Consider the following 281207-nt stretch of genomic DNA (forward strand, 5'->3'; position numbering starts at 1 on the left):
CTTAGGCTAGGGCAGCCCTAGGCTTAGGCTGAGGCACCCCTAGGCTTAGGCAAGGGCACCCTAGGCTTAGGTTAGGGCACCCCTAGGCTTAGGCTAGGGCACCCATATGCTTTGTCTTAGGCTAGGGCTCAGCTAGCCTAAGGCTAGGGCAAGCCTAGGCTTAGGATAGGACACCCCTAGGCTTAGGTTAGGGCACCCCTAGGCTTACGCTAGGGGACCCCTAGGCTTAGGCTAAGGCTAGGGCTCGTCTAGCCTAAGGCTAGGGCATCCCTAAGCTTGGGCTATGGCACCCTTAGTCTTAGCCTAGGGCACCCCTAAGCTTAGGCTAAGGCACCCCTAGGCTTAGGCTAAGGCTAGGGGACCCCTTTGCTTAGGCTAAGGCACCCCTAGGCTTAGGCAAGGGCACCCTAGGCTTAGGTTAGGTCACCCTTAGACTTAGGCTAGGACACCCCTAGGCTTAGGCTAAGGCTAGGTCACCCCTAGGCTTAGGCTAGGACACCACTAGGCTTAGGCTAGGGCACCCCTAGGCTTAGGTTAGGGCACTCCTAGGTTTAGGCTAGGGCACCCCTAGGCTGAGGCTAGGGCACCCCTAGGGTGAGGTTAGGGCACCCATAGGCTTAGGCTAAGGCTAGTGTTACCCTAGTCTAAGGGTAGGGCACCCCTAGGCGTAGGCTAGTGAACCCCTAGGTTTAGGCTAAGGCTAGGGCTCCCCTAGCCTAAAGCTAGGGCACCCCTAGGCTTAGGCTAGGGCACCCCTAGGCTTAAGCTAGGGCACCCGTAGGCTTAGGCTAAGGCTAGGGCTCCCCTATCCTAAGGCTAGGGCACCCCTGGGCTTTGGCTAGGGCACTCCTAGGCTTAGGCTAGGGCACCCCTAGGATTAGGCTAAGGCTAGAACTCCCCTAGCCTAACCCTAGTGCACCCCTAGGCTTAGGCTAGGGCACCCCTAGGCTTACACTAGGGCACCCCTAAGCTTAGGCAAGGGCACCCCTAGTCTTAGGCTAGGGCACCCCTAGGCTTAGGCTAAGGCTAGGGCTCCACTAGACTAAGGTTAGGGCACCCCTAGCCTTAGGCTTGGGCACAACTAGGCTTAGGCTAGGGCACCCCTAAGCTTAGGCTAGGGCACCCCTAGGCTTAGGCTAGGGCACCCCTAGGCTTAGGCTAGGGCACCCCTAGGCTTAGGCTAGGGCACCCCTAGGCTTTGGCTAAGGCTAAGGCTCCACTAGACTAAGGTTAGGGCACCCCTAGCCTTAGGCTTGGGCACTACTAGGCTTAGGCTAGGGCACCCCTAGGCTTAGGCTAAGGCACCCCTAGGCTTGGGCTAGGGCACCCCTAGGCTTAGGCTAACGCTAGGGCTCCCCTAGCCTAAGGCTAGGGCACCCCTAGGCTTAGGCTAGAGCGCCCCTAGGCTTAGGCTAGGGCACCACTAGGCTTAGGCTAGGGCACCCCTAGACTTAGGCTAAGGCTAGAGCTCCCCCAGCCTAACCCTAGGGCACCCCTAGGCTTAGGCTAGGGCACCCCTAGTCTTAGGCTAGGGCACCCCTAGGTTTTGGGTAAGGCTAGGGCTCCCCTAGCCTAAGGCTAGGGCACACCTAGGCTTACGCTAGGGCACCCCTAGGCATAGGCTAGGGCACCCCTAGCCTTAGGCTAGGGCAACCCTAAGCTTAGGCTAAGGCTAGGGCTCAGCTAGCCTAAGGCTAGGGCACCCTTAGGCTTAGGCTATGGCTCCCCTAGGCTTAGGGTAGGACACCCCTAGGCTTAGTCTAGGGCACACCTTGGCTTAGGCTAGGGCACCCCTAGGCTGAGGCTAGGGCACCCCAAGGATGAGGCTAGGGCACCCATAGGTTTAGGCTAAGGCTAGGGCTTCCCTAGCCTAAGGCTAGGGCACCCCTAGGCTTAGGCTAGGGCACCCCTAGGCTAAAGCTAGGGCACCCATAGGCTTAGGCTAAGGCTAGGGCTCCCCTATCCTAAGGCTAGGGCACCCCTAGGCTTTGGCTAGGGCACTCCTAGGCTTAGGCTAGGGAACCCCTAGGATTAGGCTAAGGCTAGGTCTCCCCTAGCCTAACCCTAGGACACCCCTAGGCTTAGGCTAGGGGACCCCTAGGCTGAGGCTACGGCACCCCTAATCTTAGGCTAGGGCACCCCTAGGCTTAGGCTAAGGCTTGGGCTCCCCTAGCCTAAGGCTAGGGCACCACTAGGCTTAGCCAGGGCACCCTTAGGCTTAGGCTAGGGCACCCCTAAGCTTAGGCTATGGCACGCTTAGGCTTAGGCTAGGGCACCCTTAGGGTTAGGTTAGGGCACCCCTAGGCTTAGGCTAGGGCACATCTAGGCTTAGGCTAGGGCAGCCATAGGCTTAGGCTAAGGCTAGGACTCCTCTAGCCTAAGGCCTGGGCACCCCTACGCTTAGGCTAGGGCACCACTAGCCTTAGGCTAGGGCACCCCTAGGCTTAGGCTAGGGCACCCTTAGGCTTAGGATAGGACACCCCTAGGCTTAGGCTAGGACACCCCTCGGTTTAGGCTAAGGCTAGGGCTCCCCTAGCCTAAGCCTAGGGCACCCCTAGGCTTAGGCTAAGCACCCCTAGGCTTAGGCTAGGGCATGCCTAGGCTTAGGCTAGGGCACCCCTAGGCTTACGCTAGGGGAACCCTAGGCTTAGGCTAAGGCTAGGGCTCGTCTAGCCTAACGCTAGGGCATCCCTAGGCTTGGGCTATGGCACCCTTAGTCTTAGGCTAGGGCACCCCTCAGCTTAGGCTAGGGCACCCCTAGGCTTAGGCTAAGGCTAGGGGACCCCTCTGCTTAGGCTAAGGCACCCCTAGGCTTAGGCAAGGGCACCCTAGACTTAGGTTAGGGCACCCTTAGACTTAGGCTAGGGCACCCCTAGGCTTAGGCTAAGGCTAGGTCACCCCTAGGCTTAGGCTAGGACACCACTAGGCTTAGGCTAGGGCACCCCTAGGCTTAGGTTAGGGCACTCCTAGGTTTAGGCTAGGGCACCCCTAGGCTGAGGCTAGGGCACCCCTAGGCTGAGGCTAGGGCACCCATAGGCTTAAGCTAAGGCTAGTGTTACCCTAGTCTAAGGCTAGGGCACCCCTAGGCTTAGGCTAGTGAACCCCTAGGTTTAGGCTAAGGCTAGGGCTCCCCTAGCCTAAAGCTAGGGAACCCCTAGGCTTAGGCTAGGGCACCCCTAGGCTTAAGCTAGGGCACCCGTAGGCTTAGGCTAAGGCTAGGGCTCCCCTATCCTAAGGCTAGGGCACCCCTGGGCTTTGGCTAGGGTACTCCTTGGCTTAGGCTGGGGCACCCCTAGGATTAGGCTAAGGCTAGGGCTCCCCCAGCCTAACCCTAGTGCACCCCTAGGCTTAGGCTAGGTCACCCCTAGGCTTAGGCTAGGACAGCCATAGGCTTAAGCTAAGGCTAGGGCTCCTCTAGCCTAAGGCCTGGGCACCCCTAGGCTTAGGCTAGGGCACCACTAGGCTTAGGCTAGGGCACCCCTAGGCTTAGGCTAGGGCACCCCTAGGCTTAGGCTAGGGCACCCTTAGGCTTAGGCTAAGGCTAGGGCTCCCCAAGCCTAACCCTACGGCACCCCAAGTCTTAGGCTAGGGCACAGCTAGGCTTACGCTAGGGCACCCCTAAGCTTAGGCTAGGGCACCCCTAGTCTTAGGCTAGGGCACCCCTAGGCTTAGGCTAAGGCTAGGGCTCCCCTAGCCTAAGGCTAGGGCACCCCTAGGCTTAGGCTAGGACACCCCTGGGCTTAGGCTAGGGCACCCATAGGCTTTGGTTAGGGCACCCCTAGGCTTAGGCTAGGGCACCCCTAGTCTTATGCTAGGGCTCCCCTAGGCTTAGGGTAAGGCACCCCTAGGCTTGGGCTAGGGCACCCCTAGCTTAGGCTAAGGCTAGGGCACCCCTAGGCTTAGGCTAGGGCACCCCTAGGCTTAGGCTAAGGCTAGGGCTCCTCTAGCCTAAGGCCTGGGCACCCCTAGGCTTAGGCTAGGGCACCACTAGGCTTAGGCTAGGGCACCCCTAGGCTTAGGCTAGGGCACACCTAGACTTAGGCTAGGGCACCTCTAGGCTTAGGCTAGGGCACCCCTAGGTTTTGCCTAAGGCTAGGGGACCCTTAGGCTTAGGCTAAGGCACCCCTAGGCTTAGGTTAGGGCACCCTTAGGCTTAGACTAGGGCACCCCTAGGCTTAGGCTATGGCTAGGTCATCCCTAGGCTTAGGCAAAGGCACCACTAGGTTTAGGCTAGGGCACCCCTAGCCTTAGGCTAGGTCACCCCTCGGCTTAGGCAAAGGCACCACTATGTTTAAGCTAGGGCACCCCTAGTCTTAGGCTAGGGCACCACTAGGCTTAGGCTAAGGTTAGGGCTCCCCTAGCCTAAGGCTAGGGCACCACTAGGCTTAGGCTAGAGCATCCTTAGGCTTAGGCTAGAGCACCCCTAAGCTTAGGCTAGGGCTCCTCTAGCCTAAGGCTGGGCACCCCTAGGCTTAGGCTAGGGCATCCGTAGGCTTAGGCTAAGGCTAGGTCTCCCCTAGCCTAAGGCTAGGACACCCCTAGGCTTAGTCTAGGACACTCCTAGGCTTAGGCTACGGCACCCCTAGGCTTAGGCTAGGGTACCCCTAGGCTTAGGCTAGGGCACCCCTAGGCTTAGGCTAGGGCACCCCTAGGCTTAGGCTAGGGCACCCCTAGGCTTAGGCTAGGACACCCCTAGGCTTAGGCTAGGGCACCCCTAGGCTTAGGCTAAGGCAAGGGCTCAGCTAGCCTAAGGCTAGGGCACCCCTAGGCTTAGGGTAGGGCACCCCTAGGCTTAGGCTAGGGCACCCATAGGCTTAGGCTAGGGCACGCCTAGGCTTAGGATAAGGCTAGGGCTCCCCTAGCCTAAGCCTAGGACACCCCTAGGCTTAGGCTAGGGCACCCCTAAGCTTAGGCTTGGGCACCCCTAGTGTTAGGCTGGGGCACCCCTAGGCTTAGGCTAAGGCTAGGGCCCCCTAGCCTAAGGCTACGGCACCCCTAGGCTTAGGCTAGGGCACACCTTAGCTTAGGCTAGGGCACCCCTAGGCTTAGGCTAGGGCACCCCAAGGCTTAGGCTAGTGCACCCCTAGGCTTAGGGTAGGGCACCCCTAGGCTTAGGCTAGGGCACATCTAGGCTTAGGCTAGGGCACCCCTAGGCTTAGGCTAAGGCTAGGGCTCCACAAGACTAAGGCTAGGGCAGACTAGGCTTAGGCTAGGGCACCCCTAGGCTTGGGCTAAGGCACCCCTAGGCTTAGGCTAAGGTTAGGGCTCCCCTAGCCTAAGGCTAGGGCACAACTAGGCTTAGGCTAGGGCACCCCTAGGCTTAGGCTAAGGCTAGAGTTCCCCTATCCTAACCCTAGGGCACCCCTAGGCTTAGGCTAGGGCACCCCTAGGCTTAGGCTAAGGTTAGGGCTCCGCTAGCCTAAGGCTAGGGCACCTCTAGGCTTAGGCTAGGGCACACCTAGGCTTAGGCTTAGGCTAGGCCTCAGCTAGCCTAAGGCTAGGGCAAGACTAGGCTTAGGCTAGGGCAAGCCTATGCTTAGGCTAGGGAAGCCTAGGCTTAGGCTAGGGCAATCCTAGGCTTAGGCTAGGGCACCCCTAGTCTTAGGCTAGGGCACCCCTAGGCTTAGGCTAAGGCTAGGGCTCCCCTAGCCTAAGGCTAGGGCACCCCTAGGCTTAGGCTAGGACACCCCTGGGCTTAGGCTAGGGCACCCATAGGCTTTGGTTAGGGCACCCCTAGGCTTAGCCTAGGGCACCCCTAGGCTTACGCTAGGGCTCCCCTAGACTTAGGGTAAGGCACCCCTAGGCTTGGGCTAGGGCACGCCTAGGCTTAGGCTAAGGCTAGGGCTCCTCTAGCCTAAGGCCTGGGCACCCCTAGGCTTAGGCTAGGGCACCCATAGGCTTAGGCTAGGGCACCCCTAGACTTAGGCTAGGGCACCTCTAGGCTTAGGCTAGGGGTCCCCTAGGCTTAGCCTAAGGCTAGGGGACCCATAGGCTTAGGCTAAGGCACCCCTAGGCTTAGGCAAGGGCACCCTAGGCTTAGGTTAGGGCACCCTTAGGCTTAGGCTAGGGCACCCCTAGGCTTAGGCTATGGCTAGGTCACCCCTAGGCTTAGGCAAAGGCACCACTAGGTTTAGGCTAGGGCACCCCTAGCCTTAGGCTAGGTCACCCCTCAGCTTAGGCAAACGCACCACTATGTTTAGGCTAGGGCACCCCTAGTCTTAGGCTAGGGCACCACTAGGCTTAGACTAAGGTTAGGGCTCCCCTAGCCTAAGGCTAGGGCAACACTAGGCTTAGGCTAGAGCATCCTTAGGCTTAGGCTAGAGCACCCCTAAGCTTAGGCTAGGGCTCCTCTAGCCTAAGGCTGGGCACCCCTAGGCTTAGGCTAGGGCACCCGTAGGCTTAGGCTAAGGCTAGGTCTCCCCTAGCCTAAGGCTAGGACACCCCTAGGCTTAGTCTAGGACACTCCTAGGCTTAGGCTACGGCACCCCTAGCCTTAGGCTAGGGCACCCCTAGGCTTAGGCTAGGGCACCCATAGGCTTAGGCTAGGGCACCCCTAGGCTTAGGCTAGGGCACCCCTAGGCTTAGGCTAAGGCTAGGGGTCCCCTACCCTAAGGCTAGCGCACCCCTAGGCTTAGGCTAGGACACCCCTAGGCTTAGGCTAGGGCACCCATAGGCTTAGGCTAAGGCAAGGGCTCAGCTAGCCTAAGGCTAGGGCACCCCTAGGCTTAGGGTAGGGCACCCCTAGGCTTAGGCTAGGGCACCCATAGGCTTAGGCTAGGGCACGCCTAGGCTTAGGATAAGGCTAGGGCTCCCCTAGCCTAAGCCTAGGACACCCCTAGGCTTAGGCTAGGGCACCCCTAAGCTTAGGCTTGGGCACCCCTAGTGTTAGGCTGGGGCACCCCTAGGCTTAGGCTAAGGCTAGGGCCCCCTAGCCTAAGGCTACGGCACCCGTAGGCTTAGGCTAGGGCACACCTTAACTTAGGCTAGGGCACCCCTAGGCTTAGGCTAGGGCACCCCAAGGCTTAGGCTAGTGCACCCCTAGGCTTAGGGTAGGGCACCCCTAGGCTTAGGCTAGGGCACATCTAGGCTTAGGCTAGGGCACCCCTATGCTTAGGCTAAGGCTAGGGCTCCACAAGACTAAGGCTAGGGCACGACTAGGCTTAGGCTAGGGCACCCCTAGGCTTGGGCTAAGGCACCCCTAGGCTTAGGCTAAGGTTAGGGCTCCCCTAGCCTAAGGCTAGGGCACCACTAGGCTTAGGCTAGGGCACCCCTAGGCTTAGGCTAAGGCTAGAGTTCCCCTGTCCTAACCCAAGGGCACCCCTAGGCTTAGGCTAGGCACCCCTAGGCTTAGGCTAAGGCTAGGGCTCCGCTAGCCTAAGGCTAGGGCACCCCTAGGCTTAGGGTAGGGCACCCCTAGGCTTAGGCTAGGGCACCCATAGGCTTAGGCTAGGGCACGCCTAGGCTTAGGATAAGGCTAGGGCTCCCCTAGCCTAAGCCTAGGACACCCCTAGGCTTAGGCTAGGGCACCCCTAAGCTTAGGCTTGGGCACCCCTAGTCTTAGGCTGGGGCACCCCTAGGCTTAGGCTAAGGCTAGGGCCCCCTAGCCTAAGGCTACGGCACCCGTAGGCTTAGGCTAGGGCACACCTTAACTTAGGCTAGGGCACCCCTAGGCTTAGGCTAGGGCACCCCAAGGCTTAGGCTAGTGCACCCCTAGGCTTAGGGTAGGGCACCCCTAGGCTTAGGCTAGGGCACATCTAGGCTTAGGCTAGGGCACCCCTATGCTTAGGCTAAGGCTAGGGCTCCACAAGACTAAGGCTAGGGCACGACTAGGCTTAGGCTAGGGCACCCCTAGGCTTGGGCTAAGGCACCCCTAGGCTTAGGCTAAGGTTAGGGCTCCCCTAGCCTAAGGCTAGGGCACCACTAGGCTTAGGCTAGGGCACCCCTAGGCTTAGGCTAAGGCTAGAGTTCCCCTGTCCTAACCCTAGGGCACCCCTAGGCTTAGGCTAAGGCTAGGGCTCCGCTAGCCTAAGGCTAGGGCACCTCTAGGCTTAGGCTAGGGCACACCTAGGCTTAGGCTTAGGCTAGGGCTCAGCTAGCCTAAGGCTAGGGCAAGACTAGGCTTAGGCTAGGGCAAGCGTACGCTTAGGCTAGGGAAGCCTAGGCTTAGGCTAGGGCAATCCTAGGCTTAGGCTAGGGCACCCCTAGGCTTGGGGTAGGGCACCCCTAGGCTTAGGGTAGGGCACCCCTAGGCTTAAGCTAGGGCACCCCTAGGCTTAGGTTAGGGCACCCTTGGGCTTAGGCCAGGGCCCACCTAGGCTTAGGATAAGGCTACGTCACCCCTAGGCTTAGGCAAAGGTATCACTAGGTTTAGGCTAGGGCACCCCTAGGCTTAGGCTAGGTCACCCCTAGGCTTTGGCAAAGGTATCACTAGGTTCAAGCTAGGGCACCCCTAGTATTAGGCTAGGGCACCCCTAGGCTTAGGCTAAGGCTAGGGCTCCCCTAGCCTAAGGATAGGGAACCATTAGGCTAAGGCTATTGCACCCTTAGGCTTAGGCTAGGGCACCCCTAAGCTTAGGCTAGGGCACCCCTAGGCTTAGGCTAGGGCACCCCTAGGCTTAGGCTATGGCACCCCTAGGGTTAGGCTAGGGCACGCTAGGCTTATACTAGGGCAGCCATAGGTTTAGGCTAAGGCTAGGGCTCCTCTAGCATAAGGCCTGGGCACCCCTAGGCTTAGGCTAGGACACCCCTAGGCTTAGGTTAGGGCACCCCTCGGCTTAGGCTAGGGCACCCCTAGGCTTAGGTTAGGGCACCTCTAGGCTTAGGCTAGGGCACTCCTAGGCTTAGGCTAAGGCTAGGGCTCCCCTAGCGTAACCCTAGGGCACCCCTAGGCTTAGGCTAGGGCACCCCTAGGCTTGCGCTAGGGCACCCCTAATCTTAGGCTAGGGCACCCCTAGTCTTTGGCTAGGGCACCCCTAGGCTTTGGCTAAGGCTAGGGCTCCCCTAGCCTAAGGCTAGGGCACCCCTAGGCTTAGGCTAGGGCACCCCTAGGCTTGCGCTAGGGCACCCCTAATCTTAGGCTAGGGCACCCCTAGTCTTTGGCTAGGGCACCCCTAGGCTTTGGCTAAGGCTAGGGCTCCCCTAGCCTAAGGCTAGGGCACCCCTAGGCTTAGGCTAGGGCACCCCTAGGCTTAGGATAGGGCACCCCTAGGCTTAGGATAGGGCACCCCTAGGCTTAGGCTAGGGCACCCCTAGGCTTTGGCTAAGGCTGAGGCTCCACTAGACTAAGTCTAGGGCTCCCCTAGCCTAAGGCTAGGACACCCCTAGGCTTACGCTAGGGCACCCCTAGGCTTACGCTAGGGCACCCCTAGGCTTACGCTAGGGCACCCCTAGCCTTAGGCAAGGGCACCCCTAGGCTTAGGCTAAGGCTAGGGCTCCCCTATCCTAAGGCTAGGGCACCCCTAGGCTTAGGCTAGGGCACCCCTAGGATTAGGCTAAGGCTAGGGCTCCCCTAGCCTAACACTAGGACACCCCTAAGCTTAGGCTAGGGCAAACCTAGTCTTAGGCTAGGGCAACCCTAGGCTTAGGCTAAGGCTAGTGCTCACCTAGCCTAAGGCTAGGATACCCCTAGGGTTAGGCTAGGGCACCCCTAGGCTTAGGTTAGGGCACCCCTAGGCTTAGCCTAGGGCATCCATAGGATTAGGCTAAGGCTAGGGCTCCTCTAGCCTAAGTCCTGGGCACCCCTAGGCTTAGGCTAGAGCACCTCTAGGCTTAGGCTAGGGAACCCCTAGGCTTAGGCTAGGGCACCCCTAGGCTTAGGCTAGGGCACCCCTAGGCTTAGGCTAAGGCTAGGGGACCCCTTGGCTTAGGCTAAGGCACCCCTAGGCTTAGGCAAGGGCACCCCTAGCCTTAGGCAAGGGCACCACTAGGCTTAGGCTAAGGCTAGGGCTCCCCTATCCTAAGGCTAGGGCACCCCTAGGCTTAGGCTAGGGCACCCCTAGGATTAGGCTAAGGCTAGGGCTCCCCTAGCCTAACACTAGGACACCCCTAAGCTTAGGCTAGGGCAAACCTAGTCTTAGGCTAGGGCAACCCTAGGCTTAGGCTAAGGCTAGTGCTCCCCTAGCCTAAGGCTAGGATACCCCTAGGGTTAGGCTAGGGCACCCCTAGGCTTAGGTTAGGGCACCCCTAGGCTTAGCCTAGGGCATCCATAGGATTAGGCTAAGGCTAGGGCTCCTCTAGCCTAAGTCCTGGGCACCCCTAGGCTTAGGCTAGAGCACCTCTAGGCTTAGGCTAGGGAACCCCTAGGCTTAGGCTAGGGCACCCCTAGGCTTAGGCTAGGGCACCCCTAGGCTTAGGCTAAGGCTAGGGGACCCCTTGGCTTAGGCTAAGGCACCCCTAGGCTTAGGCAAGGGCACCCTAGGCTTAGGTTAGGGCACCCTTAGGCTTAGGCTAGGGCACCCCTAGGCTTAGGCTAAGGCTAGGTCACCCCTAGGCTTAGGCTAAGACACCACTAGGCTTAGGCTAGGGCACCCCTAGGCTTAGGCTAAGGCTAGGTCACCCCTAGGCTTAGGCTAAGACACCACTAGGCTTAGGCTAGGGCACCCATAGGCTTAGGCTAAGGCTAGGGTTACCCTAGCCTAAGGCTAAGGCACCCCTAGGCTTAGGCTAGTGAACCCCTAAGTTTAGGCTAAGGCTAGGGCTCCCCTAGCCTAAGGCTAGGGCACCCCTAGGCTTAGGCTAGGGCACCCCTAGGCTTAAGGTAGGGCACCCGTAGGCTTAGGCTAAGGCTAGGGCTCCCCTATCCTAAGGCTAGGGCACCCCTAGGCTTAGGCTAGGGCACCCCTAGGCTTAGGTTAGGGCACTCCTAGGCTTAGGCTAGGGCACCCCTGTGATTAGGCTAAGGCTAGGGCTCCCCTAGCCTAACCCTAGTGCACCCCTATGCTTAGGCTAGGGGACCCCTAAGCTTAGGCTAGGGCACCTCTAAGCTTAGGCTAGGGCACCCCTAGCCTTAGGCTAGGGCACCCCTAGGCTTAGGCTAGGGCACCCCTAGGCTTAGGCTAGGGCACGCCTAGGCTTAGGCTAAGGCTAGGGCTCCTCAAGCCTAAGGCCTGGGCACCCCTAGGCTTAGGCTAGGGCACCCCTTGGCTTAGGCTAGGGCACCCCTAGGCTTAGGCTAGGGCACCCCTAGGCTTAGGCTAGGGCACCCCTAGGCTTAGGCTAAGGCTAGGTCACCACTAGGATTAGGCAAAGGCACCACTAGGTTTAGGCTAGGGCACCCCTAGTCTTAGGCTAGGGCACCACTAGGCTTAGGCTAAGGTTAGGGCTCCCCTAGCCTAAGGCTAGGGCACCACTAGGCTTAGGCTAGAACACCCTTAGGCTTAGGCTAGGGCACCCCTAAACTTAGGCTAGGGCACCCCTAGGCTTAGGCTTGGGCACTCCTAGGCTTAGGCTAGGGCACCCCTAGGCTTAGGCTAGGGCACCCCTAGGCTTAGGCTAGGGCAGCCATAGGTTTAGGCTAAGGCTAGGGCTCCTCTAGCCTAAGGCTGGGCACCCCTAGGCATAGGCTAGGGCACCCGTAGGCTTAGGCTAAGGCTAGGGCTCCCCTAGCCTAAGGCTAGGACACCCCTAGGCTTAGGCTAGGGTACCCCTAGGCTTAGGCTAGGGCACCCCTAGGCTTAGGCTAGGGCACCCCTAGGCTTAGGGTAGGGCACCCCTAGGATTAGGCTAAGGCTATGGCTCCCCTAACCTAACCCTAGGGCACCCCTAGTATTAGGCTAGGGCACCCCTAGGCTTAGGCTAAGGCTAGGGCTCCCCTAGCCTAAGGCTAGGGCACCCCTAGGCTTAGTCTAGGGCACCCCTAGGCTTAAGCTAGGGCACCCCTAGGCTTAGGCTAAAGGTAGGGCTCAGCCAGCCTAAGGCTAGGGCACCCCTAGGCTTAGGTTAGGGCAACCCTAGGCTTAGGGTAGGGCACCCCTAGGCTTATTCTAGGGCACCCCTAGGCTTTGGCTAAGGCTAAGGCTCCAATAGACTAAGGCTAGGGCACCCCTAGCCATAGGCTAGGGCACTCCTAGGCTTAGGCTAGGGCACCCCTAGGCTTAGGCTAAGGCACCCCTAGGCTTGGGCTAGGACACCCCTAGGCTTAGGCTAAGGCTAGGGCTCCCCTAGCCTAAGGCTAGGGCACCCCTAGGCTTAAGCTAGGGCACCCATAAGCTTAGGCTAGGGCACGCCTAAGCTTAGGCTAGGGCACCTATAGTCTTAGGCTAGGGCACCCCTAGGCTTAGGCTGAGGCTAGGGCTCCCCTAGCCTAAGGCTAGGGCACCCCTAGGCTTACGCTATGGCATCCCAAGGCTTTGGCTAGGGCACCCCTAGCCTTAGGCTAGGGCACCCCTTGCCTTAGGCTAGGGCACCCCTAGCCTTATGCTAGGGCAACCCTATGCTTATCTAATGCTAGGGCTCAGCTAGCCTAAGGCTAGGGCACACCTAGACTTAGGCTAGGGCACCCATAGGCTTAGGGTAGGGCACCCCTAGGCTTAGGGTAGGGCACCCCTAGGCTTAGTCTAAGGCTAGGGCTCCCCAAGCCTAAGGCTAGGGCACCCCGAGGCTTAAGCTAGGGCACCCGTAGGCTTAGGCTAAGGCTAGGGCTCCCCTATCCTAAGGCTAGGACACCCCTAGGCTTAGGCTAGGGGACCCTTCGGCTTAGGCTAGGGCACCCCTAAGCTTAGGCTAGGGCACCCCTAGTCTAGGGCTAGGGCACCCCTAGACATAGGCTAAGGCTAGGGCTCCCCTTGCCTATGGCTAGGGCACCACTAGGCTTAGTCTAGGGCACCCTTAGGCTTAGGCTTGGGAACCCCTAGCTTAGGCTAGCGCACCCCTAGGCTTAGGCTAGGGCACCCCTTGGCTTAGGCTAGGGCACGCTTAGGCTTAGGCTAGGGCACCCCTAGGGTTAGGTTAGGGCACCCCTAGGCTTAGGCTAGGGCACATCTAGGCTTAGGCTAGGGCACCCCTAGGATTAGGCTAAGGCTACGGCACCCCTAGACTTAGGCTAGGGCACCCCTAGGCTTAGGCTAGGACACCCCTAGGCTTAGGCTAGGACTCCCCTAGGCTTAGGCTAAGGGTAGAGCTCCCCTAGCCTAAGGCTAGGGCACGCCTAGGCTTAGGCTAAGCACCCCTAGGCTTAGGCTAGGGCACCCATATGCTTTGGCTTAGGCTAGGGCTCAGCTAGCCTAAGGCTAGGGCAAGCCTAGGCTTAGGCTAGGGCACCCCTAAGCTTAGGGTAGGGCACCCCTAGGCTTAGGGTAGGGCACCCCTAGGCTTAGGCTAGAGCACGCCTAGGCTTAGGCTAGGGCACCCCTAGGCTTAGGCTAAGCACCCCTAGGCTTAAGCTAGGGCACCCATATGCTTTGGCTTAGGCTAGGGCTCAGCTAGCCTAAGGCTAGGGCAAGCCTAGGCTTAGGCTAGGGCACCCCTAGGCTTAGGCTAGGGCATGCTTAGGCTTAGGCTAGGACACCCCTAGGCTTAGGCTACGGCACCCCAAGGCTTAGGTAGGGCACGCTTAGGCTTAGGATAGGACACCCCTAGGGTTAGGTTAGGGCACCCCTAGGCTTACGCTAGAGCACATGTAGGCTTAGGCTAGGGCAGCCATAGGCTTAGGCTAAGGCTAGGGCTCCTCTAGGCTAAGGCCTGGGCACTCCTAGGCTTAGGCTAGGGCACCCCTAGCCTTAGGCTAGGGCACCCCTAGGCTTAGGCTAGGGCACCCCTAGGCTTAGGCTAGGACACCCATAGGCTTAGGCTAGGACACCCCTAGGCTTAGGCTAAGGCTAGGGCACCCCTAGCCTTAGGCTAGGGCACCCCTAGGCTTAGGGTACGGCACCCCTAGGCTTAGGCTAGGGCACCCCTAGGCTTACGCTAGGGCACCCCTAGGCTTAGTCTAAGGCTAGGGGACCCCTTGGCTTAGGCTAAAGTAACCCCTAGGCTTAGGCAAGGACACCCTAGGCTTAGGTTAGGGCACCCTTAGGCTTAGGCTAGGGCACCCCTAGGCTTAGGCTAAGGCTAGGTCACCCCTAGGCTTAGGCTAAGGCACCACTAGGCTTAGGCTAGGGCACCCCTAGGCTTAGGCTAGGGCACTCCTAGGCTTCGGCTAGGACACCCAAAGGCTGAGGCTAGGGCACCCATAGGCTGAGGCTAGGGCACCCATAGGCTTAGGCTAAGGCTAGGGCTCCCCTAGCCTAAGGCTAGGGAACCCCTAGGCTTAGGCTAGGGCACCCCTTGACTTAAGCTAGGGCACCCGTAGGCTTAGGCTAAGGCTTGGGCTCCCTTATCCTAAGGCTAGGGCACCCCTAGCCTTTGGCTAGGGATCTCCTAGGCTTAGGTTAGGGCACCCCTAGGATTAAACTAAGGCTAGGGCTAGCCTAGCCTAACCCTAGTGCACCCCTAGGCTTAGGCTAGGTGACCCCTAAGCTTAGGCTAGGGCACCCCTAGTCTTAGGCTAGGGCTCCCCTAGGCTTAGGCTAAGGCTAGGGCTCCCCTAGCCTAAGGCTAGGGCACCACTAGGCTTAGGCTAGGGCACCCTTAGGCTTAGGCTAGGGCACCCCTAAGCTTAGGCTAGGGCACCCTTAGGCTAAGGCTAGGGCTCCTCTAGCCTAAGGCCTGGGCACCCCTAGGCTTAGGCTAGGGCACCCCTAGGCTTAAGCTAGGGCACCCCTAGGCTTAGGCTAAGGGTAGGGCTCAGCTAGCCTAAGGCTAGGGCACCCCTAGGCTTAGGCTAGGGCACCCCTAGGCTTAGGGTAGGGCACCCCTAGGCTTAGGCTAGGGCACCCCTAGGCTTTGACTAAGGCTAAGGCTCCACTAGACTAAGGCTAGGGCACCCCTAGCCATAGGCTAGGGCACTCCTAGGCTTAGGCTAGGGCACCCCTAGGCTTAGGCTAAGGCACCCCTAGGCTTGGGCTAGGGCACCCCTAGGCTTAGGCTAAGGCTAGGGCTCCCCTAGCCTAAGGCTAGGGCACCCCTAGGCTTATGCTAGAGCACCCCTAGGCTTAGGCTAGGGCACCCCTAGACTTAGGCTAAGGCTAGGGCTCCCCTAGCCTAAGGCTAGGGCACCCGTAGGCTTAGGCTAGGGCACCATAAGCTTAGGCTAGGGCACGCCTAAGCTTAGGCTAGTGCACCTCCAGTCTTAGGGTAGGGCACCCCTAGGCTTAGGCTAAGGCTAGGGCTCCCCTAGCCTTAGGCTAGGGCACCCCTAGGCTTATCTAAGGCTAGGGCTCAGCTAGCCTAAGGCTAGGGCACACCTAGGCTTAGGATAGGGCACCCATAGGCTTAGGGTAGCGCACCCCTAGGCTTAGGGTAGGGCACCCCTAGGCTTAGGCTAGGGCATGCCTAGGCTTAGGCTAGGGCACCCATAGGCTTAGGCTAAGGCTACGGCTCCCCTAGCCTAAGGCTAGGGCACCCCTAAGCTTAGGCTAGGGCACCCCTAGGCTTAAACTAGGGCACCCGTAGGCTTAGGCTAAGGCTAGGGCTCCCCTATCCTAAGGCTAGGACACCCCTAGGCTTAGGCTAGGGGATCCCTAGGTTTAGGCTAGGTCACCCCTAAGCTTAGGCTAGTGCACCCCTAGTCTTAGGCTAGGGCACCCCTAGGCTAGGGCTAAGGCTAGGGCTCCGCTAGCCTATGGCTAGGGCACCACTAGGCTTAGGCTAGGGCACCCTTAGGCTTAGGCTTGGGCACCCCTAAGCTTAGGCTAGGGCACCCCTTGGCTTAGGCTAGGGCACGCTTAGGCTTAGGCTAGGGCACCCCTAGGGTTAAGTTAGGGCACCCCTAGGCTTAGGCTAGGGCATATCTAGGCTTAGGCTAGGGCACCCCTAGGATTAGGCTAAGGCTACGGCACCCCTAGGCTTAGGCTTGGGCACCCCTAGGCTTAGGCTAGGACACCCCTAGGCTTATGCTAGGACACCCCTAGGCTTAGGCTAAGGCTAGGGCTCCCCTAGCCTAAGGCTAGGGCACCCCGAGGCTTAGGCTAGTGCACCCAATTTCTTTGGCTAAGGCTAGGGCTCAGCTAGCCTAAGGCTAGGGCAAGCCTATGCTTAGGCAAGGGCACCCCTAGGCTTAGGGTAGGGCACCCCTAGGCTTAGGGTAGGGCACCCCTAGGCTTAGGCTAGGGCACGCCTAGGCTTAGGCTAGGGCACCCCTAGGCTTAGGCTAAGCACCCCTAGGCTTAGGCTAGGGCACCCATATGCTTTGGCTTAGGCTATGGCTCAGCTAGCCTAAGGCTAGGGCAAGCCTAGGCTTAGGCTAGAGCACCCCTAGGCTTAGGCTAGGGCACGCTTAGGCTTAGGCTAGGACACCCCTAGGCTTAGGCTAGGGCACCCCTAGGCTTAGGCTAGGGCACGCTTAGGCTTAGGCTAGGACACCCCTAGGGTTAGGTTAGGGCACCCCTAGACTTACGCTAGGGCACATCTAGGCTTAGGCTAGGGCAGCCATAGGCTTAGGCTAAGGCTAGGGCTCCTCTAGGCTAAGGCCTGGGCACTCCTAGGCTTAGGCTAGGGCACCCCTAGCCTTAGGCTAGGGCACCCCTAGGCTTAGGCTAGGGCACCCCTAGGCTTAGGCTAGGACACCCCTAGGCTTAGGCTAGGACACCCCTAGGCTTAGGCTAAGGCTAGGGCACCCCTAGCCTTAGGCTAGGGCACCCCTAGGCTTAGGCTAGGGCACCCCTAGGCTTAGGGTACGGCACCCCTAGGCTTAGGCTAGGGCACCCCTAGGCTTAGGCTAGGGCACCTCTAGGCTTAGGCTAAGGCTAGGGCACCCCTAAGCTTAGGCTAAGGCTAGGGCTCCCCTAGCCTAACTCTAGGGCACCCCTAGTCTTAGGCTAGGGCACCCCTAGGCTTAGGCTAAGGCTAGGGCTCCCCTAGCCTAAGGCTAGGGCACCCCTAGGCTTAGGCTAGGGCACCCCTAGGTTTAGGGTAGGGCACCCCTAGGCGTAGGCTAGGGCACCCCTAATCTTAGGCTAGGGCACCCCTAGGTTTAGGCTAAGGCTAGGGCTCCCCTAGCCTAAGGCTAGGGCACCCCTAAGCTTAGGCTAGTGCAACCCTAGGCTTAGGCTAGGTCACCCCTATGCTTAGGCTAGGGCACCCATAGGCTCAGGCTAGGGCACCCCTACACTTAGGCTAGGGAACCACTAGGCTTAGGCTAAGGCTAGGGCTCATATAGCCTAAGGCTAGGGCACCCCTAGGCTTAGGCTAGGGCAACCTTAGGCTTAGGCTAGGGCACCCCAAGGCTAAGGCTAGGGCACACCTAGGCTCAGGCTAGGCAACCCCTACACTTAGGCTAGGGAACCCCTAAGCTTAGGCTAAGGCTAGGGATCCCATAGCCTAAGGCTAAGGCACCCCTAGGCGTAGGCTAGGTGACTCCTAGGCTTAGGCTATTGCACCCCTAGGCTTAAGCTAGGGCACCCGTAGGCTTAGGCTAAGGCTAGGGCTCCTCTAGCCTAATGCTAGGGCACGCCTAAGCTTAGGTTAGGGCACCCCTAGGCTTAGGCTAGGGCACCCCTAGGCTTAGGCTAGGGCACCCGTAGGCTTAGGCTAGGGCAACCCTAGGCTTAGGAAGGGAAACCCTAGGCTTAGGTTAGGGCACCTCTATGCTTAGGCTAGGCACCCCCTAGACTTAGTCTAGGGCACCCCTAGGCTTAGGCTGGGGCACCCCTAGGCTTAGGCTAAGGCTAGGGCTCCCCTAGCCTAAGGCTAGGGTACCCCTAAGCTTAGGCTTGGACACCCCTAGACTTTGGCTAGGGCACCCCTAGGCTTACGCTAGGGGACCCCTAGGCTTAGGCTAAGGCTAGGGCTCCTCTAGCCTAACGCTAGGGCATCCCTAGGCTTGGGCTATGGCACCCTTAGTCTTAGGCTAGGGCACCCCTTAGCTTAGGCTAGGGCACCCCTAGGCTTAGGCTGGGGCACCCCTAGGCTTAGGCTAGGGCACGCTTAGGCTTAGGCTAGTACACCCATAGGGTTAGGTTAGGGCACTCCTAGGCTTAGGCTATGGCAAATCTAGGCTTAGGCTAGGGCAGCCATAGGCTTAGGCTAAGGCTAGGGCTCCTCTAGGCTAAGGCCTGGGCACCACTAGGCTTAGGCTAGGGCACCCCTAGCCTTAGGCTAGGGCACCCCTAGGCTTAGGCTAGGGCACCCCTAGGCTTAGGCTAGGACACCCCTTAGCTTAGGCTTGGACACCCGTAGGCTTAGGCTAAGGCTAGGGCTCCCCTAGCCTAAGGCTAGGGCTCCCCTAGGCTTAGGCTAAGCACCCCTAGGCTTAGGCTAGGGCACCCATATGCTTTGGCTTAGGCTAGGGCACAGCTAGCCTAAGGCTAGGGCAAGTCTAGGCTTAGGCTGGGGCACCCCTAGGCTTAGGTTACGGGACCACTAGGCTTAGGCTAGGGCACCCCTAGGCTTAGGGTGGGGCACACCTAGGCTTAGGCTAAGGCTAGGGGACCCCTTGGCTTAGGCTAAAGTAACCCCTAGGCTTAGGAAAGGGCACCCTAGGCTTAGGTTAGGGCACCCTTAGGCTTAGGCTAGGGCACCCCTAGGCTTAGGCTAAGGCTAGATCACCCCTAGGCTTAGGCTAAGGCACCACTAGGCTTAAGCTAGGGCACCCCTAGGCTTAGGCTAGGGCACTCCTAGGCTTAGGCTAGGGCACCCCTAGGCTGAGGCTAGGGCACCCCTAGGCTGAGGCTAGGGCACCCATAGGCTTAGGCTAAGGCTAGGGTTACCCTAGCCTAAGGCTAGGGCACCCCTAGGCTTAGACTAATGAAACCCTTGGTTTAGGCTAAGGCTAGGTCACCCCTAGGCTTAGGCTAGTGAACCCCTAGGTTTAGGCTAAGGCTAGGGCTCCCCTAGCCTAAGGCTAGGGAACCCCTAGGCTTAGGCTAGGGCACCCAAAGGCTTAAGCTACGGCACCCCTAGGATTAGGCTAAGGCTAGGGCTCCCCTAGCCTAACCCTAGTGCACCACTAGGCTTAGGCTAGGGGGCCCCTAAACTTAGGCTAGGGCACCCCTAAGCTTAGGCTAGGGCACCCCTAGTCTTAGGCTAGCGCACCCCTAGACTTAGGCTTAGGCTAGGGCTCCCCAAGCCTAAGGCTAGGGCACCACTAGGCTTAGGCTAGGGCACCCTTAGGCTTAGGCTAGGGCACCCCTAATCTTAGGCTAAGGCACCCCTAGGCTTAGGCTAGGGCACCCATAAGCTTAGGCTAGGGCACCCCGAGGAGTAGGATAAGGCTAGTGCTCCCCTAGCCTAAGGCTAGGGCACCCCTAGGGTTAGGCTAGGGCACCCCTAAGCTTAGGCTAGGGCACCCCTAGGCTTAGGCTAGGTCACCCCTAGGCTTAGGCTAGGGCAGCCATAGGCTTAGGCTAAGGCTAGGGCTCCTCGAGCCTAAGGCCTGGGCAACGCTAGGCTTAGGCTAGGGCACCCTTAGGCTTAGGCTAAGGCTAGGTCTCCCCTAGCCTTAGGCTAGGACACACCTAGGCTTAGGCTAGGGCACCCCTAGGCTTAGGCTAGGGCACCACTAGGCTTAGGCTAGGGCACCACTAGGCTTATGCTAGGGCACCCCTAGTCTTAGGCTAGGGCACCCCTAGGCTTAGGCTAAGGCTAGGGCACCCCTAGGCTTAGGCTAAGGCTAGGGCTCCCCTACCCTAACTCTAGGGCACCCCTAGGCTTAGGCTAGGGCACCCCTAGGCTTACGCTAGGGCACCCCTAAGCTTAGGCTAGGGCACCCCTAGTCTTAGGCTAGGACACCCCTAGGCTTAGGCTAAGGCTAGGGCTCCCCTAGCCTAAGGCTAGTGCACCCCTAGGCTTTGGCTAGGGCAACCCTAGGCTTAGGGTAGGGCACCCCTAGGCGTAGGCTAGGGCACCCCTATGCTAAGGCTAGGGCACCCCTAGGTTTAGTCTAAGGCTAGGGTTCCCTAGCCTAAGGCTAGGGCACCCCTAAGCTTAGGCTAGGGCACCCCTAGGCTTAGGCTAGGGCACCCCTAGGCTTAGGCTAGGGCACCCCTAGGCTTAGGCTAGGGCACAAGTAGGCTTAGACTGGGGCACCCCTAGGCTTAGGTAGGGAAAACCTAGGCTTAGGTTAGGGCACCTCTAGGCTTAGGCTAGGCAACCCTAGACTTAGGCTAGGGCACCCCTAGGCTTAGGCTGGGCAACCCTAGGCTTAGGCTAAGGCTAGGGCTCCCCTAGCCTAAGGCTAGGGTACCCCTAGACTTAGGCAAGGGCACCCCTAGGCTTCGGCTAGGAGACCCCTTGGCTTAGGTTAAGGCTAGGGCTCCTTCTGCCTAACGCTAGGGCATCCCTAGGCTTAGGCTAGGGCACCCCAAGGCTTAGGCTAGGGCACCCCTAGGCTTAGGCTAGGGCACCCCTAGGCTTAGGCTAGGGCACCCCTAGGCTTAGGCTAAGGCTAGGTCTACCCTAGCCTAAGGCTAGGGCACCCCTAGGCTTAGGCTAGGGCACCCCTAGGCTTAGGCTAAGGCTAGGGCACCCCTAGGCTTAGGCTAAGGCTAGGGAGCCCCTACCCTAACTCTAGGGCACCCCTAGGCTTAGGCTAGGGCACCCCTATGCTTACGCTAGGGCACCCCTAAGCTTAGGCTAGGGCACCCTTAGTCTTAGGCTAGGGCACCCCTAGGCTTAGGCTAAGGCTAGGGCTCCCCTAGTCTAAGGCTAGTTCACCCCTAGGCTTAGGCTACGGCACCCCTAGGCTTAGGGTAGGGCACCCCTAGGCGTAGGCTAGGGCACCCCTATGTTTAGGCTTGGGCACCCCTAGGTTTAGTCTAAGGCTAGGGCTCCCCTAGCCTAAGGCTAGGGCACCCCTAGGCTTAGGCTAGGGCACCCCTAGGCTTAGGCTAGGGCACCCCTAGGCTTAGAGTAGGGCACCCGAAGGCTTAGGCTAGGGCACCCCTAGGCTTAGGTAGGGAAACCCTAGGCTTAGGTTAGGGCACCTCTAGGCTTAGGCTAGGCACCCCTAGACTTAGGCTAGGGCACCCCTAGGCTTAGGCTGGGCAACCCAAGGCTTAGGCTAAGGTTAGCGCTCCCCTAGCCTAAGGCTAGGGTACCCCTAGGCTTAGGCTATGGTACCCCTCGACTTAGGCAAGGGCACCCCTAGGCTTCGGCTAGGAGACCCCTTGGCTTAGGCTAAGGCTAGGGCTCCTTCTGCCTAACGCTAGGGAATCCCTAGGCTTAGGCTAGGGCACCTCTAGGCTTAGGCTAGGGCACCCCTAGGCTTAGGCTAGGGCACCCCTAGGCTTAGGCAAAGGCTAGGGTTCAGCTAGCCTAAGGCTAGGGCACCCCTAGGCTTAGGCTAGGGCAACCCTAGGCTTAGAATAAGGCTAGGGGACCCCTAGGCTTAGGCTAAGGAACCCCTAGGCTTAGACTAGGGCACCCCTAGGCTAAGGCTAGGGCACCCCTAGGCTCAGGCTAGGGCACCCCTACACTTAGGCTAGGGAACCCCTAGGCTTAGGCTAAGGCTAGGGATCCCATAGCCTAAGGCTAAGGCACCCCTATGCGTAGGCTATGGCACCCCTAGGCTTAGGCTAAGGCTAGGGCTCAGCTAGCCTAAGGCTAGGGCACCCCTAGGCTTATGCTAGGGCAACCCTAGGCTTAGACTAAGGCTAGGGGACCCATAGGCTTAGGCTAAGGCACCCCTAGGCTTAGGCTAGGGCACCCCTAGGCTAAGGCTAGGGCATACCTAGGCTCAGGCTAGGCAACCCCTACACTTAGGCTAGGGAACCCCTAGGATTAAGCTAGGGCACCCGTAGGCTTAGGCTAAGGCTAGGGCTCCTCTAGCCTAACGCTAGAGCACCCCTAAGCTTAGGCTAGGGCACCCCTAGCCTTAGGCTAGGGCACCCCTAGGCTTAGGCTAGGGCACCCGTAGGCTTAGGCTAGGGTAACCCTAGGTTTAGGAAGGGAAACCCTAGGCTTAGGTTAGGGCACCTCTATGCTTACGCTAGGCACCCCTAGACTTATGCTAGGGCACCCCTAGGCTTAGGCTGGGGCACCCCTAGGCTTAGGCTAAGGCTAGGGCTCCCCTAGCCTAAGGCTAGGGTACCCCTAGGCTTAGGCTAGGGCAGCCCTAGATTTAGGCTAGGGCACCCCTAGCTTAGGCTAGGGGACCCCTAGGCTTAGGCTAATGCTAGGGCTCCTCTAGCCTAACGCTAGGGCATCCCTATGCTTGGGCTATGGCACCCCTAGGCTTTGGCTAGGGCACCCCTAGGCTTAGACTAAGGCTAGGACTCCCCTAGCCTAAGGCTACGTCACCCCTAGGTTTAGGCTAGGGAACCCCTAGGTTTAGGCTAGGGCGCCCCAAGGCTTAGGCTAAGGCAACCCTAGGCTTAGACTAAGGCTAGGGGACCCCTAGGCTTAGGCTAGGGCAACCCTAGGCTTAGACTAAGGCTAGGGGACCCCTAGGCTTAGGCTAGGGCACCCCTAAGCTAAGGCTAGGGCACCCCTAGGATCAGGCTAGGGCACCCCTACACTTAGGCTAGGGAACCCCTAGGCTTAGGATAAGGCTAGGCATCCACTAACCTAAGGCTAAGGCACCGCTAGGCGTAGGCTAGGTGACCCCTAGGCTTAGGCTAGAGCACCACTATGCTTACGCTTAAGCTAGGGCTCCCCTAGCCTAAGGCTAGGGAACCCTTAGGCTTAGGCTAAGGCTAGGGATCCCCTAGCCTAAGGATAAGGCACCCCTAGGCGTAGGCTAGGTGACCCCTAGGCTTAGGCTAGAGCACCCCTAGGCTTAGGCTAAAGCTAGGGATCCCCCAACCAACAGCTTGGGCACCCCTAGGTTTAGGTTAGGGCACCCCTAGGCTTAGGCTAGGGCACCCCTAGGCTTAGGCTAGGGCACCCCTAGGCTTAGGCTAAGGCTAGGGCTCCCCTAGTCTAAGGCTAGGGCACCCTTAGGCTTAGACTAGGGCACCCCAAGGCTTAGGCTAGGGAACCCCTAGGCTTAGGCTAGGGCACCCCTAGGCTTAGGTTAAGGCTAGGGCTCCCCTAGCTTAAGGCTAGGGCAACCCTAGGCTTAGGTTAGGGCACCCCTAACCTTAGGCTAGGGCACACCTACGCTTAGGCTAGGGCTCCCCTAGGCTTAGGCTAGGGCACCCCTAGGTTAAGGTAGGGAACCCCAAGGCTTAGGTTGGGGCACCCCTATGCTTAGGCCAGGCACCACTAGACTTAGGCAGGGTACCCCTAGGCTTAGGGTGGGGCACCCCTAGGCTTAGGCTAAGGCTACGGCTACTCTAGCCTAATGCTAGGGCATCTCTAGGCTTCGGCTACGGCACCCCTAGGCTTAGGCTAGGGATCCCCTAGGCTTAGACTAAGGCGAGGGCTCCCCTAGCCTAAGGCTAGGTCACCCCTAAGCTTAGGCTAGGGAATCCCCAGGTTTAGGCTAGGGCGCCCCAAGGCTTAGGCTAAGGCTTGGGGTCCCCTAGCCTTAGGCTAGGGTACCCCTAGGCTTAGGCTAGGGCAACCCTAGGTTTATCCTAGGGCACCCCTAGGCTTAGGCTTGGGCACTCCTACGCTTAGGCTAAGGCTAGGGCTCCCCTAGCCTAAGGCTAGTGCACCTCTAAGCTTAGGCTAGGACACCCCTAGGCTTAGGCTAGGGCACCCCTAGGCTTAGGCTAAGGCACCCCTAGGCTTGGGCTAGGGCACCCCTAGGCTTAGCCTAAGGTAAGGGCTCCCCTAGCCTAAGGCTAGGACACCCCTAAGCTTGGGATAGGGCACCCCCAGGCTTAGAATAGGGCACCACTAGGCTTAGGCTAGGGCACCCCTAGGCTTAGGCTAAGGCTAGGGCTCCCCTAGCCTAAGGCTAGGGCACCCCTAGGCGTAGGCTAGGGCACCCCTAGGCTTAGGTTAGGGCACCCCTAGGCTAAGGCTAGGGCACCCCTAGGCTTAGGCTAAGGATAGGGCTCAGCTAGCCTAAGGCTAGGGCACCCCTAGACTTAGGCTAGGGCAACCTAGGCTTAGGATAGGGCACCCCTAGACTTAGGGAAGGGCACCCCTAGGCTTAGGGTAGGGCACCCCTTGGCTTAGGCTAGGGCACGCCTAGGCTTATGCTTGGACACCCCTAGGCTTAGGCTATGGCTAGTGTTCCCCTAGCCTAAGGCTAGGGCATAACTAGGGTTAGGCTAGGGCACCCTTAGGCTTAGGCTAGGGCACCCCTAGGCTTAGGCTAGGGCGCCCCTAGGCTTAGGCTAGGGCAAGGGCTCCTCAAGCCTAAGGCCTGGGCACCCTTAGGCTTAGGCTAGGGCACCCCTAAACTTAGGCTAGGGCATCCCTAGGCTTAGGCTAGGGCACCCCTAGCCTTAGGCAAGGACACCCCTAGGCTTAGGCTAAGGCTAGGGCTCCCTTACCCTAAGGCTAGGGCACCCCTAGGCTTAGGCTAGGGCACCCCTAGACTTAGGCTAGGGCACCCCTAAGCTTAGGCTAGGGCACCCCTAGTCTTAGTCTAGGGCACCCCAAGGCTTAGGCTATGGCTAGGGCTCCCCTAGACTAAGGCTAGGGCACCCCTAGGCATAGGCTAGGGCACCCCAAGGCTTAGGTTAGGGCACCCCTAGGCTAAGGCTAGGACACTCCTAGGCTTAGGCTAAGGATAGGGCTCAGCTAGCCTAAGGCTAGGGCACCCCTAGGCATAGACTAAGGCTTGGGGACCCCTAGGCTTAGGCTAGGGCACCCCTAGGATCAGGCTAGGGCACCCCTACACTTAGGCTAGGGAACCCCTAGGCTTAGGATAAGGCTAGGCATCCCCTAACCTAAGGCTAAGGCACCGCTAGGCGTAGGCTAGGTGACCCCTAGGCTTAGGCTAGAGCACCCCTATGCTTAGGCTTAAGCTAGGGCTCCCCTATCCTAAGGCTAGGGCACCCCTAGGCTTAGGCTAGGGTACCCCTAGGCTTAGGCTAGGGCAACACTAGGCTTAGGCTATGGCACCCCTAGGCTTAGGCTAGGGCACCCCTAGGCTTAGGCTAGGGCACCCCTAGGCTTAGGCTAAGGCTAGGGCTCCCCTAGTCTAAGGCTAGGGCACCCTTAGGCATAGACTAGGGCACCCCTAGGCTTAGGCTAGGGCACCCCTAGGCTTAGGTTAAGGCTAGGGCTCCCCTTGCTTAAGGCTAGGGCACCCCTAGGCTTAGGTTAGGGCACCCCTAACCTTAGACTAGGGCACTCCTAGGCTTAGGCTAGGGCACCCCTAGGCTTAGGATAGGGCAGCCCTAGGCTTCGGCTAGGGCACCCCTAGGCTTAGGCTAAGGCTAGGGCTTCCCTAGCCTAAGGCTAGGGCACCCGTAAGCTTAGGCTAGTGCACCCTTAGGCTAAGGTATGGAACCCCTAGCTTAGGTTAGGGCACCCCTATGCTTATGCTAGGCACCCCTAGACTTAGGCAGGGCAGCCCTAGGCTTAGGCTGGGGCACCCCTAGGCTTTGGCTAAGGCTAGGGTCCCCTAGGCTAAGGGTAGGGTACCCCTAGGCTTAGGCTAGGGCACACCTAGACTTAGGCTAGGGCACCCCTTGGCTTAGGCTAGGGCACCACTAGGCTTAGGCTAAGGCTAGGGCTGCTCTAGTCTAACGCTAGGACATCCCTAGCCTGGGCTAGGGCACCCCTAGGCGTAGGCTAGGGCACCCCTAGTCTTAGGATAGGGCACCCCAAGGCTTCGGCTAAGGCGAGGACTCCCCTAGCCTAAGGCTAGGGTACCCCTAGGCTTAGGCTAGGGCACCCCTAGATTTAGGCTTGGGCACCCCAAGGCTTAGGCTAGGGCACCCCTAGGCTTAGGCTAAGGCTAGGGCTCCTCTAGCCTAACGCTAGGGCATCCCTAGGCTTGGGTAGGGCACCCTTAGGCTTAGGCTAGGGCACCCCTAGGCTTAGACTAAGGCTAGGGCTCCCGAGCCTAAGGTTAGGGCACCCCTAGACTTAGGCTAGGGCACGCCTAGGCTTAGGCTAGGGCACCCATAGGCTTAGGCTAGGGCACCCATAGGCTTAGGTAGGGAACCCCTAGGCTTAGGTTAGGGCACCCCTATGCTTAGGCTAGGCACCCCTAGACTTAGGCTAGGGCACCCCTAGGCTTAGGCTGGGGCACCCCTAGGCTTAGGCTAAGGCTAGGGCTACCCTAGCCTAAAGCTAGGGTACCCCTAGGCTTAGGCTAGGGCACCCCTAGGCTTAGCCTAGGGCACCCCTAGGTTAGGCTAGGGCACCCCTAGCCTTAGGCTAAGGCTAGGGCTCCTCTAGCCTAACGCTAGAGCATCCCTAGGCTTGGGCCAGGGCACCCCTAGGCTTAGGCTAGGGCACCCCTAGTCTTAGACTAAGGCTAGGGCTCCCCTAGCCTAAGGCTACGTCACCCCTAGGCTAGGCTAGGGAACCGCTAGGTTTAGGCTAGGGCGTCCCAAGGCTTACGCTAAGGCTAGGGCTCCCCTAGCCTAAGGTTAGGGCACCCCTAGGCTTAGGCTAAGGCTAGGGCTCCACTAGACTAAGGCTAGGGCACCCCTAGCTTTAGGCTAGGGCACCCCTGGGCTTAGGTAGGGCAACCCTTGGCTTATGCTAGGGTACCCCTAGGCTTAGCCTAGGGCACCCCTAGGCTTAGGCTAGGGCACCCCTAAGCTTAGGCTAGGGCACCCCTAGGCTTAGGCTAAGGCTAGGCCTCCCCTTGCCTAACCATAGGGCACCCTTAGGCTTAGGCTTGGGCACCCCTAGGCTAAGGCTAGGGCACCTCTAAGCTTGGGCTAGGGCACCCCTAGTCTTACGCTACGGCACCCCTAGGCTTAGGCTAAGGCTAGGGCTCCCCTAGCCTAAGGCTAGGACACCATTAGGCTTAGGCTAGGGAGCCCCTAGGTATAGGCTAGGGAACCCCTAGGCTTAGTCTAAGGCTAGAGCTCAGCTAGGCTAAGGCTAGGGCAACCCTAGGCTTAGGGTAGGGCACCCCTAGGCTTAGGCTAGGTCACCCCTAGGCTTAGGCTAGGGCACCCCTAGGCTTAGGCTTAGGCTAGGGCTCAGCAAGCCTAAGGCTAGGGCATCACTAGGGTTAGGCTAGGGCAACCCTAGGCTTAGGCTAGGGCACCCCTAGGCTTAGGCTAGGACTAGGGCTCCTCAAGCCTAAGGCCTGGGTACCCTTAGGCTTAGGCTAGGGCACCCATAATCTTAGGCTAGGGCACCCCTAGGCTTAGGCTAGGGCACCCCTAGCCTTAGGCAAGGACACCCCTAGTCTTCGGCTAAGGCTAGGGCTCCCTTACCCTAAGGCTAGGGCACCCCTAGGCTTAGGCTAGGGCACCCCTATGCTTAGGCTAGGGCCCCTCTAGGCTTAGGCTAGGGAACCCCTAGGCTTATGCTAGGGCACCCCTAGGCTTAGGCTAAGGTTAGGGCTCCACTAGACTAAGGCTAGGGCTCCTCTAGCCGAACGCTAGGGCATACCTAGGCTTGGGCTGGGACACTCCTAGGCTTAGGCTAGGCCACCCCTAGTCTTAGACTAAAGCTAGGGCTCCCCTACCATAAGGCTAGGTCACCAATAGGCTTAGGCTAGGGAACCCATAGGTTTAGGCTAGGGCGCCCCAAGGCTTACGCTAAGGCTAGGGCTCCCCTAGCCTAACCCTAGTGCACCTCTAGACTTAGGCTAGGACACCCGTAGGCTTAGGCTAGGGCACCCCTAGTCTTAGGCTAGGGCACCGCTAGGCTTAGGCTAAGGCTAGGCCTCCCATAGTCTAGGGCTAGGGCTCCCCTAAGCTTAGGCTAGGGCACCCGTAGGCTTAGGCTAGGGCACCCCTAGGCTTAGGCTAAGGCTAGGGCTCCCCTAGCCTAACCCTAGGGCACCTCTAGGCTTAGGCTAGGGCACCCCAAGGCTTGGGCTAGGGCACCCCTAAGCTTAGGCTAGGGCACCCCTAGTCTTAGGCTAGGGCACCCCTAGGCTTAGGCTAGGGCACCCCTAGGCTTAGGCTAGGGCACCCCTAGGCTTAGGCTAGGGCACCCCTAGGCTTACGGTAAGGTTAGGGCTACACTAGACTAAGGCTAGGGCTCCTCTAGCCAAACGCTAGGGCATACCTAGGCTTGGGCTAGGGCACCTCTAGGCTTAGGCTAGGGCACCCCTAGTCTTAGACTAAAGCTAGGGCTCCCCTACCATAAGGATAGGTCACCCCTAGGCTTAGGCTAGGGAACCCATAGGTTTAGGCTAGGGCGCCCCAAGGCTTACTCTAAGGCTAGGGCTCCCCTAGCCTAACCCTAGGGCACCTCTAGACTTAGGCTAGGACACCCGTAGGCTTAGGCTAGGGCACCCCTAGTCTTAGGCTGGGCACCGCTAGGCTTAGTCTAAGGCTAGGGCTCCCCTAGTCTAGGGCTAAGGCACCCCTAAGCTTAGGCTAGGGCACCCGTAGGCTTAGGCTAGGGCACCCCACGGCTTGGACTAGGGCACCCCTAAGCTTAGGCTAGGGCACCCCTAGTCTTAGGCTAGGGTACCCCTAGGCTTAGGCTAGGGCACCACTAGGCTTAGGCTAGGGCACCACTAGGCTTAGGCTAGGGCACCCCTAGGCTTAGGCTAGGGCACCCCTAGGCTTAGGCTAGGGCACCCCTAGGCTTAGGCTAGGGCACCCGTAGGCTTACGGTAAGGTTAGGGCTACACTAGACTAAGGCTAGGGCTCCTCTAGCCAAACGCTAGGGCATACTAGGCTTGGGCTAGGGCACCTCTAGGCTTAGGCTAGGGCACCCCTAGTCTTAGACTAAAGCTAGGGCTCCCCTACCATAAGGATAGGTCACCCCTAGGCTTAGGCTAGGGAACCCATAGGTTTAGGCTAGGGCGCCCCAAGGCTTACTCTAAGGCTAGGGCTCCCCTAGCCTAACCCTAGGGCACCTCTAGACTTAGGCTAGGACACCCGTAGGCTTAGGCTAGGGCACCCCTAGTCTTAGGCTAGGGCACCGCTAGGCTTAGTCTAAGGCTAGGGCTCCCCTAGTCTAGGGCTAGGGCACCCCTAAGCTTAGGCTAGGGCACCCGTAGGCTTAGGCTAGGGCACCCCACGGCTTGGGCTAGGGCACCTCTAAGCTTAGGCTAGGGCACCCCTAGTCTTAGGCTAGGGCACCCCTAGGCTTAGGCTAGGGCACCACTAGGCTTAGGCTAGGGCACCACTAGGCTTAGGCTAGGGCACCCCTAGGCTTAGGCTAGGGCACCCCTAGGCTTAGACTAGGGCACCTCTAGGCTTAGGCTAGGGAACCCCTAGGCTTACGCTAGGGCACCCCTAGGCTTAGGCTAAGGCTAGGGCTCCCCTAGCCTAAAGCTAGGGTACCCCTAGGCTTAGGCTAGGGCACCCCTAGGCTTAGGCTAGGGCACCCCTAGGCTTAGGCTAGGGCACCCCTAGGCATAGGCTAAGGCTAGGGCTCCTCTAGCCTAACGCTAGAGCATCCCTAGGCTTGGGCTAGGGCACCCCTAGGTTTAGGCTAGGGCACCCCTAGGCTTAGACTAAGGCTAGGGCTCCCCTAGCCTAAGGCTATGTCACCCCTAGGCTAGGCTAGGGAACCGCTAGGTTTAGGCTAGGAGGTCCCAAGGCTTAGGCTAAGGCTAGGGCTCCCCTAGCCTAAGGTTAGGGCACCCCTAGGCTTAGGCTAGGACACCCGTAGGCTTAGGCTAGGGCACCCCTAGTCTTAGTCTAGGGCACCCCTAGGCTTAGGCTAAGGCTAGGGCTCCCCTAGCCTAAGGCTAGGGCATCCCTAGGCTTAGGCTAGGGCACCCCTAGGCTTAGGTAGGGCACCCCCAGGCTTAGGCTAAGGCTAGGGCTCCCCTTGCCTAACCATAGGGCACCCCTTGGCTTAGGCTTGGGCACCCCTAGGCTAAGGCTAGGGCACCCCTAAGCTTGGGCTAGGGCACCCTTAGTCTTACGCTAGGGCACCCCTAGGCTTAGGCTAAGGCTAGGCTCCCCTAGCCTAAGGCTAGGACACCATTAGGCTTAGGCTAGGGAGCCCCTAGGCGTAGTCTAGGGAACCCATAGGCTTAGTCTAAGGCTAGAGCTCAGCTAGGCTAAGGCTAGGGCAACCCTAGGCTTAGGGTAGGGCACCCCTAGGCTTAGGCTTGGGCACTCCAAGGCTTAGGCTAAGGCTAGGGCTCCCCTAGCCTAAGTCTAGGGCACCCCTAAGCTTAGGCTAGGACACCCCTAGGCTTAGGCTAGGGCACCCCTAGGCTTAGGCTAGGGCACCCCTAGGCTTAGGCTAGGGCACCCCTAGGCTTGAGCTAGGGCACCCCTAGGCTTAGGCTAAGGTAAGGGCTCCCCTAGCCTAAGGCTTGGACAGCCCTAGGCTTAGGATCGGGCACCCCTAGGCTTAGGATAGGGCACCACTAGGCTTAGGCTAGGGCACCCCTAGGCTTAGGCTAAGGCTAGGGCTCCCCTAGCCTAAGGCTAGGGCACCCCTAGGCTTAGGATAAGGCACCACAATGCTTAGGCTAGGGCACCCCTAGGCTTAGGCTAAGGCTAGGGCTCCTCTAGCCTAAGGCTTTGGCATCCCTAGGCTTAGGCTAGGGCACCCCTCGGCTTAGGCTAGGGCACCCCTAGGCTTATGCTAGGGCACCCCTAGGCTTAGGCTAAGGTTAGGGCTCCACTAGACTAAGGCTAGGGCTCCTCTAGCCGAACGCTAGGGCATACCTAGGCTTGGGCTAGGGCACCCCTATGCTTAGGCTAGGGCACCCCTAGTCTTAGACTAAAGCTAGGGCTCCCCTACCATAAGGCTAGGTCCCCCTAGGCTTAGGCTAGGGAACCCATAGGTTTAGGCTAGGGCGCCCCAAGGCTTACGCTAAGGCTAGGGCTCCCCTAGCCTAACCCTAGGGCACCTCTAGACTTAGACTAGGACACCCGTAGGCTTAGGCTAGGGCACCCCTAGTCTTAGGCTAGGGCACCGCTAGGCTTAGGCTAAGGCTAGGGCTCCCCTAGTCTAGGGCTAGGGCAGCCCTAAGCTTAGGCTAGGGCACACGTAGGCTTAGGCTAGGGCACCCCTAGGCTTAGGCTAAGGCTAGGGCTCCCCTAGCCTAACCCTAGGGCACCTCTAGGCTTAGGCTAGGGCACCCCAAGGCTTGGGCTAGGGCACCCCTAAGCTTAGGCTAGGGCACCCCTAGTCTTAGGCTAGGGCACCCCTAGGCTTAGGCTAGGGCTCCCCTAGGCTTAGGCTAGGGCACCCCTAGGCTTAGGCTAGGGCACCCCTAGGCTTAGGCTTAGGCTAGGGCTCAGCTAGCCTAAGGCTAGGGCAAGCCTAGGCTTAGGCTAGGGCACCCCTAGGCTTAGGGAAGAGCACCCCTAGATTTAGGGTAGGGCACCCCTTGGCTTAAGGAAGGGCACGCCTAGGCATATGCTTGGGCACCCCTAGGCTTAGGCTAAGGCTAGTGTTCCCCTAGCCTAAGGCTAGGGCACCCCTAGACTTAGGCTAGGGCTAGTGCTCCTCAAGCCTAAGGCCTGGGCACCCTTAGGCTTAGGCTAGGGCACCCCTAAGCTTAGGCTAGGGCACTCCTAGGCTTAGGCTAGGGCACCCCTAGGCTTAGGCTAGGGCACCCCTAGGCTTAGACTTGGGCACCTTTAGGCTTAGGCTAGGGAACCCCTAGGCTTACGCTAGGGCACCCCTAGGCTTAGGCTAAGGCTATGTCTCCCCTATCCTAAGGCTAGGGCTCCTCTAGCCGAACGCTAGGGCATCCATAGGCTTGGGCTAGGGCACCCCTAGGCTTAGGCTAGGGCACCCCTAGGATAATACTAAGACTAGGGCTCCCCTACCCTAAGGCTAGGTCACCCCTAGGCTTAGGCTAGGGAACCCCTAGGTTTAGGCTTGGGCGCCCAAAGGGTTATGCTAAGGCTAGGGCTCCCCTAGCCTAAGGTTAGGGCACCCCTAGGCTTAGGCTAGGGCACCCATAGGCTTAGGCTAGGGCACCCATAAGCTTAGGTAGGGAACCCCTAAGCTTAGGTTAGGGCACCCCTATGCTTAGGCTAGGCACCCCTAGTCTTAGGCTAGGGCACCCCTAGGCTTAGGCTGGGGCACCCCTAGGCTTAGGCTAAGGCTAGGGCTCCCCTAGCCTAAAGCTAGGGTACCCCTAGGCTTAGGCTAGGGCACCGCTAGACTTAGGCTAGGGCACCCCTAAGCTTAGGCTAGGGCACCCCTAGGCTTAGGCTAAGGCTAGGGATCCTCTAGCCTAACGCTAGAGCATCCCTAGGCTTGGGCTAGGGCACCCCTAGGCTTAGGCTAGGGCACCCCTAGGCTTAGACTAAGGCTAGGGCTCCCCTAGCCTAAGGCTATGTCACCCCTAGGCTAGGCTAGGGAAATGCTAGGTTTAGGCTAGGGCGTCCCAAGGCTTACGCTAAGGCTAGGGCTCCCCTAGCCTAAGGTTAGGGCACCCCTAGTCTTAGGCTAGGGCAGCCTTAGGCTTAGGCTAGGACACCCGTAGGCTTAGGCTAGGGCACCCCTAGTCTTAGTCTAGGGCACCCCTAGGCTTAGGCTAAGGCTAGGGCTCCCCTAGCCTAAAGCTAGGGCATCCCTAGGCTTAGGCTAGGGCACCCCTAGGCTTAGGCTAGGGCACCCCATGGCTTAGGATAGGGCACCCCTAGGCGTAGGCTAAGGCTAGGGTTCCACTAGACAAAGGCTAGGGCACCACTAGCCTTAGGCTAGGGCACCCCTAGGCTTAGGTAGGGCAACCCAAGGCTTATGCTAGGGTACCCCTAGGCTTAGGCTAGTGCACCCCTAGGCTTAGGCTAGGGCACCCCTAAGCTTAGGCTAGGGCACCCCTAGATTTAGGCTAAGGCTAGGGCTCCCCTTACCTAACCATAGGGCACCCCTAGGCTTAAGCTAGGGCACCCCTAGGCTAAGCCTAGGGCACCCCTAAGCTTGGGCTAGGGCACCCCTAGTCTTACGCTAGGGCACCCCTAGGCTTAGGCTAAGGCTAGGGCTCCCCTAGCCTAAGGCTAGGACACCATTAGGCTTAGGGTAGGGAGCCCCTAGGCATAGGCTAGGGAACCCCTAGGCTTAGTCTAAGGCTAGGGCTCAGCTAGGCTAAGGCTAGTTCAACCCTAGGCTTAGGGTAGGGCACCCCTAGGCTTAGGCTTGGGCACTCCTAGGCTTAGGCTAAGGCTAGTGCTCCCCTAGCCTAAGTCTAGGGCACCCCTAAGCTTAGGCTAGGACACCCCTAGGCTTAGGCTAGGGCACCCTTAGGCTTGGGCTAGGGCACCCCTAGGCTTGGGCTAGGGCACCCCTATTCTTAGGCTAAGGTAAGGGCTCCCCTAGCCTAAGACTAGGACACCCCTAGGCTTAGGATAGGGCACCCCTATGCTTAGGATAGGGCACCACTAGGCTTAGACTAGGGCACCCCTAGGCTTAGGCTAAGGCTAGGACTCCCCTAGCCTAAGGCTAGGGCACCCCTAGGCTTAGGATAGGGCACCCCTATTCTTAGGCTAGGGCACCCCTAGGCTTAGGCTAAGGCTAGGGCTCCTCTAGCCCAATGCTATGGCACCCCTAGGCTTAGGTTAGGGCACCCCTAGGCTTAGGCTAGGGCACCCCTAGGCTTAGGCTAGGGCACCCCTAGGCTTAGGCTTAGGCTAGGGCTCAGCAAGCCTAAGGCTAGGGCAAGCCTAGGCTTAGGCTAGGGCACCCCTAGACTTAGGGAAGGGCACCCCTAGGCTTAGGCTAAGGCTAGTGTTCCCCTACCTAAGGCTAGGGCATCACTAGGGTTAGGCTAGGGCAACCCTAGGCTTAGGCTAGGGCACCCCTAGGCTTAGGCTAGGGCACCCCTAGGCTTAGGCTAGGGCACCCCTAGGCTTAGGCTAGGGCACCCCTAGGCTTAGGCTAGGGCACCCCTAGGCTTAGGCTAGGGCACCCCTAGGCTTAGGCTTGGGCACCCCTAGGCTTAGGCTAGGGCACCCCTAGGCTTAGGCTAGGGCTAGGGCTCCTCAAGCCTAAGGCCTGGGCACCCTTAGGCTTAGGCTAGGGCACCCATAAGCTTAGGCTAGGGCACCCCTAGGCTTAGGCTAGGGCACCCCTAGCCTTAGGCAAGGACACCCCTAGGCTTAGGCTAAGGCTAGGGCTCCCATACACTAAGGCTAGGGCACCCCTAGGCTTAGGCTAGGCACCCTTAGGCTTAGGCTAGGGCACCCTATTCTTAGGCTAGGGCACCTCTAGGCTTAGGCTAGGGTACCCCTAGGCTTATGCTAGGGCACCCCTAGGCTTAGGCTAAGGTTAGGGCTCCACTAGACTAAGGCTAGGGCTCCTCTAGCCGAACGCTAGGGCATACCTAGGCTTGGGCTAGGGCACCCCTAGTCTTAGACTAAAGCTAGGGCTCCCCTACCATAAGGCTAGGTCACCCCTAGGCTTAGGATAGGGAACCCATAGGTTTAGGCTAGGGCGCCCCAAGGCTTACGCTAAGGCTAGGGCTCCCCTAGCCTAACCCTAGGGCACCTCTAGGCTTAGACTAGGAAACCCGTAGGCTTAGGCTAGGGCACCCCTAGTCTTAGGCTAGGGTACCACTAGGCTTAGGCTAAGGCTAGGGCTCCCCTAGTCTAGGGCTAGGGCACCACTAAGCTTATGCTAGGGCACCCCTAGGCTTAGGCTAGGGCACCCCTAGGCTTAGGCTAAGGCTAGGGCTCCCCTAGCCTAACCCTAGGGCACCTCTAGGCTTAGGCTAGGGCACCCCAATGCTTGGGCTAGGGCACCCCTAAGCTTAGGCTAGGGTACCCCTAGTCTTAGGCTAGGGCACCCCTAGGCCTAGGCTAGGGCACCCCTAGGCTTAGGCTAGGGCACCCCTAGGCTTAGGCTTAGGCTAGGGCTCAGCTAGCCTAAGGCTAGAGCAAGCCTAGGCTTTGGCTAGGGCACCCCTAGGCTTAGGGAAGGGCACCCCTAGACTTAGGGTAGGGCACCCCTTGGCTTAGGCTAGGGCACGCCTAGGCTTATGCTTGGGCACCCCTAGGCTTAGGCTAAGGCTAGTGTTCCCCTAGCCTAAGGCTAGGGCATCACTAGGGTTAGGCTAGGGCACCCCTAGGCTTTGGCTAGGGCACCCCTAGGCTTAGGCTAGGGCTAGGGCTCCCCTAGCCTTAGGCTAGGGCATCCCTAGGCTTAGGCTAGGGCACCCCTAGGCTTAGGCTAGGGCACCCCATGGCTTAGAATAGGGCACCCCTAGGCGTAGGCTAAGGCTAGGGCTCCACTAGTCTAAGGCTAGGGCACCCCTAGCCTTAGGTTAGGGCACCCCTAGGCTTAGGCTAGGGCAACCCTAGGCTTATGCTAGGGCACCCCTAGGCTTTGGCTAGGGCACCCCTAGGTTTAGTCTAGGTCACCCCTAGCCTTAGGCAAGGACACCATTAGGTTTAGGCTAAGGCTAGGGCTCCCCTACCCTAAGGCTAGGGCACCACTAGGCTTAGGCTAGGGCACCTCTAGGCTTAGGCTAGGGAACCCCTAGGCTTACGCTAGGGCACCCCTAGGCTTAGGCTAAGGCTAGGGCTCCACTAGACTAAGGCTAGGGCTCCTCTAGCCGAACGCTAGGGCAGCCCTAGGCTTGGGCTAGGGCACCCCTAGGCTTAGGCTAGGGCACCCCTAGGCTTAGACAAAGAATAGGGCTCCCCCACCCAAAGGCTAGGTCACCCCTAGGCTTAGGCTAGGGAACCCCTAGGTTTAGGCTAGGGCGCCCAAAGGGTTATGCTAAGGCTAGGGCTCCCCTAGCCTAAGGTTAGGGCACCCCTAGGCTTAGGTTGGGCACCCCTAGGCTTAGGCTAGGACACCCGTAGTCTTAGGCTAGGGCACCCCTAGTCTTAGGCTAGGGCACCGCTAGGCTTAGGCTAAGGCTAGGGCTCCCCTAGCCTTAGGCTAGGGCATCCCTAGGCTTAGGCTAGGGCACCCCTAGGCTTAGGCTAGGGCACCCCATGGCTTAGAATAGGGGACCCCTATGCGTAGGCTAAGGCTAGGGCTCAGCTAGGCTAAGGCTAGGGCAACACTAGGCTTAGGGTAGGTCACCCCTAGGCTTAGGCTAAGGCTAGGGCTCCCATAGCCTAAGGCTAGGGCACCCCTAGGATTAGGCTAGGGCTACCCTAGGCTTATGCTAGGGCACCCTTAGGCTTTGGCTAGGGCACCCATAGGTTTAGGCTAAGGCTAGGGCTCCCCTAGTCTAAGGCTAGGGCACCCCTAGGCTTAGGCTAGGCACCCCTAGGCTTAGGCTAGGACACCACTAGGCTTAGGTAGGGCGCCCCTAGGCTTAGGCTAGGGCACCCCTAGGCTTAGGCTAGGGCACCTCTAAGCTTAGGCTAGTGCACCCCTAGGCTTAGGCTAAGGCTAGGGCTCCACTTGCCTAACCCTAGGGCACCCCTAGTCTTAGGCTTGGGCACCCCTAGGCTTAGGCTAAGGCTAGGGCTTTCCTAGCCTAAGGCTAAGGCACCACTAGGCTTAGGCTAGGGAACCCCTAGACGTAGGCTAGGGCACCCCTAGGCTTAGGCTAGGGCACCCCTAGACTTAAGTTAGGGCACACATAGGCTTAGGCTAAGGCTAGGGCTCAGCTAGCCTAAGGCTAGGGTACCCCTAGGATTAGGCTAGGACACCCCTAGGCTTAGGCTAAGGCACCCCTAGGCTTAGACTAGGGCACCTGTAGGCTTAGCCTAGGGCACCCCTAGGTTTAGGCTAAGGCTAGGGCTCCCCTAGTCTAAGGCTAGGGCACCCCTAGGCTTAGGCTAGGCACCCCTAGGCTTAGGCTAGGACACCACTAGGCTTAGGTAGGGCGCCCCTAGGCTTAGGCTAGGGCACCTCTAGCCTTAGGCTAGGGCACCCCTAGGCTTAGGCTAGAGCACCCCTAGGCTTAGGCTAAGGCACCTCTAGACTTAGGCTAGGGAACCCCTAGGTTTAGGCTAAGGCTAGGGCTCAGCTAGGCTAAGGCTAGGGCAACACTAGGCTTAGGGTAGGTCACCCCTAGGCTTAGGCTAAGGCTAGGGCTCCCATAGCCTAAGGCTAGGGCACCCCTAGGATTAGGCTAGGACACCACTAGCCTTAGGCTAGGGCACCCCTAGGTTTAGGCTAGGGCACCCCTAGGCTTAGGCTAGTGAACCCCTAGTCTTAGGCTAAGGCTTGGGCTCCCCTTGCCTAACCATATGGCACCCCTAGGCTTAGGCTAGGGCACCCCTAGCCTTAGGCAAGGACAACACTAGGCTTAGGCTAAGGCTAGGGCTCCCCTACCCTAAGGCTAGGGCACCCCTAGGCTTAGGCTAGGGCACCCCTAGGCTTAGGATAGGGCACCCCTAGGCTTAGATTAGGGCACCTCTAGGCTTAGGCTAGGGAACCCCTAGGCTTACGCTAGGGCACCCCTAGGCTTAGGCTAAGGCTAGGGCTCCACTAGACTAAGGCTAGGGCTCCTCTAGCCGAACGCTAGGGCATCCCTAGGCTTGGGCTAGGGCACCCCTAGGCTTAGGCTAGGGCTAGGGCTCCTCAAGCCTAAGGCCTGGGCACCCTTAGGCTTAGGCTAGGGCACCCATAAGCTTAGGCTAGGGCACCCCTAGGCTTAGGCTAGGGCACCCCTAGCCTTAGGCAAGGACACCCCTAGCCTTAGGCTAAGGCTAGGGCTCCCTTACCCTAAGGCTAGGGCACCCCTAGGCTTAGCCTAGGCACCCCTAGGCTTAGGCTAGGGCACCCCTATGCTTAGGCTAGGGCACCTCTTGGCTTAGGCTAGGGAACCCCTAGGCTTATGCTAGGGCACCCCTAGGCTTAGGCTAAGGTTAGGACTCCACTAGACTAAGGCTAGGGCTCCTCTTTCCGACGCTAGGGCATACCTAGGCTTGGGCTAGGGCACCCCTAGTCTTAGACTAAAGCTAGGGCTCCCCTACCATAAGGCTAGGTCACCCCTAGGCTTAGGATAGGGAACCCATAGGTTTAGGCTAGGGCGCACCAAGGCTGACGCTAAGGCTAGGGCTCCCCTAGCCTAACCCTAGGGCACCTCTAGGCTTAGGCTAGGACACCCGTAGGCTTAGGCTAGGGCACCCCTAGTCTTAGGCTAGGGCACCGCTAGGCTTAGGCTAAGGCTAGGGCTCCCCTAGTCTAGGGCTAGGGCACCCCTAAGCTTAGGCTAGGGCACCCCTAGGCTTAGGCTAGGGCACCCCTAGGCTTAGGCTAAGGCTAGGGCTCCCCTAGCCTAACCCTAGGGCACCTCTAGGCTTAGGCTAGGGCACCCCAAGGCTTGGGCTAGGGCACCCCTAAGCTTAGGCTAGGGCACCCCTAGGCTTAGGCTAGGGCACCCCTAGGCTTAGGCTAGGGCACCCCTAGGCTTAGGCTTAGGCTAGGGCTTAGCTAGCCTAAGGCTGGGGCAAGCCTAGGCTTTGGCTAGGGCACCCCTAGGCTTAGGGAAGGGCACCCCTAGACTTAGGGTAGGGCACCCCGTGGATTAGGCTAGGGCACGCCTAGGCTTATACTTGGGCAGCCCTAGGCTTAGGCTAAGGCTAGTGTTCCCCTAGCCTAAGGCTAGGGAATCACTAGGGTTAGGCTAGGGCACCCCTAGGCTTTGGCTAGGGCACCCCTAGGCTTAGGCTAGGGCTAGGGCTCCTCAAGCCTAAGGCCTGGGCACCCTTAGGCTTTGGCTAGGGCACCCCTAAGCTTAGGCTAGGGCACTCCTAGGCTTAGGCTAGGGCACCCCTAGGCTTAGGCTAAGGCTAGGGCTCCCCTAGCCTAACCCTAGGGCACCTCTAGGCTTAGGCTAGGGCACCCCAAGGCTTGGGCTAGGGTACCCCTAAGCTTAGGCTAGGGCACCCCTAGTCTTAGGCTAGGGCACCCCTAGGCTTAGGCTAGGGCACCCCTAGGCTTAGGCTAGGGCACCCCTAGGCTTAGGCTTAGGCTAGGGCTCAGCTAGCCTAAGGCTAGGGCAAGCCTAGGCTTTGGCTAGGGCACCCCTAGGCTTAGGAAAGGGCACCCCTAGACTTAGGGTAGGGCACCCCTTGGCTTAGGCTAGGGCACGCCTAGGCTTATGCTTGGGTACCCCTAGGCTTAGGCTAAGGCTAGTGTTCCCCTAGCCTAAGGCTATGGCATCACTAGGGTTAGGCGAGGGCACCCCTAGGCTTTGGCTAGGGCACCCCTAGGCTTAGGCTAGGGCTAGGGCTCCTCAAGCCTAAGGCCTGGGCACCCTTAGGCTTTGGCTAGGGCACCCCTAAGCTTAGGCTAGGGCACTCCTAGGCTTAGGCTAGGTCACCCCTAGCCTTAGGCAAGGACACCACTAGGTTTAGGCTAAGGCTAGGGCTCCCCTACCCTAAGGCTAGGGCACCCCTAGGCTTAGGATAGGGCACCCCTAGGCTTAGGATAGGGCACCTCTAGGCTTAGGCTAGGGAACCCCAAGGCTTATGCTAGGATACCCCTAGGCTTAGGCTAAGGCTAGGGCTCCACTAGACTAAGGCTAGGGCTCCTCTAGCCGAACGCTAGGGCAGCCCTAGGCTTGGGCTAGGGCACTCCTAGGCTTAGGCTAGGGCGCCCCTAGGCTTAGACTAAGACTAGGGCTCCCATACCATAAGGTGAGGTCACCCCTAGGCTTAGGCTAGGGAACCCCTAGGTTTAGGCTAGGGCACCCAAAGGGTTATGCTAAGGCTAGGGCTCCCCTAGCCTAAGGTTAGGGCACCCCTAGGCTTAGGTTGGGCACCTCTAGGCTTAGGCTAGGACACCCGTAGGCTTAGGCTAGGGCACCCCTAGTCTTAGGCTAGGGCACCGCTAGGCTTAGGCTAAGACTAGGGCTCCCCTAGCCTTAGGCTAGGGCATCCCTAGGCTTAGGCTAGGGCACCCCTAGGCTTAGGCTAGGGCACCCCATGGCTTAGAATAGGGCACCCCTAGGCGTAGGCTAAGGTTAGGGCTCCACTAGACTAAGGCTAGGGCACCCCTAGCCTTAGGTTAGGGCACCCCTAGGCTTAGGCTAGGGCAACCCTAGGCTTATGCTAGGGCACCCCTAGGCTTTGGCTAGGGCACCCCTAGGTTTAGGCTAAGGCTAGGGCTCCCCTAGTCTAAGGTTAGGGCACCCCTAGGCTTAGGCTAGGGCGCCCCTAGGCTTAGGCTAGGACACCACTAGGCTTAGGATAGGGCACCCCTAGGCTTAGGCTAGGGCACCCCTAGGCTTAGGCTAGGGCACCTCTAAGCTTAGGCTAGTGCACCCCTAGGCTTAGGCTAAGGCTAGGGCTCCACTTGCCTAACCCTAGGGCACCCCTAGGCTTAGCTTGGGCACCCCTAGGCTAAGGCTAGGGCACCCCTAAGCTTAGGCTAGGGCACCCCTAGTCTTAGGCTAAGGCATCACTAGGCTTAGGCTAGGGAAGCCCTAGACGTAGGCTAGGGCACCCCTAGGCTTAGGCTAGGGCACCCCTAGTCTTAGGTTAGGGCACACAAAGGCTTAGGCTAAGGCTAGGGCTCAGCTATCCTAAGGCTAGGGTACCCCTAGGATTAGGCTAGGACACCCCTAGGCTTAGGCTAAGGCACCCCTAGGCTTAGACTAGGGCACCTGTAGGCTTAGCCTAGGGCACCCCTAGGCTTAGGCTAAGGCTAGGGCTCCACTAGACTAAGGCTAGGGCACCTCTAGCCTTAGGCTAGGGCACCCCTAGGCTTAGGCTAGGGCACCCCTAGGCTTAGGCTAAGGCACCTCTAGCCTTAGGCTAGGGAACCCCTAGGCTTAGGCTAAGGCTAGGGCTCAGCTAGGCTAAGGCTAGGGCAACACTAGGCTTAGGGTAGGTCACCCCTAGGCTTGGGCTAAGGCTAGGGCATCCCTAGGCTTAGGCTAGGGCACCTCTAGGCTTAGGTAGGGCAACCCTAGGCTTATGCTAGGGCACCCCTAGGCTTAGGCTAAGGCTAGGGCTCCCCTAGTCTAAGCCTAGGGCACCCCTAGGCTTAGGCTAGGGCACCCCTAGGCTTAGGCTAGGACACCACTAGGCTTAGGCTAGGGCGCCCCTAGGCTTAGGCTAGGGCACCCCTAGGCTTAGGCTAGGGCACCTCTAAGCTTAGGCTAGTGCACCCCTAGGCTTAGGCTAAGGCTAGGGCTCCACTTGCCTAACCCTAGGGCACCCCTAGGCTTAGCTAGGGCACCCCTAGTCTTAGGCTAGGGCACCCCTAGGCTTAGGCTAAGGCTAGGGCTTTCCTAGCCTAAGGCTATGTCACCCCTAGGCTAGGCTAGGGAAATGCTAGGTTTAGGCTAGGGCGTCCCAAGGCTTACGCTAAGGCTAGGGCTCCCCTAGCCTAAGGTTAGGGCACCCCTAGTCTTAGGCTAGGGCAGCCTTAGGCTTAGGCTAGGACACCCGTAGGCTTAGGCTAGGGCACCCCTAGTCTTAGTCAAGGGCACCCCTAGGCTTAGGCTAAGGCTAGGGCTCCCCTAGCCTAAAGCTAGGGCATCCCTAGGCTTAGGCTAGGGCACCCCTAGGCTTAGGCTAGGGCACCCCATGGCTTAGGATAGGGCACCCCTAGGCGTAGGCTAAGGCTAGGGTTCCACTAGACTAAGGCTAGGGCACCACTAGCCTTAAGCTAGGGCACCCCTAGGCTTAGTTAGGGCAACCCAAGGCTTATGCTAGGGTACCCCTAGCCTTAGGCTAGTGCACCCATAGGCTTAGGCTAGGGCACCCCTAAGCTTAGGCTAGGGCACCCCTAGTCTTACGCTAGGGCACCCCTAGATTTAGGCTAAGGCTAGGGCTCCCCTTACCTAACCATAGGGCACCCCTAGGCTTAAGCTAGGGCACCCCTAGGCTAAGCCTAGGGCACCCCTAAGCTTGGGCTAGGGCACCCCTAGTCTTACGCTAGGGCACCCCTAGGCTTAGGCTAAGGCTAGGACTCCCCTAGCCTAAGGCTAGGACACCATTAGGCTTAGGGTAGGGAGCCCCTAGGCGTAGGCTAGGGAACCCCTAGGCTTAGTCTAAGGCTAGGGCTCAGCTAGGCTAAGGCTAGTTCAACCCTAGGCTTAGGGTAGGGCACCCCTAGGCTTAGGCTTGGGCACTCCTAGGCTTAGGCTAAGGCTAGGGCTCCCCTAGCCTAAGTCTAGGGCACCCCTAAGCTTAGGCTAGGACACCCCTAGGCTTAGGCTAGGGCACCCTTAGGCTTGGGCTAGGGCACCCCTAGGCTTGGGCTAGGGCACCCCTATTCTTAGGCTAAGGTAAGGGCTACCCTAGCCTAAGACTAGGACACCCCTAGGCTTAGGATAGGGCACCCCTATGCTTAGGATAGGGCACCACTAGGCTTAGGCTAGGGCACCCCTAGGCTTAGGCTAAGGCTAGGACTCCCCTAGCCTAAGGCTAGGGCACCCCTAGGCTTAGGATAGGGCACCCCTATTCTTAGGCTAGGGCACCCCTAGGCTTAGGTTAAGGCTAGGGCTCCTCTAGCCCAAGGCTATGGCACCCCTAGGCTTAGGCTAGGGCACCCCTAGGCTTAGGCTAGGGCACCCCTAGGCTTAGGCTAGGGCACCCCTAGGCTTAGGCTTAGGCTAGGGCTCAGCAAGCCTAAGGCTAGGGCAAGCCTAGGCTTAGGCTAGGGCACCCCTAGACTTAGGGAAGGGCACCCCTAGGCTTAGGCTAAGGCTAGTGTTCCCCTACCTAAGGCTAGGGCATCACTAGGGTTAGGCTAGGGCACCCCTATGCTTAGGCTAGGGCACCCCTAGGCTTAGGCTAGGGCACCCCTAGGCTTAGGCTAGGGCACCCCTAGGCTTAGGCTAGGGCACCCGTAGGCTTAGGCTAGGGCACCCCTAGGCTTAGGCTAGGGCACCCCTAGGCTTAGGCTAGGGCACCCCTAGGCTTAGGCTAGGGCACCCCTAGGCTTAGGCTAGGGCACCCCTAGGCTTAGGCTAGGGCACCCCTAGGCTTAGGCTAGGGCACCCCTAGGCTTAGGCTAAGGCTAGGGCTCCCATACCCTAAGGCTAGGGCACCCCTAGGCTTAGGCTAGGCACCCTTAGGCTTAGGCTAGGGAACCCCTATTCTTAGGCTAGGGCACCTCTAGGCTTAGGCTAGGGAACCCCTAGGCTTATGCTAGGGCACCCCTAGGCTAAGGCTAAGGTTAGGGCTCCACTAGACTAAGGCTAGGGCTCCTCTAGCCGAACGCTAGGGCATACCTAGGCTTGGGCTAGGGCACCCCTAGTCTTAGACTAAAGTTAGGGCTCCCCTACCATAAGGCTAGGTCACCCCTAGGCTTAGGATAGGGAACCCATAGGTTTAGGCTAGGGCGCCCCAAGGCTTACGCTAAGGCTAGGGTTCCCCTAGCCTAACCCTAGGGCACCTCTAGGCTTAGGCTAGGAAACTCGTAGGCTTAGGCTAGGGCACCCCTAGTCTTAGGCTAGGGCACCACTAGGCTTAGGCTAAGGCTAGGGCTCCCCTAGTCTAGGGCTAGGGCACCCCTAAGCTTATGCTAGGGCACCCCTAGGCTTAGGCTAGGGCACGCCTAGACTTAGGCTAAGGCTAGGGCTCCCCTAGCCTAACCCTAGGGCACCTCTAGGCTTAGGCTAGGGCACCCCAATGCTTGGGCTAGGGCACCCCTAAGCTTAGGCTAGGGTACCCCTAGTCTTAGGCTAGGGCACCCCTAGGCCTAGGCTAGGGCACCCCTAGGCTTAGGCTAGGGCACCCCTAGGCTTAGGCTTAGGCTAGGGCTCAGCTTGCCTAAGGCTAGGGCAAGCCTAGGCTTTGGCTAGGGCACCCCTAGGCTTAGGGAAGGGCACCCCTAGACTTAGGGTAGGGCACCCCTTGGCTTAGGCTAGGGCACGCCTAGGCTTATGCTTGGGCAGCCCTAGGCTTAGGCTAAGGCTAGTGTTCCCCTAGCCTAAGGCTAGGGCATCACTAGGGTTAGGTTGGGCACCCCTAGGCTTTGGCTAGGGCACCCCTAGGCTTAGGCTAGGGCATCCCTAGGCTTAGCCTAGGGCACCCCTAGGCTTAGGCTAGGGCACCCCATGGCTTAGAATAGGGCACCCCTAGGCGTAGGCTAAGGCTAGGGCTCCACTAGTCTAAGGCTAGGGCACCCCTAGCCTTAGGTTAGGGCACCCTAGGCTTAGGCTAGGGCAACCCTAGGCTTATGCTAGGGCACCCCTAGGCTTTGGCTAGGGCACCCCTAGGTTTAGGCTAGGTCACCCCTAGCCTTAGGCAAGGACACCATTAGGTTTAGGCTAAGGCTAGGGCTCCCCTACCCTAAGGCTAGGGCACCACTAGGCTTAGGCTAGGGCACCTCTAGGCTTAGGCTAGGGAACCCCTAGGCTTACGCTAGGGCACCCCTAGGCTTAGGCTAAGGCTAGGGCTCCACTAGACTAAGGCTAGGGCTCCTCTAGCCGAACGCTAGGGCAGCCCTAGGCTTGGGCTTGGGCACCCCTAGGCTTAGGCTAGGGCACCCCTAGGCTTAGACAAAGAATAGGGCTCCCCCACCCAAAGGCTAGGTCACCCCTAGGCTTAGGCTAGGGAACCACTAGGTTTAGGCTAGGGCGCCCAAAGGGTTATGCTAAGGCTAGGGCTCCCCTAGCCTAAGGTTAGGGCACCCCTAGGCTTAGGCTAGGACACCCGTAGTCTTAGGCTAGGGCACCCCTAGTCTTAGGCTAGGGCACCGCTAGGCTTAGGCTAAGGCTAGGGCTCCCCTAGCCTTAGGCTAGGGCATCCCTAGGCTTAGGCTAGGGCACCCCTAGGCTTAGGCTAGGGCACCCCATGGCTTAGAATAGGGGACCCCTAGGCGTAGGCTAAGGCTAGGGCTCAGCTAGGCTAAGGCTAGGGCAACACTAGGCTTAGGGTAGGTCACCACTAGGCTTAGGTAGGGCGCCCCTAGGCTTAGGCTAGGGCACCCCTAGGCTTAGGCTAAGGCACCTCTAAGCTTAGGCTAGTGCAACCCTAGGCTTAGGCTAAGGCTAGGGCTCCACTTGCCTAACCCTAGGGCACCCCTAGGCTTAGGCTAAGGCTAGGGCTTTCCTAGCCTAAGGCTAAGGCACCACTAGGCTTAGGCTAGGGAACCCCTAGACGTATGCTAGGGCACCCCTAGGCTTAGGCTAGGGCACCCCTAGACTTAGGTTAGGGCACACATAGGCTTAGGCTAAGGCTAGGGCTCAGCTAGCCTAAGGCTAGGGTACCCCTAGGATTAGGCTAGGACACCCCTAGGCTTAGGCTAAGGCACCCCTAGGCTTAGGCTAAGGCTAGGGCTCCACTAGACTAAGGCTAGGGCACCTCTAGCCTTAGGCTAGGGCACCCCTAGGCTTAGGCTAGAGCACCCCTAGGCTTAGGCTAAGGCACCTCTAGCCTTAGGCTAGGGAACCCCTAGGCTTAGGCTAAGGCTAGGGCTCAGCTAGGCTAAGGCTAGGGCAACACTAGGCTTAGGGTAGGTCACCCCTAGGCTTAGGCTAAGGCTAGGGCTCCCATAGCCTAAGGCTAGGGCACCCCTAGGATTAGGCTAGGACACCACTAGCCTTAGGCTAGGGCACCCCTAGGTTTAGGCTAGGGCACCCCTAGGCTTAGGCTAGTGAACCCCTAGTCTTAGGCTAAGGCTTGGGCTCCCCTTGCCTAACCATATGGCACCCCTAGGCTTAGGCTAGGGCACCCCTAGCCTTAGGCAAGGACAACACTAGGCTTAGGCTAAGGCTAGGGCTCCCCTACCCTAAGGCTAGGGCACCCCTAGGCTTAGGCTAGGGCACCCCTAGGCTTAGGATAGGGCACCCCTAGGCTTAGATTAGGGCACCTCTAGGCTTAGGCTAGGGAACCCCTAGGCTTACGCTAGGGCACCCCTAGGCTTAGGCTAAGGCTAGGGCTCCACTAGACTAAGGCTAGGGCTCCTCTAGCCGAACGCTAGGGCATCCCTAGGCTTGGGCTAGGGCACCCCTAGGCTTAGGCTAGGGCTAGGGCTCCTCAAGCCTAAGGCCTGGGCACCGTTAGGCTTAGGCTAGGGCACCCATAAGCTTAGGCTAGGGCACCCCTAGGCTTAGGCTAGGGCACCCCTAGCCTTAGGCAAGGACACCCCTAGCCTTAGGCTAAGGCTAGGGCTCCCTTACCCTAAGGCTAGGGCACCCCTAGGCTTAGCCTAGGCACCCCTAGGCTTAGGCTAGGGCACCCCTATGCTTAGGCTAGGGCACCTCTTGGCTTAGGCTAGGGAACCCCTAGGCTTATGCTAGGGCACCCCTAGGCTTAGGCTAAGGTTAGGGCTCCACTAGACTAAGGCTAGGGCTCCTCTAGCCGACGCTAGGGCATACCTAGGCTTGGGCTAGGGCACCCCTAGTCTTAGACTAAAGCTAGGGCTCCCCTACCATAAGGCTAGGTCACCCCTAGGCTTAGGATAGGGAACCCATAGGTTTAGGCTAGGGCGCACCAAGGCTGACGCTAAGGCTAGGGCTCCCCTAGCCTAACCCTAGGGCACCTCTAGGCTTAGGCTAGGACACCCGTAGGCTTAGGCTAGGGCACCCCTAGTCTTAGGCTAGGGCACCGCTAGGCTTAGGCTAAGGCTAGGGCTCCCCTAGTCTAGGGCTAGGGCACCCCTAAGTTTAGGCTAGGGCACCCCTTGGCTTAGGCTAGGGCACCCCTAGGCTTAGGCTAAGGCTAGGGCTCCCCTAGCCTAACCCTAGGGCACCTCTAGGCTTAGGCTAGGGCACCCCAAGGCTTGGGCTAGGGCACCCCTAAGCTTAGGCTAGGGCACCCCTAGGCTTAGGCTAGGGCACCCCTAGGCTTAGGCTAGGGCACCCCTAGGCTTAGGCTTAGGCTAGGGCTTAGCTAGCCTAAGGCTAGGGCAAGCCTAGGCTTTGGCTAGGGCACCCCTAGGCTTAGGGAAGGGCACCCCTAGACTTAGGGTAGGGCACCCCGTGGATTAGGCTAGGGCACGCCTAGGCTTATACTTGGGCAGCCCTAGGCTTAGGATAAGGCTAGTGTTCCCCTAGCCTAAGGCTAGGGCATCACTAGGGTTAGGCTAGGGCACCCCTAGGCTTTGGCTAGGGCACCCCTAGGCTGAGGCTAGGGCTAGGGCTCCTCAAGCCTAAGGCCTGGGCACCCTTAGGCTTTGGCTAGGGCACCCCTAAGCTTAGGCTAGGGCACTCCTAGGCTTAGGCTAGGGCACCCCTAGGCTTAGGCTAAGGCTAGGGCTCCCCTAGCCTAAACCTAGGGCACCTCTAGGCTTAGGCTAGGGCACCCCAAGGCTTGGGCTAGGGTACCCCTAAGCTTAGGCTAGGGCACCCCTAGTCTTAGGCTAGGGCACCCCTAGGCTTAGGCTAGGGCTCAGCTAGCCTAAGGCAAGGGCAAGCCTAGGCTTTGGCTAGGGCACCCCTAGGCTTAGGGAAGGGCACCCCTAGACTTAGGGTAGGGCACCCCTTGGCTTAGGCTAGGGCACGCCTAGGCTTATGCTTGGGCACCCCTAGGCTTAGGCTAAGGCTAGTGTTCCCCTAGCCTAAGGCTATGGCATCACTAGGGTTAGGCGAGGGCACCCCTAGGCTTTGGCTAGGGCACCCCTAGGCTTAGGCTAGGGCTAGGGCTCCTCAAGCCTAAGGCCTGGGCACCCTTAGGCTTTGGCTAGGGCACCCCTAAGCTTAGGCTAGGGCACTCCTAGGCTTAGGCTAGGTCACCCCTAGCCTTAGGCAAGGACACCACTAGGTTTAGGCTAAGGCAAGGGCTCCCCTACCCTAAGGCTAGGGCACCCCTAGGCTTAGGCTAGGGCACCCCTAGGCTTAGGCTAGGGCACCTCTAGGCTTAGGCTAGGGAACCCCTAGGCTTATGCTAGGATACCCCTAGGCTTAGGCTAAGGCTAGGGCTCCACTAGACTAAGGCTAGGGCTCCTCTAGCTGAACGCTAGGGCAGCCCTAGGCTTGGGCTAGGGCACTCCTAGGCTTAGGCTAGGGCACCCCTAGGCTTAGACTAAGACTAGGGCTCCCCTACCATAAGGTGAGGTCACCCCTAGGCTTAGGCTAGGGAACCCCTAGGTTTAGGCTAGGGCGCCCAAAGGGTTATGCTAAGGCTAGGGCTCCCCTAGCCTAAGGTTAGGGCACCCCTAGGCTTAGGTTGGGCACCTCTAGGCTTAGGCTAGGACACCCGTAGGCTTAGGCTAGGGCACCCCTAGTCTTAGGCTAGGGCACCGCTAGGCTTAGGCTAAGACTAGGGCTCCCCTAGCCTTAGGCTAGGGCATCCCTAGGCTTAGGCTAGGGCACCCCTAGGCTTAGGCTAGGGCACCCCATGGCTTAGAATAGGGCACCCCTAGGGGTAGGCTAAGGCTAGGGCTCCACTAGACTAAGGCTAGGGCACCCCTAGCCTTAGGTTAGGGCACCCCTAGGCTTAGGCTAGGGCAACCCTAGGCTTATGCTAGGGCACCCCTAGGCTTTGGCTAGGGCACCCCTAGGTTTAGGCTAAGGCTAGGGCTCCCCTAGTCTAAGGCTAGGGCACCCCTAGGCTTAGGCTAGGGCGCCCCTAGGCTTAGGCTAGGACACCACTAGGCTTAGGCTAGGGCACCCCTAGGCTTAGGCTAGGGCACCCCTAGGCTTAGGCTAGGGCACCTCTAAGCTTAGGCTAGTGCACCCCTAGGCTTAGGCTAAGGCTAGGGCTCCACTTGCCTAACCCTAGGGCACCCCTAGGCTTAGCTAGGGCACCCCTAGGCTAAGGCTAGGGCACCCCTAAGCTTAGGCTAGGGCACCCCTAGTCTTAGGCTAAGGCATCACTAGGCTTAGGCTAGGGAAGCCCTAGACGTAGGCTAGGGCACCCCTAGGCTTAGGCTAGGGCACCCCTAGTCTTAGGTTAGGGCACACATAGGCTTAGGCTAAGGCTAGGGCTCAGCTAGCCTAAGGTTAGGGTACCCCTAGGATTAGGCTAGGACACCCCTAGGCTTAGGCTAAGGCACCCCTAGGCTTAGACTAGGGCACCTGTAGGCTTAGCCTAGGGCACCCCTAGGCTTAGGCTAAGGCTAGGGCACCTCTAGCCTTAGGCTAGGGCACCCCTAGGCTTAGGCTAGGGCACCCCTAGGCTTAGGCTAAGGCACCTCTAGCCTTAGGCTAGGGAACCCCTAGGCTTAGGCTAAGGCTAGGGCTCAGCTAGGCTAAGGCTAGGGCAACACTAGGCTTAGGGTAGGTCACCCCTAGGCTTGGGCTAAGGCTAGGGCATCCCTAGGCTTAGGCTAGGGCACCTCTAGGCTTAGGTAGGGCAACCCTAGGCTTATGCTAGGGCACCCCTAGGCTTAGGCTAAGGCTAGGGCTCCCCTAGTCTAAGCCTAGGGCACCCCTAGGCTTAGGCTAGGGCACCCCTAGGCTTAGGCTAGGACACCACTAGGCTTAGGCTAGGGCGCCCCTAGGCTTAGGCTAGGGCACCCCTAGGCTTAGGCTAGGGCACCTCTAAGCTTAGGCTAGTGCACCCCTAGGCTTAGGCTAAGGCTAGGGCTCCACTTGCCTAACCCTCGGGCACCCCTAGGCTTAGCTAGGGCACCCCTAGTCTTAGGCTAGGGCACCCCTAGGCTTAGGCTAAGTCTAGGGCTTTCCTAGCCTAAGGCTAAGGCACCACTAGGCTTAGGCTAGGGAACCCCTAGACGTAGGCTAGGGCACCCCTAGGCTTAGGCTAGGGCACCCCTAGACTTAGGTTAGGGCACACATAGGCTTAGGCTAAGGCTTGGGCTCAGCTAGGCTAAGGCTAGGGTACCCCTAGGATTAGGCTAGGACACCCCTAGGCTTAGGCTAAGGCACCCCTAGGCTTAGACTAGGGCACCTGTAGGCTTAGCCTAGGGCACCCCTAGGCTTAGGCTAAGGCTAGGGCTCCACTAGACTAAGGCTAGGGCACCCCTAGGATTAGGCTAGGACACCACTAGCCTTAGGCTAGGGCACCCCTAGGTTTAGGCTAGGGCACCCCTAGGCTTAGGCTAGTGAACCCCTAGTCTTAGGCTAAGGCTTGGGCTCCCCTTGCCTAACCATATGGCACCCCTAGGCTTAGGCTAGGGCACCCCTAGCCTTAGGCAAGGACAACACTAGGCTTAGGCTAAGGCTAGGGCTCCCCTACCCTAAGGCTAGGGCACCCCTAGGCTTAGGCTAGGGCACCGCTAGGCTTAGGATAGGGCACCCCTAGGCTTAGATTAGGGCACCTCTAGGCTTAGGCTAGGGAACCCCTAGGCTTACGCTAGGGCACCCCTAGGCTTAGGCTAAGGCTAGGGCTCCACTAGACTAAGGCTAGGGCTCCTCTAGCCGAACGCTAGGGCATCCCTAGGCTTGGGCTAGGGCACCCCTAGGCTTAGGCTAGGGCTAGGGCTCCTCAAGCCTAAGGCCTGGGCACCCTTAGGCTAAGGCTAGGGCTCCCTTACCCTAAGGCTAGGGCACCCCTAGGCTTAGCCTAGGCACCCCTAGGCTTAGGCTAGGGCACCCCTATGCTTAGGCTAGGGCACCTCTAGGCTTAGGCTAGGGAACCCCTAGGCTTATGCTAGGGCACCCCTAGGCTTAGGCTAAGGTTAGGGCTCCACTAGACTAAGGCTAGGGCTCCTCTAGCTGACGTTAGGGCATACCTAGGCTTGGGCTAGGGCACCCCTAGTATTAGACTAAAGCTAGGGCTCCAGTAGCATAAGGCTAGGTCACCCCTGGGCTTAGGATAGGGAACCCATAGGTTTAGGCTAGGGCGCACCAAGGCTGACGCTAAGGCTAGGGCTCCCCTAGCCTAACCCTAGGGCACCTCTAGGCTTAGGCTAGGACACCCGTAGGCTTAGGCTAGGGCACCCCTAGTCTTAGGCTAGGGCACCGCTAGGCTTAGGCTAAGGCTAGGGCTCCCCTAGTCTAGGGCTAGGGCACCCCTAAGCTTAGGCTAGGGCACCCCTAGGCTTAGGCTAGGGCACCCCTAGGCTTAGGCTAAGGCTAGGGCTCCCCTAGCCTAACCCTAGGGCACCTCTAGGCTTAGGCTAGGGCACTCCAAGGCTTGGGCTAGGGCACCCCTAAGCTTAGGCTAGGGCACCCCTAGGCTTAGGCTAGGGCACCCCTAGGCTTAGGCTAGGGCACCCCTAGGCTTAGGCTTAGGCTAGGGCTTAGCTAGCCTAAGGCTAGGGCAAGCCTAGGCTTTGGCTAGGGCACCCCTAGGCTTAGGGAAGGGCACCCCTAGACTTAGGGTAGGGCACCCCGTTGATTAGGCTAGGGCACGCCTAGGCTTATAGTTGGGCAGCCCTAGGCTTAGGCTAAGGCTAGTGTTCCCCTAACCTAAGGCTAGGGCACCACTAGGGTTAGGCTAGGGCACCCCTAGGCTTTGGCTAGGGCACCCCTAGGCTTAGGCTAGGGCTAGGGCTCCTCAAGCCTAAGGCCTGGGCACCCTTAGGCTTTGGCTAGGGCACCCCTAAGCTTAGGCTAGGGCACTCCTAGGCTTAGGCTAGGGCACCCCTAGGCTTAGGCTAAGGCTAGGGCTCCCCTAGCCTAACCCTAGGGCACCTCTAGGCTTAGGCTAGGGCACCCCAAGGCTTGGGCTAGGGTACCCCTAAGCTTAGGCTAGGGCACCCCTAGGCTTAGGCTAGGGCACCCCTAGGCTTAGGCTAGGGCACCCCTAGGCTTAGGCATAGGCTAGGGCTCAGCTAGCCTAAGGCTAGGGCAAGCCTAGGCTTTGGCTAGGGCACCCCTAGGCTTAGGGAAGGGCACCCCTAGACTTAGGGTAGGGCACCCCTTGGCTTAGGCTAGGGCACGCCTAGGCTTATGCTTGGGCACCCCTAGGCTTAGGCTAAGGCTAGTGTTCCCCTAGCCTAAGGCTAGGGCATCACTAGGGTTAGGCGAGGGCACCCCTAGGCTTTGGCTAGGGCACCCCTAGGCTTAGGCTAGGGCTAGGGCTCCTCAAGCCTAAGGCCTGGGCACCCTTAGACTTTGGCTAGGGCACCCCTAAGCTTAGGCTAGGGCACTCCTAGGCTTAGGCTAGGTCACCCCTAGCCTTAGGCAAGGACACCACTAGGTTTAGGCTAAGGCTAGGGCTCCCCTACCCTAAGGCTAGGGCACCCCTAGGCTTAGGCTAGGGCACCCCTAGGCTTAGGCTAGGGCACCTCTAGGCTTAGGCTAGGGAACCCCTAGGCTTATGCTAGGATACCCCTAGGCTTAGGCTAAGGCTAGGGCTCCACTAGACTAAGGCTAGGGCTCCTCTAGCCGAACGCTAGGGCAGCCCTAGGCTTGGGCTAGGGCACTGCTAGGCTTAGGCTAGGGCACCCCTAGGCTTAGACTAAGACTAGGGCTCCCCTACCATAAGGTGAGGTCACCCCTAGGCTTAGGCTAGGGAACCCCTAGGTTTAGGCTAGGCCGCCCAAAGGGTTATGCTAAGGCTAGGGCTCCCCTAGCCTAAGGTTAGGGCACCCCTAGGCTTAGGTTGGGCACCTCTAGGCTTAGGCTAGGACACCCGTAGGCTTAGGATAGGGCACCCCTAGTCTTAGGCTAGGGCACCGCTAGGCTTAGGCTAAGACTAGGGCTCCCCTAGCCTTTGGCTAGGGCATCCCTAGGCTTAGGCTAAGGCACCCCTAGGCTTAGACTAGGGCACCTGTAGGCTTAGCCTAGGGCACCCCTAGGCTTAGGCTAAGGCTAGGACTCCACTAGACTAAGGCTAGGGCATCTCTAGCCTTAGGCTAGGGCACCCCTAGGCTTAGGCTAGGGCACCCCTAGGCTTAGGCTAAGGCACCTCTAGGCTTAGGCTAGGGAACCCCTAGGCTTAGGCTAAGGCTAGGGCTCAGCTAGGCTAAGGCTAGGGCAACACTAGGCTTAGGGTAGGGCACCCCTAGGCTTAGGCTAGGTCACCCCTAGGCTTAGGCTAGGGGACCCCTAGGCTTAGGCTAAAGCTAGGGCTCCCCTAGCCTAAGGCTAGGGCACCCCTATGCTTAGGCTAGGACACCCCTAGGCTTAGGCTAGGGCATCCCTAGGCTTAGGCTAAGACTAGGGCTCCAATAGACTAAGGCTAGGGCACCTCTAGCCTTAGGCTAGGGCACCCCAAGGCTTAGGCTAGGGCACCCCTAGGCTTAGGCTAGGGCACCTCTAGGCTTAGGCTAGGGAACCCCTATGCTTAGGCTAGGGCACCCCTAGGCTTAGGCTAGGACACCCCTAGGTTTAGGCTAGGGCACCACTAGGCTTAGGCTAGGGCACACCTAGGCTTTGACTAAGGCTAGGGCTCCCCTAGCTTAAGGCTAGGGCACCCCTAGGCTTAGGCTAGGACACCCCTTGGTTTAGGCTAGGGCACCCCTAGGCTTAGGCTAGGGCACCCCTAGGCTTAGGCTAGGGGTCCCCTAGGCTTAGGCTAAGGCTAGGGAACAGCTAGCCTAAGGCTAGGGCACACCTTGGCTTAGGCTAGGGCACCCCAAGGCTTAGGGTCGGGCACCCCTAGGCTTAGGCTAGGGCACATTTAGGCTTAGGCTAGGGCACCCCTAGGCTTAGGGTAAGGCTTGGGCTCCACTAGACTAAGACTCGGGCACCCCTAGCCTTAGGCTAGGGCACCCCTAGGCTTAGGCTAGGGCACCCCTAGGCTTAGGCTAGGGCACCCCTAGGCTTAGGCTAGGGCACCCCTAGGCTTGGGCTAGGGCACCCATAGGCTTAGGCTAAGGTTAGGGCTCCCCTAGCCTAAGGCTAGGGCACCCCTAGGCTTAGGCTAGGGCACCCCTAGGCTTAGGATAGGGCACCACAAGGCTTAGGCTAGGGCACCCCTAGGCTTAGGCTAAGGCTAGGGCTCCCCTAGCCTAAGGCTAGGGCACCCCTTGGCTTAGGCTAGGGCACCCCTAGGCTTAGGCTAGGGCACCCCTAGGCTTAGGTTAAGGCTAGGGCTCCCCTAGCCTAACCCTAGGGCACCTCTAGGCTTAGCCTAGGGCACCCCAAAGCTTAGGCTAGGGCACCCCTAAGCTTAGGTTAGGGCACCCCTAGTCTTAGGCTAGGGCACCCCTAGGCTTAGGCTAAGGCTAGGGCTCCTCTAGCCTAAGGCTATGGCACCCCTAGGCTTAGGCTAGGGCACCCTTAGGCTTAGGCTAGGGCAAACCTTGGCTTAGGCTTAGGCTAGGGTTCAGCTACTAAGGCTAGGGCACCCCTAGGCTTAGGGTAGGGCACCCCTAGGCTTAGGGTAGGGCACCCCTTGGCTTAGGCTAGGGCACGCCTAGGCTTATGCTTGGGCACCCCTAAGCTTAGGCTAAGGGTAGAGTTCCCCTAGCCTAAGGTTAGGGCACCACTAGGGTTAGGCTAGGGCATCCCTAGGCTTAGGCTAGGGCACCCCTAGGCTTAGGCTAGGGCAGCCCTAGGCTTAGCCTAGGGCACCCCTAGCCTAAGGCTAGGGCACCCCTAGGCTTACACTAGGGAACCCCTAGGCTTAGGCTAAGAGTAGGGCTCCCCTCGCCTAAGGCTAGGGCACCCCTAGGCTTATGCTAGGACACCCCTAGGCTTAGGCTAGGGCATCACTAGGCTTAGGCTAGGGCACCCCTAGGCTTAGGCTAAGGCTAGGGATCAGCTAGCCTAAGGCTAGGGCACCCCTAGGCTTAGGCTAGGGCACCCCTAGGCTTAGGGTCGGGCGCCCCTAGGCTTAGGCGAGGGCACATCTAGGCTTAGGCTAGGTCACCCCTAGGCTTAGGCTAAGGCTAGGGCTCCACTAGACTAAGGTTAGGGCACCCCTAGCCTTAGGCTAGGGCACCCCTAGGCTTAGGCTAGGGCACCCCTAGGCTTGGGCTAGGGCACCCCTAGGCTTGGGCTAGGTCACCCCTAGTCTTAGCCTAAGGTTAGGGCTCCCCTAGCCTAAGGCTAGGGCACCCCTTGGCTTCGGCTAGGGCACCCCTAGGCTGAGAATAGGGCACCCCTAAGTTTAGGCTAGGGCACCCCTAGTCTTAGGCTAGGGCACCCCTAGGCTTAGGCTAAGGCTAGTGCTCGTCAAGCCTAAGACTATGGCACCCCTAGGCTTAGGCTAGGGCACCCCTATGCTTAGGCTAGGGCACCCCTAGGCTTAGGCTAGGACACCCCTAGGTTTAGGCTAGGGCACCACTAGGCTTAGGCTAGGGCACACCTAGGCTTTGACTAAGGCTAGGGCTCCCCTAGCTTAAGGCTAGGGCACCCCTAGGCTTAGGCTAGGACACCCCTTGGTTTAGGCTAGGGCACCCCTAGGCTTAGGCTAGGGCACCCCTAGGCTTAGGCTAGGGGTCCCCTAGGCTTAGGCTAAGGCTAGGGAACAGCTAGCCTAAGGCTAGGGCACACCTTGGCTTAGGCTAGGGCACCCCAAGGCTTAGGGTCGGGCACCCCTAGGCTTAGGCTAGGGCACATTTAGGCTTAGGCTAGGGCACCCCTAGGCTTAGGGTAAGGCTTGGGCTCCACTAGACTAAGACTCGGGCACCCCTAGCCTTAGGCTAGGGCACCCCTAGGCTTAGGCTAGGGCACCCCTAGGCTTAGGCTAGGGCACCCCTAGGCTTGGGCTAGGGCACCCATAGGCTTAGGCTAAGGTTAGGGCTCCCCTAGCCTAAGGCTAGGGCACCCCTAGGCTTAGGCTAGGGCACCCCTAGGCTTAGGATAGGGCACCACAAGGCTTAGGCTAGGGCACCCCTAGGCTTAGGCTAAGGCTAGGGCTCCCCTAGCCTAAGGCTAGGGCACCCCTTGGCTTAGGCTAGGGCACCCCTAGGCTTAGGCTAGGGCACCCCTAGGCTTAGGTTAAGGCTAGGGCTCCCCTAGCCTAACCCTAGGGCACCTCTAGGCTTAGCCTAGGGCACCCCAAAGCTTAGGCTAGGGCACCCCTAAGCTTAGGTTAGGGCACCCCTAGTCTTAGGCTAGGGCACCCCTAGGCTTAGGCTAAGGCTAGGGCTCCTCTAGCCTAAGGCTATGGCACCCCTAGGCTTAGGCTAGGGCACCCTTAGGCTTAGGCTAGGGCAAACCTTGGCTTAGGCTTAGGCTAGGGTTCAGCTACTAAGGCTAGGGCACCCCTAGGCTTAGGGTAGGGCACCCCTAGGCTTAGGGTAGGGCACCCCTTGGCTTAGGCTAGGGCACGCCTAGGCTTATGCTTGGGCATCCCTAAGCTTAGGCTAAGGGTAGAGTTCCCCTAGCCTAAGGTTAGGGCACCACTAGGGTTAGGCTAGGGCATCCCTAGGCTTAGGCTAGGGCACCCCTAGGCTTAGGCTAGGGCAGCCCTAGGCTTAGCCTAGGGCACCCCTAGCCTAAGGCTAGGGCACCCCTAGGCTTACACTAGGGAACCCCTAGGCTTAGGCTAAGAGTAGGGCTCCCCTCGCCTAAGGCTAGGGCACCCCTAGGCTTATGCTAGGACACCCCTAGGCTTAGGCTAGGGCATCACTAGGCTTAGGCTAGGGCACCCCTAGGCTTAGGCTAAGGCTAGGGATCAGCTAGCCTAAGGCTAGGGCACCCCTAGGCTTAGGCTAGGGCACCCCTAGGCTTAGGGTCGGGCGCCCCTAGGCTTAGGCGAGGGCACATCTAGGCTTAGGCTAGGTCACCCCTAGGCTTAGGCTAAGGCTAGGGCTCCACTAGACTAAGGTTAGGGCACCCCTAGCCTTAGGCTAGGGCACCCCTAGGCTTAGGCTAGGGCACCCCTAGGCTTGGGCTAGGGCACCCCTAGGCTTGGGCTAGGTCACCCCTAGTCTTAGCCTAAGGTTAGGGCTCCCCTAGCCTAAGGCTAGGGCACCCCTTGGCTTCGGCTAGGGCACCCCTAGGCTGAGAATAGGGCACCCCTAAGTTTAGGCTAGGGCACCCCTAGTCTTAGGCTAGGGCACCCCTAGGCTTAGGCTAAGGCTAGTGCTCGTCAAGCCTAAGACTATGGCACCCCTAGGCTTAGGCTAGGGCACCCCTAGGCTTAGGCTAGGGCACCCCTAGGCTTAGGCTAGGGCACCCCTAGGCTTAGGCTGAGGCTAGGGCTCAGCTAGCCTAAGGCTAGGGCAAGCATAGGCTTAGGCTAGGGCTCTCCTAGGCTTAGGGTAGGGCACCCTTAGGCTTAGGGTAGGGCACCCCTTGGCTTAGGCTAGGGCACGCCTAGGCTTATGCTTGGGCACCCCTAGGCTTAGGCTAAGGCTAGTGTTCACCTAGCCTAAGGATAGGGCACCACTAGGGTTAGGCTAGTGCACCCCTAGGCTTAGGCTAGGGCACCCCTAGGCTTAGGCTAGGGCACCCCTAGGCTTAGGCAAGGACACCCCTAGGCCTAGGCTAAGGCTAGGGCTCCCCTAGCCTAAGGCTAGGGCACCCCTAGTCTTAGGCTAGGGCACCCCTAGGCTTAGGCTTAGGCTAGGGCTCAGCCAGCCTAAGGCTAGGACAAGCCTAGGCTTAGGCTAGGGCACCCCTAGGCTTAGGGTAGGGCACCCCTAGGCTTAGGGTAAGGCATCCCAGGTCTTAGTCTAGGGCACGACTAGGCTAAGGCTAGGGCACCCCTTGGCTTTGGCTACGGCACTCCTAGGCTTAGGCTAGGGCACCCCTAGGATTAGGCTAGGGCACCCCAAAATTAAGCTAGGGCACCCCTAGTCTTAGACTAGGGCACCCCTAGGCTTAGGCTAAGGCTAGGGCTCCCCTAGCCTATGGCTAGGGCACCACTCGGCTTAGGCTAGGGAACCCTTAGGCTTAGGCTAGGGCACCCCTAAGCTTAGGCTAGGGCACCCCTAGGCTCAGGCTAGGGCACCCCTAATCTTAGGCTAGGGCACCCCTAGGCTTAGGCTAGGGCACCCCTAGGCTTAGGCTAGGGCACCCCTAGGCTTAGGCTAGGGCACGCCAAGGCTTAGGCTAGGGCACCCCTAGGCTTAGGCTAAGGCTAGTGCTCCCCTAGCGTAAGGCTAGGGCACCCCTAGGGTTAGGCTAGGGCACCCCTAGGCTTAGGCTAGGGCACCCCTAGGCTTAGGCTAGGGCACCCCTAGGCTTAGGCTTAGGCTAGGGCTCAGCTAGCCTAAGGCTAGGGCAAGCCTTGACTTAGGCTAGGGCACCCCTAGGCTTAGGGTAGGGCACCCCTAGGCTTAGGCTAGGGCACACCTAGGCTTAGGCTAGGGCACCCCTAGGATTACGCTAAGGCTAGTGCTCCCCTAGCCTAAGGCTATGGCAGCCCTAGGCTAAGGATACGGCACCCCTAGGCTTAGGCTAGGGCACCCCTAGGCTTAGGCTTAGGCTAGGGCTCAGCTAGCCTAAGGCTAGGGCAAGCCTTGGCTTAGGCTAGGGCACCCCTAGGCTTAGGCTAGGGCAGCCATAGGCTAAGGCTAAGGCTAGGGCTCCTCTATCCTAAGTCCTGGGCACCCCTAGGCTTAGGCTAGGTCACCCCTAGGCTTAGGCTAGGGCACCCCTAGGCTTAGGCTAGGGCACCCCTAGGCTTAGGCTAGGGCACCCCTAGGCTTAGGCTAGGGCACCCCTAGGCTTAGGCTAGGGCACCCCTAGGCTTAGGCTAGGGCACCCCTAGGCTTAGGCTAAGGCACCCCTAGGCTTAGGCTAAGGCTAGGGGACCCCTAGGCTTAGGCTAAGGCACCTCTTGGCTTAGGCTAAGGCTAGGTCACCCCTAGGCTTAGGCTAAGGCACCACTAGGCTTAGGCTACGGCACCCCTTGGCTTAGGCTAGGGCACCCCTAGGCTTAGGCTAAGGCTAGGTCACCCCTAGGCTTAGGCTAAGGCACCACTAGGCTTAGGCTAGGGCACCCCTAGGCTTAGGCTAGGGCACTCCCAGGCTTAGGCTAGGGCACCCCTAGGCTGAGTCTAGGGCACCCATAGGCTTAGGCTAAGGCTGGGCACCCCTAGGCTTAGGCTAGGGTACCTCTAGGCTTAAGCTAGGGCACCCGTAGGCTTAGGCTAAGGCTAGGGCTCCCCTATCCTAAGGCTAGGGCACCCCTAGGCTTTGGCTACGGCACTCCTAGGCTTAGGCTAGGGCACCCCTAGTATTAGGCTAGGGCACCCCAAAATTAGGCTAGGGCACCCCTAGTCTTAGACTAGGGCACCCCTAGGCTTAGGCTAAGGCTAGGGCTCCCCTAGCCTATGGCTAGGGCACCACTAGGCTTAGGCTAGGGAACCCTTAGGCTTAGGCTAGGGCACCCCTAAGCTTATTGCTAGGGCACCCCTAGGCTTAGGCTAGGGCACCCCTAATCTTAGGCTAGGGCACCCCTAGGCTTAGGCTAGGGCACCCCTAGGCTTAGGCTAGGGCACCCCTAGACTTAGGCTAGGGCACCCCTAGGCTTAGGCTAGGGCACGCCAAGGCTTAGGCTAGGGCACCCCTAGGGTTAGGCTAAGGCTAGTGCTCCCCTAGCGTAAGGCTAGGGCACCCCTAGGGTTAGGCTAGGGCACCCCTCGGCTTAGGCTAGGGCACCCCTAGGCTTAGGCTAGGGCAGCCATAGGCTTACGCTAAGGCTAGGGCTCCCCTAGCCTAAGGCTATGGCAGCCCTAGGCTAAGGCTACGGCACCCCTAGGCTTAGGCTAGGGCACCCCTAGGCTTAGGCTTAGGCTCGGGCTCAGCTAGCCTAAAGCTAGGGCAAGCCTTGGCTTAGGCTAGGGCACCCCTAGGGTTAGGGTAGGGCACCCCTAGGCTTAGGCTAGGGCACACCTAGACTTAGGCTAGGGCACCCCTAGGCTTAGTCTAAGGCTAGGGCTCCTCTAGCCTAAGGCCTGGGCACACCAAGGCTTAGGCTAGGGCACCCCTAGGCTTAGGCTAGGGCACCTCTAGGCTTAGGCTAAGGCTAGGGGACCCTTAGGCGTAGGCTAGGTCACCCCTAGGCTTAGGCTAGGGCACCCCTAGGCTTAGGCTAAGGCTAGGTCACCCCTAGGCTTAGTCTAAGGCACCACTAAGCTTAGGCTAGGGAACCCCTAGGCTTAGGCTAGGGCACTCCTAGGCTTAGGGTAGGGCACCCCTAGGCTGAGGCTAGGGTACCCCTAGACTGAGGCTAGGGAACCCATAGGCTTAGGCTAACGCAAGGGCTCCCCTAGCCTAAGGATATGGCACCCCTAGGCTTAGGCTAGAGCACCCCTAGGCTTAAGCTAGGGCAGCCGTAGGCTTAGGCTAAGGCTAGGTCTCCCCTATCCTAAGGCTAGGGCACCCCTAGGTTTTGGCTAGTGCACTCCTAGGCTTAGGCTAGAGCACCCCTAGGATTAGGCTAAGGCTAGGGCTCCCCTAGCCTAACCCTAGGGCACCCCTAGTCTTAGGCTAGGGCCCCCTAGGCTTAGGCTAGGGCACCCCTAAGCTTAGGCTAGGGCACCCCTAGTCTTAGGCTAGGGCACCCCTAGGCTTAGGCTTAGGCTAGGGCACCCCTAGGCTTAGGCTAGGGCAACCCTAGGTTTAGGCTAAGGCAAGGGAACCCCTAGGCTTAGGCTAAGGCAACACTAGGCTTAGGCTAGGGCACCCCTAGGCTTAGGCTAGGGCACCCCTAGGCTTAGGCTAAGGCACTCCTAGGCTTAGGCTAGGGCACCCCTCGTCTTAAGCTAGGGCACCCCTAGGCTTACACTAAGGCTAGGGCTCCCCTAGCCTAAGGCTAGGGCACCACTAGGCTTAGGCTAGGGCACCCCTAGGCTTAGGCTTAGGCTAGGGCTCAGCTAGCCTAAGGTTAGGGCAAGCCTTGGCTTAAGCTAGGGAACCCTTAGGCTTAGGCTAGGGCACCCCTAGGCTGAGGGTAGGGCACCCCTAGGCTGAGGCTAGGGAAACCATAGGCTTCGGCTAAGGCCAGGGCTCCCCTAGCCTAAGGATAAGGCACCCCTATGCTTAGGCTAGGGCACCCCTAGGCTTAAGCTAGGGCACCCGTAGGCTTAGGCTAAGGCTAGGTCTCCCCTATCCTAAGGCTAGCGCACCCCTAGGCTTTGGCTAGGGCACTCCTAGGCTTAGGCTAGGGCACCCCTAGGATTAGGCTAAGGCAAGGGCTCCCCTAGCCTAACCCTAGGGCACCCCTAGTCTTAGACTAGGGACCCCTAGGCTTAGGCTAAGGCTAGGGCTCCCCTATCCTATGGCTAGGGCACCACTAGGCTTAGGCTAGGGAACCCCTAGGCTTAAGCTAGGGCACTCACAGGCTTAGGCTAGGGCACCCCTAGGCTTAGGCTAGGGCACCCCTAGGCTTAGGCTTAGGCTAGGGCTCAGCTAGCCTAAGGCTTGGGCAAGCCTTGGCTTAGGCTAGGGCACCCATAGGCTTAGGCTAGGGCACACCTAGGCTTAGGCTAGGGCACCCATAGCATTAGGCTAAGTCTAGTGCTCCCCTAGCCTAAGGCTAGGGCACCCCTAAGGTTAGGCTAGGGCACCCCTAGGCTTAGGCTAAGGCTAGGGCTCCTCTAGCCTAAGGCCTGGGCACACCTAGGCTTAGGCTAGTGCACCCCTCGGCTTAGGCTAGGGCACATCTAGGCTTAGGCTAAGGCTAGGGGACCCTTAGGCGTAGGCTATGTCACCCCTACGCTTAGGCAAGGGCACCCTAGGCTTAGGTTTGGGCACCCTTAGTCTTAGGCTAGGGCACCCCAAGGCTTAGTCTAAGGCACCACTAGGCTTAGGCTAGGGAACCCCTAGGCTTAGCCTAGGGCACTCCTAGGCTTAGGCTAGGGCACCCCTAGACTGAGGCTAGGGCACCCCTAGGCTGAGGCTAGGGAACCCATAGGCTTAGGCTAAGGCCAGGGCTCCCCTAGCCTAAGGATATGGCACCCCTATGCTTAGGCTAGGGCACCCCTAGGCTTAAGCTAGGGCACCCATAGGCTTAGGCTAAGGCTCGGTCTCCCCTATACTAAGGCTAGGGCACCCCTAGGCTTTGGGTAGGGCACTCCTAGGCTTAGGCTTGGGCACCCCTAGGATTAGGCTAAGGCTAGGGCTCCCCTAGCCTAACCCTAGGGCACCCCTAGTCTTAGGCTAGGGACCCCTAGGCTTAGGCTAGGGCACCCCTAAGCTTAGGCTAGGGCACCCCTAGTCTTAGGCTAGGGCACCCCTAGGCTTAGGCTTAGGCTAGGGCACCCCTAGGCTTAGGCTAGGGTAACCCTAGGTTTAGGCTAAGGCAAGGGAACCCCTAGGCTTAGGCTAAGGCACCACTAGGCTTAGGCTAGGGCACCCCTAGGCTTAGGCTAGGGCACCCCAAGGCTTAGGCTAAGGCTAGGTCACCCCTAGGCTTAGGCTAAGGCACCACTAGGCTTAGGCTAGGGCACCCCTAGGCTTAGGCTAGGGCACTCCTAGTCTTAGGCTAGGGCACCCCTAGTCTTAGGCTAGGGCACCCCTAGGCTTAGGCTAAGGCTAGGGTTCCCCTAGCCTAAGGCTAGGGCACCACTAGGCTTAGGCTAGGGCACCCCTAGGCTTAGGCCTAGGCTAGGGCTCAGATAGCCTAAGGCTAGGGCAAGCCTTGGCTTAGGCTAGGGAACCCCTAGGCTTAGGCTAGGGCACTCCTAGGCTTAGGCTAGGGCACCCCTAGGCTGAGGCTAGGGCACCCCTAGGCTGAGGCTAGGGAACCCATAGGCTTAGGCTAAGGCCAGGGCTCCCCTAGCCTAAGGATAGGGCACCCCTAGGCTTAGGCTAGGGCACACCTAGGCTTAAGCTATGGCACCCGTAGGCTTAGGCTAAGGCTAGGTCTCCCCTATCCTAAAGCTACGGCACCCCTAGGCTTTGGCTTGGGCACTCCTAGGCTTAGGCTAGGGCACCCCTAGGATTAGGTTAAGCTAGGGCTCCCCTAGCCTAACGCTAGGGCACCCCTAGTCTTAGGCTAGGGACCCCTAGGCTTAGGTTAGGGCACCCCTTATCTTAGGCTAGGGCACCCCTAGTCTTAGGCTAGGGCACCCCTACGCTTAGGCTTAGGCTAGGGCACCCCTTGGCTTAGGCTAGGGCACCCCAAGGCTTAGGCTAAGGCTAGGTCACCCCCAGGCTTAGGCTAAGGCACCACGAGGCTTAAGCTAGGGCACCCCTAGGCTTAGGCTGGGGCACTCCTAGGCTTAGGCTAGGGCACCCCTACTCTTAGGCTAGGGCACCCCTAGGCTTAGGCTAAGGCTAGGGCTCCCCTAGCCTAAGGCTAGGGCACCACTAGGCTTAGGCTAGGGCACCCTTAGGCTTAGGTTAGGGCACCCCTAAGCTTAGGCTAGGGCACCCCTAGGCTTAGGCTAAGGCTAGTGCTCCCCTAGCCTAAGCCTAGGGCACCCCTAGGGTTAGGCTAGGGTACCCCTAGGATTAGGCTAGGGCACCCCTAGGCTTAGGCTAGGGCTCTTCTAGGCTTAGGATAGGGCACCCCTAGGCTTAGGCTAGTGCACCCCTAGGCTTAGGCTAAGTCTTGTGCTCCCCTAGCCGAAGGCTAGGGCACCCCTAGGGTTAGGCTAGGGTACCCCTAGGATTAGGCTAGGGCAGCCCTAGGCTTAGGCTAAGGCTAGGGCTCCCCTAGCCTAAGGTTGGGCACCACTAGGCTCAGGCTAGGGCATCCCTAGGCTTAGGCTATGGCACCCCTAGGCTTAGGCTAAGGCTAGGGCTCCCCTAGCATAATGCGAGGGCACCCATAAGCTTAGGCTAGGGCACCCCTTGGCTTAGGCTGGGGAACCCCTAGGCTTAGGCTAGGACACCCCTAGGCTTAGGCTAAGGCTACGGCTCCCCTAGCCACAGGCTAGTGCACAACTAGACTCAGGCTATGGCACCCCTAGGCTTAGGCTAGGGCAATCCTAGGCTCAGGCTACGACACCCCTAGGCTTAGGCTAGGGCACCCCTAGGCTTAGGCTAAGGCTAGTGCTCCCCTAGCTTAAGGCTAGGGCACCCCTAGGGTTAGGCTAGGGCACCCCTAGGCTTAGGCTATGGCAGCCCTAGGCTTAGGCTAGGGCACCCCAAGGCTTAGGCTAGGACACCCCTAGGCTTAGGCTTAGGCTAGGGCTCAGCTAGCCTAAGGCTAGGGCAAGCCTTGGCTTAGGCTAGGGCACCCCTAGGCTTAGGGTAGGGCACCCCTAGGCTTAGGCTAGGGCACACCTAGGCTTAGGCTAGGGCACACCTAGGCTTAGGCTAGGGCACCCCTAGGATTAGGCTAAGGCTAGTGCTCCCCTAGCCTAAGGCTAGGGCACCCCTAAGGTTAAGCTAGGGCACCCCTAGGCTTAGGCTAAGACTAGGGCTCCTCTAGCCTAAGGCCTGGGCACACCTAGGCTTAGGCTAGGGCACCCCTCGGCTTAGGCTAGGGCACCTCTAGGCTTAGGCTAAGGCTAGGGGACCCTTAGGCGTAGGCTAAGTCACCCCTAGGCTTTGGCAAGGGCACCCTAGGCTTAGGTTAGGGCACCCTTAGTCTTAGGCTAGGGCACCCCTAGGCTTAGGCTAAGGCTAGGTCACCCCTAGGCTTAGTCTAAGGCACCACTAGGCTTAGGCTAGGGAACCCCTAGGCTTAGGCTAAGGCTAGGGCTCAGCTAGCCTAAGGCTAGGGCACCGCTAAGCTTAGGCTAGGGCACCCCTAGGCTTAGGCTAAGGCTAGGGCTCCACTAGACTAAGGCTAGGGCACCCCTAGCCTTAGGCTAGGGCACCCCTAGGCTTAGGCTAGGGCACCCCTAGGCTTAGGCTAGGGCACCCCTAGCCTTAACCTAGGGCACCCCGAGGCTTAGGCTAGGTCACCCCTAGGCTTAGGCTAGGGAATCCCTAGGTTTAGGCTAGGGCGCCCCAAGGCTTAGGCTAGGGCACCCATAGGCTGAGGCTAGGGCACCCCTAGGCTGAGGCTAGGGAAGCCATAGGCTTAGGCTAAGGCCAGGGCTCCCCTAGCCTAAGGATAGGGCACCCCTAGGCTTAGGCTAGGGCACCCCTAGGCTTAAGCTAGGGCACCCGTAGGCTTAGGCTAAGGCTAGGTCTCCCCTATCCTAAGGCTAGGGCACCCCTAGGCTTTGGCTAGGGCACTCCCAGGCTTAGGCTAGGGCACCCCTAGGATTAGGCTAAGGCTAGGGCTCCCCTAGCCTAACCCTAGGGCACCCCTAATCTTAGGCTAGGGACCCCTAGGCTTAGGCTAGGGCACCCCTACGCTTAGGCTAGGGCACCCCTAGTCTTAGGCTAGGGCACCTCCAGGCTTAGGCTTAGGCTAGGGCACCCCTAGGCTTAGGCTAGGGCAACCCTAGGTTTAGGCTAAGGCAAGGGAACCCCTAGGCTTAGGCTAAGGCACCACTAGGCTTAGGCTAGGGCACCCCAAGGCTTAGGCTAAGGCTAGGTCACCCCTAGGCTTAGGCTAAGGCACCACTAGGCTTAGGCTAGGGCACTCCTAGGCTTAGGCTAGGGCACCCCTACTCTTAGGCTAGGGCACCCCTAGGCTTAGGCTAAGACTACGGCTCCCCTAGCCTAAGGCTAGGGCACCACTAGGCTTAGGCTAGGGCACCATTAGGCTTAGGTTAGGGCACCCCTAAGCTTAGGGTAGGGCACCCCTAGTCTTAGGCTAGGGCTCTTCTAGGCTTAGGATAGGGCACCCCTAGGCTTAGGCTAGTGCACCCCTAGGCTTAGGCTAAGTCTTGTGCTCCCCTAGCCGAAGGCTAGGGCACCCCTAGGGTTAGGCTAGGGTACCCCTAGGATTAGGCTAGGGCAGCCCTAGGCTTAGGCTAAGGCTAGGGCTCCCCTAGCCTAAGGTTGGGCACCACTAGGCTCAGGCTAGGGCATCCCTAGGCTTAGGCTATGGCACCCCTAGGCTTAGGCTAAGGCTAGGGCTCCCCTAGCATAAGGCGAGGGCACCCGTAGGCTTAGGCTAGGGCACCCCTAGGCTTAGGCTGCGGAACCCCTAGGCTTAGGCTAGGGCACCCCTAGGCTTAGGCTAAGGCCACGGCTCCCCTAGCCACAAGCTAGTGCACCACTAGACTCAGGCTATGGCACCCCTAGGCTTAGGCTAGGGCAATCCTAGGCTAGACTAAGGCTAGGGTCCCCTAGCCTCAGGCTAGGGCACCCGTAGGCTCAGGCTAGGACACCCCTAGGCTCAGGCTACGACACCCCTAGGCTTAGGCTAGGGCACCAGTAGGCTTAGGCTAAGGCTAGTGCTCCCCTAGCGTAAGGCTAGGGCACCCAAAGGGTTAGGCTAGGGCACCCCTAGGCTTAGGCTAGGGCAGCCATAGGCTTAGGCTAAGGCTAGGGCTCCCCTAGCCTAAGGCTATGGCAGCCCTAGGCTTAGGCTAGGGCACCCCTAGGCTTAGGCTAGGGCACCCCTAGGCTTAGGCTTAGGCTAGGGCTCAGCTAGCCTAAGGCTAGGGCAAGCCTTGGCTTAGGCTAGGGCACCCCTAGGCTTAGGGTAGGGCACCCCCAGGCTTAGGCTAGGGCACACCTAGGCTTAGGTTAGGGCACCCCTAAGCTTAGGCTAGGGCACCCCTAGGCTTAGGCTAAGGCTAGTGCTCCCCTAGCCTAAGCCTAGGGCACCCCTAGGGTTAGGCTAGGGTACCCCTAGGATTAGGCTAGGGCACCCCTAGGCTTAGGCTAGGGCTCTTCTAGGCTTAGGATAGGGCACCCCTAGGCTTAGGCTAGTGCACCCCTAGGCTTAGGCTAAGTCTTGTGCTCCCCTAGCCGAAGGCTAGGGCACCCCTAGGGTTAGGCTAGGGTACCCCTAGGATTAGGCTAGGGCAGCCCTAGGCTTAGGCTAAGGCTAGGGCTCCCCTAGCCTAAGGTTGGGCACCACTAGGCTCAGGCTAGGGCATCCCTAGGCTTAGGCTATGGCACCCCTAGGCTTAGGCTAAGGCTAGGGCTCCCCTAGCATAAGGCGAGGGCACCCATAGGCTTAGGCTAGGGCACCCCTTGGCTTAGGCTGGGGAACCCCTAGGCTTAGGCTAGGACACCCCTAGGCTTAGGCTAAGGCTACGGCTCCCCTAGCCACAGGCTAGTGCACAACTAGACTCAGGCTATGGCACCCCTAGGCTTAGGCTAGGGCAATCCTAGGCTCAGGCTACGACACCCCTAGGCTTAGGCTAGGGCACCCCTAGGCTTAGGCTAAGGCTAGTGCTCCCCTAGCTTAAGGCTAGGGCACCCCTAGGGTTAGGCTAGGGCACCCCTAGGCTTAGGCTATGGCAGCCCTAGGCTTAGGCTAGGGCACCCCAAGGCTTAGGCTAGGACACCCCTAGGCTTAGGCTTAGGCTAGGGCTCAGCTAGCCTAAGGCTAGGGCAAGCCTTGGCTTAGGCTAGGGCACCCCTAGGCTTAGGGTAGGGCACCCCTAGGCTTAGGCTAGGGCACACCTAGGCTTAGGCTAGGGCACACCTAGGCTTAGGCTAGGGCACCCCTAGGATTAGGCTAAGGCTAGTGCTCCCCTAGCCTAAGGCTAGGGCACCCCTAAGGTTAAGCTAGGGCACCCCTAGGCTTAGGCTAAGACTAGGGCTCCTCTAGCCTAAGGCCTGGGCACACCTAGGCTTAGGCTAGGGCACCCCTCGGCTTAGGCTAGGGCACCTCTAGGCTTAGGCTAAGGCTAGGGGACCCTTAGGCGTAGGCTAAGTCACCCCTAGGCTTTGGCAAGGGCACCCTAGGCTTAGGTTAGGGCACCCTTAGTCTTAGGCTAGGGCACCCCTAGGCTTAGGCTAAGGCTAGGTCACCCCTAGGCTTAGTCTAAGGCACCACTAGGCTTAGGCTAGGGAACCCCTAGGCTTAGGCTAAGGCTAGGGCTCAGCTAGCCTAAGGCTAGGGCACCGCTAAGCTTAGGCTAGGGCACCCCTAGGCTTAGGCTAAGGCTAGGGCTCCACTAGACTAAGGCTAGGGCACCCCTAGCCTTAGGCTAGGGCACCCCTAGGCTTAGGCTAGGGCACCCCTAGGCTTAGGCTAGGGCACCCCTAGCCTTAACCTAGGGCACCCCGAGGCTTAGGCTAGGTCACCCCTAGGCTTAGGCTAGGGAATCCCTAGGTTTAGGCTAGGGCGCCCCAAGGCTTAGGCTAGGGCACCCATAGGCTGAGGCTAGGGCACCCCTAGGCTGAGGCTAGGGAAGCCATAGGCTTAGGCTAAGGCCAGGGCTCCCCTAGCCTAAGGATAGGGCACCCCTAGGCTTAGGCTAGGGCACCCCTAGGCTTAAGCTAGGGCACCCGTAGGCTTAGGCTAAGGCTAGGTCTCCCCTATCCTAAGGCTAGGGCACCCCTAGGCTTTGGCTAGGGCACTCCCAGGCTTAGGCTAGGGCACCCCTAGGATTAGGCTAAGGCTAGGGCTCCCCTAGCCTAACCCTAGGGCACCCCTAATCTTAGGCTAGGGACCCCTAGGCTTAGGCTAGGGCACCCCTACGCTTAGGCTAGGGCACCCCTAGTCTTAGGCTAGGGCACCTCCAGGCTTAGGCTTAGGCTAGGGCACCCCTAGGCTTAGGCTAGGGCAACCCTAGGTTTAGGCTAAGGCAAGGGAACCCCTAGGCTTAGGCTAAGGCACCACTAGGCTTAGGCTAGGGCACCCCAAGGCTTAGGCTAAGGCTAGGTCACCCCTAGGCTTAGGCTAAGGCACCACTAGGCTTAGGCTAGGGCACTCCTAGGCTTAGGCTAGGGCACCCCTACTCTTAGGCTAGGGCACCCCTAGGCTTAGGCTAAGACTACGGCTCCCCTAGCCTAAGGCTAGGGCACCACTAGGCTTAGGCTAGGGCACCATTAGGCTTAGGTTAGGGCACCCCTAAGCTTAGGGTAGGGCACCCCTAGTCTTAGGCTAGGGCTCTTCTAGGCTTAGGATAGGGCACCCCTAGGCTTAGGCTAGTGCACCCCTAGGCTTAGGCTAAGTCTTGTGCTCCCCTAGCCGAAGGCTAGGGCACCCCTAGGGTTAGGCTAGGGTACCCCTAGGATTAGGCTAGGGCAGCCCTAGGCTTAGGCTAAGGCTAGGGCTCCCCTAGCCTAAGGTTGGGCACCACTAGGCTCAGGCTAGGGCATCCCTAGGCTTAGGCTATGGCACCCCTAGGCTTTGGCTAAGGCTAGGGCTCCCCTAGCATAAGGCGAGGGCACCCGTAGGCTTAGGCTAGGGCACCCCTAGGCTTAGGCTGCGGAACCCCTAGGCTTAGGCTAGGGCACCCCTAGGCTTAGGCTAAGGCCACGGCTCCCCTAGCCACAAGCTAGTGCACCACTAGACTCAGGCTATGGCACCCCTAGGCTTAGGCTAGGGCAATCCTAGGCTAGACTAAGGCTAGGGTCCCCTAGCCTCAGGCTAGGGCACCCGTAGGCTCAGGCTAGGACACCCCTAGGCTCAGGCTACGACACCCCTAGGCTTAGGCTAGGGCACCAGTAGGCTTAGGCTAAGGCTAGTGCTCCCCTAGCGTAAGGCTAGGGCACCCAAAGGGTTAGGCTAGGGCACCCCTAGGCTTAGGCTAGGGCAGCCATAGGCTTAGGCTAAGGCTAGGGCTCCCCTAGCCTAAGGCTATGGCAGCCCTAGGCTTAGGCTAGGGCACCCCTAGGCTTAGGCTAGGGCACCCCTAGGCTTAGGCTTAGGCTAGGGCTCAGCTAGCCTAAGGCTAGGGCAAGCCTTGGCTTAGGCTAGGGCACCCCTAGGCTTAGGGTAGGGCACCCCCAGGCTTAGGCTAGGGCACACCTAGGCTTAGGCTAGGGCACCCCTAGGATTAGGCTAAGGCTAGTGCTCCCCTATCCTAAGGCTAGGGCACCCCTAAGTTAGGCTAGGGCACCCCTAGGCTTAGGCTAAGGCTAGGGCTCCTCTAGCCTATGGCCTGGGCACACCTAGGCTTAGGCTAGGGCACCCCTCGGCTTAGGCTAGGGAACCCATAGGCTTAGGCTAAGGCCAGGGCTCCCCTAGCCTAAGGATAGGGCACCCCTAGGCTTAGGCTAGGGCACCCCTAGGCTTAAGCTAGGGCACCCGTAGGCTTAGGCTAAGGCTAGGTCTCCCCTATCCTAAGGCTAGGGCACCCCTAGGCTTTGACTAGGGCACTCCTAGGCTTAGGCTAGGGCACCCCTAGGATTAGGCTAAGGCTAGGGCTCCCCTAGCCTAACCCTAGGGCACCCCTAGTCTTAGGCTAGGGACCCCTAGGCTTAGGCTAGGGCACCCCTAAGCTTAGGCTAGGGCACCCCTAGTCTTAGGCTAGGGCACCCCTAGGCTTAGGCTTAGGCTAGGGCACCCCTAGGCTTAGGCTAGGGCAACCCTAGGTTTAGGCTAAGGCAAGGGAACCCCTAGGCTTAGGCTAAGGCACCACTAGGCTTAGGCTAGGGCACCCCAAGGCTTAGGCTAAGGCTAGGTCACCCCTAGGCTTAGGCTAAGGCACCACTAGGCTTAGGCTAGGGCACTCCAAGGCTTAGGCTAGGGCACCCCTACTCTTAGGCTAGGGCACCCCTAGGCTTAGGCTAAGACTAGGGCTCCCCTAGCCTAAGGCTAGGGTACCACTTGGCTTAGGCTAGGGCACCCTTAGGCTTAGGTTAGGGCACCCCTAAGCTTAGAGTAGGGCACCCCTAGTCTTAGGCTAGGGCTCTTCTAGGCTTAGGATAGGGCACCCCTAGGCTTAGGCTAGTGCACCCCTAGGCTTAGGCTAAGGCTTGTGCTCCCCTAGCCGAAGGCTAGGGCACCCCTATGGTTAGGCTAGGGTACCCCTAGGATTAGGCTAGGGCAGCCCTAGGCTTAGGCTAAGGCTACGGCTCCCCTAGCCACAAGCTAGTGCACCACTAGACTCAGGCTATGGCACCCCTACGCTTAGGCTAGGGCAATCCTAGGCTAGGCTAAGGCTAGGGTCCCCTAGCCTCAGGCTAGGGCATCCGTAGGCTCAGGCTAGGACACCCCTAGGCTCAGGCTACGACACCCCTAGGCTTAAGCTAGGGCACCAGTAGGCTTAGGCTAAGGCTAGTGCTCCCCTAGCGTAAGGCTAGGGCACCCAAAGGGTTAGGCTAGGGCACCCCTAGACTTAGGCTAGGGCAGCCATAGGCTTAGGCTAAGGCTAGGGCTCCCCTAGCCTAAGGCTATGGCAGCCCTAGGCTTAGGCTAGGGCACCCCTAGGCTTAGGCTAGGGCACCCCTAGGCTTAGGCTTAGGCTAGTGCTCAGCTAGCCTAAGGCTAGGGCAAGCCTTGGCTTAGGCTAGGGCACCCCTAGGCTTAGGGTAGGGCACCCCCAGGCTTAGACTAGGGCACACCTAGGCTTAGGCTAGGGCACCCCTAGGATTAGGCTAAGGCTAGTGCTCCCCTATCCTAAGGCTAGGGCACCCCTAAGGTTAGGCTAGGGCACCCCTAGGCTTAGGCTAAGGCTAGGGCTCCTCTAGCCTATGGCCTGGGCACACCTAGGCTTAAGCTAGGGCACCTCTAGGATTAGGCTAAGGCTAGGGGACCCTTAGGCGTAGGCTAAGTCACCCCTAGGCTTAGGCAAGGGCACCCTAGGCTTAGGTTAGGGCACCCTTAGTCTTAGGCTAGGGCACCCCTGGCTTAGGCTAAGGCTAGGTCACCCCTAGGCTTAGTCTAAGGCACCACTAGGCTTAGGCTAGGGAACCCCTAGGCTTAGGCTAGGGCACTCCTAGGCTTAGGCTAGGGCACCCCTAGGCTGAGGCTAGGGCACCCATAGGCTGAGGCTAGGGAACCCATAGGCTTAGGCTAGGGCACCCCTAAGCTTAGGCTAGGGCACCCCTAATCTTAGGCTAGGGCACCCATAGGCTTAGGCTTAGGCTAGGGCACCCATAGGCTTAGGCTAGGGTAACCCTAGATTTAGGCTAAGGCCAGGGAACCCCTAGGCTTAGGCTAAGGCACCACTAGGCTTAGGCTAGGGCACCCCTAGGCTTAGGCTAGGGCACCCCAAGGCTTAGGCTAAGGCTAAGTCACCCCTAGCCTTAGGCTTAGGCACCACTAGGCTTAGGCTAGGGCACCCCTAGGCTTAGCCTAGGGCACTCCTAGTCTTAGGCTAGGGCACCCCTAGTCTTAGGCTAGGGCACCCCTAGGCTTAGGCTAAGTCTAGGGCTCCCCTAGCCTAAGGCTATGGCACCACTAGGCTTAGGCTAGGGCACCCGTAGGCTTAGGCTAGGGCTCAGCTAGCCTAAGGCTACGGCAAGCCTTGGCTTAGGCTAGGGAACCCCTAGGCTTAGGCTAGGGCACTCCTAGGCTTAGGCTAGGGCACCACTAGGCTGAGGCTAGGGCACCCCTAGGCTGAGGCTAGGGAACCCATAGGCTTAGGCTAAGGCCAGGGCTCCCTTAGCCTAAGGATAGGGCACCCCTAGGCTTAGGCTAGGGCACACCTAGGCTTAAGCTACGGCACCCGTAGGCTTAGGCTAAGGCTAGGTCTCCCCTATCCTAAGGCTAGGGCACCCCTAGGCTTTGGCTAGGGCACTCCTAGGCTTAGGCTAGGGCACCCCTAGGATGAGGCTAAGGCTAGGGCTCCCCTAGCCTAACCCTAGGGCACCCCTAGTCTTAGGCTAGGGACCCCTAGGCTTAGGCTCGGGCACCCCTAAGCTTAGGCTAGGGCACCCCTAGTCTTAGGCTAGGGCACCCCTAGGCTTAGGCTTAGGCTAGGGCACCCCTAGGCTTAGTCTAGGGCAACCCTAGGTTTAGGCTAAGGCAAGGGAACCCCTAGGCTTAAGCTAAGGCACCACTAGGCTTAGGCTAGGGCACCCCTAGGCTTAGGCTAGGGCACCCCAAGGCTTAGGCTAAGGCTAGGTCACCCCTAGGCTTAGGCTAAGGCACCACTAGGCTTAGGCTAGGGCACCCCGAGGCTTAGGCTAGGGCACTCCTAGGCTTAGGCTAGGGCACCCCTACTCTTAGGCTAGGGCACCCCTAAGCTTAGGCTAAGGCTAGGGCTCCTCTAGTCTAAGGCCTGGGCACACCCAGGCTTAGCCTAGGGCACCCCTAGGCTTAGGCTAGGGCACCCCTCGGCTTAGGCTAGGGCACCCCTAAGCTTAGGCTAAGGCTAGGGGACCCTTAGGTGTAGGCTAAGGCACCCCTATGCTTAGACAAGGGCACTCTAGGCTTAGGCTAGGGAACCCCTAGGCTTAGGCTAGGGCACTCCTAGGCTTAGGCTAGGGCACCCCTAGGCTGAGGCTAGGGCACCCCTAAGCTGAGGCTAGGGAACCCATAGGGTTAGGCTAAGGCCAGGGCTCCCCTAGCCTAAGGATAGGGCACCCCTAGGCTTAGGCTAGGGCACCCTTAGGCTTAAGCTAGGGCACCCGTAGGCTTAGGCTAAGGTTAGGTCTCCCCTATCCTAAGGCTAGGGCACCCCTAGGCTTTGGCTAGGGCACTCCTAGGCTTAGGCTAGGGCACCCCTAGGATTAAACTAAGGCTAGGGCTCCCCTAGCCTAACACTAGGGCACCCCTTGTCTTAGGCTAGGGACCCCTAGGGTTAGGCTAGGGACCCCTAGGCTTAGGCTAGGGCATCACTAAGCTTAGGCTAGGGCACGCCTAGTCTTAGGCTAGGGCACACCTAGGCTTAGGCTAAGGCTAGGGCTCCCCTAGCCTAAGGCTAGGGCACCCCTAGCATTAGGCTAGGGCACCCCTAGGCTTAGGCTAGGGCACCCCTAGGCTTAGGCTAAGGCTAGGGGACCCCTAGGCTTAGGCTAAGGCACCCCTAGGCTTAGGCAACGGCACCCTAGGCTTAGTTTAGGGCACCTTTAGTCTTAGGCTAGTGGACCCCTAGGCTTAGGCTAAGGCTAGGTCACCCCTAGGCTTAGTCTAAGGCACCCCTAGGCTTAGGCTAGGGTACCCCTAGGCTTAGGCTAGGGTACCACTAGGCTGAGGCTAGGGCACCCCTAGGCTGAGGCTAGGGAACCCATAGGCTTAGGCTAAGGCCAGGGCTCCCTTAGCCTAAGGATAGGGCACCCCTAGGCTTAGGCTAGGGCACACCTAGGCTTAAGCTACGGCACCCGTAGGCTTAGGCTAAGGCTAGGTCTCCCCTATCCTAAGGCTAGGGCACCCCTAGGCTTTGGCTAGGGCACTCCTAGGCTTAGGCTAGGGCACCCCTAGGATGAGGCTAAGGCTAGGGCTCCCCTAGCCTAACCCTAGGGCACCCCTAGTCTTAGGCTAGGGAACCCTAGGCTTAGGCTCGGGCACCCCTAAGCTTAGGCTAGGGCACCCCTAGTCTTAGGCTAGGGCACCCCTAGGCTTAGGCTTAGGCTAGGGCACCCCTAGGCTTAGGCTAGGGCAACCCTAGGTTTAGGCTAAGGCAAGGGAACCCCTAGGCTTAAGCTAAGGCACCACTAGGCTTAGGCTAGGGCACCCCTCGGCTTAGGCTAGGGCACCCCAAGGCTTAGGCTAAGGCTAGGTCACCCCTAGGCTTAGGCTAAGGCACCACTAGGCTTAGGCTAGGGCACCCCTAGGCTTAGGCTAGGGCACTCCTAGGCTTAGGCTAGGGCACCCCTACTCTTAGGCTAGGGCACCCCTAGGCTTAGGCTAAGGCTAGGGCTCCCCTAGCCTAAGGCTAGGGCACCACTAGGCTTAGGCTAGGGCACCCTTAGGCTTAGGTTAGGGCACCCCTAAGCTTAGGCTAGGGCATCCCTAGTCTTAGGCTAGGGCTCCCCTAGGCTTAGGATAGGGCACCCCTAGGCTTAGGCTAGAGCACCCCTAGGCTTAGGCTAAGGCTAGTGCTCCCCTAGCCTAAGGCTAGGGCTCCCCTAGGGTTAGGCTAGGGTACCCCTAGGATTAGGCTAGGGCAGCCCTAGGCTTAGGCTAAGGCTAGGGCTCCCCTAGCCTAAGGTTGGGCACCACTAGGCTCAGGCTAGGGCATCCCTAGCTTAGGCTATGGCACCCCTAGGCTTAGGCTAAGGCTAGGGCTCCCCTAGCATAAGGCGAGGGCACCCATAGGCTTAGGCTAGGGCACCCCTTGGCTTAGGCTGGGGAACCCCTAGGCTTAGGCTAGGGCCCCCCTAGGCTTAGGCTAAGGCTACGGCTCCCATAGCCACAGGCTAGTGCACCACTAGACTCAGGCTATGGCACCCCTAGGCTTAGGCTAGGGCAATCCTAGGCTAGACTAAGGCTAGGGTCCCCTAGCCTTAGGCTAGGGCACCCATAGGCTCAGGCTGGGGCACCCCTAGGCTCAGTCTACGACACCCCTAAGCTTAGGATAGGGCACCCCTAGGCTTAGGCTAAGGCTAGGGCTCCCCTAGCCTAAAGTTGGGCACCACTAGACTCAGGTTAGGGCATCCCTAGGCTTAGTCTAGGGCACTCCTAGGCTTAGGTTAAGGCACCCCTAGGCTGAGGCTAGGGCACCCCTAGGCTGAGGGTAGGGAACCCATAGGCTTAGGCTAAGGCCAGGGCTCCCCTAGCCTAAGGATATGGCACCCCTAGGCTTAGGCTACGGCACCCCTAGGCTTTGGCTAGGGCACTCCTAGGCTTAGGCTAGGGCACGCCTCGGCTTAGGCTAAGGCACCCCAAGGCTTAGGCTAAGGCTAGGTCACCCCTAGGCTTAGGCTAAGGCACCACTAGGCTTTGGCTAGGGCACCCCTAGGCTTAGGCTAGGGCACCCCAAGGCTTAGGCTAAGGCTAGGTCACCCCTAGGCTTACGCTAAGGCACCACTAGGCTTAGGCTAGGGCACCCCTAGGCTTAGGCTAGGGCACTCCTAGTCTTAGGCTAGGGCACCCCTAATCTTAGGCTAGGGCACCCCTAGCGTAGGCTAAGACTTGGGCTCCCCTAGCCTAAGGGTAGGGCACAACTAGGCTTAGGATAGGGCACCCCTAGGCTTAGGCTTAGGCTAGGGCTCAGCTAGCCTAAGGCTAGGGCAAGCCTTGGCTTAAGCTAGGGAACCCCTAGGCTTAGGCTAGGGCACTCCTAGGCTTAGCCTAGGGCACCCCTAGGAAGAGGCTAGGGCACCCCTAGGATAAGGCTAAGGCTAGGGCTCCCCTAGCCTAACCCTAGGGCACCCCTAGTCTAAGGCTAGGGACCCCTAGGCTTAGGCTATGGCACCCCTAAGCTTAGGCTAGGGCACCCCTAGTCTTAGGCTAGGGCACCCCTAGGCTTAGGCTTAGGCTAGGGCACCCATAGGCTTAGGCTAGGGCAACCCTAGGTTTAGGCTAAGGCAAGGGAACCCCTAGGCTTAGGCTAAGGCACCACTAGGCTTAGGCTAGGGCACGCCTCGGCTTAGGCTAAGGCACCCCAAGGCTTAGGCTAAGGCTAGGTCACCCCTAGGCTTAGGCTAAGGCACCACTAGGCTTAGGCTAGGCACTCCTAGGCTTAGGCTAGGGCACTCCTAGGCTTAGGCTAGGGCACCCCTACTCTTAGGCTAGGGCACCCCTAGGCTTAGGCTAAGGCTAGGGCTCCCCTAGCCTAAGGCTAGGGCACCACTAGGCTTAGGCCTGGGCACCCTTAGGCTTAGGTTAGGGCACCCCTAAGCTTAGGCTAGGGAACCCCTAGTCTTAGGCTAGGGCTCCCCTAGGCTTAGGATAGGGCACCCCTTGTCTTAGGCTAGGGAACCCCTAGGCGTAGGCTAAGGCTAGTGCTCCCCTAGCCTAAGGCTAGGGCACCCCTATGGTTAGGCTAGGGTACCCCTAGGATTAGGCTAGAGCAGCCCTAGGCTTAGGCTAAGGCTAGGGCTCCCCTAGCCTAAGGTTGGGCACTACTAGGCTCAGGCTAGGGCATCCTTAGGCTTAGGCTATGGCACCCCTAGGCTTAGGCTAAGGCTAGGGCTCCCCTAGCATAAGGCGAGGGCACCCGTAGGCTTAGGCTGGGGAACCCCTAGGCTTAGGCTAGGCACTCCTAGGCTTAGGCTAGGGCACCCCTAGGATGAGGCTAAGGCTAGGGCTCCCCTAGCCTAACCCTAGGGCACCCCTAGTCTTAGGCTAGGGAACCCTAGGCTTAGGCTCGGGCACCCCTAAGCTTAGGCTAGGGCACCCCTAGTCTTAGGCTAGGGCACACCTAGGCTTAGGCTTAGGCTAGGGCACCCCTAGGCTTAGGCTAGGGCAACCCTAGGTTTAGGCTAAGGCAAGGGAACCCCTAGGCTTAAGCTAAGGCACCACTAGGCTTAGGCTAGGGCACCCCTCGGCTTAGGCTAGGGCACCCCAAGGCTTAGGCTAAGGCTAGGTCACCCCTAGGCTTAGGCTAAGGCACCACTAGGCTTAGGCTAGGGCACCCCTAGGCTTAGGCTAGGGCACTCCTAGGCTTAGGCTAGGGCACCCCTACTCTTAGGCTAGGGCACCCCTAGGCTTAGGCTAAGGCTAGGGCTCCCCTAGCCTAAGGCTAGGGCACCACTAGGCTTAGGCTAGGGCACCCTTAGGCTTAGGTTAGGGCACCCCTAAGCTTAGGCTAGGGCATCCCTAGTCTTAGGCTAGGGCTCCCCTAGGCTTAGGATAGGGCACCCCTAGGCTTAGGCTAGAGCACCCCTAGGCTTAGGCTAAGGCTAGTGCTCCCCTAGCCTAAGGCTAGGGCTCCCCTAGGGTTAGGCTAGGGTACCCCTAGGATTAGGCTAGGGCAGCCCTAGGCTTAGGCTAAGGCTAGGGCTCCCCTAGCCTAAGGTTGGGCACCACTAGGCTCAGGCTAGGGCATCCCTAGCTTAGGCTATGGCACCCCTAGGCTTAGGCTACGGCACCCCTAGGCTTTGGCTAGGGCACTCCTAGGCTTAGGCTAGGGCACCCCGAGGATTAGGCTAAGGCTAGGGCTCCCGTAGCCTAATCCTAGGGCACCCCTAGTCTTAGGCTAGGGAACCCTAGGCTTAGACTAGGGCACCGCTAAGCTTAGGCTAGGGCACCCCTAGGCTTAGGCTAGGGCACCCCAAGGCTTAGGCGAAGCCTAGGTCACCCCTAGGCTTAGGCTAAGGCACCACTAGGCTTTGGCTAGGGCACCCCTAGGCTTAGGCTAGGGCACCCCAAGGCTTAGGCTAAGGCTAGGTCACTCCTAGGCTTAGGCTAAGGCACCACTAGGCTTAGGCTAGGGCACCCCTAGGCTTAGGCTAGGGCACTCCTAGTCTTAGGCTAGGGCACCCCTAGTCTTAGGCTAGGGCACCCCTAGCGTAGGCTAAGACTTGGGCTCCCCTAGCCTAAGGCTAGGGCACAACTAGGCTTAGGATAGGGCACCCCTAGGCTTAGGCTTAGGCTAGGGCTCAGCTAGCCTAAGGCTAGGGCAAGCCTTGGCTTAAGCTAGGGAACCCCTAGGCTTAGGCTAGGGCACTCCTAGGCTTAGGCTAGGGCACCCCTAGGATGAGGCTAGGGCACCCCTAGGATTAGGCTAAGGCTAGGGCTCCCCTAGCCTAACCCTAGGGCACCCCTAGTCTAAGGCTAGGGACCCCTAGGCTTAGGCTATGGCACCCCTAAGCTTAGGCTAGGGCACACCTAGTCTTAGGCTAGGGCACCCCTTGGCTTAGGCTTAGGCTAGGGCACCCATAGGCTTAGGCTAGGGCAACCCTAGGTTTAGGCTAAGGCAAGGGAACCCCTAGGCTTAGGCTAAGGCACCACTAGGCTTAGGCTAGGGCACGCCTCGGCTTAGGCTAAGGCACCCCAAGGCTTAGGCTAAGGCTAGGTCACCCCTAGGCTTAGGCTAAGGCACCACTAGGCTTTGGCTAGGGCACCCCTAGGCTTAGGCTAGGGCACCCCAAGGCTTAGGCTAAGGCTAGGTCACCCCTAGGCTTACGCTAAGGCACCACTAGGCTTAGGCTAGGGCACCCCTAGGCTTAGGCTAGGGCACTCCTAGTCTTAGGCTAGGGCACCCCTAATCTTAGGCTAGGGCACCCCTAGCGTAGGCTAAGACTTGGGCTCCCCTAGCCTAAGGGTAGGGCACAACTAGGCTTAGGATAGGGCACCCCTAGGCTTAGGCTTAGGCTAGGGCTCAGCTAGCCTAAGGCTAGGGCAAGCCTTGGCTTAAGCTAGGGAACCCCTAGGCTTAGGCTAGGGCACTCCTAGGCTTAGGCTAGGGCACCCCTAGGAAGAGGCTAGGGCACCCCTAGGATTAGGCTAAGGCTAGGGCTCCCCTAGCCTAACCCTAGGGCACCCCTAGTCTAAGGCTAGGGACCCCTAGGCTTAGGCTATGGCACCCCTAAGCTTAGGCTAGGGCACCCCTAGTCTTAGGCTAGGGCACCCCTAGGCTTAGGCTTAGGCTAGGGCACCCATAGGCTTAGGCTAGGGCAACCCTAGGTTTAGGCTAAGGCAAGGGAACCCCTAGGCTTAGGCTAAGGCACCACTAGGCTTAGGCTAGGGCACGCCTCGGCTTAGGCTAAGGCACCCCAAGGCTTAGGCTAAGGCTAGGTCACCCCTAGGCTTAGGCTAAGGCACCACTAGGCTTAGGCTAGGCACTCCTAGGCTTAGGCTAGGGCACTCCTAGGCTTAGGCTAGGGCACCCCTACTCTTAGGCTAGGGCACCCCTAGGCTTAGGCTAAGGCTAGGGCTCCCCTAGCCTAAGGCTAGGGCACCACTAGGCTTAGGCCTGGGCACCCTTAGGCTTAGGTTAGGGCACCCCTAAGCTTAGGCTAGGGCACCCCTAGTCTTAGGCTAGGGCTCCCCTAGGCTTAGGATAGGGCACCCCTTGTCTTAGGCTAGGGAACCCCTAGGCGTAGGCTAAGGCTAGTGCTCCCCTAGCCTAAGGCTAGGGCACCCCTATGGTTAGGCTAGGGTACCCCTAGGATTAGGCTAGAGCAGCCCTAGGCTTAGGCTAAGGCTAGGGCTCCCCTAGCCTAAGGTTGGGCACTACTAGGCTCAGGCTAGGGCATCCTTAGGCTTAGGCTATGGCACCCCTAGGCTTAGGCTAAGGCTAGGGCTCCCCTAGCATAAGGCGAGGGCACCCGTAGGCTTAGGCTGGGGAACCCCTAGGCTTAGGCTAGGCACTCCTAGGCTTAGGCTAGGGCACTCCTAGGCTTAGGCTAGGGCACCCCTACTCTTAGGCTAGGGCACCCCTAGGCTTAGGCTAAGGCTACGGCTCCCCTAGCCACAGGCTAGTGCACCACTAGCCTCATGCTAGGGCACCCGTAGGCTCAGGCTAGGGCACCCCAAGGCTGAGGCTACGACACCCCTAGGCTTAGGCTAGGGCACCCCTAGGCTTAGGCTAAGGCTAGTGCTCCCCTAGCGTAAGGTTAGGACACCCCTAGGGTTAGGCTAGGGCACCCCTAGGCTTAGACTAGGGCAGCCATAGGCTTAGGCTAAGGCTAGGGCTCCCCTAGCCTAAGGTTATGGCAGCCCTAGGTTTAGGCTAGGGCACCCCTAGGCTTAGGATTAGGCTAGGGCTCAGCTAGCCTAAGACTAGGGCAAGCCTAGGCTTAGGCTAGGGCACCCCTAAGCTTAGGCTAAGGCTAGGGCTCCTCTAGCCTAAGGCCTGGGCACACCTAGGCTTAGCCTAGGGCACCCCTAGGCTTAGGCTAGGGCACCCCTCGGCTTAGGCTAGGGCACCCCTAAGCTTAGGCTAAGGCTAGGGGACCCTTAGGCGTAGGCTAAGGCACCCCTATGCTTAGGCAAGGGCACTCTAGGCTTAGGCTAGGGAACCCCTAGGCTTAGGCTAGGGCACTCCTAGGCTTAGGCTAGGGCACCCCTAGGCTGAGGCTAGGGCACCCCTAAGCTGAGGCTAGGGAACCCATAGGGTTAGGCTAAGGCCAGGGCTCCCCTAGCCTAAGGATAGGGCACCCCTAGGCTTAGGCTAGGGCACCCTTAGGCTTAAGCTAGGGCACCCGTAGGCTTAGGCTAAGGTTAGGTCTCCCCTATCCTAAGGCTAGGGCACCCCTAGGCTTTGGCTAGGGCACTCCTAGGCTTAGGCTAGGGCACCCCTAGGATTAAGCTAAGGCTAGGGCTCCCCTAGCCTAACACTAGGGCACCCCTTGTCTTAGGCTAGGGACCCCTAGGGTTAGGCTAGGGACCCCTAGGCTTAGGCTAGGGCACCACTAAGCTTAGGCTAGGGCACGCCTAGTCTTAGGCTAGGGCACCCCTAGGCTTAGGCTAAGGCTAGGGCTCCCCTAGCCTAAGGCTAGGGCACCCCTAGCATTAGGCTAGGGCACCCCTAGGCTTAGGCTAGGGCACCCCTAGGCTTAGGCTAAGGCTAGGGGACCCCTAGGCTTAGGCTAAGGCACCCCTAGGCTTAGGCAAGGGCACCCTAGGCTTAGTTTAGGGCACCTTTAGTCTTAGGCTAGGGGACCCCTAGGCTTAGGCTAAGGCTAGGTCACCCCTAGGCTTAGTCTAAGGCACCCCTTGGCTTAGGCTAGGGTACCCCTAGGCTTAGGCTAGGGCACCACTAGGCTGAGGCTAGGGCACCCCTAGGCTGAGGCTAGGGAACCTATAGGCTTAGGCTAAGGCCAGGGCTCCCTTAGCCTAAGGATAGGGCACCCCTAGGCTTAGGCTAGGGCACACCTAGGCTTAAGCTACGGCACCCGTAGGCTTAGGCTAAGGCTAGGTCTCCCCTATCCTAAGGCTAGGGCACCCCTAGGCTTTGGCTAGGGCACTCCTAGGCTTAGGCTAGGGCAAACCTAGGATGAGGCTAAGGCTAGGGCTCCCCTAGCCTAACCCTAGGGCACCCCTAGTCTTAGGCTAGGGACCCCTAGGCTTAGGCTCGGGCACCCCTAAGCTTAGGCTAGGGCACCCCTAGTCTTAGGCTAGGGCACCCCTAGGCTTAGGCTTAGGCTAGGGCACCCCTAGGCTTAGGCTAGGGCAACCCTAGGTTTAGGCTAAGGCAAGGGAACCCCTAGGCTTAAGCTAAGGCACCACTAGGCTTAGGCTAGGGCACCCCTCGGCTTAGGCTAGGGCACCCCAAGGCTTAGGCTAAGGCTAGGTCACCCCTAGGCTTAGGCTAAGGCACCACTAGGCTTAGGCTAGGGCACCCCTAGGCTTAGGCTAGGGCACTCCTAGGCTTAGGCTAGGGCACCCCTACTCTTAGGCTAGGGCACCCCTAGGCTTAGGCTAAGGCTAGGGCTCCCCTAGCCTAAGGCTAAGGCACCACTAGGCTTAGGCTAGGGCACGCCTCGGCTTAGGCTAAGGCACCCCAAGGCTTAGGCTAAGGCTAGGTCACCCCTAGGCTTAGGCTAAGGCACCACTAGGCTTAGGCTAGGCACTCCTAGGCTTAGGCTAGGGCACTCCTAGGCTTAGGCTAGGGCACCCCTACTCTTAGGCTAGGGCACCCCAAGGCTTAGGCTAGGGCACCCTTAGGCTTAGGTTAGGGCACCCCTAAGCTTAGGCTAGGGCACCCCTTGTCTTAGGCTAGGGCTCCCCTAGGCTAAGGCTAGGGCACCCCTATGGTCAGGCTAGGGTACCCCTAGGATTAGGCTAGAGCAGCCCTAGGCTTAGGCTAAGGCTAGGGCTCCCCTAGCCTAAGGTTGGGCACTACTAGGCTCAGGCTAGGGCATCCTTAGGCTTAGGCTATGGCACCCCTAGGCTTAGGCTAAGGCTAGGGCTCCCCTAGCATAAGGCGAGGGCACCCGTAGGCTTAGGCTGGGGAACCCCTAGGCTTAGGCTAGGCATTCCTAGGCTTAGGCTAGGGCACTCCTAGGCTTAGGCTAGGGCACCCCTACTCTTAGGCTAGGGCACCCCTAGGCTTAGGCTAAGGCTACGGCTCCCCTAGCCACAGGCTAGTGCACCACTAGCCTCATGCTAGGGCACCCGTAGGCTCAGGCTAGGGCACCCCTAGGCTGAGGCTACGACACCCCTAGGCTTAGGCTAGGGCACCCCTAGGCTTAGGCTAAGGCTAGTGCTTCCCTAGCGTAAGGCTAGGACACCCCTAGGGTTAGGCTAGGGCACCCCTAGGCTTAGACTAGGGCAGCCATAGGCTTAGGCTAAGGCTAGGGCTCCCCTAGCCTAAGGTTATGGCAGCCCTAGGTTTAGGCTAGGGCACCCCTAGGCTTAGGATTAGGCTAGGGCTCCTCTAGCCTAAGGCCTGGGCACACCTAGGCTTAGCCTAGGGCACCCCTAGGCTTAGGCTAGGGCACCCCTCGGCTTAGGCTAGGGCACCCCTAAGCTTAGGCTAAGGCTAGGGGACCCTTAGGCGTAGGCTAAGGCACCCCTATGCTTAGGCAAGGGCACTCTAGGCTTAGGCTAGGGAACCCCTAGGCTTAGGCTAGGGCACTCCTTGGCTTAGGCTAGGGCACCCCTAGGCTGAGGCTAGGGCACCCCTAGGCTGAGGCTAGGGCACCCCTAAGCTGAGGCTAGGGAACCCATAGGGTTAGGGTAAGGCCAGGGCTCCCCTAGCCTAAGGATAGGGCACCCCTAGGCTTAGGCTAGGGCACCCTTAGGCTTAAGCTAGGGCACCCGTAGGCTTAGGCTAAGGTTAGGTCTCCCCTATCCTAAGGCTAGGGCACCCCTAGGCTTTGGCTAGGGCACTCCTAGGCTTAGGCTAGGGCACCCCTAGGATTAAGCTAAGGCTAGGGCTCCCCTAGCCTAACACTAGGGCACCCCTTGTCTTAGGCTAGGGACCCCTAGGGTTAGGCTAGGGACCCCTAGGCTTAGGCTAGGGCACCACTAAGCTTAGGCTAGGGCACGCCTAGTCTTAGGCTAGGGCACCCCTAGGCTTAGGCTAAGGCTAGGGCTCCCCTAGCCTAAGGCTAGGGCACCCCTAGCATTAGGCTAGGGCACCCCTAGGCTTAGGCTAGGGCACCCCTAGGCTTAGGCTAAGGCTAGGGGACCCCTAGGCTTAGGCTAAGGCACCCCTAGGCTTAGGCAAGGGCACCCTAGGCTTAGTTTAGGGCACCTTTAGTCTTAGGCTAGGGGACCCCTAGGCTTAGGCTAAGGCTAGGTCACCCCTAGGCTTAGTCTAAGGCACCCCTAGGCTTAGGCTAGGGTACCCCTAGGCTTAGGCTAGGGCACCCCTAGGCTGAGGCTAGGGCACCCCTAGGCTGAGGCTAGGGAACCCATAGGCTTAGGCTAAGGCTAGGGCTCCCCTAGCCTAAGGCTAGGGCACCCCTAGGCTTAGGCTAGGGCACCCATAGGCTTAAGCAAGGGCACCCGTAGGCTTAGGCTAAGGCTAGGTCTCCCCTATCCTAAGGCTACGGCAACCCTAGGCTTTGGCTAGGGCACTCCTAGGCTTAGGCTTAGGCTAGGGCACCCCTAGGCTTCGGCTAGGGCAACCCTAGGTTTAGGCTAAGGCAAGGGAACCCCTAGGCTTAGGCTAAGGCACACCTAGGCTTAGCCTAGGGCACCCGTAGGCTTAGGATAGGGCACCCCTAGGCTTAGGCTAGGACACCCCTAGGCTTAGGCTAGGGCACTCCCAGGCTTAGGCTATGGCACCCCTAGGCTGAGGCTAGGGTACCCATAGGCTTAGGCTAAGGCTAGGGCTCCCCTAGCCTAAGGCTAGGGCACCCCTAGGCTTCGGCTAGGGCACCCCTAGGCTTAAGCTGGGGCACCCGTAGTCTTAGGCTAAGGTTAGGGTTCCCCTATCCTAAGGCTAGGGCACCCGTAGGCTCAGGTTAGGGCACCCCTATGCTCAGGCTACGGCACCCCTAGACTTAGGCTAGGGTACCCCTAGGCTTAGGCTAGGGAACCCGTAAGCTTAGGCTAGGGCACCCCTAGGCGTAGGTTAAGGCTAGGGCCCCCCTAGCCTAAGTTTAGGGCACCCCTAGGCTGAGGCTAGGGCACCCATAGGCTTAGGCTAGGGCACCCCTAGGCTTAGGCTAAGGCTAGGGGACCCCTAGGATTAGGCAAAAGCTAGGGCTCCCCTAGGCTTAGGCTAGGGCACCCCTAGGCTAAGGCTATGGCACCCCTAGGCTTAGGCTAATGCTAGGGGACCCGTAGGCTTAGGCTAAGGCACCCCGAGGCTTAGGCTAGGGCACCCCTGGGCTTAGGCTAGGGCACCCCTAGGCTTAGACTAAAGCTAGGGGACGCCTAGGCTTAGGCTAAGGCATCCCTAGGTTTACGCTAGGGCACCCCTAGGCTCAGGCTAGTGCACCCCTACACTTAGGCTAGGGCACCCCTAGGCTTAGGCTAAGACTAGGGATCCCCTAGCCTAAGGCTAAGGCACCCTTAAGCTTCGGCTAGGGCACCCCTAGGCTTAGGCTAGGGCACCCCTAGGCTTAGGCTAGGGCACCCCTACGTTTAGGCTAAGGCTAGGGCTCCCCTAGGCTAAGGCTAGGGCACCCCGAGGCTTAGGCTAGGGCACCCCTGGGCTTAGGCTAGGGCACCCCTAGGCTTAGACTAAGGCTAGGGGACCCCTAGGCTTAGGCTAAGGCACCCCTAGGTTTAGGCTAGGGCACCCCTAGGCTCAGGCTAGGGCACCCATACACTTAGGCTAGGGCACCCCTAGGCTTAGGCTAAGACTAGGGATCCCCTAGCCTAAGGTTAAGGCACCCTTAAGCTTCGGCTAGGGCACCCCTAGGCTTCGGCTAGGGCACCCATAGGCTTAGGCTAGGGCACCCCTACGTTTAGGCTAAGGCTAGGGCTCCCCTAGGCTAAGGCTAGGGCACCCCTAGGCTTAGGTTAAAGCACCCCTAGGCTTAGGCTAGGGCACCCCTAGGCTTAGGCTAAGGCTAGGGCTCCCCTAGTCTAAGGCTAGGGCACCGTTAGGCTTAGACTAGGGCACCCCTAGGCTTAGGCTAGGGGACCCCTAGGCTTAGGCTAGGGCACCCGTAGGCTTAGGCTAGGGCACCCCTAGGCTTAGGCTAAGGCTAGGGCTCCCCTAGGCTAAGGCTAGGGCACCCCTAGCTTTAGGCTAGGGCACCCCTAGGCTTAGGATAGGGCACCCGTAGGCTTAGGCTAGGGCACCCCTAGACTTATGTAGGGAACCCCTAGGCTTAGGTTAGGGCACCCATATGCTTAGGCTAGGCACCCCTAGACTTAGGCTAGGGCACCCCTAGGCTTAGGCTGGGGCACCCCAAGGCTTAGGCTAAGGCTAGGGCTCCTATAGCCTAACGCTAGGGCATCCCTAGGCTGAGGTTAGGGCACCCGTAACCTTAGGCTAGGGCACCCCTACGCTTAGACTAGGGCACCCCAAGGCTTCGGCTAAGGAGAGGACTCCCGTAGCCTAAGGCTAGGGTACACCTAGGCTTAGGCTAGGGCACCCTAAGCTTAGGCTAAGGCTAGGGCTCCACTAGCCTAAGGCTAGGGCACCACTAGGCTTAGGCTAGGGCACCCCTAAGCTTAGGCTAAGGTTAGGGCTCCAATAGACTACGGCTAGGGCACCCCTAGCCTTAGGCTAGGGCACCCCTAGGCTTAGGATAGGGCACCCCTAGGCTTAGGCTAGTACACCCGTAAGCTTAGGCTAGGGCACCCCTAGGCTTAGGCTAGGGCAGCCCTAGGCTTAGGCTAAGGCTAGGGCTCCCCTAGTCTAAGGCTAGGGTACCCCTAGGCTTAGGCTAGGGCAACCCTAGACTTAGGCTAGGGCACCCCTAAGCTTTGGATAGGGCACCCCATGGCTTAGGATAAGGCACCCCTAGGCTTAGCATAGGGCACCCCTAAGCTTAGGCTAAGGCTAGGGCTCCACTAGACTAAGGCTAGGGCACCCCTAGCCTTAGCCTAGAGCACCCCTAGGCTTAGGCTAGGTCACCCCTAGGCTTAGACTAGGACACCCGTAGGCTTAGGCTAGGGCACCCCAAGGCTTAGGATAGGGCAGACCTAGGCTTAGGCTAAGGCTAGGGCTCCCCTAGCCTTAGGCTAGGGCACCCCTAGGCTTAGGCTAGGGCAAACCTAGGCTTAGGCTAGGGCACCCCTAGGCTTAGGCTAGGTCACCCCATGGCTTAGGATATGGCACCCCAAGGCTTAGGCTAAGGCTAGGGCTCCACTAGACTAAGGCTAAGGCACCCCTAGCCTTAGGCTAGGGCACCCCTAGGCTTAGGCCAGGGCAACCCTAGGCTTATGCTAGGGCACCCCTAGGCTTAGGCTAGGGCACCCCTAGGCTTAGGATAAGGCTAGGGCTCCCCTAGCCAAGGCTAGGGTACCCCTAGGCTTAGGCTAGGGCACCCCTAGCCATAGGCTAGGGCACCCCTTGGCTTAGGCTAGGGCACCCCTAGGCTTAGGCTGGGGCACCCCTCGGCTTAGGCTAAGACTAGGGCTCCCCTAGCCTAAGGCTAGGGTACCCTTAGGCTTAGGCTAGGGAACCCCTAGACTTAGGCTAGGGCACCCCTAGGCTTAGGCTAGGGCACCCCTAGGCTTAGGCTAAGGCTAGGGCTCCTCTAGCCTAACGCTAGGGCATCCCTAGGCTTGGGCTAGGGCACCCCTAGGCTTAGTCTTGGGCACCCCTATGCTTAGGCTAGGGCAACCCTAGGCTTCGACTAAGGCTAGGGCTCCTCTAACCTAATGCTAGGGCACCCCTAGCCTTAGGCTAGGGCACCCCTAGGCTTAGGCTAGGGCACCCCTAGGCTTAGAATAGGGCACCCCTAAGCTTAGGCTAAGGCTAGGGCACCACTAGACTAAGGCTAGGGCAACGATAGCCTTAGCTTAGGGCATACCTAGGCTTAGGCTAGCTCCCCCGTAGGCTTAGGCTATGGAACCCCTAGGTTTACACTAGGGCACCCCAATGCTTAGGCTAAGGCTAGGGCTCCCCTAGCCTAAGTCTAGGGCACCCCTAGGCTTAGGGTAGGGCACCCCTAGGCCTAGGGTAGGACACCCGTAGGCTTAGGCTAGGGCACCTCTAGGCTTAGACTAGGGCACCCCTAGGCTTAGGCTAAGGCTAGGGCTCCCCAAGCCTAAGACTAGGGCAACCCTAGGCTTACTGTAGGGCAACCCTAGGCTTAGGCTAGGGCAGGGCACCCCTAGGCTTAGGCTAGGGCAACCCATGGCTTAGGATAGGGCACCCCTATGCTTAGGCTAAGGCTAAGGCTCCACTAGACTAAGGCTAGGGCACCCCTAGCCTTAGGCTAGGGCACCCCTAGGCTTAGACTAGGGCAACCCTAGGCTTAGGCTTGGGCACCCCGAGGCTTAGGCTAGACACCACTTTGCTTCGGCTAAGGCACCCCTAGGCTTAGGCTAAGGCTAGGGTCCCCTAGCCTAAGGCTACGGCACCCCTAGGCTTAGGCTAGGGCACCCCTTGGCTTAGGCTAGGGCACCCCTAGGCTTAGGCTAGGGCACCCCTAACCTTAGGCTAGGGCACCCTTAGGCTTAGGCTAAGGCTAGGGCTCCCCTTGCCTAACCCTAGGGCACCCCTAGGCTTAGAATAGGGCACCCCTAAGCTTAGGCTAGGGCACCCCTAGCCTTAGGCTAGGGCACACCTAGGCTTAGGCTAATACTAGGGCTCCCCTAGCCTAAGGCTAGGGCACCCCTAGACTTAGGGTAGGGCACCCCTACGCGTAGGCTAGTGCACCCCTAGGCTTAGGCTAAGGCTAGGGCTCAGGTAGCCTAAGGCTAGGGCACCCCTAGGCTTAGGCTTGGGCAACCTAGGCTTAGGGTAGGGCACCTCTAAGCTTAGGCTAGGGCACCCTTCGGCTTAGGCTAAGGCTAGGGCTCCCCTTGCCTAAACCTAGGGCACCCTGAGGCTTAGACAAGGGTACCCCGAAGCTTAGGCTAAGGCACCCCTAGTCTTAGGCTAGGGCACATTTAGGCTTAGGCTACGACTAGGGCTCCCCTAGCCTAAGGCTAGGGCACCCCTAGGCTTGGGCTAAGGCACCCCTAGGCGTAGGCTAGGGCACCCCTAGGCTTAGGCTAAGGCTAGGGCTCAGCTAGCCTAAGGCTAGGGCACCCTTAGGCTTAGGCTAGGGCAACCTAGGCTTAGGGTTCGGCACCTCTAGGCTTAGGGTAGGGGACCCCTAGGCTTAGGCTAGGGCACCCTAGGCTTAGGCTAAGGCTAGGGCTCCACTAGCCTAAGGCTAGGGCACCCCTAGGCTTAGGCTAGGGCACCCATAGGCTTAGGTTAGGGCACCCCTAGGCTTAGGCTAGGGCACCCCTAGGCTTAGGCTAGGGCACCCATAGGCTTAGGCTAGGGCACCCCTAGGATTAGGCTAAGGCTAGGGTACCCCTAGGCTTAGGCTAGGGCACCCCTAGGCTTAGGCTAAGGCTAGGGCTCCCCTAGCCTAAGGCTAGGGCAACACTAGGCTTAGGCTAGGGCACCCCTAGGCTTAGGCTAGGGCACCCCTAGGCTTAGGCTAGGGCACCCCCAGACTTAGGCTAGGGCAACCCTAGGCTTAGGATAAGGCTAGGGCTCCCCTAACCTAAGGCTAGGACACCCCTAGGCTTAGGGTAGGGCACCCCTAGGCTTAGGCTAGGGCACCCCTAGGCTTAGGCTTGGGAACCCCTAGGCTTACGCTAGGGCAACCCTAAGCTTAGGCTAGGGCACCCCTAGTCTTAGGCTAGGGCACCCCTTCGCTTAGGCTAGGGCACCCCTAGGTTTAGGCTAAGGCTAGGGCTCAGCTAGCCTAAGGCTAGGGCACCCCTAGGCTTAGGCTAGGGCACCCCTAGGCTTAGGCTAGGGCACCCCTAGGCTTAGGCTAAGGCTAGGGCTCAGCTAGCTTAAGGCTAGGGCACCGCTAAGCTTAGGCTAGGGCACCCCTAGGCTTAGGCTAAGGCTAGGGCTCCACTAGACTAAGGCTAGGGCACCCCTAGCCTTAGGCGAGGGCACCCCTAGCCTTAGGCGAGGGCACCCCTAGGCTTAGGCTAGGGCACCCCTAGCCTTAACCTAGGGCACCCCGAGGCTTAGGCTAGGTCACCCCTAGGCTTAGGCTAGGGAACCCCTAGGTTTAGGCTAGGGCGCCCCAAGGCTTAGGCTAAGGCTAGGGCTCCCTTAGCCTAAGGCTAGGGCACCCATAGGCTTAGGCTAGGGCAACCCTAGTCTTAGGCTAGGGTACCCCAAGGCTTAGGCTAGGGCGCGCAATGGCTTAGGATCGGGCACCCCTAGGCTTAGGCTAAGGCGAGGGCTCCACTAGACTAAGGCTAGGGCACCCCTAACCTTAGGCTAGGGCACCCCTAGGCTTAGGCTAAAGCAACACTAGGCTTATGCTAGGGCACCCCTAGGCTTATCATAGGGCACCACTAAGCTTAGGCTAAGGCTAGGGCTCCAATAGACTAAGGCTAGGGCACCCCTAGCCTTAGCCTAGGGCACCCCTAGGCTTAGGCTTAGGCACCACAAGGCTTCGGCTAAGGCGAGGACTCTCCTAGCCTAATGCTAGGATACCCCTAGGCTTAGGCTACGGCACCCCAAGCCTTAGGCTAGGGCACCCCTAGCCTTAGGCTAGGGCACCCCTAGGCTTAGGCTAAGGCTAGGGCTCATCTAACGTAACGCTAGGGCATCCCTAGGCTTGGGCTAGGGCACCCCAAGGCTTAGGCTAGGGCACCCCTAGGCTTAGACTATGGCTAGGGCTCCCCTAGCCTAAGGCTAGGGCACCTCTATCCTTAGGCTAGGGCACCCCAGGCTTCGGCTAGGGCACCCCTAGGCTTAGACTAGGGCACCCCTAGGCTTAGGCTAGGGCACTCCTAGGCTTAGGCTAGGGCAGCCTTAGGCTTAGGCTAGGGCACCCCTAGGCTTAGGCTAGGGCACACTAGGCATAGGCTAAGGCTAGGGCTCTCCTAGCCTAAGACTAGGGCACCCCTAGGCTTAGGCTAGGGCACCGCTAGGCGTGCTAGGGCAGCCCTAGGCTTAGGCTAGGGCACCCCTAGGCTTAGGCTAAGGCTAGGGCTCTCCTAGCCTAAAGCTAGGGCACTCCTAGGCTTAGGCTAGGGCACCCCTAGGCTTAGGCTAGGGCACCCCTAGGCTTAGGCTAGGGCACCCCTAGGCTTAGGCTAGGGCACCCCTAGGCGTAGGCTAGGGCAGCCCTAGACTTAAGCTAGAGCACCCATAGGCTTAGGCTAGGGCACCCTTAGGAATAGGCTAAGGCTAGGGCTCCCCTATCCTAAGGCTAGGGCACCCCTAGGCTTAGGCTAGGGCACCCCTAGGCTTAGGCTAGGGCTCCCCTAAGCTTAGGCTAAGGATCCCCTAGCCTAAGGCTAACGCACCCCTAGGCTTAGGCTAGGGCACCCCTACGCTTTGGCTAGGGCACCCCTAGGCTTAGGCTAAAGTTAGGGGTCCCCTAACCTAAGGCCATGGTACCCATAGGCTTAGGCTAGGGCACCCATAGGCTTAGGCTAGGGCACCCCTAGGTTTAGGCTTAGGCTAGGGCACCCCTAGGTTTAGGCTTAGGCTAGGGCACCCCTAGGCTTAGGCTAGGGCACCCCTAGGCTTAGGCTAGGGCACCTCTAGGTAGGCTAGGGCACCCAAAGGCTTAGGCTAGGGCACCCCTAGGCTTAGGCTAGGGTACCCCTAGGCTTAGGCTAGGGGACAACTAGTCTTAGGCTAGGGCACCCCTAGGCTTAGGCTAAGGCTAGGGCTCCCCGAGCCTATGGCTAGGGCACACCTAGGCTTAGGCTATGGCACCCCTAGGCTTAGGCTAAGGCTAGGGCTCCCCTAGCCTAAGGCTACGGCACCCCTAGGCTTAGGCTAGGGCACCCCTAGGCTTAGGCTAGGGCACCCCTAGGCTTAGGCTAGGTCACCCCTAGGATTAGGCTAGGGCAAGCCTAGGCTTAGGCTAAGGCTAGGGCTCCCCTAGGCTTAGGATAAGGCACCCCTAGGCTTAGGCTAGGTCACCCCTAGGCTTAGGCTAAGGCTAGGGCTCAGCTAGCCTAAGGACAGGGCACCCCTAGGGTTAGGCTAGGGTACACCTAGGCTTAGGCTTGGGCACCCCTAGGCTTAGGCTAGGGCACCCCTAGACTTAGGCTAAGGCACCCCTTAGCTTAGGCTAGGGCAATCGTAGGCTTAGGCTAAGGCTAGGGCTCCCCTAGCCTCAGACTAGGGCACCCCTAAGCCCAGGATAGGGCACCCCTAGGCTTGGACTAGGGCTCCCCTAGGCTTAGGCTAAGGCTAGGGCTCCCCTAGCCTAAGGCTATGGCACCCTTAGGCTCAGGCTAGGGCACCCTAGGCTTAGGCTAGGGCACCCCTAGGCTTAGGCTAAAGCTAGGGATCCCCTAACCTAAGGCCATGGCACCCATAGGCTTAGGCTAGGGCACCCCTAGACTTAGGCTATCGCACCCCTAGGTTTAGGCTTAGGCTAGGGCACCCCTAGGCTTAGGCTAGGGCACCCCTAGGCTTAGGCTAGGGCACCCCTAGGCTTAGGCTAAGGCTAGGCCTCTCCTAGCCTAATGCTACGGCACCCCTAGGCTTAGGCTAGGGCAAACCTAGCCTTAGCCTAGGGCACCCCTAGGCTTAGGCTAGGGCACCCCTAGGCTTAAGCTAAGGTTAGGGCTCCCCTATCCTAAGGCTAGGGCACCTCTAGGCTTAGGCTAGGGCACACCTAGGCATAGGCTAATGCTAGGGCTCTCCTAGCCTAAGGCTAGGGCACTCCTAGGCTTAGGCTAGGGCACCCCTAGGCTTCGGCAAGGGCACCCCTAGGCGTAGGCTAGGGCAGCCCTAGGCTTAGGCTAGGGCACCCCTAGGAATAGGCTAAGGCTAGGGCTCCCCTAGCCTAAGGCTAGAGCACCCCTAAGCTTAGGCTAGGGCACCCTTAGGCTTAGGCTAGGGCTCCCCTTGGCTTAGGCTAAGGCTAAGGATCCCCTAGCCTAAGGCTAAGGCACCCCTAGGCTTAGGCTAGGCACCCCTACTCTTTGGCTAGGGCACCACTAGGCTTAGGCTAAAGCTAGGGATCCCCTAACCTAAGGCCATGGCACCCATAGGCTTAGGCTAGGGCACCCCTAGACTTAGGCTATCGCACCCCTAGGTTTAGGCTTAGGCTAGGGCACCCCTAGGCTTAGGCTAGGGCACCCCTAGGCTTAGGCTAGGGCACCCCTAGGCTTAGGCTAGGGCACCCCTAGGCTTAGGCTAGGGCACCGCTAGGCTTAGGCTAGGGCACCGCTAGGCTTAGGCTAGGGCACCGCAAGGCTTAGGCTAGGGAACCCCTAGGCTTAGGCTAAGGCACCCCTAGGTTTGGCTAGGGCACCCCTAGGCTTAGGTAGGTAACCCCTAGGCTTAGGTTAGAGCACCCCTATGCTTAGGCAAGGGCACCCCTAGACGTAGGCTAGGGCACCCCTAGGCTTAGGCTGGGGTACCCCTAGGCTTAGTCTGAGGCTAGGGCTACCCTAGCCTAAGGCTAAGGCACCCCTAGGCTTAGGCTAGGGCACCCCTAGACTTAGGCTAGGGCACCCCTAAGCTTAGGCTAAGACTAGGGCTCCTCTAGCCTAACGTTAGGGCATCCCTAGGCTTGGGCTAGGGCACCCCTATGCTTAGGCTAGGGCACTGCTAGGCTTACGCTAGGGCAAACGTAGGCTTCGGCTATGGCGAGGATTCGCTTAGCCTAAGGATAGGGCACCCATATGCTTAGGCTAGGGCACCCCTATTCTTAGGTTAGGGCACCCCTAGGCTTAGGCTGAGGCTAGGGCTCCCCTAGCCTAAGGCTAGGGAACGACTAGGCATAGTCTAGGGCACCCCTAGGCATAGTCTAGGGCACCCCTAGGCTTAGGCTAGGGCACCCCTAGGCTTAGGCTAGGGCAGCCCTAGGCTTAGGTTAGGGCAGCCCTAGGCTTAGGCTAGGCCAGCCCTAGGCTTAGGCTAGGGCACCCCTAGGCTTAGGCTAGGGCACCCCTAGGCTTAGGCTAGGGCACCCCTAGGCTTAGGCTAGGGCACCCCTAGGCTTAGGCTAGGGCACCCCTAGGCTTAGGCTAGGGCACCCCTAGGCTTAGGCTAGGGCACCCCTAGGCTTAGGCTAGGGCACCCCTAGGCTTAGGCTAGGGCACCCCTAGGCTTAGGCTAGGGCACCCCTAGGCTTAGGCTAGGGCACCCCTAGGCTTAGGCTAGGGCACCCCTAGGCTTAGGCTAGGGCACCCCTAGGCTTAGGCTAGGGCACCCCTAGGCTTAGGCTAGGGCACCCCTAGCCTTAGGCTAGGGCACCCCTAGGCTTAGGCTAGGGCACCCCTAGCCTTAGGCTAGGGCACCCCTAGCCTTAGGCTAGGGCACCCCTAGCCTTAGGCTAAGGCTTGGTTTCCCCTAGCCTAAGGCTAGGGCACCCCTAGGCTTAGGCTAGGGCACCCCTAGGCTAAGGCTAGGTCACCCGTAGTCTTAGGCTAGTGCACCACTAGGCTTAGGCTAGGGCACCCCTAGGCTTTGGCTAAGGCTAGGGCTCCACTAGACTAAGGCTTGGGCACCCCTAGGCTTAGGCTAGGGCACCCCTAGGCTTAGGCAAGGGCACCCCTAGGCTTAGGCTAAGGCTAGGGCTCCCCTAGCCTATGTCTAGTGCACCCCTAGGCTTAGGCTAGGGCACCCCTAGGTTGAGGCTAGGGCACCCCCAGGCTTAGGATAGGGCACCCCTAGGCTTAAGCTAAGGCTAGGGCTCCCCTAGCCTAAGGCTAGGGCACACCTAGGCTTAGGCTAGGGTACCCCTAGGCTTAGGCTAGGGCACCCCTAGGCTTAGGCTAGGGCCCCCCTAGGCTTAGGATAGGGCACCCCTAGGCTTTGGCTAAGGCTAGGGCTCCACTAGACTAAGGCTAGGGCACCCCTAGCCTTAGGCTAGGGAATCCCTAGGCTTAGGCTAGGGCACCCCTAGGCTTAGGCTAGGGCACCGATAGACTTAGGCTAAGGCTAGGGCTCCCCTAGCCTATGTCTAGGGCACCCCTAGGCTTAGGCTAGGGCACCCCTAGGCTTAGGCTAGGGCACCCCTAAGCTTAGGCTAGGGCACCCGTAGTCTTAGTCTAGGGCACCCCTAGGCTTAGGCTAAGGCTAGGGCTCCCCTAGCCTAAGGCTAGGGCACCCCTAGGCTTAGGCTAGGGCACCCTTAGGCTTAGGCTAAGGCTAGAGCTCAGCTAGCCTAAGGCTAGGGCACCGCTAGGCTTAGGCTAGGGCACCCCTAGGCTTAGGCTAGGGCACCCCTAAGCTTAGGCAAGGGCACCCCTAGGCTCAGGCTAGGGCACCCCTAGACTTAGGTTAGGGCACCCCTAGGCTTAGGAAAAGGCTAGGGCACCCCTAGGCATAGGCTAGGGCACCCCTAGGCTTTAGCTAGGGCTCCCCTAGGCTTAGGCTAAGGCTAGGGCTCCCCTAGCGTCAGGCTAGGGCACACCTAGGCTTAGGCTAGGGCACCCCTAGGCTTAGGCTAAGGCTAGGGCTCCCCTAGCCTAAGGCTAGAGCACCCCTAGGCTTAGGCTAGGGCACCCCTACGCTTAGGCTAGGGCACCCCTAGGCTTAGGTTAAGGCTAGGGCACCCCTAGCCTAAGGCTAGGGCACCCCTAGGCTTAGGCTAGGGCACCCTAGGCTTAGGCTAAGGTTAGGGCTCCCCGAGCCTTAGGCTAGGGCACCCCTCTGCTTAGGCTAGGGCACGCGTAGGCTTAGGCTAGGGCACCCCTAGGCTTAGGCTAAGGCTACGGCTCCCCTAGTCTCCGGCTAGGGCTCCCCTAGCCTCAGGCTATGGCACACCTAGGCTTAGGCTAGGGCAATCCTAGGCTATACTAAGGCTAGGGGTCCCCTAGGCTTAGGCTAGGGCACCCCTAGGCTTAGGCTAGGGCACCCCTAGGCGTAGGCGAAGGCTACGGCTCCACTAACCTAAGGCTAGGGCACCCCTATGCTTAGGCTAGGGAACCCCTAGGCTTCAGCTCGGGCACCCCTAGGCTTAGGCTAAGGCTAGGGCTCCCCTAGCCTAAGGCTACAGCACCCCTAGGCTCAGGCTAGGGCACACTTAGGCTTAGGCTAGGGCACCCCTAGGCTTTAGCTAGGGCTCCCCTAGGCTTAGCCTAAGGCTACGGCTCCCCTAGCCTCAGGCTAGTTAACCCCTAGACTCAGGTTGTGACACCTCCAGTCAGCAAGGGCGTCTGCCCACTCCTTCACCAGACACCTCAACAGCCATGAGCCAAGAGGTAAGGACAAGTGCAAGGCAGGCCAGCTGGCCTGGCCACAGCTCCTCAATGCCCCTCCCTATAACAGCAGCTGGCCAAAGGGACCACAGGCCCGTGCAATTAGGGGGAAGGAGTCAGCAAGCCTTATAAGGCACCTGAGGTTTAGGCAAAGACACACTCAGAAAAGGCCGGCCAAGAGAAAGGCAGCAGAGGCAGCGGACAGGGCCAGCACACTTACTGTGATGCTGTCTTTGTGCTGAGCAGAAGAGGAAAGCAGAGGAAGAGGCAGAGACAGAGAGCGCGAGCGAGCAGAGAGGTCCCCAAACAGCTTCCTCTGCCTGGGGCCTCCCCCAGCGTGCATGCAGACCCTGCTGCTAGCCCCAGGACCCCCGGAGCCTGGAGGTGACAGATGGGAGGGTGCCGACAAAGCATTCACTTACCCTCAGCTCCACCCACTTGTCCAACAGTCTCTGGTCACTGAACTCACACAGCTGCCCCGAGGATGTGATACAGAAGGTGCTGTCAGCCTTCTTCCTGCAGCCACAGGCTACATCAGTGAACAGGTTGTTCTGCAGGTCCCCCAGCAGCCCGGAGCGGCCCAGCAGGGGCACAGTGGCATTCACCTGTGGAGGCACACCACAGGTGCCACCTACCCACCCACCCTGCAGGCTACCCCCTGAAAAGCAGGCGCTGGGGAGAGAGGGAAAAGGCTTCCCTTGCAGATTGACATAGCACCTGGCCCAGCTGAGACTTCCAAGGGGCTTTTGAGCATGCAGAAGTGGGCGCAGGTGGAACAGATCTGGGCAGACCCCACCCTGGTGGCTACTTGCTGCCTCACCTTTGAGGTCTTGCTGTCATCAAGGTACCAGAATTTGATGTGCCGGTTGCCTGCAATGACAAAGTAGCTGCAGTCCTCAGAGAAATATACTGCTGTCACCCGACTGGACACCTTGTTGGAAGCCACTACAATGTTTTTCTGGAGAGAAAGTCAAGGGAAATCAAGGCTCTGCTTCTAGGAGCTGAGGGAAAAGAAACTTACACACTGAAGGAGGTTAGACAAGCTGTGAACTTGACCTCTCCTTCTGCCCCTTCTTCAGCATCCTAGATACCCAGTTGCTCCTTTCTGCTCAGAGTTCTCTAGAAAGGGACTGAGGCCAGCAGGTGGAAGTGAAGGCCACCTGTCAGCAGTTTCTTGGCTCCCCTCCCGGCCCTGCCTGTCCTGAGGCCTGCAGCCCACTCACCTTCCAGGCCCAGACATTGAAGATCATGTCATGCTGGTAGCCCACTGAGACAATGTACTTGGCGCTGGGTGAGAAGGCCACACACGCCACGCCATACTTATGCTCCTGAAGCTCCACCACCTGGCTGCGCTCCGACACGTCCCATACCCACACAGCAGGCATGTGTCCACTCTGCGGGGACGAAGACCCCGAAGTAAAAGCCAGAGGCAACCAGCTCCCTCCCCATCGACGGAGGCCTGGCCTTCCCAGCCACTGGACAAGAGCCTGCACATAAATGAAGGACACCTAACCTAATGTGCCTGCACATGAATCAAGGACACCCCCGGAGGGAATGTGATCAGTGTTGGGGAACAGGGACTCTCAGGGATGGGCTCCTGGTGTGATTTGCATGGGCAAGAACCACCACTCCTGCGGTTTGCTCCCACAGCCTCACAGGGCAAGTCTATGTGAGGGCAGCCCTGTTCCACACTGTGACCAGCAGGGATAAGGAATGTTTTAAGGAGGTGTTTTCCAAAATGTGGTTCCCAAATTGGCAGCTTCAGCCTCATCGGGAACTACTTGTTAGCATTGCAAACTGAAGAGAGCCAACCCAGACCTGCTGAGCCTGAGAGCCAGCAGTCTGTACTATGGGGCCACCATAGCACTTCTGACGCAGGCTACAGCCTAAGAACACTGCTCTAGGGCAGACCAAACACCCAAAGTGGACACCAGTACAGAAAGTCAAACTTGGCACCAGTCCTATGCGGGCCGCAGGCTGTCACTCTCTGCTAAGGCCAGGCCACCCCCTCTGCAGTGCCTGAGCTTCCTTCCTCACTCACCTCGCCGGTGACCAGGTACTTGCCATCAGGAGAGAAGGCAAAGGCAGTGATGGTTTCCCGGAAAGGAATGGGGGCAGGCTCAAGAGGGGCACTGGCAGCCTGGCCCAGGCCTGGCCTCTCACAGTCCCCTCTCAAAACAAGGGCAGCAAACCCGCCCTCCCTGTGCTGCTTCCCTTGCAGGCCTAGGGCCCAACAGGGCCCAATGCCACAGAGAAGCAGGTGGCACCCCTCTGGCCATCCCTGGGGAAAGGTGGCACTCCCCAAAGCCCCAGAGCTCATTTACCTGGAGCTGTTGAGGATGTGGTGCTGCTTGTGTTTCCGGGGATTGAAGAGCACAACCACACACCTGGGGAGAGGGAGAGGGGAGCACAGCCTTAGCACCCCACCTCAGTGGCCCAGCCCAGAGGACCCCACGTTGCCAGAGTGCAGCTGGCTCCTGGCAGCACTCTTCTGCCTTTCTCCCCTTCTGTAGCCCCACATGGTGCAAGGGCCTGTAGGGAGCCCTGCCTGCCCAGTGCTCTGTGCACCAGCACCATCGGGCCATGCCCCATAGTGATGGGGTGGCCGGTCTTCCCAGAGCCCTTGTCTCTACCCCAGGGCAGAGGGCAGAGAGAAGGATGCACATGATTTGGGTAAGAACAGGCCTCAGCTGTGCCCTTGTTTATAGACCTCCTGGTTTCCAGGAGAGAGTGGGATCTCTCATGTCTGCACCCATGTGTGTACTTGGCAAGAGCCAGCCCTCCACATGTTGGATGAGGAAGCAAGTGGAAGGTCAGGGCCCAGGGCCAGGCCTGCAGGGAGACTAAGGGGGATGGAGAGGCAGAAAACTGCCTGAGGGAGGGAACTTCATGGAGCTGCTGGCCCACGTCAGACTCTTTAGCCCAAAGAGCCTGAGCAGCGCCATTCTAACAGCCTCCAGGCTCCCTCTCCAGTCAGGCAGCAAGGCTGGGTGAGATTGCATGGAGACTGAAATTCAAGAGTGAACTCAAGAGGGAGGCAGGTAAGAGTCAGGGACAGGGAGCTGGGAGCCAACAGCTCGCCAGTGTCTCAGGGGCCATGGCGCTCAGCATGTTTAGGCCCTCTGCCCAGCTGTCTCCTCTCTTCATTAGCGCTATGCCTACTACTTGCTATTAGCTGGCCACAGCAAGCCTGGAGCCTGCTCCCCTAGGTAAGGGGGTCGACTGCGTAGACGGAGGAGAGACTCAGTAGAAGGCTACTTGTCCCAACACTGCCTTTTACAACAGGAAGCAGACACAGGTCCCGCATCTGGACCCCACTGCTTGCAGATGGGAGCAGGAGCTGCAGCACAGGGCTTGGTCTCTTCTGCAGACAGAGGCCTCCGGCTCGGCTCAATGAGCCAGTTCGCTATGCAAATTCCATTGTCAACTAGGGATTCTGGGATCTTGGAGGTGCACCAGGTAAGCTCACAGCTGGCTACCAGGCTGATTGACAGCCTTAGAAGCCTGAGCAACGCCCTCTTCTCCTCAGACCCCCGCTCCAATCCTTTTTCACCCTCCTTTTCTTTGTTCTCTTTTTAATCTCCTTTCTCTCTTTAAACCAATTTGAAGAACCCTGCTCTCCACATCCCTTGAATGAGAAAAACAAGATGACATTAGAAACACGCAGACACACACCTGCCCAGTTGCTCTGAAGGAGAGTCTAATACATGGGACTGACCTAACTCCTTTAAAACAGAGATGCCTGCACAGAGGATGAAAGGAACTGTGCTCAAACACTCAACCACATTCACTGTCGCTGAGTCGATTCTGACCCTACAGAACACAGCAAAACTGCCCCTGTGGGTTTTCTGATACGAACTATCTAGGGGACCACAAAGTGTCATCTTTCTCCTTTGGAGTGCCTGGTGTGGCCTAACTTCTGTCCTTGCTGTTAGAACCCCAACACAGAACCATGACACCCTCAGGTATCTGGGCATCCAAAATTGAGAGATAAGGAACACTAAGGAATAGAGACAGGGTTCACAAACAGGGCTTCTGATTTCGGGTCCTTTTTACACACACACACACACACACACACACACACACTCACACTCACACACACAGCCAAATGCATACCCATACCCTTGCAGAATCTCTGGAAGGCATCTGACTTCATGTCCTTTTTACAAACACACACACACACACACACACACACACCCCTTGCAGGATCACTAGAGGGCTTCTGATTTTGTTTCCTTTTACACACACACACACACACACACTCACACTAACACTCATACCCAGGCAGAATCACTAGAGGGCTTCTCACATCGTGTCCCTTTTACACACAAACACACATACACACCGTTGCAGAATCTCTAGAAGGCTTCTGATTTACTGTCCTTTACACATACACACACACACACACTTTCTGAACCTCTGGAGGGCTTCTGACTTCGTGTCCTTTTTACACACTCACACACACACATATACACACATGCACGCACCCTTGCAGAATATCTGGAGGGATTCTGATTTCCTGTCCTTTTTACACGCACACACCCACACAGACACACACATACCCTTGCAGAATCTATAGAGGGCTTCTGAATTCGTGTTTTTTTACACACACACACACTCACAATCATACCCTTCCAGAATCTATTTAGGGCTTCGGACTTCATGTCCTTTTTCCAAACACACACATACATGCACCCTTGCAGAATCTTCAGAGGGCTTCTGACTTCGTGTTCTTTTTACACACCCACTCACACTCATACCCTTGAAGAATCTCTAGAGGGCTTTTGACATCTTGTCCTTTATACACACACACACACACACACACACACACACAAGCACACCCTTGATGAATCTCTGGAGGGTTTCTAAAGTCATGTCCTTTTTACATACAAACACACACACCCTTGCAGAATCTGTAGAGGGCTTCTGACTTCGTGTCCATTTTACAGACACACACACACACACACACACGTTCACACTCATACCCTTCCATAATCTCTGGATGTCTTCTGACTTCGTGTTCTTTTTACACACACACACACACACAAACACACACACACACACACACACACACACCCTTGAAGAATCTCTGGAGAGTGTTTGAACGACCCTGTTGGTCATGGTATGTCGTGTGACTAGAAGTGTATATAAGCAGAGAATCCCTCAGAGAACAATTACTGAAGTCTATAGAGCAGGGGTCAGGGATACACTGCGGGTCTCTCGGTCCATGCATGTGGCTCTGAAGTAAAATGGAAACCTTTTCAAGGACAGTGATTATTCAGATAATGGTGATTGAAGTTGCAAAAATATATATTTTTTTATCTCAAAGAATGTTTCAATTTTTGTGAGAGAAAAAGTAGGCTCTTCTATCTCAAAAGTTTGCCTCCCCGATGTAGATCAAGATGACGGCTATGTCTAGAAACAGTCACTTCACATTTTGATATTTTTGTTTAATAAAGTGTCTGTGGTTTTAGAGCAATGCTTTCTAACTTACCCTCACATACTTTTACAGAATAAGTGATGAAGCAGCTGCTTGGACTGGGTGGGCACAGGGAAGCTGGGAAGGGTGAGGACCAGGAACAATCACTAGATAATAAATTATTTAATACATCTGCATCGGGACTGTGGCTCCAGAGCTACAACTCCGGTGCTGTGCAGCACATTTCTTCCAGTTTGAAACAAAATTGGAGTCAATTATTATCTTCCTCATCAGTCATCATTTCCTATGGTTCTGGGGATTGGAAGTACTAAGCTAGCAGATTCTTCTGTGCGGTTGCCATCTGGCAGTGGCTTATGATGGAGACATCTCACACAGCTTCCCCACTGGTGTACTTGACAATGGCCACTGGTGTTTGCTGGGACTTTAAGAGGGACTAGTGTCAGCATCTGCATGTGGCTTCTTCATCACACTTCCTCACAGCAAGGGGACTGGACTCCAAGGGTCTTGTACAGAGAAAGAGCCAGGTGGGAGCTGTATTACCTCAGAAGTCACACCGCACCTCACCTGCCAAACTTGACTCCTGGAGAGCCATAAGGCTGGCGTGGGTTCAAAGGAGGAAACATAGACTCCAACTTGGGATGTAGAATGACAAGATTCTGGAAGAGCTTGTAGGGAAGAAACAATCCCTTGAAGGCATTTTGTGAGCTACAGTCTTCCCCAGGACATAAACCTTAACTGGGCAACTCAGTGGTAGCCTTGCCAACTCTGGCTGGTGAGTTCCAGTGACTTTCTTTTGAAGGGAGGGAAGGCAAATTTGGAAGGGAACCCTCAGAAGCCCCCAAGTGGCCTGGAACCTCACCTTTGCAGACACCCACTGAGAGATCCTTCCTCCTTCAGGGAGTTAAGCTGGGCGAGAGGATGGTAGCTGGAAGGACAAAAGGAATTGACTAATACTCTGGAATTACATCACTCGCTCTCTTTGTAAGTTTTTCACTATTGTTCTAGTCCTGTGTTGAATCTATCTTTTCCTTACTCTCCCCTAGGACCTTCCCCTTAGATATGGGGCTGCGGGGACGGGTTGATTGATCTGTGCTGAAATCAGGGAGGTAGGTATTAATAGAGGGAACCCGTTACTACTCCCATAGTTCCCATAGTAACCTGGACCAATTGGTGGGAGGAATGGGCAGATAAAGGCTGCATTGGGGTTTCGGTGCTTGGTGGAGGTGAAGGCTGACGTGTTTAGAGTGGAGAGAGGAAAACAGCTTGTTGGGGAAATGTTATTGGAGATGGCTTTGAGACTAGCCTCTACTGGTCTCTTGCTCCTCACTCTCCTCTTGGTAGCAGCACGTGTGTTCCCCTCCGCACCATCCCCTCATCCCAACTTGGAGCCCTTCTGGCTATTATTTCCTTATGGAAAAGCTGTCAGCTCATCATCCTGCTTTCTTCCATTCATGCTTCTTTAGCTCCGTGTTGACTTCTAACAGAAGAGAATCAGAAAAGTTAAGTCACAACCCCACGGCCTTTGCTGAAGGAGACTGCAATCTGTGTACGGAATATCTCCTAGCTCACTCTCTCACTTCTCCCTAATAGATTTTTCCTGCCACTGCTCCTGGCTGGAGGGGATGGAGAGTTCAAGTGATGCCACAGAAGTCACAGCAAAAGAACCAAGGCACTCGAAGGACCATTCATGAGCTGGAATATGATAGAAGCTCTTGAATGGGAAGCCACCGTTCTGGCAGTAAACATGCTCCTATGGACCCTCCCAGTTCTAAGGCTTTAGTGCAGTCCCACCTGAATGAGTTCTCCCTGGGTGAGTTCCTCCTGAAAGCGAAAGAGGGTTTATCCTTCTTTATCTTTGAAGCTACGCCTTCTATACCTACTGGATCCAGATACTGAGGATCTTCGCTTCCTGATTACTGAACTCAACTGTGCTGATTGATAGCTGCATGGCCAAGGACCCGGACACAGCTCTGGATTCTCTGTTCACTCTCTTTAGCCACCATTGGTTTCCTTTTGTCTAATTGTGCAACAGAAATCTCGGGGGATGCTTTATTCTAAAGTTCTTCCACTTCCCTAAAGGCGGGTATAGAGAAAAGCAAAGTTAACTGGAGTCTCTCCAGCACACACTAGAACCCCAAGAGGGCTGCATAGGCCTCATCCAAAAGTGGAGATCTGCTGCCTCACCCCTAGACTGTGAACCCATCATGGGTAGGGGTCAAGTGCTGTTTCTATCTGGACCTTCAGGGTCTTCTCAGTGCCTGGCTCATAGAGGAAATGAAAAATGCTTGTTTCTTCTTAACAAGTCAGAGATTTACTATTGTTGTTAGGGTCGGTCCTGTTGGTTCCCACTCATAACAACCCTATGTCAAACAGAACACAACGCCACCCAGTACCATCATCACAATTGTTCTTATGTTTGAGCCCATTACTGCAGTCCCCATGTCCATCCATCCCATGAGAGCCTTCCTCTTTTCCATTGCCCTTCCACTTTACCAAGCATGATGTCCTATTCCTGGGCCTGGTCTCTCCTGACAACATGTTGAAAATACATATCCAAAGGGTGACAAAATCTGGCCATCCTTACTTCTAAGGAGCATTTGGCCTGTGCTTCTTCCAAGACAAGTTTATTGGTGCTTCTGGTAGTCCATAGTACTTTCTATGGTTCTTTTTTCCTAGCACCATAATTGAAATGCATCGATTCTTCTTTGGCCTGCCTTATTTAATCTCCAAATTTTACATGCATAGGAAGTGTTGAACATACTATGGCTTGTGTCAGATGCACCTTAGTTCTCAAAATAACATCCCTGCTTTTCAATACTCTAAAGAGGTCTTGTGAATATTTAGCCAATACAAATCAATGCATTTTTTAAGCTGTAGACTGCTGCTTGCATGAGCGTTGATCATGGATCCAAGGAAGAGGAAATCCATGACCACCTCACAATTGTACATCTAAGCATATACCTCAAAGAATAACAAACAGAGACTCAAAGAGATGTGGTATACAATTTCACTGCAGCACTACCCACAATAGCTGAAAGGTGACTATTACCAAAGTGCCCGGGGCCCGAAGAATGGATAAACCAAACAATATCTAAGTCATACAATGGAATATTATTCAGCCTTTAAAAAGGAATGATGTTTTGGAACATGTTACACCATGCAGGGACCTTGAACACCTTCTGCTGAGTGAAACAAGTCAGACCATAATGAGATTGATATAAAATATGCAGAATCCATAGTGAAATCCATAGACAGCAAGCAGACTCACAGTTGATAAGGATTGGTTGACGAAAGCAATGGGGAGTGACTGGTTAATGAGCATTGACTGTGTCTCCATTCAGAGTGATCCAAATGTTGGCCTGATCCTATATTCGATTTGCATGGAGCCCCTGCCCTCTCCTGAGGGGTAACCTCAGCAAAGGCACTGGCAGGCTCAGAATCTTGGTTTCCTGACCTGTGAGTGTGCTGGAAAGATTAGATGGAGTAATAAATAATGACACTGATCACAACCAATAATTATACAGCACTTACTATGGGCCAGACATTGTTCCCCAGCCGTGCTTCTAGCAGGCACACAAATACAATGCCCTTGGGGCCTAACAGAAACTCAGATTCCACTTCAGCAGATCTGAAGCAAGCTGCGAGAAATGGAGTTTCTCATGGGGACAACAGTGAGGACCAGGATTCTCAGAAGGATTGAGGCATTTGAATGACAGTGATGGCAAAGACAGTGTGTGGAGTATACTGTGTGTGGCCAGGAGAACGAGCAAATCAGTCCTGGAGGAAATTGAGCCAGGACACTCTTCACAGAATGTTCTTAGAAGAGAGAATGGCAAAATGTTGTCATGTCGTTAGGAAAGACCAGTTGCGAGAAGAGGACATCATGTGGATCTGGGGAAACTCTTCATGACACGGACTGGCACCATAATCGCAACAAAGACCTCAAACCTGCCAATGGGCAGGAAGATGGCATAGGATTGGGCAGTGATTTGTCCTATCAGACCTACGGTCAAAAGGAGTCAAATTTGACTTACTGGAGACTAACAACAACAACAAGGTCTTTCTATCTATTGATGCATTCAAACTCAACCTCGAACATACAACCTAAGCACTATTTTTCACTTCCCTTCTACACACAGAAGCGCAAAGGGGGTTCAAGGATTTGTCCCAGGTCATGGAGCTAGAAGGACATAGAGCCAGGACTGGACAATGGAGCGATCTGACAACAGAGACATTAAACATAAGCAGGGCTTTGTCTCCCACAAAGATCATAGGCATAACCATAGTGGACTTGGCACAAGTCCTGCCGCATGGCAACCTTTCAGCAGATAGGTGCTATCTTAGTGCCATCCAGTTGACAGCAAGTTAGCCACTGTATACGACAGGGTAGAACTGTCTGTGGGTTTTTGACACGAAATATTTACAGCAGTAGCACTCCTCATCTTTCTCCCACAAAAGTCCCTATGATTGTTAGTAATTTGGTCAGAAGTCACTTTAATGGTGACCAAATCCTTCCTTTTATGGGATTCAACATTATACCCCACTGCTTCTAATAGCTCCTCGCCCCAAACCAAAACAGGCATGAGAGACTTGATTCTGACTCATGGTGCCCCCATGTGTGCATTGCATAGGACTTTCAAGACTATAGGCTTTAAGCAGGTTGCCAGGCCTTTCCTCCATGGTGTCCCTGGGTGGGTTCCAACGGCAAATGATTTGTTAAATAGTTGTGTGTTGAACTGTTTGCCCCCCTTCAGGAACTCCAATATCCTTGCAGCTCTCTATTCACAAAGGACTGTCCTTCCAACCAAGAGCTCAGAGTGCTTGTTTTCCCTCTCTTATTTTCTTTACATCAAGTTGTTTGGGACTCCCCAGGAGCTGGGTCCCAGGGACATATTTATATGTAATTATGACCCTGTCATCTACAACATGATCATGATAAATGGAGAAAAGGCTGAAGTGATCAGAGCTATCTTCTTTCTGGAGTCCACAATAAATGATCATGCGAGCCCCAGTCAAGAACTCAAGGGATGTATTGTATTGGGTAAATCTGCTGTTTGAGATCTCTTTCTTTTTTTCTTTTTTTGCAGCTGGGAAAGAGAAAGGGGAGATGGGCTGTTCTCCCAAGTTGGGGTCCCTGCCAGGGCACCCCCCACTCAAACCTGGCCAACTCCACTCGGGAATAGAGTTCCCTGCCACTTCTGTAGAACTGCCCTGTGGAAGGACCAATGTCCTAAAGGTTCAGAATGGAGAAGAAAAGTTTCAAGAGCTACAGCCTAGCCCCTTACAGCCAGAGTGATATGCAACAAGGGCGCCCACAGGCACTTTCTAGGGATCTTAAATAGTTGGGGCTTAAGGAGAGTGGCATGGGGCTCTAGCAAGCTAGGAGCCCATCCTAGGCTGGGGTTACATATCCCAAGCCCTTGATGGGGAGGCCTCAGGTAAGCAGTGGGGCCAATGGAGTTCTGGGTATGTGGGCCTGGAGGAGGGGAGCCACCTTTGGGGCTGTACCAACCCAGGGCTTCCCAAGTGGGATTGGGTGCAGGGGCCTGGGCAGGGTCGCTCTTCCTCTCCATCCTCCATGGCCAGTCAGGCTAACACAAGATCTTGGGCAGGCAGGGGGCCTGGGGCAGTGCCTAGATGAGCCAGGGGCTAGCTGGGCAGGGGGTGTTTCCTGGGTAGGCAGAGGGCCTCGGGCAGGGTCTTTGTGGCAGGCCCAGACCCAGGTGGGCAGGACCTGGAACAGGGATCCCAGGTGTGTGCCCAGCCTGGACTGGACCCAGGGTTGGCAAGGGCCCTTATGCAGGTTCCTGGGTGGGCAGCGGGCCCAGGGCAGAGTCTTGGTGGTGAGCAGGCCCAGGGTGGGGGCAGGGGGTCTGGAGTGTGGTCCTGGGTGGGTCAGCTGGGCAGGGCGAGGATCCTGGTTGCTGGCCAGGTGCCTGGTGGGCTGCAGACCCACATCAGGGGTCATGGTGGCAAGGCCCTCCCTGGTGGGCAGGAGTCTGGGAAGGGGCGGGAAGGCTGCACAGGCCACACCTGGTCTTTGAAATCCTAGGCCTTGCGCATCAGGTCATTATGGCCCATGGAGGCAGTGCGGCTCCGAGGCTGGCTCACAGCCTTCAGAATGAGCCCTTTACCTCTATAGGAAGTGCTGGCTGGCCTCCTGTCATGTTCTCAATAGGCTCCAGCTGCTGCCACGTAGGCCAAGCCTTAAAGGGGCCATGGGCTTCCACCTGTGTGCCCCTCCTCCTCACCCTTAAACGGGCCGCGTGCTGCCGCCAGAGTCCTCTTTCAAAAGTGTTCTTCAAAGTGTTTAAGAGCAAGAATGTTACATTAAGGTGCACCTGACTAAAGCCATCTTAGTCATATTTTCTATGGCCTTCTATGCACGTGAAAGTTGGACGTTGAAAAGGAAGATCAGAGAAGAATCAATGCATTTGAATTGGGAGGCTGGTGAAGAATATTGAAAGTACTATGAACTGCCAAAGAACAAACAAATGTGGGTTAGAAGTACAGCCAGAATACTCCTTAGAAGCCAGGATGGTGAGGCTTCCCCTCACGTACTTTGGACATACTGTTAGGGAGAGACCAGTCCCTGGAAGAGGAAGTACGTCCTGCTAGGTGAAGCAGAGAGGCAGTGAAAATGAGGAAGAACTTCGGCCAATGGATTGACACAGTGGCTGCAACAAGGGGCTCAAACATAACATCAATTGAGAGGATGGGGCAGGACTGGGTTGTGTTTCATTCTATTATCCATAGGGTGGCTAGGGGTTGGAACTGACTCAATGGCATCTAACAGCAGAAACTATGTCCACACCCACTACTAACAGAACAGGAAGTTTCCCAACCCCTCTCATCTCTCAACCCCAGGAACAGAGATGCCACCTTCCTTCTAGCTTTATTCCCAGTATCTAGAGCAGAGCTCAGCAATGAAGTACCTAACAAACCTGAAGTAGCTGTTACTTAGCTCCATGCCTCAGAGGTCTCAGTTCCCAAGTCCCAAAACAATGACATCAGTGTTGTTGTTTGTTGCCATCAAGTCGACTTCCAGTTACACCTGCGTCACACCTGCCTACCTAGAATCCCACCTTATGAAAATAAGCCAGAACAATGATTCTCGCCCACGGTGTCTGCAGACTATGACTCACCACTCTGAAGGGATGTCACGTAAATGTTGAACTGCTAGCTCAAAGGTTGACTGTTCAAACCACCAGCTACTTCAAGGAAAATGATGAGGCTGTCTGTTCCAGTAATGTTGGATAACGTTGGAAAACTTACATAGGGTCTCCATGAGTTGGAATTGACTAGACAGTAATGGGTTTGCTGTACCTGGAATGATGATGCGACCAGAGAAAGAATGAGAGGGAAGTCTGAAAAAGAAGCACTGACCTGCCCTCCATCGGGCTGTTTTGTGATTTTTTTTTTGCAGCAGATGGTTCGAAGGGAACAGGGAATGAAGAGGCGGAGTGCATGGCACGGTTGAGGGCTATTTGCCATTCTGACCAAGTGCCTCTCTGAGAAAAGGGGGAAGGGAAACTTGACCTGGATCTTGATCAAAGCCCAAGAAAATATATGAATTTCCAGAATGAGAGAGGTTTCCCAAGTCAGGGTAGTAACAGGAGCTGACAGCTCTCACCTCTGACCCTGTGGGCCCTGTTCAAAGAATCTCCTGGACTGGGTGGGAGGTGGGTGGTTAGGCAGAGAGACAAAGAGAGAGTCGAACTAGGAACTCTGGCTCTTTCCCAGCCTGAGCCTGAGCCCCTGAGCCTCCTCAACTCCACTCTCCCCCTTCCCTGACACCGCACAGGGACACCTTCCAGAGGTCTTCCTGTACCCATATGTAGGTGTTGGCTCTTCCTGCTTTTGGCTCTGCTCAGTGGCAGGGCATTTGAAGGGTGGTTGTGGGATTTGTACAGTTGACATTAGGGTAAATGCGTGATCATTTCTTAAATTTATCCTACTGCAGCTTTAGGCTGTGTTTCCAAACTCCCTGTCCGCACAGAGGCTCTGCAGAGGGGACAGTGGCTCTGATTCCACCTGGAAGTTCCTGGTTGAGCACATGGATTTCCCATCCCAGTCTAGCCATGGCACCAGGGATCAGGGTGCTAGGAGAGGGGCAAATGGGTCCCCAAAGGAGATGTGTGGTGACAACAAAAGTGACACACTGGTGGTCACCTACTAATTGTACATAGTGGTGCCTGCCCCTCTCATGGTGGAAACATACAATGTCGCCTATGCCTCTTCTCTAAAAGCAAGTGGACCTGCTTGTGACATGAGGTTTTGGAAAGTTCTTTCATGGGCCACAAAGAAGTGTGGCTGATCCAGTGTCTCAAGCTGATTTTGAGTAGTGTCCAGAGAGTTCGTGGTGAAAGGGGGTAGGGAACTGTGGGGGGCTGGCCAGGGAGTGAACACGAAGTAATTTGAGCCAGACAGAGTAATGAATGGGAGGCAGAATGGCTAGCAGGATGCTTAACCCACAGCATCACCAAAACTCCTTAGCAAGAAGGGTATTACCACAACCACTGCCACCACCCCTTTTTCCTAATTTTCTGAGAGATAGAGAGGAAAGAGTGCTGTCCAGTGTTCGACTCCCTTTAAAGAAAATGGGAGGGCCAGGGTGATGGCAGCAGGTGGCTGGAACATCCCAGCCTGGCATTCAGGGCCACACGGAAAGATCCTCCCTTGTGGGCTCTGTGAAGCAGGCACACTCAAAGATCACAGGACCTCGGTCTCAGCTGTCGGCCTCGGGCTTGGGTTTCTTAGTTCCTCCTGCTTGGGGAGGGGCTGCTCGATGGAGAGCCTTGTCACTTAGCATCATGGCTGCTCAGACATGATACCCCTGAATCGTGTAATTTACATTTCATGCACAATTGAAGCAGCTAATGGTGTCATTCTCCAAGGGGGGGACAAGTTGTCATGATGTTAATTACATTGCAGGCGTGCTCCCTCTCCTTTGTCCCCAAATGCTCCATGGGAAGTTCCCAGGTAGCAGTCGAGTGGGTGTCCAAGAGAGTGGCTTTGGCTCTATGCAAGGTGTCAGGGCTGAGGAGTGGTTACAAGGCCAAGAATACTTTCTCTGACTTCGTTGTGGGTGTGTTGGCGCAGTGCGAGTAGAGGTGGCAGCTAAAACAGCCCAGTGATCTCCCCATCCTTTTCTCCCCTGCGCGTGTGCAATCAGGCAGGGCTGGAGGGTGCCTGTTCAATACTCAAGCTAATTTTGCTTGATAGGGGACAGTGGAGATGATGTGTAGGGCAAAGGAGGCAAAATCCAACCACTCTTAGTCCAGATATCAGCAGACGGTAGAGCTAAGCCTGTATTCTCTGAGGCTGGTCTGCTGGGATTTAAATTCTAGCTCTCCCTTGGATAACCTGGTTACCCCTGGGCAAGATGGCTTCACCTCTCTGTGCATTCGTGTTCTCACCTATAGACAGAAGCTGATGCACTACCAATGGGTCAGTCGATTCCAACTCATAGTGAGCCTGGAGGACAGAGTGGAACCATTCTATAGGCGTTCCCATAGGCTGTGACTGATACTGGAGCAAATTGACGCATCATTCTCATGGGAAGCTGCTGAGGGTTTCGCTATGCTAGTGGTAAATAGTCAAGGGCTTCTCTATTGCCCCGCCAGCGCTCCTCTTAAAGGGGTTGCAAAAGTCACCAAAACCCCACTTCTCTAGAGTTCATTCAGACTCATAGCAACTCAGCAGGATAAAGTAATAACTGTCCCTGCAGACGTCCGACCCTGAAAATCATTATGAGCTCAGACAGCCCCAACTTGATTCCGAAGAAAAGCTGGTGGGTTTGAACCACCAACCTTCTGGTTAGCAGTTCTAATCCTTCATCCACACCACCACCCGAGGGATGAAATGAGTGAATGTACATGCAATGCTTAGAACACTAGTACATAACATGCACTTAGTAATTTTGAGCTATTGTGGTAGGAGGGGAGTCCAAAAACCAAAGCAAACTCACTGCCATCGAATCCACTCTGACTCCCCATGACCTGAGTTCTACCCTATAGGACAGGGTCCAACTGTTCCTGTGGGTATTTGAGATTGTAACTTTATAGGATTGGAAAGTTTCATGTTTTTCCCTGAGAGTGGCTGGTGGTTTTGAACTGTTGGCTTTGTGCTTAGCAGCCCAATATGTAATCACCCACGCCATTATTAAATAAGAGCTACGAGTTTCTGACATTTTCTGTGAGGTGGTAGAAGTATATGTCATTCCTATATTTAAAGAAGGTAAATCTACTGAAAGAGAACAATTGCCATGGCTTTCCAAAGAGAGGAGAGATGTCAGTTTTAAGGATATATAGAGCTGTGAGTCATCCCTGGAGAGTACAAATGGTTAAAACACTTGGCCATTAACAGAAACTGAGGAGGTTCAAGCGCACCCAGAAATACCTTGGAAGAAAAGCCTGGCCATCTGTTTCTGAAAGGTTATGCCCATTGAAAGTCCTATGACTCACCATGAATCGCAATCAACTCAGTGCCAAATGGTCAGTTTAAATTTCAGGATGGTTCCTGGGCACAAAGCAAACATTCTAAGTTGTCTATTGAAGAGGAGGTTTGTGAGAGCACCTGGCCCATTCAAACACAACTGATGAGGAACCTCGGTGGGGCCACTGTACACAGACCAGGCCTTGCTTTCTCCACATCTGGTTTTGTTGGATGCTGTCAAGTTGGTTTCAACTCGTGGCGACTCTACATACAACCGAAAGAAACACTGCCTGCTCCTGTGCCAGCCTCACAATTGTTATGTTTTAGTGTGTTGTTGTAGAAACTGTGTCCATCCATCTTGGTGAGGGTCCTCCCCTTTTGGGCGCCCCTTTACCAAGCATGATGCCCTTTTCCATGATGTTGCTCCTCATAGCTCCTGATGCCCAAGGATGTGAGATGAAGTCTAGCCATCCTTGCCTCTAAGGAGCAATCTGGATACACTTCTTTCAAGACAGATCTTGCTCCTCAACTGAAATTCTTGCAGAGAGAGTGAAAACACACCTGATTTTCCTAGAGTCTCGTTTCCCAAAGTGGACAACACCACCCACCTACTGGGCACAGAAAAATCCAGAGATCTACAAATCAGATATCTACATTTTATCCTGGATGGTGGGCTATAGTACAAAATTCTTTCATTGCTGGGGGGTCCTGAGTAATTTCTTTTTCTGAAAAGAGGGCAGTAGGCAGAATACATTTGGTAACCTTTGGTCTGTAGCAGGAGCTGGAAACCTGTTTTTCTGCCAAGGACCATGTGGTGATTTATAACATCATTCATGGGGCCATAGAGGTCAAATATTTAATGAACTCACTCCTAAGGTGATGGCTACAAATGCTTCTCATTGGTGAGATGTGTGATGCTGGCAGCAATTGATTATTTGGGGGGCCCTATACAGCCCTCGGGCCATACGTTGGTCTAAGGTAGTGGATCCCAACCAGTGGGTCACAACACCTTTGGGGGTCCAATGACACTTTCACAGGGGTTGCCTGGTTCATCGCAGTAGCAAAATTACAGTGATGAATGAGCAATGAAATAATTTTTATGATCGGGGTAAACACAACCTGAGGAACTGTATGAAAGAATCATGGCATTCGGAAGTTTGAGAAACACTTGTCTAGGGAATGGTTGGGATCTCCATGTAAGCTACACATGAACTTCCTAGGCAGTCAGGCAGCATATCACTTGGGTTTCATTGGAGAGGAAAGAACTATTGATCATGTTTCAAGGACAAACAAATCTGGAAGGAAATGCTATTGTGGATGAAAACAAAACATAAAACAAACTCTTGAAAGATTTCTGTATGCTAGAGATGAATTGCAGTCCAGAAAATTAAATATCTCTGAGGGTTCCAGCAGAAAACAAACCATGCAGAAGGTTTAATTAAAGAGAGTTTAATGAAGACTATTCACAGTGGTGGGGATGGGCTTAAGAAAGCCAACAAAAGATAAGGAGGCCTCGAGGGTCTAACAAGAGCATAAAGCTGTTGCCATGTGTCCTATGGAATTTTCTCTTCAGCTCTTTGACTTTGTCATTTCTTCTCATTGTCTTAGCTACTCTATGATATAGAGCAATTCTGACTCATAGGAATTTGATACTACTGTCCTCTCCCAATTTCCTTTATTTTCCAACTTCATGTGTGTTAAAATATGCAGTATTGCATCAGATTTCCTATGCTCTAAACCAGTGGTTCTCAACCTTCCTAATGCCTTAGCACTATAATGAAGTTCCTGATGTTGTGGTGAACATCCATTCGTAAAAATATTTTCGTTGCTACTTCATAACTGTAATTTTGCTACTATGAAGAAGAGACCGACCCCTCTGAATGGGTATCTCAACCCCCAAAGAGGGCCCGATCCACAGGTTGAGAACCGCTGCTCTAAACTAAGAGGTGTTTCTTTAAGATGTAGTTCAGTATATTTTTAGACGCCCAAGTCCTGTTGTTGTTGTTGTTGTTAGGTGCCGTCGAGTGGATTTTGGCTCACAGCAACTCTATGTACAATGTACTGAAACGCTGCCCCGTCCTGTGCATTCCTCACAGTGGTTCTTTGCTTGCGCTCATTGTTGCAGCCACTGAGCTATTCCAAATTGTAGGGGCTGCCTCTCCTTTGCTGCCCTTCTACTCTACCAATATCTGTGTCTTCCTCTAGGACAGTGCTTCTCAACCTTCCTAAATCCACGGCACTTTCATACAGTTTCCTTTGTAGTGGTAGACCGCCAATCATAAAATTATATTCTTTGCTACTTCATAACTCTTGTTTTGTTACAAGTTATGAATAGTGCAACCCTGTAAAGGGTTCGTCTAAGCCCCAAAGGGGTCACGACACACATGGTGAGAACCGCTGCTCTAAATTGAGAGGAGTTTCTCTTCAGGTCTATTTCACCATACTGTTAGAAGCTCAAGTCCATTGGTTGTTGTTGTTAGGTGCCGTCGAGTGGGTATGTCTCATAGCAACTCTACGCACAATATAATGAAACGCCGCCCTGTCCTGTGACATCCTCACAGTGGTTCTCTGCTTGCACTCATTGTTGCAGCCACTGTGCTAATGCATCTTGTTGGGGACCGCCTCTCTTTTCCTGCCCTTTCATACCAAGATTTGGGACTTCCTCTAGAGCAGTGGTTCTCAACTTTCCTAATGCCATGATATTTTCATACCGATTCTCATTTAGTGGTGACCCCCCCAACCATAAAAATGATTTCATTGCAGCTTCATAACTGTAATTTTGTTACTGTTATGAGTCACGACACCCCTGTGAAATTTTCATTCCATATCCACAAAGGGGTTGCGACACACAGGTGAAGATCCCCTGCTCTAAACTAAGAGGAGATTCTCTTAAGATAGAATTCAGCATACTGGTAGATGCACAAGTTCTGTTGTTATTGGTGTTAGGCACCATCGAGTGTGTTTTGGCTCATAGTAACTCTATGTACAATATAATGAAACGCTTTCCCATCCTATGCCATCCTCACAGTGGTTCTTTTGCTTGTGCGCATTGTTGCAGCCACTGTGTTAATCCAACTTTTGGGTAGCTGCCTCTTTTTTGTGGCCTTTCTACTGTACCAAGACTTGTGTCTTCCTCTAGGGCACTGGTTGTCAAATTACCTAATGCCATGACCCTTTCATACAGTTCCTCATGTAGTGGTGACCCCCATCATAACATTATTGTTACTTCATAACTGTAATTTTCCTACAGTTATGAATCATTTCACACCTGTGAAAGGGTCATTCGATCGCGAAAAGTGGTCACGAACCTCAGGTTAAAAACCGCTGGTCTAAAGTAAGAGGAGTTTCTCTTAATATCTACTTCATCCTATTGTCAGAAGCACAAATCCTATAGTTATTGTTAGATTCTGTTGTGTAGCTTTCGACGCCTAACAACTCTAAGCACAATATGATGGAAAGTGTCCTGTCCTGCGCCATCCTCCCAGTGGTTCTTTTGCTTGCGCGGATTGTTGCAGTCACTGTTGTAGTCCATCGTGCTGTGGGCTGCCTCTTTTTGCTGCCCTTCTACTGTACCCAGATCTATGTCTCCCTCTAGGGCAGTGGTTCTCAACCTTCCTAATGTCATGACTCTTTCACACCATTCCTCATGTACTAGTGACCCCCCAGTCATAAAATTATTTTCCTTGTTACTCCATAACTATAAATTTGCTATTGTTATGAATCAGGTCACCCATGTGAAATGCTCATTGTTCCCTCCTAAGACGTCGTGACCCACAGTTAGAGAACTGTTACTCTACACTAAGAGTTTCTTTTAAAGTCTTCTTCAGCATATTGTTAGAGGCACAAATCCTGTTGTTTGGTGCCTTCGAATGGGTTTAGGCTCATACCAACTCTATGCACCATGTAATGAAATGCTCTCCCGTCCTGTGCCTTCCATACAGTGGTTCTTTTGCTCACACTCATTTTTGCAGCCACTGTGCTAATCCATCTTGTTGGGCACTGCCTCTCGTTTCCTGCCCTTCTGTACCAAGATATGTGTCTTCCTCTAGAGCAGTGGTTCTCAACTTTCCAAATGCCACAACCACTTCACACCATTCCTCGTTTTGTGGTGACATCCAACCATAAAATATTTGCATTGCTACATCATAATTGTAATTTTGCCTCTGTTATGGATCATAAAATTATATTCATTGATATTTCATAACTGTACTTTTGCTACTGTTATGAATCAGGCCATCACTGTGAAGGGGTGATTCGAAACACCCCCCACCTGAAAGTGTTCACGACCCAATGTTGAGAACCCTACTGTAAACTAAGAAGAGTTGCTCTTAAGATTTACTTCAGTATATTGTTAAACACACAAGCCCTGTTGTTATTGTTGTTAAGTTCCACGGAGGGGGTTTTGGCTCATCGCATCTCTATGCACAATATCATGAAATGCTTCCCAGACCTGTGCCATCCTGCCAGTGGTTGTTTGCTAGTGCTCATTGTTGGAGCCATATTTGGGGGGGCTGGCTATTTTTTGTTGCCCTTCTACTCTACCAAGATTTGTGTCTTCCTTTAGGGCAGTGGTTCTCAACCTTCCTAATGCCACAACATTTTCATACCGTTCCTCATATAGTGTTGACTGCCAAATCATAAAATTATTTTCATTGCAACTTTGTAACTCTAATTTTTCTACTGTTATGACTGGGCGATCACTATGAAAGGTTCATCCATCCCCCAACAGGGCTCGTGACCCAAAAGTTAAGAACCGCTGCACTAAACTAATAGGAGTTTCTCTTAAGGTCTACTTCAGCACATTATAAGAAACACAAGTCCTGTTGTTTTGTTGTCAGGTGAAGTCGAGTGGGTTTTGACTCATAGCAACTCTATGCTCCATATAATGTAACGCTGCCCCATCTTGTGCCATCCTCACAGTGTTCCCTTAGCTTGAGTTCATTGCTGCAGCCACTATGCTATTCCATCTATTTGGGGGCTGACTCTATATTGCGGCCCTTCAACTGTATCAAGACTTGTGTCTTCCTGTAGGACTGTGGTTTTCAGCAATCCTAATGCCACGACCCTTTCATACAGTGCCTCGTCTAGTAATGACCCCCCAACCAAAAAAATTGTACTGTTGCTACTTCATAACTGTAATTTTGCTACTGTTACGTATCTGGCCACGCCTATGGGAGGGCCTTTCGAACACCCCCAAAGGATTTACCACTCACAAGTTGAGAACGGCTGCTCTAAACTAAGAGCAGTTTCTCTCAAGGTTTAGTTGAGCATACTCTTAGATGTATGATATCTCCTGTTATTGTTGTTCGGGCCGTGGAGAGGATTTGGGCTCATAGCAACCCTGTGCACAATATAATAAAGGCCTGCCCAGTCTTGCATCATCCTCACGGTGGTTCTTTGCTTGCACTCATTGTTGCAGCCACCGTGCAAATCTGTCTTGTAGGGACTTCCCCTCTTCTGCTGCCCTTTTACTGTACTTGCGTCTTCCTCTAGGACAGTGTTTCTCACCCTTCCTATTTCTACGACCTTTCCATACACTTCCCAATGTGTAGTGGTGGTCCCCAAAGCATAAAGGTTTTTTTCTCCTGTTATTCCATAACTGTAATTTTGCAAGTCTTATGAATCTAGTCACCCTGTGAAAGGGTTGTTCAACCAACCAAAGTGGTCACAAATCACAGGTTGAGAACCGCTGTTCTAAATTAAGAGGAGTTTCTCCTGTGGTATAGCTCAGTATATTATTACACGCACGAGTCCTGTTCTTATTGTTGTTAGGAGGCTGTCGAGTGGGTTTGGCTCAAAGTTGGCTCATAACAACTCTATGCACAGTATCATGAAACACTGTTCCATCCTCTAACACCCTCACACTTTTCTTTTGTTTTCACTCATTGTTGCAGTCTCTGTTCTAATCCATCTTTTGGGGGACTGACTCTCATTTGCTGACACTCTACTGAACCCAGATTTGTGTCTTCCTCTAGGGCAGTGGTTCTCAAACTTCCTAATGCACGACTCTTTCACACCATTCCTCATGTATTGGTGACCTTTCCCCCCCCCAATCATAAAATTACATTCCTTGTTACTTTATAACTAAAATTATGCTACTGTTATGAATCAGGCCACCATGTGATATAGTCCTTCTCCACCCCACCCCCAAAAGGCATCACGACCCACAGTTTGAGAACTGGTATTCTACACTAAGAGGAGTTTCTTTTTAAGGGATGTTTCAGCATATTGTTAGAAGCACAAATCCTGTTCTTGTTTTTGGCTGCCTTCAAATGGGTTTTGGCTCATACCAACCCTATGCACAATGTAATGAAACGTTGTCCTGCCCTGTGCATCTTCACGGTGGTTCTTCTGTTTGTGCTCATTGTTGCGGCCACTGTGGTAATCCATCTTGTTAGGGACTACCTCTCTTTTCCTGCCCTTCCGTACCAAGATTTGTGTCTTCCTCAAGAATAGTTGTTCTCAACTTTCTGAATGCCACTACTATTTCATACCAGTCCTCATGTAGTGGTGACTCCCCAACCATAAAATATTTTCATTGCTACATCATAACTGTAATTCTGCTTCTGTTATGGATCAGGCCACCCATGTGAAAGGTTCATTAGTCTTCTAAAGGCACTGTGACACAGTTTGAGAACCACTGGTCTAAACTAAGGGGAGTTTCTCTTAAGGTTTACTTCAGCATATTCATAGACACACAGTCCTGGTGTTATTGTTTGGTGCCTTTGAGTGTGTGCTGGCTCATAGCAACTCTATACACAATATAATGAAACGTGACCCCATCTCGTGCCACCTTCACAGTGGTTATTTTGCTTGTTGTCATTGTTGCAACCATGGGCTAATCCAACTTTTGGGGGGCTGCCTCTCTTTTGCCGCCCCTCTACTGCCCTTTCATTCATTTCCTCATGTAGTGATGAACCCCCAATCATAAAATTATTTTCATTGCTACTTCATAACTTTAATTTTGCTACAGTCATGAATCAGGCCTCCACTGTGAAAGGGTCATTTGACCCTCCCAAAGGGCTCGCGACCCACAGGTTGAGAACCACTGCTCTAAACTAAGAGGATTTTCTCTTAGGATCTACAGCACCGTATTGTGAAAAGCATGAGTCCTACAGTGATTGTTGTTAGGTGTTGTCCTGTGGGTTTCGATTCTCAGCAACTCCACACACAAGATAATGAAACGCTGCCCCGTCCTGTGCCATCCTCACAGTGGTTTCTTGTCTGCACTCATTGTTGCAGCCACTGCGCTAATCTATCATCTGGGGGTCTGCCTCTCATTTGCTGCCTTTCTGCTCTGCCAAGATTTCTGTCTTGCTCTAAGACAGTGGCTCTCAACCTTCCTCTAATGCCACAGGCCTTTTATACCACTCCTCATGTAGTGGGTACAATCCCAGTCATAAATTTATCGTCATTGCTACTTCATAACTGTAATGTAGCTACTGCTATGAATTGGGCCACCCCTGTGCAAGGGTAGTTCATCACCCTAATGGAGTCATGGCCCACAGGTTGAGAATCTCTGCTCCAAACTATGAAGAATGTCTCTTAAGATATATTTCAGCACATTGTTAGAAGCAAAAGTCCTGTTGTTATTGTATTTAGGTGCCTTCAAGTGGGTTTTGGCTCATAGCAACTCCATGCAAAATATAACGAAACGCTCCCCCATCCTGTGCATTCCTCACAGTGGTTCTTTGCTTGTGCTGGTTGTTGCAGCCACTGAGCTATTCCAACTTGGAGGGGCTGCCTCTCCTTTGCTGCCCTTCTACGCTACCAACATTTGTGTCTTCCTCTCGGACAGTGGTTCTCAATCTTCCTAAATCCACGACCCTTTCATGCAGTTCCCAAAATATTGGTGGACCCCCAGTCATACAAAATTTTCGCTGATATTTCATAACTGTAATTTTGCTAATCTTATGAATCAGGCAACCCTTGTGAAAGGGTCATTCAACCCACTCACTCCCCAAAAGGGTTCGTGATTCATAGGCTGAGAAGCCTGCACTAAACTAAGAGGCGTTTCTCTTAAGATCTACGTCAGCATATTGTTAGAAGCGCAAGTTCTTTTTGTGTTGCTGTTAGTTGCCTTCGAGTGGGTTTTGACTCTCAGCAACTCTACGCAAAATATAATGAAACGCTGCCCCGTCCTGTGCCGTCCTCACAGTGGTTCGTTGATGGCATTCATTGTTGCAGCCACTGAGCTATTCCATCTCGTAGGGTCTGCCTCTCACTTGCTGCCCTTCTGCAGTACCACGTTTTGTGTATTCCTCTCAGGCAGTGTTTCTGAACCTTCTTAATGGCATGGCTCCTTTATACAATTCTTAATGTTGTAGTGATCCTCCAACAGTAAATTTTTTTCATTGTTACTCCATTACTGTGATTTCACTACTGTTATGAATTGGGCAACACCTGTGAGAGGCTCGTCTGAAACCCCATAGGGGTCACGACCCACAAGTTAAGAACCACTGCTCTAAATTTAGAGGAGTTTCTCTTAAGATCTAGTTCAGCATATTGTTAGAAGTACACGTCCTGTAGTTATTGTCGTTAAGTTCCGTTGAGTGGGTTTGACTCTTAGCAACTCTATGCACAATATAATGAAACGCTGCCCTGCCCTGTGCCACCCTCACCGTGCTTGTGTGCTTGGCCTCAGTGTTGCAGCCACTGTGCTAATCCAACTTGTTGGAGACTGCCGCTCTCTTCCTTCCCTTCTGTACCAAATTTGTGTCTTTCCCTAGAGAAGTGGTTCTTAACCTTCCTAATGCCACTACCCTTTCATATCGATTCTCATTTAGTGGGGACCAGCAACCATAAAATTATTTTCATTGGTACTTTGTCACCCTAATTGAACTACCGTTATGAATCCGACCACCCCCGTGAAAGGGTCATTCTACCCTCCCAAGGGGCGCGACCCACAGGTTGAGAACTGCTGCTCTAAAGTTAAAGGACTTTCTCTGAAGTCCTACTTCACCATATTTTAGAAGCACAAGTCCTGTAGTTATTTTTCTTGAGTGCTGTCGAGTGGGTTTCTGGTCACAGCAACTCTATGCACAATATAATGAAATGCTGCCCAGTCCAATGCCATGCTCAGAGTTGTTCATTTGCCTGTGCTCATTGTTGCAGCCACTAGGCTAATCAATCTTGTAGGGACTGCCTCTCCTTTGCTGCCCTTCTACTCTACCAAGAATTCTGTCTTCCTCTAGGGATGTGGTTCTCAACCTTCCTAATGCCACGACTCTTTCATACCATTCCTCATGTAGTGGTGACTGCCAAATCATGAAATTATTTTCATTGCTACATCATAACTCTAATTTTTCCACTTTAATGAACGGTCCACTGCCGTGAAAGGGTCATTCATCCCCCAAAAGGGGTCACGACCCTCAGTTTGAGGCCCGCTGCGCTAAACTAATAGGAGATTCTCTTAAGGTCTACTTAGGTACATTGTTAGAAAAACAAGTCCTGTTTTTTTTTTCTTGTGGGTTTTGACTCATAGCAACTCTATGTCAATATAATGAAATACTGTCCCGTCTTGTGCCATCCTTGCAGTGTTTCTTTGGCTTGTGTTTATTGTTGCAGCCACTGTGCTATCCCATCTATATTGGGGCTGAGTCTATTTTGTTGCCCTTCAACTGTATCAAGAATTGAGTCTTCCTCTTGCACAGTGGTTTTCAACATTCTTACTCACGACCCTTTCATACAGTTCCTCATGTAGTCGTGACCAACCAACCATAAAATTATTTTTGTTGCTACATCATAGCTATAACTTTGCTACTGCTATAATTCAGGCCACCCCATGAAAGGGCTGTTTGACCCCCTAAATAGACACGACCCACAGGTCGAGAGCCGCTGCTCTAAATGAAGGGGAGATTCTCTTAAGGTCTTCTTCAGCATATTGTTAGAAGCACAAGTCCTGCTGTTATTGTTGTTGGGTGCAGTCGAGTGAGTTTGGCTCATAGCCACTCTCTGCACAATATAATGAAACTCTGGGGGTCTTAAAGGCTTGAAGGCAAACGGCTGAAATCTAGCTCAGAAGCAACAAAGCCCACAGAGAAGAAGCACACAAGCCTAAGTGAACACGAGGTGTTGAAGGGATCAGGTAGCAGACACCAAAGAACAAAAACCATCATTGTGTGATCACCTTCCCCACATAAACGCTGAAGATGAATGTGTGCATAAGTAAGTGTGGTGAAGAAGGCTGATGGTGGCTGGCTATCAAGCGATATAGCATCCCGGGTCTTAGAGGCTTGAAAGTAAAAAATCTGGCCCAGAAGCAACAAAGCCCATATGGAAACATCACACCAACATGTGTGATCATGAAGGGCTGAGGGGACCACTTTTCAAGCAACAAAGGCGGGAGGGGGATTATATCATCGTGAATGAGGGGAGTGCATGACGGGGGACCAATGCCCACCTGTAGACAACTGGACATCCCTTACAGAGGGGTAGTGGGAAGGAGATGAGTCACTCAGGGTTCAGTGTAGCAATAATGAAACTCACAACCTTCCTCTAGATATTAAACGCTTCCTCCCCCCACCTCTCATGATCCCAATTCTACCTTGCAAACCTGATTAGACCAGAAGATACACAGCGGTACAGACGGGAACTGGAAACATAGGGAATCCAGGACAGATGAACCCCCCAGGACTAGCGGTGAGAGTGGCGATACTGGGAGGGAAGTGGGTGTAGAAATGGGAAACCGATCACAAGGATCTACATATAACTTCCCCCCTGGGAGATGGGCAACAGAAAATTGGGTGAAGGGAGACGCCGCACAGTGTAAGATAAGAGAAAATAATAATGTATAAATTATTAAGGGTTCATGAGGGAAGAGGAGCAGGGTGAGAGGGGGAGAGGGGAAAGGGGAAAAGAGCTGAATCCAGGAACCCAAGCGGAAAGCAAATTTTGAGAATGATGAAGGCAACGAATGTATAAGTGTGCTTTACACAATTGGTGTATGTATGGATTGTGATGAGTTGTATGAGCGCCAATAAAATGATTTTAAAAAAGAAAAGGAAAGAAATGTGTATAAATGAATGAAGGCAACATATGTACAAAAAGCCTGATGCAATCAATATGGATTGCAACAAAAGTTGTAAGAGTCTCCAAGAAAAGATTTTTAATAAAAATGTATATACAATAAATATTTTCCTAACTTATATAAATGATTAATAAGAATAAAATTAAGCAGCCTGGGTTTTTTATAGGAAAAATGATAAAAGAGCAAATGAGAGATACAGCAGGAAGCAATGGATAGGAAAATATTATAAGGAAAGTTTTCTCTTAATGGAATGTACATTCTCTTACATGACAACAATCAGAATATGCGGTAAGAACCTCAGACCAAATACTAGAATAAAATAGAGGAAACAATTCCCAACCCTTCAATAAAATGCTATATGCTTTCTATGATTTTCACAAAAGTTCAAATTCTTTAACAAAATATTTTGTTCATTCAAATTTTTAATTATGCATAAATTTATGTCTACATTCATTACATCTCATAAAAAGGCATAAGAATTGTTTTTGCACTATCTAACACTAAATAGAAGATAGTGAAGGTGAAAAAATAGCTTTTGTGAATGTTGCTTTGAAATACAAATGGCATTGTCCTAAGAAATTTAAATGATTTAATTTTTTTAAATCATTTTATTAGGGGCACATACAACTCTTATCACAATCCATACATACATCAGTTGTGTAAAGCACATCCGTACATTCATTGCCCTCATCATTCTCAAAACATTTGCTCTCCATTTAAGGCCCTGGCATCATGTCCTCATTTTTCTCTTCGCCCTCCCTGTTTCCCCCTCACTCATGAACAATTGATAATTTGTCAGATCTTACATATTTTGTCTCCCTTCACCCACTTTTCTGTTGTCCATACCCCAGGGAGGAAGTTATATGTAGATCCTTGTAACTGAGGTCTCAGAGCAGCTGGGTGTGATGCAGGGGAGGCTCTGGAAGCAGCTGCAGACACTGCGGGAGTTGGCAGCCCAACAGTGAGGGTCACTGCATCCGTGGGTACCAGAAAACTGGCTGGGGTTGCTTATTCCCCTAGATGCTACCCCTGCCTTGAAGAGAACCGTGACGGAGGCCTGTAGACATGTGTCAGGAATAGATGAGTCCTTCACTGTTTCCTCTTCCCACAAACCTTTGAGGAGAGCCTGCAGGGCAGGGGCTCAGCTCCCTGGCTCCAGTCACCTGCCCTTCCCCACAGCCACACCCTCGCCAGCCCCAACTCCCCCTGGCCTGGGTTTGCTTCTTGAATCCAGAGGAGCAGCCTGGGCAAAGACCATGAAGAACCTTGTCCTTCAGGCAGCCCCTTTGATTGGGTCCCTTGTCCTGCAGAGTGTGGACACATGCACACTAACTGTTGGGGGACTCAGGCTGTCACCACAGGGGCCAGGATCTGAAGAGGATGCTGGCACTGCAGGGTTTCCTGAGGGAAGATGAGGACTTGCAGAGCTGGCTGAGCAGCCAGCAGCAGGTGGCCAGAGGAGAGAGGACTATGAGCACACCCTAGTGAGGAAGGGGCTAGGGGCCAGGAAGGTGCCCTGGAGCCGAATGAAGACGGGTGGTGGAGGGGGGGCTGCATGCACAAGGGACTGATGGGTAACATCTGTCTGGACTGAGGACACCTGTGACTTCCTATTCCCCTCTCTGCGTAGAGGGGCAAGTTCTGTGGCTATCCAGTCCTGCCCTGCCCAGTCACTCACTGAGGTGTCTCACAGCCCACCAGCCAGGGCCCCCTGTGACCCCTCTCCTCTCTTCTCAGCTCCTCTTAACCAAGTTTGCAATGTTTCTGCACCAAGTGAAGATGGGTGGCCACCAGGGGGCAGCCTGCCCCACTAGCGGAGAGCCTGCTGGAGTGGTGGCCCAGCACTGCCCCCAGGGCCCAGCAGTGGTGACAGGACCTACAGTGAGTACCAGCTGCCTGGAGCAGGGATGAGTTTGGGGGAGGTGCTGGGCATGGGGTGGAGGGGCTTCCAGGGAGACCCTTGCTGTGCTGCGGCTTTGCCAAACCCCTGAGAGGTGAACTGGCTTTCTGTGTGCCCACATTGGGGGCCCGGGTCACGTGTTCCAGGGAGCAACTTGTGCAGCCTGGAGCTTGGGACCCCTTACTTAAGCTGAGAGGCCAGGTCGGACGACCTTCAGCAAAGCTCAGCCTTTGAGTTCTGGGCTTCTGGCTTCAGGGCACGGTGAGGGCAGCTGCTGGTTCTGGCCCAGCTGCAAGCAGCCTGGCTGTACCTGGCCCTTCTGGGGACTCCAGATAGCACTGGGGAAACTGGGTGCACCGAGAGGCTGGGTTACTTGCTAGAGACCACAGCTAATTAGCAGTGGAGTTGAGACCCGATATGGCCCTCACCATAAAAAGGAAGTGTTTTCTGCCCTGGTGACCCTTGGCCTTCCCTGAGGTCAAGGGTGACCATAGCAGCCACATGAAGAGTGTCAGAAGCAGGGCACAGTGACTGCCTCAACCTCCCCACTCTCCCCCCGCCGGGGCTCTTCCAGTCTTGGCCTAGTGCCTCTATTGCTAGGGAGCAGGCTGGAGAGTCCCCCACCCCTGCAGGGCCCACAAACTTCCTAGCAGTGCCAGCGGATCTGAGGAGGCACAGCCTGGCAGTGTGTGGCCAGGCTCCCTGGAAATGGTCAAATTGAAGATCTGGAGAGCAGACCGATTGTTTTCCTTTGATTGTGTTACAGACACCTTACAGGAGAGAAGGATGTTTATAGATCACTGTCTACAGTTTCTGACCTTCAAAGCACTCAAAACATTGCCATCGAGTCGATTTCTATCATCGAGGCCCTGTAGGACAGCACACGACGGCCCCTGCGGCTCTCTGAGCCTGTCACTACGGGAGCAGATAGCTGAGCCGCGTCTTTCTGATGGGTTTCAGATCACTGACCTTGCCACGAGCAGCAGCCCGGGGCATGCCTTTTTCTGACCTTGGGTTTGACTCATATATATATATACACATATAATGCACATATATATATGAATTTTAATATAGAGGGTTTTTGTTTTAAGTGGATACATGCAGAGCAGTTTAACAATAATATAACACAGCACACTTGTTGCCTCCTCCCTGACCCCTCCCTCCCTCCTGATTTTTGAGGGCAAATGCTCCCGTTTGCTCTGGGAAGCACTTGCCTCACAGGTGCCATGCGTTCACTTTATCAGCTCGACTGTTGCTTGGGCAGGGGTGATTCCCGGAGCTGGGCTCTGTTTTGGATTTGAAGGGCCCTGGTCTCAGGGTTCCAGCAGTCCCTGTCAAACTTGTAATACCCTCTCTTCATGAAGTCAACTTCCATTGGCTTTCAAGCTGTGCACAAGTTGCCAGTTTGAGCTCAACCAGAGCATTTTGAGGAGGTGGCTGGGCACCATCTAACTCTCCTGGTCTCCAGGACAAGGATGGAGGGCTGTGGTGTTGGTGGTCCGTTAGTCCTGTGGACTGCTTTGCTTCAGTTTTTGATTTTCTTCACTCGTCAACGCCAGATGGGGAGAGAGGGGATCCTAGTTGCTAGAGGTGGCTTTGCAATGGAGACAAACATTTTATACTAAAGTGAGATTCTTACGTGACATTTGCGTGACTGCAGCAGCCCCTGCTCATCTTCCTCCGTGCTCACCCTAGCTGACCACCTTCCTACCTCAGAGGATGGGGCACTCCCTCTGCCCGTCCACCCTCAGGTCCTCACTTTCAGTCCCACAGGATCCTGTGGTATCAATCCCCCCCACCCCGCTATCAACCCCACCCCCAACCTACACAAGGATTACAAACCCTCGCTCCACTCAGATTTTCTGTAGCTAGTGTCACCTCCCCTGTGTTCCTCAGAGTGTGCTCTGCACCCATGAGATTATTGATTGGTTTCCACCCATAGTGACCCTCTGTGTCCCACAGGGCTTGCTCTGGGGGCAGCTCTCAGAGGGGGAAACCAGGAGGAGGTGGGGAGGGAGCAGTTGGGCAGAAGAAGCTGTGATGGACCCCACAGAGCCAGACTGCCCATGGAGGACAGGACCCTGCGGCTGTTTCCCCGAATGGGTGCCCCTCAGGGCAGATCAATGCTCTGGAGACCCCACCGCAGGTGGAGGCCCCTCGACCCCTCCTCAGTCCCACACTCCACACCCTCACCTACATTTGGAGCTGGGTGAGCTTCTCCTCCTGGGCTGCCAGCTGCCTTTCCAAGTCCTGGTGCCAGGCATGTGGCCCTTTAAGGGGCGGATCCCTGCTCACCCCACAGTCAGAATCTAGCAGGAGGTCCTCTCAGGAGGCCAGCCAGACCTAGGCCTGACCCAGCATTCCCCCCAGCTACTCCTGGTCCTGGCTCACCTGGCAGTGCTCCTGGTGAAGGGCCCAGGCCGTCCAGAGCTCCTGCAGCTGCCTGTCCAGCTCCTGGAGACTCTGTGACCTGGGGGGCAGAGGGCTGTTGGGAGGGGCTCAGGGAGTCTCCTGTCTGGGGCAGGGCTGGGTTACCATGGAGCAGGGAGAAGCAGGAAAGGGAGCTCTGGCCACGCACCACCCTGGCCCTAGCCCTCAGCGCGCACATCTCTGGGGCCATGACGTGGCTGGTGTCCAGCAGCTGCTACCCCGCCGGCCGCACTGCCTGGGCTCTCAGGCAGAGCTCCTGCCCCAGTGTCTCCTTGGCCCCAGCTGGCCTTTCTGAGGATATAGACTAGCGCCTGCTTCTCTTGAGCCCAAGTGCTGGGTGGGGGACAGGGCATGGGAACAGGTCTCAGGGCCAGAGGGCAGAACAGGGAGGAGGCAGGGAAGAGCTGGGTGCCCCCACCCGCATGGAACAGAGCGAGCCCCCATCCAGGTGGGGTGGCACATACAGCAGTTCCTGGCAGTGCCTGAGGAAGGCGTGGTCATGGGCTACCCACTCCAGCTGCTGGCCCTGCTCCCAGGCCTTCATGTCCAGGTGGCCCAGGCCTCCTGCACCTCAGCCAGCTGCCCGCCCAGGCTCTCCTGGACCGCAGGGTGTACCTGGATGGACTCCATCCCCATCTGAACCACCACCTTGTGCACAGCCACCAACTCCCTCTGTAGCTGGCAGAGAGCAGGCTGAATGCTCCTCCACCCAGGACTCTGCAGGCCATCCTGGCTGTACCCCAGCCTAGGTCAAGCCCAGGCCCGTCACCCCCCATCCCAGAGGGGCCAGGGGCAGACTGCAGTCCTGCCTGGGGTCAGATGGGGGTGAGGGTCCTCATCCATCCATTGCCTACAAAGAGGGGTTCTTGCGGTGGGGAGGGACTGGGGCCCTCCCCTGCAGGAGGCGATGCTGGCGCTGCAGGACCTCCACAGACGCCTGGTCGTGGCCAAGGACAGCACCCTCCACCAGGACCACCTTCTGCATGTGGCCCCACAGCTCTAGCGCCGCCTGGTGGAAATCGAGGGCACAGCGGGAAGGAAGGCCAGCAACTTTCTCCCTGAGAACAGGGCCACCTCCTTTTGAGCAAAGACTGTGGCTTGGGGATTTGTGGGGCGTTAACACGGAGAGAAATAGGACGAAGACTCTATTCCCTAACTTATAACAGGGAGAATCTGGAAAGCTGGTATTCCACGGTAGGAAAGCCTCTACTTTGGTAAGTTAGAGGTAAAGTCCAAGTACATTATCCTGCTTTAAAAATCATTCCCACGGATTCTCCATTAATAGCTAGGCTGCCTTAATGTGAGCACATGACTGATTGTATCTCTGTGTAGAAGCAGATATGGTCCTTTTGCCCTCTCTTCCCACCGTGACACCCAGCCCCCGTGGTAGCTTCCCCCAATGCAGGTATTAGCTTTCTTCACCTTGGTGAGCTCAAGTACAGGGGGCTTACGATAGATACCGCCCACCTTTTGACCCATGTCACTACTGAAGAGGTGTGTCTCCATGCTCCCTATACACGTCCCAAGATAGCAAAGGTTCCACTTATCCCAGTTCCACGTGGTCCATCAAGAGGAGCTGAAGTGAGCATGCCTAATAAAACATGTCTGACTCTGTATTGTATTCTCTCGACCCTGTCTTTCCTGTCCTCTATGACTTTACCATGACCTTTACCTATTATCATCGCTGTACATTCGCGCCTTCTTGCCCTTCGGTGGTTAGAAGATGGATGGTTTCCTCTGATCACAGCAGGTTCCTGATGAGGCCTGGGGTCCACAGGCAGGGCCCGAGGGAGGAAAGGGTCTTGACACGCATGTTGGGAGGAAGGCAAAAAGATGGGGAGCCCTGAGCACATGAGGATTGCGACTCAGGGAGCGAGTGGGCTGCCTGTCAGGGGGTCTGCCTGTAGCAACTCCAACAGTCAGTGAGGAGAGGGCTGGCCCCGGAGGCACCCAGCCCCAGGATTTCGGTTGCAGGACCTGTCAGGTGCTCAGTGCACTGAGACACCAGATCCCGAGAAAGGAGGGTGTGGGGAGGGGAGGCAGGGAGCTCTAAGAGTGGCAGTCAGCAAGAAGACCAGCAGGGCCTGTGCCCCAAACGAAACTGTGGACCGTGCTCAGGGAGCATTGGGAGAGCACACTTCGTGCTCCTGCCACAAGGATTGACCTGCGCTGAAGGACTCCAAACTGGGGGCAGGAAGGAGCATGGTTGGACGGGGAGGCTGATTGATGCTGGGAGCTGGAGTCAGCCATGCCCCTTCATTCACACATGCGCACACGAGAATACACACAGAAGTACGAATGCACACACCCACATGCCCACCCCTACACTTGAGCACACACACACGCACACACACACACGCACACACATCTGGGGTAGGCCCCTGTGTCCCGAGCCCTTTGGCTGTCGCTGGCCTGTCCCTCTGGGCACCCACCTCTGTGCGGGCTTTCATTGCCTTGTCCAGCCTCACACATGCGGCCTCTACGCAGCTCCTGTGGACTTGACTCTGGGCCATGGAGCTGGGGGAGGCGAGTTCCAGGGCACCTGCCAGCTCCCTCAGGGCCTGAACCCTTGCAGCCCCACACTCTGCCCTTTCTCCGGGAAGACCTTGAACTTCTCTGCCAGCATCTGCCAAAGGTGGGGCTGGAGAGGGTCAATGTGGATGGGGTTCAGGCAGCTCCTAAAACTCACGAAAGGGCCAGCTGGCCCCAACAGCTCCCACATCCCTCAGCCCTGGTTCTAGAACTCTGCAGGGCATCTCCTGCCCCCTCAGCCCACCCAGCATCTACCCTACCCTCCGTTCCTCCATCCACTTTCCCGGCACGACTCACTTCCACACCCTCCAGGTCCTGCCCACACTGTCTCCGGAGAGGGCCCGAGTTCAGGGAACCCAGGGCAGCCCCTGCTGTCTGCGGCCTGTGGAGGAGGCAAAGCTGGGTCGGTGGATCAGGGAGCCTGGTCACAAAGCCCACTTAGCAGGGTCACTTTCCCAAGCCAGGGGCTCCCTGCACCTGCAGGGGCATTATGGGAAGAGTTGAGCTGGGCTGAGGATGCCTTGCACAGCCCCAGGCTGACCCAGGTCACAGTAGAAGCTACTGCGTTTCCAGCCCAGATGGAGCTTAGGCGAGATAATGATTTGCCCATGATCCTAGCCCAGAGGCGGGCCCGGAGGCTCAGGGGCCCTGCATTTGCTGCATGCAAGAACCATGGAGGGGTGCAGCTTCTACCTTTGAAGGGTGTGCAGTCTCCTCCAAACACACAGCATGCCTGGGTCGCACACAACGTGGCTACCTGTGGAGTGCCGGGCTTTAGAATGACCCCACCTGCTGACTCATGGGGATCCTCCAGAGGGTTTGAAAGCCAGTAAATCTTTCAAGGAACAGGGAACCTCTTCTATCTCCTGAGGAGCAGTTAGTGGGACTGAACCAGGCAACAGCCCAACACTTCCCAAACAGGCCTCCTGGAGCATCGTTAGAGCAAGGGGTAAACTTCTAGCAATACTGGGCTCCTGGGAGGAGAGTTTGCAGAAAGGCCTGAAGCGCTAAGCAAGATCTCAGGACGGTGGCCCTCAGGGAGCTTAGGACAAGTTCTAAACCCAGCCAGGAAGCTGAAGGGCTGACCAGAGAGAAGCTGAGGGGGAGGAAAGAGCATGCTGGGATAACTGCTGACCCCCGCCTGGGGCAGGGCTTCCAGGTTGGAGCTGTGGGAGCTGACTCAGGCCAGACCCCACCTGCTCTGAGACGCTGAGGCCACCATCAAAGTTCACAGCCAACTGTCTCACGTGCTCATCCATATCCAGGTGGGTGCCTGGGGGAGGGGGTGGCTTCTGCAAGTGCTGCCACCCCAGGCTCAGAGTCCCACCCTCAATGCCCGGTCCCTTGGCCACCATGCTGTCTCAGGAGAAAGCCACAAGTATCCCAGATGCTGTGTCCCACTGGGTGGAGGCCCCCCTGAGGAGACATGGATCACACCAATGAATCATAAAATCTGCCTCTGACCCCTTGAGGCCTCCTCAGCCCCCAATATCATCACCCCAGTGCCGCTTCCCACTCTGGACTAGACTGCATAGGTATTAGCAAGAGATAAAACTCACAACACATGGAACCCAGGAACAGGAATGGGAATAGAGATACCAAAAGGGTAGGGGGAAGGAGGGTAGAGGATGGAAGGGGAACCGATAGCAATGAATGACATAGAACCACACACCCCTCGCAGGGAGAGGAGCAACAGAAAGCTGAGGATAAAAGAGACAATGGTCGATGTGAGATATGAAAATAATAACAATCTATAATCTATCAAGGAACCACGAGTGGGGGAGGAGGAAAGAAAGGGGAGCTGATCCCAAGGGCTCAATAGAAAGTAAATGTCTAGAAAAGAATGATGGCAATATACGTATGACTATGTCAGATACAATTGGTGTATGGATTGTAACAAGAGTTGTAAGAGCCCCCAATAAGGACACACTGAGGATGACGAAATACACCACTGAAAACCTTATGCTAATCATTGATACACTGTAAGGTAGTGGAGGACTAGTAAAACTAGGCAGAACCTTCTCAAGAAGAGGACCAAAATACGAACACTTTTGGTCAGATTAAAGGGGAGGATCAGTGACAAAGAGCCAGGCCGTTTGAAGAATGCATGGCCAAGGGAGCTGCAACGATGGGTTCAAACATCAGAAAGAAATGAGGGTGGCCCAGGACTGGCAAGCCTTTCCTTGTCCTGTACATTGAGGTTGCTTTGAAGCAGACCAACTGGACAGCACCTACCAACAAGACCAACCGAGGAAGAGGAAGCCACTATGATCCCAGAAACAGACATCACTAGGAAGTGTCAGGAGACTTCTATAAAGGTAACCAATGGCCTGGCCCTTCATCCCAGAAAGCTGGGGAAGCACCATTGTCATGGTTTACCAGACGTTCCCCAGATAAATTACTGTCCAGCTGCCCATAGGAAGGAGAAATACCTATAGACATGACGGAAGGGAGGTTCACTCCGCTATGGGAATATGCTAATCTGTGCACTTAAATGTTGAAATCCACAGACACACGTATATAAAAGAGAGTTGTAAATAAATATTAAATGCACATCAAGAAAACTTCGCTACAAGATTTTTTTAACCTCATAAGCCCACCATTATGCCATAGGCCCCCCAGAATCCACAACCATCTACAAAAGAGATGGAATGAGGCTGAATGCTAGTAAGAGCCAAGTCAGAGAAAGCAAAATAATCTCATGTTTGGTGGGCATCTGCATATAGCTGGGGAGCACCCAAAGCTGTTTCACGTAGATAATGTGGCTTCTGCTCAGATATGTCTGAGTGTACGTGAGGTTTGGAAGGAGTAGCATTTAACTGGCTAAGGCATCATCTCCCTTTACTGAATTTCAAAATCAAGATGCTCAAGAACTTGCAATGCTAAAGTGACCAATGCATGAATCATTCCGCTCTTCAATTAACACCACCTGTGCATCTTGGACATTTGGCGTGATAAGCTAACAATATGAGTGAGCATAACCTGTTGTGAAAAACAGGAAGATACACTAAGCTCCATTGTTTAATGTAATTATTGTATACGGGAACCTGCAGGATGTAAAATTTCCCATCAACAACTGATGATGGAAAATGATAATGCTCCTTAACCAACCCCCCCAAAAAAAACTCATGTTGAGGCACTCTAGAAATGAAAAAAGTAAATCTGGGTGAGGCAACACTGAAGACAGCCTATGAAATGCGGCATGTTAAGATTTCCTTCACATTCAAATAGTTGAAAATCTAAGACATGAGCTGAGAATAGTAAAACTCTTTGAGACTCCATAATCGTTGCAGGGGAAACACCAGAATAATTGCCTCTTCCTTAATATACTTGAATCTGCTGGAGTTACTTTTGGAGGTGAGATATGGGAAACTCTTTGAATTACAATAGTATGAAAGTAAAAGCAATTTTACACTGTGAGAAGCTCAAGTGTACTCATTGGAATCGGTTGTCTGAATGACACCCACCTGGAGCTTTTTTTTTTTTTTTTTTTTTTTTCAGTTGTAGCTTTTGATTCTGTGTCTTCTCTTCTGCAGGCTAGGTTTTCAAGGTATGACTGCTCTTTCTAGACTTTTGACAAACCTTTAGTCTGCAGGTTTAACGTCTGGTGCTGGCTGCAGTTTTGTCTAGGGGAAGGAGAAGGACACAGAATCAAAGGGTTTACTCAGATGGTCTATGTGTTCTAATGTGGAAGTCAGACAGAACAGGCTCAGGCTAGGGCACCTCTAGGCTTAGGCTAGGGCACCACTAGGCTTAGGCTAAGGCTATGGCTCGCCTAGCCTAAGGCTAGGGCACCCCTAGGCTTAGGCTAGGGCACCACAAGGCGTAGGCTAAGGCTAGGGTTCCCCTAGCCTCAGGCTAGTGCTACCCTAGCCTCAGGATAGGGCACCCCTAGGCTCAGGCTAGGGCACCCCTAGACTGAGGCTCAGGCTAGAGCTCTCCTAGCCTCTGGCTAGGGCACCCCTAGGCTCAGGCAAGGGCGCCCCTAGGCTAAGGCTAAGGCAACACTAGGCTTAGACTAGGGCACCCCTAGGCTTAGTCTAAGGCTAGGGCTCCCCTAGTGTCAGGCTTGGGCACCCCAAGGCTTAGGCTAGGGCACGCCTAGGCTTAGGCTAAGGCTAGGACTCCCCTAGCCTAAGGCAAGGGCACCCCTACGCTTAGGCTAGGGAACCCCTACGCTTAGGCTAGGGCACCCCTAGGCTTAGGCTAGGGCACCCCTAGGCTTAGGCTAGGGGACCCCTAGGCGTAGGCTAAGGCTAGGGCACCCCTAGGCGTAGGATAGGGCACCCCTAGGCTTAGGCTAGGGCACCACAAGGTGTAGGCTAAGGCTAGGGTTCCCCTAGCCTCAGGCTAGGGCTCCCCTAGGCTGAGGCTCAGGCTAGAGCTCTCCTAGCCTCTGGGAGGGCACCCCTAGGCTCAGGCAAGGGCACCCCTAGGCTTAGGCTAAGGCACCACTAGGCTTTGACTAGGGCACTCCTAGGCTTAGGCTAAGGCTAGGGCTCCCCTAGCGTCAGGCTGGGGAACCCCTACGCTCAGGCTAGGGCACCCCTAGGCTTAGGCTAGGGCACCCCTAGGTTTAGGCTAGGGGACCCCTAGGCGTAGGCTAAGGCTAGGGCTCCCCTAGCCTAAGGCTAGGGCACCCCTAGGCTTAGGCTAGAGTACCCCTAGGCTTAGACTAAGGATAGGGCTCCCCTTGTTTAAGGCTTGGGCACCCCAAGGCTTAGGCTAGGGCACCCCTAGGCTTATGCTAAGGATAGGGAACCACTAGCCTAAGACTAGGGCACCCCTAGGCTTAGGCTAGGGCACCCCTGTGCTTAGGCTAGGACACACCAAGGCTTAGGCTAAGGCACCTCTAGGCTTACGCTATTGTTAGGGCTCCCCTAGCCTAAGGCGAGGGCACCTCTAGGCTTAGGCTAGGGCACCCCAAGGATATGGCTAGGGCACCCGTAGGCTTAGGCTAGGGCACCCCTAGGCTTTGGCTAGGGCTCCCCTAACCAAAGGTTAGGGTAACCCTAGGCTTAATCTAGGGCACCCCTAGGCTTAGGCTAAGGCTAAGGCTCCCAGCGTAAGGTTAGGGCACCCCTAGGCTTAGGCTAGGGCACCCCTAGGCTTAGGCTAGGTCACCCCTAGGCTTAGGCTAAGGTTAGGGCTCACCTAGCCTAAGGCTAGGGCACCCCAAGGCTTAGGCTAGGGCAGCCATAGGCTTAGGCTGGGGTACCCCTAGAATTAGGATTTTCTTGGGCTCGCCTAGCCTAAGGCTAGGAAACCCCTAAGCTTAGGATAGGGCACCCCTAGGCTTAGGCTAGGGCACTCCTAGGCTTGACTAGGGTGCCCCTAGGCTTAGGCTAAGGCTAGGGCTCCCAGCCTAAGGCTAGGGCACCCCTAGGCTTAGGCTAGGGCACCCCTAGGGTTAGGCTAGGGCACCCCTAGGCTTAGGCTAAGGCTAGGGCACCCATAGGCTCAGGCTAGGGAACCCCTACACTTATGCTAGGGCACCCCTAGCCTTCGGCTAAGGCTAGGGATCCCCTAGCGTAAGGCTAGGGCACCCCTAGGCTTAGGCAGGGCACTCCTAGGCTTAGGCTAGGGCACCCCTAGGCTTAGGCTAGGGCAATCCTAGGCTTAGGCTAGGGCACCCGTAGGCTTAGGCTTTGGCTAGAGCTCGCCTAGCCTAAGTCTAGGGAACCCCTAAGCTTAGGATAATGCACCCCTAGGCTTAGGCTAGGGCACCCCTAGGCTTGACTAGGGCACCCCTAGGCTTAGGCTAAGGCTAGGGATCCCCTAGCCTAAGGCCAGGGCACCCCTAGTCTTAGGCTAGGGCACCCATGTGCTTAGGCAAGGGCACACCAAGGCTTAGGCTAAGGCACCTCTAGGCTTACGCTATTGTTAGGGCTCCCCTAGCCTAAGGCGAGGGCACCTCTAGGCATAGGCTAGGGCACCCGTAGGCTTTGGCTACGGCACCCCTAGGCTTAGGCTAAGGCTAGGGCTTACCTAGCCTAAGGCTAGGGCACCCCTAGGCTTAGGCTAGGGCAACCCTAGGCTTAGGCTAGGGCAGCCCTAGACTTAGGCTAGGGCACCCCTAGGCTTAGGCTAAGGCTAGGGCTCCCCTAGCCTAAGGTTTGGGCACCCCTATGCTTAGGCTAGGGCACTCCTAGGCTTAGGCTAGGGCAAACCTAGGCTTAGGCTAGGGCACCCCTAGGCTTAGGCTAAGGCTAGGGCACCCCTAGCCTAAGGTTTGGGCATCCCTATGCTTAGGCTAGGGCACCCCTAGGCTTAGGATAGGGCACCCCTAGGCTTAGGCTAGGTCACCCCTATTCTTAGGCTAAGTCTAGGGTTCCCCTAGCCTAAGGCTAGGGCACCCATAGGCTTAGGCTAGGGCACCCCTAGGCTTAGGCTAGGGCACCCCTAGGCTCAGGCTAGGGCACCCCTAGACTGAGGCTCAGACTAGAGCTCTCCTAGCCTCTGGCTATGGCACCCCTAGGCTCAGGCAAGGGCACCCCTAGGCTTAGGCTAAGGCACCACTAGGCTTAGACAAGGGCACCCCTAGGCTTAAGCTAAGGCTAGGGCTCCCCTAGCATCAGGGTTGGTCACCCCAAGGCTTAGGCTAGGGCACCCCTAGGCATAGGCTAAGGCTAGGGCTCCCCTAGTCTAAGGCTAGGGCACCCCTACGCTTAGGCTAGGGAACCCCTACGCTTAGGCTAGGGCACCCCTAGGCTTAGGCTAGGGCACCCCTAGGCTTAGGCTAGGGGACCCCTAGGCGTAGGCTAAGGCTAGGGCACCCCTAGGTTTAGGCTAGGGCACCCCTAGGCTTAGGCTAGGGCACCACAAGGCGCAGGCTAAGGCTTGGGTTCCCCTAGCCTCAGGCTAGGGCTCCCCTAGCCTCAGGCTAGGGCACCCCTAGGCTCAGGCTAGGGCAGCCCTAGGCTGAAGCTCAGGCTAGAGCTCTCCTAGCCTCTGGGAGGGCACCCCTAGGCTCAGGCAAGGGCACCCCTAGGCTTAGGCTAAGGCACCACAAGGCTTTGACTAGGGCACTCCTAGGCTTAGGCTAAGGCTAGGGCTCCCCTAGCGTCAGGCTGGGGAACCCCTACGCTCAGGCTAGGGCACACCTAGGCTTAGGCTAGGGCACCCCTAGGCTTAGGCTAGGGGACCCCCTAGGCGTAGGCTAAGGCTAGGGCACCCCTAGGATTAGGCTTTGGCTAGAGCTCGCCTAGCCTAAGTCTAGGGAACCCCTAAGCTTAGGATAATGCACCCCTAGGCTTAGGCTAGGGCACCCCTAGGCTTGACTAGGGCACCCCTAGGCTTAGGCTAAGGTTAGGGATCCCCTAGCCTAAGGCCAGGGCACCCCTAGTCTTAGGCTAGGGCACCCATGGGCTTAGGCTAGGGCACACCAAGGCTTAGGCTAAGGCACGTCTAGGCTTACGCTATTGTTAGGGCTCCCCTAGCCTAAGGCGAGGGCACCTCTAGGCATAGGCTAGGGCACCCGTAGGCTTTGGCTAGAGCACCCTTAGGCTTAGGCTAAGGCTAGGGTTCACCTAGCCTAAGGTTAGGGCACCCCTAGGCTTAGGCTAGGGCAAACCTAGGCTTAGGCTAGGGCACCCCTAGGCTTAGGCTAGGGCACCCCTAGGCTTAGGCTAAGGCTAGGGCACCCCTAGCCTAAGGTTTGGGCATCCCTATGCTTAGGCTAGGGCACCGCTAGGCTTAGGCTAGGGCAAGCCTAGGCTTAGGCTAGGTCACCCCTATTCTTAGGCTAAGTCTAGGGCTCCCCTAGCCTAAGGCTAGGGCACCCATAGGCTTAGGCTAGGGCACCACTAGGCTTAGGCTAGGGCACCCCTAAGATTAGGCTAAGGCTAGGGCACCCCTAGCCTAAGACTAGGGCACCCCTAGGCTTAAGCTAGGGCAACCCTGGGCTTAGGCTAGGTCACACCAAGGCTTAGGCTAAAGCACCTCTAGGCTTACGCTATTGTTAGGGATCCCCTAGCCTAAGGCGAGGGCACCTCTAGGCTTAGGCTAGAGCACCCCAAGGATTTGGCTAGGGCACCCCTAGGCTTAGGCTAGGGCACCCCTAGGCTTTGGCTAGGGCTCCCCTAACCTAAGGCTAGGGTAAACCTAAGCTTAGTCTAGGGCACCCCTAGGCTTAGGCTAAGGATAGGGCTCCCAGCCTAAGGCTAGGGCACCCCTAGGCTTAGGCTAGGGCACCCCTAGGCTTAGGCTAGGGCACCACAAGTTGTAGGCTAAGGCTAGGGTTCCCCTAACCTCAGGCTAGTGCTACCCTAGCCTCAGGATAGGGCACCCCTAGGCTCAGGCTAGGGCACCCCTAGACTGAGGCTCAGACTAGAGCTCTCCTACCTCTGGCTATGGCACCCCTAGGCTCAGGCAAGGGCACCCCTAGGCTTAGGCTAAGGCACCACTAGGCTTAGACAAGGGCACCCCTAGGCTTAAGCTAAGGCTAGGGCTCCCCTAGCATCAGGCTTGGTCACCCCAAGGCTTAGGCTAGGGCACCCCTAGGCATAGGCTAAGGCTAGGGCTCCCCTAGCCTAAGGCTAGGGCACCCCTACGCTTAGGCTAGGGAACCCCTACGCTTAGGCTAGGGCACCCCTAGGCTTAGGCTAGGGCACCCCTAGGCTTAGGCTAGGGGACCCCTAGGCGTAGGCTAAGGCTAGGGCACCCCTAGGTTTAGGCTAGGGCACCCCTAGGCTTAGGCTAGGGCACCACAAGGCGTAGGCTAACGCTAGGGTTCCCCTAGCCTCAGGCTAGGGCTCCCCTAGCCTCAGGCTAGGGCACCCCTAGGCTCAGGCTAGGGCACCCCTAGGCTGAGGCTCAGGCGAGAGCTCTCCTAGCCTCTGGGAGGGCACCCCTAGGCTCAGGCAAGGGCACCCCTAGGCTTAGGCTAAGGCACCACAAGGCTTTGACTAGGGCACTCCTAGGCTTAGGCTAAGGCTAGGGCTCCCCTAGCGTCAGACTGGGGAACCCCTACGCTCAGGCTAGGGCACCCCTAGGCTTAGGCTAGGGCACCCCTAGGCTTAGGCTAGGGGACCCCCTAGGCGTAGGCTAAGGCTAGGGCTCCCCTAGCCTAAGGCTAGGGCACCCCTAGGATTAGGCTTTGGCTAGAGCTCGCCTAGCCTAAGTCTAGGGAACCCCTAAGCTTAGGATAATGAACCCCTAGGCTTAGGCTAGGGCACCTCTAGGCTTGACTAGGGCACCCCTAGGCTTAGGCTAAGGCTAGGGCTCCCCTAGCCTAGGTCCAGGGCACCCCTAGTCTTATGCTAGGGTATCCCTAGGCTTAGGCTAGGGCACCACTAGGCTTAGGCTAAGGCTATGGCTACCCTAGCCTAAGGCTAGGGCACCCATGGGCTTAGGCAAGGGCACCCATGTGCTTAGGCTAGGGCACACCAAGGCTTAGGCTAAGGCACCTCAAGGCTTACGCTATTGTTAGGGCCCCCCTAGCCTAATGCGAGGGCACCTCTAGGCATAGGCTAGGGCACCCGTAGGCTTTGGCTAGGGCACCCCTAGGCTTAGGCTAAGGCTAGGGCTCACCTAGCCTAAGGCTAGGGCACCCCTAGGCTTAGGCTAGGGCAACCCTAGGCTTAGGCTAGGGCAGTCCTAGGCTTAGGCTAGGGCACCCCTAGGCTTAGGCTAAGGCACCTCTAGGCTTACGCTATTGTTAGGGCTCCCTTAGCCTAAGACGAGGGCACCTCTAGGCATAGGCTAGGGCACCCGTAGGCTTTGGCTAGGGCACCCCTAGGCTTAGGCTAAGGCTAGGGTTCAAATAGCCTAAGGCTAGGGCACCCCTATGCTTAGGCTAGGGCACCCCTAGGCTTAGGCTAGGGCAAACCTAGGCTTAGGCTAGGGCACCCCTAGGCTAAGGCTAGGGCTCCCCTAGCCTAAGGTTTGGGCACCCCTATGCTTAGGCTAGGGCACCCCTAGGCTTAGGCTAGGGCAAGCCTAGGCTTAGGCTAGGTCACCCCTATTCTTAGGCTAAGTCTAGGGCTCCCCTAGCCTAAGGCTAAGGCACAAATAGGCTTAGGCTAGGGCACCACTAGGCTTAGGCTAGGGCACCCCTAAGATTAGGCTAAGGCTAGGGCACCCCTAGCCTAAGACTAGGGCACCCCTAGGCTTAGGCTAGGGCACCCCTGGGCTTAGGCTAGGTCACACCAAGGCTTAGGCTAAGGCACCTCTAGGCTTACGCTATTGTTAGGGCTCCCCTAGCCTAAGGCGAGGGCACCCCAAGGATTTGGCTAGGGCACCCCTAGGCTTAGGCTAGGGCACCCCTAGGCTTTGGCTAGGGCTCCCCTAACCTAAGGCTAGGGTAACCCTAGGCTTAGTAGGGCACCCCTAGGCTTAGGCTAAGGCTAGGGCTCCCAGCCTAAGGCTAGGGCACCCCTAGGCTTAGGCTAGGGCACCCCTAGGCTTAGGCTAGGGCACCACAAGGCGTAGGCTAAGGCTAGGGTTCCCCTAGCCTCAGGCTAGTGCTACCCTAGCCTCAGGATAGGGCACCCCTAGCCTCAGGCTAGGGCACCACTAGACTGAGGCTCAGGCTAGAGCTCTCCTAGCCTCTGGCTATGGCACCCCTAGGCTCAGGAAAGGGCACCCCTAGGCTTAGGCTAAGGCACCACTAGGCTTAGACAAGGGCACCCCTAGGCTTAGGCTAAGGCTAGGGCTCCCCTAGCGTCAGGCATGGGCACCCCAAGGCTTAGGCTAGGGCACCCCTAGGCTTATGCTAAGGATAGGGAACCCCTAGCCTAAGACTAGGGCACCCCTAGGCTTAGGCTAGGGCACCCCTGTGCTTAGGCTAGGACACACCAAGGCTTAGGCTAAGGCACCTCTAGGCTTACGCTATTGTTAGGGCTCCCCTAGCCTAAGGCGAGGGCACCTCTAGGCTTAGGCTAGGGCACCCCAAGGATATGGCTAGGGCACCCCTAGGCTTAGGCTAGGGCACCCCTAGGCTTTGGCTAGGGCTCCCCTAACCAAAGGCTAGGGTAACCCTAGGCTTAGTCTAGGGCACCCCTAGGCTTAGGCTAAGGCTAGGGCTCCCAGCGTAAGGCTAGGGCACCCCTAGGCTTAGGCTAGGGCACCCCTAGGCTTAGGCTAGGTCACCCCTAGGCTTAGGCTAAGGTTAGGGCTCACCTAGCCTAAGGCTAGGGCACCCCAAGGCTTAGGCTAGGGCAGCCATAGGCTTAGGCTAGGGTACCCCTAGAATTAGGATTTTCTTGGGCTCGCCTAGCCTAAGGCTAGGGAACCCCTAAGCTTAGGATAGGGCACCCCTAGGCTTAGGCTAGGGCACTCCTAGGCTTGACTAGGGTGCCCCTAGGCTTAGGCTAAGGCTAGGGCTCCCAGCCTAAGGCTAGGGCACCCCTAGGCTTAGGCTAGGGCACCCCTAGGGTTAGGGTAGGGCACCCCTAGGCTTAGGCTAAGGCTAGGGCACCCATAGGCTCAGGCTAGGGAACCCCTACACTTATGCTAGGGCAGCCCTAGCCTTCGGCTAAGGCTAGGGATCCCCTAGCGTAAGGCTAGGGCACCCCTAGGCTTAGGCAGGGCACTCCTAGGCTTAGGCTAGGGCACCCCTAGGCTTAGGCTAGGGCAATCCTAGGCTTAGGCTAGGGCACCCGTAGGCTTAGGCTTTGGCTAGAGCTCACCTAGCGTAAGTCTAGGGAACCCCTAAGCTTAGGATAATGCACCCCTAGGCTTAGGCTAGGGCACCCCTAGGCTTGACTAGGGCACCCCTAGGCTTAGGCTAAGGCTAGGGATCCCCTAGCCTAAGGCCAGGGCACCCCTAGTCTTAGGCTAGGGCACCCATGGGCTTAGGCTAGGGCACACCAAGGCTTAGGCTAAGGAACCTCTAGGCTTACGCTATTGTTAGGGCTCCCCTAGCCTAAGGCGAGGGCACCTCTAGGCATAGGCTAGGGCACCCGTAGGCTTTGGCTACGGCACCCCTAGGCTTAGGCTAAGGCTAGGGCTTACCTAGCCTAAGGCTAGGGCACCCCTAGGCTTAGGCTAGGGCAACCCTAGGCTTAGGCTAGGGCAGCCCTAGGCTTAGTCTAGGGCACCCCTAGGCTTAGGCTAAGGCTAGGGCTCCCAGCCTAAGGCTAGGGCACCCCTAGGCTTAGGCTAGGGCACCCCTAGGCTTAGGCTAGGTCACCCCTAGGCTTAGGCTAAGGTTAGGGCTCACCTAGCCTAAGGCTAGGGCACCCCTAGGCTTAGGCTAGGGCACCCCTAGGCTTTGGCTAGGGCACCCCAAGGCTTAGGCTAGGGCACCCCAAGGATTTGGCTAGGGCACCCCTAGCCTAAGGCTAGGGCACCCCAAGGCTTAGGCTAGGTCACCCCTAGGCTTAGGCTAAGGTTAGGGCTCACCTAGCCTAAGGCTAGGGCACACCTAGGCTTAGGCTAGGGCACCCCTAGGCTTTGGCTAGGGCACCCCTAGGCTTAGGCTAGGGCACCCCTAGGCTTAGGCTAGGTCACCCCTAGGCTTAGGCTAAGGTTAGGGCTCACCTAGCCTAAGGCTAGGGCACCCCTAGGCTTAGGCTAGGGCACCCCTAGGCTTTGGCTAGGGCACCCCTAGGCTTAGGCTAGGGCACCCCAAGGATTTGGCTAGGGCACCCCTAGCCTAAGGCTAGGGCACCCCAAGGCTTAGGCTAGGTCACCCCTAGGCTTAGGCTAAGGTTAGGGCTCACCTAGCCTAAGGCTTGGGCACCCCTAGGCTTAGGCTAGGGCACCCCTAGGCTTTGGCGAGGGCACCCCTAGGCTTAGGCTAGGGCACCCCAAGGATTTGGCTAGGGCACCCCTAGCCTAAGGCTAGGGCACCCCAAGGCTTAGGCTAGGGCAGCCATAGGCTTAGGCTAGGGTACCCCTAGAATTAGGATTTTCTTGGGCTCGCCTAGCCTAAGGCTAGGGAACCCCTAAGCTTAGGATAGGGCACCCCTAGGCTTAGGCTAGGGCACTCCTAGGCTTGACTAGGGTGCCCCTAGGCTTAGGCTAAGGCTAGGGCTCCCAGCCTAAGGCTAGGGCACCCCTAGGCTTAGGCTAGGGCACCCCTAGGGTTAGGCTAGGGCAAACCTAGGCTTAGGCTAAGGCTAGGGCACCCATAGGCTCAGGCTAGGGAACCCCTACACTTATGCTAGGGCACCCCTAGCCTTCGGCTAAGGCTAGGGATCCCCTAGCGTAAGGCTAGGGCACCCCTAGGCTTAGGCAGGGCACTCCTAGGCTTAGGCTAGGGCATCCCTAGGCTTAGGCTAGGGCAATCCTAGGCTTAGGCTAGGGCACCCGTAGGCTTAGGCTTTGGCTAGAGCTCGCCTAGCCTAAGTCTAGGGAACCCCTAAGCTTAGGATAATGCACCCCTAGGCTTAGGCTAGGGCACCCCTAGGCTTGACTAGGGCACCCCTAGGCTTAGGCTAAGGCTAGGGATCCCCTAGCCTAAGGCCAGGGCACCCCTAGTCTTAGGCTAGGGCACCCATGGGCTTAGGCTAGGGCACACCAAGGCTTAGGCTAAGGCACCTCTAGGCTTACGCTATTGTTAGGGCTCCCCTAGCCTAAGGCGAGGGCACCTCTAGGCATAGGCTAGGGCACCCGTAGGCTTTGGCTACGGCACCCCTAGGCTTAGGCTAAGGCTAGGGATTACCTAGCCTAAGGCTAGGGCACCCCTAGGCTTAGGCTAGGGCAACCATAGGCTTAGGCTAGGGCAGCCCTAGACTTAGGCTAGGGCACCCCTAGGCTTAGGCTAAGGCTAGGGCTCCCCTAGCCTAAGGTTTGGGCACCCCTATGCTTAGGCTAGGGCACTCCTAGGCTTAGGCTAGGGCAAACCTAGGCTTAGGCTAGGGCACCCCTAGGCTTAGGCTAAGGCTAGGGCACCCCTAGCCTAAGGTTTGGGCATCCCTATGCTTAGGCTAGGGCACCCCTAGGCTTAGGCTAGGGCACCCCTAGGCTTAGGCTAGGTCACCCCTATTCTTAGGCTAAGTCTAGGGTTCCCCTAGCCTAAGGCTAGGGCACCCATAGGCTTAGGCTAGGGCACCACTAGGCTAAGGCTAGGGCACCGCTAGCCTAAGACTAGGGCACCCCTAGGTTTAGGCTAGGGCAACCCTGGGCTTAGGCTAGGTCACACCAAGGCTTAGGCTAAGGCACCTCTAGGCTTACGCTATTGTTAGGGCTCCCCTAGCCTAAGGCGAGGGCACCTCTAGGCTTAGGCTAGGGCACCCCAAGGATTTTGCTAGGGCACCCCTAGGCTTAGGCTAGGGCACCCCTAGGCTTTGGCTAGGGCTCCCCTAACCTAAGGCTAGGGTAACCCTAGGCATAGTCTAGGGCACCCCTAGGCTTAGGCTAAGGCTAGGGCTCCCAGCCTAAGGCTAGGGCACCCCTAGGCTTAGGCTAGGGCACCCCTAGGCTCAGGCTAGGGCACCCCTAGACTGAGGCTCAGACTAGAGCTCTCCTAGCCTCTGGCTATGGCACCCCTAGGCTCAGGCAAGGGCACCCCTAGGCTTAGGCTAAGGCACCACTAGGCTTAGACAAGGGCACCCCTAGGCTTAAGCTAAGGCTAGGGCTCCCCTAGCATCAGGCTTGGTCACCCCAAGGCTTAGGCTAGGGCACCCCTAGGCATAGGCTAAGGCTAGGGCTCCCCTAGCCTAAGGCTAGGGTACCCCTACGCTTAGCCTAGGGAACCCCTACGCTTAGGCTAGGGCACCCATAGGCTTAGGCTAGGGCACCCCTAGGCTTAGGCTAGGGGACCCCTAGGCGTAGGCTAAGGCTAGGGCACCCCTAGGTTTAGGCTAGGGCACCCCTAGGCTTAGGCTAGGGCACCACAAGGCGTAGGCTAAGGCTAGGGTTCCCCTAGCCTCAGGCTAGGGCTCCCCTAGCCTCAGGCTAGGGCACCCCTGGGCTCAGGCTAGGGCACCCCTAGGCTGAAGCTCAGGCTAGACCTCTCCTAGCCTCTGGGAGGGCACCCCTAGGCTCAGGCAATGGCACCCCTAGGCTTAGGCTAAGGCACCACAAGGCTTTGACTAGGGCACTCCTAGGCTTAGGCTAAGGCTAGGGCTCCCCCAGCGTCAGGCTGGGGAACCCCTACGCTCAGGCTAGGGCACCCCTAGGCTTAGTTTAGGGCACCCCTAGGCTTAGGCTAGGGGACCCCCTAGGCGTAGGCTAAGGCTAGGGCACCCCTAGGATTAGGCTTTGGCTAGAGCTCGCCTAGCCTAAGTCTAGGGAACCCCTAAGCTTAGGATAATGCACCCCTAGGCTTAGGCTAGGGCACCCCTAGGCTTGACTAGGGCACCCCTAGGCTTAGGCTAAGGCTAGGGATCCCCTAGCCTAAGGCCAGGGCACCCCTAGTCTTAGGCTAGGGCACCCATGGGCTTAGGCTAGGGCACACCAAGGCTTAGGCTAAGGCACCTCTAGGCTTACGCTATTGTTAGGGCTCCCCTAGCCTAAAGCGAGGGCACCTCTAGGCATAGGCTAGGGCACCCATAGGCTTTGGCTAGGGCACCCCTAGGCTTAGGCTAAGGCTAGGGTTCACCTAGCCTAAGGTTAGGGCACCCCTAGGCTTAGGCTAGGGCAACCCTAGGCTTAGGCTAGGGCAGCCCTAGGCTTAGGCTAGGGCACCCCTAGGCTTAGGCTAAGGCTAGGGCTCCCCTAGCCTAAGGTTTGGGCACCCCTATGCTTAGGCTAGGGCACCCCTAGGCTTAGGCTAGGGCAAACCTAGGCTTAGGCTAGGGCACCCCTAGGCTTAGGCTAGGGCACCCCTAGGCTTAGGCTAAGGCTAGGGCACCCCTAGCCTAAGGTTTGGGCATCCCTATGCTTAGGCTAGGGCACCCCTAGGCTTAGGCTAGGGCAAGCCTAGGCTTAGGCTAGGTCACCCCTATTCTTAGGCTAAGTCTAGGGCTCCCCTAGCCTAATGCTGGGGCACCCATAGGCTTAGGCTAGGGCACCACTAGGCTTAGGCTAGGGCACCCCTAAGATTAGGCTAAGGCTAGGGCACCCCTAGCCTAAGACTAGGGCACCCCTAGGCTTAGGCTAGGGCAACCCTGGGCTTAGGCTAGGTCACACCAAGGCTTAGGCTAAAGCACCTCTAGGCTTACGCTATTGTTAGGGCTCCCCTAGCCTAAGGCGGGGGCACCTCTAGGCTTAGGCTAGGGCACCCCAAGGATTTGGCTAGGGCACCCCTAGGCTTAGGCTAGGGCACCCCTAGGCTTTGGCTAGGGCTCCCCTAACCTAAGGCTAGGGTAAACCTAGGCTTAGTCTAGGTCACCCCTAGGCTTAGGCTAAGGATAGGGCTCCCAGCCTAAGGCTAGGGCACCCCTAGGCTTAGGCTAGGGCACCCCTAGGCTTAGGCTAGGGCACCACAAGGTGTAGGCTAAGGCTAGGGTTCCCCTAGCCTCAGGCTAGTGCTACCCTAGCCTCAGGATAGGGCACCCCTAGGCTCAGGCTAGGGCACCCCTAGACTGAGGCTCAGACTAGAGCTCTCCAACCTCTTGCTATGGCACCCCTAGGCTCAGGCAAGGGCACCCCTAGGCTTAGGCTAAGGCACCACTAGGCTTAGACAAGGGCACCCCTAGGCTTAAGCTAAGGCTAGGGCTCCCCTAGCATCAGGCTTGGTCACCCCAAGGCTTAGGCTAGGGCACCCCTAGGCATACGCTAAGGCTAGGGCTCCCCTAGCCTAAGGCTAGGGCACCCCTACGCTTAGGCTAGGGAACCCCTACGCTTAGGCTAGGGCACCCCTAGGCTTAGGCTAGGGCAACCCTAGGCTTAGGCTAGGGGACCCCTAGGCATAGGCTAAGGCTCGGGCACCCCTAGGTTTAGGCTAGGGCACCCCTAGGCTTAGGCTAGGGCACCACAAGGCGTAGGCTAACGCTAGGGTTCCCCTAGCCTCAGGCTCCCCTAGCCTCAGGCTAGGGCACCCCTAGGCTCAGGCTAGGGCACCCCTAGGCTGAGGCTCAGGCGAGAGCTCTCCTAGCCTCTGGGAGGGCACCCCTAGGCTCAGGCAAGGGCACCCCTAGGCTTAGGCTAAGGCACCACAAGGCTTTGACTAGGGCACTCCTAGGCTTAGGCTAAGGCTAGGGCTCCCCTAGCGTCAGACTGGGGAACCCCTACGCTCAGGCTAGGGCACCCCTAGGCTTAGGCTAGGGCACCCCTAGGCTTAGGCTAGGGGACCCCCTAGGCGTAGGCTAAGGCTAGGGCTCCCCTAGCCTAAGGCTAGGGCACCCCTAGGATTAGGCTTTGGCTAGAGCTCGCCTAGCCTAAGTCTAGGGAACCCCTAAGCTTAGGATAATGAACCCCTAGGCTTAGGCTAGGGCACCTCTAGGCTTGACTAGGACACCCCTAGGCTTAGGCTAAGGCTAGGGCTCCCCTAGCCTAGGGCCAGGGCACCCCTAGTCTTATGCTAGGGTATCCCTAGGCTTAGGCTAGGGCACCACTAGGCTTAGGCTAAGGCTATGGCTACCCTAGCCTAAGGCTAGGGCACCCATGGGCTTAGGCAAGGGCACCCATGTGCTTAGGCTAGGGCACACCAAGGCTTAGGCTAAGGCACCTCAAGGCTTACGCTATTGTTAGGGCCCCCCTAGCCTAATGCGAGGGCACCTCTAGGCATAGGCTAGGGCACCCGTAGGCTTTGGCTAGGGCACCCCTAGGCTTAGGCTAAGGCTAGGGCTCACCTAGCCTAAGGCTAGGGCACCCCTAGGCTTAGGCTAGGGCAACCCTAGGCTTAGGCTAGGGCAGTCCTAGGCTTAGGCTAGGGCACCCCTAGGCTTAGGCTAAGGCACCTCTAGGCTTACGCTATTGTTAGGGCTCCCTTAGCCTAAGACGAGTGCACCTCTAGGCATAGGCTAGGGCACCCGTAGGCTTTGGCTAGGGCACCCCTAGGCTTAGGCTAAGGCTAGGGCTCAAATAGCCTAAGGCTAGGGCACCCCTATGCTTAGGCTAGGGCACCCCTAGGCTTAGGCTAGGGCAAACCTAGGCTTAGGCTAGGGCACCCCTAGGCTAAGGCTAGGGCTCCCCTAGCCTAAGGTTTGGGCACCCCTATGCTTAGGCTAGGGCACCCCTAGGCTTAGGCTAGGGCAAGCCTAGGCTTAGGCTAGGTCACCCCTATTCTTAGGCTAAGTCTAGGGCTCCCCTAGCCTAAGGCTAAGGCACAAATAGGCTTAGGCTAGGGCACCACTAGGCTTAGGCTAGGGCACCCCTAAGATTAGGCTAAGGCTAGGGCACCCCTAGCCTAAGACTAGGGCACCCCTAGGCTTAGGCTAGGGCACCCCTGGGCTTAGGCTAGGTCACACCAAGGCTTAGGCTAAGGCACCTCTAGGCTTACGCTATTGTTAGGGCTCCCCTAGCCTAAGGCGAGGGCACCCCAAGGATTTGGCTAGGGCACCCCTAGGCTTAGGCTAGGGCACCCCTAGGCTTTGGCTAGGGCTCCCCTAACCTAAGGCTAGGGTAACCCTAGGCTTAGTAGGGCACCCCTAGGCTTAGGCTAAGGCTAGGGCTCCCAGCCTAAGGCTAGGGCACCCCTAGGCTTAGGCTAGGGCACCCCTAGGCTTAGGCTAGGGCACCACAAGGCGTAAGCTAAGGCTAGGGTTCCCCTAGCCTCAGGTTAGTGCTACCCTAGCCTCAGGATAGGGCACCCCTAGCCTCAGGCTAGGGCACCCCTAGACTGAGACTCAGGCTAGAGCTCTCCTAGCCTCTGGCTATGGCACCCCTAGGCTCAGGCAAGGGCACCCCTAGGCTTAGGCTAAGGCACCACTAGGCTTAGACAAGGGCACCCCTAGGCTTAGGCTAAGGCTAGGGCTCCCCTAGCGTCAGGCTTGGGCACCCCAAGGCTTAGGCTAGGGCACCCCTAGGCTTAGGCTAAGGATAGGGAACCCCTAGACTAAGACTAGGGCACCCCTAGGCTTAGGCTAGGGCACCCCTGTGCTTAGGCTAGGACACACCAAGGCTTAGGCTAAGGCACCTCTAGGCTTACGCTATTGTTAGGGCTCCCCTGGCCTAAGGCGAGGGCACCTCTAGGCTTAGGCTAGGGCACCCCAAGGATATGGCTAGGGCACCCCTAGGCTTAGGCTAGGGCACCCCAAGGCTTTGGATAGGGCTCCCCTAACCAAAGGCTAGGGTAACCCTAGGCTTAGTCTAGGGCACCCCTAGGCTTAGGCTAAGGCTAGGGCTCCCAGCGTAAGGCTAGGGCACCCCTAGGCTTAGGCTAGGGCACCCCTAGGCTTAGGCTAGGTCACCCCTAGGCTTAGGCTAAGGCTAGGGCACCCATAGGCTCAGGATCGGGCACCCCTACACTTAGGCTAGGGCACCCCTAGGCTAAGGTTAGGGCACTCCTAGGCTTAGGCTAGGGCACCCCTAGGCTTAGGCTAAAGCTAGGGCTCCCCTAGCCTAAGCCTAGGGCACCTCTAGGCTTAGGCTAGGGCAACCCTAGGCTTAGGCTAGTAGAACCCCTAAGCTTAGGCTAGGGCACCCCTAGGCTTAGGCTAGGGCACCCTTAGGCTTGGCTAGGGCACCCCTAGGCTTAGGCTAAGGTTAGGTCTCCCCTAGCCTAAAGCCAGGACACCCCTAGGCTTAGGCTAGGGCCCCCAAAGACTTAGGCTAGGGAACCCCAAGACTTAGGCTAGGGCACCCCTAGGATTAGGCTAAGGCTAGGGCTACCCTAGCCTAAGGCTAGGACACCAATAGGCTTAGGCTAGGGCACCCCTAGGCTTAGGCTAGGGCACCCCTAGGTTTTGGCTAAGGCTAGGGCTCCCAGCCTAAGGCTAGGGCACCCCTAGGCTTAGGCTAGGTCACCCGTAGGCTTAGGCTAAGGCTACGGCACCCATAGGCTCAGGATAGGGCACCGCTACACTTAGACTAGGGCACCCCTAGGCTAAGGTTAGGGCACTCCTAGGCTTAGGCTAGGGCACCCCTAGGCTTAGGCTAAAGCTAGGGCTCCCCTAGCCTAAGGCTAGGGCACCCCTAGGCTTAGGCTAGGGCAACGCTAGGCTTATGCTAGGGAACTCCTAGGCTTAGGTTAAGGCTAGGGCTCCCCTAGCCTAAGGCTAGGGAACCGTTAAGCTTAGGCTAGGGCACCCCTAGGCTTAGGCTAGGGCACCCATAAGCTTGGCTAGGGCACCCCTAGGCTTAGGCTAAGGCTAGGGCTCCCCTAGCCTAAAGCCAGGGCACCCCTAGGCTTAGCCTAGGGCACCCCTAGGCTTAGGCTAGGGCAACCAAAGGCTTAGGCTAGGGAACCCCTAGACTTAGGCTAGGGCACCCCTAGGATTAGGCTAAGGTTAGGGCTAACCTAGCCTAAGGCTAGGGCACCCATAGGCTTAGGCTAGGGCACCCCTAGGCTTAGGCTAGGGCACCCCTAGGTTTTGGCTAAGGCTAGGGCTCCCCTAGCCTAATGCTAGGGCACCCCTAGGCTTAGGCTGGGGCACCCCTAGGCTTAGGCTAGGGCACCCCTAGGCTTAGGCTAAGGCTAGGGCTCCCCTAGTCTAAGGCTGGAGTACCCTTAGGCTTAGCCTAGGGCACCCTGAGTTGAGGCTAAGGCACCCCTAGGCTTAGGCTAGGGAACCCCTAGGCATAGGTTAGGGCACCCCTAGTCTTAGGCTAGGGCACCCCTAGGCTTAAGTTAGGGCACCGCTAGGCTTAGGCTAGGGCACCCCTAGGCTTAGGCTAGGGCACTCCTAGGCTTTGGTAGGGAACTCCTATGCTTAGTTTAGGGCACCCCTAGACTTAGGCTAGGGCACCCCTAGGCTAAGGCTAGGGCTCCACTAGGCTAACGCTAGGGCACCCCAAGGCTTGGGCTAGGGCACCCCTAGACTTAGGCTAGGGCACTCCTAGGCTTAGGCTAGGGCACCCTTAGGCTTTGGCTAAGACGAGGACTCCCCTAGCCTAAGGATAGGGCACCCCTAGGCTTTGGATAGGGCAACCCCAGGCTTAGACTAAAGCTAGGGCTCCCCTACCTAAGGCTAGGGCACCCCTAAGCTTAGGCTAGGGCACCCGTAAGTTTAGATAGGGCAGCCCTAGGCTTAGGCTAAGGCTAGGACTCCCCTAGCCTAAGGCTAGGGCACCCCTAGGCTTAGGCTAGGGCACCCCTAGGCTTAGGCTAAGGCTAGGGCACCCCTAGGCTTAGGCTTGGACACCCCTAGGTTTAGGCTAGGGAACCCCTAGGCTTAGGTTAGGGCACCCCTAGGCTTAGGCTAAGGCCAGGGATCCCCTAGCCTAAGGCTAGGGCACCCCTAGGCTTAGACTAGGACACCCCTAGGCTTAGGCTAGGGCACCCCTCGGCTTAGGCTAGGGCAGCACTAGGCTTAGGCTAGGGCACCCCTAGGCTTAAGCTAGGGCACCCAAAGGATTAGGTTAGGAAACCCCAAGACTTAGGCTAGGGCACCCCTAGGATTAGGCTAAGGCTAGGGCTACCCTAGCCTAAGGCTAGGACACCCATAGGCTTAGGCTAGGGCACCCCTAGGCTTAGGCTAGGGCACCCCTAGGTTTTGGCTAAGGCTAGGGCTCCCAGCCTAAGGCTAGGGCACCCCTCGGCTTAGGCTAGGGCACCCCTAGGCTTAGGCTAGGTCACCCCTAGGCTTAGGCTAAGGCTCGGGCACCCATAGGCTCAGGATAGGGCACCCCTACACTTAGGCTAGGGCACACCTAGGCTAAGTGTAGGGCACTCCTAGGCTTAGGCTAGGGCACCCCTAGGCTTAGGCTAAAGCTAGGGCTACCCTAGCCTAAGGCTAGGGCACCCATAGGCTTAGGCTAGGCCACCCCTCGGCTTAGGCTAGGGCACCCCTAGGTTTTGGCTAAGGCTAGGGCTCCCCTAGCCTAATGCTAGGGCACCCCTAGGCTTAGGCTGGGGCACCCCTAGGCTTAGGCTAGGGCACCCCTAGGCTTAGGCTAAGGCTTGGGCTCCCCTAGCCTAAGGCTAGGGCACCCCTAGGCTTAGGCTAGGGCAACCCTAGTCTTAGGCTAAGGCACCCCGAGGCTTAGGCTAGGGCACTCCTAGGCATAGGTTAGGGCACCCCTAGTCTTAGGCTAGGGCACCCCTAGGCTTAGGTTAGGGCACCGCTAGGCTTAGGCTAGGGCACCTCTAGGCCTTTGTAGGGAACTCCTATGCTTAGTTTAGGGCACCCCTAGACTTAGGCTAGGGCACCCCTAGGCTTAGGCTAGGGCACCCCTAGGCTTAGGCTAGGGCACCCCTAGGCTTAGGCTAGGGCACCCCTCGGCTTAGGCTAGGGCACCCCTAGGCTTAGGCTAAGGCTAGGGCTCCATTTCCCTAACACTAGGGCACCCCAAGGCTTGGGCTAGGGCACCCCTAGGCTTAAGGTAGGGCACTCCTAGGCTAAGGCTAGGGCACCCTTAGGCTTTGGCTAAGGCGAGGACTCCCCTAGCCTAAGGATAGGGCACCCCTAGGCTTTGGATAGGGCAACCCCAGGCGTAGACTAAAGCTAGGGCTCCCCTAGCCTAAGGCTAGGGCACCCATAAGCTTAGGCTAGGGCACCCCTAAGTTTAGGCTAGGGCGGACCTAGGCTTAGGCTAAGGCTCCTGCACCCATAGGCTCAGGATAGGGCACCCCTACACTTAGGCTAGGGCAGCCCTAGGCAGAGGTTAGGGCACTCCTAGGCTTAGGCTAGGGCACCCCTAGGCTTAGGCTAGGGCACCCCTAAGCTTAGGCTAGGGCACCCATAAGCTTGGCTAGGGCACCCCTAGGCTTAGGCTAAGGCTAGGGCTCCCCTAGCCTAAAGCCAGGGCACCCCTAGGCTTAGCCTAGGGAACCCCTAGGCTTAGGCTAGGGCACCCAAAGGCTTAGGCTAGGGAACCCCTAGACTTAGGCTAGGGCACCCCTAGGATTAGGCTAAGGCTAGGGCTACCCTAGCCTAAGGCTAGGGCACCTATAGGCTTAGGCTAGGCCACCCCTCGGCTTAGGCTAGGGTACCCCTAGGTTTTGGCTAAGGCTAGGGCTCCCCTAGCCTAATGCTAGGGCACCCCTAGGCTTAGGCTGGGGCACCCCTAGGCTTAGGCTAGGGCACCCCTAGGCTTAGGCTAAGGCTAGGGCTCCCCTAGCCTAAGGCTAGGGCACCCCTAGGCTTAGGCTAGGGCAACCCTAGTCTTAGGCTAAGGCACCCCTAGGCTTAGGCTAGGGCACTCCTAGGCATAGGTTAGGGCACCCCTAGTCTTAGGCTAGGGCACCCCTAGGCTTAGGTTAGGGCACCGCTAGGCTTAGGCTAGGGCACCTCTAGGCTTTGGTAGGGAACTCCTATGCTTAGTTTAGGGCACCCCTAGACTTAGGCTAGGGCACCCAAAGGCTTAGGCTAGGGCAACCCTAGCCTTAGGCTAGGGCACCCCTAGGCTTAAGCTAGGGCACCCCTCGGCTTAGGCTAGGGCACCCCTAGGCTTAGGCTAAGGCTAGGGCTCCACTTCCCTAATGCTAGGGCACCCCAAGGCTTGGGCTAGGGCACCCATAGGCTTAGGCTAGGGCACTCCTAGGCTTAGGCTAGGGCAGCCTTAGGCTTTGGCTAAGGCGAGGACTCCCCTAGCCTAAGGATAGGGCACCCCTAGGCTTTGGATAGGGCAACCCCAGGCTTAGACTAAGGCTAGGGCTCCCCTAGCCTAAGGCTAGAGCACCCCTAGGCTTAGGCTAGGGCAACCCTAGTCTTAGGCTAAGGCACCCCGAGGCTTAGGCTAGGGCACTCCTAGGCATAGGTTAGGGCACCCCTAGTCTTAGGCTAGGGCACCCCTAGGCTTAGGTTAGGGCACCGCTAGGCTTAGGCTAGGGCACCTCTAGGCTTTTGTAGGGAACTCCTATGCTTAGTTTAGGGCACCCCTAGACTTAGGCTAGGGCACCCCTAGGCTTAGGCTAGGGCACCCCTAGGCTTAGGCTAGGGCACCCCTAGGCTTAGGCTAGGGCACCCCTCGGCTTAGGCTAGGGCACCCCTAGGCTTAGGCTAAGGCTAGGGCTCCACTTCCCTAACACTAGGGCACCCCAAGGCTTGGGCTAGGGCACCCCTAGGCTTAGGGTAGGGCACTCCTAGGCTAAGGCTAGGGCACCCTTAGGCTTTGGCTAAGGCGAGGACTCCCCTAGCCTAAGGATAGGGCACCCCTAGGCTTTGGATAGGGCAACCCCAGGCGTAGAATAAAGCTAGGGCTCCCCTAGCCTAAGGCTAGGGCACCCATAAGCTTAGGCTAGGGCACCCCTAAGTTTAGGCTAGGGCGGCCCTAGGCTTAGGCTAAGGCTCCTGCACCCATAGGCTCAGGATAGGGCACCCCTACACTTAGGCTAGGGCACCCCTAGGCTAAGGTTAGGGCACTCCTAGGCTTAGGCTAGGGCACCCCTAGGCTTAGGCTAGGGCACCCCTAAGCTTAGGCTAGGGCACCCATAAGCTTGGCTAGGGCACCCCTAGGCTTAGGCTAAGGCTAGGGCTCCCCTAGCCTAAAGCCAGGGCACCCCTAGGCTTAGCCTAGGGAACCCCTAGGCTTAGGCTAGGGCACCCAAAGGCTTAGGCTAGGGAACCCCTAGACTTAGGCTAGGGCACCCCTAGGATTAGGCTAAGGCTAGGGCTACCCTAGCCTAAGGCTAGGGCACCTATAGGCTTAGGCTAGGCCACCCCTCGGCTTAGGCTAGGGCACCCCTAGGTTTTGGCTAAGGCTAGGGCTCCCCTAGCCTAATGTTGGGCACCCCTAGGCTTAGGCTGGGGCACCCCTAGGCTTAGGCTAGGGCACCCCTAGGCTTAGGCTAAGGCTAGGGCTCCCCTAGCCTAAGGCTAGGGCACCCCTAGGCTTAGGCTAGGGCAACCCTAGTCTTAGGCTAAGGCACCCCTAGGCTTAGGCTAGGGCACTCCTAGGCATAGGTTAGGGCACCCCTAGTCTTAGGCTAGGGCACCCCTAGGCTTAGGTTAGGGCACCGCTAGGCTTAGGCTAGGGCACCTCTAGGCTTTGGTAGGGAACTCCTATGCTTAGTTTAGGGCACCCCTAGACTTAGGCTAGGGCACCCAAAGGCTTAGGCTAGGGCAACCCTAGCCTTAGGCTAGGGCACCCCTAGGCTTAAGCTAGGGCACCCCTCGGCTTAGGCTAGGGCACCCCTATGCTTAGGCTAAGGCTAGGGCTCCACTTCCCTAACGCTAGGGCACCCCAAGGCTTGGGCTAGGGCACCCATAGGCTTAGGCTAGGGCACTCCTAGGCTTAGGCTAGGGCAGCCTTAGGCTTTGGCTAAGGCGAGGACTCCCCTAGCCTAAGGATAGGGCACCCCTAGGCTTTGGATAGGGCAACCCCAGGCTTAGACTAAGGCTAGGGCTCCCCTAGCCTAAGGCTAGAGCACCCCTAAGCTTAGGCTAGGGCACACCTAAGTTTAGGCTAGGGCGGCCCTAGGCTTAGGTTAAGGCTAGGGCTCCCCTAGCCTAAGGCTACGGCACCCCTAGGCTTAGGCTAGGGCACCCCTAGGCTTAGGCTAAGGCTAGGGCACCCCTAGGCTTAGGCTTGGGCACCCCTAGGTTTATGATAGGGCACCCCTAGGCTTAAGCTAGGGCACACCTAGGCTTAGGCTAGGGCAGCCCTAGGCTTAGGCTAAGGCTAGGGCTCCCCTAGCCTAATGCTAGGTCACCCCTAGGCTTAGGCTAGGGCACCCCTAGGCTTAGGCTAGGGCACCCCTAGGCTTTGGTAGGGAACTCCTATGCTTAGTTTAGGGCACCCCTAGACTTAGGCTAGGGCACCCCTAGGCTTAGGCTAGGGCACCCCTAGGCTTAGGCTAGGGCACCCCTCGGCTTAGGCGAGGGCACCCCTAGGCTTAGGCTAAGGCTAGGGCTCCACTAATCTAACGCTAGGGCACCCCAAGGCTTGGGCTAGGGCACCCCTAGACTTAGGCTAGGGCACTCCTAGGCTTAGGCTAGGGCACCCTTAGGCTTTGGCTAAAACGAGGACTCCCCTAGCCTAAGGATAGGGCACCCCTAGGCTTTGGATAGGGCAACCCCAGGCTTAGACTAAAGCTAGGGCTCCCCTACCTAAGGCTAGGGCACCCCTAAGCTTAGGCTAGGGCACCCCTAAGTTTAGGATAGGGCAGCCCTAGGCTTAGGATAACGCTAGGACTCCCCTAGCCTAAGGCTAGGGCACCCCTAGGCTTAGGCTAGGGCACCCCTAGGCTTAGGCTAAGGCTAGGGCACCCCTAGGCTTAGGCTTGGACACCCCTAGGTTTAGGCTAGGGCACCCCTAGGCTTAAGCTAGGGCACACCTAGGCTTAGGCTAGGGCAGCCCTAGGCTTAGGCTAAGGCTAGGGCTCCCCTAGCCTAAGGCTAGGGAACCCCTAGGCTTAGGTTAGGGCACCCCTAGGCTTAGACTAAGGCCAGGGATCCCCTAGCCTAAGGCTAGGGCACCCCTAGGCTTAGGCTAGGACACCCCTAGGCTTAGGCTAGGGCACCCCTCGGCTTAGGCTAGGGCAGCACTAGGCTTAGGCTAGGGCACCCCTAGGCTTAAGCTAGGGCACCCAAAGGATTAGGTTAGGAAACCCCAAGACTTAGGCTAGGGCACCCCTAGGATTAGGCTAAGGCTAGGGCTACCCTAGCCTAAGGCTAGGACACCCATAGGCTTAGGCTAGGGCACCCCTAGGCTTAGGCTAGGGCACCCCTAGGTTTTGGCTAAGGCTAGGGCTCACAGCCTAAGGCTAGGGCACCCCTCGGCTTAGGCTAGGGCACCCCTAGGCTTAGGCTAGGTCACCCCTAGGCTTAGGCTAAGGCTCGGGCACCCATAGGCTCAGGATAGGGCACCCCTACACTTAGGCTAGGGCACCCCTAGGCTAACGTTAGGGTACTCCTAGGCTTAGGCTAGGGCACCCCTAGGCTTAGGCTAAAGCTAGGGCTACCCTAGCCTAAGGCTAGGGCACCCATAGGCTTAGGCTAGGCCACCCCTCGGCTTAGGCTAGGGCACCCCTAGGTTTTGGCTAAGGCTAGGGCTCCCCTAGCCTAATGCTAGGGCACCCCTAGGCTTAGGCTGGGGCACCCCTAAGCTTAGGCTAGGGCACCCCTAGGCTTAGGCTAAGGCTAGGGCTCCCCTAGCCTAAGGCTAGGGCACCACTAGGCTTAGGCTAGGGCAACACTAGTCTTAGGCTAAGGCACCCCTAGGCTTAGGCCAGGGCACTACTAGGCATAGGTTAGGGCACCCCTAGTCTTAGGCTAGGGCACCCCTAGGCTTAGGTTAGGGCACCGCTAGGCTTAGGCTAGGGCACCTCTAGGCTTTGGTAGGGAACTCCTATGCTTAGTTTAGGGCACCCCTAGACTTAGGCAAGGGCACCCCTACGTTTAGGCTAGGGCGGCCCTAGGCTTAGGCTAAGGCTCCTGCACCCATAGGCTCAGTATAGGGCACCCCTACACTTATGCTAGGGCACCCCTAGGCTAAGGTTAGGGCACTCCTAGGCTTAGGCTAGGGCACCCCTAGGCTTAGGTTAGGGCACCCCTAAGCTTAGGCTAGGGCACCCATAAGCTTGGCTAGGGCACCCCTAGGCTTAGGCTAAGGCTAGGGCTCCCCTAGCCTAAAGCCAGGGCACCCCTAGGCTTAGCCTAGGGAACCCCTAGGCTTAGGCTAGGGCGCCCAAAGGCTTAGGCTAGGGAACCCCTAGACTTAGGCTAGGGCACCCCTAGGATTAGGCTAAGGCTAGGGCTACCCTAGCCTAAGGCTAGGGCACCTATAGGCTTAGGCTAGGCCACCCCTCGGCTTAGGATAGGGCACCACTAGGTTTTGGCTAAGGCTAGGGCTCCCCTAGCCTAATGCTAGGGCACCCCTAGGCTTGGGCTGGGGCACCCCTAGGCTTAGGCTAGGGCACCCCTAGGCTTAGGCTAAGGCTAGGGCTCCTCTAGCCTAAGGCTAGGGCACCCCTAGGCTTAGGCTAGGGCAACCCTAGTCTTACGCTAAGGCACCCCTAGGCTTAGGCTAGGGCACTCCTAGGCATAGGTTAGGGCACCCCTAGTCTTAGGCTAGGGCACCCCTAGGCTTAGGTTAGGGCACCGCTAGGCTTAGGCTAGGGCACCTCTAGGCTTTGGTAGGGAACTCCTATGCTTAGTTTAGGGCACCCCTAGACTTAGGCTAGGGCACCCAAAGGCTTAGGCTAGGGCAACCATAGCCTTAGGCTAGGGCACCCCTAGGCTTAGGCTAGGGCACCCCTCGGCTTAGGATAGGGCGCCCCTAAGTTTAGGCTAGGGCACCCCTAGGCTTAGGCTAAGGCTAGGGCTCCCCTAGCCTAAAGCCAGGGCACCCCTAGGCTTAGCCTAGGGCACCCCTAGGCTTAGGCTAGGGCAACCAAAGGCTTAGGCTAGGGAACCCCTAGACTTAGGCTAGGGCACCCTTAGGATTAGGCTAAGGTTAGGGCTAACCTAGCCTAAGGCTAGGGCACCCATAGGCTTAGGCTAGGGCACCCCTAGGCTTAGGCTAGGGCACCCCTAGGTTTTGGCTAAGGCTAGGGCTCCCCTAGCCTAATGCTAGGGCACCCCTAGGCTTAGGCTGGGGCACCCCTAGGCTTAGGCTAGGGCACCCCTAGGCTTAGGCTAAGGCTAGGGCTCCCCTAGGCTAAGGCTGGAGTACCCTTAGGCTTAGCCTAGGGCACCCTGAGTTGAGGCTAAGGCACCCCTAGGCTTAGGCTAGGGAACCCCTAGGCATAGGTTAGGGCACCCCTAGTCTTAGGCTAGGGCACCCCTAGGCTTAAGTTATGGCACCGCTAGGCTTAGGCTAGGGCACCACTAGGCTTAGGCTAGGGCACCCCTAGGCTTTGGTAGGGAACTCCTATGCTTAGTTTAGGGCACCCCTAGACTTAGGCTAGGGCACCCCTAGGCTTAGGCGAGGGCACCCCTCGGCTTAGGCGAGGGCACCCCTAGGCTTAGGCTAAGGCTAGGGCTCCACTAGGCTAACGCTAGGGCACCCCAAGGCTTGGGCTAGGGCACCCCTAGACTTAGGCTAGGGCACTCCTAGGCTTAGACTAGGGCACCCTTAGGCTTTGGCTAAGACGAGGACTCCCCTAGCCTAAGGATAGGTCACCCCTAGGCTTTGGATAGGGCAACCCCAGGCTTAGACTAAAGCTAGGGCTCCCCTACCTAAGGCTAGGGCACCCCTAAGCTTAGGCTAGGGCACCCCTAAGTTTAGGATAGGGCAGCCCTAGGCTTAGGCTAAGGCTAGGACTCCCCTAGCCTAAGGCTAGGGCACCCCTAGGCTTAGGCTAGGGCACCCCTAGGCTTAGGCTAAGGCTAGGGCACCCCTAGGCTTAGGCTTGGACACCCCTAGGTTTAGGCTAGGGCACCCCTAGGCTTAAGCTAGGGCACACCTAGGCTTAGGCTAGGGCAGCCCTAGGCTTAAGCTAAGGCTAGGGCTCCCCTAGCCTAAGGCTAGGGAACCCGTAGGCTTAGGTTAGGGCACACCTAGGTTTAGGCTAAGGCCAGGGATCCCCTAGCCTAAGGCTAGGGCACCCCTAGGCTTAGGCTAGGACACCCCTAGGCTTAGGCTAGGGAACCCCTAGGCTTAAGCTAGGGCACCCAAAGGATTAGGTTAGGAAAGCCCAAGACTTAGGCTAGGGCACCCCTTGGATTAGGCTAAGGCTAGGGCTACCCTAGCCTAAGGCTAGGACACCCATAGGCTTAGGCTAGGGCACCCCTAGGCTTAGGCTAAGGCACCCCTAGGTTTTGGCTAAGGCTAGGGCTCCCAGCCTAAGGCTAGGGCACCCCTAGGCTTAGGCTAGGGCACACCTAGGCTTAGGCTAGGTCACCCCTAGGCTTAGGCTAAGGCTCGGGCACCCATAGGCTCAGGATAGGGCACCCCTACACTTAGGCTAGGGCACCCCTAGGCTAAGTGTAGGGCACTCCTAGGCTTAGGCTAGGGCACCCCTAGGCTTAGGCTAAAGCTAGGGCTACCCTAGCCTAAGGCTAGGGCACCCATAGGCTTAGGCTAGGCCACCCCTCGGCTTAGGCTAGGGCACCCCTAGGTTTTGGCTAAGGCTAGGGCTCCCCTAGCCTAATGCTAGGGCACCCCTAGGCTTAGGCTGGGGCACCCCTAGGCTTAGGCTAGGGCACCCCTAGGCTTAGGCTAAGGCTTGGGCTCCCCTTGCCTAAGGCTAGGGCACCCCTAGGCTTAGGCTAGGGCAACCCTAGTCTTAGGCTAAGGCACCCCGAGGCTTAGGCTAGGGCACTCCTAGGCATAGGTTAGGGCACCCCTAGTCTTAGGCTAGGGCACCCCTAGGCTTAGGTTAGGGCACCGCTAGGCTTAGGCTAGGGCACCTCTAGGCTTTTGTAGGGAACTCCTATGCTTAGTTTAGGGCACCCCTAGACTTAGGCTAGGGCACCCCTAGGCTTAGGCTAGGGCACCCCTAGGCTTAGGCTAGGGCACCCCTAGGCTTAGGCTAGTGCACCCCTCGGCTTAGGCTAGGGCACCCCTAGGCTTAGGCTAAGGCTAGGGCTCCACTTCCCTAACACTAGGGCACCCCAAGGCTTGGGCTAGGGCACCCCTAGGCTTAGGGGAAGGCACTCCTAGGCTAAGGCTAGGGCACCCTTAGGCTTTGGCTAAGGCGAGGACTCCCCTAGCCTAAGGATAGGGCACCCCTAGGCTTTGGATAGGGCAACCCCAGGCGTCGACTAAAGCTAGGGCTCCCCTAGCCTAAGGCTAGGGCACCCATAAGCTTAGGCTAGGGCACCCCTAAGTTTAGGCTAGGGCGGCCCTAGGCTTAGGCTAAGGCTCCTGCACCCATAGGCTCAGGATAGGGCACCCCTACACTTAGGCTAGGGTACCCCTAGGCTAAGGTTAGGGCACTCCTAGGCTTAGGCTAGGGCACCCCTAGGCTTAGGCTAGGGCACCCCTAAGCTTAGGCTAGGGCACCCATAAGCTTGGCTAGGGCACCCCTAGGCTTAGGCTAAGGCTAGCGCTCCCCTAGCCTAAAGACAGGGCACCCCTAGGCTTAGCCTAGGGAACCCCTAGGCTTAGGCTAGGGCACCCAAAGGCTTAGGCTAGGGAACCCCTAGACTTAGGCTAGGGCACCCCTAGGATTAGGCTAAGGCTAGGGCTACCCTAGCCTAAGGCTAGGGCACCTATAGGCTTAGGCTAGGCCACCCCTCGGCTTAGGCTAGGGCACCCCTAGGTTTTGGCTAAGGCTAGGGCTCCCCTAGCCTAATGCTAGGGCACCCCTAGGCTTAGGCTGGGGCACCCCTAGGCTTAGGCTAGGGCACCCCTAGGCTTAGGCTAAGGCTAGGGCTCCCCTAGCCTAAGGCTAGGGCACCCCTAGGCTTAGGCTAGGGCAACCCTAGTCTTAGGCTAAGGCACCCCTAGGCTTAGGCTAGGGCACTCCTAGGCATAGGTTAGGGCACCCCTATTCTTAGGCTAGGGCACCCCTAGGCTTAGGTTAGGGCACCGCTAGGCTTAGGCTAGGGCACCTCTAGGCTTTGGTAGGGAACTCCTATGCTTAGTTTAGGGCACCCCTAGACTTAGGCTAGGGCACCCAAAGGCTTAGGCTAGGGCAACCCTAGCCTTAGGCTAGGGCACCCCTAGGCTTAGGCTAGGGCACCCCTCGGCTTAGGCTAGGGCACCCCTAGGCTTAGGCTAAGGCTAGGGCTCCACTTCCCTAACACTAGGGCACCCCAAGGCTTGGGCTAGGGCACCCATAGGCTTAGGCTAGGGCACTCCTAGGCTTAGGCTAGGGCAGCCTTAGGCTTTGGCTAAGGCGAGGACTCCCCTAGCCTAAGGATAGGGCACCCCTAGGCTTTGGATAGGGCAACCCCAGGCTTAGACTAAGGCTAGGGCTCCCCTAGCCTAAGGCTAGAGCACCCCTAAGCTTAGGCTAGGGCACACCTAAGTTTAGGCTAGGGCGGCCCTACGCTTAGGCTAAGGCTAGGGCTCCCCTAGCCTAAGGCTACGGCACCCCTAGGCTTAGGCTAGGGCACCCCTAGACTTAGGCTAAGGCTAGGGCACCCCTAGGCTTAGGCTTGGGCACCCCTAGGTTTATGATAGGGCACCCCTAGGCTTAAGCTAGGGCACACCTAGGCTTAGGCTAGGGCAGCCCTAGGCTTAGGCTAAGGCTAGGGCTCCCCTAGCCTAATGCTAGGGCACCCCTAGGCTTAGGCTAGGGCACCCCTAGGCTTAGGCTAGGGCACACCTAGGCTTTGGTAGGGAACTCCTATGCTTAGTTTAGGGCACCCCTAGACTTAGGCTAGGGCACCCCTAGGCTTAGGCTAGGGCACCCCTAGGCTTAGGCTAGGGCACCCCTCGGCTTAGGCGAGGGCACCCCTAGGCTTAGGCTAAGGCTAGGGCTCCACTAGTCTAACGCTAGGGCACCCCAAGGCTTGGGCTAGGGCACCCCTAGACTTAGGCTAGGGCACTCCTAGGCTTAAGCTAGGGCACCCAAAGGATTAGGTTAGGAAAGCCCAAGACTTAGGCTAGGGCACCCCTTGGATTAGGCTAAGGCTAGGGCTACCCTAGCCTAAGGCTAGGACACCCATAGGCTTAGGCTAGGGCACCCCTAGGCTTAGGCTAGGGCACCCCTAGTTTTTGGCTAAGGCTAGGGCTCCCAGCCTAAGGCTAGGGCACCCCTCGGCTTAGGCTAGGGCACACCTAGGCTTAGGCTAGGTCACCCCTAGGCTTAGGCTAAGGCTCGGGCACCCATAGGCTCAGGATAGGGCACCCCTACACTTAGGCTAGGGCACCCCTAGGCTAAGGGTAGGGCACTCCTAGGCTTAGGCTAGGGCACCCCTAGGCTTAGGCTAAAGCTAGGGCTACCCTAGCCTAAGGCTAGGGCACCCATAGGCTTAGGCTAGGCCACCCCTCGGCTTAGGCTAGGGCACCCCTAGGTTTTGGCTAAGGCTAGGGCTCCCCTAGCCTAATGCTAGGGCACCCCTAGGCTTAGGCTGGGGCACCCCTAGGCTTAGGCTAGGGCACCCCTAGGCTTAGGCTAAGGCTTGGGCTCCCCTTGCCTAAGGCTAGGGCACCCCTAGGCTTAGGCTAGGGCAACCCTAGTCTTAGGCTAAGGCACCCCGAGGCTTAGGCTAGGGCACTCCTAGGCATAGGTTAGGGCACCCCTAGTCTTAGGCTAGGGCACCCCTAGGCTTAGGTTAGGGCACCGCTAGGCTTAGGCTAGGGCACCTCTAGGCTTTTGTAGGGAACTCCTATGCTTAGTTTAGGGCACCCCTAGACTTAGGCTAGGGCACCCCTAGGCTTAGGCTAGGGCACCCCTAGGCTTAGGCTAGGGCACCCCTAGGCTTAGGCTAGGGCACCCCTCGGCTTAGGCTAGGGCACCCCTAGGCTTAGGCTAAGGCTAGGGCTCCACTTCCCTAACACTAGGGCACCCCAAGGCTTGGGCTAGGGCACCCCTAGGCTTAGGGGAGGGCACTCCTAGGCTAAGGCTAGGGCACCCTTAGGCTTTGGCTAAGGCGAGGACTCCCCTAGCCTAAGGATAGGGCACCCCTAGGCTTTGGATAGGGCAAGCCCAGGCGTCGACTAAAGCTAGGGCTCCCCTAGCCTAAGGCTAGGGCACCCATAAGCTTAGGCTAGGGCACCCCTAAGTTTAGGCTAGGGCGGCCCTAGGCTTAGGCTAAGGCTCCTGCACCCATAGGCTCAGGATAGGGCACCCCTACACTTAGGCTAGGGTACCCCTAGGCTAAGGTTAGGGCACTCCTAGGCTTAGGCTAGGGCACCCCTAGGCTTAGGCTAGGGCACCCCTAAGCTTAGGCTAGGGCACCCATAAGCTTGGCTAGGGCACCCCTAGGCTTAGGCTAAGGCTAGGGCTCCCCTAGCCTAAAGACAGGGCACCCCTAGGCTTAGCCTAGGGAACCCCTAGGCTTAGGCTAGGGCACCCAAAGGCTTAGGCTAGGGAACCCCTAGACTTAGGCTAGGGCACCCCTAGGATTAGGCTAAAGCTAGGGCTACCCTAGCCTAAGGCTAGGGCACCTATAGGCTTAGGCTAGGCCACCCCTCGGCTTAGGCTAGGGCACCCCTAGGTTTTGGCTAAGGCTAGGGCTCCCCTAGCCTAATGCTAGGGCACCCCTAGGCTTAGGCTGGGGCACCCCTAGGCTTAGGCTAGGGCACCCCTAGGCTTAGGCTAAGGCTAGGGCTCCCCTAGCCTAAGGCTAGGGCACCCCTAGGCTTAGGCTAGGGCAACCCTAGTCTTAGGCTAAGGCACCCCTAGGCTTAGGCTAGGGCACTCCTAGGCATAGGTTAGGGCACCCCTATTCTTAGGCTAGGGCACCCCTAGGCTTAGGTTAGGGCACCGCTAGGCTTAGGCTAGGGCACCTCTAGGCTTTGGTAGGGAACTCCTATGCTTAGTTTAGGGCACCCCTAGACTTAGGCTAGGGCACCCAAAGGCTTAGGCTAGGGCAACCCTAGCCTTAGGCTAGGGCACCCCTAGGCTTAGGCTAGGGCACCCCTCGGCTTAGGCTAGGGCACCCCTAGGCTTAGGCTAAGGCTAGGGCTCCACTTCCCTAACACTAGGGCACCCCAAGGCTTGGGCTAGGGCACCCATAGGCTTAGGCTAGGGCACTCCTAGGCTTAGGCTAGGGCAGCCTTAGGCTTTGGCTAAGGCGAGGACTCCCCTAGCCTAAGGATAGGGCACCCCTAGGCTTTGGATAGGGCAACCCCAGGCTTAGACTAAGGCTAGGGCTCCCCTAGCCTAAGGCTAGAGCACCCCTAAGCTTAGGCTAGGGCACACCTAAGTTTAGGCTAGGGCGGCCCTACGCTTAGGCTAAGGCTAGGGCTCCCCTAGCCTAAGGCTACGGCACCCCTAGGCTTAGGCTAGGGCACCCCTAGACTTAGGCTAAGGCTAGGGCACCCCTAGGCTTAGGCTTGGGCACCCCTAGGTTTATGATAGGGCACCCCTAGGCTTAAGCTAGGGCACACCTAGGCTTAGGCTAGGGCAGCCCTAGGCTTAGGCTAAGGCTAGGGCTCCCCTAGCCTAATGCTAGGGCACCCCTAGGCTTAGGCTAGGGCACCCCTAGGCTTAGGCTAGGGCACCCCTAGGCTTTGGTAGGGAACTCCTATGCTTAGTTTAGGGCACCCCTAGACTTAGGCTAGGGCACCCCTAGGCTTAGGCTAGGGCACCCCTAGGCTTAGGCTAGGGCACCCCTCGGCTTAGGCGAGGGCACCCCTAGGCTTAGGCTAAGGCTAGGGCTCCACTAGTCTAACGCTAGGGCACCCCAAGGCTTGGGCTAGGGCACCCCTAGACGTAGGCTAGGGCACTCCTAGGCTTAGGCTAGGGCACCCTTAGGCTTTGGCTAAAACGAGGACTCCCCTAGCCTAAGGATAGGGCACCCCTAGGCTTTGGATAGGGCAACCCCAGGCTTAGACTAAAGCTAGGGCTCCCCTACTTAAGGCTAGGGCACCCCTAAGCTTAGGCTAGGGCACCCCTAAGTTTAGGATAGGGCAGCCCTAGGCTTAGGATAACGCTAGGACTCCCCTAGCCTAAGGCTAGGGCACCCCTAGGCTTAGGCTAGGGCACCCCTAGGCTTAGGCTAAGGCTAGGGCACCCCTAGGCTTAGGCTTGGACACCCCTAGGTTTAGGCTAGGGCACCCCTAGGCTTAAGCTAGGGCACACCTAGGCTTAGGCTAGGGCAGCCCTAGGCTTAGGCTAAGGCTAGGGCTCCCCTAGCCTAAGGCTAGGGAACCCCTAGGCTTAGGTTAGGGCACCCCTAGGCTTAGGCTAAGGCCAGGGTTCCCCTAGCCTAAGGCTAGGGCACCCCTAGTCTTAGGCTAGGACACCCCTAGGCTTAGGCTAGGGCACCCCTCGGCTTAGGCTAGGGCAGCACTAGGCTTAGGCTAGGGCACCCCTAGGCTTAAGCTAGGGCGCCCAAAGGATTAGGTTAGGAAACCCCAAGACTTAGGCTAGGGCACCCCTAGGATTAGGCTAAGGCTAGGGCTACCCTAGCCTAAGGCTAGGACACCCATAGGCTTAGGCTAGGGCACCCCTAGGCTTAGGCTAGGGCACCCCTAGGTTTTGGCTAAGGCTAGGGCTCCCAGCCTAAGGCTAGGGCACCCCTCGGCTTAGGCTAGGGCACCCCTAGGCTTAGGCTAGGTCACCCCTAGGCTTAGGCTAAGGCTCGGGCACCCATAGGCTCAGGATAGGGCACCCCTACACTTAGGCTAGGGCACCCCTAGGCTAAGGTTAGGGCACTCCTAGGCTTAGGCTAGGGCACCCCTAGGCTTAGGCTAAAGCTAGGGCTACCCTAGCCTAAGGCTAGGGCACCCATAGGCTTAGGCTAGGCCACCCCTCGGCTTAGGCTAGGGCACCCCTAGGTTTTGGCTAAGGCTAGGGCTCCCCTAGCCTAATGCTAGGGCACCCCTAGGCTTAGGCTGGGGAACCCCTAGGCTTAGGCTAGGGCACCCCTAGGCTTAGGCTAAGGCTAGGGCTCCCCTAGCCTAAGGCTAGGGCACCCCTAGGCTTAGGCTAGGGCAACACTAGTCTTAGGCTAAGGCACCCCTAGGCTTAGGCTAGGGCACTCCTAGGCATAGGTTAGGGCACCCCTAGTCTTAGGCTAGGGCACCCCTAGGCTTAGGTTAGGGCACCGCTAGGCTTAGGCTAGGGCACCTCTAGACATTGGTAGGGAACTCCTATGCTTAGTTTAGGGCACCCCTAGACTTAGGCTAGGGCACCCCTACGTTTAGGCTAGGGCGGCCCTAGGCTTAGGCTAAGGCTCCTGCACCCATAGGCTCAGTATAGGGCACCCCTACACTTAGGCTAGGGCACCCCTAGGCTAAGGTTAGGGCACTCCTAGGCTTAGGCTAGGGCACCCCTAGGCTTAGGTTAGGGCACCCCTAAGCTTAGGCTAGGGCACCCATAAGCTTGGCTAGGGCACCCCTAGGCTTAGGCTAAGGCTAGGGCTCCCCTAGCCTAAAGCCAGGGCACCCCTAGGCTTAGCCTAGGGAACCCCTAGGCTTAGGCTAGGGCACCCAAAGGCTTAGGCTAGGGAACCCCTAGACTTAGGCTAGGGCACCCCTAGGATAAGGCTAAGGCTAGGGCTACCCTAGCCTAAGGCTAGGGCACCTATAGGCTTAGGCTAGGCCACCCCTCGGCTTAGGATAGGGCACCACTAGGTTTTGGCTAAGGCTAGGGCTCCCCTAGCCTAATGCTAGGGCACCCCTAGGCTTGGGCTGGGGCACCCCTAGGCTTAGGCTAGGGCACCCCTAGGCTTAGGCTAAGGCTAGGGCTCCTCTAGCCTAAGGCTAGGGCACCCCTAGGCTTAGGCTAGGGCAACCCTAGTGTTAGGCTAAGGCACCCCTAGGCTTAGGCTAGGGCACTCCTAGGCATAGGTTAGGGCACCCCTAGTCTTAGGCTAGGGCACCCCTAGGCTTAGGTTAGGGCACCGCTAGGCTTAGGCTAGGGCACCTCTAGGCTTTGGTAGGGAACTCCTATGCTTAGTTTAGGGCACCCCTAGACTTAGGCTAGGGCACCCAAAGGCTTAGGCTAGGGCAACCCTAGCCTTAGGCTAGGGCACCCCTAGGCTTAGGCTAGGGCACCCCTCGGCTTAGGCTAGGGCACCCCTAGGCTTAGTCTAAGGCTAGGGCTCCACTTCCCTAACGCTAGGGCACCCCAAGGCTTGGGCTAGGGCACCCATAGGCTTAGGTTAGGGCACTCCTAGGCTTAGGCTAGGGCAGCCTTAGGCTTTGGCTAAGGCGAGGACTCCCCTAGCCTAAGGATAGGGCACCCCTAGGCTTTGGATAGGGCAACCCCAGGCTTAGACTAAGGCTAGGGCTCCCCTAGCCTAAGGCTAGAGCACCCCTAAGCTTAGGCTAGGGCACCCCTAAATTTAGGCTAGGGCGGCCCTAGGCTTAGGCTAAGGCTAGGGCTCCCCTAGCCTAAGGCTACGGCACCCCTAGGCTTAGGCTAGGGCACCCCTAGGCTTAGGCTAAGGCTAGGGCACCCCTAGGCTTAGGCTTGGGCACCCCTAGGTTTATGATAGGGCACCCCTACGCTTAAGCTAGGGCACACCTAGGCTTAGGCTAGGGCAGCCCTAGGCTTAGGTTAGGGAACCCATAGGCTTAGGCTAAAGCCAGGGATCCCCTAGCCTAAGGCTAGGGCACCCCTAGGCTTAGGTTAAGGCAGCCCTAGGCTTAGGCTAAGGTTAGGGCTCGCCTAGCCTAAGGCTAGGGCACCCGGAGGCTTAGGCTAGGACACCCCTAGGCTTAGCTAGGGCACCACTAGGCTTAAGCTAGGGAACCCCTAGGCTTAGGCTAAGGCTATGGCTCCCCTAGCCTAAGACTAGGGAACACATAGGCTTAGGCTAGGGCACCCCTTGGCTTAGGCTAGGGCACCCCTAGGCTTAGGCTAGGGCACCCCTAGGCTTAGGCTAGGGCACCCCTAAGCTTAGGCTAGGGCACCCTAGTCTTAGGCTAGGGCACCCCTAGGCTTTGGCTAGGGCTCCCCTAACCTAAGGCTAGGGTAACCTTAGGCTTAGTCTAGGGCACCCCTAGGCTTAGGCTAAGTCTAGGGCTCCCAGCCTAAGGCTAGGGCACACCTAGTCTCAGGCAAGGGCACCCCTAGGCTTAGGCTAAGGCACCACTAGGCTTAGACTAGGGCACCCCTAGGCTTAGGCTAAGGCTAGGGCTCCCCTAGCGTCAGGCTTGGGCACCCGAAGGCTTAGGCTAGGGCACCCCTAGGCTTAGGCTAAGGCTAGGGCTCCCCTAGCCTAAGGCTAGGGCACCCCTACGCTTAGGCTAGGGAACCCCTATGCTTAGGCTAGGGCACCCCTAGGCTTAGGCTAGGGCACCCCTAGGCTTAGGCTAGGGGACCCCTAGGCGTAGGCTAAGGCTAGGGCACCCATAGGCTTAAGCTAGGGCACCCCTAGGCTTAGGCAAGGGCACCACAAGGCGTAGGCTAAGGCTAGGGTTCCCCTAGCCTCAGGCTAGGGCACCCCTAGGCTCAGGCCAGGGCACCCCTAGGCTGAGGCTCAGGCTAGAGCTCTCCAAGCCTCTGGGAGGGCACCCCTAGGCTCAGGCAAGGGCACACCTAGGCTTAGGCTAAGGCACCACTAGGCTTTGACTAGGGCACTCCTAGGCTTAGGCTAGGGGACCCCTAGGCGTAGGCTAAGGCTAGGGCTCCCCTAGACTTAGGCTAGGGCACCCCTAGGCTTAGTCTAGGGCACCCCTAGGCTTAGGCTAGGGCACCCCTCGGCTTAGGCGAGGGCACCCCTAGGCTTAGGCTAAGGCTAGGGCTCCACTAGCCTAACGCTAGGGCACCCCAAGGCTTGGGCTAGGGCAGCCCTAGACTTAGGCCAGGGCACTCCTAGGCTTAGGCTAGGGCACCCTAAGGCTTTGGCTAAGACGAGGACTCCCCTAGCCTAAGGATAGGGCACCCCTAGGCTTTGGATAGGGCAACCCCAGGCTTAAACTAAAGCTAGGGCTCCCCTACCTAAGGCTAGGGCACCCCAAAGCTTAGGCTAGGGCACCCCTAAGTTTAGGATAGGGCAGCCCTAGGCGTAGGCTAAGGCTAGGACTCCCCTAGCCTAAGGCTAGGGCACCCCTAGGCTTAGGCTAGGGCACCCCTAGGCTTAGGCTAAGGCTAGGGCACCCCTAGGCTTAGGCTTGGACACCCCTAGGTTTAGGCTAGGGCACCCCTAGGCTTAAGCTAGGGCACACCTAGGCTTAGGCTAGGGCAGCCCTAGGCTTAGGCTAAGCTAGGGCTCCCCTAGCCTAAGGCTAGGGAACCCCTAGGCTTAGTTTAGGGCACCCCTAGGTTTAGGCTAAGGCCAGGGATCCCCTAGCCTAAGGCTAGGGCACCCCTAGGCTTAGGCTAGGACACCCCTAGGCTTAGGCTAGGGCACCCCTCGGCTTAGGCTAGGGCAGCACTAGGCTTAGGCTAAGCTAGGGCTCCCCTAGCCTAAGGTTAGGGCACCCCTAGGCTTAGGCTAGGACACCCCTAGGCTTAGGCTAGGGCACCCCTCGGCTTAGGCTAGGGCAGCACTAGGCTTAGGCTAGGGCACCCCTAGGCTTAAGCTAGGGCACCCAAAGGATTAGGTTAGGAAACCCCAAGACTTAGGCTAGGGCACCCCTAGGATTAGGCTAAGGCTAGGGCTACCCTAGCCTAAGGCTAGGACACCCATAGGCTTAGGTTAGGGCACCGCTAGGCTTAGGCTAGGGCACCTCTAGGCTTTTGTAGGGAACTCCTATGCTTAGTTTAGGGCACCCCTAGACTTAGGCTAGGGCACCCCTAGGCTTAGGCTAGGGCACCCCTAGGCTTAGGCTAGGGCACCCCTAGGCTTAGGCTAGGGCACCCCTCGGCTTAGGCTAGGGCACCCCTAGGCTTAGGCTAAGGCTAGGGCTCCACTTCCCTAACACTAGGGCACCCCAAGGCTTGGGCTAGGGCACCCCTAGGCTTAGGGGAGGGCACTCCTAGGCTAAGGCTAGGGCACCCTTAGGCTTTGGCTAAGGCGAGGACTCCCCTAGCCTAAGGATAGGGCACCCCTAGGCTTTGGATAGGGCAAGCCCAGGCGTCGACTAAAGCTAGGGCTCCCCTAGCCTAAGGCTAGGGCACCCATAAGCTTAGGCTAGGGCACCCCTAAGTTTAGGCTAGGGCGGCCCTAGGCTTAGGCTAAGGCTCCTGCACCCATAGGCTCAGGATAGGGCACCCCTACACTTAGGCTAGGGTACCCCTAGGCTAAGGTTAGGGCACTCCTAGGCTTAGGCTAGGGCACCCCTAGGCTTAGGCTAGGGCACCCCTAAGCTTAGGCTAGGGCACCCATAAGCTTGGCTAGGGCACCCCTAGGCTTAGGCTAAGGCTAGGGCTCCCCTAGCCTAAAGACAGGGCACCCCTAGGCTTAGCCTAGGGCACCCCTAGGCTTAGGCTAGGGCACCCAAAGGCTTAGGCTAGGGAACCCCTAGACTTAGGCTAGGGCACCCCTAGGATTAGGCTAAGGCTAGGGCTACCCTAGCCTAAGGCTAGGGCACCTATAGGCTTAGGCTAGGCCACCCCTCGGCTTAGGCTAGGGCACCCCTAGGTTTTGGCTAAGGCTAGGGCTCCCCTAGCCTAATGCTAGGGCACCCCTAGGCTTAGGCTGGGGCACCCCTAGGCTTAGGCTAGGGCACCCCTAGGCTTAGGCTAAGGCTAGGGCTCCCCTAGCCTAAGGCTAGGGCACCCCTAGGCTTAGGCTAGGGCAACCCTAGTCTTAGGCTAAGGCACCCCTAGGCTTAGGCTAGGGCACTCCTAGGCATAGGTTAGGGCACCCCTATTCTTAGGCTAGGGCACCCCTAGGCTTAGGTTAGGGCACCGCTAGGCTTAGGCTAGGGCACCTCTAGGCTTTGGTAGGGAACTCCTATGCTTAGTTTAGGGCACCCCTAGACTTAGGCTAGGGCACCCAAAGGCTTAGGCTAGGGCAACCCTAGCCTTAGGCTAGGGCACCCCTAGGCTTAGGCTAGGGCACCCCTCGGCTTAGGCTAGGGCACCCCTAGGCTTAGGCTAAGGCTAGGGCTCCACTTCCCTAACACTAGGGCACCCCAAGGCTTGGGCTAGGGCACCCATAGGCTTAGGCTAGGGCACTCCTAGGCTTAGGCTAGGGCAGCCTTAGGCTTTGGCTAAGGCGAGGACTCCCCTAGCCTAAGGATAGGGCACCCCTAGGCTTTGGATAGGGCAACCCCAGGCTTAGACTAAGGCTAGGGCTCCCCTAGCCTAAGGCTAGAGCACCCCTAAGCTTAGGCTAGGGCACACCTAAGTTTAGGCTAGGGCGGCCCTACGCTTAGGCTAAGGCTAGGGCTCCCCTAGCCTAAGGCTACGGCACCCCTAGGCTTAGGCTAGGGCACCCCTAGACTTAGGCTAAGGCTAGGGCACCCCTAGGCTTAGGCTTGGGCACCCCTAGGTTTATGATAGGGCACACCTAGGCTTAAGCTAGGGCACACCTAGGCTTAGGCTAGGGCAGCCCTAGGCTTAGGCTAAGGCTAGGGCTCCCCTAGCCTAATGCTAGGGCACCCCTAGGCTTAGGCTAGGGCACCCCTAGGCTTAGGCTAGGGCACCCCTAGGCTTTGGTAGGGAACTCCTATGCTTAGTTTAGGGCACCCCTAGACTTAGGCTAGGGCACCCCTAGGCTTAGGCTAGGGCACCCCTAGGCTTAGGCTAGGGCACCCCTCGGCTTAGGCGAGGGCACCCCTAGGCTTAGGCTAAGGCTAGGGCTCCACTAGTCTAACGCTAGGGCACCCCAAGGCTTGGGCTAGGGCACCCCTAGACTTAGGCTAGGGCACTCCTAGGCTTAGGCTAGGGCACCCTTAGGCTTTGGCTAAAACGAGGACTCCCCTAGCCTAAGGATAGGGCACCCCTAGGCTTTGGATAGGGCAACCCCAGGCTTAGACTAAAGCTAGGGCTCCCCTACTTAAGGCTAGGGCACCCCTAAGCTTAGGCTAGGGCACCCCTAAGTTTAGGATAGGGCAGCCCTAGGCTTAGGATAACGCTAGGACTCCCCTAGCCTAAGGCTAGGGCACCCCTAGGCTTAGGCTAGGGCACCCCTAGGCTTAGGCTAAGGCTAGGGCACCCCTAGGCTTAGGCTTGGACACCCCTAGGTTTAGGCTAGGGCACCCCTAGGCTTAAGCTAGGGCACACCTAGGCTTAGGCTAGGGCAGCCCTAGGCTTAGGCTAAGGCTAAGGCTCCCCTAGCCTAAGGCTAGGGAACCCCTAGGCTTAGGTTAGGGCACCCCTAGGCTTAGGCTAAGGCCAGGGTTCCCCTAGCCTAAGGCTAGGGCACCCCTAGTCTTAGGCTAGGACACCCCTAGGCTTAGGCTAGGGCACCCCTCGGCTTAGGCTAGGGCAGCACTAGGCTTAGGCTAGGGCACCCCTAGGCTTAAGCTAGGGCGCCCAAAGGATTAGGTTAGGAAACCCCAAGACTTAGGCTAGGGCACCCCTAGGATTAGGCTAAGGCTAGGGCTACCCTAGCCTAAGGCTAGGACACCCATAGGCTTAGGCTAGGGCACCCCTAGGCTTAGGCTAGGGCACCCCTAGGTTTTGGCTAAGGCTAGGGCTCCCAGCCTAAGGCTAGGGCACCCCTCGGCTTAGGCTAGGGCACCCCTAGGCTTAGGCTAGGTCACCCCTAGGCTTAGGCTAAGGCTCGGGCACCCATAGGCTCAGGATAGGGCACCCCTACACTTAGGCTAGGGCACCCCTAGGCTAAGGTTAGGGCACTCCTAGGCTTAGGCTAGGGCACCCCTAGGCTTAGGCTAAAGCTAGGGCTACCCTAGCCTAAGGCTAGGGCACCCATAGGCTTAGGCTAGGCCACCCCTCGGCTTAGGCTAGGGCACCCCTAGGTTTTGGCTAAGGCTAGGGCTCCCCTAGCCTAATGCTAGGGCACCCCTAGGCTTAGGCTGGGGAACCCCTAGGCTTAGGCTAGGGCACCCCTAGGCTTAGGCTAAGGCTAGGGCTCCCCTAGCCTAAGGCTAGGGCACCCCTAGGCTTAGGCTAGGGCAACACTAGTCTTAGGCTAAGGCACCCCTAGGCTTAGGCTAGGGCACTCCTAGGCATAGGTTAGGGCACCCCTAGTCTTAGGCTAGGGCACCCCTAGGCTTAGGTTAGGGCACCGCTAGGCTTAGGCTAGGGCACCTCTAGACATTGGTAGGGAACTCCTATGCTTAGTTTAGGGCACCCCTAGACTTAGGCTAGGGCACCCCCTACGTTTAGGCTAGGGCGGCCCTAGGCTTAGGCTAAGGCTCCTGCACCCATAGGCTCAGTATAGGGCACCCCTACACTTAGGCTAGGGCACCCCTAGGCTAAGGTTAGGGCACTCCTAGGCTTAGGCTAGGGCACCCCTAGGCTTAGGTTAGGGCACCCCTAAGCTTAGGCTAGGGCACCCATAAGCTTGGCTAGGGCACCCCTAGGCTTAGGCTAAGGCTAGGGCTCCCCTAGCCTAAAGCCAGGGCACCCCTAGGCTTAGCCTAGGGAACCCCTAGGCTTAGGCTAGGGCACCCAAAGGCTTAGGCTAGGGAACCCCTAGACTTAGGCTAGGGCACCCCTAGGATAAGGCTAAGGCTAGGGCTACCCTAGCCTAAGGCTAGGGCACCTATAGGCTTAGGCTAGGCCACCCCTCGGCTTAGGATAGGGCACCACTAGGTTTTGGCTAAGGCTAGGGCTCCCCTAGCCTAATGCTAGGGCACCCCTAGGCTTGGGCTGGGGCACCCCTAGGCTTAGGCTAGGGCACCCCTAGGCTTAGGCTAAGGCTAGGGCTCCTCTAGCCTAAGGCTAGGGCACCCCTAGGCTTAGGCTAGGGCAACCCTAGTGTTAGGCTAAGGCACCCCTAGGCTTAGGCTAGGGCACTCCTAGGCATAGGTTAGGGCACCCCTAGTCTTAGGCTAGGGCACCCCTAGGCTTAGGTTAGGGCACCGCTAGGCTTAGGCTAGGGCACCTCTAGGCTTTGGTAGGGAACTCCTATGCTTAGTTTAGGGCACCCCTAGACTTAGGCTAGGGCACCCAAAGGCTTAGGCTAGGGCAACCCTAGCCTTAGGCTAGGGCACCCCTAGGCTTAGGCTAGGGCACCCCTCGGCTTAGGCTAGGGCACCCCTAGGCTTAGTCTAAGGCTAGGGCTCCACTTCCCTAACGCTAGGGCACCCCAAGGCTTGGGCTAGGGCACCCATAGGCTTAGGTTAGGGCACTCCTAGGCTTAGGCTAGGGCAGCCTTAGGCTTTGGCTAAGGCGAGGACTCCCCTAGCCTAAGGATAGGGCACCCCTAGGCTTTGGATAGGGCAACCCCAGGCTTAGACTAAGGCTAGGGCTCCCCTAGCCTAAGGCTAGAGCACCCCTAAGCTTAGGCTAGGGCACCCCTAAATTTAGGCTAGGGCGGCCCTAGGCTTAGGCTAAGGCTAGGGCTCCCCTAGCCTAAGGCTACGGCACCCCTAGGCTTAGGCTTGGGCACCCCTAGGCTTAGGCTAAGGCTAGGGCACCCCTAGGCTTAGGCTTGGGCACCCCTAGGTTTATGATAGGGCACCCCTACGCTTAAGCTAGGGCACACCTAGGCTTAGGCTAGGGCAGCCCTAGGCTTAGGTTAGGGAACCCATAGGCTTAGGCTAAAGCCAGGGATCCCCTAGCCTAAGGCTAGGGCACCCCTAGGCTTAGGTTAAGGCAGCCCTAGGCTTAGGCTAAGGTTAGGGCTCGCCTAGCCTAAGGCTAGGGCACCCGGAGGCTTAGGCTAGGACACCCCTAGGCTTAGCTAGGGCACCACTAGGCTTAAGCTAGGGAACCCCTAGGCTTAGGCTAAGGCTATGGCTCCCCTAGCCTAAGACTAGGGAACACATAGGCTTAGGCTAGGGCACCCCTTGGCTTAGGCTAGGGCACCCCTAGGCTTAGGCTAGGGCACCCCTAGGCTTAGGCTAGGGCACCCCTAAGCTTAGGCTAGGGCACCCTAGTCTTAGGCTAGGGCACCCCTAGGCTTTGGCTAGGGCTCCCCTAACCTAAGGCTAGGGTAACCTTAGGCTTAGTCTAGGGCACCCCTAGGCTTAGGCTAAGTCTAGGGCTCCCAGCCTAAGGCTAGGGCACACCTAGTCTCAGGCAAGGGCACCCCTAGGCTTAGGCTAAGGCACCACTAGGCTTAGACTAGGGCACCCCTAGGCTTAGGCTAAGGCTAGGGCTCCCCTAGCGTCAGGCTTGGGCACCCGAAGGCTTAGGCTAGGGCACCCCTAGGCTTAGGCTAAGGCTAGGGCTCCCCTAGCCTAAGGCTAGGGCACCCCTACGCTTAGGCTAGGGAACCCCTATGCTTAGGCTAGGGCACCCCTAGGCTTAGGCTAGGGCACCCCTAGGCTTAGGCTAGGGGACCCCTAGGCGTAGGCTAAGGCTAGGGCACCCATAGGCTTAAGCTAGGGCACCCCTAGGCTTAGGCTAGGGCACCACAAGGCGTAGGCTAAGGCTAGGGTTCCCCTAGCCTCAGGCTAGGGCACCCCTAGGCTCAGGCCAGGGCACCCCTAGGCTGAGGCTCAGGCTAGAGCTCTCCAAGCCTCTGGGAGGGCACCCCTAGGCTCAGGCAAGGGCACACCTAGGCTTAGGCTAAGGCACCACTAGGCTTTGACTAGGGCACTCCTAGGCTTAGGCTAGGGGACCCCTAGGCGTAGGCTAAGGCTAGGGCTCCCCTAGACTTAGGCTAGGGCACCCCTAGGCTTAGTCTAGGGCACCCCTAGGCTTAGACTAGGGCACCCCTCGGCTTAGGCGAGGGCACCCCTAGGCTTAGGCTAAGGCTAGGGCTCCACTAGCCTAACGCTAGGGCACCCCAAGGCTTGGGCTAGGGCAGCCCTAGACTTAGGCCAGGGCACTCCTAGGCTTAGGCTAGGGCACCCTAAGGCTTTGGCTAAGACGAGGACTCCCCTAGCCTAAGGATAGGGCACCCCTAGGCTTTGGATAGGGCAACCCCAGGCTTAAACTAAAGCTAGGGCTCCCCTACCTAAGGCTAGGGCACCCCAAAGCTTAGGCTAGGGCACCCCTAAGTTTAGGATAGGGCAGCCCTAGGCTTAGGCTAAGGCTAGGACTCCCCTAGCCTAAGGCTAGGGCACCCCTAGGCTTAGGCTAGGGCACCCCTAGGCTTAGGCTAAGGCTAGGGCACCCCTAGGCTTAGGCTTGGACACCCCTAGGTTTAGGCTAGGGCACCCCTAGGCTTAAGCTAGGGCACACCTAGGCTTAGGCTAGGGCAGCCCTAGGCTTAGGCTAAGCTAGGGCTCCCCTAGCCTAAGGCTAGGGAACCCCTAGGCTTAGTTTAGGGCACCCCTAGGTTTAGGCTAAGGCCAGGGATCCCCTAGCCTAAGGCTAGGGCACCCCTAGGCTTAGGCTAGGACACCCCTAGGCTTAGGCTAGGGCACCCCTCGGCTTAGGCTAGGGCAGCACTAGGCTTAGGCTAGGGCACCCCTAGGCTTAAGCTAGGGCACCCAAAGGATTAGGTTAGGAAACCCCAAGACTTAGGCTAGGGCACCCCTAGGATTAGGCTAAGGCTAGGGCTACCCTAGCCTAAGGCTAGGACACCCATAGGCTTAGGCTAGGGCACCCCTAGGCTTAGGCTAGGGCACCCCTAGGTTTTGGCTAAGGCTAGGGCTCCCAGCCTAAGGCTAGGGCACCCCTACACTTAGGCTAGGGCACCCCTAGGCTAAGGTTAGGGCACTCCTAGGCTTAGGCTAGGGCACCCCTAGGCTTAGGCTAAAGCTAGGGCTACCATAGCCTAAGGCTAGGGCACCCATAGGCTTAGGCTAGGCCACCCCTCGACTTAGGCTAGGGCACCCCTAGTTTTTGGCTAAGGCTAGGGCTCCCCTAGCCTAATGCTAGGGCACCCTAGGCTTAGGCTGGGGCACCCCTAGGCTTAGGCTAAGGCTAGGGCTCCCCTAGCCTAAGGCTAGGGCACCCCTAGGCTTAGGCTAGGGCAACCCTAGTCTTAGGCTAAGGCACCCCTAGGCTTAGGCTAGGGCACTCCTAGGCATAGGTTAGGGCACCCCTAGTCTTAGGCTAGGGCACCGCTAGGCTTAGGTTAGGGCACCGTTAGGCTTAGGCTAGGGCACCTCTAGGCTTTTGTAGGGAACTCCTATGCTTAGTTTAGGGCACCCCTAGACTTAGGCTAGGGCACCCCTAGGCTTAGGCTAGGGCACCCCTAGGCTTAGGCTAGGGCACCCCTAGGATTAGGCTAGGGCACCCCTCGGCTTAGGCTAGGGCACCCCTCGGCTTAGGCTAGGGCACCCCTAGGCTTAGGCTAAGGTTAGGGCTCCACTTCCCTAACGCTAGGGCACCCCAAGGCTTGGGCTAGGGCACCCCTAGGCTTAGGGTAGGGCACTCCTAGGCTAAGGCTAGGGCACCCTTAGGCTTTGGCTAAGGCGAGGACTCCCCTAGCCTAAGGATAGGGCACCCCTAGGCTTTGGATAGGGCACCCCTAGGCTTTGGATAGGGCAACCCCAGGCTTAGACTAAAGCTAGGGCTCCCCTAGCCTAAGGCTAGGGCACCCATAAGCTTAGGCTAGGGCACCCCTAAGTTTAGGCTAGGGCGGCCCTAGGCTTAGGATAAGGCTCCTGCACCCATAGGCTCAGGATAGGGCACCCCTACACTTAGGCTAGGGCACCCCTAGGCTAAGGTTAGGGCACTCCTAGGCTTAGGCTAGGGCACCCCTAGGCTTAGGCTAGGGCACCCCTAAGCTTAGGCTAGGGCACCCCTAAGCTTGGCTAGGGCACCCCTAGGCTTAGGCTAAGGCTAGGGCTCCCCTAGCCTAAAGCCAGGGCACCCCTAGGCTTAGCCTAGGGAACCCCTAGGCTTAGGCTAGGGCACCCAAAGACTTAGGCTAGGGAACCCCTAGACTTAGGCTAGGGCACCCCTAGGTTTTGGCTAAGGCTAGGGCTCCCCTAGCCTAATGCTAGGGCACCCCTAGGCTTAGGCTGGGGCACCCCTAGGCTTAGGCTAGGGCACCCCTAGGCTTAGGCTAAGGCTAGGGCTCCTCTAGCCTAAGGCTAGGGCACCCCTAGGCTTAGGCTAGGGCAACCCTAGTCTTAGGCTAAGGCACCCCTAGGCTTAGGCTAGGGCACTCCTATGCATAGGTTAGGGCACCCCTAGTCTTAGGCTAGGGCACCCCTAGGCTTAGGTTAGGGCACCGCTAGGCTTAGGCTAGGGCACCTCTAGGCTTTGGTAGGGAACTCCTATGCTTAGTTTAGGGCACCCCTAGACTTAGGCTAGGGCACCCAAAGGCTTAGGCTAGGGCAACCCTAGGATTAGGCTAGGGCACCCCTAGGCTTAGGCTAGGGCACCCCTCGGCTTAGGCTAAGGCTAGGGCTCCACTTCCCTAACGCTAGGGCACCCCAAGGCTTGGGCTAGGGCACCCATAGGCTTAGGCTAGGGCACTCCTAGGCTTAGGCTAGGGCAGCCTTAGGCTTTGGCTAAGGCGAGGACTCCCCTAGCCTAAGGATAGGGCACCCCTAGGCTTTGGATAGGGCAACCCCAGGCTTAGACTAAGGCTAGGGCTCCCCTAGCCTAAGGCTAGAGCACCCCTAAGCTTAGGCTAGGGCACACCTAAGTTTAGGCTAGGGCGGCCCTAGGCTTAGGCTAAGGCTAGGGCTCCCCTAGCCTAAGGCTAGGGCACCCCTAGGCTTAGACTAGGGCAACCGTAGTCTTAGGCTAAGGCTAGGGCACCCCTAGGCTTAGGCTTGGACACCCCTAGGTTTAGGCTAGGGCACCCCTAGGTTTATGATAGGGCACCCCTAGGCTTAAGCTAGGGCACACCTAGGCTTAGGCTAGGGCAGCCCTAGGCTTAGGCTAAGGCTAGGGCTCCCCTAGCCTAATGCTAGGGCACCCCTAGGCTTAGGCTAGGGCACCCCTAGACTTAGGCTAGGGCACCCCTAGGCTTTGGTAGGGAACTCCTATGCTTAGTTTAGGGCACCCCTAGACTTAGGCTAGGGCACCCCTAGGCTTAGGCTAGGGCACCCCTAGGATTAGGCTAGGGCACCCCTCGGCTTAGGCGAGGGCACCCCTAGGCTTAGGCTAAGGCTAGGGCTCCACTAGCCTAACGCTAGGGCACCCCAAGGCTTGGGCTAGGGCACCCCTAGACTTAGGCCAGGGCACTCCTAGGCTTAGGCTAGGGCACCCTAAGGCTTTGGCTAAGACGAGGACTCCCCTAGCCTAAGGATAGGGCACCCCTAGGCTTTGGATAGGGCAACCCCAGGCTTAAACTAAAGCTAGGGCTCCCCTACCTAAGGCTAGGGCACCCCAAAGCTTAGGCTAGGGCACCCCTAAGTTTAGGATAGGGCAGCCCTAGGCTTAGGCTAAGGCTAGGACACCCCTAGCCTAAGGCTAGGGCACCCCTAGGCTTAGGCTAGGGCACCCCTAGGCTTAGGCTAAGGCTAGGGCACCCCTAGGCTTAGGCTTGGACACCCCTAGGTTTAGGCTAGGGCACCCCTAGGCTTAAGCTAGGGCACACCTAGGCTTAGGCTAGGGCAGCCCTAGGCTTAGGCTAAGGCTAGGGCTCCCCTAGCCTAAGGCTAGGGAACCCCTAGGCTTAGTTTAGGGCACCCCTAGGTTTAGGCTAAGGCCAGGGATCCCCTAGCCTAAGGCTAGGGCACCCCTAGGCTTAGACTAGGACACCCCTAGGCTTAGGCTAGGGCACCCCTCGGCTTAGGCTAGGGCAGCACTAGGCTTAGGCTAGGGCACCCCTAGGCTTAAGCTAGGGCACCCAAAGGATTAGGTTAGGAAACCCCAAGACTTAGGCTAGGGCACCCCTAGGATTAGGCTAAGGCTAGGGCTACCCTAGCCTAAGGCTAGGACACCCATAGCCTTAGGCTAGGGCACCCCTAGGCTTAGGCTAGGGCACCCCTAGGTTTTGGCTAAGGCTAGGGCTCCCAGCCTAAGGCTAGGGCACCCCTCGGCTTAGGCTAGGGCACCCCTAGGCTTAGGCTAGGTCAACCCTAGGCTTAGGCTAAGGCTCGGGCACCCATAGGCTCAGGATAGGGCACCCCTACACTTAGGCTAGGGCACCCCTAGGCTAAGGTTAGGGCACTCCTAGGCTTAGGCTAGGGCACCCCTAGGCTTAGGCTAAAGCTAGGGCTACCCTAGCCTAAGGCTAGGGCACCCATAGGCTTAGGCTAGGCCACCCCTCGGCTTAGGCTAGGGCACCCCTAGGTTTTGGCTAAGGCTAGGGCTCCCCTAGCCTAATGCTAGGGCACCCTAGGCTTAGGCTGGGGCACCCCTAGGCTTAGGCTAAGGCTAGGGCTCCCCTAGCCTAAGGCTAGGGCACCCCTAGGCTTAGGCTAGGGCAACCCTAGTCTTAGGCTAAGGCACCCCTAGGCTTAGGCTAAGGCACTCCTAGGCATAGGTTAGGGAACCCCTAGTCTTAGGCTAGGGCACCGCTAGGCTTAGGTTAGGGCACCGTTAGGCTTAGGCTAGGGCACCTCTAGGCTTTTGTAGGGAACTCCTATGCTTAGTTTAGGGCACCCCTAGACTTAGGCTAGGGCACCCCTAGGCTTAGGCTAGGGCACCCCTAGGCTTAGGCTAGGGCACCCCTAGGCTTAGGCTAGGGCACCCCTCGGCTTAGGCTAGGGCACCCCTCGGCTTAGGCTAGGGCACCCCTAGGCTTAGGCTAAGGTTAGGGCTCCACTTCCCTAACGCTAGGGCACCCCAAGGCTTGGGCTAGGGCACCCCTAGGCTTAGGGTAGGGCACTCCTAGGCTAAGGCTAGGGCACCCTTAGGCTTTGGCTAAGGCGAGGACTCCCCTAGCCTAAGGATAGGGCACCCCTAGGCTTTGGATAGGGCAACCCCAGGCTTAGACTAAAGCTAGGGCTCCCCTAGCCTAAGGCTAGGGCACCCATAAGCTTAGGCTAGGGCACCCCTAAGTTTAGGCTAGGGCGGCCCTAGGCTTAGGATAAGGCTCCTGCACCCATAGGCTCAGGATAGGGCACCCCTACACTTAGGCTAGGGCACCCCTAGGCTAAGGTTAGGGCACTCCTAGGCTTAGGCTAGGGTACCCCTAGGCTTAGGCTAGGGGACCCCTAAGCTTAGGCTAGGGCACCCCTAAGCTTGGCTAGGGCACCCCTAGGCTTAGGCTAAGGCTAGGGCTCCCCTAGCCTAAAGCCAGGGCACCCCTAGGCTTAGCCTAGGGAACCCCTAGGCTTAGGCTAGGGCACCCAAAGACTTAGGCTAGGGAACCCCTAGACTTAGGCTAGGGTACCCCTAGGATTAGGCTAAGGCTAGGGCTACCCTAGCCTAAGGCTAGGGCACCTATAGGCTTAGGCTAGGCCACCCCTCGGCTTAGGCTAGGGCACCCCTAGGTTTTGGCTAAGGCTAGGGCTCCCCTAGCCTAATGCTAGGGCACCCCTAGGCTTAGGCTGGGGCACCCCTAGGCTTAGGCTAGGGCAACCCTAGGCTTAGGCTAAGGCTAGGGCTCCTCTAGCCTAAGGCTAGGGCACCCCTAGGCTTAGGCTAGGGCAACCCTAGTCTTAGGCTAAGGCACCCCTAGGCTTAGGCTAGGGCACTCCTAGGCATAGGTTAGGGCACCCCTAGTCTTAGGCTAGGGCACCCCTAGGCTTAGGCTAGGGCACCCCTAGACTTAGGCTAGGGCACCCCTAGGCTTTGGTAGGGAACTCCTATGCTTAGTTTAGGGCACCCCTAGACTTAGGCTAGGGCACCCCTAGGCTTAGGCTAGGGCACCCCTAGGATTAGGCTAGGGCACCCCTCGGCTTAGGCGAGGGCACCCCTAGGCTTAGGCTAAGGCTAGGGCTCCAATAGCCTAACGCTAGGGCACCCCAAGGCTTGGGCTAGGGCACCCCTAGACTTAGGCTAGGGCACTCCTAGGCTTAGGCTAGGGCACCCTTAGGCTTTGGCTAAGACGAGGACTCCCCTAGCCTAAGGATAGGGCACCCCTAGGCTTTGGATAGGGCAACCCCAGGCTTAGACTAAAGCTAGGGCTCCCCTACCTAAGGCTAGGGCACCCCTAAGCTTAGGCTAGGGCACCCCTAAGTTTAGGATAAGGCAGCCCTAGGCTTAGGCTAAGGCTAGGACTCCCCTAGCCTAAGGCTAGGGCACCCCTAGGCTTAGGCTAGGGCACCCCTAGGCTTAGGCTAAGGCTAGGGCACCCGTAGGCTTAGGCTTGGACACCCCTAGGTTTAGGCTAGGGCACCCCTAGGCTTAAGCTAGGGCACACCTAGGCTTAGGCCAGGGCAGCCCTAGGCTTAGGCTAGGGCACCCCTCGGCTTAGGCTAGGGCAGCACTAGGCTTAGGCTAGGGCACCCCTAGGCTTAAGCTAGGGCACCCAAAGGATTACGTTAGGAAACCCCAAGACTTAGGCTAGGGCACCCCTAGGATTAGGCTAAGGCTAGGGCTACCCTAGCCTAAGGCTAGGACACCCATAGGCTTAGGCTAGGGCACCCATAGGCTTAGGCTAGGGCACCCCTAGGTTTTGGCTAAGGCTAGGGCTCCCAGCCTAAGGCTAGGGCACCCCGCGGCTTAGGCTAGGGCACCCCTAGGCTTAGGCTAGGTCACCCCTAGGCTTAGGCTAAGGCTCGGGCACCCATAGGCTCAGGATAGGGAACCCCTACACTTAGGCTAGGGCACCCCTAGGCTAAGGTTAGGGCACTCCTAGGCTTAGGCTAGGGCACCCCTAGGCTTAGGCTAAAGCTAGGGCTACCCTAGCCTAAGGCTAGGGCACCCATAGGCTTAGGCTAGGCCACCCCTCGGCTTAGGCTAGGGCACCCCTAGGTTTTGGCTAAGGCTAGGGCTCCCCTAGCCTAATGCTAGGGCACCCCTAGGCTTAGGCTGGGGCACCCCTAGGCTTAGGCTAGGGCACCCCTAGGCTTAGGCTAAGGCTAGGGCTCCCCTAGCCTAAGGCTAGGGCACCCCTGGGCTTAGGCTAGGGCAACACTAATCTTAGGCTAAGGCACCCCTAGGCTTAGGCTAGGGCACTCCTAGGCATAGGTTAGGGCACCCCTAGTCTTAGGCTAGGGCACCCCTAGGCTTAGGTTAGATCACCGCTAGGCTTAGGCTAGGGCACCTCTAGGCTTTGGTAGGGAACTCCTATGCTTAGTTTAGGGCACCCCTAGACTTAGGCTAGGGCACCCCTAAGTTTAGGCTAGGGTGGCCCTAGGCTTAGGCTAAGGCTAGGGCTCCCCTAGCCTAAGGCTACGGCACCCCTAGGCTTAGGCTAGGGCACCCCTAGGCTTAGGCTAAGGCTAGGGCACCCCTAGGCTTAGGCTTGGGCACCCCTAGGTTTATGATAGGGCACCCCTAGGCTTAAGCTAGGGCACACCTAGGCTTAGGCAAGGGCAGCCCTAGGCTTAGGCTAAGGCTAGGGCTCCCCTAGCCTAAGGCTAGGGCACCCCTAGGCTTAGGTTAGGGAACCCATAGGCTTAGGCTAAAGCCAGGGATCCCCTAGCCTAAGGCTAGGGCACCCCTAGGCTTAGGTTAAGGCAGCCCTAGGCTTAGGCTAAGGTTAGGGCTCGCCTAGCCTAAGGCTAGGGCACCCCGAGGCTTAGGCTAGGACACCCCTAGGCTTAGCTAGGGCACCACTAGGCTTAGGCTAGGGAACCCCTAGGCTTAGGCTAAGGCTATGGCTCCCCTAGCCTAAGACTAGGGAACACATAGGCTTAGGCTAGGGCACCCCTTGGCTTAGGCTAGGGCACCCCTAGGCTTAGGCTAGGGCACCCCTAGGTTTTGGGTAAGGCTAGGGCTCCCAGCCTAAGGCTAGGGCACCCCTCGGCTTAGGCTAGGGCATCCCCAGGCTTAGGCTAGGTCACCCCTAGGCTTAGGCTAAGGCTCGGGCACCCATAGGCTCAGGATAGGGCACCCCTACACTTAGGCTAGGGCACCCCTAGGCTAAGGTTAGGGCACTCCTAGGCTTAGGCTAGGGCACCCCTAGGCTTAGGCTAAAGCTAGGGCTACCCTAGCCTAAGGCTAGGGCACCCATAGGCTTAGGCTAGGCCACCCCTCGGCTTAGGCTAGGGCACCCCTAGGTTTTGGCTAAGGCTAGGGATCCCCTAGCCTAATGCTAGGGCACCCGTAGGCTTAGGCTGGGGCACCCCTAGGCTTAGGCTAGGGCACACCTAGGCTTAGGCTAAGGCTAGGGCTCCCCTAGCCTAAGGCTAGGGCACCCCTAGGCTTAGGCTAGGGCAACACTAGTCTTAGGCTAAGGCACCCCTAGGCTTAGGCTAGGGCACTCCTAGGCATAGGTTATGGCACCCCTAGTCTTAGGCTAGGGCACCCCTAGGCTTTGGTAGGGAACTCCTATGCTTAGTTTAGGGCACCCCTAGACTTAGGCTAGGGCACCCCTAAGTTTAGGCTAGGGTGGCCCTAGGCTTAGGCTAAGGCTCCTGCACCCATAGGCTCAGGATAGGGCACCCCTACACTTAGGCTAGGGCACCCCTAGGCTAAGGTTAGGGCACTCCTAGGCTTAGGCTAGGGCACCCCTAGCATTAAGCTAGGGCACCCCTAAGCTTAGGCTAGGGCACCCATAAGCTTGGCTAGGGCACCCCTAGGCTTAGGCTAAGGCTAGGGCTCCCCTAGCCTAAAGCCAGGGCACCCCTAGGCTTAGCCTAGGGAACCCCTAGGCTTAGGCTAGGGCACCCCTATGATTAGGCTAAGGCTAGGGCTACCCTAGCCTAAGGCTAGGGCACCTATAGGCTTAGGCTAGGCCACCCCTCGGCTTAGGCTAGGGCACCACTAGGTTTTGGCTAAGGCTAGGGCTCCCCTAGCCTAATGCTAGGGCACCCCTAGTCTTAGCCTGGGGCACCCCTAGGCTTAGGCTAGGGCACCCCTAGGCTTAGGCTAAGGCTAGGACTCCTCTAGCCTAAGGCTAGGGCACCCCTAGGCTTAGGCTAGGGCAACCCTAGTCTTAGGCTAAGGCACCCCTAGGTTTGGCTAGGGCACTCCTAGGCATAGGTTAGGGCACCCCTAGTCTTAGGCTAGGGCACCCCTAGGCTTAGGTTAGGGCACCGCTAGGCTTAGGCTAGGGCACCTCTAGGCTTTGGTAGGGAACTCCTATGCTTAGTTTAGGGCACCCCTAGACTTAGGCTAGGGCACCCAAAGGCTTAGGCTAGGGCAACCCTAGCCTTAGGCTAGGGCACCCCTAGGCTTAGGCTAGGGCACCCCTAGGCTTAGGCTAACGCTTGGGCTCCACTTCCCTAACGCTAGGGCACCCCAAGGCTTGGGCTAGGGCACCCATAGGCTTAGGCTAGGGCACTCCTAGGCTTAGGATAGGGCAGCCTTAGGCTTTGGCTAAGGCGAGGACTCCCCTAGCCTAAGGATAGGGCACCCCTAGGCTTTGGATAGGGCAACCCCAGGCTTAGACTAAGGCTAGGGCTCCCCTAGCCTAAGGCTAGAGCACCCCTAAGCTTAGGCTAGGGCACCCCTAAGTTTAGGCAAGGGCGGCCCTAGGCTTAGGCTAAGGCTAGGGCTCCCCTAGCCTAAGGCTACGGCACCCCTAGGCTTAGGCTAGGGCACCCCTAGGCTTAGGCTAAGGCTAGGGCACCCCCAGGCTTAGGCTTGGGCACCCCTAGGTTTATGATAGGGCACCCCTAGGCTTAAGCTAGGGCACACCTAGGCTTAGGCTAGGGCAGCCCTAGGCTTAGGCTAAGGCTAGGGCTCCCCTAGCCTAAGGCTAGGGCACCCCTAGGCTTAGGTAAGGGAACCCATAGGCTTAGGCTAAAGCCAGGGATCCCCTAGCCTAAGGCTAGGGCACCCCTAGGCTTAGGTTAAGGCAGCCCTAGGCTTAGGCTAAGGTTAGGGCTCGCCTAGCCTAAGGCTAGGCACCCCGAGGCTTAGGCTAGGACACCCCTAGGCTTAGCTAGGGCACCACTAGGCTTAGGCTCGGGAACCCCTAGGCTTAGGCTAAGGCTATGGCTCCCCTAGCCTAAGACTAGGGAACACATAGGCTTAGGCTAGGGCACCCCTTGGCTTAGGCTAGGGCACCCCTAGGCTTAGGCTAGGGCACCCCTAGGCTTAGGCTAGGGCACCCCACAGCTTAGGCTAGGGCACCCTAGTCTTAGCCTAGGGCACCCCTAGGCTTTGGCTAGGGCTCCCCTAACCTAAGGCTAGGGTAACCTTTGGCTTAGTCTAGGGCACCCCTAGGCTTAGGCTAAGGCTAGGGCTCCCAGCCTAAGGCTAGGGCACCCCTAGGCTTAGGCTAGGGAACCCCTAGGCTTAGGCTAGGGCACCACAAGGCGTAGGCTAAGGCTAGGGTTCCCCTAGCCTCAGGCTAGTGCTACCCTAGCCTCAGGATAGGGCAACCCTAGGCTCAGGCTAGGGCACCCCTAGACTGAGGCTCAGGCTAGAGCTCTCCTAGCCTCTGGCTAGGGCACCCCTAGGCTCAGGCAAGGGTACCCCTAGGCTTAGGCTAAGGCACCACTAGGCTTAGCCTAGGGCACCCCTAGGCTTAGGCTAAGGCTAGGGCTCCCCTAGCGTCAGGCTTGGACACCCCAAGGCTTAGGCTAGGGCACCCCTAGGCTTAGGCTAAGGCTAGGGCTCCCCTAGCCTAAGGCTAGGGCACCCCTACGCTTACGCTAGGGAACCCCTACGCTTAGGCTAGGGCACCCCTAGGCTTAGGCAAGGGCACCCCTAGGCTTAGGCTAGGGGACCCCTAGGCGTAGGCTAAGGCTAGGGCACCCATAGGCTTAGGCTAGGGCACCCCTAGGCTTAGGCTAGGGCACCACAAGGCGTAGGCTAGGAAACCCCTACGCTTAGGCTAGGGCACCCCTAGGCTTAGGCTAGGGCACCCCTAGGCTTAGGCTATGGGACCCCTAGGCGTAGGCTAAGGCTAAGGCTCCCCTAGCCTAAGGCTAGGGCACCGCTAGGCTTAGGCTAGGGCACCCCGAGGCTTAGGCTTGGGCACCCCCAGGCTTAGGGTAGGGCACCCCTAGGCTTAGGCTCAGGCTAGGGCACCCCTAGGCTGAGGCTCAGGCTAGAGCTCTCCAAGCCTCTGGGAGGGCACCCCTAGGCTCAGGCAAGGGCACACCTAGGCTTAGGCTAAGGCACCACTAAGCTTTGACTAGGGCACTCCTAGGCTTAGGCTAGGGGACCCCTAGGCGTAGGCTAAGGCTAGGGCTCCCCTAGCCTAAGGCTAGGGCACCCCTAGGCTTAGGCTAGGGTACCCCTAGGCTTAGACTAAGGATAGGGCTCCCCTTGCTTAAGGCTAGGGCACCCCTAGGCTTAGGCTAGGGAACCCCTAGGCTTAGGCTAAGGCTAGGGCACCCCTAGGCTTAGGCTAGGGCACACCTAGGCTTAGGCTAGGAAACCCCTACGCTTAGGCTATGGCACCCCTAGGCTTAGGCTAGGGCACCCCTAGGCTTAGGCTATGGGACCCCTAGGCGTAGGCTAAGGCTAAGGCTCCCCTAGCCTAAGGCTAGGGCACCGCTAGGCTTAGGCTAGGGCACCCCGAGGCTTAGGCTTGGGCACCCCCAGGCTTAGGGTAGGGCACCCCTAGGCTTAGGCTAAGGCTAGGGAACCCCTAGCCTTAGGCTAAGGCACCCCTAGGCTTAGGCTAGGACACCCCTAGTCTTAGGCTAGGGTACCCCTAGGCTTAGGCTAAGGTTAGGGAACCCCTAGGCTTAGGCTAAGGCACCCCTATGCTTAGACTAGGGCACCCCTAGGCTTAGGCTAGGGCAAACCTAGGCTTAGGCTAGGGCACCCCTAGGCTTAGGCTAGGGCACCCCTAGGCTTAGGCTAAGGCTAGGGCTCCCCTAGCCTAAGGTTTGGGCACCCCTATGCTTAGGCTAGGGCACCCCTAGGCTTAGGCTAGGGCAAGCCTAGGCTTAGGCTAGGTCACCCTTATTCTTAGGCTAAGTCTATAGCTCCCCTAGCCTAAGGCTAGGGCACCCATAGGCTTAGGCTAGGGCACCACTAGGCTTAGGCTAGGGCACCCCTAAGATTAGGCTAAGGCTAGGGCACCCCTAGCCTAAGGCTAGGGCACCCCTAGGCTTTGGCTAGGGCACCCCTGGGCTTAGGCTAGGTCACACCAAGGCTTAGGCTAAGGCACCTCTAGGCTTACGCTATTGTTAGGGCTCCCCTAGCCTAAGGCGAGGGCACCTCTCGGCTTAGGCTAGGGTACCCAAAGGATTTGGCTAGGGCATCCCTAGGCTTAGGCTAGGGCACCCCTAGGCTTTGGCTAGGGCTCCCCTAACCTAAGGCTAGGGTAACCCTCGGCTTAGTCTAGGGCACCCCTAGGGTTAGGCTAAGGCTAGGGCTCCCAGCCTAAGGCTAGGGCACCCCTAGGCTTAGGCTAGGGCACCCCTAGGCTTAGGCTAGGGCACCACAAGGCTTAGGCTAAGGCTAGGGCTCCCCTAGGCTTAGGCTAGGGCAACCCTAGTCTTAGGCTAAGGCATCCCTAGGCTTAGGCTAGGGCACTCCTCGGCATAGGTTAGGGCACCCCTAGTCTTAGGCTAAGGCACCCCTAAGCTTAGGTTAGGGCACCGCTAGGCTTAGGCTAGGGCACCTCTAGGCTTTTGTAGGGAACTCCTATGCTTAGTTTAGGGCACCCCTAGACTTAGGCTAGGGCACCCCTAGGCTTAAGCTAGGGCACCCCTAGGCTTAGGCTAGGGCACCCCTAGGCTTAGGCTAGGGCACCCCTCGTCTTAGGCTAGGGCACCCCTAGGCTTAGGCTAAGGCTAGAGCTCCACTTCCCTAACGCTAGGGCACCCCAAGGCTTGGGCTAGGGCACCCCTAGGCTTAGGCTAGGGCACTCCTAGGCTTAGGCCAGGGCACCCTTAGGCTTTGGCTAAGGCGAGGACTACCCTAGCCTAAGGATAGGGCACCCCTAGGCTTTGGATAGGGCAACCCCAGGCTTAGACTAAAGCAAGGGCTCCCCTAGCCTAAGGCTAGGGCACCCCTAAGCTTAGGCTAGGGCACCCCTAAGTTTAGGCTAGGGCGGCCCTAGGCTTTGGCTAAGGCTAGGGCTCCCCTAGCCTAAGGCTACGGCACCCCTAGGCTTAGGCTACGGCATCCCTAGGCTTAGGCTAAGGCTAGGGCACCCCTAGGCTCAGGCTAGGGCATCCCTAGGCTGAGGCTCAGGTTAGAGCTCTCCTAGCCTCTGGGAGGGCACCCCTAGGCTCAGGCAAGGGCACCCCTAGGCTTAGGCTAAGGCACCACTAGGCTTTGACTAGGGCACTCCTAGGCTTAGGCTAAGGCTAGGGTTCCCCTAGCGTCAGGCTGCGGAAACCCTACGCTCAGGCTAGGGCACCCCTAGGCTTAGGCTAGGGCACCCCTAGGCTTAGGCTAGGGGACCCCTAGGCATAGGCTAAGGCTTGGGCTCCCCTAGCCTAAGGTTGGGCACCCCTAGGCTTAGGCTAGGGTACCCCTAGGCTTAGACTAAGGATAGGGCTCCCGTTGCTTAAGGCTAGGGCACCCCTAGGCTTAGGCTAGGGAACTCCTAGACTTAGGCTAGGAAACCCCTACGCTTAGGCTAGGGCACCCCTAGGCTTAGGCTAGGGCACCCCTAGGCTTAGGCTATGGGACCCCTAGGCGTAGGATAAGGCTAAGGCTCCCCTAGACTAAGGCTAGGGCACCCCTAGGCTTAGGCTAGGGCACCGCTAGGCTTAGGCTAGGGCACCCCGAGGCTTAGGCTTGGGCACCCCCAGGCTTAGGCTAGGGCACCCCTAGGCTTAGGCTAAGGCTAGGGAACCCCTAGGCTTAGGCTAAGGCACCCCTAGGCTTAGGCTAGGACACCCCTAGTCTTAGGCTAGGGTACCCCGAGGCTTAGGCTAAGGGTAGGGAACCCCTAGGCTTAGGCTAAGGCACCCCTATGCTTAGGTTAGGGCACCCCTAGGCTTAGGCTAGGGCAAACCTAGGCTTAGGCTAGGGCACCCCTAGGCTTAGGCTAGGGCACCCCTAGGCTTAGGCTAAGGCTAGAGCTCCCCTAGCCTAAGGTTTGGGCACCCCTATGCTTAGGCTAGGGCACCCCTAGGCTTAGGCTAGGGCAAGCCTAGGCTTAGGCTAGGTCACCCCTATTCTTAGGCTAAGTCTAGGGCTCCCCTAGCCTAAGGCTAGGGCACCCATAGGCTTAGGCTAGGGCACCACTAGGCTTAGGCTAGGGCACCCCTAAGATTAGGCTAAGGCTAGGGCACCCCTAGCCTAAGGCTAGGGCACCCCTAGGCTTAGGCTAGGGCACCCCTAGGCTTAGGCTAGGTCACCCCTAGGCTTAGGCTAAGGCTTGGGCACCACTAGCCTAAGACTAGGGCACCCCTAGGCTTAGGCTAGGGCACCCCTGGGCTTAGGCTAGGTCACACCAAGGCTTAGGCTAAGGCACCTCTAGGCTTACGCTATTTTTAGGGCTCCCCTAGCCTAAGGCGAGGGCACCTCTAGGCTTAGGCTAGGGTACCCAAAGGATTTGGCTAGGGCACCCCTAGGCTTAGGCTAGGGCACCCCTAGGCTTTGGCTAGGGCTCCCCTAACCTAAGGCTAGGGTAACCCTAGGCTTAGTCTAGGGCACCCCTAGGATTAGGCTAAGGCTAGGGCTTCCAGCCTACGGCTAGGGCACCCCTAGGCTTAGGCTAGGTCACCCCTAGGCTTAGGCCAGGGCACCACAAGGCGTAGGCTAAGGCTAGGGTTCCCCTAGCCGCAGGCTAGTGCTACCCTAGCCTCAGGATAGGTCACCCCTAGGCTCAGGCTAGGGCACCCCTAGACTGAGGCTCAGGCTAGAGCTCTCCTAGCCGCTGGCTAGGGCACCCCTAGGCTCAGGCAAGGCCACCCCTAGGCTTAGGCTAAGGCACCACTAGGCTTACACTAGGGCACCCCTAGGCTTAGGCTAAGGCACCACTAGGCTTAGACTAGGGCACCCCTAGGCTTAGGCTAAGGCTAGGGCTCCCCTAGCGTCAGGCTTGGGCACCCCAAGGCTTAGGCTAGGGCACCCCTAGGCTTAGGCTAAGGCTAGGGCTCCCCTAGCCTAAGGCTAGGGCACCCCTACTCTTAGGCTAGGGAACCCCTACGCTTAGGCTAGGGCACCCCTAGGCTTAGGCTAGGGCACCACTAGGCTTAGGCTAGGGGACCACTAGCCGTAGGCTAAGGCTAGGGCACCCCTAGGCTTAGGCTAGGGCACACCTAGGCTTAGGCTAGGGCACCACAAGGCGTAGGCTAGGGCACCCCTAGGCTGAGGCTCAGGCTAGAGCTCTCCTTGCCTCTGGGAGGGCACCCCTAGGCTCAGGCAAGGGCACCCCTAGGCTTAGGCTAAGGCACCACTAGGCTTTGACTAGGGCACTCCTAGGCTTAGGCTAAGGCTAGGGCTCCCCTAGCGTCAGGCTGGGGAACCCCTACGCTCAGGCTAGGGCACCCCTAGGCTTAGGCTAGGGCACCCCTAGGCTTAGGCTAGGGGACCCCTAGGCGTAGGCTAAGGCTAGGGCTCCCCTAGCCTAAGGCTAGGGCACCCCTAGGCTTAGGCTAAGGTAACCCTAGGCTTAGACTAAGGATAGGGCTCCCCTTGCTTAAGGCTAGGACACCCCTAGGCTTAGGCTAGGGAACCCCTAGGCTTAGGCTAAGGCTAGGGCACCCCTAGGCTTAGGCTAGGGCACTCCTAGTCTTAGGCTAGGAAACCCCTACACTTAGGCTAAGGCACCCCTAGGATTAGGTTAGGGCACCCCTAGGCTTAGGCTATGGGACCCCTAGGCGTAGGCTAAGGCTAAGACTCCCCTAGCCTAAGGCTAGGGCACCCCTAGGCTTAGGCTAGGGCACCGCTAGGCTTAGGCTAGGGCACCCCGAGGCTTAGGCTTGGGCACCCCAGGGCTTTGGCTAGGGCACCCCTAGGCTTAGGCTAAGGCGAGGGAACCCCTAGGCTTAGGCTAAGGCAACCCTAGGCTTTGGCTAGGACTCCCCTAGTCTTAGGCTAGGGTACCCCTAAGCTTAGGCTAGGGAACCCCTAGGCTTAGGCTAGGGCACCCCTAGGCTTAGGCTAAGGCTAGGTCACCCCTAGGCTTAGGCTAAGGCACCACTAGGCTTAGGTTAGGGAACCCCTAGGCTTAGGCTATGGCATCCCTAAACTGAGGCTAGGGCATCCCTAGGCTTAGGCTAAGGCTAGGGCTACCCTAGCCTAAGGCTAGGGCACCCCTAGGCTTTGGCTAAGGCAACCGTAGGCTTAGGATAGGGAACCCCTAGGTTTTGGCTAGGGCACCCCTAGGCTTAGGCTAGGGCACCCCTAGGCTTAGGCAAAGGGTAGGGCTCCCCTAGCCTAAGGCTAGGGCTCCCCTAAGCTTAGGCTAGCGCACCCCTAGACTTAGGCTAGGGCACCTCTAGGTTTATGCTAGGGCACCCCTAGGATTAGGCTTAGGCTAGGGATCCCCTAGCCTAAGGATAGGGTACTCCTAGGGTTAGGCTAGGGCATCCGTAGGCTTAGGCTAGGGCACCCCTAACTTAGGCTAGGGCACCCCTAGGATTAGGCTAAGGCTAGGGCTCCCCTACCCTAAGGCTAGGGCACCCCTAGGCTTAGGCTTGGGCACCCCTAGGCTTAGGCTAGGGCACCCCAAGGATTTGGCTAGGTCACCCCTAGCCTAAAGCTAGGGCACCCCTAGGCTTAGGCTAGGGCACCCATAGGCTTAGGCTAGGGTACCCCTAGAATTAGGATTTTCTTGGGCTAGCCTAGCCTAAGGCTAGGGAACCCCTAAACTTAGGATAGGGCACCCCTAGGCTTAGGCTAGGGCACCCCTAGGCTTGACTAGGGCACCCCTAGGCTTAGGCTAAGGCTAGGTCTCCCAGCCTAAGGCTAGGGCACCCCTAGGCTTAGGCTAGGGCACCCCTAGGGTTAGGCTAGAGCACCCCTAGGCTTAGGCTAAGGCTAAGGCACCCATAGGCTCAGGGTAGGGAACCCCTACACTTATGCTTGGGCACCCCTAGGCTTCGGCTAAGGCTAGGGATCCCCTAGCATAAGGCTAGGGCACCCCTAGGCTTACGCAGGGCACTCCTAGGCTTAGGCTAGGGCACCCCTAGGCTTAGGCTAGGGCAACCCTAGGCTTAGGCTAGGGCAGCCCTAGGCTTAGGCTAGGGCACCCCTAGGCTTAGGCTAAGGCTAGGGCTCCCCTAGCGTAAGGCTAGGGCACCCCTAGGCTTAGGCAGGCCACTCCTAGGCTTAGGCTAGGGCACCCCTAGGCTTAGGCTAGGGCAACCCTAGGCTTAGGCTAGGGCACCCCTGGGCTTAGGCTAGGTCACACCAAGGCTTAGGCTAAGGCACCTCTAGGCTTACGCTATTGTTTGGGCTCCCCTAGCCTAAGGCGGGGGCACCTCTAGGCTTAGGCTAGGGTACCCAAAGGATTTGGCAAGGGCACCCCTAGGCTTAGGCTAGGGCACCCCTAGGCTTTGGCTATGGCTCCCCTAACCTAAGGCTAGGGTAACCCTAGGCTTAGTCTAGGGCACCCCTAGGCTTAGGCTAAGGCTAGGGCTCCCAGCCTAAGGCTAGGGAACCCCTAGGCTTAGGCTAGGGCACCCCTAGTCTTAGGCTAGGGCACCACAAGGCGTAGGCTAAGGCTAGGGTTCCCCTAGCCGCAGGCTAGTGCTACCCTAGCCTCAGGATAGGGCACCCCTAGGCTCAGGCTAGGGCACCCCTAGACTGAGGCTCATTCTAGAGCTCTCCTAGCCTCTGGCTAGGGCACCCCTAGGCTCTGGCAAGGGCACCCCTAGGCTTGGGCTAAGGCACCAGTAGGCTTAGACTAGGGCACCCCTAGGCTTAGGCTAAGGCTAGGGCTCCCCTAGCGTCAGGCTTGGGCACCCCAAGGCTTAGGCTAGGGCACCCCTAGGCTTGGGCTAAGGCTAGGGCTCCCCTAGCCTAAGGCTAGGGCACCCCTACGCTTAGGCTAGGGAACCCCTACGCTTAGGCTAGGGCACCCCTAGGCTTAGGCTAAGGCTAGGTCACCCCTAGGCTTAGGCTAAGGCACCACTAGGCTTAGGTTAGGGAACCCCTAGGCTTAGGCTATGGCATCCCTAAACTGAGGCTAGGGCATCCCTAGGCTTAGGCTAAGGCTAGGGCTACCCTAGCCTAAGGCTAGGGCAACCCTAGGCTTAGGCTTGGGCACCCCTAGAATTAAGCTAGGGCACCCGTAGGCATAGGCTAAGGCTAGGGCTCCCCTAGCCTAAGGCTAGGGCACCCCTAGGCTTTGGCTAAGGCAACCGTAGGCTGAGGATAGGGAACCCCTAGGTTTTGGCTAGGGCACCCCTAGGCTTAGGCTAGGGCACCCCTAGGCTTAGGCAAAGGCTAGGGCTCCCCTAGCCTAAGGCTAGGGCTCCCCTAAGCTTAGGCTAGCGCACCCCTAGGCTTAGGCTAGGGCACCCCTAGGTTTATGCTAGAGCACCCCTAGGATTAGGCTTAGGCTAGGGATCCCCTAGCCTAAGGATAGGGTACTCCTAGGGTTAGGCTAGGGCATCCGTAGGCTTAGGCTAGGGCACCCCTAACTTAGGCTAGGGCACCCCTAGGATTAGGCTAAGGCTAGGGCTCCCCTACCCTAAGGCTAGGGCACCCCTAGGCTTAGGCTTGGGCACCCCTAGGCTTAGGCTAGGGCACCCCAAGGATTTGGCTAGGTCACCCCTAGCCTAAAGCTAGGGCACCCCTAGGCTTAGGCTAGGGCACCCATAGGCTTAGGCTAGGGTACCCCTAGAATTAGGATTTTCTTGGGCTAGCCTAGCCTAAGGCTAGGGAACCCCTAAGCTTAGGATAGGGCACCCCTAGGCTTAGGCTAGGGCACCCCTAGGCTTGACTAGGGCACCCCTAGGCTTAGGCTAAGGCTAGGTCTCCCAGCCTAAGGCTAGGGCACCCCTAGGCTTAGGCTATGGCACCCCTAGGGTTAGGCTAGAGCACCCCTAGGCTTAGGCTAAGGCTAAGGCACCCATAGGCTCAGGGTAGGGAACCCCTACACTTATGCTTGGGCACCCCTAGGCTTCGGCTAAGGCTAGGGATCCCCTAGCATAAGGCTAGGGCACCCCTAGGCTTACGCAGGGCACTCCTAGGCTTAGGCTAGGGCACCCCTAGGCTTAGGCTAGGGCACCCCTAGGCTTGACTAGGGCACCCCTAGGCTTAGGCTAAGGCTAGGTCTCCCAGCCTAAGGCTAGGGCACCCCTAGGCTTAGGCTAGGGCACCCCTAGGGTTAGGCTAGAGCACCCCTAGGCTTAGGCTAAGGCTAAGGCACCCATAGGCTCAGGGTAGGGAACCCCTACACTTATGCTTGGGCACCCCTAGGCTTCGGCTAAGGCTAGGGATCCCCTAGCATAAGGCTAGGGCACCCCTAGGCTTACGCAGGGCACTCCTAGGCTTAGGCTAGGGCACCCCTAGGCTTAGGCTAGGGCAACCCTAGGCTTAGGCTAGGGCAGCCCTAGGCTTAGGCTAGGGCACCCCTAGGCTTAGGCTAAGGCTAGGGCTCCCCTAGCGTAAGGCTAGGGCACCCCTAGGCTTAGGCAGGCCACTCCTAGGCTTAGGCTAGGGCACCCCTAGGCTTAGGCTAGGGCAACCCTAGGCTTAGGCTAGGGCACCCCTGGGCTTAGGCTAGGTCACACCAAGGCTTAGGCTAAGGCACCTCTAGGCTTACGCTATTGTTTGGGCTCCCCTAGCCTAAGGCGGGGGCACCTCTAGGCTTAGGCTAGGGTACCCAAAGGATTTGGCAAGGGCACCCCTAGGCTTAGGCTAGGGCACCCCTAGGCTTTGGCTATGGCTCCCCTAACCTAAGGCTAGGGTAACCCTAGGCTTAGTCTAGGGCACCCCTAGGCTTAGGCTAAGGCTAGGGCTCCCAGCCTAAGGCTAGGGAACCCCTAGGCTTAGGCTAGGGCACCCCTAGTCTTAGGCTAGGGCACCACAAGGCGTAGGCTAAGGCTAGGGTTCCCCTAGCCGCAGGCTAGTGCTACCCTAGCCTCAGGATAGGGCACCCCTAGGCTCAGGCTAGGGCACCCCTAGACTGAGGCTCATTCTAGAGCTCTCCTAGCCTCTGGCTAGGGCACCCCTAGGCTCTGGCAAGGGCACCCCTAGGCTTGGGCTAAGGCACCAGTAGGCTTAGACTAGGGCACCCCTAGGCTTAGGCTAAGGCTAGGGCTCCCCTAGCGTCAGGCTTGGGCACCCCAAGGCTTAGGCTAGGGCACCCCTAGGCTTGGGCTAAGGCTAGGGCTCCCCTAGCCTAAGGCTAGGGCACCCCTACGCTTAGGCTAGGGAACCCCTACGCTTAGGCTAGGGCACCCCTAGGCTTAGGCTAAGGCTAGGTCACCCCTAGGCTTAGGCTAAGGCACCACTAGGCTTAGGTTAGGGAACCCCTAGGCTTAGGCTATGGCATCCCTAAACTGAGGCTAGGGCATCCCTAGGCTTAGGCTAAGGCTAGGGCTACCCTAGCCTAAGGCTAGGGCAACCCTAGGCTTAGGCTTGGGCACCCCTAGAATTAAGCTAGGGCACCCGTAGGCATAGGCTAAGGCTAGGGCTCCCCTAGCCTAAGGCTAGGGCACCCCTAGGCTTTGGCTAAGGCAACCGTAGGCTGAGGATAGGGAACCCCTAGGTTTTGGCTAGGGCACCCCTAGGCTTAGGCTAGGGCACCCCTAGGCTTAGGCAAAGGCTAGGGCTCCCCTAGCCTAAGGCTAGGGCTCCCCTAAGCTTAGGCTAGCGCACCCCTAGGCTTAGGCTAGGGCACCCCTAGGTTTATGCTAGAGCACCCCTAGGATTAGGCTTAGGCTAGGGATCCCCTAGCCTAAGGATAGGGTACTCCTAGGGTTAGGCTAGGGCATCCGTAGGCTTAGGCTAGGGCACCCCTAACTTAGGCTAGGGCACCCCTAGGATTAGGCTAAGGCTAGGGCTCCCCTACCCTAAGGCTAGGGCACCCCTAGGCTTAGGCTTGGGCACCCCTAGGCTTAGGCTAGGGCACCCCAAGGATTTGGCTAGGTCACCCCTAGCCTAAAGCTAGGGCACCCCTAGGCTTAGGCTAGGGCACCCATAGGCTTAGGCTAGGGTACCCCTAGAATTAGGATTTTCTTGGGCTAGCCTAGCCTAAGGCTAGGGAACCCCTAAGCTTAGGATAGGGCACCCCTAGGCTTAGGCTAGGGCACCCCTAGGCTTGACTAGGGCACCCCTAGGCTTAGGCTAAGGCTAGGTCTCCCAGCCTAAGGCTAGGGCACCCCTAGGCTTAGGCTATGGCACCCCTAGGGTTAGGCTAGAGCACCCCTAGGCTTAGGCTAAGGCTAAGGCACCCATAGGCTCAGGGTAGGGAACCCCTACACTTATGCTTGGGCACCCCTAGGCTTCGGCTAAGGCTAGGGATCCCCTAGCATAAGGCTAGGGCACCCCTAGGCTTACGCAGGGCACTCCTAGGCTTAGGCTAGGGCACCCCTAGGCTTAGGCTAGGGCAACCCTAGGCTTAGGCTAGGGCAGCCCTAGGCTTAGGCTAGGGCACCCCTAGGCTTAGGCTAAGGCTAGGGCTCCCCTAGCGTAAGGCTAGGGCACCCCTAGGCTTAGGCAGGCCACTCCTAGGCTTAGGCTAGGGCACCCCTAGGCTTAGGCTAGGGCAACCCTAGGCTTAGGGTAGGGCAGCCCTAGGCTTAGCCTAGGGCACCCCTAGGCTTAGGCTAAGGCTAGGGCTCCCCTAGCCTAAGGTTTGGGCACCCCTATGCTTAGGCTAGGGCACCCCTAGGCTTAGGCTAGGGCAAACCTAGCCTTAGGCTAGGGCACCCCTAGGCTTAGGCTAAGGCTAGGGCTCCCCTAGCCTAAGGTTTGGGCTCCCCTATGCTTAGGCTAGGGCACCCCTAGGCTTAGGCTAGGGCAAGCCTAGGCTTAGGCTAGGTCACCCCTATTCTTAGGCTAAGTCTAGGGCTCCCCTAGCCTAAGGCTAGGGCACCCATAGGATTAGGCTAGGGCACCACTAGGCTTAGGCTAGGGCACCCCTAAGATTAGGCTAAGGCTAGGGCACCCCTAGCCTAAGGCTAGGGCACCCCTAGGCTTAGGCTAGGGCACCCCTAGGCTTAGGCTAGGTCACCACTAGGCTTAGGCTAAGGCTAGGGCACCCCTAGCCTAAGACTAGGGCACCCCTAGGTTTAGGCTAGGGCACCCCTGGGCTTAGGCTAGGTCACACCAAGGCTTAGGCTAAGGCACCTCTAGGCTTACGCTATTGTTAGGGCTCCCCTAGCCTAAGGCGGGGGCACCTCTAGGCTTAGGCTAGGGTACCCAAAGGATTTGGCAAGGGCACCCCTAGGCTTAGGCTAGGGCACCCCTAGGCTTTGGCTATGGCTCCCCTAACCTAAGGCTAGGGTAACCCTAGGCTTAGTCTAGGGCACCCCTAGGTTTAGGCTAAGGCTAGGGCTCCCAGCCTAAGGCTAGGGAACCCCTAGGCTTAGGCTAGGGCACCCCTAGTCTTAGGCTAGGGCACCACAAGGCGTAGGCTAAGGCTAGGGTTCCCCTAGCCGCAGGCTAGTGCTACCCTAGCCTCAGGATAGGGCACCCCTAGGCTCAGGCTAGGGCACCCCTAGACTGAGGCTCATTCTAGAGCTCTCCTAGCCTCTGGCTAGGGCACCCCTAGGCTCTGGCAAGGGCACCCCTAGGCTTAGGCTAAGGCACCAGTAGGCTTAGACTAGGGCACCCCTAGGCTTAGGCTAAGGCTAGGGCTCCCCTAGCGTCAGGCTTGGGCACCCCAAGGCTTAGGCTAGGGCACCCCTAGGCTTGGGCTAAGGCTAGGGCTCCCCTATCCTAAGGCTAGGGCACCCCTACGCTTAGGCTAGGGAACCCCTACGCTTAGGCTAGGGCACCCCTAGGCTTAGGCTAGGGCACCCCTAGGCTTAGGCTAGGGGACCCCTAGGCGTAGGCTAAGGCTAGGGCACCCCTAGGCTTAGGCTAGGGCACCCCTAGGCTTAGGCTAGGGCACAACAAGGCGTAGGCTAAGGCTAGGGTTTCCCTAGCCTCAGGCTAGGGCTCCCCTAGCCTCAGGCTAGGGCACCCCTAGGCTCAGGCTAGGGCACCCCTAGGCTGAGGCTCAGGCTAGAGCTCTCCTAGCCTCTGGGAGGGCACCCCTAGGCTCAGGCAAGGGCACCCCTAGGTTTAGGCTAAGGCACCACTAGGCTTTGACTAGGGCACTCCTAGGCTTAGGCTAAGGCTAGGGCTCCCCTAGCCTAAGGCTAGGGCACCCCTAGGCTTAGGCTAGGACAACCCTAGTCTTAGGCTAAGGCACCCCTAGGCTTAGGCTAGGGCACTCCTAGGCGTAGGTTAGGGCACCCCTAGTCTTAGGCTTAGGCACGCCTACGCTTAGGTTAGGGCACCGCTAGTCTTAGGCTAGGGCACCCCTAGGCTTTGGTAGGGAACTCCTATGCTTAGTTTAGGGCACCCCTAGACTTAGGCTAGGGCACCCCTAGGCTTAGGCTAGGGCACCCCTAGGCTTAGGCTAGGGCACCCCTCGGCTTAGGCTAGGGCACCCCTAGGCTTAGGCTAAGGCTAGGGCTCCACTTCCCTAACGCTAGGTCACCCCAAGGCTTGGGCTAGGGCACCTCTAGGCTTAGGCTAGGGCACTCCTAGGCTTAGGCTAGGGCACCCTTAGGCTTTGGCTAAGGCGAGGACTCCCCTAGCCTAAGAATAGGGCACCCCTAGGCTTTGGATAGGGCAACCCCAGGTTTAGACTAAAGCTAGGGCTCCCCTAGCCTAAGGCTAGGGCACCCCTAAGCTTAGGCTAGGGCACCCCTAAATTTAGGCTAGGGCGGCCCTAGGCTTAGGCTAAGGCTAGGGCTCCCCTAGCCTAAGGGTACGGCACCCCTAGGCTTAGGTAGGCCACCCCTAGGCTTAGGCTAAGGCTAGGGCACCACTAGGCTTAGGCTTGGGCACCCCTAGGTTTAGGATAGGGCACCCCTAGGCTTAAGCTAGGGCACCACTAGGCTTAGGTTAAGGCAGCCCTAGGCTTAGGCTAAGGTTAGGGCTGCCTAGCCTAAGGCTAGGGCACCCCTATGCTTAGGCTAGGACACCCCTAGGCTTAGTCTAGGGCACCACTAGGCTTAGGCTAGGCAACCCCTAGGCTTAGGCTAAGGCTATGGCTCCCCTAGCCTAAGACTAGGGAACACATAGGCTTAGGCTAGGGCACCCCTTGGCTTAGGCTAGGGCACCCCTAGGCTTAGGCTAGGGCACCCCTAGGCTTAGGCTAGGGCACCCCTAAGCTTAGGCTAGGGCACCCTAGTCTTAGGCTAAGGCACCCCTAGGCGTATGCTAGGGCAAACTTAGGCTTAGGCTAAGGCTAGGGCTCACCTAACCTAAGGCTAGGGCACACCTAGGCATAGGCTAGGGCACCCCTAAGCTTAGGCTAGCGCACCCCTAGGCTCAGGCTAAGGCTAGTGCACCCCTAGCCTAAGGCTAGGGCACCCCTAGGCTTAAGCTAGGGTACACCTAGGCTTAGGTTAGGGCAGCCCTAGGCTTAGGCTTAGGCTAGGGCACCCCTAGGCTTAGGCTAGGGCACCCCTAGGCATAGGCTAGGCACCCCTAGGCTTAGGCGAGGGCACCCCTAGGCTTAGGCTAGGGCACCCCTAGGCTTAGGCTAAGGCTAGGGCTCAGCTAGCCTAAGGCTAGGGCACCCCTAAGCTTAGGCTAGGGCAACCCTAGGCATAGACTAAGGCTATGGGCCCCCTAGGCTTAGGCTAAGGCACCCCTAGGCTTAGGCTAGGGCACCCCTAGGCTAAGGCTAGGGCACCCCTAGGCTCAGGCTAGGGAACCCCTACACTTAGGCTAGGGAACCCCTAGGCTTAGGCTTAGGCTAGGGATCCCCTAGCCTAAGGCTAAGGCACCCCTAGGCGTAGGCTAGGTGACGCCTAGGCTTAGGCTAGGGCACCCCTAGGCTTAGACTAAAGTTAGGGCTCCCCAAGCCTAAGGCTAGGGCACCCCTAGGCTTAGGCTAGGGCACCCCTAGGCTTAGGCTAGGGCACCTCTAGGCTTAGGCTAAGGCTAGGGCTCCCCGAGTCTAAGGCTAGGGCACGCTTAGGCTTAGACTAGGGCACCCCTTGGCTTAGGCTAGGGCACCCCTAGGCTTAGGCTAGGGCACCCCTAGGCTTAGGCTAGGGCACCCCTAGGCTTAGTTTAAGGCTAGGGCTCCCCTAGCTTAAGACTAGGGGACCCCTAGGTTTAGGTTAGGGCACCCCTAGCCTTAGGCAAGGGCACCCCTAGGCTTAGGTTAGGGCACCCCTAGGCTTAGGCTAGGGAACTCCTAGGCTTTGGCTAAGGGTAGGGCTTCCCTAGCCTAAGGCTAGGGCACCCCTAGGCTTAGGCTACCGCACCCGTAGGCTTAGGCTAGGGCACCCCTAGGCTTAGGTAGGGAATCCCTAGGCTTAGGTTAGGGCACCCCTCTGCTTAGGCTAGGCCCCCCTAGACTTAGGCAGGGCACCCCTAGGCTTATGATGGGGCACGCCTAGGCTTAGGCTAAATCCAGGGCTCCCCTAGCCTAAGGCTAGGGTACCCCTAGGCTTAGGCTAGGGCACCCCTAGACTTAGGCTAGGGCACCCTTTGGCTTAGGCTTGGGCACCCCTAGGCTTAGGCTAAGGCTAGGGCTCCTCTAGCCTAACGCTAGGGCATCCCTAGCCTGGGCTAGGGCACCCCTAGGCTTAGGCTAGGGCGCCCCTAGTCTTAGGCTAAGGCACCCCAAGGCTTCGGCTAAGGCGAGGACTCCCCTAGCCTAAGGCTAGGGGAACCCTAAGCTTAGTCTAGGGCACACCTAATCTTAGGCTAGGGCAACCATAGGCTTAGGCTAGGGCACCCGTAGGCTAAGGCTAGGGCACCCCAAGGCTTAGGCTAGGGCACCCCTAGCCTTAGGCTAGGACACCCATAGGCTTAGGGTAGGGCACCACTAGTCTTAGGATAGGGCACCCCTAGGCTTAGGCTCAGGCTAGGGAACCCCTACACTTAGGCTAGGGCACCCCTAGGATTAGGCTAGGACACCACTAGGCTTAGGCTAGGGCACCCCCTAGGCTTAGGCTAAGGCTAGGGTTCCCCTAGCCTAACCCTAGGGCACCCCTAGGTTGAGGCTAGGGTACCCCTAGGATGAGGGTAAGGCTAGGGCTCCCCTAGCCTAACCCTAGGGCACCCCTAGGCTTAAGTTAGGGGACCCCTAGGCTTAGGCTAGGGCACCCCTAAACTTAGGCTAGGGCACCCCTAGTCTTAGGCTAGGGCACCCCTAGTCTTAGGCTAAGGCTAGGGCTCCCCTACCCTAAGGCTAGGGCACCACTAGGCTTAGGCTAGGGCACCCCTAGGCTTAGGCTAGGGCACCCCTAGGCTTAGGCTAAGGCTAGTGCTCCCCTAGCCTAAGGCTAGGGCACCCCTAGGGTTAGGCTAGGGTACCCCTAGGCTTAGGCTAGGGCAGCCCTAGGCTTAGGTTATGGCACCCCTAAGCTTAGGCTACGGCACCCCTAGGCTCAGGCTAGGGCTCCCCTAGGCTTAGGCTAGGGCACCCCTAGGCTTAGGCTAGGGTACCCCTAGGCTTATGCTAAGGCAAGGGCTCCCCTAGCCTAACCCTAGGGCACCCCTAGGCTTAGGCTAGGGGACCCCTAGGCTTAGGCTAGGGCACCCCTAAGCTTAGGCAAGGGCACCCTTAGCCTTAGGCTTGGGCACCCCTAGGCTTAGGCTAGGGAACCGCTAGGCTTAGGCTAAGGCTAGGGCTCCCCTAGCCTAAGGCTAGGGCACCACTAGGCTCAGGCAAGGGCATCCCTAGGCTTAGGCTATGGCACCCCTAGGCTTAGGCTAAGGCTAGGGTTCCCCTAGCCTAAGGCGAGGGCACCCCTATACTTAGGATAGGGCACGCCTAGGCTTAGGCTAGGGAACCCCTAGGCTTAGGCTAGGGCACCCCTAGGCTTACACTAAGGCTATGGCTCCCCTAGCCACAGGCTAGTGCACCACTAGACTCAGGCTATGGCACCCCTAGGCTTAGGCCAGGGCAATCCTAGGCTTAGCCTAAGGCTAGGGCTCCTCTATCCTAAGGCCTGGGCACCCCTAGGCTTAGGCTAGGGCACCCCTAGGCTTAGGCTAGGGCACCCCTAGGCTTAGGCTAGGGCACCCCTAGACTTAGGCTAAGGCTAGGGGACCCCTAGGCTTAGGCTAAGTCACCCCTAGGTTTAGGCTAAGGCTAGGTCACCACTAGGCTTAGGTTAAGGCACCACTAGGCTTAGGCTAGGGCACCCCTAGGCTTAGGCTAAGGCTAGGGCACCCCTAGGCTTAGGCTAGGGCACTCCTAGGCTTAGGCTAGGGCACCCCTAGGCTTAGGCTAGGGCACTCCTAGGCGTAGGCTAGGGCACCCCTAGGCTGAGGCTAGGGCACCCCTAAGCTGAGACTAGGGCACTCCTAGGCTTAAGCTAAGGCACCCGTAGGCTTAGGCAAAGGCTAGGGCTCCCCTATCCTAAGGCTAGGGCACCCCTAAGCTATGGCTAAGGCACTCCTAGGCTTAGGTTAGGGCACCCCTAGGATTAGGCTAAGGCTAGGGCTCCCCTAGCCTAACCCTAGGGCACCCCAAGGCTTAGGCTAGGGCACCCCAAGGCTTAGGCTAGGGCACCCCTAAGCTTAGGCTAGGGCACCCCTAGTCTTAGGCTAGGGCACCCCTAGTCTTAGGCTAAGGCTAGGTCTCCTCTAGCCTAAGTCTATGGCACCCCTAGGCTTAGGCTAGGGCACCCCTAGGTTTAGGCTAGGGCACCCCTAGGCTTAGGCTAGGGCACCCCTTGGCTTAGGCTTAGGCTAGGGCTCAGCTAGCCTAAGGCTAGGGCAAGTCTAGGCTTAGGCTAGGGCACCCCTAGGCTTAGGGTAGGGCACCCCTCGGCTTAGGCTAGGCCACGCCTAGGCTTAAGATAGGGCACCCCTAGGCTTAGGCCAAGGCTAGTGTTCCCCTAGTCTAAGGCTAGGGCACCACTAGGGTTAAGCTAGGGCACCCCTAGGCTTAGGCTAGGGCACCCCTAGGCTTAGGCTAGGACAGCATAGGCTTAGGCTAAGGCTAGGGATCCTATAGCCTAAGGCCTGAGCACCCCTAGGCTTAGGCTAGGGCACCCCTAGGCTTAGGCTAGGGCAACCCTAGGCTTAGGCTAGGGCACCCCTAGGCTTAGGCTAGGACACCCCTAGGCTTAGGGTAGGACACCCCTAGGTTTAGGCTAAGGCTAGGGCTCCCCTAGCCTAAGGCTAGGGTACCCCTTGGCTTAGGCTAAAGCACCCCTAGGCTTAGGCTTAGGCTAGGGCTCATCTAGCCTAACCCTAGGGTACCCCTAGGCTTAGGCTAGGCCACCCCTAGGCTTAGGCTAGGGTAACCCTAGGCTTAGGCTAGGGCAGCCATAGGCTTAGGCTAAGGCTAGGGCTCCTCTATCCTAAGGCCTGGGCACCCCTAGGCTTAGGCTAGGGCACCCCTAGGCTTAGGCTAGGGCAACCCTAGGCTTAGGCTAAGGCTAGGGGACCCCTAGGCTTAGGCTAAGGCACACCTAGGCATAGGCTAAGGCTAGGTCACCCCAAGGGTTAGGCTAAGGCACCACTAGGCTTAGGCTAGGTCACCCCTAGGGTTAGGCTAGGGCACCCCTAGGCTTAGGCTAAGGCTAGGTCACCCCTAGGCTTAGGCTAAGGCACAACTAGGCTTAGGCTAGGGACCCTTGGCTTAGGCTAGGGCACTACTAGGCTTAGGCTAGTGCACCCCTAGGCTGAGGCTAGGGCACCCATAGGCTTAGGCTAAGGCGGACCTAATCTTAAGCTAGGGCACCCGTAGGCTTAGGCTAAGGTTAGGGCTCCCCTATCCTGAGGCTAGGGCACCCCTAGGCTTTGGCTAAGGCACTCTTGGCTTAGGCTTGGGTACCCCTAGGATGAGGCTAAGGCTAGGGCTCCCATAGCCTAACCCTAGGGCACCCCTAGGCTTAGGCTAGGGGACCCCTAGGCTCAGGCTAGGGCACCCCTAAGCTTAGGCTAGGGCATCCCTAGTCTTAGGCTAGGGCACCCCTAGGCTTGGGCTAAGGCTAGGGTTCCCCTAGCCTAAGGCTAGGGCACCCCTAGGGTTAGGCTAGGGTACCGCTAGGCTTAGGCTAGGGCAGCCCTAGGCTTAGGTTATGGCACCCCTAATCTTAGGCTAGGGCACCCCTAGGCTTAGGCTAGGGCTCCCCTAGGCTTAGGCTAGGGCACCCCTAGGCTTAGGCTAGGGTACCCCTAGGCTTATGCTAATGCTAGGGCTCCCCTTGCCTAACCCTAGGGCACCCCTAGGCTTAGGCTAGGGGACCCCTAGGCTTAGGCTAGGGCACCCCTAAGCTTAGGCAAGGGCACCCTTAGCCTTAGGCTTGGGCACCCCTAGTCTTAGGCTAGGGCACCGCTAGGCTTAGGCTAAGGCTAGGGCTCCCCTAGACTAAGGTTAGGGCACCACTAGGCTCAGGCTAGGGCATCCCTAGGGTTAGGCTATGGCCTAGGCTTAGGCTATGGCTAGGGCTCCCCTAGCCTAAGGCGAGGGCACCCGTATGCTTTGGATAGGGCACGCCTAGGCTTAGGCTATGGAACCCCTAGGCTTAGGCTAGGGCACCCCTAGGCTTAGGCTAAGGATACGGCTCCCCTAGCCACAGGCTAGTGCAACACTAGACTCAGGCTATGGTACCCCTAGGCTTAGGCTAGGGCAATCCTAGGCTAGACTAAGGCTAGGGCTCCCCTAGCCTCAGGCCAGGGCACCCGTAGGATCAGGCTAGCGCACCCCTAGGCTCAGGCTACGGCACCCCTAGGCTTAGGCTAGGGCACCCCTAGGCTTAGGCTAGGGAACCCCTAAGCTTAGGCTAGGGCACCCCTAGGCGTAGGCTAAGGCTAGGGCTCCCCTAGCCTATGGCTAGGGCACCCCTAGGCTTAGACTAGGGCACCCATAGGCTTAGGCTAGGGCACCCCTAGGCTTAGGCTAGGGCACCCCTAGGCTCAGGCTAGCGCACCCCTAGGCTTAGGCTAAGGCTAGGGGATGCCTAGGTTTAGGCTAAGGCACCCCTAGGCTTAGGTTAGGGCACCCTAGGCTTAGGCTAATGCTAGGGGACCCCTAGGCTTAGGCTAAGGCACCCCGAGGCTTAGGCTAGGGCACTCCTAGGCTTAGGCTAAAGCTAGGGCTCCCCTAGGCTTAGGCTAGGGCACCCCTAGGCTAAGGCTACGGCACCCCTAGGCTCAGGCTAGCGCACCCCTAGGCTTAGGCTAAGGCTAGGGGATGCCTAGGTTTAGGCTAAGGCACCCCTAGGCTTAGGTTAGGGCACCCTAGGCTTAGGCTAATGCTAGGGGACCCCTAGGCTTAGGCTAAGGCACCCCGAGGCTTAGGCTAGGGCACCCCTAGGCTTAGACTAAGGCTAGGGGACCCCTAGGCTTAGGCTAAGGCACCCCTAGGCTTAGGCTAGGGCACCCCTAGGCTAAGGCTAAGGCACCCCTAGGCTCAGGCTAGGGCACCCCTACACTTAGGCTAGGGCACCTTTAGGCTTAGGCTAAGGATAGGGATCCCCTAGCCTAAGGCTAAGGCACCCCTAAGGTTAGGCTAGGCCACCCCTAGGCTTAGGCTAGGGCACCCCTAGCCTTAGGCTAGGGCACCCCTTGGTTTAGGCTAAGGCTAGGGCTCCCCTAGCCCAAGGCTAGGGCACCCCTAGGCTTAGGTTAGGGGACCCCTATGCTTAGGCTAGGGCACCCCTAGGCTTGGGCTAGGGCACCCCTAGGCTTAGGCTAGGGCACCCCTAGGCTTAGCCTAGGGCACCCAAACGCTTCGGCTAGGGCACCCCTAGGCTTAGGATAGGGCACCCCATGGCATAGGATAGGGCACCCCTAGGCTTAGGCTAGGGACGCACTAGGCTTATGCTAAGGCTAGGGCTCCCCTAGCCTAAGGCTAAGGCACCCCTAGGCTTAGGCTAGGGCAACCCTAGGCTTAGGCTAGGGCACCCCTAAGCTTAGGATAAGGCTTGGGCTCCACTAGCCTAAGGCTAGGGCACAACTAGGCCTAGGCTAGGGCACCCCTAAGCTTTGGCTAAGGCTAGGGCTCCACTAGACTAAGGTTAGGGCACCCCAAGGCTTAGGCTAGGGCACCCCTAGGCTTAGGCTAGGGCAGCCCTAGGCTTAGGCTAGGGAACCCCTAGGTTTAGGCTAGGGAGCCCCAAGCCTTAGGCTAAGGCTAGGGCTCCCCTAGCCTAAGGCTAGGGCACCCCAAGGCTTAGGCTAGGGCACCCCTAGGCTTAGGCTAAGGCTACGGCTCCCCTAGCCAAAGGTTAGTGCACCACTAGACTCAGGCTATGGCACCCCTAGGCTTAGGCTAGGGCAATCCTAGGCTAGACTAAGGCTAGGGCTCCCCTAGCCTCAGGCCAGGGCACCCGTAGGCTCAGGCTAGCGCACCCCTAGGCTCAGGCTACGGAACCCCTAGGCTTAGGCTAGGGCACCCCTAGGCTTAGGCTAGGGAACCCCTAAGCTTAGGCTAGGGCACCCCTAGGCGTAGGCTAAGGCTAGGGCTCCCCTAGCCTATGGCTAGTGCACCCCTAGGCTTAGGCTAGGGCACCCATAGGCTTAGGCTAGGGCACCCCTAGGCTTAGGCTAGGGCACCCCTAAGTTTAGGCTAGGGCACCCCTAGGCTTAGGCTAAAGCTAGGGCTCCCCTAGGCTTAGGCTAGGGCACCCCTAGGCTAAGGCTACGGCACCCCTAGGCTCAGGCTAGCGCACCCCTAGTCTTAGGCTAAGGCTAGGGAATGCCTAGGTTTAGGCTAAGGCACCCCTAAGCTTAGGTTAGGGCACCCTAGGCTTAGGCTAATGCTAGGGGACCCCTAGGCTTAGGCTAAGGCACCCCGAGGCTTAGGCTAGGGCACCCCTAGGCTTAGACTAAGGCTAGGGGACCCCTAGGCTTAGGCTAAGGCACCCCTAGGCTTAGGCTAGGGCACCCCTAGGCTAAGGGTAAGGCACCCCTAGGCTCAGGCAAGGGACCCCTACACTTAGGCTAGGGCAGCTTTAGGCTTAGGCTAAGGATAGGGATCCCCTAGCCTAAGGCTAAGGCACCCCTAAGGTTAGGCTAGGGCACCCCTAGGCTTAGGCTAGGGCACCCCTAGGCTTAGGCTAGGGCACCCCTTGGTTTAGGCTAAGGCTAGGGTTCCCCTAGCCTAAGGCTAGGGCACCCCTAGGCTTAGGTTAGGGGAACCCTATGCTTAGGTCAGGGCACACCTAGGCGTAGGCTAGGGCACCCCTAGGCTTAGGCTAAGGCTAGGGCTCCCCTAGCCTTTGGCTAGGGCAACCCTAGCCTTAGGCTAGGGCACCCCTAGGCTTAGGCTAGGGCACCCCTAGGCTTAGGCCAGGGCACCCCTAGGCTTAGGCCAGGGCACCCCTAGGCTCAGGCTAGGGCAGCCCTAGGCTCAGGCTAGGGCACCCCTAGGCTCAGGCTAGGGCAGCCCTAGGCTCAGGCTAGGGCAGCCCTAGGCTCAGGTTAGGGCAGCCCTAGGCTTAGGTTAGGGCAGCCCTAGGCTTAGGCTAGGGCAGCCCTAGGTTTAGGATAGGGCACCCCTAGGCTTAGGCTAGGGCACCCCTAGGCTTAGGCTATGGCTAGGGCTTCCGTAGCCTAAGGCTAGGGCACCCCTAGTCTTAGGCTAGGGCACCCGTAGGCTTAGGCTAGGGCAACCCTAGACTTAGGTAGGGAACCCCTAGGCTTAGGTTAGGGCACCCCTATGCTTAGGCTAGGCGCCCCTAGACTTAGGCTAGGGCACCCATAGGCTTTGGCTGGGGCACCCCTAGGCTTAGACTAAGGCTAGGGCTCCCCTTGCCTAAGGCTATGGTACCCCTAGGCTTAGGCTAGGACACCCCTAGACTTAGGCTAGGGCACCTCTAGGCTTAGGCTAGGGCACCCCTAGGCTTAGGCTAAGGCTAGGGCTCCTCTAGCCTAACGCTAGGGCACCCCTAGGCTTGGGCTAGGGCACCCCTAGGCTTAGGCTAGGGCACCCCTAGGCTTAGCCTAGGGCACCCAAAGGCTTCGGCTAGGGCACCCCTAGGCTTAGGATAGGGCACCCCATGGCATAGGATAGGGCACCACTAGGCTTAGGCTAGGGCCGCACTATGCTTAGGCTAAGGCTTGGGCTCCCCTAGCCTAAGGCTAGGGCACCCCTAGGCTTAGGCTAGGGCACCCCTAAGCTTAGGATAAGGCTAGGGCTCCACTAACCTAAGGCTAGGGCACAACTAGGCCTAGGCTAGGGCACCCCTAAGCTTAGGCTAAGGCTAGGGCTCCACTAGACTAAGGCTAGGGCACCCCAAGGCTTAGGCTAGGGCACCCCTAGGCTTAGGCTAGGGCAGCCCTAGGCTTAGGCTAGGGAACCCCTAGGTTTAGGCTAGGGCGCCCCAAGGCTTAGGCTAAGGCTAGGGCTCCCCTAGCCTAAGGCTAGGGCACCCCAAGGCTTAGGCTAGGGCACCCCTAGGCTTAGGCTAGGGCAGCCCTAGGCTTAGGCTAAGGCTAGGGCTCCCCTAGCCTAAGGCTAGGGCACCCCTAAGTTTAGGCTAGGGCAACTTCTGGCTTAGGCTAGGGCACCCCTAGTCTTAGGCTAGGGCACCGCATGGCTTATGATAGGGCACCCCTTGGCTTAGGCTAGGGCACCCCTAGGCTTAGACTAAGGCTAGGGCTCCCCTAGCCTAAGGCTAGGGCACCCCTAGGCTTAGGCTAGGCACCCCTAGACTTAGGCTAGGGCACACCTAGGCTTAGGCTGGGGCACCCCTAGGCTTAGGCTAGGGCACCCCTAGGCTTAGGCTGGGGCACCCCTAGGCTTAGGCTAAGGCTAGGGCTCCCCTATCCTAAGGCTAGGGCACCCCAAGACTTAGGCTAGGGCACCCCTAGGCTTAGGCTAGGGCACCCCTAGGCTTAGGCTTGGGCACCCCTAGGCTTATTCTAGGGCACCCCAAGGCTTCAGCTAAGGCGAGGACTCCCCTAGCCTAAGGCTAGGGTACACCTAGGCTTAGGCTAGGGCACCCCTAGACTTAGGCTAGGGTACCCCTAGGCTTTGGCTAGGGCAACCCTAGGCTTCGGCTAAGGCTAGGGCTCCTCTAGCCTTACGCTAGGGCACCCCTAGGCTTAGGCTAACGCTAGGGCTCCACTAGACTAAGGCTAGGGCACCCCGAGCCTTTGGCTAGGGCACCCCTAGGCTTAGACTAGGACAACCCTATGCTTATTCTTGGGCACCCCGAGGCTTAGGCTAGGGCACCCCTAGGCTTAGGCTAAGACTAGGGCTCCCCAAGTCTAAGGCCAGGGCACCCCTAGGCTTAGGTTAGGGCACCCCTAGGCTTAGGCTAGGACACCAATAGGCTTAAGCTAAGGCAACCCTAGACTTAGGCTAAGGCTAGGGTCCCCTAGCCTAAGGCTAGGGCACCACCAGGCTTAGGCTTGGGCACCCCTAGGCTTAGGCTAGAGCACCCCTAGGCTTAGGCTAGGGCACCCCTAAGCTTAGGCAAGGACACCCTTAGGCTTAAGTTAAGGCTAGGTCTCCACTTGCCTAACCCTAGGGCACCCCTAGGCTTAGACTAGGGCACCCCTAAGCTTGGGCTAGGGCACCCCTAGGCGTAGGCTAGGGCACCCCTAGGCGTAGGCTAGGGCACCCCTAGGCTTAGGCTAAGGCTAGGGCTCAGCTAGCCTAAGGCTAGGGCACCCCTAGGCTTAGGCTAGGGTAACCTAGGCTTAGGGTAGGGCAACTCTAGGCTTAGGCTAGGGCACCCCTACGTTTAGGATAGGGCACCCCTAGGCTTAGGCTAATGCTAGGGATCCATTAGACTAAGGCTAAGGCACCCCTAGCCTTAGGCTAGGGCACCCCTAGGCTTAGGCTAGGGCACCCCTAGGCTTAGGCTAGGGCACCCCTAGGCTTAGGCTAGGGCACCCCTAGGCTTAGGCTAGGGCACCCCTAGGCTTAGGCTAGGGCAACCATAGGCTTAGGCTAAGGCTATGGCTCCCCTAGCCTAAGGCTCGGGCACCCCTAGGCTTAGGCTAGGGCACCCCTAGGCTTAGGCTCGGGCACCCCTAGGGTTAGGCTAAGGTTAGGGCTCCCCTAGCCTAAGGCTAGGGCACCACTAGGCTTAGGCTAGGGCACCCCTAGGCTTAGGCTAGGGCAGTCCTAGGCTTAGGCTAAGGCAAGGGCTCAGCTAGCCTAAGGCTAGGGCACCCCTAGTTTTAGGCTAGGGCAACCCTAGGCTTAGGGTAGGGCACACCTAGGCTTAGGCTAGGGCACCCCTAGGCTTTGGCTAGGGCACCCCTAGGCTTAGGCTAGGGCAACCATAGGCTTAGGCTAAGGCTATGGCTCCCCTAGCCTAAGGCTCGGGCACCCCTAGGCTTAGGCTAGGGCACCCCTAGGCTTAGGCTCGGGCACCCCTAGGGTTAGGCTAAGGTTAGGGCTCCCCTAGCCTAAGGCTTGGGCACCACTAGGCTTAGGCTAGGGCACCCCTAGGCTTAGGCTAGGGCAGTCCTAGGCTTAGGCTAAGGCAAGGGCTCAGCTAGCCTAAGGCTAGGGCACCCCTAGTTTTAGGCTAGGGCAACCCTAGGCTTAGGGTAGGGCACCCCTAGGCTTGGCTATGGTATCCCCAGGCTTAGGCTAGGGCACCCATAGGCTTAGGATAAGCCTAGGGCTCCCCTAACGTAAGGCTAGGACACCCTTAGGCTTAGGGTAGGGCACCCCTAAGCTTAGGATAGGGCACCCCTAGGCTTAGGCTTGGGCACCCCTAGGCTTACGCTAAGGCAACCCTAAGCTTAGGCTAGGGCACCCCTAGTCTTTGGCTAGGGCACCCCTAGGCTTAGGCTAAGGATAGGCCTCCGCTAGCCTAAGGCTAGGGCACCCCTTGGCTTAGGATAGGGCACTCCTACACTTTGGCTACGGCACCCCTAGGCTTAGCCTAAGGCTAGGGCTCAGCTAGCCTAAGACTACGGCACCCCTAGGCTTAGGCTAGCGCACCCCTAGGCTTAGGGTAGGGCACCACTAGGCTTAGGCTAGGGCTCCCCTAGGCTGAGGCTAAGGCTAGGGCTCAGCTAGCCTAAGGCTAGGGCACCCCTAGGCTTAGGCTAGGGCACCCCTAGGCTTAGGCTAAGGCTTGGGCTCCACTAGACTAAGGCTAGGGCACCCCTAGCCTTAGGCTAGGGCACCCCTAGGCTTAGGATAGGGCACCCGTAGGCTTGGGCTAGGGCACCCCTAGGCTTAAGCTAGGGCACCGCTAGGCTTAGGCTAAGCTAGGGCTCCTCTATCATAACGCTAGGGCATCCCTAGGCTTGGGCTAGGGCACCCCTAGGCTTAGGCTAGGGCACCCCTAGGCTTAGACTAAGGCTAGGGCTCCACTAGACTAAGGCTAGGGCACCCCTAGCCTTAGCCTAGGGCACCCCTAGGCTTAGGCTAGGTCACCCCTAGGCTTAGGCTAGGGCACCCTTATGCTTAAGCTAAGGCTAGGGCTAACCTAGCCTAAGGCTAGGGCACCCCTAGGCTTAGGCTAGGGCAACCCCCGGCTTAGGCAAGGGCACCCCTAGGCTTAGGCTAGGGCACCCCATGACTTAGGATAGGGCACCCCTAGGCTTAGGCTAAGGCGAGGGCTCCACTAGACTATGGCTAGGGCACCCGTAGCCTTAGGCTAGGGCACCCCTAGGCTTAGGCTAGGGCAACCCTTGGCTTATGCTAGGGGACCCCTAGGCTTAGGCTAAGGTACCCCGAGGCTTAGGCTAGGGCACCCCTAGGCTTAGACTAAGGCTAGGGGACCCCAAGGCTTAGGCTAAAGCACCCCTAGGCTTAGGCTAGGGCACCCCTAGGCTAAGGCTAAGGCACCCCTATGCTCAGGCTAGGGCACCCCTACACTTAGGCTAGGGCACCCCTAGGCTTAGGTTAAGGATAGGCATCCCCTAGCCTAAGGCTAAGGCACCCTTAAGGTTAGGCTAGGGCACCCCTAGGCTTAGGCTAGGGAACCCCTAGGCTTAGGCTAGGGCACCCCTTGGTTTAGGCTAAGGCTAGGGTTCCCCTAGCCTAAGGCTAGGGCACCCCTAGGCTTAGGTTAGGGCACTCCTAGTCTTAGGCTAGGGCACTCCTAGGCGTAGGCTAGGGCACACCTAGGCTTAGGCTCAGGCTAGGGCTCCTCTAGCCTAACGCTAGGGCATCCCTAGGCTTGGGCTAGGGCACCCCTAGGCTTAGGCTAGGGCACCCCTAGGCTTAGGCTAGGGCACCCCTAGGCTTAGGCTAGGGCACCCCTAGGCTTAGTCTAGGGCACCCCTAGGCTAAGGCTAAGGCAGCCCTAGGCTTAGGCTAGGGCAGCCCTAGGCTTAGGCTAGGGCACCCCTAAGCTTAGGCTAGGGCACCCCTAGGCTTAGGCTGGGGCACCCCTAGGCTTAGGCTAAGGCTAGGGCTCCTCTAGCCTAACGCTAGGGCATCCCTAGGCTTGGGCTAGGGCACCCCTAGGCTTAGGCTAGGGCACCCCTAGGCTTAGGCTAGGGCACCCCAAGGCTTCGGCTAAGGTGAGGACTCCCGTAGCCTAAGGTTAGGGTACACCTAGGCTTAGGCTAGGGCACCCCTAAGCTTAGGCTAAGGCTAGGGCTCCACTAGCCTAAGGCTAGGGCACCCCTAGGCTTAGGCTAGGGCACACCTAAGCTTAGGCTAAGGCTAGGGCTTCACTAGACTAAGGCTAGGGCACCCCTAGCCTAGCCTAGGGCACCCCTAGGATTAGGCTAGGTCACCAATAGGCTTAGGCTAGGGAACCCCTAGGTTTAGGCTCGGGGGCCCCAAGGCTTAGGCTAAGGCTAGGGCTCCCCTAGGCTAAGGCTCGGGCACACCTAGGCTTAGACTAGGGCACCCCGAGGCTTAGGCTATGGCAACCTTACGCTTAGGCTAGGGCACCCCTAGGCTTAGGATAGGGCACCCCATGGCTTAGGATAGGGCACCCCTAGGCTTAGGCTAGGGCCGCACTAGGCTTAGGCTAAGGCGCCCCTAAACTTAGGCTAAGGCTAGGCCTCCCCTAGCCTAAGGCTAGGGCACCCCTAGGCTTAGGCTAGGCACCCCTAGGGTTAGGCTGGGGCACCCTTAGGCTTAGGCTAGGGCACCCCTAGGCTTAGGCTGGGGCAGCCCTAGGCTTAGGCTAAGACTAGGGCTCCCCTAGCCTAATGCTAGGGCATCCCTAGGCTAGGGCTAGGGCACCCCTAGGCTTAGGCTTGGGCACCCCTAGGCTTAGGCTAGGGCACCCCAAGGCTTGAGCTAAAGCGAGGACTCCCCTAGCCTAAGGCTAGGGTACACCTAGGCTTAGGCTAGGGCACACCTAGGCTTAGAATAGGGCACCCCTAAGCTTAGGCTAAGGCTAGGGCTCCACTAGACTAAGGCTAGGGCACCCCTAGCCTTAGCTTAGGGCACCCCTAGGCTTAGGCTAGCTCACCCCTAGTCTAGACTAGGGCGCCCCAAGGCTTAGGCTAAGGCTAGGGCTCCCCTAGCCTAATGCTAGGGCACCCCTAGGCTTAGGGTAGGGCACCCCTAGGCTTAGGCTAGGACACTCGTAGGCTTAGGCTAGGGTACCCCTAGGCTTAGGCTAGGGCACCCCTAGGCTTAGGCTAAGGCTAGGGCTCCCCTAGCCTAAGACTAGGGCACCCCTAGGCTTACTGTAGGGCAACCCTAGGCTTAAGCTAGGGCAGGGCACCCCTAGGCTTAGGCTAGGGCACCCCATGGCTTAGGATAGGGCACCCCTAGGCTTAGGCTAAGGCTAGGGTTCCACTAGACTAAGGCTAGGGCACCCCTAGCCTTAGGCTAGGGCGCCCCTAGGCTTAGACTAGGGCAACCCTAGGCTTAGGCTTGGGCACCCCGAGGCTTAGGCTAGGGCACCCCTAGGCTTAGGCTAAGACTAGGGCTCCCCTAGTCTAAGGATAGGGCACCCCTAGGATTAGGCTAGGGCACCCCTAGGCTTACGCTAGGACACCACTAGGCTTAAGCTAAGGCACCCCTAGGCTTAGGCTAAGGCTTGGGCCCCCTAGCCTAAGGCTAGGGCACCCCTAGGCTTAGGCTAGGGCACCCCTAAGCTTAGGCTAGGGCACCCTTAGGCTTAGGCTAAGGCTAGGGCTCCCCTTGCCTAACCCTAGAGCACCCCTAAGCTTAGACTAGGGCACCCCTAAGCTTGGGCTAGGGCACCCCTAGTCTTAGGCTCGGGCACCCCTAGGCTTAGGCTAAGACTAGGGCTCCCCTATCCTAAGGATAGGGCACCCCTAGGCGTAGGCTAGGGCACCCCTAGGTTTAGGCTAAGGCTAGGGCTCAGCTAGCCTAAGGCTAGGGCACCCCTAGGCTTAGGATAGGGCAACCTAGGCTTAGGGTAGGGCACCTCTAGGCTTAGGCTAGGGCAACCCTAGGTTTAGGCTAGGGCACCCCTAGGCTTAGGCTAAGGCTAGGGCTCCACTAGACTAAGGCTAGGGCACCCCTAGGCTTAGGCTAGGGCACCCCTAGGCTTAGGCTATGGCATCCCTAGGCTTAGGCTAGGGCACCCCTAGGCTTAGGCTAGGTCACCCCTATACTTACGCTAGGGAACCCCTAGGTTTAGGCTAGGGCGCCCCAAGGCTTAGGCTAAGGCTAGGGCTCCACTAGACTAAGGCTAGGGCACCCCTAGCCTTAGGCTAGGGCACCCATAGGCTTAGGCTAAAGCAACCCTAGGCTTATGCTAGGGCACCCCTAGGCTTAGGGTAGGGCACCCCTAGGCTTAGGCTAGGGTACCCCTATGCTTAGGCTAAGGCTAGGGCTCCCCTAGACTAAGGATAGGGCACCCCTAGGCTTAGGCTGAGGCGTGGGCTACACTAGACTAAGGCTAGGGCACCCCTAGCCTTAGGCTATGGCACCCCTAGGCTTAGGCTAGGGCAACCCTTGGCTTATGCTAGGGCACCCCTAGGCTTGGGCTAGGGCACCCCAAGGCTTAGGATAGGGCACCCCTAGGCTTAGGCTAGGGCACCCCAATGCTTCGGCTAAGGCGAGGACTTTCCTAGCCTAAGGCTAGGGTACCCCTAGGCTTAGGCTAGGGCACCCCTAGGTTTAGGCTAGGGCACCCCTAGGCTTAGGCTAAGGCTAGGGCTCCACTAAACTAAGGCTAGGGCACCCCTAGGCTTAGGCTAGGGCACCCCTATGCTTAGGCTAGGGCATCCCTAGGCTTAGGCTAGGGCACCCCTAGGCTTAGGCTAAGGCTAGGGCTCCCCTAGCCTAAGGCTAGGACACCCCAAGGCTTAGGGTAGGGCACCCCTAGGCTTAGGCTAGGGCACCCCTAGACTTAGGCTTTTGCACCCCTAGGCTTCCGCTAGGGCAACCCTAAGCTTAGGCTAGGGCACCCCTAGGCTTAGGCTGGGGCACCCCTAGGCTTAGGCTAAGGCTAGGGCTCCCCTAGCCTAAGGCTAGGGTACCCCTAGGCTTAGGCTAGGGCACCTCAAGACTTAGGCTAGGGCACCCCTAGGCTTAGGCTAGGGCACCCCTAGGCTTAGGCTAAGGCTAGGGCTCCTCTAGACTAATGCTAGGGCATCCCTAGGCTAGGGCTAGGGCACCCCTAGGCTTAGGCTTGGGCACCCCTAGGCTTAGGCTAGGGCACCCCAAGGCTTGAGCTAAAGCGAGGACTCCCCTAGCCTAAGGCTAGGGTACACCTAGGCTTAGGCTAGGGCACCCCTAGGCTTAGAATAGGGCACCCCTAAGCTTAGGCTAAGGCTAGGGCTCCACTAGACTAAGGCTAGGGCACCCCTAGCCTTAGCTTAGGGCACCCCTATGCTTAGGCTAGCTCACCCCTAGTCTTAGGCTAGGAAACCCCTAGGTTTAGACTAGGGCGGCCCAAGGCTTAGGCTAAGGCTAGGGCTCCCCTAGCCTAAGGCTAGGGCACCCCTAGGCTTAGGGTAGGGCACCCCTAGGCTTAGGCTAGGACACTCGTAGGCTTAGGCTAGGGTACCCCTAGGCTTAGGCTAGGGCACCCCTAGGCTTAGGCTAAGTATAGGGCTCCCCTAGCCTAAGACTACGGCACCCCTAGGCTTACTGTAGGGCAACCCTAGGCTTAAGCTATGGCAGGGCACCCCTAGGCTTAGGCTAGGGCACCCCATGGCTTAGGATAGGGCACCCCAAGGTTAGGCTAAGGCTAGGGCTCCACTAGACTAAGGCTAGGGCACCCCTAGCCTTAGGCTAGGGCGCCCCTAGGCTTAGACTAGGGCAACCCTAGGCTTAGGCTTGGGCACCCCGAGGCTTAGGCTAGGGCACCCCTAGGCTTAGGCTAAGACTAAGGCTCCCCTAGTCTAAGGATAGGGCACCCCTAGGATTAGGCTAGGGCACCCCTAGGCTTAGGCTAGGACACCACTAGGCTTAAGCTAAGGCACCCCTAGGCTTAGGCTAAGGCTTGGGCCCCCTAGCCTAAGGCTAGGGCACCCCTAGGCTTAGGCTAGGGCACCCCTAAGCTTAGGCTAGGGCACCCTTAAGCTTAGGCTAAGGCTAGGGCGCCCCTTGCCTAACCCTAGAGCACCCCTAGGCTTAGACTAGGGAACCCCTAAGCTTGGGCTAGGGCACCCCTAGTCTTAGGCTCGGGCACCACTAGGCTTAGGCTAAGACTAGGGCTCCCCTAGCCTAAGGATAGGGCACCCCTAGGCGTAGGCTAGGGCACCCCTAGGCTTAGGCTAAGGCTAGGGCTCAGCTAGCCTAAGGCTAGGGCACCCCTAGGCTTAGGATAGGGCAACCTAGGCTTAGGGTAGGGCACCTCTAGGCTTAGGCTAGGGCACCCCTAGGTTTAGGCTAGGGCACCCCTAGGCTTAGGCTAAGGCTAGGGCTCCACTAGCCTAAGGCTAGGGCACCCCTAGGCTTAGGCTAGGGCACCCCTAGGCTTAGGCTAGGGCACCCCTAGGCTTAGGCTAGGGCATCCCTAGGCTTAGGCTAGGGCACCCCTAGGCTTAGGCTAAGGCTAGGGCTCCCCTAGCCTAAGGCTAGGACACCCCAAGGCTTAGGGTAGGGCACCCCTAGGCTTAGGCTAGGGCACCCCTAGGCTTAGGCTTTTGCACCCCTAGGCTTCCGCTAGGGCAACCCTAAGCTTAGGCTAGGGCACCTCTAGTCTTAGGCTAGGGCACCCCTAGGCTTAGGCTAAGGCTAGGGCTCCACTAGACTAAGGCTAGGGCACCCCTAGGCTTAGGCTAGGGCACCCCTAGGCTTAGGCTATGGCATCCCTAGGCTTAGGCTAGGGCACCCCTAGGCTTAGGCTAAGGCTAGGGCTCCCCTAGCCTAAGGCTAGGACACCCCAAGGCTTAGGGTAGGGCACCCCTAGGCTTAGGCTAGGGCACCCCTAGGCTTAGGCTTTTGTACTCCTAGGCTTCTGCTAGGGCAACCCTAAGCTTAGGCTAGGGCACCCCTAGTCTTAGGCTAGGGCACCCCTAGGCTTAGGCTAAGGCTAGGGCTCCCCTAGCCTAAGTCTAGGGCTCAGCTAGCCTAAGGCTAGGGCACCCCTTGGCTTAGGCTAGGGCACTCCTAAGCTTGGGCTACGGCACCCCTAGGCTTAGGCTAGGGCACCCCTAGGCTTAGGCTAAGGCTAGGGCTCAGCTAGCCTAAGGTTAGGGCTCAGCTAGCCTAAGGCTAGGGCACCCCTAGGCTTAGGCAAGGGCACCCCTAGGCTTTGGCTAGGGCACCCCTAGGCTTGGGCTCAGGCACCCCTAGGCTTAGGCTAGGGCACCCCTAGGCTTAGGCTAGGGTACCCCTAGGCTTAGCATAGGGCACCCCTAAGCTTAGGCTAAGGCTAGGGCTCCACTAAACTAAGGCTAGGGCACCCCTAATCTTAACCTAGGGCACCCCTAGGCTTAGGCTAGGTCACCCCTAGACTTACGCTAGGGAACCCCTAGGTTTAGGCTAGGGCGCCCCAAGGTTTAGGCTAAGGCTAGGGCTCAACTAGACTAAGGCTAGGGCACCCCTAGCCTTAGGCTAGGGCACCCATAGGCTTAGGCTAAAGCAACCCTAGGCTTATGCTAGGGCACCCCTAGGCTTAGGGTAGGGCACCCCTAGGCTTAGCATAGGGAACCCCTAAGCTTAGGCTAAGGCAAGGGCTCCACTAGACTAAGGCGAGGGCACCCCTAGCCTTAGCCTAGGGCACCCCTAGGCTTAGGCTAGGTCACCCCTAGGCTTAGGCTAGGGTACCCCTGATCCCTTTGGGACCACTTGATCACACAGGCTGGTGTGTTCTTCCATGTGGACTTTGTTGCTTCTGAGCTAGATGGCCGCTTGTTTATCTTCACCTTTTCATTTATTTCTGCTCTATTCTTTAATATTTATTGTCTTCTGGTGACTGATGTTTTACTTAGCTCTTTTTTGTTCTAATTGTTGAAGGTTTGTGTTACCATGCTGACTTTTGCTTTATTTTTTGATATCTTCATATATTGTTCATAACGTGTGTTCTTAGTATTGCTTCTGAAGTATACTAAAGCTTTTGGTATGCTTATTTTTGTTTTTGTAAGGAATCTAAAATCTTAATCCCTACCATTTCCAAGTAATTTAATGCACACAATTGCTCATTTTCCATGTTAGATTTTATTCTTTTATCTTCCTATTGTTCATATATAATTTAATAATGCGGTGAAGTAAAATTTATTTGTAATATCACAATTTTTAAAAATGTATTAAAGCTAGCATTGTAGCCTAACGTATGGTTTATTCTGAAGAATGGTACATATGAACATGAGAAGAAGGTACATTGACGTTTTCCCAGATAGTATGTTTCCTACATGTCTAAGAGGTCAGTAATTGTGGTATTTAGTTCTTCTGTTACTGTATTGATTTATTATCCAGTTGATATTTAGTGTTGTTCTGTCAAACCCAGTGTGGATGTATTTAACTCTATTACTGTAAAATTATGTAGTTCTATCTTTAAGTCTATAAGAGCTTGATTAATATATTTTGAGGGTCTGCCACGAAATTAATATATACTTATTACTATTTTTCATCTTGCTCTTTTGTTCCTTTTATCATATAATGCCCTTATTTGTCTCTCATTAAAGATTTGGTCCTATTTTATTATTAATTTGTATAGCCAGTAACACATTTTAAAATTGTAATTGATTAATATTGCTACCCTTGCTTTTTAAATTTCCATTTTCTTGATATATTTTCTTCTACCTTTGATTTTTAGATTATATTTGTCTTTATGTCTTAATTGTGTTTCTTTTTTTTTTCACAGTTGAGCTTGCTTTATGGGTGGCATGCTGGCTGGGTTGTGGGGGCAGGGCAAAGACTCAGACTGAGCTTATCAAGGGACTGGGGCATGGCGTCCTAGCTGGTGCCAGGATGGGATCAACTCCTTCAGGACGGAGGGGCTATGAGAAGAGGCGGCAGAGAGAGCGAGGAGAGGTGGGGAAGGAGGGAGGGGTGACAAGGGGATGGGGTAGGAAGAGAGACAAAGGGAAGGCAAGGAGGAGACAAAAAGCAGGGCCTGGCTGGGACTGATGTACAAACCAGAGGTGCTCCGTCCGGTCAGCAGCAGGAGAGGCTCAAAGGGGAGCCTCCTGGGAAGTGTAGGCAGCCATGAGGGCCCGCTTCAGCTGCTCGTAGGTGACGAACATCACCACGTTCCAGGAACCCAGGCGGAGAAAGGAGGGCATGACCCCTTTGTAGAAGGCCCGGGGCCCCTCCTTCTGGAGCATGGTAAGGGCGCAGTTGCCAGCGCTGCTGTACTGGCCCAGGGCAGAGTTCATATATCTTGTCTTGACCACGTTGACGGGGAGGCGATAACGGTGGTGCAGAAGCCGGCCCCGAAGGCGGAAATGAAATGGCAAGGGAGGTCATCCGTCATGAGGTTGGCCTTCAGGAGGGAATCTTTGATGAGGTCACCAGTTCAGCACAGTTGACAATGGCATTCCGAGCCACATTGGGTGAGGTCCCTTTCCAGAGTCCCTGAAACCCTTCCTCCCGAGCAATGATCTTGTAGGCATCCACAGTGCTCTGGTATCTTGGGCTACCTCCAGCCGGGGCCTGACCTTGGAACCAGACCTTCACCACATCTGTGGGCTGGGCCACCACCACAGCCAGGGCACCAGTGGTGCTGCCTGCCAGGAGGCGGCTACCGATGCCGGCATGCTCAGAGCCCTTGGTGTAGAACTGCTTGACGGAGTCATAAAGGCCGATGCGAACAGAGGCGAAGCTCATCTGGCGCTGGAGGCCGGCGACCAGCCCGTTGTAGAGGTTGCGGGGGCCCTCTGTGCGCACCATGGTCAGGGTGGTGCCCAGCACGCCGCGGTACTGAGCGCTGGCTATGGCCCTCAATGGCCCTGGGCTTTCTCCTTGGATCTGCAGCCGGACTTTAGCGGTATCCAGGGGGAAGGTGATGAGATCCGCGATGCAGGCGGCTGTGCCAGCCCCCAGGAACTTCACCGTGGCGGTCGGGGGCACATCGGTAGCCTTGGACCCAACCATGATGCTGACTTCCTGCTACCTCCCAGTAATGAAGACGGGTGGAGAAGGGGAGGGCACCTTCAATCAGCAACAAGATGAGATAGAGGAACTCTGCCGGAATCCGGACTTGTAAGGTCTCAAGATGAGGCCTCCGAAGATCAAGCTTCTCTAAAGACGTCCCATTCTTCAAAGCCAACAGTGGCGATCAGGATCTGATCTCTTTGGTTTTCCATAGAAAATAGCTGAGATATGGAACACCTATTGGTCATACTATGTATCCAGGCTGCGGGGAGAACACGAGATGCAGATGGCAGTGCGGTCGGCGGGGACACAATCGGAAATGAAGCCGTCGCGGTGCAGCAGATTTATGGATCAAGCAGATTTATGCTTTTCACTGCCTCTTGAGAGGTGCATTGAGTCCTTTTACATTCCATGTCATTATTGATGTGTATGCATTTATTGCTGTCATAATGCATTGCATTTCTGGGTTTTTTTTCCCCCTTTGTGGAGTTATTGAGTTTTTCCCCTCAAATTTTGTGCCCTGAGTTCATTTTTTTAAGTTTCTGTTAATTTTTTTCATTATTATTTTATAAGACTCCATGCTTTGTTCTTGTTTTTCTTATGGATTAGCTTTATCTTTTCTTCTTCTTCATCCTTTCCATATTACTTGAGAATTTTGTTAATAATTATATGATTCCAGACAATAATATTGGCATAGAAAATATTTTCTAGATCATTCTAAGGGAAATTTATTGAATAAATATGCATTTTTGAGTATTTATTAGGATGAAAAGATTCAAGATACATCAGAGGGTGTGAAGAAAATTTCCACTCAGCATGAGAATATTTTTTTTGCATTAACTATTTCTAACTTTGACAACAAATGGCCCTAGTTAGTTTCCTGGAGTGTAAACTGAGATCTCATCTATACTTATTATTCTGAAGTCTGCCTTTGGATCTCTGGTGACAGACAGACAAAGCCCATTCCAATGAAGAGAAGGCAAGTGCCAATGCAGGAAGTTTCCCAAGAGTCACTGTGCACGGTATCCCTAGAAAGGTGCTGACAAGGTGGGGAAACCACAGCTTCTGAGAGGAAATCATCACGACTTCATTGCCTGGCATCTGCTGAAAATGGCCTAAAGAACATTTTGAGAAATTAGTTTGCAATTTCCTCCCCTTGTGACATATTTACTATCCTTTGGAATCAAAGCTGTCCTTCCAATGAGTGCTCCCTTTATTGTGACTCCAATGAGTGATCTTACTAATGACTCCGCCCACCGGACAGGTCATTCCAGTTCACCTGTTCCCAGTGTCAGGAGTCTCTCTGTTTGGAACCCTTGTTTCTGCATACAGGGAGACAATGGGTAGCAAGCATCACGAAGGACATGTCACAAATTTAGCCCCAGAAGTCACCACAATTGTTTTCTCAGATATAGAGATCATTAGTCATTCACTGCACGATTCACTGACAACAGTGCACAGGGAGCAAAACAGAAGGAAACCTTCACAGACCTGACCCTGGGCGATAGTAGGTCACTGAGTACATTTGAAATCATGCATTGCATGCATGAATCTGGCATGCCTGTATTTTATTGTCAAAGGTTTTGAGTCATGGATAGGGTGAGAATTACCATGATAACCTGTTTTTCAAGAAGGAAACTGGTTTCTAAAGGAAGGCAATGAAATATTAGAGTAACTTTAATATTTGTACTGTGAACAGAAAATGCTAGTTCCTCCTTTCAAGTTGGCAGTGAGGAGAAAATTTAGAGAGTAATAAATTCTACATTACAAATCTGACTAGATGAGAGGATGTGCATAGGCACAGATAGCAACTGGAAACACAGGGAATTCAGGACAGATGACACCTTCTGGACCAGTGGTGAGAGTGGTGATTCCTGAAGGGTGGAGAGAATGTGGGGTAGAAAGGGGGAACTGATTACAAGAATCTAGGTGTAGCCTCTTCCCTGGGGGATTGACAGCAGAGAAAATGGTGGGGAGAGATGTCAGACAGTGTAATGTATGACAAAATAATAACAATAATTTATGAATGATGAAGGGTTAATGAGGTAGGGAGAGTGGGGAGGGAGGGGAAAATGAACAGCAGATACTAAGGGCTCAAGTCGAAGGCAAATGTGAGAATGATGATGGCAACACATGTACATATGTTCTTGACACAATGGATGTATGTGTGGATTATGATAAGAATTGTACGAGCCCCCAGGAAAATGATTTAAAAAGAAAAACAAAAACTGTCCGTGGACATGCTGAGAGATGAAAGAGGGAAGGAACCCTGAGTCCTCCTTGTCATCCATCTCTGCCTGTCTAGTGCTGGGGATGTGTGCTCAGTGAGTCCTGTGTGCCCCCTGCTGCCCAGTGTCTTCCTTGCAGGGAAGTTTGTGTCTGGGCTCACACTGACTTCCCCTCACTGTGTTTCCCTTGCACTTAAAGTAATACACAGCTGTGTCCTCAGCAGTCACCGAGCTCAGCTGCAGGGAGAACTGATTCTTAGATGTGTCTCTAGTGATGGAGAGCCGGCTTTGGAGGGATGGGTCATAATTTGTACCGCCATTATAGCATATGAGTCCCATCCACTGCAGACCCTTCACTGAGGGCCGGCGGATCCAGTGCCAGCAGTAACCACTGCTTGTGATGGAGAAACCAAAGACAGTGCAGGTGAGTGACAGCTTCTGGGAGGGCTTCATCAGTACTGGACTCGACTCCTGAAGCTTCACCTGGGACAAGACGCCTGCAGAAAAAACAGATGGTCCACGTCAGTCACGTGAATTCACAACAATTCCCAAAGACCCAGGGCAGATATCTGAATCTCCACTTTGGGAACTGTTACCAGGCACAGGAGAACACACAGAAATAGCATCTTTAGACCACAGCTCTGCTTTCCCAAGAGACCTAGAGCCCTGTCTGTAGAGAACTGATAGCTTTCCCGCCCAAGGGTGAAATTTACCCTAGTGCCTGAAGAATGATTGCATGTAAGGGAGCCCTGTCCTTATAAACAGATAGTAATAGAGACCAGGCAACCTTTTTCCTCCTGAGCCCATGCTAGGGTAGCTCTTTGTTTGACCTCATATGCATGTTAGTCTACAGAGAGAGAGCACTTGACCTAAGTGGTGTGTATTAAAGATCAAAGGAAAACCAAGTATTTCTGAGCTCAGTGTTTTCTCCCTCCAGCCCCTCAACGTCTCTGCCCTGCCTTGGGCTCCTGTATGTCCTGTGCCCTAGAGAGTGGACAGACTATCATTTGTTGAAACATCAGGTGGACACCAGGGTATCGTCATCACCCACAGTCTCCAAACATCTTTTCTTTCCACTTCAACACTTCCATATCAACCTCCTCAAAGTCTTCAGGGGTTTTCTTTGGGCCACTGCCATCACCAACACCAGCACTCCTACAAACAACACATCTCAGGTTTTGATAACTAGGGCCAATCTCAGTGTAAATAAAGAGATCCAAGTGGCATAGGGCCTCAGGGAGGAGGTTTCCAACTGGGGAATGTGGGCCCCAGAAAAGAATAGTTTCAACTTTGTAACTTCTAACTGATGCAAGACTGAGATGACAGTCCCTTGGTTTGCCAGAGCACATGCAACATTAGGGCAAAACTAGTCAGGAGTTCAAGGATAAATACATAACAGAGAAGTGAGTGAAAATTTAAGTCACCAGGGGTACAGAATAAGAATAATGATATTTCAGGTTTTGAACAAAAAGACACCCACTTGAGACCCAACAAGCACCCTGAATTAAAATAAGGTCCATCCAGGCACTAGTCCTGATCCTGAGCAGGAGCTGGAAATAAAGGAGGGAAGGCGAGGGACGGATTAAACGGTAATCACCTGTAATACTTCAGCATCATTAATAAATCGATGTAATTTATACTCCAGGAGCCTTCCTTATTGGAATCTCCAGCCTTTGGTGAGTCCAGAAAATCAGGGGTTCTCAACCTTCCTAAGGCCACGACTCTTTAATACAGTGTCTCATATTGTGGTGATGCCCAAACATAAAATTCTGTTCTTTTTAACATTTTATTAGGGGCCCATACAACTCTTATCACAATCCATACATACACATACATCAATTGTATAAAGCACATCGTTACAATCTTTGCCCTAATCATTTTCAAAGCATTTGCTCTCCACTTAAGCCCTTTGTATCAGGTCCTTTTTTTCCCCCTCCCTCCCCACTCCCCTCCCTCATGAGCCCTTGATAATTTATAGATTATTATTTTGTCATATCTTGCCCTGTCCTATTTCTCCCTTCCCCCCTTTCTCTGCTGTCCGTCTCCCAGGGAGGAGGTCACATGTAGATCCTTATAATCGGTTCCCCCTTTCCAACCCACTCACCCTCTACTCTCCCAGTAGTGCCCCTCACACCCCGGTCCTGAAGGTATCATCCACCCTGGATTCCCTGTGCCTCCAACTCCTATATGCACCAGTGTACAACCTCTGCTCTATCCAGTCTTGCAAGGTAGAATTCGGATCATGGTAGTTTGGGGGAGGAAGCATCCAGGAACTGGGGGAAAGCTGTATTCTTCATCGGTACCATATCACACCCTGACTGACTCATCTCCTCCCCTAAACCCCTCTGTGAGGGGATCTCCAGTGGCCAACAAATGGGCTTTGGGTCTCCACTCTGCACTTCCCCCTTCATTCACTATGATATATTGGATGATGCCTGCCTTATACCTGGTCCCTTTGGCATCTCGTGATCACACAGGTTGGTGTGCTTCTTCCACGTGGGCTTTGTTGCTTCTGAGCCAGATGGCCGCTTGTTCACCTTCAAGCCTTTAAGACCCCAGACACTATCTCTTTTGATAGCGGGCACCATCAGCTTTCTTCACCACATTTGCTTATGCACCTGTTTGTCTTCGGCGATGGTGTCATGGAGGTGTGAAGCCAATGATATGGTTTTTTGTCCTTTGATGCCTGAAAACTGATCCCTCATAAAATTATTTTCATTGCTACTTCATAACTATCATTTTGCTACTGTTATGCATCAGGAGAAACATGTGAAATGGTCGTTCCACCCCTAAAGGGGTCGCGACCCACAGGTTGAGAACTACTGTTCCACATGAAGGCAGAATAAACCCGGGTTGGATTGGGTGAAGTTGCTGTGGGAGGTGTTCTTAGGAAACACTTGGCACCTCTGAGAACACCTTGCACACACAGACACACATGCACACAGGTGAACACATGAAAATATTAGCAAACAAGAACCTAAAATGTACGCAGAGAGAATTCAAAAGCCAAGTGAAGTAAGAGACCATGTACAATATTTAACTTACAATAAGAGCTCACCCCAAAACCCAGAGCTTAGCATCGTGATCTGCGTGTTCGTTGCATTTATAAAATGTAATACTTGGTGACACTTTTTTCCCAGTTAATCTCATTTATCAAACAAGGTTTTTTCAGCAGTAAATAAACTCTTGTCAAACTTCATTGTTCATTGTTCAACCATAACCACCCTTAAATATTATAAATGATCTCTCTCTCTCTCACCTCTCTCTCTCTCTTCCTCCTTTCAGTGTAGACTGGTTAAATTTTTTCATGTTTGTAATTTTTGAATACTAAGAGGGCACTACAGCATCACCCCAGGGCATAATTACCAATGAAAGCAAATTAATTAATTATAAAGATCGTTTAGCTTAATTATGTCTCCTTAATTATGTGTGTCTTATTTGGAGATAAATAGAATGAATGGGATTAACAATGAATGGTAATTTATTTATCACCATTATTTGCAAAAATCTGCCTGGGCACACAGACAAGACAGTAAGGCGAACATCAGCTTGAGAAATGATGTCCACTGGCTGGAGAGTACATCGTCAGAGGACCATACTGGGGATACATGGTGTGGAGTGAGCCTGGTCTGACCCCCACCTCCCTCCACAGTGGGGTGGACCAATAAGGGAACAGAACAGGTCAGCAATGGGAGCCAAGCCAAGCCATAAAGCCCCTGAGGAGCCAGGAGCCACAAAAGTAGACTTCAGGCTAGGAGGAGAAGTTCCCTAAACTCCCCAGGACCGGCGGGGAGAGAGTCATAAAGGTCAGCAGACAGATCTGGGATTATGTATGTTTTTAGGGTTGGGTTTGTTTGTTTTTTGCTAGTTTTTCCACCCTTTATAATTCAATCTATTCTTTCTGTTTTGTTTCGGCTTTTGTTGTTTTGCCTACCCATATAGGCAATGGTTTTGGAGGGCCTTGGTTCTGGAGTGTGGGGGAAGGGAGTGCTTATCAAACAATTCCATAGGTAGAGGAACAATTAGGAAATTAAATCAATAATGAGGAGGACTTAGAGATTCTGGGGGTGTTGGAGCAATAGCAATTTAGCTAAGAGGCATTACTAAGAGGCAGAAAAGGCGTGAGTGTGATGGTAGAACAGGGGGAATGTAAAACAAAATACAGAAAAGATCTAGGAAGCAAAACTATGGATAGAGGTATAAACATAAGGGTGTACATATATAAATATATTAATTCATAAAATAGAGATATTGACTTATGTACATATAATTGTATGGCCATACATTGAGGAAGTGGATGGACTATGGGCTTCTGCTCCAGCCCGCCCTCAACACCAGATCACTTTGTTCTAACAACATGGCATTTAACTGTATTGTTATTTAAGTTCAAGTTAATTGGGTACAAACATAACAATGGTTGAGAGACAACAATTAATAACACATTCTATGAGTCCAGTAATATTCTGATACCAGGGTCAGATAATGATACTTCAAGAAAATGTAGACCAATATTGATAATGGAGCTACAAGAAAATTTTTTTTAATATTAAGAACTGAGGCAGACAACATTTAATATGTTGTCTGACTCAGTTCCCAAATAACTTGAACTTAAATAACAATACAATAAAATGGTATTTATTCATAACTGCCAGAATCTGCACCTTTAAAAATCTTACAATTAGGCTAGAAGTGTCTCATGGAATTTTATTTATTTTATTAAATATTTTATTGGGGGCCCTTACACCTCTTATCACAATTCATGTAGTCATCCATTGTTTCAAGCAGATTTGTACAGGAATTAACAAGACTAACAATAGCATTGACCACACATGCTAATGATCCTCAGAAATCAGGATGGTGACATGTTGTCTCATGTACTTTGAATATGTTATCAGGAGAGATCCATCTTGGGAAAATGATATCATGCCTGGTAAAGTAAAAGGCAAATGAAAAGAGGAAGAGCCTTGTGTGGATCATTGGCTGCAGCAATGGGCTCAAACATAAAATCCACCGTGAGATGGAGCAGGACTTGGGAGTGTTTCATCCGATTGTACCTAGGTTCTCTGTGAGCTGGAACCTACTTGAGGGCAACTAACAACAACAACACACTGTCCTCTTTGTCCAAGACTCTCCTGTTTCCATTCTTCCCCCTGAGCTAAATCCTGTCCTTGATCTTACTTACATGACTGGTTAGCCTAGCAGGGGGTGAGTTCAGTTCTGGACATGAAAGTGACCAAAAGCAATTCCTTGAGGGTCTTTTTTGTGAGTCTGAGTTTGGGTCCCCATTTTTCTCCCACTCTCTCCAGGATTTTCTAAAGGGATTACTTTTGGAGCACTTGGTAGCAGTGGCTATGCACATCCCGTTCTGCTGATCAATCACTAATTTTTGGTGAGAAACCCACTGGAAAGTGGCTTGTATAACTAAGAAACCGTTTGGACTCTAGTTGCATGCTATTGTGGGTGGCTCTACAATGAATGAACAAACCCCTGTTTGTGAAGAGGGTAGAAGTTGGGCTGCTAACTTTAAGACTAGCAGTTTGGAACCACCTATAACACCACAGGAGAAAGAATGAGCGTTCTACTCCAGCAAACGTTTTCATTCTTGGAAACTCACCAGGGAAGTTCCCCCTTGTCCTATAGTATCTATGTGAGTCTGCATTGACTCGATGACAATGAGGTTTTTATGGTGGAGGTTGGGGAAAGGGAAGTTAATGATTTATCCACAGAAACAGGAAACCTCACATGAAAACAGGTGTAGTAGCTACATAGTTTCATTTCAACTTGGGAAATAAGTCTAGGGGTAGAGGGTAGCCTGTCAATCAGATCACAGCTTGATGATGCCTCCTGGTGGGCATGACCTTCTCATGTAGATTCTGGGAATTTCTACTCTTTTTCGCTGGAGCTGGGCTACCCTCTCTTTCTGCTTCACCTTCCTGCTCTTGAGTAACTTGGAGAGCTAGAAGAGCCACACGAGACCCATGCCAGCACTAAATGCTTCTACCACCATTGGATACACAAAACTTTTCACCCACTGGCCTGCGGTCTTCCTGCATTCGTCATCATTCCATGTGCTGTGTGAGTCTGAAGGGGAAATTTTGGACTACTATCAGATATATGGGCTAATATCGGATATTTAGAGCTGATCTGGATTGGGATAAAATGTTTTCTTGTTATCTATTAGTCATTGATGTAAATCTCTTTCTTGCACATATTTGAATGACCGTGAATTTGTTTCTCTAGTCTACCCAGTATAACACAGCAAGTATTTCCAGAGAAGTCACCCTTTAGTTGCAAAACCTAGGCTAAGTTTTCCCAGATCTAAGGATAAGGTGGCTCCAGCAGAACTGGGAACATAAACCAGTTTAATTCAGAAAATATTGCCTGATAAGTGATGTTTATGGATTCCTGATAAAGTCAGGTAACAGTTTTCTGTACAGCCTGGGGAACTATCTGACCATATTGGGAAACATAACCGAGTGTTACAAATCAACTTTCTCTATTTTCAGCCAGGAACTTTGGAATCTGACTTGAACTTTCATAAAGGAATTCCCAAGTATAACAGGCATGAAAGAAGCACAATCTTTCTGGATGCAAGTTAATCGGGAAATAGTTCACTTTGATCTTTCCCAAAAACACTTATTCTGAGAGTCTCAGCAGCCAAGAGTTACCTGCAGGTAGGAAATTTAAATTTCAGATCACTCAACTTGGAAAAGTCTTCCCCACTGTCCATAACGACCTCTTGGACTGATAGAAACTTGAATGAGTGATACATTAAATTAGCAGAGTGCACGAATCATGATAAGCATCATAGAAGAACATAACTCTCTTGTTTAACTATCCCCAAAGCTTCCCGGTGAAATCAAACAAGAAGATAGTATAAATTCCAGCTCTATGGACATTACGTTTAACAACCATTCTCCCATCTACGTTCCTCCATTCCCTTTTCACTGCTCCTGCTGAAGGTTTATTTTTAAATTTTGTTAAAATGACATATAACTTACCTAGACGTGCATGCCATTAGGTACTTCTCTTTTCCCCAAAACCAGTCATACACGATAGTGCTTTAGGTCAAAGAATGGACCATCACTGTAAAGGTTAAGCAAGGACCCTAAGTTCTTGCTTCAGACCCATTAACACCTTGGCAGGATTGGATGGTTGGGTGTTTGGAGTTAGTTAGGAGGATGCACATCCGGGGAATCTGATCACAGGCTTACGCACCCAACGTACATTGTTGTATTTCACCCATGTCACCCATACACGCTCTCTGCTATGGGGGAAAGTACTGGAGCCTCGGCCATTGTTATCTGAGTCTCAGCCACTGCTGTGGGCCCTTTGGCGCGGACCGCCTCTCCCTGGCTCCTCCCCGAGCCCCGTCCCAGGCCCGCCATGCCCCGCCCACCCTTGCCAGGCACCTGTGTTGGTGCCTCAGCAGAAATGGGCGGGGCAAGAGCTGCCGTGAGAGGACTGAAGACAGAGACCCTACTCCTCCCTGACCCCGCTAGCTCCTCCCCCTCCGGGTCACGCCCAGAAAGGGCCGGAAGTGGCGGTGTCTTATACTGAACTGCCGCTCACAGCGAGGATGCCGCTGTCTGGTGCTCTGCTTGCGGTGCCAGAGAAGCGCCCACAGCCTGAGCACCCTGTTGCCGGCGCTCCCAGGTGGGAGGCCCTGGGCTCCGGGACATGTGTGTGGGCGGAGGCTGTTTTAGTCCAGCTGACTAGGTTGCAAGCGCCCTTTCTCTCCCCCAGGAACCCTGCCAGCGCTTCTCTTGGTGAGAGGTGGGCGGGTGTCCCCAAGGCCAGTCCTATTTCCCTGCTTTCAGATTGGTTGTGGTTCATGGTGGGAGTCCCTGTTGGAGAAAGGGGATCCCAGCTGGGGTTTGGGGCTTCGGGGTTCCCTGATTCTCTCTTTGCGGGTCTCCTAACCCCCCTCCCTTGTTTCCTTCCGCACAGCGATGCCTCCTCCCGAGACTCCTTGCGCCTCCTCAGCTCAAAGGTGAGCCCGGGATCTTGTTCTGCTGACCTCTCTCTGGACCCGACCAGAGTCTGTTCTAGGCACAAGATCTCTTGCTGGTCCGTGACAGAAACGTCTTCCCTGGCTTTAAAATATTGGTGGCCGCCCTTTCTTCTTACTCTTTGTTTTTATTTCTATCTATATATTACTAAGGTTTTTAAAATCATTCCCATTTCATTTCCTTTCTATTCTTTATTGTTTCTGTTGGGTTCAGTTTGTGAAGCACAAAAGGAGTGGATGCCTAGAGATGAAATAACATGCGAGTGTCTGTAAGGATGTCTGGGTGGGGTCGGGGTGGGTCGCTGGCGGAGTTGGGGAGGGTGAGGGGACTTGGGGAGTAAGAATGAAGGATTGAGGGGACTGAACACTACAACTGAAGGTGACTAATAAGTCTGCTTAAAGGCGATTTAATCATAGTGGGAAAATAGACGATGTGAAATCGATTGTGGTAGTGATTGTGGAATGCTTAAGTAGGCTGAATTGTGGGATTATGTGGGATATGTGGATTAAGTGCCCCAAAACGTGTTAAAAAGAAAGAAAGATGCTCTCCATCACAAAAGTAATCTAACTAAACTATGCACAGAAGAATCAAAAACCAAACTGAAACAAAGGAACCAAAAACAAGGTAATGCTAAGGTGTTCAACCTCTATTTGGGGGATGAAACTGGAAGTGACCCTGAAATGGGCCCTTGGCGTTTGAACGTTGTGAGGCTGAAGGACAATTTATTTGGGGCTGGTGTACTGGGCGTTGGCCCTGGGGCCCTTGGCCAAGGCGCCTCTGCCAGCTGTCCAGGCAGCAGCAGGCTCATGGTCACCAGGATGTCGCAGGCTGTGATGGTGGAGTAGTTTGGAATGTGCCAGTTGAGATGCCTGGTCGGCGATGTGCCCAAAGGTGTCTTTGATCAACGAGTGCACAACGCTCATGGCCCTGAACGAGATACTGGAGTCTGAGTGGACCTACTGGAGCATCTTGTGCACATAACACACAGTAGGTCTCCTTGCCGCTGCATTGGCATTTCTTGCTGTGCTCCCTTTGAGCCTTAGCTGCAGCCTCCTTGGGACTCCTCCCTGGAGCAGGCAGGGACTTAGCAGGGTCAGGTGGGTTGTTTGACTGGGACGGTACACCTGGTAAAGGTAATGTAGGTGTCCTAAGGCGAGCTGAGGGAGGACAGAAACCTCCCCTGGAGCAGAAATTGTTGAAGCTCACTGGATCTTGATTTTTAGTAGGAATTTAGACCATGAAAGAAGGACCTCTAGATCCCTCTGACCTGTTGGGTTTTCAGCAGGAAGTGTTGGAAAAGTTACCACAGGGATAACTGGCTTGTGGTGGCCAAGTGTTCATAGTGATGTCACTTTTTAATCCTTCAATGTCGGATGATTTGATCTAATCTTCCTTGTAAGATGGGGGTGGAGGGGTGAGGGGCAGGAGTAGAGGAGAGGAGGGAGGACAGGAGAGAGGAAGGAGGTGAGAGGGAATGATTGGAGCTGCCTCCACATTCCCTGATCGCCCCTAGCCTTGAACCCCGGGCAGCCACCTGCTGGAAAAGGTGTGTAGGCCAGCCACTGAGTGGGGACTTGTTTTTCTCGACACTACCTAGGTGGTCAATGAGGAGGTCCTGTTAGGAAAATGGGTTGGAGATGCTCACATTGTGCACTTGTGTGTCAGCATGCCGTTTGGATCCCTGGCCCGCTGTCGGCACTCTCCCACCCTGGGGTCCCCAGGCTTTCCCACCTGTCTCACAAACTTGAATAGTTGAGTTGGATCCCATTTTATTTTTGTAGATCTTATCATTGTTTCAAAATGTTTCACACACACAAAAATCTATTTTCAATTTCATTATTTATGTGATTTTGGTGTGTACATAAGTGCATGTGTGTGTACCATACACATGTTTTTGTAGTATCCTTTTTGATAACGACTAAGGATGTTTACCAGTAGTTTTGTTAGGGCAAAATGTGTGCTACCTGCTAACTGCATATATAAATCTCCTAGTACTGCTTTTGCCCATTTTAGCCCTGCAGGCAGGCTGGCCGGCTCTCCCTGCTCTCTGGCAAACAGCATCACCTCCTCCTCCTCTTGTGTTTTAGAAGGGTATAGGTGTGTTTGAAAGATGGTCAGCATCTTAATATGTAAGGGTTAATGGTTTGGGAGTTGGAGATTAGCAGTTTATCATTAGGGATTTAAGTACCAAGTATTTTTGTGTGTTGAAATGTTGCCTAGAACATTTTAACATTTACTACCTATATATAGTATTTATGACCTATTTGGCAACTTTTAAAAAATTTAATAAATCTTTTTATTGGGGCTCATACAACCCTCATCACAATGCATAAATATTCGTTGCCCTCGTTATTCTCAAAATTCTCCTTCCACTTGGGTTCCTGGAATCAGCTCGTTTTCCTTTTTATCCCTTCCCTTCCCTCCCCGCTCTCCCCTCCCCCATGAACCCTTAATAGTTTATAAATTATTATGTTATCTTATACTTCCAGGCCTCTCCCCTCACCCACCTTCCCATTGCCCATCCCCCAGAGATTAGAGGAAGGTGATCACACAATGATGGTTTTTGTTCTAGGTGTCTGCCACCTGGTCCGTTCAACACCTTGTATTCGCTTCGGTTGCGCACTTCTCTGTGGGCTTTGTTGTTTCCGAGCTAGATGGCCGCTTGTTTGCCTTCAATTGGCAACTTTTTTACATGACATCTTCAATTTATGATGAATAAGGAATTTTCTTTTCTTCTTTTTGGAAGTCATTTTCTTCTTTTTATTAATTCCTTTTTTCTGATCAATCTAGCTAGTATCATTTTTAATATGAGTGGTGAAATGGATATGTATGTTTATCCTGATTCTGCGGTGGGGTGAACTTTTTTTCTCTTTCTCTTACATGTGACATTTTCAAAGTTTTTTTTACAAGAATGTATATTAGCATATTGAGTTTTACCTATTTCATGTTAGATTTGTAGTTGTTTTTTTTAACATGAAAAGCTTTTTACTTTGTTTATTATTCATTCTGTGTCAATTTAGATAATTGACTTTTCCCCCATCACTAGGCATATTTGAGTGTTCATTTTCTTGTGTTAAATCAATTCTGGGATGAATTAGAATTAATCTTGATGCATGCTTATTTTAATATATTGTCTGACTCAGTTTCCTATTTTAAAAATAACTTTTTCATTCAGATCCATTATCAACACTCGTCTATAGTTTTCTTAAAATATCGTCATCTGACATGGGTATCAGGTTATTTCTTGTCTCATAGAAAATGTTACTAAGTGCTCTCTAAAAACTATTGTTATGTTGGAACCCAATAAGTTGAACTTAAGCAACAAAACAGTAAAAAAGTGCTTATTAATCTTATGTGAATACTCTAGCTGCCAGAATTTTTAGTTTTCATCTATCTTACAGTTAGGCTGGAAGTTTCTCAAGAAATTTTATTTTGATTCAATTGATTATAGACCTTCTAAGCATCCTGCAATCCAGTGAGTAATTATTGTCAGTCTCTTGCTCTGCTGGATCCTCTGAACTTCCAGCTGAACCCTCAGTGTACAGGACTGCATGATTTACAGTTTCCTAGACAGACAAATAGCTGCTCACCACTTAGTGAGTGTGTTGTTTTAGACTAGAGCCCATGTTCCTGAAAGTACTCTGCCACCTGGCATGCTGTGAGGCCCTTAGAGAACTGCCTTCAGCTCACCAAAAGAATGGACTAATGAGGGGTGGAAATGCCTCAGTGATTTTGTTGTCACCTTGTTTGTTCCAACTTTTTTTAACTGAAGAAACCTCTTCCCTTTTTTTCATGAGAGAAATAATATCTTTTGTAAACATAACACACTAATGTCTTTGTGTTTGCGCTGGGTGTATATTTGTGGTTTCTGAGACTGTTGTCATATCAGCTGTCATTGAGTCAGTGCCATCTCACTGGGACCCATTGCACAACAGAACAAAACATTGCACTCTCCTGTGCCATCCTCATAATTGAGGATGAACGCATGTTTTTAAAAAATTTATTTATTTTAACTCATTTTATCAGGGGCTTGTACAGCTTGTATTACATTCCATGCATATATCAATTGTGTTACACACATTTGTACATGTTGCTATCATCATTTTCAAAACATTTTCTTTCTACTTGAGCGCTGTATCAGCTCATTTTATTCTTCCCTCATGAAGCCCTGATAAATTATAATTTTTTTATTGCTTTTTCGTGTCTTATACTGTCTGATGTCTCCCTTCACCCACTTTTTGTTGTCCATCCCCCTGAGAAGGGGTTATATGTAGATCATTGTGTTCATTTCCCCTTTCACCCCTCACCTACCCCTTACTCTCCTGGTATTGCCACTCTGATTATTGGTCCTGATGGGTTTATCTGCCCTTGATTCCCTGTGTTTCTAGCTCTTTTCGGTACCCATGTGCATTCTCTGGTCTAGCCAGTTTCGTACAGTAGATTTGGGGTCATGATTGTGGGGTGGGGGAGCACTAAACAACTAGAGAAAAGTTGTATGTTTCATAGGTGTTATACTGAACCCTAACTGGCTCATCCTTGTGACCCATTCTGATAGGTTAGTTTATTGTGCCAACCTGGCTCATAGGAACATGGTATAAATAATGTTGCAGTTTGATTGGAGGGCAAAGAGATAAATGGCTAGGCAAACCGTGCCTCTCTCTCTCTTGCACTCTTCTCATCAGATCAGGGTGCGCCTGCTAGTTCTCTGCCACAACTTGTGAGCTACACTAAGTGTTGGCCTAACAACCTGCGGATCATGTCGCTAGAGCTTGAGGTTCCTTTGAGAAGTGCTTCATCATGTTGCTGATGTATGCATCACTTGAGCTTGGGACTGTTGGATCCTATCTTCTTGCTCTTTGTTAATGATCTGCCCTTTGTTTGCTGCCTGTGTCCAGACTGCCTGCATTGCCGTACATAAGACTCACCTGTCTGCTTCCTTGACCTTGGACCCAGTGGCCCTCATGAGTTGAAGGACTTCCAGTATATTAAATGTTTCACGGAAGTGAGTTGAACTGAGCACTCTGGACAGCTGTGTGAACAAATTAGCTGCTATATTCTTTTGTGCTTTATATGTCTATCCATTATATAGAATATATAATAATATATAATGATTATATATAATGGTTTTATATATAATGATTATATATTGTATATGTAATAGATGTATGTATGCACATATCTATATATATTCACAAGTGTCCTGGTTTTGTTTCTGTGTAACACACCCTTCTGTAAGGGGGTGTCCAATTGCCTACAGATGGACTTTGGGTCTCACTCCACACTACCCCTCTTTCAAATTGATAGGATTTTTTGTTCTGTGTCTCTGATGCCAGATACCTGATCCTATTGACACCTCATGATCACACAGGCTTGTGTGCTTCTTCCATGTGGACTTTGTAGCTTCTCAGTTTGATGGCCTTTAGGACCCCAGAAGCTATATCTTTTGATAGCCAGGCAACATCAACTTTCTTCACCATATTTGCTTCTGCACCATTTTGTCTTAATCGATTGTGTCAGGAAGCTGAGCATCATGGAATGCCAGGTTATTAGAACAAAGTCTTCTTTCATTGAGAGAGTAATGGGGTAGAGGTCCAATGTCTATCTGCTACTTTTATACTTAAAATTTAAATATATTTACATAGATATGTTACCCTTTTGTCATATATATGTGTACATATGTAAATGACTGTATTTAGAACTCTATAAATGCCCTTTGTCTCCTACTTCTTTCCTCTATTTCCTTTTACTTTCCTCTTGTCCCACTATCATGTTTGGCCTTCATCAGTTTTCAGTAATTCCTCTCATTACATTGCCCTTGATCACACCCTACCAGGCATCCTACACTCTCCTCAACGTCGATTTTAGATCACTTGTGCCCTTGACCCCAGGCTTACAGCCACTTCCCTGTTTCCTTTATCCCCCCCCCCCCAGAACCATCAGCCCCATTGTTGTCTCCTCTGGTGTGTTTATCCTGCCAATCTTATCTAGATAGACATGCGGAGACAATAATAAGCACAGAAACAAGACAGAGCAAAATAACAACAACAACAAAAAAGGAAGCAACCACCGGGAAAAAAGAGAAAAGACTTAAGAATCATTCCAGGTTTGTTCGTTGATCATTAGGAGTATTTTACTGTTGGTTGAGTCTGATGTGGTACCATGCCTTGGCCACTCAGTCTGTTGTTTTGTATTTCCCGGGCACTTCATTGCTTTGCTCCTCTTGCTGCTCTGTTGCATGCCCTTAGAGTTTTGCCCCAGTGTGGTGAAGTCAGATCGAGCACATTTCCCACAGTGTGCCACAGTGTTGTCCCTCATAGCGCTGTGGGTCATTAAGGGATGCCGTGTCTTGTGATTGGGATGGCCCTATGGTCCTCTCTGTGCATTAGGCAATTTGAGCAGGAATATCATTCTTCGGGTTTGGTGAACCATTTGTCGCAGTCACTTTGTTAATCCATTTGGTAGTGGGATTCCTGTTTTTCACTGCCCGTCATCTTTACCAAACAAAATATCCTTTTCGAGGAATGATCTTTTCTGATATATGTCCAAAGTATATAATATGAACTCTCACCATCCTTGCCTCTAAGTAGCACTCTGACATTACATCTTCCAAAACAGACTTGTTTGTCCTTTGCATGTCCATGGTATGTGGGACATTCTTGTCCAGAACTACAATTCTAATATATTCATTCTTCTTCAGCCTTCCTTTGTTCATCTTTCAAATGCACAAGAGTCAATTGACAATAGCCTGCTTTGGTCAGGTGAAACCAGTCCTCCAGGTAATATCTTTTCCTTTCAATACTCTAAAGAGGCATTGTTCAGCAGATTTATCTAATGCAATGATTGCTCTCTTGACTGTTATACTTTCAGTATTCAGGATATTTGTTTGTTTGGTCTTTTTTCTATACACCAACCAATTTTTTTCTGGAAGGAGTTAAAATTTACTCAAGCTTTAGATTAAGAATTTTGATCAAGGAGGGGCTGTCGGAGCCAGCTCAGGAGTCAAACCGTCCTGAAAGAGGGGGAATGATTATTAGGGTAAAAAGAAGAGATTAAAAGTATTGGGAGGGCAACAGTGAATACTGAAGCTTCGGGTTTGTTTTACATACTCCTTTTATCCATGCAGAAACAACCCGGGGTTTATTATCTCATTGTTAAGCAAGCACATTTGCTACACATAGCAATTTTGTCTTCTGCCAAGGCAGACATCCCTGAGAAAATTAAACAACCTATCTTCCCAGACTTTGCATACTTTCTTGTTCTTTTTTGTTGTTGTTGTTCTTGTTCTTAACAGTATGTTCAAAACGTAAAGTCACAGAAGAAATCAGCAAACACTGATACATAGTTCATGAGACTTATCAGCTGTTTCAAAGCTGAGTCTTAATGGCCTTCAACAGCCCCCGCTTTTTTATTTACTGAAGACGTCTTTACTCAAAACGTCAGCAGATCACTGTGTCTGTCTTAGGTTGTGAAGTCCTGAAATCGCCCTTACCCGTCATCAGTCACTGTCTGCAGGAGACTATGACCTGTCTTAGGTTGGATTACTCAGACTCGATTTTACCCGTCTAACTAACCAGCCTCTGCCTTATACTCCTGTTTGGGGAGGGAGTGAAGTATGCAGGTGTACTTCCTGTAATTTTGTTCCTAAAGCCAATAATTCAACCATAACCTTGTGCAGTATCATAGCGAGTATGCATAAGATAAACAATACACACACTCCCGCTGTGACTAGAGAAAAAGCATGTGAGGTAGGCCTCTGAGATTTCCTAACGAAAGGAAAGAATCTTGAAAATGCTGGAGCCAATCCTCAGCAACCTTGTCGACATCAAAATAAAGAGACTTAGCATCTTTTATGGCTAATATTTCTTGATGGAGTTGTAATCAATCTAAAGACTCATTAGCATTGTGCCAAGTACCTTGATGATGATTCTACACTTTAATCCAGCTATACTGACTGTTAGTGTACTATTTAGGTGTAACACAGATCCATGTATGTACAGCATGGCACTGTAGACTAGACCTGGCCTTAAGCCCCTGCACCTCGTCTCCTAAATACATGACCATGTCATAAAGAGCATTTACTTTTTGTTCTAACTTCCTGTCTATATCTTCTTGAGTACCCAAAACATTAGTCACATCTTTGGATAATTCATTTCCACAGTGGGCAGTTTGTAAGATTTGTGAAAGTACAATTGCTGCAGTAGTAGCAGTAGCAACTAAACTTAATATAGCTAAAATACTTGCTATAAGCAAACCTACAAAACACTTAAATCTGGTTGATGCTTTTTCAGTCTCTTCTAATACCTGTAACCCTCTTTCTGAATACCAAGGCCCAGTAATATTCACTGGCAGCATAACAAAAGAAGGTTGATATAAAATGGCGATGACAATACCTTCAGGGGACCAGGTAATACAATTAGACAAATTGCAGTTATTACAAGACCTGTTAAACTTAGAATCATCATGATCTATAGTAATATTCCCTGCCAAAAGTACATAAGGCGATGGTACGCAGGCAGTAACATTTCCCTGTGGTCTGGAGGTAGGGCCCATAAGCTTCATGTCCCCCTAAGCAGCCCCTATTTTCCACCACTGAGTTTGTGGAAAACCCAAGTCTGACCACCAAAGTCCTGCAGACAGCCCCTTTTCCCATTTGGCAGTGTTTTTTTTTTTTTTTTTTTGAGTATTGTCCTGGTTGACAGACCAATCGATGATATATCTCTCTTTTGTGACGTTATACCTGATGGGCTTGTCTGTGAGACATGATCTCCACAATATGGTTTTATTATTCTTTTGAATCTCTAGTCTACATGAGGAAAAAGACTGTGGAGTGGGTGGAATAACATTTCCTTCACTTTGTACAGGGAGGGCGTGAGTCATTAACCCACATCTTGATTTCCAGACCTTCCCAGACAGCAGGAAGTAAGAGTGGTGGATCAGAAACTTAAGCCTAGTACTTCTCACTGAGCCATGTCCCCAGAAGCACTCTGAGGCAAATTACCATCTGCATGGTTTGCAAACTGCACCAACCATTCAGGCAGCCCCCATGCTCCATCAGCATCCTGTGTAAAAACCCAAACATGCCCTCCTCCCCATATTAATAGCGGGTTGGGGCCATTCCTCCAGGCAAAACAAGCCAATGATATCTCTTCATAGGCTCTTTGAAGTTGGTGGAAGGGACACTAAAGGCAAATCTTTTACAATATTTTGGATCCAAGGGTGTGGTATAAAAACAATCTTTTAAATCTAAAATGATCTTATATGTATTGGCTGGAATAGCAGAGGGGGAAGGGAGCCCAGCCTGCAGGGCTCCCATAAGTTCCATAGTATCATTAACCCTCCTTTACTGTTTTTCCTTACAAAGCAGCTGCTATCGCAAGCCCCTGAGTAAAGAAAGGGTCAATGTCTGAGCATAGTCTGATATAATCGGACAGGTTGCCCTTTTTTCCAAAAGGTCTCAGCGCTGCCTGGCAGGCAGTATTTGCATTTTCAAAAGCCAATTGTTTCCATTCTGCGGCGGGAAGCACCTCGAAGGAAAGTGTATCTAATAAAGATTGAGTAAAAGAGGCAGTTGGGCCATATTGGGCACAAGCAAACTTGAGTTCTTTTAGCTGTTTGAAAGGAATAGGAGGAAGCCCTCTCCAATAGTTTGTGTTGTTTTTCATCAGTTAACCTTATTTAGAGAGCTTGAACCCCATTCTCTGGGCAAAGATGATGGAAGATAAGTCATCCTTTTCCTTGATCCATCTCATTTACCTTTAAACTTCTGCATTCACGTTGGCTCTTGGCATCACCCATGTACCTACAACTAGACATCCTTTGAGTGTAGCGTGCATTCTTTTACAAAGGCTTTATCATTGCCATCCATAAACACAAGAGCTTCAGAGAGGAGAAAATAAACATCCCTCTGGGCCTGTTTCCTAGTTAAGGATGTCTCTGCATTGACTAGTTCACCTCTAGGATTTGCTGTTCATGTCCTTCTGTTTCTTATTGTCCACTTTAAAAAGAAGTTTCACTGATTAGCGTACTCTGCTGTGCATATTACTATGGGCCTCTAATGGATTCCCCCAAGCTTAGTAATTTCTTAACACTCAATAATGTATTTTATTCAAGGAGATGTGAGCTCATAAAGTTTGAAGAGCTCACATGGGTTGGACTGAACACACGCAAGCAGGAAACTCACATAATGACATTTGTGTTTTAACAGTCATATTAACATACACATGCCTACTATGAACAAATCAGCACATATACTAGAACTAACAAATCTTCATACAATACCCTCAGATTAATAAATATACATGCATTTACTTAAGAAAAAACCCACAAAGACACACTAAAATATACTAGAATTATAATAATAGAATCAATGCAGAACAGACTACAAGTTCTGTCACATAGTATAACATATTAAGGCACAGAGTAGTTCATGTGTACTAGCACATACAAAAAAACAGACAAAGTGCATACAAGAATATACACACTGAGCTACAAGAATGTGGAGGTGTGTGGCAGAGACATTTTCTCTGCAGGTAGAGGAAATAGTTACCTAATTTAACTAATCCTTCTTAGGCTCCTCTACATTTCTCCCCTGAGGGTCCCTGTTATCTGTGGGCTTGAGTGACCCCTGAGCCCCGCCCTCTCCCTGTATGGGTGTATGTGTCTGGGTTCCCATAGCCTTTCCCTCTCTGTGTGCCTGACTCAGAAATATGTGATCATAACTACAGCAGCCACAGTACTGATTGACAGAAAATCAGTCCCTGGGCATGTCTCTAGAGAAGGATATTCTGACAGAACTTGAAGGGAACCTGTGGGTGCCCTGTACAGAATAGGACGCTTATAGCCCATGCACAAGGGGACATAGGGCAGGAAGGAAGGTGAGGTCTGGGGAGGCATGTTGAGACTAAGCATAAAATGTGTCTTATCTCCCTTTTCCTACTCTTGTATCAATATGCACAACTGCTAAATTAAACAGCCTTTGGAGAAAAAAACTGACTCTCAAATTAGCCTGTGGTGGACAAGGACAGACAGGAGCTGTGAATGAATAAAATGAATGAACTCAGAGAAGAAAGTCTCCGTTTGGATGAATGGAGAGAGGTGACTTGATCTAGTATTGGGCTACTGGTGGTAAGTTCATGTAGTATGTTGTCTGGAAATATATATATATATATATATATATATATATATATATATATATATATATATATATATATATATATATATATATATACACACACACATACAAAGATAATAAAGTGAGATCCTTTGCACAGCAGGGACTGTTATCCCGAGGAAGGAGGGAATACAGGAGGGTTATTGAAAGCAAGGGATAAAGTTTTTGATGAAGCCGATGATTTGAACAGAATTTGTCCTAGATGCACGAATTACCAATTACATGGGAAATTTGAGACAATTCAAGGGAAAAACGAAACAAGCTAAGTTTGAAATCATCCTATCATCAGAGGGAGATTGGGTGAGTGTTTCAGAAAGACGGGAGGAGATGCACTGATTCCCTGAGGGATGCTGAGAAGGAGAAGAATCCCCAGACACAATAGGAAGCCAGTAGTGAAGCTCCATTTGGACCTGCTCCTGGGTCTGAGTCCTGTGCTCTGCAGATCCTGAGGGATTCCTGCAGCCTAACCTCTTCCACTAGGGTACATTCATGTCTGGGTTAACTCTGACTTCTCCTCACTCTGTGCGTTGGTCTGGGTAGACTAGAGAAACCAATCCATAGACACACGTATATTGTGTATAAGAGATTTAATATAAAGGGCAATTGTACATTTAGAAAGCATCTTAACCCCAGTTAGGTCCAAGCCCATAAGTCCATTATTAGCCCATGTGTCGGATACCAATGTATAAATTCCTCTTCATACTTATGAAATACATGCAATGATCCAGAATGCAAGATGATCACAGGCCAGTGGGCAGAAAGTCTTTGGATCCAGTGGCATTGTAAGCTTTTCAGCGGAGACGGGTCTCTACATGGCTTCTCCAGAACCCAGGGCTGCATGAGGTAGGTCCATGTGGCTTCTATTCAGGGATGTCTCACAGAGAGTCACCCTTGTCAGTAGGGTGTCTCCCAGGGATTAGAGAGTCTCTCTTCCACCTCCAAGATGGAATACGGGATTTCCCAGAATTCTCAGAAGGCCATGCCCACGCAGAGGCTTCATTGGCTATGATCCAATTGACAGACTCCAACCCTTCCCTCTTTATCCTCTGAAGTCCCAAATTCACACCAGATTATGTAACTACCATACTGTGCATCTTTTGCACAGAAATACAAAACTGTGTCCTTGAAGTTCAGGTTGTCCATTTGAAGTTATAGTATGTCCTTACCATTGTCTTTGGAGATGGTGAATTGGCCCTTCGGAGAGTCCTACCAACACTATTCATGTATGAAACCCACTGCCGCCCCTTCTCTGGGGCTAGGCAGATCCAGTGTATATTATAAATACAGGCAATGAATGCAGAGACTGTACGGGAGAATATCAGAGAAGCCTCCGACTGCCTCAAGTCTCCCTCAGATGCCATAGCTCCACCTCATACTGGACACCTGCAAACACACAGACATCCTGAAAATCATATTTACTGCCTCTCACTCATGCCCCCTCATGCACACTTTCTCTGCATCAAAGCATCTTTTGAAATTCCAAAAAGGAAAATTGAGCTCAATAGATATTCCACTGTGACTTGATTTGTTCAGTCTTGAATGGGGGTACCTTGGAATTCCAGAGGTGGAGCAACTGTCCAAGAGCTTCAGAGTTGGGACTTGGATGGTTTTCCTCAGCAGGGGAGGGGTCTATTTGCATACCTTCTGCCTATATAGTCATAAGTAATGTTGAATGACTTCTAAGAGAGTCACTCCAAGAGTAGATAAGAATGTTCTAGATATCTTGGAAAGCCCTGCGTGTGGGGTTCATTATGCAGTGTGCTGCTAAATGCAAGGTCAGTCATTCTAAATCTCCAATGGCTCTGCAGGGGGAAGAATTCTCTACACACCCATGAAGATTTATAGACTCAGAAGCCTACAAGGGCAGCCCTATTCTATAGGGTTGTTAAGAGAAAGAATTGACTTAATGGAAATGTCAACCTACAGTTAGAGACAGTGCCTTGAAATGTGCCCTCCTCCTCTCCACCCCTTAAGTGTGGTGCTTATTCATTTCTTGATGCAGTTAAATAAATATTCCCCTAGAAATATATATTTAATCTGACACAAGCTTCCCTTGTCTAATTCTCTTTTAAATTATCTTTTGGAAAAGAAAATTCATATGCTAAAAGTAAAACCCTCCCCAGCCCCTTCTAGACCTTCCCTTAATTGTCCCCTTGAGCTGAATATGACAGCGGCTCCTGAGTCTCGCTCCTTCCCTGCAGGTTTGTCTTGCCTTGAATCAAGCTTGCCTTCCCTTCACAAATCTTTTGCACACCAAGAATTTTAAGGTACTGAGTTAAACTTAGAAGTTCTGTAGATGCTGAAGGTCTCTACATACCCAGAGAAGCCAATGCTGTCTGTGAATTTGCATAACACATCGGGACGTTTCCAGGGCATCTTCCAAAAACTAGAGGAAGTCTCCCATGCTTGAGGAGTTGATTGTGCTCTCCAAATCTAGGTATTATGCTTTACAATACTAATGCTTTCTTTTTTATTAAATACTTTTATTGGGGGCTCTTAGGGCTCTTATCACAATTCATGCATTCATCCATTGTCAAGCACATTTGTACATATGCTGCCATCATCATTTTCAAAGCATTTGCTTTGTACTGGAGCCCTTGATATCAGTTCCTAATTTTCCCCTCCCTCTCCCACTCTCCCTCTTTCATGAACCTTGATAAATTATAAATTATGATTTTCATATTTTGCATTGTCTGCTGTCTCACTTCACCTACTTTTCTGCTGTTTGTCCCACTGGGAGGGAGTTCTATGTCAATCCTTGTGATTGATTTCCTCTTTCTACTCCCACCTTCCCATTACTCTCTTGATATCTCTATTCTCATTGTTGGTTCTGAGCGGTTTATCTGTCCTGGATTCCCTGTGTTGCGAGATCTTATCTGTAGCAGTGTAAATATTCTGGTCTACTAAGATTTATAAGGTAGGATTGAGGCCATGATAGTGGGGGGAGAAGCATTAAAGAACTAGAGGAAAGTTGTTTGTTTCATCGGTGCTGTAGTGCACCCTGACTGGCTCTTCTCTTTCTTGTGACCTTTCTGTAAGGGGATGTCCAATTGTCTATAGATGGGCTTTGGGTCTCCACTGCACACTCTTCTTCATTCACAAAGATATTATTTTGTTCTGGGTCTTTGATGTCTGATACATGATCACGTGTACACCTCATGATCATACAGGCTGGTGTGCAAAGAATGTACAGACGTGCTTTATACAATTGATGTATGTATATTTATGGATTGTGATAAGAGTTTTATGAGCCCCTAATAAAATGTAAAAAAAATAATTGGACAAATCCTGGTTAAAGGATATGTTTTTCTCAAGAGAATAATTACCTATTAAAATAATAAATATTGACAAAAATAATATACAACTGTCAATTATTTCAGAAATGGTAAAATCAGGTTTGGTTTGGTTTTCTCTTCACAGGAGATACTTGGGCTGGGATTCACACACATACAATTTCAACCTAAAGTAATTTGGAAAAAATAATTAGGATGGAGAGAAACTGATTGTGTTGAGTGAAGCACATGGAGGTCAGAATTTAACGGCATAGAGAGACTACCAGTCCTTCTGGGATTGATTTCAACTTGTCCCAAATGTGATTTCTTTCTCCCCTGTCTTCTGAGGAAGAATATGGGCTTTTAATTTTTAGGATCTGCCCTCCAGGAAAATAAGAGGCATGCGAACCTAGTTGCTGAAGGTTCCTTGAAGTGCTCTTCCACATGGGTGAATTGGAAAACTCCAGACACAAGAGCAAAGAAACACTTGGCACCCCCTGCACCTGCTCCTGTGGCAAAGATTGTGTCCCATGTACCCTGAGCTCCCTCTGCTGCCTAATTAGGGTTGTGATGCTTGAGATGTTTGACCATTAAGCCTTCATTGTGTCTCCTAGTACGTTTCCTACATTTTACATGTCAGTGTCCTCAGGTTTCAGATTGTTAAAACACATGCAGCTGGTTGAGCTATAGTGGTTGCAATGCATCAATATGTGAAAACTGAGTTGTTGCTAAGACTCATCACAAGGCTTCTGTGCCACCTAACACAGGTCGTGTTTCCCAGAGCCTTTTAGATCTAGAAACATTGATATTTTCAGACCTGGAAGCTAGACATAGCACTTTGAGACATAGCACATAGCTTTCCCAACTCATGACTGGTCTGTAGCAGCTCTACCTGCACGATCACACCTAGGAATACGGGGGGAAATATAATTTAAAACCATTCTAAGATGAAAAGAACTGCTTTTGACATGAAGGTGCTTACAGGGTAGGACATTCATGTCACCAAGAAGAATCCAGAAGGGTGTCACCTCCACAGGCATCTCTGATTAACATGGTAAGGATGAAGGCCTAAGATACCTGACTTTCATGTGTGACTTGGAGCTCTGTTACCATATTTTACTGTAGGCGATCCACGTGTGCTGTGCTTGTGGAAGCAGAAAGAGGATGGCTCTGAGTAGGAGCAGTAATGGCCTCCAGAGGGGATTTTCCTGACCTGTGTTCTGTGAGGTCAATCTCTACCCTTCATCATTTGCACTGACTGTGGACAAACAATTTCTTCCTGAAAACCATGGGTAGATTTGTAGAAATGCAGACAGTTGGCCTGAGGTGTGAGCCATAATGAAGGGAATTCCTGGGGATACTATTTTCCTAGGAATGTTCCACTTTCTCTCTGGGCAGCCCAGTTCTACCCTTAGGACAAGGGTAGCCCATGAGATGTGCAGGCTGTTGAGTTAAAGTGGAAGGTAAAATGATGAACATTTCTGAGCATCCACTTCAAAACAAAACACTTTTATTAGAACTTTCCCCCTTATATAATTCAATACTTCAACCATATCAAGAAGAGTTGTATAATCTTTACCACAGTCAATTATAGAACAATTTCTCCCCCTCTGTAATCATTATTCATGTAATATATTTCACATACTTGCAAAACTGTATGCAACAAAACTTTCACCGATTCAACGCCTTCTACATGTGTAATTCAGTGCCATTGAGTATTCTTTTCAGGTTGTACAACCATTATTTTTATCCCCCTGCATATTGTTTCACAGCAGTTAAACTTAATTTAATGCCCCCCTAAGCCAAATCTCTTCCCACTTCACACATGGTAACCATAGATCGTTTTCTTTCTTTCTTTCTTTCTTTCTTTCTTTCTTTCTTTCTTTCTTTCTTTCTTTCTTTCTCTTTCTTTCCTTCCTCCCTCCCTCCCTTCTTTCCTTCCTTCCTTCCTTTTCTTTCTTTTCTTTCTCTTTCTTTCTTTCTTTCTTTCTTTCTTTCTTTCTTTCTTTCTTTCTTTCTTTCTTTCTTTCTTTTCCTGATATAACATTCACATTTCCATACTTAAAACACTTCTAAAAAAAAGTTGTATGCCCATTTTCAAAATAAGCTTAATGCTCCCTCCTGCTTCACAGATCCACTGATTACTCCTCCCCCTTCCATATAAACCATTGCCTCAGTTATGGTCTCTATTCATCCACTCCTTTACTTCCAAACTTGGAGATAATAACAAAAACAATTAAAAACAAAGATATAATTAAACATAAAGAAAAATTATAATGACATAAAGATACAAATAAGAGTAGAGTACAAAACAAATAGAGAAGGTACCTACTTCGCTCTTCCTGTCCTGCTCTTTATCTGCCTCCATGGTTGCTGTGGTAGTTGTATAATCTGCTGTCAATTTGAGACTTAAGATGAAGGGATGGAGTTTAGTCTGTCAATCTGGGTGCAGTTTGATGACATCATTTGGAGGCACTGAGGAGAAAAATAGCTCGCTGGAGGCAGGACACAGTCTCATGCCCTGTGAGACATTCCTGTCAACAATGCACAAGGAGCTACGCTAGAGCCCTGGAGCTGAAGGAGCCACGTGGAGACTCTTAACAGCTTTGAGATGTTTCCACCCATCTCCACTGGATCCACAAGACTTTGCACCCACTGGCATGTGCTCTTCATGCATTCGGCATCATTGCATGTGTTGCATGAGTCTGAAGAATTTATAGTCTGGTGTCAGATATCTGGGCTAATATCAGACTTATGGACTTGAACTGGACTGGGCGGTTATGCCTTCTTAATGTACAATTTCTCTGTGATATAAAGTTCTCTCTTGTACACATATGAATGTCTGTGAATTTTTTTCCCTAGTCCACCCAGACTAACATAGTTGTGGAGTTTCACATGTTCACTTTCCAGGCACTAGGTAGAGGTGCCCATGGTATATGACAGGATTTAGCTAGATCCATCCTCTAGGTGATCATATTCTGGGTACAGGATCTTAACATGGCTCTGCTCAATACTTACCTTCATTGAAAAATCAATGAAGATAAGGGCATTACAGCAAAGTGGGGTGAAGAAAGCAGATGGTACCAGGGTATCAATTATCTGGGATCTAAATGGCTTGTCTTCAAGCAGCCATCTAAGTCAGGTGTCAAGGAAGTCCACAATGAAGAAGCACACCAACATGTGTGACCCAAAGATAGTGACAATTCAAATGTGATGAAGGAAAAACCTTCAGAGCTCAAATTATGAACATCCCATTTGTCGAAGGGTAGGTGAACAGTGAGAACTCAAAAAAATCCATCTGAAGAATATTTAGTCATATTAAACCTCTGGCAGATCCCCTTGAAAAGCTTTACTCTCAGACAGAGATAACTGCGAACTTGATCACGGTGGATCAGACCATGGCATAATATGACAATTGGTCAGTTGACCTACCTCTCGATCCAACCTGTACTTGCTCTAAGGTAAAGCATTTCTCACTTGTTCCATGACAGGATTTTTTTTTTTTGCTGAACTTTAAAATATTGATGGTAGTCTTTCCTTCTTTATTCTTCATTTTCATTTTTATCTTTATATTATTATTTTCTTCTTGCTGTTTTATTTTGGTTTTGTTTTTTGTTGTTTCTATTGGGTTTCAAAGTTTGTAAAGCACAGAAGGCGCGGATCCCTAGAGACAATAACTGATGCAATGGTCTATAGGGCCCTAGGGGAGTAGAGGAGTAGGAAGGGTGAGGAACTTTCGGGAGCAAACAATGAATGTGGGACGGGGAGAGAACCAAAGAATTCATTATTATATATATGCATATATACATATAGTACAACATTTTAAACATCTATGTAAATGAATACTATTTTTAAAAAACATTTTATTAGGGACTCAGACAACTCTTATGACAATCCATACTTACATTAATTGTATAAAGCACATCTGTACATTCTTTGCCCTCATCATTTTCAAAGCTCCCTCCTCCCTCATGTTCCCTTGACAATTTATAAATTATTATTTTGTCATATCTTGCCCAGTTCAGAGTCTCCCTTCACCCCCTTTTCTTTTGTCTGTCCCCCAGGGAGGAGGTCACATGTAGAGCCTTATAATCGGTTCCCTCTTTCCAACCTATTCACCCTCTACCCTGCCAGTATCACCCCTCACACCCTGGTCCTGAAGGTATCATCCTCCCTGGATTCCCTGTGCCTCCAGCTCCTATCTGCACCAGTGTACATCCTCTGCTCTATCCAGACTTGCAAGGTAGAATTTGGATCATGGTAGTGGGGTAGGGGGGGTGGAGGGAGGGGTGGAAGCATTTATGAACTGGAGGAAAGCTGTATTCTTCATCAGTGCTATATCACACCCTGACTGACTCAAGTCCTCCCCTAGACCGCTCTGCAAGGGGATCTACAGTGGCCAGCAAATGGGCTTAGGGTCACCACTCTGCACTTTCCCCTTCATTCACTCTGGTAAGATTTTTTTTTTCTTATGATGCCTATACCTGATCCCTTGCACACCTTTTGATGACACAGGCTGGTGTGCTTCTTCCATGTGGGCTTTGTTGCTTCTGAGTTAGATAGCCGTTTGTTTACCTTCAAGCCTTTAAGACCCCAGACACTATCTCTTTTGATAGTCGGCACCATCAGCTTTGTTCACCACATTTGCATATGCACCTGTTTGTCCTCGGTGATTGTATCATGGAGGTATGCACCCAATTATATGATTTTTTTGTTCTTTGATGCCTGATATGTGAATATTATATACATCTATTTTTAAAACTATATAAAAACAAACAAAGCTTGACCAATGGTTACCATGGGTGAAGGTGAAATGGTTGTTGCTTAGGGGGGATTCAGTTTATATTATTGGTGATGGGATAATTTTGAAAAGGATATCAATAATGGTTGTAAACATGAAAAGTATCATCAAAGATACTCAATTGTACATATAACAGTGGTTGAATTGGAGAATGTTTTCCTGTGTACATTTTGCCAAAAATGTAATGATATGAACAAAAGGAAGAAAAAATTTAATCGATAGTGATGATGATTGTATGCCCCCCACTTTTTTTAAAAAAGAAGCATCTTTATTAATACAGTATTTATTTGTCTCTGTCAAACCTTGAGCCAATTATTTTCCCCAGGCTGTCCGGGGAGGTGCAGGGAAGGGAAATTTTGGGCAGAGAGACTTGGGACAGAGAAATGTGGGGGGTAGATATGGCTCCTTCACATGGTAAAAAGGATGAGAAAGGCCACCACCAGGCAGAAAAGCCCGAGGGCCTTCGAGAAGGCAAAGCCCAGGATGGCATAGGAGAAGAGCGGCTGCTTCAGAGAAGGGTTCCTGGCATAAGCAAGGATGAGGCTCCCAAACCCAGTCCCAATGCGGGCTCCAGAGATGCCACTCCAACTGTGGCAGCCCCAATGAGCTTGGCTGCTGTGTCAATGTCCTTTGAGATATGCTGGTTTGGAAGCTGTGACTAGGGATCAATCAAGTCAGGGAATGTAGGGATGCCAAGCTGCTGAAGCGCTCTTCTGTCAGTGTCTAGGATGTTTCTGCGCCACAGATGGGACACCTCATCAGCTGGGAGGCATTCCTGACCAAGGGATGAGTGGAGAAGAATTTGGCACTGGCAAAAAATTTTAGGGGATGAGGGGTAGTGGCAGGCAAGCTGCTCCTACTGCAGAGAAAATCAAGACAGGTATATGCCTCTTCTTGATATGATTGAATTATATCATGTGCATGAAATTCCAATAAAACTGTTTTAGAAAAGAAACAGAAGATCATCTGTTACTTACACAGACCCTCATTGAAGGGCTTTGGTTAACAGGCTCATGGCCCAGTGCCTGTCTTTGTGAATAACATTCTATTAGCACACAGCTATGCCCTTTTCTCTTTCATGCTGTTGTTTTCACAATCAGTAAGGTTGAATAATTGTCTCCAAGTCTATATGACCAATGGAATAATCAATTATAGTTTTCAGAGGTCTTTTTGAAAAAAGAAATTTACTGACCCCTGATCTAGGGGAAGAATCTGGATGAAAAACAGCAAGGCTTGATGAAAAACATAATTCTAAACTATGAAGATTGTTTGACAGGATATAATATTTTTAAAAAATAACTGATAGATAAGTAAGAACTACCAATCCTAATGGGACAGTCATGACTTGCCTAGCTGTTAAATGAAAATTCAGTCATTCAGACCCACGAACTGCTGTGTGGGAGAATTTGTGGTGGAATAATCTCATAAGGAAATACAGGCTTGGAAATCTTGTAGGAGCAGTTCTAGTCTGTCCTCTAGAATTACTATGACTTGGAACTGATCAATGTCAACAGAATTTTAGTTTGGGTGAAAGCAACTTTTTACAATATATTGTACTTGAATAAATGACACCACGTTTCAAACCACCAACTTTACAGCCATTAATTGAGGCCTTAACGGTTAGCACTCCACTGAGTCTTCCTGAAAGATATTCAGACTGTGGCAGTTACATGATCTCCTGTGAACCTGCGAAGGGGTGCAGTCTAGCCTGTCAATCAGGTCACGCCTTAATGACCTCATTTGGAGGTGCAAAGGAGATGAATAGCTCACTGAAGGCTAGATACACTCCCTCCCTGTGAGGCATTGTTGTTGACAAGCCACATGGAGCTATGCTAATGGCAGCCAGAACCTTGGAGCTGGAGGAGTCACGTGGAGGCCCAAGCCAGCAGTAAGATGCTTCTAATGCCACTGGATCCACAAGACTTTCCACCCACTAACCCGTGATTTTCTTGCACCTGGCATGGTATCATGTATTGCATGAGTCTGAAGAGGAATTTACAGAATGGTATCAGACATATGGGCTAATATTGGCCTTATGGGTTTAATCTGCACTGGACTGGTGTGTTTTCTCAATATACCGTTGCTCTTTATATAAAGCTTTTTCCTATACACATAGGAGTGTCTATGAATTTGTTTCTCCAGTCCACCAGGACTAAAACACTGACCTTCTCAAAATACACACTGATCACCCCTGGAAAATTTCTACTCCCTATGGGACAAGCTCATTTGGGTTGGTTGTTTTTCTCTCTATGAGAATGTTTTATTTTCTTACAATACAACTTTGAATTCACAGATATTAAGGGTAGGAACTGAATCATAAAAAGAAAACAAAACATAAATTCCCGTGTGAAATAGTGAGATGAAGAACCCTGGATCACAATAGAGATCCAGACTAGAAACTCCCTCTCCAAATGCACATGATCCAGAATCATTCCTTCTGTTCATGCCCTTACAGAGCCCTGCAACACAGCTCCCTCCCTGCACAGGAGGTTTGTGTCTGTACTCACTTTGACTTCTCTCTGTGTTTCTTCCCCACCATTATACATGGACGTGTGATTGACTTTTAGACTGTCCTTTCGCTGATACGGTGTGTTCTTGGCAATGTCTCTGGAGATGGTAAACCAGCTTTCATGGAATCTGTACAATATGTGATATCAACAGTACTAATAAGACACCCTGCAGGCCTGGAACTTGGCTCATACAGGTCATGGAAAAGTTACTAAATGTAAATCCAGAGTTTGCACATTAGAATCTCAAAAATGTCTTATGCTCCCTCAAGTTTCCTTCAGACTCAACCAGTTGCACATTGCAATTGCCATTTTCAAACAAAATATATGCCGGTCATGAAAACGATCACACATGTCAACTATGTGCAACTCATACCCACTCACACACACTTGCTCTCAATAGCATTACTTATTAAAATAGCTGCCTGAAAAACCCAGCTTAGTACAGACTCCATGATGATTCTGTGTTCATACAAATTTCAGAACAGCGACTCTTGTAGATTATGGTACTGAGGATCTTCTCCAAGAACTGTTTTGTTGGGATTGGGGTGTTTTTTTTATCAGCATAAGGAGGGCCTTTATTTGCATATGCTTCTCCTGGAGAGAATGAGCCTGATTCACAGATAAAGCAGTCACAAAACCCCATGCTTCAATCCCTGAGCGTTTCACCTCTGAGAGTTTCCCCAAGAAGAGGAAGAAACTGACATATTGGCAATGAGGCCTATTTTCCCAGGTGTATTAAATCAGAATAAGAGCTAAATTTGAGTAAATACATCATGAGACTATATCCAATGGACTATGTGCAGATTTGCATGTGAGTGGTAACTTTGTAATAAAGTGTAAAAGGGGTCAATCTGAGATGAGAATGTTGGCTGCTTCCTCATAGAACACATTCCCTTCCGTGACTTCTCCATTCTTCTAGAACAAGGCCTATTCTTTCAGGCCACAGAAAGTGATGAAGAAGATGGTTGAGGAGGGAGACACAAATTAAGTTTGAGAACAGCTTTGGGAATAAAGGCAGTAGTCCTCTCCTCTCAGGGACTTATATCTTTCTAAGATACTCAGAACAAAACCAAGAGCATTTAAATTGTCAGATACTCATTTTCTCTCTGCAATAGATTATGTAAAATTAGATATTCAAATATTTGAAGGTCAGCTAAATCTAGAAATCTCATTGAATTCAGCCAAAAATAGCTCCCATTCAATGTGTGCTGTAAATAGGAGTGGCTTTTGTAAGTCACTAAGATGGAAGAACTTTTCTTTGACAACTACACTCCTACATCTACTCAAGAGTTATTCTAGTGTGGAAAGAGTACATGCAACACTAAAAAAATTACCTTTGACACAGGAAGACATGTAGTATCCACAAAGTCATCATTAATAAAGTTATTCACACCTAATCTTACATTTCATACAGGATCTTATACCAAAATAGCTGAAATTCTTCACTTAAGGTTGTGTGTCAATGGATACTGGGAATGTTACCGGTATCAAACAACAAAATACTAGCAAAGCCACTAGGAGGAGGATGAGCTCATTAATAGGACAAATGTGGACCCTCTGGGTGAAACCAGAAGGAGTGGCCGACATTCTTTGGGGCTGTGAAGGTGAAGATACAACATCCAGCATGAAGAACTGAATGATCCCATTTGGCCCTAAGCTCTCCCTGAATCCTGAATTTTCACAAAAAGGTAGTGTGTTTCCTGGACTATCATGGGCTGCAGGTTCTGAAGGATAGACTGATATAGGATATTAACACCCAGATAATAAAATGCAGTTGGCGAATTTATGTATTTTCAGATGGGATTCCAGAAAAGATACACACACACACACACACACACACACACACACAGCCACAAAGGTTAGGAAAAACAACCAAAGCTGTCCTGACCCCTGAGATTTCCCCAAATGTTGGAAACTTGACTGAATAATTTGTGGTAGTAGAGCCCTGCGTTCGCACTCTACCCTGGGGTAAAAAAAAGGAAAACAAAAAAAGCAAAAATCAGCAACAACAAAAATTGTGTCATTTGAAGAAACAATTCAATATAAAATAGGCAGACTGCCTATCTTTTATTAAATTATTAGCTAGATGATTGCCAGAATTCCTCAGAGTGTGCTGAAAGAACATACTGTTAGACTTTCAGCCAATACTCAAACACTTAATAGATACCTTTACCCAGGCACCATTTTCCTGAAGTCTGATTGGAAAATATTTTATCTGAGCGTCTTGAGAACTCTGATGCAGGGACCGCTGGCAAAGTCATTTCCTGTCCTTAAAGGTTAAGAAGCGGATTGTTGCTGTGGGACAGAATATAGTTTTGGTTACAATATAACTTTGAATTCACAGATGCCAGGAGTAGGCACAGAAGTATTATTTTTTAAATTAGAGATTTCCCACAAGGAACTGAGATTTCTGAGAATCCACATATAACCACAGGAAACCAGCCTTGAGCTCCAGCTGCTCCTGGGTCTGAGTCCTGTGCTTTGTGGGTCCTGCGCACCCCCTGGAGACCAATATCCTCCCACCAGGGGAAGTTTGTGTCCGGGCTCTCACTGACTTCCCCTCACTGTGTCTCTTGCACAGTAATACATGGCTGTGTCTTCGGCTTTCAGGCTGTTCATCTGCAGATACAGCGTGTTCTTGGCGTTGTCTCTGGAGATGGTTAATTGGCCCTTTACTGAATCTGTATAGTATGTACTAACACCAGTACTAATGCCTGCGACCCACTGCAGGCCCTTCCCTGGATACTGGCGGGCCCAGCTCATCCATGGTCACTGAAGGTGAATCCAGAAGCTGCACAAGAGAGTCTCAAAGACTCTCCAGGCTTTCTCAGATCGCCCACAGACTACACCAGGTGCACCTCACACTGAACACCTGCAAACAGACACTCTGATTAGATGACTTACATACAAACACATGCACTCACAATTATACACACACACACAGCAAGCTCTACAATGATTACCATGTAAAATGGCCAAAATGAAAGCCACGTTTGGTACCAAATTCATTATGTGTCCTCTGGACTAGCTCTTGCTTTCAAAATATTAACAGCAGAGACCCCAGAAACGGGTACTGTCCTCTGAGAAGTCCCACATCAGGGCCTGTGGTTGTTTTATCAGCAGGCAGAGAGCTGCATTTGCATGTCCCCTGATATTTAGAAGCAGATGAGTAGAGAATATGGACAAGAGTTCTCCCTCAGACTGAACGAGCACTCCCAACAGAAAACAGCTCTTAAGCAGGTTGTTTATCAAGCATTGCTTTAATTGTTATCAATTATCAATCTTTTTAAAAAATAGTTTTCAATTTGTAAACTTTATATTACATACATAACAAACTTTCTAATTGAGTGGTATGAGCATTCACAATGCATCCTCTCTGATTCCCCTTATGGTGTGGATTCACATGATGATAGTGGACCGTTCTATTACCTGTTTCTTGTGTGGGAACCTTACTGATTTTCTTTCCTTCTAAGCATTTCCATATTTCAGTGATATTTGTACAGTGTGGACAGGAAGTTCTTCATAAAGCATGTCCACAAAACATGCAGAATGGTGTCTCCTCTCCGGTTTCTGATCTGAGAGATTCCAGTCCTCCTGCTTTTGTGATAATCAGGAAACCTGGCTATTTATCACTTTTCTTCATCTTCTAAAAGAGTCAGTTTTCATATAATCAGCTTACTGGTGGTGTTCCTGTTATTTCATTTATCTTGGTTACTTTTTTATTGTCTCTCCCAGGCCCGTGCTACCTATGCCATGGATATTACCTATGCATACTCACCCTTTTTCTAGTTCCATTAGTTGGAAACTGAAGTAATCAATCTCAGAGTTTTACTTCTACACTATACAACTGTGTGTTGCTATGAATTCCTCATTAAGTTCTCTTCAGATGAACCCCACGGTTTGTTGTCTTGTGATTTCATTTAATCCAGTACAGCCATCCAGGATGTGAAAATCATTAAACACATGTTCATGACACAAATAATATAGTATATATCCAGATATTCATCACTCACACTCACTGCCATGAGCCAGTGCAGACTCATCATGACCCTATAGACAGCGTAGAATTGTCCTTGAGCACTTCTGAAACTGTAACTCTTTAGGGAGAAGAAAGCCCTGTTTTTCTACTGTGGAACAGCTAGTACTTAAGAACTCCTGAAATTTCAGGTCGCAGCTTAATGAGTAACCAACACACCACCAGGATTCATTTATGCATACATATATTTAAATGTGTTTATGCATACAACATATAAATGAATGAATATTGAAATTGATGTGGTGTTTTGTAATATTTAGGAAGACAAGATTCTCAGAGAAAATGTTTTGGAGGGAAAGGAAACCCTAGATACTAAGAGGAAGCTCCTTGCTCCCATGCCTCCCCCATTGCCCTTGCCCAGAAGTCTGGCTCCTGTGCTCTGTGCAGGTCATGTGATCCCTATAGACTAAGGTCATTATTACAGGGAAGGTTGTGCCTGGATGGCACTGAGTCCTCTCACTGTTCCTCTCACACAGTAATGGACAGCTGTGCCCTCAGTGGTCATTGCGCTCAGCTGCGGGGAGAACTGCTTGGTGGATATGCTTTTGGCGCTTGAGAGTCAGCTGCATTAAGGCAGGTAATTGTTTCCTGATGCTCAAACATATTGATAACAAGTGCTGCAAACTTTTCTGCTGGTTGTGGTAGATTCAGGTCCAGAAATATGGAGCCACAAGAGACAGCAAATCTTAGGGAGAGGATTTGTGAGGGATTCATCGCACCCAGGATAGGGAGGAAAAAAATCCATGCTGACAACTAATGTAAGTCTCTTTTATGTTAACCCATTTTTGGAGTCTCTTGCTATTACGAGAGACATAACTTCCAGGCCAAAGAATATATGAAAGAAAATAAAAACTTGCGGACAAGTTATACAGTTTCTGGAGAATTGTGACCAGTGTGGTGCCTTTCACCATGTTTTGAACTTTAACCTAGAAATTGAAGGAGTGATCTGCATGTTAGAGCCCAAGGAGAACAAAGTAGAGATACTTTCAATCTTTTCTCAAAAAACCGAAAAGAGAGTCTAATGTCTTCATCTTCTCTGGAATTGGCTTCCATTTATTGAGAACTCAAGTTCCTTACACCAAAGAGTGGAGAAAATGTCTGGACACAGAAAGCTTAGAGAGTGTTAAGAAATTCTGATTTCATTAACCCCCAGCTGACAGTGGATATTACTTCTACTGTGTTCTCTCATTTCTCTGAATAGTCTCTTGAAAATTCAGTCCTCTTTCTTTAGCCTAACATGTAAATTAGCACGAGTTGAGATGGTGGACATGTACAGAGTTTTGAGATGCAAATGGGCAAAGGACATGAATAGATACTTGACTAAAGGGGACATTCAATTTGCAAAGATACACATACAAATATGTTAATTCCCATTACTCATTGGTGGTGTTATTGTTTATTTGGTTGACTTTGCTTTTGAGATCTTTTCTTGGAATGGTTACAGAATACCTGGCCATATTTTCTGGAAAACATTTTAAGCACTTTCACGGAATATTTTTTCTAAAACATATATGTTTAATACAACCTGTAGTGTGGTTTGTTTGTTTTTTCCATGAATTTTCATTGTGCATCACAGTAATACAGAATCATTGAAAGCTGTAGTAGTTTCTCTGTGCAACACGCTGTTCTGAGCAAATAACCTGAGAAGCTGTACTAACTGAAAACTATGACATCAAGATTGAAGGAAGCCAGGTTCATAATCCGGCACATGCAAATGACATAAAACTACATGTTGTAAGACAATATGACTTGTAGAACTTACTGATAAAGAGCAGGGATTACTGCCTTCACTTTAGATTAAAATTCAATGTAAAGAAAATTAAACTCCCTAATATGGGACCAATGGAAAGTATCAGGATAAATGGGGATAATATTGAAATTTGGAAGAAGTTCATCTCTCTTGGATCTACAATCAATATTCATGGAAGCTTGACTCAATCAACTGCTGCATTTAGTTGAGGAAACCTGCTGCACAGACCTCGTCAAAGGTGAAGAGCAAGGAAGTCTCTTTGAAGACTCAGATGTACCTGGCCCAAATTATGAGGTTTCCAATTGTCTCATGTGCATGTCAAAGTCGGACAATGAATGAAAAGGATGAAAGATCAAACGATGTACCTGAAATATGGTACTGGAGAATAATTTGATGGTAGGATGGACCACCAGAAGAACAAACAATTGTATATTGAATGATGTGCAATGCTTAATAGAAAGAAGGGAGGAGGTGATTACTTCATCTCAAGTACTTCGGACATTTGTTAGGAAAATCAGAACTTGGATAAGGACCTAATGCTTTATGAAACATAAGGTTATTAAAAAAGGTAACCTTTAACAAGCTAGATTGGCACAGTAACTGCAAAAAAGGCCTCATACATCACAACTGTGAGAATGAAGCAAGACCTACGCTTCATTCTGTTTCCTCTAGTGTTGCTGTGGGTCCAAATTTATTTGATAGGACTTAAAACAGCAAAATGCAAGGTCAATGACAAACATTGAACTCAATGCAGAGTAAGTGAAGGCATTCACCTTTCAAATTGGAATCAGATAAGGCTATCATTAAATACCAATCTTAATTCGTATTGTGCTGAAACTGTGGTAGCTAAATAATCTGGTGTCAGCTTGAGAATATTGAAAGTAAAGGGGTGGAATTTAGCCTGTCAATCGGGTCACAGCTTGATGACCTCATTTGGTAATGCTATGGAAATAAATAGCTTGCTGGAGGAGGGATACACACTCACTCTAGTTGTGGGATACAAAATGCCCCCCAGCTTTGTCTCACACAAATTTCTGACAAACAGAGGTTATTTGAAAGCTCATGGTGGGAGGTCAGATGCTTAGACATATTCCTCCTGCAGGCATCTGTTCCACTCTAGGTGGGGTACCCACCCAACTGTTAATGGTTTCCATGGAGAGCCAGGAAACAGGTCAAACCTGCTTGGTGACATACAAAGTTAGGCTGCCATCCTGAATCTAGGATCCACCCATCTTATCACATGTAAACCCTTAATCCCTCCTCTTCCTATAGTGTATGTACCCCTATATCACCCCCCCTAATACTACTGTATTACCTATACCACAACCCTTTTCTCTGATGCATGTCTTTACCTGTAATTCGGGGGCTTACATGCCCCACCCAAAAGAAGATATATAAGCCTGGGTTAACAATATAAAGCCCTCTCCCCTCACTCTCCCTGGCTCTCAGCTCTCCCTTCATCTCCCTCCATCCTTGCTCCCCTGTTCCCTTTCCCATTGTCCTCCTTCCTCTCCTCCTCTCTCCTGCCCTCCTGTCTCCCATCTCCACGTGGACCACCAAGTGGGGCTGAGGTGAGCATGCTACCAGGAAATGTGTCTGACTCCATTATTTCAATCTCCTAATCTCTCCGTATTCTCTAGGACTTTATTATAATCTTTATATATCTCAACTGTACTATTGTGCCTATCAAACCTGCAATTAGTTGTGGGAGGCTGACCTTTACCTCACACTCCCTGTGACACATTCCTGCTGATAAGACACATGGAGCTACACTAGATTCCTGCAGCTGGAGGATCCTGTAGAGACCCCTGCCAGCATTGAGAGTTTCCATTGCCTCTGGATCCACAAGTCTTTCCACCTACTGGCCTGCGATCTTCCTGTATCCAGGGTCATTGCATGTGTTGCATGAGTCTGAAGCGGTATTTTTAGATTGGTATTGGACATATGGGTTAATATAGGACGTATGGACTTGGATAGGATGTTTTCTCAATATACAATTGCTCTTTTATATAAAGGTCTTTCTTAAACAGATTTGAGTGTCTATGAGTTTGTTTCTCTAGTCCACCCTGACTAACACAAACTTTGAACAATAGCTATCAGTCAACAAATGAAAACCAAATGCATCCTAAATGGCAACAAAGAGGTAAAACTCTCTATAATTGCTGATGACAACTCTCTGTAATTGCTGATGATTTTCTAAACATAGAAAATCCAAAAGCCCTAGAAGAAAATTGTTGAAAGCTCTGAAAAGGAAATCAGAAAATAATATCATTTACAATAGCTACCTAAAAGATAAAATAAATGGAATAAACCTAAGAGAACCAAAGTCTTGTAGAAAGAAATCTATAAGAAAAACACTACTCCAAGTTACCAAAAGAAATGCAAATAATGAGACTAATGGACCATGTTCATGAAGCAGAAGGCTCAGCTTTGTGAAAATAACACACTCTAAGCAATCTATAATTATAATGCAATTACCATTATAATTAACTTCTGACCAAGATCCCAGTGTCTATCTTCAAGGACATGGAAATTACTGACCATATTTTAAAAGAAATGGGAGGAGATGAGTCACTCAGGGTTCAGTGTAGCAACAATGAAAATCAAAACCTTCCTCTAGTGCTTGAACGCTTCCTCCCCTCAATTCTCCTGATCCCAATTCTGCCTTGGGGACCTGGTTAGACCAGAGGATGCACAGCGGTGCAGTAAGGATCTGGAAACAGGGAATCTAGGACGGATGAACCCCTTAGGACCAGCGGTGAGAGTGGCGACACCTGGAGGGAAGGGGGTATAGAAAGGGAGAACCGATCTAGGGGATCTACATGTAACCTCCTCTCTGGGTGATGGGAAACGGGAAGGAAGGTGAGGGGAGAGACCAGACAGTGTAAGATAAGATAAAATAATAATTTATAAACTATTAAGGGTTCATGGGGGAGGGGGGAGAAAAGAGGGAGGGGTAGGGGAAAAAGGAAAATGAGATGATTCCAGGAACCCAAGTGGAAGGCGAATTTTGAGAATGATGAGGGCAATGAATGTATAAGGATGCTTTACTCAATTGATGTATGTATGGATTGTGATAAGAGTTGTATGAGCCCCAATAAAATGATTTATTAAAAATTACTCTTCAACTTAAAAAAATGAAACAAATCCATCATAAAAAGGCCAAAACTACACAGACACTCCATACCTAGGAGATCCAGTGGTGTTGTAGATTACAAAATAGACTACTATTTGCAAGTTCTGCAGTTCAAGACCATCATCTAATCCTCAGGAGAAAGACAAAGCTTTCTGATCATGGAAGGTTTTACAGTCTCAGAAATCCAAAGGGGCAATGATGGATGGTTTGTCCTGTACAGTTTCTATGAATCTTAATTGATTCAACAGCAGTTAAGTTGGGTGTTTGGGGGTGGGGGGACAATCCCTATAACTGCACTTGAGATTGACCTATGGGAAAAAGGACAATCACAGTTTAAGTGGATCATCGCTAGACTTGTCTCTGAGTCCCTAAGACAGTCTTCTCTGGAAATGTCCACCTGGAAAAAAATCACTCACTTGTGTCTCAGGTATTCTGGATGTGAATTAGCTAGTTTCTAGAGAATATACTAGAACAGATTGATCCAGATATAAAGCCAAGGGTCACACAGCAGAATATGTTTCCCAAATCCAGGCAGATGAACTACCTCAAGAAATGATTTCAAAATACTTTCCCTATGCAAATGAATGGATTGAAATTGAGGACACAACCTTGTATGAGTGTGCAAGATAAAAACAAATTTTAAAAAAATGTCCCCAAACAAAGCAACACACTCAGGGAATTAAAATAGAGATAAAATGACTCCAGGTGGGAATACACAGTTAAAATGGAGTCGGCATAAGTCTAAACATAGGACAAGCTACTAGAAACTTCTTCAGAGGAAACAGAAATTTACCTTTGGGCAATAAATAAGCAGGAGCAGCTCCCACACTCCCCCGGCTTTGTAAAAATTAAAGAAACAACGCAAAATTCTTGAAGAGTGTATGTGGGAAGGGAGATCTTCCGTACTTGGCTCTTGCCCTTCTATCGAGACCAATACGCTTTCCCAAAGAAAGACTGGCCTTCACTTTGGCTGAGTTCCTGCTCACTGAACCCCATCTTTGTACAGCTGGGCCTGTCTCTTTCTCCTTTTACTTGCCACCTGCCAGACTGTTGACTGATAGCCACCAACCTGGGTCACCTCGCTTGAGGCCTCCAGTCCTGGAAGGACTTAGCCCAGCTACCTGGGAATGCCAATCATGTCTCAGTGCGCGGTGCGTGCGCTGGAATATCACTTCAACAACCTCAAGGGTGGGTGTACTCCCCGCAGACACCCTACTGGCTGGCAAGGAGCCAGGGCATTTCCAGACCTGGGTTCTCCCCGCGCCCCGCTCCCCGGGGAAAGTTACTGCACAGGTCACAACATTGGGCAAACCTCAGGAGGAAGCCCTAACGTTCTGTGCACCAGCTGCAACCACTCGCTTCCTGAATAGCGTTCACTTCTTCATAGCGAGAGAAGAAAGGGACCCGGGGCTCATCTTTGAGCTGAAGATGTTCCAGGAGTCTCGGGGAGGTGGCACACTGTATGGAGACAATGCAGGGGGCTTAGGAGAGACCTGCAAAGTGACTAATCGGGAACACAGACGCCCAAAGCCAGTCTGGGATCCCCCTTTCTCCAACAGGTTTCTCGCAAGGAATTCCAACCAATCCCCAAACAGGGGGATGGGACCAGTCTCTGGGACACCCTCCCACATCTCACCGTACAAGGGGAGAGGTACTGGATAAGAGGAGGTGAGGGGAGAAGGGTGCTTGCACCCGAGCCAGGCTGCTGTGTGCGGCAAGGTCACCCCAACTGGTCACCAACACGACCCCAACGTGGGCGCGCCGACTACACAGAGCTCAGGCTGCAACACTTCTCTGGCTCCACACCGTGCACAGCAAGTAGGAACCTAGCTATGACCCTCACTTCCGGCTAGGACACTGCCACTTCTGTCCTGTCTCAGCGTGACCCGGAATAGGAGAAGCATAGTCATGGGTGTGATTGGGAAACACATAAGTGAAAATTCAGTCAGGACAGACTTCATTAAGCACAGATATTCAGGAAAATATGGATGTGGTAGAGGTTAATATGGATGTGGCAGAGACATCAAAAACAGTAGCTCCTGGTGCTTAAATTCCCACCAACATATCTGAAAGTTTGTTCTTCATAACACTGACCATACAGGAAATAATTCAGATGAGTTGGAAATAATGCAATGTGTAGGTCTTAGTGGGGAAAAACCCCCCCACCAGATTCTTATCCTGAAAAACGGTTAGATTAGTATTACATGTATGATCAAAGTCACATATCCCATACAGCACTGAGCTAAAAGCACCAACCTGTGACATTCAGTATCCACATCAGAAAAGGTGACGCCTGAGTCACTGTGATAGTGGGTCAGGATGTCATTCTCTTACAACCAGAATCTCACAGCTGTGCTCAGGGCCTCATAAAACAATTAACAATACACTTCTACCAGATCGACATAGTTGTATACAAAATAAACTGAATATGTTCTTCAGCTCTTGGATAGTCGAGTACATTTTAACTTCCAGGTGGTGCTTATACATGTCTGAGACTGAGAAAATCAACCACTGCATCACCTGTCTAGTTTTGGACTATTGTCTATAAGGACACTACTTGCTGTGGTAAAGATGAAACATGTTCTGTAAAATGTAAAACACAAAAGCCTAAGGAGCTGTTTCTCTGCTCTCTGTGGTTCTATGAGTCAGAATTCACACAACAGCTCTGACTTTATTGTTCTTCTTTTAAATGTATTTTCTTATTCTATATATGTAAAACCTTTAGAGTTTTGTGTATTTGCAAACCGGAGGCAAAAACAAGAGATATATCACTTCAACCATGGAGCTTGGTAAACAAGAGGAAAACTTTTTAGATTGAAAGAGGCTGAGACAATGGGCTCAAATATAAGAACAATTATGAGGATGGTTTAGGGCAAGCCAGTGTTTCTCCCTGTGGTGATATGGTCACTATGATTTGGAACTAACTTAGTGACACCTAACAACAACCTCTCTTGTACAGGGACTGTGTGTACAATAAGTACTGAAATGTTAGAGTGTTTCTTTTTAAAATAAGCAGTAAAGTAATAATCATTCCAGAATCTTGTTGAAAAAAATATAATCATGGTTTTAATATGTATACCTGCAATATGAATCAATAGTAAAGGGCAAAATTGAATAAATATAGATTTGTACAAGAAACCTTTTTATTAATGCATGAGAAACTTTAAAAGAAAATTTTATGACTACAGAGAATATGGGGTAAAATTATTTATAAAATACACTCTACAACAGAATATATTATACTAATATTTTAACAATAAAGGAACATATTTGATGATTACATAATATTGGTTTAGGTGAGTGAGTAGATCATACATCAGACCAGTTTATCTTTACATTTGTGGAAATGGGATGGATTGAGTTAGAGAGCGCCTATCCCTGACTTTGAGTTCATATTTCAACTTGATTAAGTGGGATTATTACCAGGGATACAAGAATGTTTCAATATTAGAAAAAATTAATGTAACCAACCACATAAATAGGACAAATAATAAGAACCATATCATATTAATAGATGCGTAAAAGGCATTTGACAATATCTACTACCTATTCCTGATAAAAACCCTCAATAACATAGAAATAGAAAGGAGAGACCTCAACACATGAAATATATTAAAGGAAACATTCTGTGTAGGACAATTAGTTGACTGTAACTTGGTCGAAATAGACACTTATTCACATAGAAAGGTTTCATTAAAAACCTATGTGAACATAAGAACCCACAGATTGGGGGGAAATAAATCTTTAGCAGTGCGGGGAGAGAGAGAGAGCAAGGGAGGAGAAGAAGACAACAGGATAACTGGCATTTTCAGGGATTCCCCATCTTGATGCTCACCTGATCATACACAGGGAGCAGAGCCTGAAGCACAGGGAGCAGAGCCTGAAATCAGTGTCTGAGTTTCAGAGGCGTCCAGGTGAAAAGCAGGAGAGATGTGGTCAGGTGGAGCAGATGGCAGCAGATGCTGTCAAGTGTGTGTCTCTGTGGCCCTAGCTGCTGGAGTGTCTCTTGGGGAAATTCCCACTTGGGAAGCATGCCTTCCACCCATCACTTTTCTTTCAGTTTGTCTTTGTGCCTGGACTTGTGTGGTGTTGGGATTCAAATGCAAACGCTTTTCAAATGCAAGCTGGGCCACCCAAAGTGCTCAGATTTCAGCAGGGCTTCCAGACTAAGAAGAAACTACTAAGAATGAATCCTTTGCCTTGCCAGGCCCTGAGCCTCACCTCCAGGAACCTCCCTCCACGACACCCTCATTACCTCCAGGCCCCGCCCCTTCCCACAGAGACCACCCCACCCCCTCCCCAGGTGATAGTTTCCTGCTGAACCCATTTCCTCTGAGTGAGAAGGATCCAAGAGTGCGGCCCAAGAGCTTCTGTGGGTGAGTTTCTGTGTTTCTGTGCTGATCCCTGGCGCGGAATCCCCTGCAGGCCTGGAGTCCCAGCTGTGTCCGGGTTCCCGTGGACGTTACACTTCCCTCACCCCATACAACAGTGTTCCAGGTCGCCGCGACCCCCTGGGACATTTCCAGTTAAATCCTTATTGAATTGGTTGCAGGCCTTTGCCTTCGGGCGCGGGAATACTCTGGCCGCTTTTCCTGCTCAGAGCTCCTCCGTCCAGAAAGGCGCGATTGCGTGTTTTTTTTTTGTTTTTTTTTTTGGGGGGGGGGTTGCCTGGGGCCTGTCCCTTCGTGTCAGGTCGCGGGCATGAGAGCATGGGGACCCCAGAGTGGCCTTTACTGAAAGGAGAGGCAGCCTTTCAGTCATCAGGCCACCCCACTGATGACCGAGGTCTGTATTAGAGCTTAACTTCTCAGCACCCTGCTTTGCAAAGGGGTACCAGAGCAGTGACAGCCCCAAATCCCCGCACAGATCTGGTCCTTGCATAGATTGCAGAGCCCCACATGGAGTGAGCCTCTATTGAGTGGTTTCTGCCCAGGAACCAAGGTAGTAGGTAATCTGGCCCTCAGGCTTTGCAGGGTGGCTTTGCTTCACCTCTGCAGGCAGCCCATGGAGAAGCAGTTTCTCTTGGAGGTTTGCCTGAGTGTGTGTCCTTGATGGAGGTCACCAAACTGGAGACAGTCCAGGGGACTCCTAGTCAGGAGCCACTTGCTTTTAGCCTTTCCCTGACTGCATTGGTCAGGAGGCCCTGGACCCATTTTGTAAGCCTGCTATCTAAGGATGGAATGTCTGCCATTGAGATGCATGCTTTTGTGAGTTTCCTTTGCCCCGCCCCTCCCCCACACCCTCTTTGGCTCACATCTCAGTTGTGAACCTTGGAAGCCATTTCCACCTCCTGTTGGTGGCTTCCTTCATTCAGATGATGTGTTTGTGCCCTTGTGCTGTCTTTGTCTCATAAGATTTAATAGATGTTCTCTTTAAACTATATTTAAAACGCGGTCTCCTTTTTACTCTACTGCATGTTCTTAACCATTTCTGCCCATCAAAAACTAGCTTGTGCTCTGATTTGGACTACAAAAGGAACTCCAATCTCAAATATAATTTACGGAGAACATTTATTAATTATTAAAAGAGACAAAGAGAATACAAAGACGCGGACCCATCACCGGATGGAGATCATAGTGCAGTTCAGGGAAACAGTCAAGTCGGGAATCGAATGAAATAAGATTGCAACAGAGGAAACGGTCACACGTTTCTGATTGGTGGAGCATCAGTACAGCATGTTATAAATGGGACTACAGAAGCAGGGGCAGGACTGTAACTGAGCCACCTTCATTGCCAGATAGAGCATTTTACAAGATTGTTCCAAGTCCTTCTGACCCAGGCAGTCAGGGCTCAACTGCTAAGGCATGGCTCCTGACTATAGGACCCTCTGCATTACCTGGAGATCCGTGAATGGTATTCACCTTCCCAGTTCCTCTGTCCCTGGGCCAATTTAATCTATTTCCTTGCTTGATGATCAGAAAGAATTCAATGGAGGCTTAATCTACAGCCATCTATCCTATAGCGCTTTACTCACTGGAGTGCTAAGACTTTAATCTCTAATACAGCTCCTTAGATTTGTGTCTGCGGATGCTGGACTTTTCCACTTGGAGTGTGAAGAGCCCCAGGGGGGGGGGGGATGTTTCCCCTATAAGCCTCAACCCAGAGATTGGTTGCATTGATGGCTCATCTCTCTTTAAACTGCCACTTTCCCCCCTGCCGCCCACCCTCTTATGATCCTTCTTGGCTCTTAGAGCTTGCTGGCCCAGATTTAATATCCACTCATATTTTTAATAGGGAGTTTTGGTTTCCTTTTACATCCTTTTGATTTGCAGGACCCAGCAATTATTTTACTTACTTATTTTCAAGTCATTTTATGTATTAATGTGGAGAAATAATAGGTCTTCCCCTGTAGTGTTTCAGTTTTGAAAATCCACAGGGCAGTTCTACTCTGTTCTCGGGGGTCACTGTGAGTCAGAATTGATGTAAGTTAGTGGCACATGTGGTCAAGGTCAGCACTTTTTGGTAATTTCAGTTATATTATTTTCACAGTGACATAGATTGAAATCCATCATTTATCCTACTGGATACAGAAAGCGTTTGAAATATCCTGATGTTTATTAATTAACCAGATGAATTTAGCTTCTATATTTTCCAGCTTATGCTTGAGTTGGTCCCCATCCTCCCCAACCCCCTCTCCCCACATGATTTATTTTGAAATCATTAATAGTGGACATACATCCACATCCTAATGGCTGCATACTGTGACTGAACGACCCTAAGTCTCATTTGCTAACCTGCTGACACTCGCCTCTATATTTCCATTGCTTAAGCTTGCTATTTCTGCATTGGTCCCCGGACCCACCAGATTCAAAATGTTAGTGGGCTGCTGCCCATGCCCATGTTGGATATCAGCAGGAAGTTCCCTAGCTGCTCCACCCCCCTTAGTCAGCGTGTACAGTTGTGATCGGAGGAGAAAAGTATTCCCGCCCGTTCGTGGTTTCTTGCTGTATAAACCAGAGTTCAAGTAGTGCGCTTGGGGCCCGATGGATTGAGCGCCAGCTGTTTCCTGGCGGCCAGCTCCAGTGAAGCTTTGCATTTGATCCTTTTCCCTGTGGCCCTGATTAATCTTTTGATTTACTTTTTTTTCATATGTTAGCTCTTCAATTTGTTTGCATTTGCTGTTCAAGAACTGAGTCCTACTAATAGCTCCTCCTTTTAAAATTTGTGTCATGATTATTTCTAATAGAAGGCAACCTCCAGATATATAACTGTTATATATAGTAAGATAGCATGTTATTTAAAATAAGATACCATTTTCTCTGTGCCCCACTGCATGGTAATGCTTGAATGTTCTAGCCTTTTATCCACGCGTTCTTGATAAGAGGCTTGTTTTGTCCACTGCGCTACAGTGGATTCTGTGAGTGATGTCACAGCACCTTCCACTCCTCCTTGGGGTTTCTAGGCTATAATCGTGCGTTACCAGATGGCCACTTCATGGAGCTGCCAGTCCTTTAACCACTGGAGCAGTGGGGCTTCTTCACGTACTAATTTAGATGGGCCACACTGACATGTTATTCATTGCAGACATGGTGATTCTTAATGGGAATTATATTTGTTTTTGATTTAGTCATAATTTCAATGTAATATCCATGTGTGTACATAGACAAGAATATGTGATCATGTTCAATTTCCCCTTTGGTTAGGTGTCATGGAGTTAGTTCCATCTCATGGCTATGTCATGTGTTATAGAGCAGAACTGTTCCATAGTTTTTCTAGAGCATCATGTTTGTGGAAGCAGATCTCCTGTTCTTCCACAGTAATGCGGGCTGTTTACCCCCATCAAGTCTCAGGGGAACAGTCTAGTGCAAGCTGTTTGTGCCACCTAGAAACTTTGTCCCACCCCCCAAAACAAACTCACTGCCACACAGTCAATTCTGACTCATAGTGTTCCTCCATAGGTATCTGATAACAAAATCTATACAGAAGCAACCAGCCTCATTTTCCTTTTGCAGATGTGCTGGTGAGGTTGAACTGCCAGCCTGCAGAGTAGCAAATGATACCAGAATTCATTTTTCCCCCAAAGGAATGAACCAAATCAAGCATCTGCCATCAAACCCACACCAACTCCTGGAGACTCCATGTGAGTCAGAGTGCAGGGATGTTGCCGAGGGGTTTCAGTGACTGGTTTCTCAAGTGCATCACCCAGGCTTTCTTCCCTGGAGACTGAGTAGACACAAACTTCCAGCCTTTCCATGAACACCTATCCATGGTAACCATTATCATGCTCAGGGACATAAAAAACTAAGCAAGACACACATGTGTGTATGTACACACATGCCAGAACCTATGAAACCTGGCAATCCATCAAAGAAGGAAAATTCAAAACTACAAGGAGATTGAGTTTCTAACTATAACATGAAAAACCACACAGTTGAATTTGTAAAATTTGCAGGACCCAGAAAAATAAAGTCATTCTGTAAATTTTCAGCTGTCAAGTTTTTATGTGTATCGTACATATATACGGTAACCTAACTGGTCTCTTTACCATAGATAGAGAATAAAATTAATATCAGCTTTAATAGATCTTTAAGAGAGATGCTATATGTAAATAGCTTAGTATTCTTTCTGAATTATCATGGAAGATGAACAGGGATCCTAAATACTTTTAAGATGTACAATATTTGAGGAATTAAAACAGATTTATGACATTATTCTATTTAGCATAATTTTGCACTGTTTAGCATAATCTATTAGGAAAAGATATGCAGTAGCTTCCAAATGGAAAAATTCCATTATTTTTATTCCATTTTCCCATGGCCTTTTTCAAAAACCCCTTGTGCATTCATGGCATGAAGGATTGGCTACCAATGAGCTCCTTGTATCTCAATTAAGTAATACTTGTTAAATATCAATCATTTTGCCTACCATTGGGTTCCTTATGGTGACCGTATGTGGTTTCAGAGTAAAACTATGCTCCGTAAGATTTTCATTGGCTAACTTCAGAAGTTGTTGATTTCTTCTAAGGTTGCCTTCAGTCTCTAATCATTTGTTTGGTAGCTGAGCACTCTGTTGCTCACACTACTCAGGGACTCCATTTAGGGACCTGCATCTTGAAGTGTGAGTGCTTACAGGCAGAGCCCTGTGTAGCCTGATGTGTCAGGAATTAGCTTCCCTTACAAATTGGTGGGCCTTTCTGGAGCTGCTTTTCTTTTTCTGTAGGTCTTTCATGAGTTCCTGTAATGATACTTTATTGTATGTGGGACACGTGAACAAAGGAGTCCTTTTGTCCAGTGGGTTAAATATTGGGCTGCTGACTGCAAGAGCAGCTGTGCACACTCACCAGAAATGTGCAGAGAAGATGAGTCTGCCTGCTCCACTAAAGATGTGCAGGCGTGGGAGTCCTACAGGGAGTTCTGCTCTGTGATAGCTCTGCTGTGAGTTAGACCAGATGTGGTGGCAGGGAGTTATGTGCGGACAATGCCAACCCTTGTTCTTGACCCCTTATTAGCTATTTGAGGCTAAATGCAATTTGATTCACATTTTTTGTGGACTCTTGTGAAGTGCAAAAATAAAATATTTTTTGTTGACAGTTTTGGGAACTGATATATTAGTGGAGGAGAGTTTTTTGGAACATGCTATTTTTTTAAATCATTTACGTTGGGCTCAGACAACTCTTATCACTATCCATACATCCATCCACTGTGTCCGATGTCTCCCTTCACCCACTTTTCTGTTGTTCATCCCCCATTTGTCTTTAGTGATCTTATAGGGAAAGTGAGCACACAATGGTATGAAATTTTGGAACATGCTACTTTTTTATTGATTTCAATCTTTTTGCATTTCTTCATTGAAATCCCAACGACACACCTTTCTGACTTCCTTTATCCTTATAAAAATGTATTTGTTCAACCTGGGCTTTGACTATCCTTAAAACATAGCAAGTACATTTCTTCCTAATACCCTGTGGTCTGGTATTTTCTCCTCTAGGAACAAACTCTTTTGGACTACCCATTAGTTAATCCCATCACATCCTTCAAATCACTGTTTTCAATGAATGCAATTGATTAGACTACTAAGGGCAGATAAGGAAAACCACTTGTAAACAAAAGGGCCCCATAGGCAGGTACACAGAATGATTTCACAATGAAATCAGCTGAGAGAGTACCTGTTTTCACCGCCCCTCTGTATTGAGGACAGATGTTTGCTCTGGGTCCTAACTAGAGTAATTAATTAGAGGCATTTAAAAGGATGCTTTTCTTGTTGTTAGTTACCATCTAGTTTTCTCCAATTTATTACAACACTGTGCACCCATGGTGATGTAGTGTGCTATGCGTTGGGTTGGTACCCACATGTTCAGCCATTCAAAACCGCTCACTGGTCCACAGTAGAAGATGAGGCTTTCTACTCCCTTAAAGAGTTGCAGTTTCAGAAACGCACAGGCCCTGTTCTACTCTGCTCTGTGGGGTTGCTTTGAGTCAGAATTGACTCAATGACAGTAATTTTTAAAAAAAATGTACACCAGAAAGAAAAACATGCCCTGTGACCTCCGTACTCTGACTTCAACATGGTCAGCTTTTATCTCTGAGACTGGAATGGTGACTTAGAGCTCTTCACATATTGGTCATAAACCTGAACGTCCTCATTTGCATTTCTTTAAACTATTGCCTCTTTTGTTTTACTTTCTTGCTGGTGCTTCTTCATGCTCCACTTATTTTCCAGTGTGGGAAGTTCCATGAATGCTTATTGCTAACGAACTTTTCATTTAGTGGCTGACCATGGAGCTTCCCTCTCCGGCCCCTGAAGACCTAGGTGCTCTTTGACTCCTTAGCCTGTATGTTTGAGAAACGGAAATCGAACTGAGCATTTGCAAATTCATCACAGAACCTTCCCATGTTGTTAGAATTTCCTTATCATGCCAGGGTTCTCTGGCTAGTGTTTCCTAAAATGATCATTTTATTTCTCCCTACACTAGCTCACGAAATGTAAATATGTATGTGTTAATGCTTAGGCTCCACCTCTGTTGCATTTCTCATACGAGTTATTATCATTTGGCCTTGTGCTTTTGTTCTTGTTATTTACTGTGGAGTGTTTTCAACTCATAGCCACCTCATGTGTCCAGGGTTGAACTGTTGGTTTTGGAATGGTGTGCCCTCTCAGAACACATTGGTCTGGTTTTGTTCTGATTTGCTCAATGGTTTTTTATTTGCTCAATCAATCTAATAATTTCTTATATGCAAGAGCCAGTTGTACGGCCCTGAGGTAAGCAGTATTGTCTGAGGGTCCTGGCTTTTCCAGGACAATGCGTTCCAGTTATCTGAATTGAATAGATTGTTTTCTTCGTCTCCTCTTTGTACTACACAGAAGATCCAGATCATCTCTGTAACTGATGACTGACAGAATAAAAAGCTCTGGGCATATGAACAGAAATGTAATTGCCAGGCATTTAGTTGTACACACATGGACCTGCATGCTGACCTGGTTCAACAAGTTTTCATTTGAGCAATACTGAAATTGTGAGTAATGTTGGTGACTTCAGCTCTATTCCATTGGGAGCAACATCTGCTTAAAAGTGAGTGACAAGAGGACTAAATGAGCCAATGTGGCCAAATCTTTTTGGAAATTGCCTCAGAATCGTGGTTGCTGAATAAGTGCAGTGTTTTATCATGAACATGTTGTGTGAAAGAGGCCCTAGTGGTTCACTGGTTTAATCGATGCCGCTGGCCAGACCCTCTGTGGCTCCAGCATTCCAGGCCCATCAAGGGAGGCCAAGGAGGCTGCGTGGGCCCGTGAAGATTTACAGACTTGGAAACACTAGCGAGCAGTTCCACTCCCTGTTTTATGGTCAAAATGAGTTAAAATGTACTTGACCGCAGTCCATTTGGTTTTGGTTCATCATGAAGGAATGGGAAGGCTTTAAAACCCGGCACCCGATGCACTGCTGTGGATGAGATTTTGAAAGGCTTATTGGATCGACACTAGGTTACACTGTTGTAGCAGAATTGTGGAGTGACCGTGACAGCTCATGCGACTTTATGCCATAGCTAGTTGGCCATGCTGTGAAATCTTAGCATAAAGTGCAACCTTTTCTATGTTGTTGTTAGGTGGCTTCGTGTCCATTCCAGCCCCTAAAGCCCTCTATGTAACAGCGCGACACACTGCCCTGTCCGGCACCATCCTCACATGTTCCCACGTTGGAGCCATTGCGACAGCCCCTGTGTCGATCCATGTTGGCGAAGGCCTTTCTCTTCTTTGCCTCTCTCTCCCTCACCAAGCACCATGTCCTTCTCCAGGGACTGGTCCCTCCTGAAAAGATGCGGGAACAAAAGTATGACAAGTCATGGAGGCCAGTCCCACAGCTGAGAGAATGCTAGTGGTCATCATGTTCAGCTAGTCGGCCTTCCATGATCTGCAAATGTGAAAAAAATCTTTAAAAATCTAAAATGTGAAAAACATCTCAAAGCCTGGTATGTAAGTCCTAGTATCCTAACAGTTTAACATTGAAATGCACTGAAGTTCAGTCAACTTATAAGAAAATTGGAACCTAAGTACATTTTCCCAATCAGCAAAAAGGACATGCTATTATGATACTGAATATATTGTGCTCTTTTGTCAGTATATCCTATGAGCTTAGTGTGTATATTGATGTGCGTATCCAGTATTTTTTGAGGGGAGCAGTCCATAATAATTACATGACAGTAGCTTTGTCTCAGTGGGAAAATTTTCAAGATATCTGCATATATTCTTTTTTTTAATCATTATATTACAACTCATCACAATCCATACATCAATTGTGTAAAGCACATTTGCACATTCATTTCCATTATCAATCTCAAAGCATTTGCACTTCACTTAAGCCCCTGGCATCAGCTCCTCATTTTTGCCCCTCCCTCCCCACTACCCCCTCCCTTATGAACCCTTGATAACTTATAAATTATTATTTTGTCATATCTTATACTGTCCAAAATGTCCCTTCACCCACTTTTCTGTTGTCAATCCCCCAGGGAGGAGGTTATATGTAGATCCTTGTAATCAGTTCGCTCTTTCCACCCCACCCTCCCTCCATCCTCCTGGTATCGCCACTCTCACCACTGGACCTGAATGGATCATCCACCTTGGATTCCTTGTTTCCATGTTCCTATCTGTACCAGTGTACAGAGGGTATCTATATTCTATTGTTACCTTTCACTCTTGCCCGGTTTCCCTTTTCAATAGCTTGTCCTATCTCATTGAAAATACAAAATACACAAGCGTGCAACTGCAGAGTGACTGGAAAGTAGGCGAGTAACATAGACACTCTATAGAAAATTTCATAATTCCCCAAATAATCATCTCTATCACCAGGTAATACGTCAGCTCTTGATCACGTAGAATTCTCCAAGAAGATACCATGACTCCAGGGCTTTGGGTCCCTACTTTGTTAGTTCATACCAGCAGCTCTCCAATGGCTAAGGAGGGGCGACAGGGAGAAGCACAAATTCTGCAGTGTTTCCTAGTTGTCATCTTCCTTTCACCCTGTGCTTCCTGTTCTGATAAATATTTTAATTTCAATCCTCCCTCCAATGGAAGAGAGGATATGAATTTGGAATCGAGGCTTTTATTTTTGATCATTCATCTGATTTATGTGTTCTGACTGTTCTCTATTCTGAAACAGCTAGATAGAAATAAGGCTGCAGTTGGTCACAGACAAACTGTACAGAGATAAACTCATTATGCTAGAAGCATGCAGTCCTTGGGATAACATGTAATTAGTGAGGGAGTGTGTCTAGTGCAGTGTTTCTCAACCTTCCTAATGCTGCAACCCTTTAATACAGTTCCTCATGTGTGCTCACCCCCCAACCAAAAAATTATTTTCATTACTGTAATTTTGCTACTGTTATGAACGGGAGAACCCTTTGAGAGGGTTGTTCAACCCCCAAAGGAGTTGCAACCCACAGGTTCAGAACAGCTGATCTAGTGGGTGAAGTGGGTTAGCTAAACCCTGATGGAAATCCTTAGAGCAAGACCCCTGTGTCTAATGCCCATGTGAAGTCTCTGTTTCCCCAGGACTGTCTTCTTCATCCTTTCACATAGTGGAATGCATGGTACCTTGCCAAGTCAGAATATACGGGATGTTTTAGGACACTGTGGCTGTTGAGGAGGTGGCTCTGAATTTCTCCGAGGAAGAATGGGCATTGCTGGACCTTTCTGAGAGGAAACTATAGAGACACGGGATGATGGAAACTTTTAGAAACCTGGCCTCAGTAGGTATGAATATTTTCATTAAAAACGGAAAGATGTGTGCGTGCGTGTGTATATGTATATTTGTGTATGTTTCATACTCAGTGATGCTATTGCAGTATGTGAGCTGAGTAATGGGAATACTTTGTTATATAAACAAGTGTAGTACTTTCCTCTCAGGAGCATGATGTCATGTTTCCCCATGCATATAAGGCTCTTGGTGTTATACTGATTTCTTATAGCAAGTGTGACTATGAGTCTACCAAGTTTCCTTACGTGTTATAAATGTGAGTGTTGACCTTTGGTGCAGAGAGGCTATGTGTGCATTGTGCCTTGTAAGAGCTCTGTGTTTTTTCAAGGTTAACATGATAGCTTTATCTATTTATTATCTATTTATCCATTGTGTGTCAAGCACAGTTGTACATGTGTTACCTCATCATCCTCAAAACATTTGCTTTCTACTTGAGCCCTTGGTATCAGCTCCTCAATTTCCCCCCTCCCTGCTCACTGCCTCTCCATCATGAACCCTTGATAATTTATAAATTATTATTTTTTCATCCTTACACTGTCCGATGTCTCCCTTCACCCACTTTTCTGTTGTCCATCCCCCAGGGAGGGGGTTTTATGTAGATCCTTGTAATGGGTCCCCCCTTTCTGCCCCACCTTCCTTTCACCCTCATGATAGCACCACTCTCACCACTGGTCCTGAAGGCATCTTCTGTCCCAGATTCCCTATGTTTCAGGTTCCTATCTGTACCAGTGTGCATCCTCTGGTCTAGCTGGATTTGTAAGAGAATTAGGTTCATGATAGTGGAGGGGAGGAGGAGCATTTAGGAAGTAGAGGAAAGTTGTATTTTCATTGTTTCTACACTGTACCCTGACTGGCTCGTCTCTTCCCTATGATCCTTCTGTAAGGGGCTGTCCAGTTGCTGACAGACGGGCTTTGGATCCCCAATCTTCACTCCCCTTCATTCACAATATGCCCGATACTGATCCCATCGACACCTTGTAATCAATCCATAGGTTGTGTGCTTTTTCCATGTGGGCTTTCTTGCTTCTAAGCTAGATGGCCACTTGTTTACCTTCAACCCTTTAAGATCCCATATGCTATATCTTTTGGTAGCTGGGCTCCATCAGTTTTCTTCACATTTTCTTTGCACACAGTTGTCTTCAGCTATCATCTTAGGAAGGTGAGCATCGTGGAATGCCAGGTAATAGAACAAAGTGTTCTTGCATTGAGGGAGCACTTGCATGGAGGCCCAATGTCCATCTGATACCGTAATACTAAACCTATTAATATATGCACCTAGATCTATTTCCCCACCCTAATATAAATATATTTACATATGCACATGCTTGTATTTAGACTTCTGTAAATGCTCTTTGTCTCCTAGTTCTTTCCTCTATTTCCTTTTACTTTCCTCTTGTCCCACTATCATGCTCTGTCTGTAGTTCAGTAATTTCAGGGTTTCAGTAATTCTTCTCAGTTACATTGCCTTGATCAATCCCTACCAGGCATCTTACACCCTCCTTGCCACTTATTTTGTGTCAGGGGAAAGGCCAGACCCTAACACATCACAGCGGGTCGGTTGGTGCAATTGTACAGTGATAGTAAATAAAGATTATAGTAAAGTCATAGGGAGCATGAGAGATAGAAGAGAGATTGAAATAATGGAGTCAGACACATTTCATAGTTGCATGTTCACCTCAGCCTCACTTGGTGGTTCACATGGGGAGAGAAATATTTATTGCTAACCAAGGCTTTTATATCATCTGGGGATGTGCAGGCCCCCTAATTACAGGTGAAGAAATCCATCACAGGAAAGTGTTGTGCTATAGGTAATATAGTAATGGGAGTGGGCTGCTGTAGGGGTTCATATGCTGTTGGAAGAGGAGGGAGTAAGGGTGTGCATGTGACAAGATGGGCGGACCCGAGATTCAGCATGGCAGCCTAACTTTGGATGTCACTGAGCAGGTTTGACCTGTTCTCTGGTTCACTGTAGAAATCATTATCAGTAAGGTGTACTGTAAACCCACCTTGCAGGGTCTAAATTGAAGCCTTTAGGGGGAAGTATCCCATTGTCCTTAACAGCAGGGATGGGCCCTATATGTGGTGGGACTAGACAGTCCTCTGACAGCTGATTGCCTTCAGGGAGGTAACTTGACAATTATTTACCATTAATTGTGAGCAGTGTCCTAAGTCTAACATATATTTGGGGGAGATGACTTGGAGAAATCTTTCTGTTTCCCACTATTTTGGATCACTTATTGATTGTTCCCTTTTCCCTGGGTTGGTTAACACCACTTTCTTTCCCCCACCTCCCCTTCTCCCATGTCATGCTCCCCGCCCCAACCATGGGTCCTGTTGCTTTCTCCTCCAGATTGTTTATCTGGCCTATATTATCTAGTTAGAAGTGCAGATATAATATGCACACACACACACACACATACACACACACACAAGCACACATACACACAAAAGAGCAAAACAAAATGACAAAAGAAAACAAAACAACAGCAACAAGAAAAAAAGGGAAAAAAGAGAAAAGCCTGTAAAAAGTTAGAGGTCTGTATGTTGACCTTTAGGAGTGCTTTTCTGTGGAGTCTAATGGGGTGCCACACCCTGGCCCCCGAGTCTAATTTTGGTACTCTTGGGACTTCCTTGCTCTACTTCCCTTGCTGTTCTGTTGCACAACACCCTTAGTGTTTTGCCTGGGTGTGGTGGGGTCAGATCGGATGCAGTTCCCAAACTGTCTCCAGTGTTGTCCCCTATAGGGCTATAGGTCAGTGAGGGATGTCATGACTCATAGTCGGGGCAGCCATAGTGCTTCTTTTTGCATGGGCTGCTCAGAGCAGGCATATTGTCCTCAAAGCTTGGTGGGCCAGGATGTGTGCTCCACTCTCTCTTCCTCCCCCTTCATTTTCTCCCGTGTGCTCTGATCAGACATGTCCCTTTCCCTGAGCTGTAGCTTCAGTGTTGTCCTCTGAAGTAAATTCTTCTGGGGGAAGGGGCAGCTGTCCTCTTAGTTGGGATTGGGGCTGGCCCCTCTGATATTTTTGTTATAAATAGATTTTCATCCACCAAAATTCCACAGACCTAGAGGAGCATAGGACTGGCTCAGTGTCAGGGAATTGTTGATTATCTTTTCACACTTTCCTTGTGATGTGTTTTTCTCCAAGAGCAGCATGTCAGGTACACCTTTTCGCCCTCATATGACACTAATGTGATGGGGATCTGCCTTAGGCTGGGTTCTCTAGAAAAATAAAACTATAGACACTGACATATGCATAAGAGAGAGCTTTTCATCAAGAGAACATCCCAGCCCAGTCCAACTGAAGCCCATGGGTCCAATGCTACCTAGAGCATCCATGGCTCAGTGTGTTCAAGTCCCCAAACTTCAGTTTTTGGGTGAGCATCAATCCTATCTGTTGTCCAGCTTGATATATGTGTGTGTATCACATACATATATGTGTGTGTATCACATACATATATGTGTGTCTATATAGTCACTCTAATATTATATGTGCACACGAATGCCTTGGTTTAGTTTATTAATTCATCAGTATATGAGGACCTTCAACACTACAGAAAACTACAGGACTCTAAATTCATGCTTTCATCACAGAATGGGTGGAAACAAATTCCCTGTTTCAGGGTTTTAATCTGAATACATTTGTACTTCCTTTTCTGTAAGTTAAATGCTATAATTTTGATCATGCTGTATTTCTTTTTTTATTAAATCACTTTATTGGGTCTTGTAGAACTCTTATCATAATCCACACCTCCATCCATTGTGTCAAGCACATTAGTACATTTGTTGGCATACTCATTTTCAAAGCATTTTCTTTCTACTTGAGCCCTTGCTGTCAGCTTCTCATTTTTATTCCCCCCTCCTCATGAACCCTTGATAATTTGTAAAGTATTATTTGTTCATCTCTTATACTGCCCTATGTCTTCCTTCACCCACTTTTCTGTTGTCTATCCCCCTGGGGAGGGAGTTATACGTAGATCATTGTGATAGGTTCTCTCTTTCTCCCCCCACCTTCCCCTTCCACTTCTGATTAACAATTAATAGTTAGGGAGTTAAGTACCAAGAGTTATTTCAGCGTGTTTAAATGTAGCCTACAATGTTTTAGCATTTATTAGCTATTCATGGCATATCGTGAATATTTTATGGATGTGATAATTAAATTATGATTAAAGGAATTTTTATGTCTTTTTGGAAGCCTCTTCCTTAAAAAAAAGTGAACCTGGTAGCTCTAGTTAGAACATACAGTCAATTTTTAATATCACTGGTAAAAGTGGACATTTATGGTTGTCCTTTTTCTGACGTGGAGTGATGTTTTTTCACGTATGACTTTTTCTTTTTAGGAATGTATATTAGCATATTAACATTTTGAACTATATTTGTTTTATGTTAGATTTGTAGAGTTATTTTTCCTTAGCATGAAAAGTCTTTGACTTTGTTTAGTAAGTTTTGTGTCTATTTAGATTATTAATTCTTTTTTACATTAATTGGTATATATTACAGTGCTCATTTTCTTATATTAAATCAACTCTAGGATAGATTCTACTTAATTATCATGTGTAATTATTTTCATGTGTTTTCTGACTCTATTCCCAATGTTTTCAAGAACTTTTTCATGTAGATCCATTATCAATATTGCTCTACAGTTTTCTTGAAGTATCATTATCTGACCTTGTTTACAGGTTATTACTGGTCTCATAGAAAATATTAGTAAGGTTACTCTGACAATCATTGTTATGTTTCACCCAATAACGTGAATTTAGACAAAAAGAATAAAGCGTCTATTCATATTGCGTGAATACTCTCCTGTCTAGCTGCCAGAATCTTCATCTTTAATCTGTCTTACAGTTAGCCTTGAAGTTTCTCATGGAATTGAATTGTGATTCAGTTGATTGTAAACTTTCTGAACATCCTGAAACCCACTCGACTCTCATAGATCACTTGCTCTGGCTGGATCCTCTAGAGTGATAAATGATTTACACCCCTCTTGACGGGACAAATCGTCACTCACACCTGAGACTATGGATGGGACATCCTTGAACCCAAGCCAATAAGCCCACTACTACAGTGTGTGTTGTTTGCCATCAGTCAGCATTACCTAGAAAGCTTGGAATCCAGAATTTAGGTCAAGATGACAAAATGGTTTGATCAGTCATCTCTTTTCTGGATACATCTTGCATTTTTAAGCATCTTCCCTCACCTTGGCTCTTACCACGACCCCTTGCCATTCCATGACTGTAAGCTGCAGTCTTTCCCAAAGGCTTTAAAATCGGACATCTGTAAACACAAGAGCTTAAGAGAGTAGCAAATAAGGATTCCCCTGGCTTGTTTTCTTGTTTAGAATATCTCTATCTTGGCCAAGGTACCTCTAGGATGTGCTATTGGTGTCGCTCTGTCTCTTGTTGTCCACCTGTACAAAAACTTTCTCTAGTTACTACACTATTGTGCATAAATGGCCACCCAACCATAGGGATTTCTTCACACAATAGATATTGTAAAGAATACCCAGGATGCAAGGGGATTGGAGTAGGTTTTACTTAATGAGAAGCTCAGCCTGAGTTGGAGTGGCAGATATGAGCGTGATTCAGCTTGATCACTTTCACCAGATTTGTCAAGGGTTTTGGTCTGAGGTTCCGTTATGGGCTTTTAAAGAACATTCTTCATAAAATATTCCGTTCTTCAGTTAGATTGCTGGTGAAAA

Source organism: Tenrec ecaudatus, unplaced genomic scaffold, assembly GCF_050624435.1.
Source record: "Tenrec ecaudatus isolate mTenEca1 unplaced genomic scaffold, mTenEca1.hap1 Scaffold_246, whole genome shotgun sequence".
Taxonomy (NCBI): domain Eukaryota; kingdom Metazoa; phylum Chordata; class Mammalia; order Afrosoricida; family Tenrecidae; genus Tenrec; species Tenrec ecaudatus.